At 41.6% G+C, this 253,923-nt stretch overlaps 3 protein-coding genes across 8 annotated transcripts; 1 reads left to right on the top strand and 2 right to left on the bottom strand.

Annotated features, from left to right (window-relative positions):
• The first annotated feature begins 5,299 nt into the window (after positions 1-5,299).
• On the top strand, positions 5,300-7,961 carry LOC129169413 (piwi-like protein 1). The gene is made up of 5 exons (XM_054755805.1): positions 5,300-5,327; positions 5,407-5,560; positions 5,636-5,767; positions 5,991-6,119; positions 7,877-7,961. The coding sequence occupies exons 1-5, from the start codon at positions 5,300-5,302 to the stop codon at positions 7,959-7,961; spliced, it is 528 nt and encodes a 175-aa protein (XP_054611780.1).
• A 3,162-nt stretch (positions 7,962-11,123) lies between these two features.
• LOC129169569 (piwi-like protein 1) lies at positions 11,124-33,343 on the bottom strand. Of its 5 annotated transcripts, XM_054756105.1 has the most exons (11): positions 32,750-32,812; positions 27,691-27,748; positions 27,579-27,601; positions 25,436-25,481; positions 25,140-25,351; positions 24,902-25,023; positions 21,794-22,063; positions 21,556-21,661; positions 17,730-17,853; positions 14,548-14,653; positions 11,124-13,006 (listed from the first exon to the last, which is right to left on the bottom strand). In XM_054756105.1, exons 3-11 carry the CDS (start codon positions 27,585-27,587, stop codon positions 12,550-12,552), a joined length of 1,452 nt encoding a protein of 483 aa, XP_054612080.1. In that variant the 5' UTR covers positions 27,588-27,601; positions 27,691-27,748; positions 32,750-32,812; the 3' UTR covers positions 11,124-12,549. The 5 variants fall into 5 exon arrangements, with proteins under 5 accessions (XP_054612080.1, XP_054612079.1, XP_054612078.1 ...); XM_054756104.1 differs by lacking the exons at positions 27,579-27,601; positions 27,691-27,748 and adding an exon at positions 33,258-33,343 and having other exon boundaries at positions 32,750-32,843; XM_054756103.1 differs by lacking the exon at positions 32,750-32,812 and adding an exon at positions 33,258-33,321 and having other exon boundaries at positions 27,579-27,748.
• Positions 33,344-60,678: 27,335 nt separating this feature from the next.
• Positions 60,679-202,480, bottom strand: gabra3 (gamma-aminobutyric acid type A receptor subunit alpha3). Of its 2 annotated transcripts, XM_054754331.1 has the most exons (11): positions 202,045-202,480; positions 157,384-157,490; positions 127,057-127,178; positions 124,299-124,366; positions 96,568-96,788; positions 94,503-94,585; positions 92,399-92,542; positions 89,303-89,455; positions 87,331-87,536; positions 71,976-72,014; positions 60,679-71,826 (listed from the first exon to the last, which is right to left on the bottom strand). In XM_054754331.1, exons 2-11 carry the CDS (start codon positions 157,467-157,469, stop codon positions 71,500-71,502), a joined length of 1,449 nt encoding a protein of 482 aa, XP_054610306.1. In that variant the 5' UTR covers positions 157,470-157,490; positions 202,045-202,480; the 3' UTR covers positions 60,679-71,499. The 2 variants fall into 2 exon arrangements, with proteins under 2 accessions (XP_054610306.1, XP_054610307.1); XM_054754332.1 differs by lacking the exon at positions 71,976-72,014.
• Positions 202,481-253,923: the final 51,443 nt, after the last annotated feature.

A 253,923-nucleotide genomic window follows, 5' to 3' on the forward strand; every position in this document is an offset into this window, starting at 1 on the left:
AATTAAAGCAAGTTTCAGGACCATATCATTGGAAAGCAATACCACTATTGACCAATTTTTAAAAATATCTGCCCCTAAAACATTATCTAAATTATATATTCTACTTTCAAAAAATGATAACACAATCGGAGTACCAATCTCCAAATGGAGCTCAGATTTATCTACAAGCTGTGACCCTGAATTCTGGAAGCAAATATGTCTTAATGCTTCCCGGTTAATCAATAATCCCAACCTACAGCTGATTCAGTTTAAAATCCTTCATAGAGTACACTACACAGGACATAGAATGTTTAAAATGGGCTTAACTGACTCTAACATCTGTACACACTGCTCAGACCATAGAATTGATGACTACTTACACTCCATGTGGACCTGTGCTCCCATTAAAAAATTTTGGCACGGAGTGTGTGAGTACCTATCTTTGGCACTTGGGTTCTCCATTCCTACCTCCCCTTTACTATGCATGCTGGGCGATCTCTCCACAATTGATGTAGAAACAAACAAAACACAGCTTCTCATCACTGCATTAAGCATCGCCAAGAAAACCATTCTCATCAATTGGAAATCAAGGAAGAAACTGAACGTAGCTCTTTACAAAAATCTTTTGTTAGATCATATAGCTATGGAGAAAATGTCTGCTGAATCTAAAGAACAAATGTCAGAATTTCAGCTTATATGGGCACCAATAATTAATTCCCTGACCTGACTCTCAAGGGGGTGAGGGCATCTGTCTCTGCCCCTGGGGGTCTCGTTCATCTGGCATGGGGTGTGGTCCTGGTCGCTGGGTGGGCCTGGTACCTCGGGGGCGGGCGGTGGCGGGCTTGGTGTCCCGGGTCCTCTTTGCTGGGCTGCCTGCCTGGGGGGGCTGGTGGGTGGGGGTGGGGAGGGGTCCGGGTCGGGTGATGGGGCGGGGTCGGGGGGGCCGCCCAGGGGGCGGCGTTGGTTGACCTCCGGGGTGGTGGGTGGGCGGGGTGCTGCATCCTGCGGGTGCCGGGCGCCTACTGCTGCTGGGGGGGCCCGTGTGCGGCTGGTGGCGCTGGCTCTCCCTCGCCTCCTTTGCCTCTGGGGGTGGGGTGGGGTCTGCCTGGGCCCTCCTGCTCGGCTGCCGCGTGGGGCCGTCCGGTGTGGGGGCCGGCCTCTCCCCCTGGTGGGGGCGCGGGTGCCTGAGCCCAGCTGCCCCCGTGGGGCTATCTCCCCTGGGTGGGAGGGTGGTTTGGGTTGCCCCTTTTTATTTATTTATTTTTTAAAATTATTTTATTTTATTTATTTATTTTACAGTATTTTATTTTACCGATTTATGGGTGTGGTGTATGTGTGATAGGTGGGAACTGCCTGTTATCCTCCGGCGCCTGTGGCTGTCCCCCGGGTGACTGGGGGCGCGGAGGTGGGGGTCGCTGATGTGCGGTTTGGGCTCGGGGTGGGGGGTGCGTGGTGCTGGGGTGGGGGGGATCCCTTGCTTTCTCCCTTCAGGGACGGGGCCACTGTGGCTTGGGGAGTGGGGCGTGTGGGGGCCGTGGGTGGGTGGGTGCGCGTGGGAGCGGGCGGCGTGGTGTCCATCTGCGTGGTGCTTCCCGGGATCGGCGGGGGGATGCTTGCTCCGGGGTGGGGCGGTCGGGGGGTGGCTTTGGCCGGGGGCTTGGGCTGGCGGGGGGCTGGCGGGCGGTCCCTGCTGCCTGCTGGTGTCTGGCTGGTCCTTGCTTCCGGGCCGGCGGTTGTCTCCCCCCCTCCGGGGTTTCTCCCTTGGCGTGTTGGTGGATGGGCGGGGGGTGGGGCGGTGGCCGGTCTGCGGCGTGGCGGGGGGGGCGGGGGCATCTGCTTGGGCGCCGGGCCGCTCCTCTCGTGGGCCCGGTCGTGCGGTGCTTGCTTCTCTGTCCCTCCCTGGCGGCTCTGACCTGCGTGCTTCGTGGGTGTGGCCGTGCTCCGCTCTATGTGGGGTCCGGTGCTCTTGTGGTCGTCGTGATGTTGCTCCCTTGCCGGCTGTGGTGGTATGCGGGGGGCGCGTGGGCGCGGTTCCCGCTGTCCTGGTGGCGGTCGGATCTGCCTTGGGGCGTGTGGCTGGTCCGTGGTGTTTGGCGGTTTGGGGGTGGCGCTGCGGGCGCTACCTCCGGTGGGGCTCCGGTGTTGGGGGGCGCTGGGGGTATCGCCTCTGGGGGGTTTGGGTGGGCCGGACTGGGCATCCTGGCGGGCCGGGTAGGGCCTGTGGTGTGTCCTGCGGCCTGTGGCTTGCCCGAGCCTGGGCTGTGGTGGGCGGCCGGTCGGTCATGTGTCCTTGGTCCCCCCTTCTGCTCGGTTTGGGCGGCGTTGGGGTGTGGGGCCCCCGTCCTTCCTGTGCCACTGCACCACCTCACATATATATAGGACTTTGGGGGGTGGCCTGTGGTCGGGCGTGATTGGGGAGGGGAGCTGCCTTGCGGGGCTCCTTTGCTCCTGCCCTGCTGCCCCCCAATTTTAATCGCAGAGTAGACACTTAGGGTTTGGGGGGGCTGGTTAGGTGAGGGGCCCTCCGAGCGGCAGCTGTTCCCCGATTTTAATTGCACCATTAGCTATCATCCACATACACCCCATATACATGCACACAGATACACCATCCTCTTTTATTTTATTTCCTCTTTTATTTTATTTTATTTTATTTATTTATATATTTATTTTTAAATTGCATTATAGACACAATCACACCTTATCACATACACGGGTGGGGCGGGCTGGATTGGGGTGCCTCGTGCACCTCGCCGTCTGCCCGCCAGGGTCGGCGGTGTGGCCGGGGGCCTGGCTGTCGTAGTGGCTCGCCCGGGGCGGCCTGGCCTGTGGGGTGCCCTTGTCTGGTTCGCCTGCCCTTCCCTGGGGTGGCCCTCTGGGGCCTGTTGATGCCGGGGCTTGCGCCGGGGGGGGGGCGGCTTGCGGTGCTTCCCCTGGACTGACACGTGCTGCGGGCGCCTCTGCGCTCTTGGGGCGGGTTCGGCGGTCTCCGGGGGGCTGTGCCGGTGCTGCGGGTGGCCCGTGTGTCGCCGCGGCGGCTGGTGGTTGCTGCGCTGTGGCGGCTGCTGGGGCGCCGGGCCAGCTGGTGGGTTGGGGCTTGGTCATGCTTGCGGGTACTGTGGGCCTGGGTGGCGGGGTGGGGGTGGGGGGGCGGGTGCCCTGGGGCCGGGCCCGCTGGGGGGGGTTGTGCTCTGCCGGGCGCTTGGGCGTTTGTCGCCGTTGCGCCTTGTGCTCTGCCGGGCCGCTGTCTGTGTCCTCGCCTCCCCCGGTCTGTCTGTGGGCTTGTCGGGGGTAGGGCTCCGGTGCGCGGGTGGTGCGCTGTCGGCTCTGGTGGCATGTGGCTGGTCTGGCTTCTGGTGGTTTGTGGGGGCCGTCGGCTGGTCTGCTGCTGGTCTCGCCTTCTTGGCTCTGGTGCTTGGCCTCCCTGCGGCTTGGAGTGTGGTGCTCCCGCTCCCTCTTCTGGGTTTGCTGGCCCGCGGGTGTCGGTTGGCGCTTTGTGGTGGTTTGCCTGGGTGCTCGCCCGTTTTCCCGCCTGCCTGCTCAGTTTCCCGCTCTCCTCCTCGCTGGCTCCCCTGTCTGCCTTGCTGGCGGCGTCCTACCGTTGGGAGGGTGTGGCCTGGTGTCTTCCTGCTCCCCGGCGGTCCGCGCTCTCCGCGCCTGGGTTCTGGATCGTATGTCTGGGACCCCGGGGTCCCCGGCTCCGCTGCTCCTTGGGTTACCAACGGGGGATAGGGTGGGGCTTCCGGGTGTCGGGCAGTCGACCACTGTGTGTGTGTGTGTGTGTGTGTGTGTGTGTGTGTGTGTGCGCGCTTGAGTAAGTAGGTGTGTGTATGAGCGTGCGCGTAGGGGTGTGTATGTGCGTAGGAGTGTTTATGTGCGTGCGTGTGGGTGCGTAGGAGTGTGTACAGTATGTGCGTGAGTGTGTGCACTTTTATTTATTTATTTATTTTAGTTATTTATTTTGGGGGGGGGCATACATGGGGTTTGCTCCGTGGGGTCGGGTGCTGGGTGATACATCTCTGCCGCCCGTACCTCCGCCGGGTGGGTGGAGGGTGTGCCTCCTGCATCCCTTGGCGGGGCGGCCCTGTGTCGGGGGTCGGGCGGGGGTTGGCCCGGGGCGGGCCGGGCTCCGCTCCCTGGGGGTGTGGGGGGGCGGTGGGCGGGACTTGGCGCTTCCGGCGCGGGCGGGCTTCTTTCCGGTTGTGGAGGCGTCTCTGGGCCTGCCGGTTTGTGGCCCCCGGTACCGTCTGCCTTTGTGGGGTGTGATCTCTCGCTGGTGTCAGGGGTTGGCAGTCCTCCGGCCCGCTGGCGTCCTGTCCTTGGCTGGGATTGCCGCTCTTCGGCCCCTTGCTGGTCTTCCCGGGGGCGGGGGCCCTCTGGGCTGGCTCTTGGGGCACTGATCTTTGTGCTGCCTGCCCCTATGGGCCTGGTGACCTTCTGGCGGCCGGGGCCCGGCCTGGCTATTTGGGGCGGGGCTCTCTGGGGGGTGGGGGCGGCCCCTTTCCTTTCTTGCATTCTCAGTGACAATTACACGCCCACACATTTCTGCACCTTTACATATATATGAAGTCTCCCTCACATACAGAGATACCTGTACATATGCACACTCACAGTACATACGTACTTCCCCACATTACTCACTGAGTTAACCAGGGTGTTATTATGTTGTTGGTTTTATTACAGCGACGGTGATATCAGCAGTATGACTATATGTATGTGTGTGTGTGTGTGTATGTGTATATATGTGTGTGTATATGTATATACGTATATATGTATATATATATATATATATTACAATGATGTGCATTACAGTACTTTTCATTCTGTTCACTATCATGGATAATCATTTCATTACTACAGTTATGTGTGACTGTTTCAATGCGGTATTATCATTGTCATCACTATCATAGTTCATCATTTCATGACTGCTATTATGTGACTGTTTCAATGCAGTATTGTCATTGTGATCACTATCATAGTTCATCATTTCATGACTGCTATTATGTGTGATTGTCATTGACAGCTTTGTCATTGTGGTTGTTGATATTGTTTTGTCCTTATGTCCCTGTTCGTCTTTATAGTTGTCACAGACATTTATTTGCTGATGTCGTTCCGTATGTTTCTGTTGTTCTGTCACTATTGTTGTTGTTGCTGCTGTTGTCCTTGTCTCTTTTTGTTTTTGTCCCCCTCTCCCCCCCCCCCCCCCCCCCCCCCCCCCCCACTGTTTCCTTTTCTCTTCTTCTCTGTCCCCTCCTGCTCCGGTCCGGTCTCTCCAAATGTGCTTTATAAAAAGGCCAAATTGCAAAACAAAGGGCAGGAGATTATGGATGAGCTGAAGATGGCCTTTGTTGGCAAGTCCATGAAATTATTAAATGTTTAAAAAATAATAATTAGAATCCTACTATTAATAGTCATCGGTGTCATCGGCAGGTGCACTCGAACACTACAGAACATCCAACAAATTCCTTCCGTCGCACATTATTGTGTATCGTGATGGAGTGGAAGACGGCCAACTACACAGCGTGGTCAACTATGAGGTCAATAAGATCACTGACTCCTTCAACTCCATGGGACAAGGCTACATGTAAGTGTTCCTTGATGTGACCTTGAAACCTCAGTGCCAATTGCACATCTACTGACAGCCTCTCTATTGGTGTAGGCCCAATCTGAGTGTGGTAGTAGTGAACAAGCGCATCAGCTGCAGGTTCTTTAAGCGCACAAAAAAATCTAAGAAGCGAATCAACCCACCTATAGGGACTGTCGTTGACTCCAGAGTCACCCGTCCAGAATGGTACCCTGTTGCTTTTACACCTGTTCTGTCCTATCTCTTTTCTCCAAAGAAAGTCGCATTTTATATGGTCTAAAGTGTTTCTTGTTTTGTGGAGACTAAACACTATACACGATTAGGGTGGAATTACATTGTTCAGTTAACATGTTACAACATTGATGTCTCCATCAGTTTGAGTGTTTCATATACAATATGTACACTAAGGAACAATTGTACATTTTGCCAGGAACAACTTCTATCTTGTCAGCCAGGCTGCCGACATCGGAAGCGTGTCTTCAACTCACTACAATGTCGTTTATGACCAGAGCGGACTAGAGCCTGATGATTTTCAGTTGCTCACCTTCAGGCTTTGCCACATGTACTACAACTTTCAGGCAAGTCACTCGTGTGTCTGTGAGCAAAGGATAGGAGGATGAAAAATGTAACTGGAATTTACAGAGAACTAATTTAATGTTAAACGGAGCATCATCTAACCTGCACTCTGAAGAAAAACAGCTAAAAATCGACGGCAGGCTTAGTGCTACAACTGTGTTGGAACCGCTAGAAAATGTGTTCCTCCAGACCACTAGAGGTCGTAGTTTGTATTATATTAATGTTGAGCCAATCAGCATCAAAGGGAAATGATGTATCAGGAACTTCCTGCTTGGTATATGTAAACAGCTTGATTGACAGCATATGGTGTGTTTTCATCCAAACAATCCTTATATTTCTGGCCTTTTGAGTGGCAATATCAGTAAGTTGCATTTTTGCACATGAGTGTTAGAATGTGTGTTTCTTAATATTATGGTATTTGGAGCATTTTTATGCACTTTAAATACGAGTCTATTTGTGTTCTAATTTCTGGATTGAGTCACTAAATGCCCTTTGTGTTTTTGTAATTTCAGTTTCACACTTCATTGTATTAAATTCCAGTCCAGTACAACACGTGCCTGTTCCTTGGAGGAAGTAGTACAACGAAGAGTTTAGCTGGCTGTGAATCTCAATATAGGACACAGGTCACATTGGGTGAAACAGTACAACAACTATCTAAACTCCAGTCCGTGTTTCCACGAACAATATTTAGCTGAAATGTCAGTAAACTAGGGGTGTGACTATTTGTTTAAACAACGATTCGATTGGTATCATGATTTGTGGTTGCCGATACGATTGGCACATTACGATTCTGTAATTTTTAAATTAATTCAGCACCTTTTTTTTGGCCAAAAATTCAACCAGTGCAACTGTGAAATAAATACCTGGATACTGAGCAGTGCCGCTGAAGTTTCCTAGATCCCCGTTGTTTTTTGTAAGGGAATCAGGTATAAATTAATTATGGATGTAAACAACAATTAACGGCAAATGCATGCACATTTTATTTGAATAGTGTGCAACTAACACTTTAGGTTGAATTTCAATATTTAATACATCTTTAATAAAAGTACAGTAAGTGTAGTAAGAGCTAACGTTGCCTTGCGCTGCTGCTGCAGCAGGAATGAGAGTTGCCTGAACGGTCAGCTTTGTGTGAAATCCCACGTCGCCTTAGTAGGTGGTTGGAGAGATTTGTTGCGGTTCCGTTGTATTTTACTTGACTTTTACATACCTTATAGTGACCGACTTATTTAGAACATCTCCCTCTTTGCAAAAAGCCAGTGTTTCCACACACTGGACTGCAATGGTGGCTTAATCTCTCGTTCATCGGCTTGTCCTCTACCATCCACCATGCTATGTTTTGTTGTCTGCTGGCGTGTGTCGATGACCTCACAGACAGGCAGACTGAATCGAGTAAGGTTTAATGTGCTTTAAAAAAAACAAAAAACACACACTTCCATATACAGTAAAACCTGCCGTGCTTAAATCCAATTCTTTATGTCCTAGTGTTGATGCTATCGATTGATTACCTTTTAAACTGTTAGATCGATATATTGTCCGGAATGACAACTTGGACTAGATCTTAGTAATCTAAATCGATACATCGATGTAGTAGATGAATCGTTACACCCGTATAGTAAACAGTCCTGATCGCTCCTGAAATCATTTACATGCCCTGATATTTTTGCATTTGCACAAATTAAATTATTTTTGTATCTTTTTTTTTTTTATTCAGGGGATGAGTGCAGTACCAGCCCCCTGCCGGTATGCCCACAAATTGGCCTTTCTTGTGGGTCAAAGCATCCACAGGGAGCCCAACATCAAGCTGGATAAACTCTTCTATTTGTAAAAGAAAGGTTTAAGAAAGGTCTGGCAAAACTGAGATAAGCTTCAATGTCCTTTTTGTTCAGCAGCCATACAGGCCGTTTTTGCCCAGTGTCTTTCTTTTGGTGGAGTCTTGAACACTGACCTTAACTGAGGCATGTGAGGCCTGCAGTTCATTGGATGTTGTTGTGGGGTATTTTGTGACCTCTAGATGAGTCATCGCTGCGCTCTTGGGGTCATTTTGGTTGGCCGGCCACTCCTGGGAAGGTTTACAACTGTTCATGTTTTCATGTTCATGGTTCACGGTTCATGTTTAATAATAATAAAAGGTTTCATTTAAAAAATGCATTTTGTGTTCAGTTGTGTTATTGACGAATATATACATTTGTTTGATGATCTGAAACATTTAAGTGTGACAAACATCCACATATAACATCCATATACTGCTTCTCCTCTTTAGGGTCGTGGGGGCATGCTGGAGCCTATCCCAGCTAACTTCGGGCGACAGGCGGGGTACTGGTCGTCAGCCAATCGCAGAGTGTGACAAACATGCAAAAAAATAAATCACATCCATCCATCCATTTTCTATACCGCTTCATCCTCATTAGGGTCGCGGGGGCATGCTGGAGCCTATCCCAGCTGACTTCGGGCGACTGGCGGGGTATACCCTGGACTGGTCGCCAGCCAATCGCAGGGCACATATAGACAAACAACCATTCACACTCACATTCATACCTATGGACAATTAGAGTGACAATTTAGAGTCACCAATTAACCTAACATGCATGTTTTTGGGAATGTGGGAGGAAGCCGGAGTACCCGGAGAAAACCCACGCGCACACGGGGAGAACATGCAAACTCCACACAGAAATGCCCAGGGGAGAATCGAACCCAGGTCTTCCCGATCTCCAGGCTGTTCCTGTATTGGCCAGCGTGCTAACCACTAGACCACCGTGCGGCCCTGTATTTACTATATTTATTAAAATATGAGTAGGTATTTATGTAGGTTATACATGTACATCAGGAGTGCACGCACTCTCTCAGCATGCAAGTACAAGTCCAAATGATCCACCTCTTTCTATAAAACATAGAACATATACAAAATGTAACCAGGAAACTCTGAAATTCTATTGTAAATATTCATGATTAGTATTTCACATTCACATTTTCAAAGATTCCAGGTCATCAAAGTAGTTGCTATCATAATTCACTTCAATATGGAAATAAAGATTCCACATAAGTCCTAAATAGTTGTGTACTAGTGAGTGAGTACTGGTGATATGTCAGTCACATTAGCTACGTAACGTTCATTAGGACACACACTTCATGTATTACATCCAGTTACACACTAAATAGTTGTGTACTTGTGAGTGAGTACTGGTGATATGTCAGTCACATTAGCTATGTAGCGTTCATTAGGACACACACTTCATGTATTACATCCAGTTAGCATTTGCTAGCAAACATTAGCCACATACAAGAATGTAAAATGATGATGCAAAAGACAATGCAGCCCAAGTCAAGGCAACATATTGAAAAGGTTTCACCAAGGGGCACAGTTTTTATTTCATCATGAAATAATAGTTTAAGAAGCCAACGTGTAGAAAACACTGATTTCTCTAGTAGAGTTCATGACGCCAAGCAAAGCCAGTAAACAATACACTTTTACTACGTAGCTAGCCGCTACAAGTGAACAGATAGCTTTAGTTATAGATATAGACATCATAGACATCTTACCGCAGAGTTAGTTCATCCAGGGGATGCCCAGGGGAGAATCGAACCCAGATCTTCCCGATCTCCAGGCTGTTCCTGTATTGGCCAACGTGCTAACCACTAGACCACCGTGCGGCACATAAATCACACCACTGTATATAAACTATGTATATAATGTCTGTCAAAAATGTAAAAAATAAATCACGGAAAATGTTTTTGTGTAATTAACGCATGTGCACCAGAGCAAGCACGGCGGACGGAGTCAGTCACAGAGTCTGACATTCTTTTCTGAATTCCCTCTGACCCGAACCCATCAACTGCAGTACAATTCCAACACCATATTTTGTATGTATCTCCAACTTACACACGTCTCTAGTTCGTTCATCCTTAAAAAGCCAGCTTAAAAAATACCAGTGTTAAGTGAAATTTGTGTCGTTTTTTTTTTTGTTTGTTTTGTTCATTAAATATTTACAGGATGTTTTTTTCTCATTAACAGTGCATGTTTTTTCGTTTACAGGATATTTGGTTTTTTTTCGTTTACAGGATGTGTTTTTCTGTATATTTTATGTTTTAAGGCTGTAAAACCCATCACCACACACTTGATAAACTTTTCTCAGACATGAGAAAATATATATGTTGCGCATATAGTGGGCCTTGAAAGCGCGGATCACGCCTTGGTCCATGGGCTGAATCAGCGAAGTGTTCGTATTAAAAACTTATTCAGGCTTATATCCCCCTTCCTCAATGATTGCTTTAAATTTGTACGCATCCGCAGAGGCGGCCTCTCTGTGGTCTTGTTGCGAACAGTTAAAGCCCTTTTTGCATCCTTGTTCAAATTTATTGCTGGTCGTACTTATGTTATTTTCCTCTATGGTACGAACTGAAGATTGATTTATTCCTTAAGAAAACCCCTACCATTATGTTTGGGGAGCACTCTAATTTTATTTTCTAAATAGCAGCAGAACGCAACAGAAGTAATTTAGGGATAGCGGTCATATTTGACAGTCTATACCACGGCCTTTATTAAACTAAATCTAAAATACTTAACTGAAAATAAAACCAAATTGGGTTCTCTAACATTTGGCATCACAGACCCCTTACAGCAGGAGTTCTCAACATTTTTCACCTTTTTGATTATGAAAAAAATATATATACAGTATATATAATCAATAAGGGTTACTTTGCTACTTGTAAATGGACAGTCAAACACACAACCTCATCAAGGACAGCACACATCCACAACACTCATTATTCACACTCCTACCGTCAGGCAGACGCTACAGGAGTTTGAAGTCCAGGACCACAAGGCTGGCAAACAGCTTTTACCCACAGGCCATCAGGCTTCTCAACGAAGCACTCGCACACGCCGCACGCACACACTCATAGCACTTTATTTATTTATTTATTTGTATTATTTACTTGTATTAATGTCTCTTCTGTTGTTGTTGCTTAATTTATTGGTATATATGTTTATGTGTTTATGTTTGTTATGTTCTTATTCTTTCTTGTGTTTTCTTTCTTTTCTTGGGAGAATGAACAGAATAAGATTTTCATTGCATGGTATAACTGCTGTTTTACCATGCACATGACAATAAAACTCTCTTGAATCTCTTGAATCTTGAAAAATATGAAGTGGGGCCTTATGTAATCAATTTTATTTGTTCTCCAAATTCTGTGGAGGGGGTTTCCCCACATTGTTTTTTCAGTTTAAATTTGTTTTAATTGTTTACCTTTTACACTCGTTTTACCAGCATAGTGTGTACTTTGACAGTAAATAAAATGTTTACTTAAATGCAAAAATCCTTACATTTATTGATGCAATACATCATTGGCCAATTTTGCACAGTATTTCAGTAACTGATGTCGCCTGGCTAACTTTTCTAATGGGATGTCATCCTCTGCACACATTGCTACAAAATCTCCCAACTGTAATGCCCTTTTTATGGTGAAGGAAGATGTAATTACCAATGCAATTCCAAGTGCGTTATTAATGCAAGATATTTTTTGACATCCTTATTTTGTTTATACAATTAAACAGGATGTGGTGAGCAGCACTCTTATTTTGAAGGCCGGAAGTGTGTTGAGAATGTTGACGATTAAGAGCTGGTTGCAAGAATAAACCTGCCTCTCGTCCTTATTTCACTGAGTACCTGCACGTCAGTGGGCATTGTAAAACGCTCTGTTACATTAGCAAGCGTTACAACTAGGGCTGTCAAAGTTAAGACGGTAACAACAAACAAAAATTCCCTCAAACGCCACTATTTTAACACATAATTAACAGTTGGTGGGTGTTTTTGCAAACCTTTATTTGTAATACTTTTCACAATTATATTTTGTGAGATTTGCTTGAAAAGAATATGGGTGATGGACAGTTTACCTTACCGAGGTCTACTTGTACATTGTGTTAGTTTGTTTATACAGTGAGGTCCATTTCGTGTTGAGCTTAGTTTAACAAAAAAAAATTGGATAAACCAAACCAGTCACGTGTTGATACAGTAGGTGTATTACAAACTTTAAATTATGTGTCAAAAAAGTACCATTTATACATAAAAAACTGTCAACTAATTGCGATTAATTACGAATGAACTATGGACAAAATGCAATTAAATATTTTCATCGATTGACACTTCCAGTGATTGCTAGCGAAATAGCATTAGCATCAAAGCCATATTCTGATGATGACTTTGTTAAACGATGCATGATGAAGGCGGCTGAACTTGTATGTCCCGAGAAGCGACAAGCTTTTGCCAATATTAGCCTGACGAGGAATACTACAGCAGAGGATTTCGGACCTATAAGCAGATTTAGACAGCCAATTGAAACAGAGTGTCAAGTCATATATTGCATTTTCTGTTGCAATTGACGAGAGCAGTGACATCACAGACGTAGCACAACTGGCCTCATTTATTGGTGGAGTTGATGAGACATTGACTGTTACTAAAGAATTTCTTGAGTTGGTGCCAATGATGGACACCACAACAGCCGAAGACATTTTCAGCTCTGTCGTTGCTGCACTGGACAGAGTTGGAGTGGACTGGTCCCGTGCTATCAGCCTGGCTACAAACGGCGCACCATCCATGGTAGGAAAGAAAGCCGGTGTCGCGACAAAGTTCAGAGAGAAAGTACAAGCCCTTAATGGAGGAGATTGTTTCTGGACATTTCACTGTATTTTGCACCAGGAGGCATTGTGTTGCAAGTCCTTGAAAATGGACCACGTCATGGAGGTGGTTGTTCGCACTGTAAATTTCATCCGATCTAGAGGACCGAACCATCGTCAGCAACATTACCCACGGCCTGCCATACCACACTGAAGTGAGATGGTGAAGCGGAGGCGCTGTGCTGAGGCATTTCTTTGATCTACAAGAGGAAATCAGACTGTTTATGAAGAAAAAAGGAAAACCGGTGTTGGAATTACAATCTCAGGAATGGCTACAGGACCTTGCATTTTTGGTGGATATTACTGTACACTTGAACAATCTGAACAAAATGTTACAAGGCCGCAAAAAAGTTGTCACGCAGTTTTCTGACAACATACATGCATTTAAGTTGAAGCTGACTTTGTGGGAGACGCAACTGGCAAGTGGCAATCCTGCTCATTTCCTCTGTCTGACAGATGTGTGTGTGACCAGACCTGACGCGGACGTGAACCGGTACAAAGACAAGATTGCAGGATTACTGTGGGAGTTTGACAAACGTTTTCAGGTATTTGGTGAACTAGAGACAGAATTTTCAGTTTTTCGCTCACCTTTCACAGTTAAAGCTTCTGATCTGCCAGTCGAAGTCCAGCTAGAAATAATTGATTTTCAATGTGATGCAGATTTGAAGGGCAAATTTGCCTCCGTAGGTCTGGACAAATTTTATCAGTATCTACTACCAGCGTACCCCAAATTAACAGCCTTGGCTGCTAAAGTTTTGTGCATGTTTAGGACAACCTACCTTTGTGAACATTTTCTCAGTAATGAATATCAATAAAACAAAAATGGGTTCAAGGCCCACAAACAAGCACTTAAATGACATTCTGAAAGTGACAGCTAGTCAGGAAATGGCCCCTGATATTGATGCACTTGTACAGGCCAAAACATGCCAAGTATCAGGAACAAAAACGAGTCCAGACGAGACTAGCGCCTTTAAAATGCTGCCTTAGATACTGTTTGCATTGAAAAAATACAGCTCTGTGAATATGAATCCCTACTGTGATTTTAAAAAATGTGCAATTTATTGTTAGTCAGCAACCGAACTAAAAATTAAAAAAAATTAAATTTCTTTATGAAATCTCGTTTAATCTTAAAGTGCATTGCTATATTGTTCAATACCAATTACTTGTTAAGGTTTTGTGCCTTTGTACAATCAGTGGGATCAGTTGCAATGCATATATATGAAATATATATATATAAAAAGTATATATATACATATATATATACAGTATTTATATATATATAAGTAAATTGCACATTTGTATAAGGAAATTGTTTCATGTTTTAAGTGTTTCATGAAATGTTTTGTAAAAGATATGTTAGTTAAATTTCAACATTTTCCTAATGTTCTTGTGCTTCTTTATACCAAAACAAAAGGAAAGACATGATCTGTTGGTTATTTAGATCAGAGTATGGTATAATTTTAATGGTACGGCCCACTTGACATCTACCAAGGCCGTATGTGGCCCACAATGTGAAATGAGTTTGACACCCCTGCTCCACACAGACATGCCCAAGCGAAGATTCAAACTGATCTTCCCGATCTCCTGACTGTGTGGCCAACATGCTTATATTTAATCAACAGATTTTCTATGTTTCTAATAGGAGGTAGATCTTTGGTCATTTTAAAAGGTGCTCACTGGCTAACAATGTGTGAGCACCCCTGATTTAGACAATTCAAGGTAAATACAAGTGTCCACCTACTCTTGTATCCTATTTGAAAAACTGTAGAGGTGTTGTGCCCTCTCTTCTGGGGGCAGGTTGATATGCGTCATAATGGTGTCATCTGAACGCATCTGGTCAGTCAGGCCTGAAAAATACAGTTATACACATGCATAAATATACTACACATATGCGCACAGATGCATGCCAATTAATTAAATTTACTCATTTTGTTAGATCAATTCAAAAGTAAAACTTATGTTTTTTAGTATAATATTCAATAATGTATTTCATTACTGTGATGAAATACAATAAACTGCAAAAACTTCCTGAGACTTTGTTCTTTGACTTGAACTCCCCAAAAACCTTTTGCACGATACAGCATTCTGATTTACTACGATCCACCTATATGTATACAGTGGGAAGAAAACATATGTGAACCCTTTCAAATTTCCTACAAGCCTGTATAAATTGGTCATAAAATGTAGTCTGATCATGTAAATCACAAGAATAAAAGTCTGATAAAACTACACTACAAAAACGTACTTTTTAAAATAAAGATTCACAGGACGGGGAGAAGTGAACCTCTAAGCTACGGATTCGATGACATTCGAGAGAAATTAGAGTTGAGAATGAGCCAACGTTGAGTCCAATCAAGGAGACAAGATTGGAAATGTGGTGTAAAGCATGCACTTTAGAAGGTCTTATCAAAAAGCATTGCCTGTTGTGAACCATGCCTTGCTCAGAAGAGCCACGATTAAAAAAAAAAAATGTTGACTTATAAACAAAACTAATAAAGGTTACAAAAGTATCTCTAAAAGTCTTAATGTTTATCAGACAAATTGGCTATGATAAAGAGCACAGTGCAGAATGCTCACGGAGGTAAAAAAGAACCCTTGAGTGTCACTGACGACTTATAGAAATCACTGGCACATAGCATCTCTAATATATAAAACACGGAAAATATGAAACAAGAATGGGGTTTATGGGAGAACATTGAGGAGGATGCAGTTCCTGTCTTAAAAAAACATTGCTGCATTTGCAGTTTGCTAAAGAGCACCTGGATGTTCCACAGCACTATCAAAATATGCTGTGGACAGATGAAACCAAAGTTGAATTGTTTGGGAGAAACACACAACACCATGTGTGGAGGAACAATGGCACAGCACTGAAACATCAACACCTTATCTCAACTGAAGCATGGTGGGGGGAGCACTATTGTATGGCCATTCTTTGTTGCGTCAGGGCCTGGACAACTTGCCATCATCAATGGAAAAATGAATTCACAAGTGTATCGCAATATTGTGCTGAAGAACCTGAGGTCATCTCTCCAACAGTTGAAACTCAAAAGAGGACTGGTGTTGCATGAGGACGATCTAAAACACAGAAGCAAATCTACAAAATAATGGCTTTAAAATAAACTTGGACTGTTCTGGAGTGGCACAGTCCAAGTCCTGACCTCAACCCAATTGAGATGCTCTGACATGACCTCAAGAGAGTTATTCACACCGGGCATCCCAGGAATCTTCCAGAACTGAAAGCAGTTTTGGAAAGAGAATGGTCCCAAATTCATCCTGATAGTTTTTGTCTTTATCTGCAACTACAGGAAACGTTCGGTTGAGGTTATTGCTGCCAGAACGTCAGCCAGTTATCCAAGGGTTCACTTTTTCCTCCATGTGAATGGTTACGTTACGTTCAATATGAAAAACATGTGATATTAGTTTCAACAGACTTCTTATTCTTGTGATTTGGATGATAGACTACATCTTACGACCAATTTATGCAGAAATGTAATACATTTGAAAGGGTTCACATTAGGGGTGCTCCGATAACTATGTGCATTGTTAGCACTTCTGAGTGTGAGCTATATTTTTCCTTCTGGTATTTGAATTCAAATATATAATGACTCCTTTATGACACATATTCTTCATCCACTGTTGAGATGGCTAATGAGTTCTGTCAGGGTATTTGGAATGTTTATTTTTCGAGGATTTTTATGGCAATTGATTTCTTATGAAGACGAAACAATGCCTAAATTATCACTTCCATCCGTTATGAACAGTAATATGAACTCGAAAATGCTCATGGCTAGGTAACTGACAATTTTGAGCTAGAGGAGTAACTACAATACATGTGCACTTAGTAACAGATGAATGGACAACTCTTTTCTATATTCTCATAATCATATCCAGAATCCAGGTACCCTTCAACCAAAGAGACCAAAAACAAAACAAAACAAAAAAGAAACAAAAACATGAATATATATCAATTACAATAAGCAAAGTATTAACAATTAGTATACCATGTGAGAAATAAGTAAATGATTTTCTTTTCCATTCTCAAATTCAGGTACTCCTGAATTGGAAAGGGGGAATGAAGACGGATGTACCAGTGGAGGCTCCCCGGGGAGCTGAATTAGCGATAGGTAAGGCTGAAACACATTGTAGTGATTCATATTCTGTAGGCATGTGGAAATAGCATCCACCACTGAAGCCATGGCATGCTCAGTCGCCCAGTAAATTGATGAACTTATCTAAATAGGGCAAGCTTGATGTTGTCATTTTGCCCTTAAGCTTGTCATTTGGAGGAAATAACATTGTTGTTATGTCTGTCCAAAATATGCATCAGAAAAGTTTTTTCGGGGTCCAAATGCTCTGGGAGGGGGGACCCACATCCCACACCATCCCCCCCGCTCGATCGCTTCGCTCCCTCGCAAAAGGTCCAGTCACTCAGATTTTTGAACCCCCCCCGAAAAATATCTGGTTACGGGCCTGCAGTGGAAGACACTGCGTTCGCCGAGTGCTCTCTCACATACCTAGTTCAACCACTGTAGTCTCAAATCCAAAGTGTTTTCTAAATTAAGGTGACTTTATGGTTCCTCTTTTCATATATAAAACATGGTGATAGAAATTGTGGGTTCCAAGTAAAAAAACAAAAAAACAAACAAAAAAAAAAACACATTTCTTTCTCACCCCCCCCCCCCCCCCCTCTTCTTAATTAGGAATTTTATTACTAACTGATTTTTCTCTTTTATACAGCACCCCTGGCCAATAGCACTCATAAATAACTGGAAAAGAAAGGAAAAGTGATCGTATTGGGCGATTTCTGTCTTGGATCACTGGTCGGAGCATCCCTAGTTCATAGTTTTTCCTCCCACCGCATAGCAAATCAGAGTATTAGACAACACATGACAATATCAAGTTCTACATAATGTAGGTCAGAACCTGTAAGGCAGCACAGCTCTGGGATGAGCATAACTGGTTCACCAGGAGCTTGACTGGGACGAACGCTCATCTCATTGCCGATCAGGAGCACTTGGTTGTCATCTTTGATTTTAAGGTCATATTTCTGCAACACAATTTGGGAACATGGTAAAGGAATACTATAGTCCTCAGATATATTTTTTTGTATGCCCCAGTTGTAGTAGTGTGACCAAATCACAAAAAACAAGCGTCCTTACAGTTTTGAATAAGTCAAATGTAAAACATTGAGACCATAATGAAGACAATTTATAAACGCTTTCACTTTCATACTGGCAAAAAGTATAAAAGACAAACAAAAATCAGAGGCACAGCACACTACTTTGTTGTGCTTGATAAATTTTTAGGACCTTTCCAAATTGTATTTGGACATGACATCTTAAGAGTTATACAGGTATTTGAAAAAGGCCTTAAATTCAAATGATTGGATTTTAGACTAAGACCCCACGGATGCCCTGTAAAAGCATGTAATTCTGACACTATTTTGACTTTACTTACATTTTACTGAGGATGGCAAAGTGGCCCAATCTTCCAAATAAATCTGGCAACAGCTGTTCAAAAGCAACTTGCAATTATTGTGAATAACTGAATTAATGAAAGAATGTACAGAGCCGTTATGAGACCTTAATTATGCAACAGCATTGTTTGTGTTTAAAACAGAGTAAAAGCAACATTTGTGTTGGTTGCACGTCATTGAGTAGTCTATGAGTACATTTGCATGAATTTTTTTTTTTTTAGTAAACCTGGCCGCTTTATGCACAATGACATTTGCAACTAACAAACTACTTTCTCTTAACATACCGAACATAATTCAAGCACACAAAAGGATAAAACAACTCATGTTATGTTCTACTAGTTGTAACACAGTTGTGGCCAATATTGAGTAGTGTGTATTTCCACTGGGAATAAGGCCCTGTCCACACTTGAACGCCCCCGATATATTTTTTGGCGGGTTGAAAAAAAAAAAAATTGCATATTCACTGTCCAGGATTTGTAAATAGTTGTATCCAGACGGAACGGATCGAGTGGGAAAAAAAAAAAAAAAACGATGTAACACACAAGGCACACCTACACTGAAAAAAATTATTATATGCTGTCATAGGCATTATAGGTTTATTATTACTACTATTTACCTAATTACGGATATTTACAATTTCTATTAATCAAAATGAATAAAATCGAGAATCTTTATAGAATGAGATGAATTTGATTAAAACACAAAACTAATGAGACTGGGTTTCATAAATTCTCAGGCAGTGTAGTGAAAAAAATGATTATAAGCTGTCATAGGCATTATAAGATCATTATTAATAATCTTTACCTAACAGATATTTACACATTTTATTAATAAAAATGAATAAAATCAGCATGTTTCTTTCTAGTATGAGATGAATTTGATTAAACCACATAAAACCAATGAGACTGGGTTTCACAAAGGCTCGGACAGTAGGTAGCAGCATTCAGCTTGAGCGTTATATTTTTCTACTCAGTAAAACCAAAGAAGAAGAGGCTGAGCGGGAATCTTTTCACCACAAGGCGCTGATGCAGTGAATTGGTCCACCACACCGCTGGAGTTTGGGAAGAGTTTTCTTCTTCACATGTCATTCTGTTATTTTTTCACAATATTCAACAATTAATGATATGTCATGCAAGGTTGGCGTTCACCGCTCAGTGTTTAGCTTTGCTGACTTGTAGTTGTAACTGACCGCCATTTTTATTTCCGTGTTTACTGAACCTTAGCAACCATTTTCCTTCTTAGCGGTTTTAGTACCATATTTTCACAACCAAAAGGCACACCGTACTAAAAGGCGCAGTCTCAGTTACGGGTGCTATCTCTGTATTTAACACATAATGTACTCAACGTAAGTCGCACCATATTATTGGGGGCAGACATGGTAAAACATACGCTAGCATATGTTTTTAAAAAGCCAGCAGGAGCAAAACTGAGTTCAGTTGTCCTTTACTGAAGTATTGAACAATGTACTCACGTTATTTTTTGATCAATCCTCATCCACAAATCCATCAAAGTCCTCATCTTTTGTATTCAAAATGACTAGCTGGGCAAGTTCTCCATCAAACATGCCAGGTTCCCTCTCGTCATTGTCAGTCAGTTTCGTTGCTGTGCGGCTCCTCAGAAATGATGCCGGCTTTTGCGAAAGCTCGAATAGTACAAGCAGACACGTTAGCCCAAGCTAACTCGTAACTCGTACGGCGCTGCTTCCAAGTAAAGTTGTGTTCGCCATCTGTCATCCATAGCTCCAACGCCGTTCGCAACTTCACTTGGTGGCACCCTGTTTACACCGATGTCCAGCGGTTGGCGTTCTTTCGTCAAGTCTCACGGAATGATGGGTTCATTTGTTGCTCTTGGTTTTTCACAACGGCTGTGAGATGGGCGCGCATGGAGTCACAGATCAACAGGGACAGTAACACATGGAAAAAAACACATCCAATTTCTTTACGTAGAGCTCACTCAGCCACTCTGCCATTTTGTCCTCGTACATCCTGCCCTTTTGATTGGTCTTAACGACTCCGGCTGAAAACTTTTCTTTGGACATCTTCCTCTTAAAAATCACCATAAGTGACAGTTTGTCCATTACCATGGCAACCAAGGCAACAGTAAAAGCCGACTTGTCGTGCCCCGTTGTGTGTATCGCTACTGTGCTGGTTCCCTTCTTCTCGACAATGTGGTTCACTGGGATGTCGAGTGAGCGGCACCTCGTCCATGTTGGTGATGTGGTTGGGCTGGATGTGTTTGTCAACAATTCCTTGTAACCTGCCGGAAGTTACCGCGCCATGGTAGTCCTTGCCCGGATGTATAGATGGCGCCGTTTCGTTGATCTTGAATTGATCTTGAGGCGACTTGATATCCATGTTCCTCCGCGTAACTGATAGCTAGCAGTTCCAGACGACCGTTCTTATGTCGAAAAAAAAACGATATTACCAATGATATAGGTACTACATATACAGTATATGCGTATGTATGTAAATATGAGTTTGGATGCAGTAGTAATATCAAACGAGGATAATTAATGAAAAAACTAATACAAATTATATAATACGTAATGATAAATGTTATTTACCTTTGAAGAGGAGTGGTCGAGCATACGTCGTTGGTTGTGGTGGAGGAGGAGAAATAGTCGTCGCGTTAGACCCTTCTAAAAGATGTAGTGTTCTGTGGTGTAGAATTAAGCAGGCCTATTGACTCTTAATAAACTTTAATCACACGCTCTGTCCGGGTTGTATCATACAGCTCTTAGCCTTTCTCTCTCCTTTTCCTGGTTTTTCTCTGTTGGTCCCATTAGCAGTGTCACAGTGCCCTCTGCTGGTCTAGCATGTAGCAGTATAAATATGAACTTATAAAGGCAAAACACATGAAAATATAAACCAGTCGGCTTGTGTTCGTATCTCCGAATGTTCGCACGTCGGAAATTCGTTAGTAGGGGACTTAGTGTACTAACTACTGGGGGCATGCCTTTAGCGTCCTCTTTCACGCCCACCCTTCCTCCTTTAACGTCCGCATGCTGTCCCCAGTCACGTCTGCCTTTGCTTTGCTGTCCTCAGTCACGTCCGCATGTCACGTCAAATAAGCAGCGTGTCCGCAGGAAATGCTTCCAGTCAGTCAAGTGGAGTGCTCATCAAAGTCACACAAAAACATTAACAGATTTTGGAACTCAGTGCACGCATAAGGCGCGCCACATTATAAAGCGCCCCGTCCATTTTAGAGAAAATGTAAGTGTGCCTTATGGCCGTGAAAATACGGTAGTCATGTGAAAGTAACCGTGAAACCAACATTTTTGTAGTAGTTCTTGAAGGAGATGTCTGTGTCCCCCAAGGTGAAAGTGTTGTTTGGGGTCTGATCCCAAGCGATGTCATCAATCCTGTAGATTTTGTTGTACCTGATAACAGGAAACAGGAAGAGAGAACAGTGAAACTGTGATTAAACATGTCACTAGCTTCATTATTTGGGCTGACTAACATTACTTTCATATTTATAATGCTCACAGAAATGTGTAAAATGTGCTTCTTACTTAGTGACCACAATGAGTCCAACAAGCTCCCTGGCACAGATCTCAGTGAAAGAATGATGTCCACACTTCTGCCTCAGGTTGACTATAAAGTTAAGAACTGTCTCAACACGCACCACCATGTGGCACACGTCGATACACAGCATGATAGACTCGCACTGCAAAATAGCTGTGGTATAGCCTGGCCATATCTTGCAGATTTTGAGGTCTTGTTCATCTTTGGTATTGTAGTAGTTGTGTCCAATCTGTTCCATGCCGAGGATTTTTAAAATCCTTTAAAAGAAATGATGACCACATAATTGGTTTGAAGTTGTATATAACAAATTCATAAGCTATATCAGTGCTTCTCATGTAGCCCCGTGTGTATGTGTGGTGGTGGTGATGGGGAGGGTGTGGGGGCATGAGTGGAGGGAGGACTTTCAATAGTAGTGCACACCTGCCAACATGTCCAAATTTATCATACTCACCATGCAAGTTGACTCCAATTTGTTTCAAGTATGTATGTACAGTACAGGTAAATACATAGATGGGGGTGGGGGCCATGTCAGAAAATAGAAAACCCCTGAGCTATGTTTATACTGCAGGTCAATTACGATTTTTTGCTCATATGTGACCTCTTCGATTTTTTCATGTCATAGATAAACTACCAATGAATAATGCACAACAATAACCAACAACTATGTGAGCTCCAAACATGTAAGTTAGCAGCCATTAACAACAGTCAGCAAAGCACACTGGGAAATAGGAAGGGCTACCATCGCTTCTGATTCATGCGTGTATGCCATCTCCCGAAGGTAACCGTAAATGGTCTGTATCCACTCACTAGTAGCCCCGCCTCCATAAAGAGGCTGAATGAGAGGGCTCACTCAATTCATTCCACTGTAAAACCAATGCACATCGACATATGCAGAGTGAACCTTCTTGTCATCCAGCTTTTGTGACACAGACGAGCAGGTGAAACACACGCATGCATGGCAATTTATGGAGGGTGTCATAGTTTCTAGCTTTTAGATTGTACAAGGCTTGTGAAGCCCACTCACTTCGATTGTAAGATGGGCGTACTGGCTTTCTATGGCACCTACGGCGATTGTGACCGGGAGAACCAGAGTGTACAGCGGGAAGAGCCACCCAGCGTGGCCGGGCAAAACGCATTAATGCCTAATACGCTATGCGAGCAGCTGTCGTGCATCCACGGCGGTCGGGAGAACCCGAATGTACAGCTGGTGGAGTCGCATGCCGTGGGAGGAGCTGTACACAATGCACTTTTAACTTGCGACACACACACACACACACTCCTCTCCCTTGCGACCTTGCTGCGTGCAAAGTTTTCCTGCGTGCATGCAGAAAAGAATTTCCATCCCAATTTTCTTCCAACGGGCTTTGCGTGCCGTCTGCAGGTTTGAAAATCCGTGTGGGCAATGTGCGCGTCTATTGCGATTTTCCCCATTTTTTTTTACATAGCCAGCACATAGGAACACATACGTCGGCATGCAAGTCCCGCTTAAACTTAGCTAACTCAGCTAGCTTGCACTGGCTATTGCTGTACATGGGCTCACGCTCCATGACAAGAGTTTCCAAGTTTTTTGATATGTTCAGTTCAGGGGGCCGGTTCGTGTATGTGAGGACAATTTCTTCCTCCTGGTTACAGCATTTTATTCACACGGTCAAATTCTGTGAAATTATGCATTTAACAATCTTGTTTTTCATTTCGCCAATTTTGTAATTCCATCCCCGATTCCGTTAAAGCAGAAATCATAGGCCCGTACTCTTATGGTATGGTAATGTTGCTCATGATTGTGTTTCTGGAGGTCCGTGATGATACCTTATGCATTACATGATACAGTATGAGTGACATATGATTGGTGGAAAACGTGCTGCCAGTGACGGCTGAGTGAGTCACGTTGTTTGCATTGGTTAAGGCTGACATTAACATGTTATGGTTGGTCAATAAACCTTAAAAAAGCAGCAGAATTTCAGTCAGGACACAACAGTATGAACACAATCTGCTCTCCATTGTTTTGTTATGCTGCAACATTTTCTTTGTACTTTGTATAGTTCCAGTAAAGCATTCAGACTCAAAACAAACTACAAGTGGCTTGTGCTTGATCTATTTACAAGATCTCATGTGACAAGATCTTTCGAGATTAACATGTGACTATATTTTTTGTTGTGAATGATTATAAATGGAATATGAAAGTCTCAGTCCGCGAGGCAGGATTGGAACCGCATATCAAGTGCTTTACGCACGCCATAAACCTTGCATTCCAACCTACTTTGGTGTTTGCAGCGTCACTCCCTCGCAATATGTGGCTGCTCTCCCCTTCCATCGACTGCCTCTGTGTTACTGTCCATGCAGAAGCTGTAGTATTTCTACATTTCATCAAAATTACTTAAGATTTGTCGGATCAAAATACTATCGCAGCACAAGACGTCTATCAAAACATCTATTTTGGACTAATTCATTACTCCCAGGTCGAGCACTCCAAGCATCATGGAACTTTTCTTTTCGGTAAACTTAAAGCAAATCTATTGCAATCTATTTTACATGTCTTTACATAACTACACGTTAACATAAATGATTAGTAGCAGCTACAAATGCAGTCATTTTACCTTTGATAAGTCTCAGTTTTGTTTCAATTTGTGGAACAAAGTTTAACAGTTAAAAGGGTCATGCATGCAAATCTATAAAACATTTCAAAATGTACCTGCATTGGTTTGGGACTCAGTTAAACAAGTCTGTGAGCTGAGTGTATCGTGACACCCCTAATATTTAGCCATTTCTCTCAGCCAGCCGAAATTAGTGTCCGCTATTCTCCAGGAGGCCCTGTGATTGGCTGGCGAGCAGTCCAGGGTGTACCCCGCCTGTCGCCCAAAGTCAGCTGGGATAGGCTCCCCCGCATGCCCCCGCGACCCTAATGAGGATGAAGCGGTATAGAAAATGGATGGATGGATGGATTCTCCAGGAGATGAATGTGTTGTTATGGAGCAACATCTGTAACTTTCACATGCTGTTACTGATACTGGAGAGGTGTGAACAGATATGAAAATAGAGTGCACCAATGGAACAATTATAACAGATAACACCGCATATGGAAAAAACAGAAAGCGAACCTTCTGAATAAGATGTTGTACAACTGCAGACACTCTGGTGATTTTGGTGGCAGTTCTTTTGTGAAGGTGACAGTTATCTGAACTTCCTCCCCATTTCCTGTCGTACTGGTTAACACAGTCACCTGAACACACAACAGACATTTAGGCAGAGTGAACAAAAATTCCATTTTCGACAACAAAATCACATCGGGCACAATAGATGGTTCACTAAATATTGCATGTTGTAGCCTGACAGCACCTGCTCAGGAAGTCTGCGAGGCAGAAAAAGAATCACTCCATCAAAACAGTGAGCTGAGCCCAGGTCTTGCTCATGTTGAAATAGAAGGGTTGATCTAAGGTGACAAGACTCCATTGGTGTTTGGAAGTCCACTTGGTACTGGCACAGAAGACTCGGTTCGGGGGAGATGCAAAACAAGTTGGATAACAGGTCGATAAGAGTGCGTTTCTTTCCTGAAATAGTCAATAATAGCATATTCAGTTATTAGGTAAATCAAGATATGCATGTTTCAAACTTTTTTAAACATTGTGACAGACCAGACTTTGCTTGTGGTGCTTCTGCTGGAGGCTCTCGAGACGGACCCTTCAGAGTGCATTGAAAACAGTAAAAGTTAAAATATTTGGCAGAATAAGCAATGGAAAAACATTGAATACATACATACTGTTTTCTTTGTTCTATCACAATGCTGAGACTTGTTATTAATGAAAAGTTTATTGTACATAAACCAAGTACCGTATTTTCACGACCATAAGGTGCATTTAAAAAGTCTTAAATTTTGTCCAAAATGGGCGGGGCGCCTTATTATGCTGAGCGCCGTATGTGTGTAACGAGTGTTGCTGTGTGACTTTGATGAGCGCTCCGCTCAACTGACTGGGAGCGTCTCCTGCCGACACGCTGCTTGTATAGAGGAAAGGAAAGGTGGACTTGACTGAGGAAGCTAAAGGCACGCCCCAGTAGTTATATACAAGTACACAGGTCCTTCTCATAAAATTAGCATATTGTGATAAAGTTCATTATTTTCTGTAATGTACTGATAAACATTAGACTTTCATATATTTTAGATTCATTACACACAACTCAAGGTATTCAGGCCTTTTATTGTTTTATTATTGATAATTTTGGCAAGAAAAAACAAAAATCCCTATCTCAAAAAATGTGCATATCATGAAAAGGTACTCTAAATGAGCTATTAACCTAATCATCTGTATGTACGAACACGAAACACCTGCAAAAGATTCCTGAAGATTTTAAAAACTCCCAGCCTGGTTCATCACTCAAAACCGCAATCATGGGTAAGACTGCCAACCTGACTGCTGTCCAGAAGGTCATCATTTACGCCCTCAAGCGAGAGGGTAAGACAAACAAATTTCTGTGCGAATAGGCTGTTCCCAGAGTGCTGTATCAAGGCACCTCTGTGGGAAGGAAAAAGTGTGGCAGAAAACGTTGCACAACCAGAAGAAGTGACCGGGCCCTGAGGAATATTGTGGAGAAGGGCCGATTCCAGACCTTGGGGGACCTGCGGAAGCAGTGGACTGAGTCTGGAGTGGAAACATCCCAAGCCACCGTACACCGGCATGTGCAGAAAATGGGCTACGGGTGCCGCATTCCCCAGGTCAAGCCACTTTTGAACCAGAAACAGCGACAAAAGCGCCTGACCTGGGCTACAGAGAAGCAGCACTGGACTGTTGCTCAGTGGTCCAAAGTACTTTTTTCGCATGAAAGCAAATTTTGCATGTCATTTGGAAATCAAAAGGTGCCAGAGTCTGGAGGATGACTGGGGAGAAGGAAAAGTCAAAATGCCTGAAGTCCAGTGTCAGGTACCCACAGTCAGTGATGGTCTGGGGTGCCATGTCAGCTGCTGGTGTTGGTCTACTATGTTTTATAAAGGGCAGGGTCAATGTAGCTAGCTAGCAGGAGATTTTGGAGCACTTCATGCTTCCATCTGCTTAAAAGCTTTATGGAGATGAAGATTTCATTTTTCAGCACGACCTGGCACCTGCTCACAGTGCCAAAACCACTGGTGAATGGTTTACTGACCATGATATTACTGTGCTCAATTGGCCTGCCAACTCTCCTGACCTGAACCCCATAGGGAATCTGTGGGATATTGTGAAGAAGTTGAGAGTCCCTTGACCCAACACTGTGGATGAACTTAAGGCTGCGATCGAAGCATCCTGGGCCTTCATAAAACCTCAGCAGTGCCACAGGCTGATTGCCTCCATGCCTCGCCGCACTGAAGCAGTCGTTTCTGCAAAAGAATTCCCGACCAAGTATTGAGTGAACTGAACATAATTATTTGAAGGTTGATTTTTTTGTATTAAACACTTTTATTGGTCAAATGAAATATGCTATTTTTTTTAGATTGGGATTTTCTGTTTCTTTTTTGCCAAAATCATCAATATTAAATCAATAAAAGGCATTAACTACTTCAGTTGTGTGTAATGAATCTAAAATATATGAAAGTCTAATGTTTATCAGTACATTACAGAAAATAATTAACTTTATCACAATACGCTCATTTTTTGAGAAGGACCTGTAAGTATATTCTATGAAATTGCGCCATCTATCCATCCGTGCAAGCACTACCGTGGCGCAGTGCTTATGGAAAGCTGGGCAGCTTCCGCTCCTAAAAAACATTGCAGACAACTACATCACCAACATGTATGACGTGCCGCTCACATTCCACATCCTGGTGAAGCACACTGTAGAGAAGCAATGCACACAACGGGACACGGGAAGTCGGCTTTTACTGTTGTGCTTGGTTGCCATGGTAATGGACAGAAACTGCTACCTGTGGCAGACGCTGACCCTGCCAAAAGAAACGTTTCCAGCCGGACCAATCAAAGGGGCTGGAAAGATGAGGAGAAAATGGCTGAGTGACGTGTACAGAAAGAGACCGGATGTTTGATGGAGAACTTGCCCTGCTGTTCATTTGGGATACAAAAGATGAGGACTTTGATGGATGAGGGTTGATCAAAAATAACGAGTACATTGTTAAATACTTCAATGAAGTACAACCCAACTCAGTTTTGCTCTTGCTGGCTTTTTAAAAACCGACAATAGCATGCTTGCTAGCGTACTGTAGCGTCGCTGGGAGCACTTCCTGTTCCCCACCGTGCTTTGCGGTAGTGTTTTGGTGCAAATGCTCTTAAAGTTACATGTTTGAGCAACATAGTTGTTAGTTATTGTTCTGCAAAAATAGCTGTTGTGTCTTGTCTGCACACAATGCTGAATATACCATCAGCAAAAAGAACCCTACTGTCAAACATGGAGGTGTAAGCATTCTGCTTTGGGTCATTTCTCTTGTAAAAAAAGGGAGACTTCACCATAGAGGGAAATGAAATGGGTTATGAACTCTGCTTGGCAACAAGGGTTCCCCTGCCAGGTAATACGTCACGTTTTGCTTGAGGATCAAATACTCAAAATTTCCCACATTTACTATCAGTTACTTTATAATCTTTGTTACAATGATCTGTTTTCTTTCAAAACGCTGTCTCTTAAAATGAACCAACTATAATAATTCTGGCCTGTTCATACTGTATCTTTGTAAGGGGGTAAAAATGTACTACTGTAGCTCAGCAGGGGGTCCATTTTTTTTCCACACTGTAGGCAGCTCTTTAAAATAAAGGTTTAAATGTTTTTTAAGTATTATCAGGGGTGTATTTGTGAAACACCTAATGTAAATTTTCTAAATTGCGTGGATAGTTTTCTAATGGTTAGCTTACATGAGGTCCCTGTACAACCGACTACATCTGGGTCAGAAAGCATTTTAGTGTAGTGCTCCATTGTAGAAGTTGATCCTGTACAAAGTTAAAGAGTAATCCAATGGTTCTCAACCTTTTTACATCAAGGACCACCTTACCAATTATTTTTGTTCAATATGTACCTCTGTTATTCCCACCTCCACTAACCACTTACAGTTTAGCTTCAAATAATGTGCCTTGTTCTTGCAGGTACTGGCTTGTGGCGTCTAAAGTGAGTGAAGATGTGCACACACTAGGCTTTTTGTGCTGTGCTGCACTTGGGTTCCCTCTCCCAGGGTTTCCGCTACATGGAATTGATCTTGGCGGCTAGACTACAAAATAAAAGCAGCCACAACTTAAAAACTTTTAAACTTGCGAACAAAGTTAATATATTGTATGAATGGATTTACTGTTTATGCTATATAGCCATAAAAATTATGTCCAAAAAATAAATAAAATGCAGACAGCGGCAGCAGTCCACCCTCCCATGCTTAAACAAGTCCAAACTACAAGTTAAAAGGCTGGAGGCGAGTCCGGATGCAACTATTACGCTGTCGAGACTTCAAGAGCCGCTAGCCAAGATAAAATCTTAAAGTTATTTGATGCTGATAAAGGGATGGACAAATTTTCATTCAACTAAGAAAGAAGTTTATTTGTAGTTTTAAGTGTAATTTAAGGTCACGATGTTACATCCTTCCTTGATGAGATCTTGCCAAACAGGTTGATTGGAAGGAGGGGTTTCGCTGAATACTCTCCGCGTTCACCAGATCTCACAGCACTAGACTTTTACAATGGGGGATACCTAAAAAACAAAGTCTATGCAATGAGAGCAGCAACAGTCGCTGAATTGAGAGCAGCCACTGAGCGTGAAAGCACGCAAACACCAAAGATATTGTTTCGTGATGTGTGCAATTCCATTGCTGCGTGTTGTCAGTAGTGTCTGGACCAGAACGGATGTCAGTTTGAGAATCGGCAGTGACAAATACACTGCACATCAGATCTAAACTGGGGGAAAAATGATCTTGAATATCTTTCCTGATAATAGGTGGGTGATGTATTAGTGATGCCACATAATTTGATAGCCCTATAGAGGGGGAAATCAAAGACACCCCAAAAATGAAAGTGAAAAAATGATGCAGCACACTGCTCCATTTAGCTAAAATGTCATTGTAGCAACTCAAAATGATTCTCAGTAGTTTGTGTGGCCCCCACGTGCTTGTACGCATGCCTGACAACGTCGGGGCATGCTCCTAATGAGACTACGGATGGTGTCTGGGGGACCTCCTCCCAGATCTGGACCAGGGCATCACTGCGGTACCTGGACGCATGGAGGAGATTCCAGGAGACAGGTAGTTACTCCAGGAGAGCTGGACAGGGCCGTAGAAGGTCCTTCAACCCTCAGCAGGATCGGTATCTGCTCCTTTGTGCAAGGAGGAACAGGATGAACACTGCCAGAGCCCTACAAAATGACCTCCAGCAGGCCACTAGTGTGAATGTTTCTGACCAAACAATCAGAAACAGGCTCCATGAGGGTGGCCTGAGGGCCCGACGTCCTGTAGTGGGCCCTGTGGTCACTGCCCAGCACCGTAGAGCTCGATTGGCATTTGCCATAGACCACCAGAATTGGCAACTACACCACTGGTGCCCTGTGCTCTTCCCTGATGAGAGCAAGTTCAACCTGAGCACATGCGACAGACGTGAAAGGGTCTGGAGATGCCGTGGAGAACGTTATGCTGCCTGCAACATCATTCAGCATGACCGGTTTGGTGGTGGTCAGTGATGGTCTGGGGAGGCATATCCCTGGAAGGACGCACAGACCTCTACAGGTTAGATAATGGCACCCTGACCGCTATTAGGTATCGGGATGAAATCCTTGGACCCATTGTCAGAACCTACGCTGGTGCAGTGGGACCTGGGTTCCTCCTGGTCCACGACAATGCCCGACCTCATGTGGCTAGTGTATGCAGGTAGTTCCTGGAGGATGAAGGAATTGATACCATTGACTGGCCCCCACGTTCACCTGACCTAAACCCAATAGAACACCTCTGAGACATTATGTTTAGGTCCATCCGGCGCCGCCAGGTTGCTCCTCAGACTGTCCAGGAGCTCATTGATGCCCTGGTCCAGATCTGGGAGGAGATCCCCCAGGACGCCATCCGTAGTCTCATTAGGAGCATGCCCCCACGTTGTCAGGCATGCGTACAAGCACGTGGGGGCCACACAAACTACTGAGAACCATTTTGAGCTGCTACAATGACATTTTAGCCAAATGGACCAGTGTGCTGCATCATTTTTTCACTTTCATTTTTGGGGTGTCTTTGATTTCCCCCTCTATAGGGTGATCATTTTCATTTCTATCAAATGATGTGGCATCATTTTGTTACTAATACATCACCCACTTATTATCAGGAAACATATTCAACATCATTTTTCCCCCAGTTTAGATCTGATGTGCTTTTGAAGTGTTCCTTTAATTTTTTTGAGCAGTATATTAATAAAATGATGTTTGGAAATTATATTAGACTTTGAAAAATGAACAAATTATAATAAAGATCTAGTGTACAATTATTTAAAGTGTGTATATTTTTTTTGGGACACCCTGTATATATTTGGACACTAGTTTGTCCATATCGGCCAGCCATAGTTTGTACAATTACTTCATTTATGTCAACGTACTGTTGCTGTATGTCGCAAATACAATTTTTTATTTACCACTAGATGGCGCACCCCTACCGACAGTGGTTCTCATCAGTTTGAAGATGAATGGATTGGACTTGCTGAGCTTGCCCATAACAAAGTCAGTAATTACTAATTATGAACTATTATTCAACACATACACATCTGACTGTTAACTTTTGAACTAATGTGATGTATAGCAACGTGATTGCCCAATAAAAAAATATTTTGTCGTTTCAAACTAACTTTTTCATGATCAAAACTTCCAGGTAGTGTAGTCATCGCACTTTGCTGTGTACTTATTCTAACAGGGTGTGTTCACACTTTTGGCCCTTTGTTCGGGACATAAAAAAATAAAAAAAATTCCCATGTTTGACAAAAAATGTCCCTTGATTTTCAAAGGTAAATGCTGGAATATATGCTCCTTACATCACTGTTACAAAATTGTGGAAACTTATCAAATTTCGTCTGATTAATTCTGAAAAAAAACCTGACTTGAACTTTGATACCTCATTGACTTCTCTACCCCAAATATTTAAAAAGTTACAGGAGACTTTATACCGGAAAATAGTGCCTTTGGTCCCCATTGCTTTAACACGAAGTCAAGACAAAAGTTGTGATGGACCCACGGGCCTTGGCAAGTACAACGGCACTACAAAATATAGAATAACTTAGGCTGTGAAAACCTGTTTCAAAAGTCAGAGTAGTCATTTACATTTTTTGATCAAAAAGTCCAGGGAAGAAAATCAAATGTCATATTTTTCATGTAGGCCTAGCGCTGCAATGCAGCCGCACGCTGTGGATTTGTTTTCACCCCACACCAACCACAAGAAATACACACAGCTATCATCAATGACAGGAATGTATAAAATCCACCAACATCCACTCCATATTTTAGAAAATAAATGTTTTATAGCATTATTTTGTTATAATGAAGCAGTATAGAAAATGGATGGCATCTAAATGATCCATATTTTATTTGCTTTTTATATTGACAATCAAGGCATCCATACTGAAAATATGACAGTGAACCAGACATGTAGTAATTCCAGGTTAAAAAGAAAAGAAAAGAAAAAAAACAGTATTTTGCAGATTTTTATGAAATGTTATCTTCACAAAGATATTAAAGTGAATTAATATCCTATATACCTTCTTTGTTATTTCTATTGCTTGTGCTGAAGCTCCGATCCATGAGTTTGAAAGGCTTAAAGTCGTCGTATGAGTGGATGTGGTTCAATGCTCAACATGAGCGCCCACGCTCAGTGTCAGATATTTGCATTGCTAAAATACAGGTTTTATAACATTGCTACTCAGTGTACACTACAAAATAGACAGATGGATGAGGAGTGAATAGTTTATCAGAAATGTATGTATTCATTATTGTGCTTGGATGTGACTACATCATTGCATTTTAATGTTAAGTGTTCTTACCGCTTGATGTGAAGCTGGCGCCTGACCACGAGCCGGGTCTCGTGTACGAGCATGTCCCCGACTGGCCATTCTCCCTCAAAATCGCAAAAGTGTCCTTTTTTTTGAAAAACACAACATTAACCACACAGCACAATTTCGGAGTTCATTACACACGGTTGACAAATGTCCAACAATGACAATCGATGACACATGATTACCACTCACAACAGTTGGGCCTTGTGTAAAGTTCAGTTGCAACAAGTCAACATTAAGCTAATGCTTTGCACGTGCCGACTATGCTAACCCTTGTCTTGATAAATTTGGTGATATTAATAAATCCAAAACACACCCAAATATTACGTGTCATAATGTTATTATATAATGTTTTAAAACAGGTTTTTGTACGAGTCACGCTACATACATTTGCACTGACATTACCTATTTTTGTTGATACCGTGCTATAAGTACAAATAAACAATCATTAAAGCACTAACGTTCAAAATGCATAAACTCCGACCGGCATACTCACTTAATGGGGGCGGGGGGAGAAGGTATTTTCTCGACAACCTAAGCTTAGTGCGACCTCCAAGGACGTACAACCGCATCTGACTGAATTGGAAAGTTGGCCGCATCACTCAGAAAATCGTTGCGCATTACAACAAGCTCAGACAGCAGTTCAACCGATGAAAGGAAATTTAATTAACACATATTTAATTTACACATACAAATTCAGTTTTTGAAATCAAATGGTATGTTGGTGAAAAACAAAGACAACTAATAACAGATCATTAGTTGTCTAGAACTACTTATTTAGCGCAGTGATATATGTATTGATACAGGTGGGTGCTATTTTTGAAGTGCAGTCTAGTTTTTGCCACCTGGTGGCAGCACAGGCCGTCTCCTAAATTCACAGGCTGGACAAATTTATTGACGTAACTTATTAAAAACAGAATAGAATGTGGAATTTTGAGTTACTGGTGATACGACGCGTGAAGACTTACTTGTAGAATCATGTACATAAATAAGAATCATTCATAAATCATAATGCAATATCTGAATGCAATTTATGAATCATGGGATAGATCATTATTCTTTATGTCAGAATATCACGATCTTCAACTATATGAAAAAAGCGTGTCTTCGGTTGATCTTTCCCTTCATTATCAGCCTTCCATCCATTAATCCATGTTCTATACTGCTTGTACTCATCAGGTTGAGCTGGAGCCTATCCCAGCTTAGAGGCAATCAGAGTGCACATATAGAACAAAACCATTTTACTCTCACATTCAGACAAAGAGACAATGTCAGCCACAAATGCATGTTTTTGGGACGTGGAAGCACAGGGAGAACATGCAAACCCCACACAGACATGCTGCAGCCCTCAGTCTACTGTGCGTCTGACATGCCAACCACTAGACCACTGTGCAATTGCATCAATCATTGATTGTGAAAATGATCAAACATTAATGATAAAGAAGATTCGGGTTCACAATTAATCTTCTGAATACATGATTGTTTCCTTCAAAAATCTCTGCTAATCTTTGTTTGATCCACTTGACATCCTTTCACATGAAAATGGCGCCTCAGAGGGCATTTTGAGGAAGATGAACACAAGTAGTTTCTGTCTCAGAAAGAGTGATAAAAGCTTCAGACCTGGAGGACCTGCTTCAGGGACTGCATGTTTAGCTGCTGAAGACCGGGGGAAGCCAGTGACAGCTCTGTTTCATCAAGTACAATTTTATGCATGAAGGCAAAATGGACTTTCCATCCTTCTAAATACAATATGCCAGTGATGCGTTTGCAGACGCAGGCTAGAATGCAGTCATAGACCTGACACAAATAGGTCAACAGTTCATAAAACCTACACAGCCCTAACTGTGGGCCCTCTACAGTTTGCATATTGCCAGAACCGGTCCACGGATGATGCAGTCAACACTGCCATCCACACAGCCCTTTCTCACCTACAGGGCCAGAACACATATGTCAGAATGCTATTTATAGACTATAGCTCTGCTTTTAATACAGTCAGCCCCCACAAACTCACAAATAAGCTCCTCACACTTGGCCTGTCACCCTCCCTCTGTAACTGGGTGTTTAACTTTCTAACAGGCAGGCCCCAATCAGTCAGAGTCCACAATCGCACATCCAGCTCAAGAATTGTGAGCACTGTGACCCCACAGGGGTGTGTACTGAGTCCGCTCCTCTACACGCTCTTCACCTACGATTGCGTGGCCTCCCAGAACAACACCAGCATCATTAAATTTGCGGATGACACTACAGTCATCGGCCTTATCACTGGTGGTGTTGAAACATCATACAGAAACAAGGGAATTGCTGCTGGGAAGAAGGAGATGTGCCTCAAGATATGAAGGATAGCAAAATAGCGACACTGTATAAAAACAAAGGTAGCCGAAGCGACTGCCGTCTCAGCCGTCTTCGGAAGCTCGCGGAATCCCAATGTGGTTTCAGACCCGGACGCTCCACGATTGATATGATCTTTTCTCTCAGGCAGTTACAGGAGAAATGTAGAGAGCAAAACAAACCGCTTTATATCGCATTCATCGACCTGACAAAAGCTTTTGACACAGGTGGCCGTGAAGGACTGTTCCAAATTCTCAAGGAGATCGCGTGCCCCCCTCAAATGCTGCAAATCATTAAATCCTTCCATACAAACATGAAAGCTACTATGCGTTTTGGCGGGTGTTTTTCAGAACCGTTCAACATCAGCCGTGGAGTAAAACAGGGCTGTGTGCTTACTCCTACCCTGTTCAACATATGTTGAAGTATGCTTTCGGCAGCCGGAACTATGGCATCTGCTTCCATACAAGGTCAACTGGCAAGCTGTTCAATTTATCACGTTTGAGCGCAAAATCCAAGATCCGAAAAGTATCCATCAGCGAAATGCTGTTTGCTGACGATGCAGCGTTAGTAGCCCACTCGGAATTGGAATTACAATCAACGCTCAACACCTTCAACAAAGCCTGCAACCACTTTAGTCTCAACATCAGCCGGCAGAAGACCAAAGTAATGTACCAAGGCAACTCAAACCCACCCATGATAAATATCGAAAACCACCCACTCGATGTGGTCCATGACTTTACATACCTCGGATCCAAATTATCGGACAACCACTCCCTCAAAAATGAACTTCACAGAAGAATCGGTCTTGCTGCAGCGACCTTCGGGAAACTATCGCAGAGGGTATGGTTAAACCGAAAGCTATAAAGACACACAAAGATCGCTGTATACAAGGCATGCGTCCTCAGTACCTTGCTATACGGCAGTGAGACGTGGTGTTTATATGCCTCGCAAGAGCAATGGCTGAACGCCTTTCATCTCCGTATGCTGAGGAGTATTCTCAACATCAAATGGAGCGACCGTATCACCAACAACGAGGTACTCTCCTGTGCAAATGTATCAAACCTATTCACCCTGCTCTGTGAGCGCCGTCTCCACTGAGTGGGACACGTCCATCGGATGGCGGATGGAAGAATCCCAAAAGATATACAGTACTATACGGAGAGCTTGCATCCGGAAAATGAGCTCGAAGCCAGCCCCATCTCCGCTTCAAAGATCTGTGTAAAAGAGACATGAAAGCTCTGGGTTTAGACGTGAGCAACTGGGAGGAAACTGCAGACGACCGAAACCGTTGGAGTCATGAGCTGAAAAACTGACACAGAAGGGGAGAGGCGCGCCTCCGTCAGTCACCCGTTGAAAAACGACTGGCTCGAAAAAATGCATTGGGAAAGACACCAAAACCAAGCACCTACCGCTGCAACCGTGACTGCCACTCGCGTATAGGGCTATACAGCCACAAACAAAGTTGGCGTAATCCCGCTATCACAGCTCAAGGTGCAGATCCATAGTCTTCCGAGACTGACGGATGCCAAGGGAGAGATTATTCAGCAAATGAAACAAACTTATTTCTACTGATGAACTTTTTAATGCACACAATCAAGCAAAATTAGCAGGCCGCTATGGTGATGCTGTCTTTGTCCATGAAATAACTTTGATAGAGTAATTATTGAGGAATACAATACTCACTGCGTCCTGCATAGAGCAATCACAAACCCTAAAAAGAGGTGGGTGCAATCACAATTTTTTTTATTATAGTTATTACTGTATATTTACTATTGTTACATTGTTATTAATATATTATATTAATTACTATATTGTTTAATGTATTTTTTTATTATCACTTTTGTAATTTTAATTCGTCATATTATAAAATAATTTTATTTATCATAGGGATGTTCCGGCCACAGATCAACAGCTGCCGATTTCTGTGAATAATCACATAATCGGCATTTGCCGATAAATGCCTTTCAATGCTCATAAGAAAAGCTGATCACCTGTGGCTAGTACTACTGCAGCATGTAGCTATCCATGCGTGCAGTGTTGTGTCTTGTCCTAACTAACGTCTTGTGCGTCGTGCTCCTCCCACTTTCCTTCACAGTGACACCTTCACAGGTATGCCAAAAACAATCATGTCACAACACATGCCACAAAAAATATCTTGCTACAAAAAATATCTATCTTCGACTGCATTTGTCAAGGGCAACGTTGAGGACTACAAAAAGGCCAGATATGACCTGAGGAGATCCATACGAGAAGTCAAAAGACAGTACAGACAGAAGCTGGAGGGCTACTATTCCACCTCAGACCCTCGGCACATGTGGGCAGGACTCCAGCACATCACAGAGTATCGACAGCGGAGTAGAGTAGCCACATCCAGCCAAATCACACTTCCCAACGAGCTGAATGAGTTTTACGCCCGCTTTGACACCCAAACTCCTGATGAGCAGAGAGGGTGGCTGGACTTGGGGAGCACACAGGACTCACCTCTCATGGTGACATCAGCTGATGTACTAGACGCAGGGTTCTGAACAAAACAAACCCACGAAAGCAACAGGCCCAGACAACATCTCAGGACGTGCACTCCGGGTTTGCTCATCAGAGCTAGCTGATGTGCTTGCTGACATATTTAACCTGTCGCTTGCACAAGCATCTGTACCGACCTGCTTTAAGTCCACCACCATAGTGCCCGTACCCAAGAAGAGCAACGTGACCTGCTTGAATGACTATCGCCCTATAGCACTCACTCCTATTGTAATGAAGTGCTTTGAAAGGATAGTCATGACCCACATCAAAAAGAGCATCCCGGCCACTGTGGACCCTCTACAGTTTGCATATTGCCAGAACCGGTCCACAGATGATGCAGTCAACACTGCCATCCACACAGCACTTTCTCACCTACAGGGCCAGGACACATATGTCACAATGCTATTTATAGACTACAGCTCTGCATTCAATACAGTCAGCCCCCACAAACTCACAGATAAGCTCCTCACACTTGGCCTGTCACCATCCCTCTGTAACTGGGTGTTTAACTTTCTCACAGGCAGGCCCCAGTCAGTCAGAGTCCACAATCGCACATCCAGCTCAAGAATTGTGAGCACTGGGACCCCACAGGGGTGTGTGCTGAGTCTGCTCCTCAACACGCTCTTCACCTACGATTGCGTGGCCTCCCAGAACAACACCAGCATCATTAAATTTGCGGATGACACTACAGTCATCGGACTGATCACTGGTGGTGTTGAAACATCATACAGAAGAGAGGTGTCATGGTGTCACTTGGTGTCATGATAACAATCTCCTTCTCAATACAGATAAGACTAAAGAGATGATAATTGACCCAAGAACAAGGGAAAAGGAGCCGCATAGACCCCTGTTTATTGATGAGACTGAGGTGGAGAGGGTGAAAACCTTCAAGTTCCTTGGCACACACATCTGGTCTCACAACACCCAAGAAATTATAAAGAAGTCCCAAAGGAGACTGTACTTCCTGAGGAGACTGAGGAAATTTGGCATGCCCACCTCAATCCTTAGTTACTTCTACAGATGCACTATGGAAAGTGTCCTTACCACCTCCATCACTGTTTGGTACGGTAACTGTACAACACGTGATAGGAAGGCACTCCAGCGGGTGATCAAGACCTCACAGAACATTGTTGGGGCAGCCCTCCCCTCACTGCAAGACAGTGAGGGAAGACTAGAGTCCTACGAAGAACACACAACCTCATCAAGGACAGCACACATCGACAACACTCATTATTCACACTCCTACCGTCAGGCAGATGCTACAGGAGTTTGAAGTCCAGGACCACAAGGCTGGCAAACAGCTTTTACCCACAGGCCATCAGGCTTCTCAACAAAGCACTCACACACGCCGCACGCAACACACACACACACTCATAGCATTTATTTATTTATTTATTTATTCGTATTAATGTCTCTTCTGCTGTTGTTGTTGTTGATTACTTTGTTGGTATTTATGTTCTTGATGTTCTTACTCATTTTCTTGTGTTTTTCTTGTGTTTTTCTTTTTTTGGGAGAATGAACTCAACAAGAATTTCATTGCATAGCAGAACTACCTGTTTTACTATGCTAATGACAATAAAAACTCTTGAATCTTGAAAGGAGCCGCCGCAAGGCAACTCCACTCCCCCGCTACGCCCGACCTTGGACCACCCCCTAAAGTCCTATATGTGTGTGAACTGGTGCAGCAGAACAGGAAGGGCAAAGGTCCCACACGGCCACACCCCAACACTGCCCAAACCGAGCAGGGGGGCGACTGAGGACACATGACCGACAGACCACTCACCACAGCACAGGCTTGGGCAAGCCACGGGCCGCAGGACACACCTCAGGCCCTACCCGGCCCACCAGAACGCCCAGTCCGGCCCGCCCAACTCCCCACAGATGGTATACCCAGCACCCCTAACACCGGAGCCCCGCCGGAGACAGCGTCCACAATGCCACCGCCAAACACCATGGACCAGCCACACGCCCCAAGGCAGACCCGACCGCCACCAGACCAGCAGGAACCACGTCCAAAGGGACACACACAACCACGGCCACCCAAGGAGCCACACCACAGTGACCACAAGAGAACCAGGAACACTACGGTGTGTCCACCACTGTCAGCCTGGTGACGAGGGTTGTGAAGAATAAACTGATGCGACTGGATATGTGGTTTGACAAGCGAGCAATACGGTCGCATCGTTAGCAGCCTCCTGGATGGATAAGAATCGGCCATACTGTAAATCTTTAGATGAATGGATCGTAGAGACAGGCACCGGGTATCGCAAGACCAGCAACCGCTTGACTGTCCATTCTTAAACAACATGAGAGCCTGGTCTGCCGGCGAAACGACTGTTGCGCATGCTCTCTAGCTTAGCACGGCTGAAGACGAGAGTGGATGTCAATTTCAGCAATGCGTACAATCTAATTGATCATATACTATGCATTGTGTAAAACTAATATAGGAACAACACATTGAAATCACCACATGCCACCATGTAGCAGATGAGCCTGGACTTTGTTTTCCAGAGAGAAGATTATACGTTGCTGTTTGCTAGCATGAATTAACTTGAGGTTGTGCACAAATCCAACAAACAAATATAGTAGTCAATCTGTGCAGCATGGGAGCAAGTTGAACAGGTTGCCACTCTCAACAAACAACAAAACAAGCAAAACTGGGGGATTTCTAACATTTGACATTTTAAAATACTGTAAAACTGCCACTTTCATACAATTGGCAACTTTATTTTATAATGTAAGATTAACGTCTACATCATCAAATGTAACCATAGAACCATATTGAATCGTTTTGTTTTTAAAATGTATTGTTTTTGAGTCGCACCGTATCCTGTGTATCAAGAAATCCAATCTTCTATCACCTAGATTCCAAAAGTGGGGTATGCGTACCCCCAGAGGTACACCAATTGTCATGGCGGTACGTGAATAAAAATGAAAAACAATTAGCGACTATCACTTATAATTACGAGTGCGAAGCGTGTACAGGCAGGATGGTACGGGTGGAGAAGAGTGTCAGGTGTGATGTGTGATAGAAGAGTTTCAGCTAAAATTAAAGGAAAGGTGTCCAAAACTGTGGTGTTGTTTGGTCTAGAGACTGTGTCAATGAGGAAAAGACAGGAGACAGAGCTGGAGGTAGCAGAGATGAAGATGCTGAGGTTCTCTCTCGGAGTGACCAGGAAGGATAGGATCAGGAATGAGTACATCAGAGGGACAGCACACGTTAGAGGTTTTGGAGATAAAGTCAGAGAGGCCAGACTGAGATGGTTTGGACATGTCCAGAGGAGAGATAGGGAATATATACTGTAGGTAGAAGGATGCTGAGTTTGGAACTGCCAGGCAGGAGGCCTACAGGAAGACCAAAGAGGAGGTTTATGGATGTAGTGAAAGAGGACATGAAGGTAGTTGGTGTGAGAGAAGAGGATGCAGAAGACAGGGTTAGATGGAGGCAATTGATTCGCTGTGGCGACCCCTGAAGGGAAAAGCCGAAAGGAAAAGAAGAAGAACTTATAATTACGAGTGCGCCTGAACGCCTCACGGCGTAAGGAGAACAGAGCAGAAAGGAGACATGGCATGAAGTTCATTGCTATGTGTACAACATATGAACAAATAAGTAAGTTTGAGGATAATTTTGTGTATTAAGAGTGTTTCATCTTGAAGATTTCATTTATATTGGTGTTCCAATCCCTGCATAGCGCAGTGGTGAAAACCTGTCACTGTGAGTGGGGGTTCTCTGGAAAATGTTCGTTTGTATGAATTTTTGTCATTCGGATACTGATTTATCGTGATTGTTAATCTTTCCCCTTCAATTTGGTATTAAATGAATATGCAGACTTAAACCATAACCATTGTGAGTGGCCAAAATAAGTGAAGCTCAAATTCAAGCCATTCAAATGGAACAATGCCAACATCAAACTGGACGAAATAGATGGATAGATAAGAAAAAAAATGTGACCATGTACAATACACAAAATACAACTTCTTTTGCAGCAATATTTAGTAATATGCATACCCCCAGGAGTACACCAATTGTCATGGTGGTATGTGAATAAAAATAAAAAACAATTTGTGTCTAGCACAATTACGAGTGCTCCTGAGCACCTCACCAGCGTACACTGCACTGTTCATATTAGAGGAGGCACTTGTTTCCGTGGACCAGTTTGTTAGTGGCACTGTTAAGAAAAGCTGGGTGTATGAAAATGGAGGTTCCACTGTTTTGCTGTGTTCATGTGAATGGAGCGTGCTGTGGACGACTGAGACTTGTGGGGCACACTGGTGGTGAAGGCTGTGTGGGCAAGTTGCCAGTAAGACGAGCCGGTCTGATAAGCAACTGGGGAATCGGTTCTCTCCTAAAGGAGCTGTTCAAAAAACTCTGGTTTATTGACGTAATCTCCTCCTCACCTCTTCAGCGGCGGGCGCCTTTCATTTCCCTGGCGAGGACGACGTGCCGGTGCTGAGCAACGCCTTGCTCAGCACCAGCCATGTTGAGAGCATCCACAAACAGCGCTCCCCCAACCTGTCCACCATCCTGTGTAAGAAGAAAGCGCTTATTGATTAGAGCCCTCTAGACATGACATAACACCCCTATGGTTACCTTTACACTCCTATTACCCAATATAGTAGACATAACAAGAGAAAATAAGACATAGAAAACCTGTTTACCACCTTCTAAATACACCTTTTAACATGATCAGAGCCCTCTAGACATGAAATAACACCCCTATAGTCACCTGTGAGAATTATAAGCTTAAACTTGTGTGTGTGTGTGTATCAAATGTATAGTCTGGCCCCCCGGACCAATTTGGTTAACTCAAGTACTGTATTTTTGTATTGTACTTTATTAATCCCACAGCAGGGAAATTCACTTGTTACAGCAGCAAGCAAGATACGCAAGTAAAGAATACATAGTGACATAGTGACTACAACATGGTTCAGGTGGTGCAGGTGTTATAGAGCCTGACAGCGGTCGGTATGAAGGACCAGCGGAACCTCTCCTTGTTACACCAAGGGTGTAACAGTCTGTTGCTGAAGGAGCTGCTAAGGGAACCCACAGTGTCATGTAGGGGGTGAGGGGTGTTGTCCATGATGGATGTCAGCTTAGCCGACATCCTTCTCTCCCCCACTTCCTCCACTGTTTATGTCTAGTGTATGACATAGTATGCTGTACACTCTTATTACCCAATATAGTAGACATAATAAGAGAAGATGGGACATAGAAAACCTGTTTACCACCTTCTAAATACACTTTTTTAGACATAATAAAAGAAAATAAGACATAGAAAACCTGTTTACCACCTTCTAATTACACTTTTTAACATGATTAGAGCCCTCTAGATATGACATAACACCCCTATAATCACCTTTGCATTCCTATTAGCAATATAGTAGACATAATAAGAGAAAATAAGACATAGAAAACCTGTTTACCACCTTCTAAATAAACTTTTAAAAAATGATTAGAGCCCTCTAGACATGACATAACACCCATATAGTCACCTTTACATGCCTATTACCCAATATAGTCGACATAATAAGAGAAAATAAGACATAGAAAACCTGTTTACCACCTTCTAAATAAACTTTTAAAAAATGATTAGAGCCCTCTAGACATGACATAACACCCATATAGTCACCTTTACATGCCTATTACCCAATATAGTAGACATAATAAGAGAAAATAAGACATAGAAAACCTGTTTACCACCTTCTAAATAAACTTTTTTTAAATGATTAGAGCCCTCTAGACATGACATAACACCCCTATAGTCACCTTTACTCGCCTATCACCCAATATAGTAGACATAATAAGACAAGATAAGACATCTAAAACCTGTTTACCACCTTCTAAATACACTTTTTTAACATGATTAGAGCCCTCTAGACATGACATAACACCCCTATAGCCACCTTTACTCTCCTATCACCCAATATAATAGACATAATAAGAGAAGATCAGAATAGAAAACCTGTTTACCACCTTCTAAATATACTTTTTAACATGATTAGAGCCCTCTAGACATGACATAACACCCCTATGGTCACCTTTGAATTCCTATCAGCCAATATAGTAGATGTAATAAGAGAAAAAAAGACATAGAAAACTTGTTTACCACCTTCTAAATACACTTTTTAACATGATTAGAGCCCTCTAGACATGACATAACACCCCTATGGTCACCTTTAAATTCCTATTAGCCAATATAGTAGACATAATAAGAGAAAATAAGACATAGAAAACCTGTTTAACGCCTTCTAAATACACTTTTTAACATGATTAGAGCTCTCTAGACATGACATAACACCCATATGGTCACCTTTACACTCCCATTACCCAATACAGTAGACATAATAAGAGAAAATAAGACATAGAAAACCTGTTTACCACCTTCTAAATACACGATGAGAACATGATTAGAGCCCTAGCCCTAGCCCTAGTTCATGCGCTGTCATCGCGACGCGACATCGACCTTCCATCTATGAAATACCGCTGCCAATATTAGGTCAGCCTCTCCACACAGGACGGAAAATGCCTGCATTACGAAAGTCTCGTCTTCTCTTCTTTCCACCCAGAAAAGATAGATCCTATTTTCAAGACTCTTTTACGAGACAAAAACAGAATGTTCTCAAAGTGTCACGTGGGGAAAACACACGTTAAAAGCAATTGTTGGCTCAGGTCCAGACTTCGCTTTTAGGAGCTCGGAATCAAATGGTGTCCCTGCACTTCTCCTGTCCAAAAAAAGGTGCTGCTTGATGTGCCATAACATGTTTTACTCCTCAGCAAAAATCAGATAATAAAGTTCAGTTTAGGATTGAGGGATATTTACATACTATTGATAGATTGATCATAATTATGTTTGACTTTGATGGATTTGTATGAATTTGTATGGGGGGGGGGGCGGTGACAATTGAGACCAAGTGTGACGCATTAGGGAAGGAGGAGATAATTAGGGCGACAGGAAGGAATGGAGACGCGAGCAATACAGTCACTCGCAAAGCTCAAACTTGATAAGTTAGCCCTTAAACTCTATCAACTCATTCCAGAACCCACATTTGCATCTGAAGCGCACCATATTTGCAGAATGAACACAAGAGGCTTATTTTGAAGTTAAATAAAACTGCACTGTGTTCTCTGACAAACATATTGTTCAATAATAACAATTTAAGAAATAGTAAAAATGTAATAAGTGCCTCTAACAGGAAGGCTGCAACAGTAACATTATCTTAAAGTTTCACATTTTCTTATTCCTGTTGTGGCTGACATTGGAATTTGCCTGAATTGGTCAAACAATTCCCATTTTTGTTTACCTTTTGAGTAAGATCTCAAGAAGTACTCCTTCACAAATCTCCCGTCAGTGAAGGATGTTTTATTTTGCTCCAATGTTCATCGGATCCTTAGTGAACACTCATTAGCACGTTGCTGGCTGTAAATGAATGTGTTTTGATTCTCGTAGATTTTTCATGCTGGGCTCTAAGCCACACTATTTTCCGCGCTCTCGGGTGGATACCCCCCCTTGATTGACCTGCGTTTTGTCACATTTTCCGCTTTTAACTAACCTCTGCAGTCTCAGAGCATTTGAGACACAAAGGTTTGGTGCTGGCTTCTGGAAGAATGAACGTATGTCGGTCCGTACATTCACTTTGAAATGTTGTTGAACTGATGTTCACGAGGGTACTGTACCACTTTATGCAGACGGAGGAGGTCGTACGTACTCCAGAACTTGGAACACCTGTAGGAATTAGTTGCACCAACTGCCAAGGCTCGATCAACCTTCATTTCTGCAGAACAGCTTTAAAGGTTTTTTTGTGTTTTGGGTAACCTTACCTTACCTTTTTTTTTTTACCTTTGGCACTTCACCACTAACTTACCTTTGTACCATTTCAAGCTATTCATTGGACTTGAACGACTTGAATTTAATAAATCACTGGAAAAATTGGGGTGTTCCCAAACTTTTGACCCCATTCGCTTTAATTGGCCACGGGTCCATAAAGGGCTATCGCTGTGTAAAAGTCCTCACGGCGGAGCCCACAGACATCGAGTTAATTTCTCTTCATGTGTTCATGAGGAATGTATTATTGTATATTTTTTATGTGGAATGCATTCATTCAATTGACATTGTTTGGGCAATTTTTCTATCAATAAAGATTGCCCACAGAAACCAAGCTGTCTTTGTCTATTTTATTTCCAAAGCTTTGGAGGGTACAATTGAAGAGAGGCCCTTTGCCATCTATCCAAGAGCGCAAGGGAAAAAGGACACAAACGGCATATATGATCAGTGTGGGAGGGTACAGGAGGCAGGACCTTTTTCTTTTTTCTTCTAAAAGGGAGTAGACACTCCCGCTATTCAAAAGAAGCCAGCTGTAAGATAGCACGGACGGGCCGACCTGAACCCATCTAGCCTGATGAAATGAGTGAGAGGTGAAGAGTTCACGCAAATAATTGGATCAAAACAGAGCAAAAGTTCATACACTGGAAATAGTCATTTTGCCAATACATTTTATTAATTTTTCAAGACTTTGGGTTAGTGTGACATGTGAAATCTGCTCTGCTGTTAAATGACCCTGACTCCCACCCTATGTCATGCGTGCTGCTTATGAAAATATCAATTGTTTTCATCCATCCACCCATTTTCTGTGCGGCTTATCGTCATTAGGGCCACGGGTGACGTGTACGTGGTAATACGTGGGCAGCTGGGCCGCAGGAGACGACATCCAAATTGACAAGAAATGACGTATTTTGCACAAGGAGGTATATGTTTGTCAGAATTGTGTGAAAATCAGTGTAACCCTCAGGGGGTTTACTACGTAATGATAGGCTACCCTCTTCCACGCAAAGGAGGACTCAGTGGAGGACATGAATCTAAGCATCAGTCATGCATGGGGAGCACCCCAGGAGGAGAATAAGCTTGCTCATCCGTGTATCTCTCTGGAGAAGGAGGTGGGCGGAGGGTGGAGGAAGGGAGCTGAATGGCTAAGTATGTCATTGTATCAACGAGGAGATGTGGTGTGGGCTCGTTTTGGTGCAAAGACGATCAATCCGAAGCAGGGAGGTTGGCAATATTGCAAATTCATTATTCCACTCATAACTTATGGGAAGTGTTTCACATGATCGCTCTAAGAACACTGCGATTGGCTGGCGACCAGTCCAGGGTGTACCCCGCCTGTCGCCCGAAGTCAGCTGGGATAGGCTCCAGCATGCCCCCGCGACCCTAATGAGGAAGAAGCGGTATAGAAAATGGATGGATGGATGGCTCTAAAAACAAAAACTCCACACAGAGCTAAGAAATTGTGAGCATTCACCACCACCCCAAGTTGGTCATCATTTATAAATACGTGATGTAAGTGGATGGCATGTACCACAATTTTTACATATTTATACTTTACGCTTTACTGATTATGTTTTGCGTCAAGCGTCGAGATTTCGCACTTTGTTCGGTAGTCCTTGAACGCACCACACATGCTGTGAGCCGCAAACGTGGAACTTATATAGTTGTCCCTCGTTTATAGCTGTTAAGGGGTCCCAGACCCGACCGCAATAAATGAAATATGTTCGTAGTTACGAGCATAGAAAACCTGTTTATGACTTTCTAAGTAGGTTTTTTTTAACATTATTGGAGCCCTGTAGACATGAAATAACACGCCTAGAGCCACTTACACGCCTGCTATTCTTTGTTTACATACTTTGTTTACACTGCAGGGATATAACAGAGCAAGATACTTCTCCAACTTACTTTTTCTAAACCTAAAATGTTTCAAATGGAATGGGGAAGAAGAACAAAAAAGCCAAAAAAAGCCACTTCAACACAGAATGAGAGGATAACCTGCTGGAGCATAGAAAACCTGCTCATGACATTCTAAATATGGTTTTTAACATTATTAGAGCCCTGTACACATGAAATAACATGCCTAGAGCCACCTTTACACTCCTACTATTCATTGTTTACGTCACATTGCACAGCTCTTATGCTGCAGGGACTTGAGATGGCTGCTAGCTAACGACCTAACAAGCTAGAGAGCTAACCAGTTAGCCTCAAATTTATTTCTGCTATTTGTTCAGGTCACTTAGCATACACAGTCGCACTCTCGCGGTTAATGGAGTAGTAGGATTCCTTATTTAGAAATCAAATATTTTTCTAGTTAAGAGTATCGAAAAATGCCTATGACCTTCTAAATACGTTTTTTAACATTATTAGAGCCCCGTCGATGTGAAATAACACCCCTATAGTCACCCTTACGCTCCTGTTACCCAATATACTGTAGTTGACCTAATGAGAGGAAATAAGGTAAGTGTGTGTTGCTGTAAACTGCATGAAACGTGACCCCTTTTTATTGTGCGCTTGCCTCATCTCCTCTTTTTGCCTCTCACGCATAAAAACAGAGCCAGTGTTAGGTTTTAAAAAATCTATAAACACGTCTTTGGTTTTGAATGAGTTAACATTCCTGACACCAGTGAGCAGTGTAGAATACTACATACAGTATCATCACGTCTTTGAATGCGTCTTTTGAATGCCTTATATTTGTATACACGAGGTCCCCAACTTACGAACACAATTGGTTCCAGATGACCGTTCTTAAGTCGATTTGTTCGTAAGTCCAACAAAAGGTAATATTACCAATGATATAGGTACTACATGTACGTGTATACATATACAGTATATGTGTATGTATGTAAATATGAGTTTGGATGCAGTAGTAATATTAAACCAGGATAATTAATTTAAAAAAAACAATAATAAAAGTGATATAATAATACGTAATGATAAATGTTATTTACCTTTGAAGAGGAGTGGTCGAGCATACGTCGTTGTGGTGGAGGAGGAGGAGATATTGAAAAAAGGACAAATGGTCATCGTGGTTAGACTCTTCTAAAAGAGGTAGTGTTCTGTGGGTGGTGTAGAATTAAGCAAGCCTATTAACTCTTCATCAACTTTAATCACACGCTCTGTCCGGGTTGCATTGTACAGATACAATTTAGCTTTGCATTTCTCCTTTACACTCTCTCCCCACCGTCTTCCGCTACCTGTTGGTCCCATTAGCAGTGTCACAGCGCCCTCTATTGGTCAAGCATGTAGCAGTATAGATATGGAGTTACTACAAGGCAAAATACATGAAAATATAGACCAGTCAGCTTGCTTTTTATCTCCGAATGTTCGCAAGTCGGATGTTCATAAGTTGGGGACCTAGTGTATTGGTTAATTTTGCGATTTTTTATCCTTGAAACTGCTCAATTTAGGCAAAAAATATGTACAATTTGCTGAAATATGAATATTTTTGGACTAATAATAGGCCGTAATACATCACATAATACGTTTTTCAAAAATCGTGATAGGGAAATTTGAAGGATTACAATAACGTGTTGTATTTTCCTTCCATCACCATTTTGCATAATGACTACCCCCCCCCCCCCCACACCCCCCACCCCCACCCCACAGTTAAGTGTGCAAACTAATCTGCTCTAATCAGTGGAATAACCAGTGCTAAAAAGGCAGGTCGGGGTGTCTAAATCCATATTCCCATTAAGGTCATCAATAACAATACAACAATGATGAGTGACTGACTTCCTGCCTGAACGGTTCGCTCTCCGAGGATGTCTGTATCTCCTTGCTTGTTTGAACTCCTTGCCACACGGCTCTACCATCCTCCTGCGCGAAGTAATTATTTTCAAGCAATTACTTTTATTGTGAACTTGTCGTCTGCTGCCTGATCCCTGCACTCCAGTTATTTCCCTGCTTTATGGCCATGGCATTATGAGGCAATTCCAGGCGGACATAATGTGACGCCGTCATCGGTCTGAGAAAAGAAAACCCATTTCAATAAGGCAGTTATTTTTGCTTGAATGGTCATTTAGACAGTCGCTTCATTGGAGGAAGGCGCACGGTGTGCTGCGGGAAAGCACCGGTTCATATGCAAGTCATGGGGTTAAAAAACACTCTTTTCTTCCGGTAGTTGCACAAAAGATGTAATTGCCCGCAGGCCACTAATTGTGGGAGTTGATTAAAATGAAGGTGTATTGAGCCGCTGCGACCGTACAATCATTTAAGCCCGTGGAACTGAGGCAACGACATTATCATTATGAGCAAAGTTAAAAATGACTGGCCTTTTCCACCACAGTGTCCAATGCGAAAGTAAAACAAGTTGACCGTGATTAGCAACACAATGGTAATCATAGTGGGCCCCGCGGGGAGGGAAATGGCTCTGCGGGGCAGTCGTGACATTTGTGTACATCAAAGGATGCACCCTGTGGAAAATGACCTGCCACGCAGCTCGAAAGAAAGCATCACTGTGGGACGCCCGTCCGTTGTGTTGACTTTGTTCTCCGTCTCCGTTGCGTAGACGCATGCAATCACGCGTCCCACAGCGGGTACAGGGTTCGTATTTGGATGTTTATGAAGGCTGTGCGCTGGCAAAGCTTGATGATGGACTGCCATCAGCAGTGACGTGCCATCAGGGGAGGCACAAATAAAAGAAGGACTCATGATAACATCAAATAATGAACTGTGTCAACTATCAACTATCAACTTCGGTCTTTGCTCTCTTTTTCCTACTTTTGCTGTCCATCCATCCATTTTTTGTGCCGCTTATCCTAATTAGGGTCCCGGGGGGGCTGCTGGAGCCTGGGCGAGAGGCGGGGTACACCCTGGACTGGTCGCCGGCACAATCGCAGGGCACATACGGACATATGGACAAACAATCCTTCACATACCTATGAGTCGCCAATTAGCCTGACGTGCAAACGCCAGAGATTCGAACCCAGGTCTTCCCACTGCTAACCACTAAGCCACTGTGCGGCCCTTTTTTTTTGTATTTTTTTTCACATTTTTTATCTTTCTCTTTCTTCTTTATTCCCATGATATAACTTTATTAACAACCTATTTTTTTCCAAAAATGACAACTTTTTGTTTTTCTCATTACAAAAAAAATGATTTAGTCTTTAACAATTAAACTCTATGCTACTAAAATTGAATTCCTGGTTTATTGCAACTTGTTTTCTTGCTAGAATATAATTTTTTTTTCTCTTAATATGTGACTTTAGTAAAATTACTCTGGTAAAATTAGTTTGTTTCACTTCTGCTGCTATTTCACTTTTTTTCTTGACAATATGACTTTATTGCCATAATATTTTGACTTTATTCTCGTAACAAATTTTTTCCGCAACCTAATTTTCCAAAAAATAGAAGTTTAACTTGTTTTATTTTTCATAATATTACAGCTTTTAAAAATGAATGTCTTCCATATCATCTATTTTTCCACATAATATTAAGTTATTCTTGTAATATTACAACTTTTTCCAATTTAATATTTTGACTTGATTTTGTCAGATGAATGCTGATTTTTCCACTTTTGCTGTTGTTCTTTTGTTTTAGTTTTTCCCGTTAAATTATATTTTAGAATGCGCTGTGGGCCACAATTGGCCTCCAGGCCGCACTTTGAACACCCCGGCTCTAGTGAGTGAAAGTTAAGTTTGTGTAGAAGTTAGACCAACGCGTCTCTTGTGTGTCTCCCAGTATTTGTTCAAAGCGTTGCGCAACTCTGATTGTGCTATGTGAGTGTGTGTGTGTTTGTGTCAAGTAGGCCTTCTATTAAGACTGAACGTGCAACGGAGCTGCTAGCCTGACTCTAAAGGTGTCATAATAATATCTAGCAGGTTTCCAGCCATGCTTCTGTAAACACTGCAGTGCAGCAGCACCTTTCACAATATGCACCAGAAAAAGATTTGCAATATGGGAAAAAGTCAGCAGTGTGCAGAAGTGAGAGGCGCTTTATGTCAGTTAACCGACTTGTTTGTGTCTGTCTTGAAAGCCTTTCTTCTCACGATTGAAAAGCTTTTCAAATTGTATTGAAAAACAAGAGCATTACTGCCAGCATTTCATCTTTTTCTGGTTACATTACGCTTTTTGAGCTATTGTTCTCATTTTCGCTTTCTCCAATAAAAAAAAGAGCCACGTGCCGCACTTTGGAGCCCCCCCGCTTTTATAGCCCTTCATCAGAGTGAAGCGCAATGCGTTACGACAGCCATTTTTATTGCAAATGTAGACCTGAAATCGGAGGACAAGGCTTTCGCGGAGGTGGACCGTAGGCCCTCTAAACGAGTCTGATGCACACAGGAAATACTGTACTACAAGTCGACCAATCAGAGCCTTTACTGTCTTTTAGCATCCCGTGTGATTGTGCCGCTGCATGTGTGGTCGCTCTGTGTTTTTCTAAGCTTAGCATTTTTTCCATTTTTGACATTTTTGACACTTTGCCCAGCCACAAACAATCATATCTGCCGAGTCGCTACAGCTGAGCACACGCTTGTGTGTGTGTGTCCTGCAACGGGCTCGCGTCTTTCTCATCCAATCCACCTGTGACCCTCCTCCTTTATCTGAGAGCCACCGTACACCAGGCTGGGCTCCACACCCGTCATTCTTCACGCTGCACGGTTGCCTCGGGCCACCTACTGTACAGGTAGTTCCCTCCCTTGAACCATTCTTTGTTCGCACATTGGACTCATACTAGAATATTACAAGTGTATTAAATCAATATGTCAGGATTCCTGTGAGGGGTTTATTGTTTATTCTTACGTGTTACTATTATTCCCCTTGTCTCTGCAGTCATTTGTCATGGTAAACACACTTAATTGCTAACATTATTTATTGTTCCATTCTGTTCAGGGTTACAGTACATCACTACCACTGAGCCAGCACGCTGGTCTACCATTTATTACCACATGTCAAAATGTGGGCTGTGCAACACATGTATGGATGTTATTTGAGGCCGGGTGTTGGTGTGTGGGGGCCCTGTCCCCTGCACTTTTTCAAAAGGCCGCACGGTGGCCTAGTGGTTAGCACATTGGCCACACAGTCAGGAGATCGGGAAGATCTGGGTTTGAATCTCCGTTGGGGATCTCTGTGTGGAGTTTGCATGTTCTCCCCGTGTGTGCGTGGGTTTTCTCCGGGTACTCCGGTTTCCTCCCACATTCCAAAAACATGCATGTTAGGTTGATTGGCGACTCTAAATTGTCCATAGGTATGAATGTGAGTGTGAGTGGTTGTTTGTCTATATGTGCGATTGACAGGCGACCGGTCAGCTGGGATAGGCTCCAGCATACCCGCGACCCTAGTGAGGATAGGGGGCATAGAAGATGAATGGATGAATTTTTCATTTTTAAAATTTGTTTTAACCCTTTAATTTAAAATTTTTGTTTACATTTTTATGTAAAAAATAAGTCATTTTTATTGTTATTTATTTATTTTTTTAAGTCATTTTCATTCTTATTTTTTACACTTTTGTTTAAGTCATTTTTATTTCTTTTTATTATTTATTATTTTATTATTATTTATTATTATTTTTTAATATTTAAAATTGTAATTTTCGCTTATTTTTTTTTACAAAAAAAAACAAATTTTTTGTTATTTTTTAGTAAAGTTTTCCTCATTTATCGTGGGGTATAGGTTTCCTCAATAAGTGAAATCCGCAAAGTAGCCAAGTTATTTTTATTGTTTTACAACGATTGTATATGTTTTAAGGCTGTAAAACCCCTCACCATACACTTTATACACATTTCCTCATTTTCTCATTAACATTTTCTCATATTTCTCTCTTACCTCCAGGTCACACGCAGGAAATGAAGTCACTCACACGTATTTCATTCCCGTGCCTTCTCGTCCTGGCGCCGTTCTGCTGTACTGTAGCGTTTTTGTGTCCTTGTTAAAACATATCGCTGCAGTACTCTTCCTGTTGCAGTCCTCCTCCGAACCGACGATTAATTTACAAGCTAGCAAGCAAGCTAGCTTGCGATGACACTGGAGACACGGCAGAGCGGCACAAAGGAGATTGATTGACAATGGTCTGCAGCCAATCAGGACGCAGAAAACAATGGGCGGTGCAGACAGGTGAGGTGAGAGAGGGAAGAGAGAGACGCTCAACTTCCCACAATGCAATTCTTCTTAAATCCACGAAAGGTGAACGGCGATAGAGCGGGGAAACACTGTATTTTTTCTTTTGTTTTTTTTTGTTTAGTTTAATTTTATTATTTTTTTTACGTTTTATTTAAGTCATTTTTATTGATACATTTTTTTACACTTTCATTTAGGTCATTTTTTGTACTTTATTATTTCTTTTTACAATTTTCTTGAGGTCATTTGATTTATTTAGATTTATTTGAATATTTTTGTGACATAACATCCCCACCCGATGCTTTTGCACTTCAATAATTGAGGCCACAGGATGGCTACATTTCTGATGCTGGTCTCCAGTTGCTATGGCAACCCTGGCTGCATAATGCAAACACTATTTCATCTTTCTATTATGTAGGATTTATTGAACACAATCCCACGATTCTGCTTTTGACTGTTGAATGAGGACGGACCGCCACAGTGCACCAAAGTCCCTGGGCAGAAATGAACAACATTCCAATCCACACAGTACGCATTAAAAAAGCCGTAGAAGCTCATCAAAGTATGGTATTATATTTACAGTACGCAGTAAGAGTTACTGTATGCGCTGGCCACTTCATTAGGTACCGCTTGCAAAACGGCACGAGCACCGAACCTTGACAAAGATAATAAAGCTCAGTTTGACCAGTTTTGTCAGATAGGAATCACACGTTTTACAGTAGATGCTGCTCAGTCACCATTCATGGATTTTTGGTCCAAAATTTGTTTTTGTTCTCCCAAAATAGGTTGTTTTTTTCAAAGAAAACACATTTCATTCACCAGAAGTGGGTAATGCTTTATAAATAGGTAAAGCATTTATCTAATCCTGGTAATCCTTAACGAGGCCGCACGGTGGTCTAGTGCAGGGGCGGCCATTACGTCGATGGCGAGCTACCGGTAGATCGCCGAGGTAGTTTGGGTCGATGGCGTAAACGTCACTTTGTAGTTGTCATATGACATCAGTCAGCTGACATTAAGCTTCCCTCCTGATCGGCCCTTGCTCCCCCGAAGCGTTTCAAGCTACACACGAAGACGCAACTTTCATCTTTATGATTGTGATGATGGATGAACTAACTCTGCGGTAAGATGTCTATGATGTCTATTTCTATAACTAAAGCTATCTGTTCACTTGTAGCGGCTAGCTACGTAGTAAAAGTGTATTGTTTACTGGCTTTGCTTGGCGTCATGAACTCTACTAGAGAAATCAGTGTTTTCTACACGTTGGCTTCTTAAACTATTATTTCATGATGACATTAAAAATGTGCCCATTGGTGAAACCTTTTCAATATGTTGCCTTGACTTGGGCTGCATTGTCTTTTACATCATCATTTTACATTCTTGTATGTGGCTAATGTTTGCTAGCAAATGCTAACTGGATGTAATACATGAAGTGTGTGCCCTAATGAACGCTACATAGCTAATGTGACTGACATATCACCAGTACTCACTCACCAGTACACAACTATTTAGTGTGTAACTGGATGTAATACATGAAGTGTGTGTCCTAATGAACGTTACGTAGCTAATGTGACTGACATATCACCAGTACTCACTCACTAGTACACAACTATTTAGGACTTATGTGGAATCTTTATTTCCATATTGAAGTGAATTATGATAGCAACTACTTTGATGACCTGGAATCTTTGAAAATGTGAATGTGAAATACTAATCATGAATATTTACAATAGAATTTCAGAGTTTCCTGGTTACATTTTGTATATGTTCTATGTTTTATAGAAAGAGGTGGATCATTTGCACTTGTACTTGCATGCTGAGAAAGTGCGTGCACTCCTGATGTACATACCGTACATACTCAGATTTTTAAAAAATAAATATAGTAAATATAGATACTTTCTATACACTAGGTCCCCAACTTACGAACATCCAACTTGCGAACATTCGCGGGTACGAACACAAGCCAACTGGTCTATATTTGATTTTATTTTGCCTTCTAGTCGCTCCATCAGTATTTATACTGCTACTGTACATGAGTTGTAGATGTGTACAAGTTGTAGTTGTATGATACAACCCGGACAGAGCGTGTGATTAAAGTTTATGAAGAGTTAATAGGCCTGCTTAATTCTACACCACCCACAGAACACTACCTCTTTTAGAAGAGTCTAACCACGACCATTTGTCCTTTTTCAATAACTCCCCTCCTCCACCACCACGACGACGTATGCTCGACCACTCCTCTTCAAAGGTAAATAACATTTATCATTACGTATTATATCACTTCTATTATTGTTTTTTTCATTAATTATCCTGGTTTAATATTACGACTGCATCCAAACTCATATTTACATACATACACATATGCTGTATATGTATACACGTACATGTAGTACCTATATCATTGGTAATATTACCGTTTCCCCTACTTAAGAACAATTTGACTTCAGAACGGTCGTCTGGAACCAATTGTGTTCGTAAGTTGGGGACCTAGTATATTTATAGTAGCAGGTAGATCTTTGGGACTTGGTCATTTTAAAAGTAGCTTGCAGGCCAAAAAAGTGAGCACCCCTGGTGTAGTGGTGAGCATGTTGGCCACACAGTCACAGTCTGGAGATCGGAATCGGGTTCGAATCTCCGTTGGGCGTCTCTGTGTGGAGTTTGCATGTTCTCCCCGTGCGTAGATTTTCTCCGGGTTTCCTCCTCCCTTCCAAAAACATGCAGGTGAGGTTAATTGGTGACTCTAAATTGTCCATAGGTATGAATGTGAGTGTGAATGCTTGTTTGTCTATATGTGCCCTGCCATTGGCTGGCGACCAGTCCAGGGTGTACCCCACCTGTCGCCCAAAGTCAGCTGGAATAGGCTCCAGCATTCCCGCATGATCCTCGTGAGGATGAGCGGCATAGAAAATGGATGGATGGATAATACTTAACCACTTTGACGGCTTCACTCTATTGCCGTTTTCCAAAAATATATGAATTAATGATTTTTAAATAACCCATTTTTCATGTTTATTATTTTTAGCCTTTTACTGAAGCTATTTTGAATTTGAATTAGAATGTATGTTATTTTTTTATTCCTTTTTACACTTTTATTTAGGTCATTTAAATTTTTATTATTTTTATAGACGTTTTTAAAGTATAAAAATATTTTTCACTTCAGTCATTTTTACTTGTATTAGTATGTACACTTTTATCTAAGTCATTTTTCATTTTTTTTTTTTTTACCCTTTTGTGGAAGCTTTTTGAATTGGAATGTATTTTTTTAAATTCCTTTTTACACCTTTATTTAGGTCATTTTTATTTTCCTTTTTATTATTTTTATACACATTTTTATTTTTTATGTATTATATTTTACAATTAAGTCATTTGTATTTGTATTATTTTTTTTTACACTTTTACTGAACTCACTTCATTTTTATTATTTTGCTATTTTGAGTTGCAATATATTTTTTATTACTTTTTACACTTATATTTAGTTCATTTTTATTTTCATTTTTATTTTATCCATATTTAAGGCTTTTTAATTTTTTTTAACCTTTTTATTTAAGGTATTTTGAATTTGATTGTATTTTTTAGTACTTTTTACACTTAGGTCATTTTTATTTTTATGTGTTTTTATTATAATTTTTCACAAGACACTTAAGTTTATTTTTTTTTACACTTTTATTGAAGTCATTATTTATTTTTATTATTTTTATTTTATTATTTAAAAATATTTATTATTTTATCCATTTTTCTTTCTCTTTTATTTTAGTTTATTTTTAAATAAAGTATCAACATGTCAGCTTTTCTTTCTTTCCATTGTGCTCTTTTGCTGTATTCTCCTGAGCCACGTCACCGTGTGGACTAAGCAGAAATGTTACAGTAATGGAAATTGTAACGTTATTTTTCACCAGCAGGGGGCGCCAGATAACTTGCCCATTTATTTACAATGGGAAAACTGTCACAGAAAGTATGGAATTACAGTAAAGTCGGTTGAGGAAGGGGGAGAAATTGCTTCTCAGCATTCACACAAATATTATAATTTATAATTTTAACTGTATTTTTCACCATTGAAATGTAATTATTATATAATATAACTTATATTTGATATTATTTTAGGCATAATAAAACATATTGGGATCCATATTTTAAATATACTGAAATTCTATCCACTTTTATTCCCCACAACGACGAGGCATTTTCCTTGCGAAGGCCGGATGAATAATGTGCACACCTTGTGGGTATTTTACACGTGTTATGTGAAATTGTCGTAAATATTGTATGACGCATATTGCTCATGCAAAATTGAAAAGAAATGTTGTGTTTGCTTTGTTCCCTGTAGGAAGCCTTCACACCACGCCACGCCACGCCACGCCACGCTGGTTTCCATCATTAAGCCGTGTGAGTGTTCCAAAATGCCTGCTACGCACAGACCAAACCACGGCACCCACAAATATGTTCATTCATAAATCATGCTGTTTTGTGGTTGATTACGGCCTGTTAGTCGCCAAAAAGTATTCATTTTGAAGCAATTTTTTTGTCTAAATGAAGCATTTTCAAGCATCAAAATGGTTAAATGAAGTAAAATACTAATGTAAGGCATTCAAAGACGGGATGATATGTAGTATTCTACAATGGTCACTAGGTGTCAGTAAGGTTCTATTGCAGGTTGGAATGATCTCACTACAGGCACAATCATCCCAACTAACAGGGACCCACGCCAAGATATACAGTGAGTCAACTCTGAACCCCCGACGTCACTCCCCAGCACTGGAACACTTGTGCAGCAACTATTTTCTCTGATTATGTGTACTATATTGGGTAATAGCAGTGTAAAGATGACTATAGGGGTGTTATTTCATGTCTAGAGGGCTCTAATAATGATAAAAAACGTATTTAAAAGGTTCAAAACATTTTTTAATGCTCCAACTATGATAATAATCCATTTATAAATATATATAAATATATATATAAATACATATTCTATGGAAGCCCATTTCCACTACTGAAAGAAAAACAATATCCCAACGGTAAATCATAGGTATGAGATAAAAAAAAAAAATCCAAATTATGAGATAGAAAAGTCATTGTTATAAGATAAAAAGTTATAATTATGAGATAAAAAGTAGATGCGCAGTTTGTATCTCATACTTGACACTTTTGATCTCATAATTATGACCTTTTATCTGGTACCTTTGACTTTTTATCACATAATTATGACTTCTATCTCCTAATTACGGATATTTATCTCAGAATTAGGACTTTTTATCTGGTAACTTGGACTTTTTATCTTATGATTGTGACTTTCCTAGCTCTGCTGACCTTACTTATTTCGTCATTTGTACTTTTTATCTCATCATTGTGACTTTCTTACCTCATAATGACTTGTAGCTCGTAATTACGACTTTTCTGTATCTCATGACTTATCTCAGAAATTTGACTTTTTAATCTCACGATTCTGACTTTTTATCACACAATTATTACTTATCTCCTAATTTGGACTTTTAAGTCACCTCATTTTGATTTTAGGTCATAATTTAGTCTTTTTATCTCATAATTATGACTTTCCTATCTCTTATGACTTTATATCTAGTAATTTAGACTAATAATTACGACTTCGTTATCTCATATTTAGGACTATTTATTTCATAATGATGACTTTCCTATTTCTTCTGACATTTTTTCTTGTCATTTGGACTTTTTATCTCATAATGATGACTTTTTATTTCATGACTTTTTAATCTTGGAATTATGACTTTTATCTCATAAATTTGACTTTTATTTCATAATTTTGTCTTTTTATGTCATAACTATGACTTTCCTATCTCTTATGACTTTAAAAAGTAAGGAGATAGGAAAGTCAGAGAAGAAGTAGAGATGATGAAAGGAACGTCGTAGTTCGTAGTTATGAGATGAAAAGCCAAAATGATGAGACAAAAGTCATAATTTCGAGATAAAAAGTTATAAATATGAGATTAAAAAGTAATGAGATAGGAAAGTCAGAGAAGAAGTAGAGATGATGAAATAATCTCATATTTATAACTTTTTATCTCGAAATTATGACTTTTGTCTCATCATTTTGGCTTTTCATCTCATAACTACGACTTTCCTATCTCATAACTTTTTAACTCGTAATTTTGGCTTTTTATTGCATAAATTTGACTTTTTATCTCATAATTTTGATTTATCTCATAATTATGACATAAAAATCAGAATTATCTCATAATTCTGACTTTTATCTCATCATGATGGCTTTTTATCGCATAATTATGACTTTTTTATTATATAACTATACTATGACTTTCCTATTTCGGGAGAAGCGGCATAGATGGATGGACTTTCCTACCTCTTATGACTTGTTATCTTGTAATTTCTACTTTCAATCACATAATTAGGACTTTTTATGTCATTACTTTTTAACTCGATTTTCCTTTCTCATGACTTGTTCATCTCATGACTTTTTATCTCAGAATTGACTTTTATCTCATGATTTTGACTTTTTACGCATAATTATGACTTTTATCATACAACTATGACTTTCCTATCTCAGGATAAGCGGCAGAGAAAATAAATGGATGGACCTTCCTTGCTAATTTCTACTCTTTATCACATAATTATGACTTTTTATCTCCAAACTATGACTTTTATCTCATAATTGTGACTTTGTATCTCATAATTATGACTTTTATCTCATAATTATGACTTTTTATATCAAAACTATGACTTTTATCTCATAATTGTGACTTTTTATCTCATAATTATGACTTTTTTATATCAAAACTATGACTTTTATCTCATAATTGTGACTTTTTATCTCATAATTATGACTTTTTATATCAAAACTATGACTTTTATCTCATAATTGTGACTTTTTATCTCATAATTATGACTTTTTTATATCAAAACTATGACTTTTATCTCATAATTGTGACTTTTTATCTCATAATTATGACTTTTTATATCAAAACTATGACTTTTATCTCATAATTGTGACTTTTTATCTCACAATTATGACTTTTATCTCATAATTGTGACTTTTTATCTCATAATGATAACTTTCCATCCCATGATTATGATTTACCATTGCGATATTTGATTTCTTTCAGTGGTGGAAATGAGCTTCCATACACGACCGTGCCTTGGAGAGATTACAAAACAAAACAAAAAAGAAACTCTCTGAAGACTCACGTGTGTCGCTGGGAACGAAGAACTCCAGGACAAAATACAACATCCTTTTTATTTCCATTTCCGTTTTGCTACATCTCATTACAGTAAGCACATGAACGAGATAAGTCAACATACAGAGAGTCCAGCCACCGAGCACACAGAGAGCCACTTCCCAACAACAACACAGAGTCCACTGGGTTCCCGGAGCCGTCTTTGTGGGGGAGGTCTTCCATGGCTCGGTGCGTACAGACATGCAGTGGCGTTGCTGGAGCGAGCGAGCACAGCGTGTACAACGGTGCTTGCAAACAGCAGCTAATTCACAGGTTAAGTTTGAAAAGGGTGCACATCATGTAAGTAGACTATGAATATTCATCTACCGTACGTCGGTATAAGACTATAACACGCACGTGTGACGGAGCTGAATGTTAAGACAGCGCTACATATCAGATTGGAAAAGAAATGACGCGACATACAGTATCAATATTCACAAACGATCTCAATTGATTCCACGATATCTACAGATTCACAACTTGGTTACACTGTTGTCAGCTATCGGTCGTTAGTGTTCTACGTGTATACGGCAATCTACCCATCAAGAGAATTGCATCCACATTTTAGAGGTTAGGTTGTAGAAAACATAAGCTGAAATATACTCTTAATATGCTGCATCTTGATGCGATGACATGGTTCCGTTGTGTTAACTCTGGCCCTGTGTGAAAACAAGCGACGAAAAAGGCGCGACACTTGCATGAAAACAGTGCGGGGAAGTCAAATGAACGCAAGCTGTTCCCGTGTGGCAGCCTCTGGAATGTTCACGTGTTCGCGCGTGCATCGGTGTCCTCCGCTAGATGACGACGATATCGTTTTGGGTTTCCTGTTGCCACTCAAGGACGGACAAACGCTAATCTGCTCAGACAAGTCGGGCCGGTGGGGAAACACAATCAAATTCGATCCGGCACGGGAAACAAAAAAATCTGCCTTTGCAAATGATATCGTCAGTTTTGAAAATGTTAGAGACAGAATTCAAACATTTCTGTGGACGTTTTGAACGAGCACGGTTTGGCCCGAAGGGTGGGTTCCCAATCAAATGGCCTGTTTACTGCTTTGTTTGTCAGTTACGTTGCCACGGTTACACAAAATGCTGCATAGTACAAATATCCCACTACGCACGATCGAGACCTATCCAGCGATATAACATGAGTGGAGGTTCTTCGCACGGTTTGGGCTGAAGTGGGGGTTCCTAATCAAGTGGCCGTTTTCAACTTTGTTCGCCAATCATGTCGGACAAAATGTTACCTGGTGTAAATAGCACACTCCGTATGATCAGTAGCTTTCCAGCGATAGAACCTGTGTGGGGGTTCTTTGCACGGTTTGCCCCGCATTAGTCAGAATAAGATAAGGATGCTGCCCTTTGCTTTGCAGGCCCATCATTACGAGTCACACCAATGTTGTTGTGCGTCATTCTAGTGGAGTCAAAAAAGTGGGTGACCCTTACGACATTTCTCTGTATTTTATTGTCAAACAGTGATGTCATGCTGAGGCTATGTCCACATAAATATGGATTTTTTAAAAAAAGCATATTTTTGTATGTCTTTTGGTCGTTGTCCACACGCAAACATAGGTTTTTGTCTTTAAAAACAGGGCATTTGCAAAACACTGGCTTCCGTGCACATGCACGGATGCCGAAAAGTTTTTGGCTTGCGCGGACCAGATGACGTAACAAATATGGGCGGTCATTTCCATACTGCATAAGTACAACTGCATGTGTGCAACGGCAAACGTAACCTTGCTGGTTTGAGGTCTTTTTGTATGTTTGGAAGGACGTGCCCCCAACACGCCACACGCGTCGTCATTTTGGAAGAATGCCGTGACAATGTCGGCATGGCAAGGACGTCGTTATTGCGTTTGACTGCGCTGCTTCGCCCTCACATTTGCAAGCCTTTGTTATTTCTGCCTGTTTTGTGCCACGTAAACACCGTCAGCAGGGATGGAGCCAGACACACACGGGGCGATTTCAACAATGACAGCATCACAGCTGAAGGAACGCGTGAGGAGATAAAAGTAACTACGCTTCACAGCATGGGCCTGATCGTCAGCATCTGCTACATTTCAAACGAGAACATGGCTTTCCTGTTCCGTATTCAATAAATGTAGCAGACGAATGTGAAATAAAGTTCTCGTCTTGGCCACTCGGCTGCATCTGTGACTGTGCCAATCAAAAGTGAGCATTATCATTTTGCAGAGGCAGAATTTGATACAGTTCTTGTGTTGGATCAAATGAGTTTTACGCAGGCGTACCCACGGATAAACCACTTCAGTTCTTGCCTCGGTGAAAACTGAGCTTTTAAACCTGTTCAAAAGACTGGGAGTGTCGCACGGCGCTAGAGTGCTTCCTGTTTTCCTGTTCTCACGGCCTGCATAACCCTTGGCTGTGTTTGCGGCGCTACGTTTACGTTTATCCTCCCGGGTGCTTCTCAAATATTCTGCAGATTCTTGAACCACCGCTCAGGTACTCAACACAAACAAACGCCGGCACCAGCGGGGCTGTAAAAATCTATTCTGTTCAATCATAGCTTGTCAAAGTATGAGGGCGGTTGTATTTCAAACTATGTATTAACAATCATGACTTTGTAATTCAGATGAATCCCATCTTTTTTGTTCCTTTTCCACCGGATTTGAGCTCCGCTGAGCTTGTTAGGTGGTTTGTGAAGGCGGCTTACAAGGATACTGTGTATGTTCTATGGGGTGCCCGATGTGAATATTCAGCCACACTTTTTTACCTGATATAATATTTAATATGTCACATAATAATATAATATCTATACTTGTATTTCATATCTACCTCACTCTTCTCACATTTAGCTGTTTTGGTCCACATTTGAGGTAGATATTAAATGGTGAATATAAATAGTAAATCTAAACCTAAATGCTAAATCTAAATCGATGTAAAATGTAAATCTAAACGGCAACTCAAAACCGAAACTGTAAATCTAAATGTTAACACTAAATCAAAATATGAAATCAAAAATAAATCTAAATGTAAATCAAAATGGGGACTCTAAATCTAAACTCTAAATTTAACTGTTGCAACTAAATTTAAATATAAAATCAAAAATAACAAATCTAAAGGTAAAATGTACATCTGAAGAGTAACTCTGAATCTGTACTCTAAATCTAAATGTTAAATAAAAATAAATCTAAATGTAAATCTAAATGGTAAATCTAAATCTAAACTCTAAATCTAAATGTTAATACTAAATCTAAATGTTAAATAAAAATAAATCTAAATGTAAATCTAAATTGGGACGCTAAATCTAATCTCTAAATCTAAATGTTGACGCTAAATTTAAATGTTAAATCAAACATAACAAATATAAACGTAAAATGTAAATCTGAACGGTAAATCTGAATCTTTACATTATATCTACATGTTAAATAAAAAAATCTATCTAAATAAAAAATCAATCTAAATGTAAATCTAACTAAATCTAAACGCTAAATCTAAATGTTAAATCAAAAATGTAAACGTAAATCGAAATGGTGACTCTAAATCTAAACTCTACATCTAAATGTTGGCGCTAAATTTAAATGTTAAATAAAAAATAACTAATTTAAAGTTAAGATTTAAATCTGAATGGTAACTAAACTCGAAATCTATCTGTCTGTGCTAAATTTAAATGTAAACTCTAAATCTAAATGTTAAATAAAAAATAATACATCTAAATGTAAAATGTAAGCCTAAATGGTAATTCTAAATCTACACTCTAAATCTAAATACTAAATCTAAATGTTAAATGAAAATAACAAATGTAAATGTAAAATCCATCCATTTTCTGTGCCGCTTATCCTGATTAGGGTCGCGGGGGTATGCTGGAGCCTATCCCAGCTGACTTCAGGCAAGAGACGGGGTACACCCTGGACTAGCCACCAGCCAATCAAAATGCAAATGGTAAATCTAGATCCAAACTGTAAATCTAAATTGTAAATCTAAATGTGAAAAAGATGAGCTAAATGTGGCGACAGTGGGCTAAATATTCCAAATATGTCAACTAGGAAAGTGTGACTGAATTTGGACATTCTGTACCCCCTAATGTTGATGCTGTTCCGTTTAACCTTCGGAATGATGGATCCCCTGATCCACTTGGAGGACAAGAGATTTTTGACACTGTGAGGGATGTGGTGGTTCATTTCAGTCCTCTGCTATGCATAATTAACCACACAGGCAAATAATTTAAAACCCCCGCAGGAGTGGAGTTGCTGAAACCAATGCCCCCTGTCACAACATGACATGACCATAAATATATTTTTAGTCAATACTTTATGTCAGGGGTGTCCAAACTTTTTCCAGCGAGGGCCTTATAGTGAAAAATGAAAGGATGCAACTTTGCTGCTTTGATATTTTGCAGAGCAACTTAATAAGTGATATATATTTCAAGAAATCAGCTTTCTGATATACGCAGGTGAAAAAGCACTTATCAACTTCACTCTTTGCTCTTTTTTCCCCATTTCTTGATGACTTTATTCCAATAATATTTTGACTTCAAGTTATGCTTGAAATGTATCTTTTCACAAAAAGCTGTTTGTCTCCCTTTTTTTAGTCAGGAACTGGTATTTTCCTGAAACTTACCTATGTTCTACCTCTGATTACTAAAGAACAAAAAAAGGTAGAACCAAACTTTTTTGTCTGATGAAAGACAAGAGTCTAATGTTTCTTTTGGCAGGTTCCATGTTGATATAGCCATAGAACACAATAATCTGTGTGCCTTGAAAGATCAGTCAGAATAGTCTGAGATGGCCGCTGCTGAAGGGGTTGAATTTTGAAAAATGGCTGGGATTGAATGAGTGAATATTTCAACTTCATCCTTCTAAAATGACATTATTATTTATGACTTTGTGCTCGTAAAATTAGGATTGTTTTCGTTGGATTACAACTTTTTCCTCTTAATATTTCGACTTCATTCTTGTAAAATCACTGCTGATTTTTCCATTGTGACTTTTTTTTCATTTAAGCTATCTTCATGGACAACACCGTCCATGTTGCTGTGTTTATGCTGACCTTGTATGCATTTGTTGGGAAAATGCTCTGAATGACTTCACCGAGGGAGGAACTTCATCAAGGATTCTATGAGTAACGGAGCTCGCAGGTAAAGCAGACTCATAAAATCTGCATGCTTGCAAACGGGGCTAAAAGCACTTTCATAACCTTGTCGGTGTAAATGAACATCACATAAATATACAGCAGTCATTAATGAAGGTGTTTCTGGGGCTGGGAGTGAATGAGTTAAACCACAAGAACATCGACACGGCGCTCTACGTGAGCGTCATGCCGTCAGGCTGCCCTTGAGGACACACACGTGTACAGATTGTCATGCATTATTGACGCTAAAACCCGTTTAAAACAAAGGGCACTAATTCTTCACACCTGAAGGTGGTTCAAATTGGAGCATTCTTGGAGTTCACGTACCAGCGTATTTGGCGTCACGACTGCTCACCGTGTTTGGAATGAATTACTAGACTGTGGCTGGTTGTCTACTATAAAACGCACAAGCGGTACAACAAGTGTACACAGTTAAGGACACACTTGACGCAATCAAGTATTAAAAAGTACAACATGAGTAAATAAAACATTGCAGAAAAACACAAGAAGCAAAGCAACTGAAGAGCAAAGAAACGAAGCAAAACATGACAGCTACACAATGCATTTTGAAAATAGTCAAAGATATTTCATATACAAAACACCCATTTGTATTCACTGTATTTCCATTTGGAATTTCGGAATGGGCTGAGGTAACGGCGGCTGTTTGTTATGACTTCAAAAAAATAAAAACGAAGCTGGATCGCAGAATGGCTTTTGTGTCCAGCGTTGCCAACTTTGTCGCGATATTTAGGCAGCATTCATACCCCTCACGTGGTGTCGTTGGAGACCCCCACGTGAAATCGGGTGTCGTTCTTAAGCCTGGGTTATGATCCTGCGTCGTCACCGTCTTCATCCTTTCATAGCTCTTCGTCAGGGCTGAGCAGGGGTTGTGCAATTCTCTGTTGAAACACTAGGGGAGCTGTTTTCCAGCGCATCAACTGAGTGAGCGACCACAACTCTCAATGACCTTGTTAGCTTCCTTTGTCGTGAGCCGACAATGGCAGTTAAAGAGCTACCGGGGAGCGTTATCGGAGCTGGAACTAATCAATGTGTTCGAACTAGAGATGTCCCGGGATCGGGATGACTTTTACCTTGTTTTATTAATCGGATATCAGAGGATGCGTCCCCCTGATCTTTACGGCAGGCGCAAAATGACAATTTCAAGGGGTGGTACTAGAAGAGTTGCATTCAATGCCACAAATGTAACAGGCCATCTGAGGAGCGCACATAAAACCGAGGACGAAGATGGTTAGCACAGAAGCGGCTGCTAATCCAAAGCAACAAACTCTGGATTTATGGAGGAGAACCAAATATCCAGAAGAGTGCGAAAAGGCAAAGCAGATCAAAGGTAGTCGCTTCGGACAACCAGCTCATCAAGGTTTTGCCTTCTTTTAGAGTGTGCGGCTCCACGTTATGTTCTGCCATCGCGACACGACGCTGTTGACTTGCAACAGGACTAGCAAATTCTACTTTTAATTAAATAAGCTTAATTACTTCAGTTCAGGGGTGTCCACACTTTCCAGCAACGGCCACAAAGTGAAAAATGAAAGGATGCAACTTTGCCACTTTGATATTTTGTTTATGCTAAGAAATTATACACATTGAAAGAAAAAACTACATCTCAGCTATTGTCTGAGAAAAAGCCTATTATTAGTATCAGTTTCACTCTTTGCTCTTTTTCCCTCATTTTGGCAGTTTAAAAAAAAAAATCCAAGCATTTCAGCGTTTTTCTTAAATAATCTCAGTAAATTTTCTTTTTGGAATAAAATGACTTTATTCCCACAATAGTTTCACTTTTTCCGCAACCTGATTTTCCAAACATTTTTGTTGTGTGTTTGTCATAAAAATGACATAAATTTTCATCATAGCATCACAAGTTTATTGTTGTAAAATTGTGATTTTTTTTCACAAGATTTTTTAAAATACAACTTTTTTCCCTTTATTTTGACTTTATTCTCGTAAAACAGTTCAATTTGGGTTTTAATTTTCTTTCATCTTTCATTTTTCTTTATTTTCTTTATTTTGACTTCCTTCTTGTAACATTATGACTTTTCCTGCAACCTAATTTTCCAAAAATGTTTGTTTGTTGTTTTGTTTGTCATAATATTACGACTTAAAAAAAAACAAAAATCTGTTTTTTCTTTAATATTTCAACTCTATGCTACTAAAATGAATTTTTTTCCCTCTCATAATATTACCATTTTTTTCTCGTAAAATTGTGACTTTTTTCTCATTAGAATACGACTTTTTTCTTTTAATAGTTTGACTTTACTCTCATAAAATTACAGCTGTTTTTTTCATTTCTGCTGTTGGTTTTTTGGGTTTATTTTCCAACTCGTAATTATGACTTCGTTCCCATAATATTTTGACTTTATTCTCGTAACATTTGAACTTTTCCCGCAACCTAATTAAAAAAAAAATTCCAATTCCAAAAACATCTTTTTTCTTTAATATTTCAACGTACTACTACTGAAATGATGTCATTTTTCCTCATAGTATTGCTACTTCTATTCTTGATGAATGCTGAATTTTCCATTTTTGCTGTTATTGTTGGGTTTTTAAATATTTTTTTAGTGAAATGATATTTTTAGAACGTGCCGTGGGCCAATAAAATAACAGCAGCGGGCTGCAGATGGCCCCCCGGGACACACTTTGGACACCCCTGCTTCAGTTACTCGCTTAAAACATTTTCCGTTCCATCATCTGCAGCAAAATTGGATCGGGATGGGGGGCCAAAAATGCTGATCGGGACATCCCTAGTTAGAACATTCATTTCTTTCGACCTGAAATCGGCGTTGGAGAGGCGGGCTACACGCAGACGGACTGCCCGGTTACGCAAAGTAACCACCTCTCGCCACTTTTAGCACAGCCGATAGCTACTTTCCTGACCGAGGTGTTTGTGTCATCCTGTCTCAGCCAGACGTCTGTTCACCTTCCACACTGATGGGCAATTTTACACTCTGTGCCCCCGACCCATACATGGGCTGCGGGTGGTGGGACATGGCCACATAGCACCACCAGAGTGTGTTAGCTTGCTGTAAACACTCAGCGAGACCTATTTTGCGTAGCGTAGGTGCGTATGTGTGTGGGAATACCTTTTTTTTCCCCCCTTCATGTCGTGTGCGTTCACCACATGGCTCCTCTTTAATCAAACATACTCGGCCGACTAAAGCCAGTGAACTTGAAAATGCACAGGCGGCCCCCACGGGATGCGGAGGCAATTCCAGATGATACCGCATCGGCTGTGTTGAAATTCAGTGGGAGCTGAAGGCCAGACTGTGAGGATTATTAATGACGGACCTAAGGAACTATACTGCCTGGGCACAGTAAAGCAACCCCGGAATGCTGGCGTCTGCTAATGCATCCCTGCGTAGTCGGTGTGTGTGCATGCATGTTTGCATATAAACTCTTGCCTTTGCAACCTGACACGCATGCTTGCATTTCAAAACAGAGAAAAGACGATTTCACTACTCTACAAAATGGCAAACGGTCAAGATGCAACAAAAGGAGCACTTGGTTACTCACAAGAGGCGACAGGGCCAGAGCTAAATGGAGGGAAAACAAACGCAACACAACTGCGCTTGCGTAGCGTCGCCATCATATGCAATGCCGCCCCAGCGGGGGTGCGGGGGTTTAGCTAGCTTTCTGGCGTCGTACCCTTTACACAGACCTCAAAGTGGTACTTTTGTTGGCAATGCTGTTGGCGCCACAAGGTGTAACCATGGTGCCACATTGACCGGCTGTGTAAAAAAGGGTCTGATGGGAGCATGCGCTCCCTCGGAGGTAATGTGAGCGTCGGCCTGCGTCTATACGGATGAGCAAAACATCACACCACAAGCACACACGTACGCACACTCACCGGAAACTTCATTTCACACTCTAATGAGATCCAATACAAGGGCTGTACTTCCGCCAAGACTCGTCGGAGTTTTTCCATCTGTTCGTTATTTTGTCGGCTGCCACTGGTTGAAGGAGAACGACATACATGGGATGTTGCACACAACAGGCAATTAGCATTCTCACCGTAGCTTCATGGTTTCTTACCGGGCCTGTGCGTCAAGTCGCAGGGCTGGTGCTAAAACGGTGCCGGGGCCAGTGTGTGGACTGACAGGGCTTTACCAGTGTTTCCCCTGCCGTTTATGTTGGGGAGGGGCGGGGGTTGAAGTGCCAGATGACAACAGAAGTCATTTAAGGAGCGGTCTAGTTGTGTCGTACACGTCGGTGTTTGGAAATACAGTGTCCGTGAAGGCACCTCGGCATGCGAACGCGGCGTTTTGGAATTGAACACTGCTGTTGGTGCGTGAAGGTTGGCAGCGAAGCTTCGGAAGAGCATCAGCGCCTTAACGTGTCTCTGTTGGGAGGCAACAGTACCTTTTGTATCGTGTGTTATGTGTTATGTGGTATTCTGGTCACTAGGTGGCAGTAATGACACAAAACATTGAGACATTAGCTTACATTACACTACCTTAACACTGCGTGATAGAGTGAAAAAAAGTTATCCTCCCATCCTGTGTGAAAGTGGTAAGGTTTTGTCTTCTTAAGATTAGACAAAATAAATTTGAGGCTAACTGGTTAGCTTGCTAGATTGCTAGCTCGCGACCATCTCGAGCCCCTGCTGCATAAGAGTTGCGCAATGTGATGTAAACAATGAGTAATAGGAGTGTAAAGGCGACTATAGGCGTGTTCTTTCATGTCTTCAGGGCTCTAATCATGCTAAAAACCATGTTGAGAAAGTCAGAAAAAGGTTTTTCACGCTCTAACTACAAAAATATTCCATTTATTAACATTGAATTGAATATCGTGGAAATTCGTTTATTGTGCTCGAGTCTGGAACCAATTAACCGCTATAAACCAGAGACGGCTGCAACCGGATAAATGATGATCAATTACATTTACATAACTCATCAATGAATCGGTTAGCCTGGACTTTTGGTCTACTGGCTAGCGCACTCGAGACGACTTGTGGTTGCGGGATCGACCCCCGGCACGGTGCAAGGCTGGGCCGTGCGGGACGACCGCTGTTATCTTATTTTCCGGGCTATAAATCGCACTTGGTTTCATAGTTTGGCCGACTTATACTGAAGTCTGGTGTGACGTATATACCAAAATATATATAGCATTTATTACCGTCGACAGCCAGTCGAGAGGGCGTTCTCAGGTAGAGAAAATGAGGATGAAGAATTCATTGGATTCAGTCATGCGGACTGAGATCGGGAGTTCGGTGAACTGTCTTACCGCTAACCTGCTTCTTGTACTTGCTGGATTGTTGTCTTAATTTAGCCCATTCAGCCTCCCAGGTATGTTCTCCATGCTGTTTTGCAGCTGAATAACTGTTAGTTTGCCTTTCCAGATGAAATGTCTGCTCTTGCTGTCAACCAGGGGAAACACTGTAGCGACTTAAAGCAAAAATGGTTTCTTCCTTCTGGAGCTCCTTCTCCTTCCAGTAATTTCTGCCTGATCATAAACCAATTGCGCTCATTACGTTGTGTGCAGGCAATAACACTTTGGTGTTAATATAATCTGGATCTGGATCTCATTAGCTGAAGCAGGAGAAATGTCCAGTGAGACTATTTACACACACACGCACACATACACACACACACACACACACACACACACACACACACACACACACACACGCACACATACACACACACAACAGGATGTTTCATGGTCTCCCGTAAAGCTGTCTACCCTCCATTCTAAACCAGATGAAGACTGACTGGAGATCAGATTCAGTTGAGGTTGTTAGTTTCTATGATGGTGGGCTTCCTGTTGACATAAGTGGCCCAGTAGCCCAAGTTGAAGATGAAGAAAAGAATGGGGAAAATGATGCGCGATATCTTGTCCACTTTGCTGACTCGGTTGTAAGACTTCTTGGCTTCTGTGTAGGGATCATCCATTTTATGAAGGTAGGCGGAGTGTTTGGCGGACGCCCCGGCACCGGCACTCTTAGAAATGGTCGTTAAACCCTGGTCTTTTGCCACGTTGATGGCGTAGGTGGTTCCAACAATGTTGAAGGTATTATTTGCCTTTTTGGAGAGGCTTGCAGATTCTCTTCTCTGAAAAGGGAGGGGAAAAAAGAAGGCAGCAAAAGGTAGTCAGGGGAAAATGCAGCAGACTCCACAATACTTCCATTTGAACTCATAAAGAGGAAATAGAAGCAACACCACGAGACACGACACACACAAGAGCAAAACAAAAGCCTAACCATATCGTTAATCCTGGCCATGTTAGCCTGAAACGGTTCCTGAAAAGAAAAGTAGAAAAAGAAAAAAAGTTTACCAATTACATTTGACACGATTACTATTGTCAAATCTGCATCATACAAGGCTTGATGGCAGAAAAAGGGCAAAAAAAAAAAAAAACAGAGCAAAAAATAATCAGCTGTAGGGGTGTCACGAGACACGCAGTTTACCAGAACGAGACGAGACAAGGTTTCAACATCGCTTTTAAAGACTTCCTGACGTGATTTATCTACTTTGCTTAAATATGTCATATATATATTGTTTGTGATTATGTTCTACATTGTTCAGTTTTTGAAAGCCAACCATAAATTCACCAAAATTACATTTATAGTTTGTGGCGCCAGCCGTGACGACCTAGCTCTCGCTGTTCAGTCTCGTTTCCGGAAGTGATGTCATCGGGGTGACGCAGCTGAAGCACAGTAAACAAACGCTTCTTGAGGTAGGTTCACTTGGTTCAGTGTCTTTTTCATCATTGTCATTTTCATGACAATAGTTGTCATGTTAAAATGATGTGTTGCTGCTGGATGTTCATCGTATCCGAGTGATACGGTAAGTTGGTTTTCTTTTCCAAAAGAGGAAGGTTTAAGACAAAAATGGATGAGAATGAGTGACAGATGGACGCCCACCTCGAGTTCGGTTCTTTGCAGTGATAATTTCACTGATGACTGCTATGAAGGAACACCTTTACAAGAAGCATTTGGCTTGAAAGTACGCTATAAATGTATGTTTTGAAAAAGGATGCTCCTTTGCACGTGCACAGTAAGTCATGTCTTGTTGACATAATGTCTTCTAAACACTATTCCACGATAGCGACAAAGCTTTAAAGCATTGTACATGTTACTATATAAAGATCTTTTCACAGCGATATGTACAGTATGTTTACTGTGGGAGGCGGGCGTGGCAACCTCTTCACGCTCATTAAGAAGCCGATTTAAAACAATAATTGAAGGATAAGCAACTCCACAGTAATTTACGCTTACCATTCTGTGTTTTGAAGGCGACCGGCCTTCATCTCCATGTGCTACGGCTTAAGTCCACGTTCTGCAAGTTCTCTATTTCATCTCCAAATGTTTCTCCCTTCTTTCCTCCTCAAACTACTGTATTGACGCAACACTCAAATATTTGCTATAATCAGCGTAAACATCCTCTGTCTCGTACGTCGCTATGTTTGTGTAGCTGAGAGGTGTCACCCCGATGACGTCACGACTGAACTGCGAGAGCTAGCTCGTCATGGCACTATAAATGTATAAATGACATTTTTGCAAATTTACCGTTCACTTTCAAACATTTAACAACGTAGAACATAATTACAAACAAATAGTTAACATATTTAAGCAAAGTTGATCAATCATGTCAGGGACCCTTTAAGAAAAGTAAGATGAAAAAAAATATAAAAAATTATGTCACCATACTGCAATCTGCAATCTCTCCACCCCCTGAGACAAAGAGACTGTATGACTGAGAAGAGGGCTCACTCCTTTCATGCTGTTGTTCTATGAACAAACACGCCAAGGTGCTGAAACCAATGCACAGAGTGAACTCTCTTCCTGCCTGTTTGGAGGCGAGAGACGAGGGAAACAGACGCGCAATGATCCAGTTCATTTTCATTTATTCATTCATTTAGTCTCGTCCCAGGCCTCGTCCCCGCGAGACACTATTTTTCAGAACAAGAAATGTTGTTACGTTTTAATCCGCCCCTAAAAAGCTGTAAATTCTTTGTAAAAAAAAGTACTGAAATTGGAAGAATTCAAGTACAACTGGCTTGGCTGGCGTGTGATATCGCTGACAGCTGCAGCACAGAGCGTGATTGGGGGGGGGAGTTGAAGGAAAAATAACAATGCCTGTAGTCATGTCTGACAAATCAATGAGCGCAACCAGGCCTCTTCAGGCGAGCAACTCCCGATAAAACAAACACGACAAAGGCTGCACGAGGCAAGCAAGGAAAATGCCTTCTTCTTACTTGGAGAGGAAAAACCATGAAGACTATCTTTTACGCTGAAAGGACGCTTTTGTCTGTCTGTCAGGCTGCGTTTGCACGGGGAAGACTCTTATTTACCAAAGCTCAGCAGAACATGGTTTCATCCTGAGAATGGGTTACGCTTACAGTCAGTGTAGGACGGGGGTGTCCGAACTTTAAACAGCGAAGGCTTTGATATTTTGTAAAGATATGCTAAGAAGTCACATATATTTCTAGAAAAAAACTGCATGTCAGCCTTGTGATATACGGTAGGTGGAAAAGTCTGTTATTATTAACAACTTCACTCTTTGCTGTTTTTTCACATTTTTGCTGTTTTTTTTATTTCAAATTTTCCAAATATTTCAACTTTCGTCTTAAAAAATCTTCATAAATTTTCTTTTTGTAATATAATGATTTTATTCCCGTAACAGCATAACTTTTCCTCCCAACCTAATTTTCCAAAAGTTACAACTTTTATTTTGTTGTGTTTGTTTTTCATAATATTACAACTTTTTAAAAATAAGTATTTTTTTCTTGAGAGATTGAGAAGAAGAAAAAAATCTTCTAAATCCCACTGACATACCTTCCATAGAGGAAGCAGAGTCGAGTTCCATCACCCTGGCTGAGGTATCTGGGGTAGTCAAAACGCTCCCCAGTGGCAAAGCTCCGGGGGTGGACGGGTTTCGCCCTGAATTCCTCAAGGCTCTGGATGTTGAGGGATGTCTTGGCTGACATGTCTCTTCAACATTGCGTGGAAGTCGGGAACAGTACCTCTGGACTAGCAGACCGGGGTGGTGGTCCCCCTTTTCAAGAAGTGTTACAAGAGGGTGTGTTCCAACTATAGGGGGATCACACTCCTCAGCCTCCCTGGGAAAGTCCACTCCAGGGTGCTGGAGAGAAGGGTACGACCGTTAGTCGAACCTCGGCTACAGGAGGTGCAATGTGGTTTTTGTCCTGGTCGTGGTACACTGGACTTGCAAGCGTACTGGAGGGTACTTGGGAGTTTCCCCAACCGGTCAACATGTGCTTTGTGGACTTGGAAAAGGCATTTGACCGTGTCCCTCGCGGTGTCCTTGTACAACCGGAGCAGGAGCCTGGTTCGCATTACCAGCAGTGAGATGAGCCTGTTTCCGGTGAACGTTGGCCTCCGCCAAGGCTGCCCTTTGTCACCGATTCTGTTCATCATTTTCATGGACAGAATTTCTAGGCACAGCCAAGGTGTCGAAGGAGTCCAGTCCCTTAGGATCTCGTCTCTGCTATTTGCAGACGATGTGGTCCTGATGGCCTCATCGGGCTGTGACCTTCAGCGTTTACTGGGGCGGTTTGCATCTGAGTGTGAGGCTTCTGGGATGAGACTCAGCACCTCCAAATCCGAGGCCATGGTTCTCAGTCGGAAAAGGGTCGATTGCTCCCTCTGGGTTGGGAATGAGGTATCTCAGGGTCTTCTTCACGAGTGAGGGAAGGTTGGAGCGTGAGGTCGACAGGCGGATCGGCGCAGCGTCTGCAGTAATGCGGTCGCTGTACCAGACCGTCGTGGTGAAGAGAGAGATCAGCCGGAAGGCAAAGCTCTCAATTTACCGGTCGATCTACCAGTCGTTCCCACCCTCACCTACGGTCATAAACTTTGGGTTGTGACCAAAAGGTTGGGATTGCTCAGAGTAGAGCTACTGCTCCTTCACAGTGAGAGGAGCCAGTTGAGGTGGCCTGCGCCTCCAGGACTCCTACTTGGTGAGGTGACCCGGGCATGCCCAGCCGGAAGAAGACCCCGGGGCAGAGCTAGGACACGCTGGAGAGATTATGTCTCACATGGGAACGCCTTTGTGTCCTGCCGGTGGAACTGGAAGAGGTGGCTGGGGACCGGGAAGTCTGGACATTCCCACCGAGACTCCCGCCACGTGTTCAATATTTCTTCAATATTTCAACTCTATGCTACTAAAATTACATTTTTTCTCCTAAAATTCCACCTTGTTTCTCATTAGAATGCTTTACTTTTGCAAAATTTCAGCTTTTTTTCATTTCTGCTGTTTTTTGTAATTTCCAACTATTTAAATTTTCTTTGTGTAAAATTTATTCTCTATGACCTTATTGCCATGACAGTTTGACTTTATTCTCATAATATCGTAAATTTTTACACAACCAAAGTTTCCAAATTGATGGTGTTTCTCACAATATTACGAATAAGAAAGAAGGTTTATCTTTTTCATTAACATTCCAACTCTGTGCTACTACAATTATTGTTTTCCCCTCGTAATATTACCAGTTGCTGTCTACGCAGCCACGTTGGAAAGAATAACTGCACTTATTTGTTAACTTTTTGGACTTCGTTATCGTCAACGGCATTGCTAGCTCCATGCAAAACCTCCAAAAAATGTGTTTTTCTACACATACTTGTTATCAATAAAGTACATACAATACAATACAATACAATACAATATTTTATAATTAATTGAAAAAAAAAGATCCCATGGCTTAGGTTTTTTATGTGTTGCCTCGACTTGGGCTGTATTGTCATTTTGATAATTGAATAAGTTTCACTGAATAACTGTACTTTTGAGAGGAAATTTCAAGGAGATACAAAGTTCAAAAGGGCATGAAAATCAAACTGAACCGTGAATGTTCTGTATTGTTGCACCCCTATTCATGGCGTCTCCAAGTGTGCGCCAAAGAAAAGGAAAACCATCACTGTGGCATCCCGAAACAAATCAACCTTAGAGCTTCCGACGTTGTGCAAAATGATGTCATTTGAATCCATTCTTCCTGACTTGCATGTAATAAATACGAACTCGTCCTACTTCTCTTTTGGTGTGTAGGATTGCGGCTCCTCCAGAGGCAACCATTTCATGTAGTACACTGCAACAGTCATGAAGCATGTACGCGCCACTAATGGACGATGATGCTATGAAACGTGAGAGTGGGGATAATTACATGTATTAAAATTGTATGTTATGCGGTGTTGTTAGCAGACTAGCGAGAAACAGGAATACCGTATGAAGAGACTAGTGCAGTTCTGGTACGAGGCCATTAAATCTAAACAATTCATTCCCACTTATGCCAAAAACAAAACAAAAACAGATTGGTACATACATTAGTGTCTCGGTGCTTCCTGTTTTCATTTCTGCTTTGAGCCCACAGCTTTCGTTTTTGCTCTACTTTTTCAGCTTCATTTGACTTTCCTTCCTTCCTCCTGCCTTCACTCCATCTTTTTAATTAGCATAACTAATGTCCCCCGTTTCCGCTCCCAAATGCTTCACGGTGGATCTCTTTTGTGCACATTGCTCATCATCGGTTATTTTGTTAAGTCTTTATACTTAATGTTGGCATGCAGTCACAAATCGGGTCTGAAAAGCCAGAATGGAGTCTTGAGATAGGACACTGTGGCACCATTGGGAATTTTACTCAAACCTAGTTTTCACCAAGTCTGGTAAACTGTTTTTTTTTTTTACATGTTCATTGCCAAACTTGCAAAGGGTGCCAACGCAACTCTAAGGCACCCTTGTGTTGATCCCATACCTTAAAGCCTACCTTTTCAAGCATACAATGACTAAAAGAACTAAAATACAAATATAAGGCATTCAGAAAACTCATTAAAAGACGTTGTGGTGATATGTAGTATTCTAAACTGGTCAGTAGGTGTCAGTAATATTACTGTAATGTCGGCTGAGACACACAAACACCAGATTGTTTGCTGGAACAACAAGCTTTTAATGCAGGATTGAATGATTTTACAACAGGCGCAATAATCCCTAACCCGTAACCCACTCCAAGCCAAAACTCTTCTTTGAACCCCCAATGTCACTTCCTGTCCTCCCCCCACTGAGCTCCCCAAGCACCGGAACACATTTACAGTGACACACACAAGCACAAGTCTTATTTTCTCTTATTATGTCTACTATATTGGGTAATAGGAGCATAAAGGTGACTATAGGGCTGTTATTCCATGTCTAGAGGGCTCTAATAATGTATTTAGAAGGATGTAAACAGTTTTTTTGTCGCTGTACCGAATATTCGATTAATCGGGATCAACCAGGGATTACAGCACAGTGAAAACCTCGGTTTTCGGAATGAATTTGTTTCAACATGTCAGACGAAACAGAAAATCAAATTTTCCCATAAGAAATAATGTAAACCCAATTCATCTGGCCCAGACGTCCAAAAATAGTAACGCAAAACATGCAGAAAACCAGGTGAAATATAAACATGACACATTCAATGGATGAATGAACATTTAACATGACTTGTTCCTTTATTGAAGAGTAGAATTTTATTTTGAAATACTGTTGAGGACCTGATACTATTTATTTCTTTATCTGTACAAACCACTGCATGAATTGCTGGCACCAGATCGTTCAAGCATGAATAAAGACATTTAACGGACCTGACAACCTTGAAGACATTTTATGAGGACTTCCCTCTGCCTCTCAAAAACGCCTACAAAAACCTGGGCGTACGAAAAACGACGTTGCACTGTATACCCCACTGCAATGATTAGGCTAATTCTGCCATCTAGTGGAAAAGCATTGCATTTTCTGCATGTTGCTGCCCTATACAGATGAACAGAAGCACATTATTTGTTGGAAATATGTAATCATGCTCGGACCAATGAAATGAAATTAGATAACGGTGGTTGGGACTCAGTTCCTTCAAGGATTGAGGTAACCATCGCATAGAAGAATACAAAATGCACCTTTTCTCGAACAAAGCTTGTCTCGCCCCAACATAAACTATGTTGGATGTCCACTTTTTTTATTTTTTATTTTTTTAAACATTGACAGGCTGCTATGCTTCAGGGTTTTCTGTTCCAAACTGTAAGACTGCAGTATTATCAGGAGTTGGTATCACAATGACTTTAAGTTGTTGTTGGCCTTAAGACTGCCATCCACTTTCCTCTGCCAAAACAGCAGCGTGTAATAAAGTGATGCGGCCTAAAGGGGTCTATCTCAAGTCACTTTGGAGACACAAAGACAAAAGTCACAGTAGTGCCCTCCGGATAACCAACGTCTTTTCCAGGACATTGATTCCGCCTCACCTTAAAGCACTGCACGGACTCTTTTTGTATCACAGAGATGGCTTACTCAGCAGCAAAAGCTTAATGGCGACTATAATACGGCGCATGACCTTAATCACAGCTACCTGGATGTCTTCTGTGTTCTTTGCTCAGTCGTAGTTCTTAGTTCTTTACCATCTGACAAAGCAATCATATAGTATATATATGCTATATATATATATATATATATATATATATATATATATACAGTATACGTATATATATATTTTTATTTTCACTCAAAGTTTCATACAGTACGTTTGGCTGGCCTTAGGCACATAATGTAAATCCAACGCTTTTGCTGACCTTACCTTTGAATTTATGCAAATGTCACATCTTTTTGGAGTGTGATTAAACATCCCGGGGCTGAATGTACCACACTGTGTTCTACTCTTTGTGTGGAAGTGTGAGACGTTGCCTTGTGACCGTCTGTCCCTTCCGAAGATTACAGATGAGGTGTTGGCATATTTGGCCTCAAGGATTTGTACGTATCGTGTTATATTGTGTCTTGTCTATTGGGTCACGAGTTGGGATGTAACCAAACAGCCCACGCTAATACGTGTACTGCATGGTCTGCCTTGCACTGAACAATCCACCTTATGGCCTGGCAGTTTTGCGGTATATTCTTCTGGCCAAAAGCCCTCCTTGCGACACGTCCCATTTCCCGCACACTGTACATATTTCAAGTGAGGGACATTCTGCCTCAGCGACACAGTATAAATCGAGAAGTATAAGGTCTCGTCTGTCTGTGTCGGTGATGTGTGGAGTCGACTGCTAGGTGCCTGCCGGTCGTCAAGGTGAGGTGCATCTGTTTTTGAACACTTCACCTTTCACTGTTGCGCTTGCACCGTCCTGAAAAGGAAGTCATTACAGCACCCCAATGAATGTGTTGCTTATGAGAAAACTTTAAAATGCTGTTATTTTTTATTTTACTCGTACTGGGACATGTTTGTATATTTGTCAGGCACACCTTTTGAGTGTCAAGTTGCTGTGTGGTGAATTTAGTCTTGTTAGTAAAGTGTTCCTTTAAAAATGACACAGTGAGTCAGCCTGTTATGTTGTTATACTGTTATATACAGATGACCTCCTGCCATTTGCAATGGTTTGACAAGCTTGTTGTGAGTGCACTGATAGCGCGACTCGCGAGCGGCACAGTATTTAAACAATTAGTAGTAGTTCTGAAGAAAAGGCGATGTCACGAGATTAGAATTTAGCCATAAATTAGCTGCACCGCTGTATAAGCCGCAGTTTAAGGAAACAGTAGCGGCTTATACACCGGAATGTACGGTACATTGGCATCTTTAAGTGGCCCCCATATAGTTCAACTTTTTTGTATGCTAAATCAATATATGTATTTTATGACAAATTTATTTATTGGAGAATTACTTGCCGTATGTTGCAATTACGTTTGTACGTTTGCTTTATGCTTCATCTTAAAAGACATTTAATAATAATAATAATAAAAAATAACAAAGGGAGAATTTGGGGAGAAAAAAGTTTACACACAAAAAAACATACCGCAACCGAAGCCTACATACCAAGGTATGGGCCGTACTGTGGGTCCTGTGGGTCACCTGTACCATTGCAACCCTCGTCTTTTGCACTATGGAACCTTGGTTAGAGTACAGTTTTTGGTTTACGTAAAAAAATTACGCAAAAATTTGCTCGGTTTGCGTATAATATGGCGGACATCTTGTCATGTTATTAACACACCGCAAATCCATTTTTAGCAGCGTGTTACCATTGAGGTCGCCGTCAATGAGGTCATCAGCACTTGACTCTGTAGTTCTTGGCTAACTAACACAGTTACGCCACAAGCCTCTGCTTTTCTTATTGATCACGGCTGCAGAGTAACACACAACGGAGCCAAAGGAAATTGCGAGTGACAGCATTTTGATTAAAATGGTGAGAAACCACTACTGAATTCAGACGTAACTCATAGCAAAACACACATTGTTGCTCGTCTTTGACAACAACGGCACCCCCAATCGAGGTAAAAGTGATGTTAAATGTTCATTTATCCCTTTCATTTATCATTTACATGCATTTTGAATGAAAACCATCAAAAAGTGCTTTGTTAATTAACAGTTTTGGGTGTCTGCAATCAGCATTCTACTTGCTTCCCAGCATTGGATGGATGGATGGATGGATGGATGGATGGATGGATGTCTGCAATGGATTAGTTGGATTTGCATTATTTCTATCTCATTTTCCGTCCACTGGCAAACTTGGACTTGCTTGAGGAGCCTTATCAACCTTAGTTTGTTGTTGTGCGTTAGAGTGTCAAAATAGACGCTTTTATGGGCGTCTCAGTTACTTCCAACTCAATATTGTCTTCCAATTTCATTTAAGTGTAAATTTTACTTAAAAAGGTATGCTTCGCCACAAATGAAAATAATATCCATCAAAATGGCTTAACGAGATGTAGCTGAAGCAGTGACCAGTGTCACGCTCCATCCGTCTGACATCGCGTGGCACACACGAGGAACTGGCTCCAGGAGAGGCGCCCATCGCTCAGGGAACAAATGCTACGATCTGCCCCGGAAGAATCTCAACCATCTATGTGGCGCCCGCGTCCCTGCCGTAATGCACCTTCAGTGGGCTGGAGGTGAGCTAATTAGCCCGTCGGTTAAACAGATTGTTAGTCAACCTGGAGAGAGTAACACGCCATTGAAGCAGTATAACCTCCAAAGCAAATGAGTACATGCTGACTCGACTGCAGCTCACCATATCAGACCTAAAAAAGAAAGCGCCTGCGGGAAATGAAGTCATCCTTTGGTTCCAGTAGCTGAAACTCTGCTTCTGATGACCGAGGACAGTATTTTCAAAAGGTCTCATGAGGCTAAAATCTCTTTTTTCCCCTTGTAGGCTCCCCTCCTACTGTTTATTTCAACATTAAAAAAAGGAAAAAAACATTGTCGGATCTTTTTGCTTTCCAGTAGTTCAGTCATGTGGGGCAGCGAGGCCGACAGTGTCGTGTCTCCCACTGTGACCCGCTTATTTTTTATCTATCATGACAACTGCATGCTCAGCATCGCCGCTGAGAGCCGAGCACAGGCTGGTGCCATGAGGACGAGGCATCAGACGGAAAAAAGCCCTCCGTAGACGCCTCCGTGCGCTTTATAATGCAAATGATCCCCATCGACTGAACTATTCTTTCATTTCAAGCTTCCTGACTGCCAATCTCACCTGATGGCAGCGCATCACAAAACACTGGAAAAGGCTGAACTAGCAAACACTGGTAGTCTGACATCCCCAGAATTGATCAATGATCAATTTTTGCTCCAATTATGCGGACTGAATGCACTTCAAGTATTGCATAAGTGGCAAAGTTCTACATATATAATCAATACAAATCTTTGTGTTATTGTTAGTTATTAGTAGGGGTGTCACAATACGAGAGACTGGGTCCAGGAGAACGAGGCGGGATTTTAACATTTAAGTACTTTTTCATTTAACTGATTAATTAAACAACGCAGGTGCCTTTTGAAAAGATTATTGGCCCACAAATTGACACTAAATGATATTATTGCCAACACTTTTTGAGGCCAAATAAACCACTGATAGTATATAATGAATAATTATTCTATACATTATTATATATACAGTCAAACCTGTCTTAGCGGCCACCTTTATAGAACGGCCACCTGCCTATAGCAGCCACTGAAAAACCCCCCGCAGCAAACTTACATGTTATAGACCCTGTGTATAGCAGTCGCCTGTCCAACGCGGCCAGCGGCCACCCATTTTGTCTCCCTTGGTCAATATCTGACCGCATATAGCGGTCAAAGTACCGACACAAGTAGAAGCTTCATGCACGAAAAAGTTTTGTTTTTCAATCAATGAAGCCACCGTGTGTAGACTTTAATTACTGAGTCCTAGCTCAGTCACAATCATTCACAAGATCCACACAAACTGTCAGTTGTTCCACATAAAAAAGCCGTCTTCTTTTGAGCTTGCTATTTCCTGGTCAAACATGTAACTTTAAGAGCATTTGCACCAAAACATTACCACAAAGTAGGCTGGGAACAGGACGTGCTCCCAGCGATGCTACAATACAATACAATACTGCCTGCACGCTAAAACCATGCTAGCATATGTTTTTAAAAAGCAGCGGGAGCAAAACTGAGTTCGGTTGAACTCAATTGAAGTATTTTAGAATGTACTCACGTTATTTTTTATCAATCCTCATCCACAAATCCATCAAAGTCCTCATCTTCTGTATTCGACACAAAAAAAGCCATCTTCTTTTCCGTTCGCTTAACTTGTCAGTGTTATTCAGCTCCGAAGCAAAGAAGGAAACTTCTCCTGTTGCTTCTGCCAACTTTATTTCTTGAACGCGGCCACCAGACAGCAGCTCAGAACACACACACATCTCTCAGCATCGTCTCTCCTTCCTGCTTGCCCACAAGGCAAAGGTTAAACAAGCCCCACTACATAGCTGTCCAGCCAATGCCTGTAACAAGTGACACCATTTATTTCCTGGTGTGAGACAATGTGCACAATGTGTGTCAATACTGTAATGCCGCTTGTTGTGGGGAAGGAGAGACTCACGTCGCCGATGCACTTTAATGGCTTTATTAACAGCGGAGAACACTGCAGGACTTTACATCCACGCCAACATAAACACACTTCCCAACTCTCTCCAAACTCACAGCTAGCACTGAGCCTAGCTCTCCTGCTCGGGACGCCCACCGTCACTTCCCGTCACTTCCTGATGAACGAAAGCTGTAATGACACTCTGCCGTATAAAAAGTAAAATATTAAAAACAAGCGTAAGACATTACTAGCACAGCTTTGTTCTGTGGTTGGTGGATAATAACAAGCCTCGTAGTGCTGTACAACTTTTATCCGCAGTCCCACAGTGCCCTCTACTGGTCAACATAAATTTTTTTTCTCCCTTTTTTTTCCTTTTTTTTCTTCTACTGGCCAACATTCAAACTGGACACCAACCTGTCTATAGAGGCCACTTGTCTATAGCGGCCAATTTTGCAGTCTCCCTGTAGTGGCCGCTATAGACAAGTTTGACTGTATATACAGTATATATACATACATACAGTATATATTATATAGTCATTGAAAGTAATGCAATATTTCTTTTAATTTGTCATCTTTCACTGAATGTTGTGGTATTGGCGTTTATGACATGTCTTTTTGCAACCGTCTGCCAATAAAGACAAATCTTTGTGTTTATATTAGTTATTAGTATCATTATTTTAGCTTCCTCTAGTCACGTTATTCCCTTTTGCTCTATTTTTCCGCTTTTGCTGGGTTTTTGTTTATTTTATTTCTGCAATGAGCCACATTCCACTTGGCCCCCCGACACCCCCTGGGCCACACCTTGGACACCCATGTGTGGTCGCCGAGCCAGACTGTCTTGGTCGAGTCTTTGCCAGGCGACAGAGTAATGTGTCCAAAGTCTGCCTTCTTGGGTCTGTGGAGCTGCATTATGGAGGGGTTGTTGCAGCTTTTCGACCAGCATAAAACCAGCATTGCAAGGCGGCATTAATGAACAATTGGAGGTGCTGTGCGGCGGATACTTCAAGAAAGAGACACTTCCTGACTTTCCCTTTTAATGCACACCTCTTCTCGCTAGATACAGCAACCAGTGTCGCTAAATTGTCAACACGGATATCTTCTATGCATGAGGTGTGTTATGAAGCGAAACCAGTGATCGCTGCAGCTGGAACTGGACGACGGTAACGCCCGCTTGTGGAGGTGCTCTGCATGTCTGGATCTCCGCCCCTGTGACTGCTTGTATTTGAGTGCCAAGTAAATGTGTGACGCCTGAAAAAACACTTCCTGTCCGTCACTTAGGAAATTGGGAGCGGAGTTGCGATGCATAGCACCACCTATCAGGTAGCGCCAAATCTACTTGTTCTTCTGTAGCTATAGTTTGTGTCCTTGTTGGCTTCAACAACGCCCTCTTCCTCTGGCTACATCTTCCCATCTTGTGAATTGAATGTTGCCACTCCAGAAAAAAAAAGCTGGTTCTGATGATAGCACCATCATAAATAGTTGACTCGTATTCCGGAGCGACTTATAGTCTGCATGATATGCTAATTACTGAAGTCTGCTGGACACTTAATGGAGAGGGTGCGGACGAAACTACCATATACAGTAGTACTACCACTAAATTAGGTAAAACAGGCATTTGTGTGTCATTTAAAGGGTCCTTGACATGATTCATCAGCTTTGTGTAAATATGTTATTTGTTGTTTGTAATTATGTTCTACATTATTCGATTTTTAAAAGCGAATGGTAAATTCACAAAATTTAGATTTATGGTGCCAGCCATGACGAACTAGCTCGCATTTCAGCCTCATTTGCGTAAGAGACGTCATCAGGATGACACCTCACAGCTAAAGCAGAGTAAACAAACAATATGTCGGCTTGTTTCAGTATATTTTTCAAAATGGTAGCCATGCCAAAATGTTATGTTGCTGCTGGATGTTCAAAGTATCCAAGTGACACTGTAAGTTTGTTTTTTGTTCCAAAAGAGGATGGTTCAAGACAACAATGGACAAAGCAAGTGCGCAGAATGAGACACAGATGGACGCCCATCTCGAGTTCTTTTCTTTGCAGTGACCATTTCACTAATGACTGCCTTGAAGGAATACCTTTACAAGAAGCATTTGGCTTGCAAGTACGGTATAAAAGGATGCTATTCCGCCAGTACACAGGAGAAAACAAGACAAGAACAACCACTACATCAAAGTTGCCAAAGAAAACATCTTTTGACAGCGATATATTTACATTCATCCGCGACGTGCGGCCACATGTACAATAAAACAGGTAATTAAGAAGACGCTTTAAAACAATAATTGAAGGATAAGCAACTCCAGAGTAATTTACACTTACCATTCTGTGTCTTGAAGGCGACCAGTCTTCATCTCCTTGTCTTAAGACTTAAGTCCATGTTCTGCAAGTTGTCTATTTCATCTCCACATGTTCCTTCGTCCTCAAAAACTATCGACACATCGCTCAAATCTTTGCTATAATCACTGTAAGCATCCTCTGTGTCGTACACCGCCCTGTTTGTTTACCTGAGTGATAGCACCCAGGATGACGTACGTCACTTCCGGAAATGAGACTGAACAGCAAAAAATCGTTTGTCATGGCTGACATCATGAACTGTAAATGTGATTTTTGTAAATTTACAGTTAGCTTTCAAAAGTCAAACAATGTAGAACGTAATTACAAATAAATACACAGTGTTCTCTCTCTCTATCGCGGTTCACCTTTCGCGGATTCGCTGTTTCACTGAATTTTTTTAGTGACCTTTTTTTATGACAGCGTATGAACGCTGTTACAGGCCGAGCCTGGCCCTTTAAGAAGAAGTGCATTGTGGGAAGTTGAGTGTCTCTCGTCCCTCCCATTGTTACTCCCATTGCTACTTGGCTGATTTCACTTATTACGGGCTTATTTGGGAACCTATCCCCCGCGATAAAAGAGGGAGCATTTTATAACATATTAAAGCAAAGTTGATGAATCATGTCAGGGACAAAGAGAAATAATTGCAAGCGTAGGTGGTGGGGTTCCAGTGTATTTTACTGAGACCTATTTAGACTTCAGCATTTGCATTTTGGCTTCCTCTTTCAAAGAAAACACAATCCTTTAACTTGAGTCAAGCACACACACACACACACACACACGCAAATGAACTTGCAGAAAATGCTGGGCTCTCATGTTTTTTTCAACTTTCTTTCACTGATCCAATTACTTCCACCGTCTTCTCTGCTCATAAAAACACAAAAGAGCGCACACTATTGACAAATCTTAGGGCTGTGTTACACTTTGGGAGTGAAAATAATATCGGCCTCTGGGGATTACTCTAAATCATGCACTTTTTCCGTCAGTGCGCCTTTTTTTTTTTTTTGTAAATTGAGTCGACGGCACCCAAGATGCTGTCTCATCTTGACAGAATGGGTTTACACTGACTGGAACATATGCTGCCATCCTAAATTGGGGCCAGCGTCTTTGGGAGTTTACCTCTGTTTCTGCTCTCCCTGCTCCACCCCACTGTCCTTGTTCCATTTGGCTCTTAATGAATAAATAAAAGCGCCTTTACAAAGTAGTCTGGGCTGCTTTAAGGGGAACTCTCAGATTTTCCAATCCATCCTCCGCTGTCAACTGACGACACGCTCGGCAGCTCTTGGGACATTTGGAACAAGAATATAAAAGGTAAAACATGGGAGCGGTTGGGGCGGAATTAACAACGCAGAAAGGGTATTAAACCTTCCTAAATTCGGGCACGTAGTGGGACACATTTATTGTTATGATATGTGCGTGCAATTTTCAAGCGGGAGTCACTCACCCTGATTTCCATGCCCTCTTTTTTCCCATCCCACGCCCAGCTGCGCTTGGTGAAGTAGTTGACGGTGGCAAACTCAATCAGGGCTGAGAAGACAAATGCATAGCACACGGCCATGAACCAGTCCATGGCCGTGGCATAGGCAACCTTAGGGAGGGAGTTGCGAGCACTGATGCTCAGGGTTGTCATGGTGAGGACGGTGGTGACCCCTGAGGATAGAGTAAAAACGTCAGTGAATTGTTGGCCAAACCCTCCAAGGAAAGTCTTTTTTTTTTTGCAAGCGTGGTTTTTTGCAAAGGTTTTCCCACCTGTGTGCAAAATGCAAAGACATCCAATGATGCGAGTTATTGGGTCTCATTAGATTGTACAGGTGTGCTTAACACTCATCTACGTACTTACTACTTCCATCCGGTGGTGTCTGTTGGGTAGCGCTGTTACTCCAATGACATTGTAACCCAGATGTAGGTGTCACATGACATCGGCTGACATGAAAATCCTGGCAGATGGAAGCAATCAGCTTTTGTAAAACTACATTTTTCATCTTTACTCTCCAACCTGCGGCTAAAGACGCATGTGTGGTGATCCTTCGCCACACTGCGCTTCCAGTTTGGCGGCTTCGCTCTATCACAGTTGTCCAAAATATATAAATGATAGAAATGATGAAATATATAAATGTTTTTTTTATTTTCTAACTATTTCAACTTCCTTCTTGTAAAATTTCTTCTTGTAACCATGATTTTATTCCCAAAATATTTTGATATATTACAGCTTTTCCAAAACATTTTTTTATTTAGTTTGTTTTGTTTGTTTCTCATAAAATTACAACTTTAAAAACAAACATAATTTTAATTTAATATTTCAACTTTACGCCACTAAAATGATGTTATTTTTCCTCACAGTGTCACAAGTTTATTCTCATAAAATTGCGACTTTTTTTCTGTGAATATTTGGACTTGTTCATTTACAGCATTTGTTTCCATTTCTGCTGGGTTTTTTTGTTTTTTTTAATTTTCCAACTATTTTAACTTCCTTCCCAAAATATTTTTACATATTACAACTTTTTCCCCAACCTAATTTTCCAAAAATGCCTTTTATTTAGTTTTGTTTGTTTCTCATAATATTCCGACTTCAGAAACAAACATAATTTGTCTTTAATATTTCAACTTTACTCTACTAGAATGAAGTCATTTTTCATAACATTACGTTATTCTTGACTGTTTCTTATTAGATTACAACATTTTCCTCACAATATTTTGACTTTATTCTTCTTTTTCCATTTTTTTTTTCTGTTGTTTGCTTGTTAAATTCTATTTTTGGAGCGTGTCGTGGGTCGCAAATGGCCCCGGGCCACACTTGGGGCACCCCTTATGTAATGTATCTTCCCGTGCTATCGTGATGAATTTCTATTTACTGAATTGCCTGTGATGTTTCTCAACATATTGTGACATATCAGTGTTGTGATACACTCATACTATATTTGTTATCCATTCATGGGTTGCACAATGTGCTGTATGACGCAAGTACAATTGCATTTTTTTGCCACTGAAAGTACAAAAGGTAAAGAGGGCATGCATTACGCAGCACAACAATAACAAGACTTTGAATTGCAAACCGCTTCCCGTCTTTGGGTGTTGCATGATCGGACTGATCACACAGTGACTAGACAGATACCCCATTAGCTCCTGCTTAATCCAATGAGTCATTTTATATTACAGTAATACTTCATTAAAAGCTGGAAAATACATACAATATACACTCATTGCACATTCTAATGAGATCCAATACAAGGTTTGTACGCAACGTTGTGTTCCTTTCCCATCGTGTTTGCTCCCTTGGCATGCGTCTCCGCACATTTGTTTGTGCTCTTACCTCACCTTTTAAAAGCCCCATACTCACCAGCCGTCAGCCTCTCAGACGTCAGTTATTATTTAGTGCGTTCGGGGGGGCTTGCTTAAAAACACAAGATGACACTCACCGAACACGGTGCGCGCAGGAACCGACTCTCTGTTTAACCAGAAGGACACCTGTGACAGTATGACGGTCATGATGCAGGGGAGGTAGGTTTGGATCACAAAATAGCCAATTTTCCTTTTCAAATGGAAATGTGTTGTCATCACTACATATTCGCCTGAGAGAGAGAGAGAGAGAGAGAGAGAGAGAGAGAGAGAGAGAGATAGAGGATGGTCATTCAGACTGTACAGTAAATGACAAAATAACAGCTATTCAAGTTGTCTGATTGCAAGCAGCACGCATTTGGCTTTTAGGAAAGGGCAGCAAAGTGGTTTCACTGCTAGTTTGGTCTCCGTGCACAAGCGAAGCTTGTAAAGATCGCTGCGACTCAAGAGGCTCGCCTCCTGGCAGCCAAGAGGAGCAGACTGAAAGCAAAGTGGCATTTCTGAAAGCTGGAAGGAACAAACGTCCACATGAGTGGTGTCCAAAGCGCGGCCCGGGGGCCATTTGCAGCCCGCTGCACTTTGGAAAAATGCAATTTAACAAGAAAAAAAACAAAAAACAAAAACCGGCAAAAATGTAAAAATCAGCAATAATAACAAGAATAAAGTCAACGTATTAACAAAAGAAAGTTGTGATCCAACGAGAAAAAGTCATAACTTTACGAGAATAACGTGATATTAGGCGGAAAAATAACATCGTTTTAGTAGCGTGAAGTTGAATTATTAAAGAAAAAAGCATTATTTTTTGTAAAGTCTGAATATTATGAGAAACAAACAAAACAAATAACTGTTATGATGTCACGACAATAGTAGTTGACAAATAAAAAAAAAAACGCAGAAATGTAAAATGTCGTTATTTTAATGAGAATAAACTTAAAACATTAAGAGAAAAAAGTTGTTTTCTAACGAGAAAAAAAAGGTTTTATGTAAATAATAATACCGCTTCTTCCTCATTAGGGTCGCGGGGGCATGCTGGAGCCTATCCCAGCTGACTTCGGGCGAGAGGCGGGGTACACCCTGGACCGGTTGCCAGCCAATCGCAGAAAAGTCGTAACATTAGAAAGAAAATAAAGTTGTAATTTTTGTAAAATTAGTTTGGAAGAAAAAGTCATAATTTTACAGGTATAACATCGTAATAGTATGAGAAAAAATAACGTAATTTTAGTAGCATGAAGTTGAAATAATAAAGAAAAGTCACTTCTTTTAAAAAACAGTATTATGAGGAACAAAAAAAACAACAAATAAATTACGTTGCGGAAAATGTTATAATGTTATGAGAATAAAGTCAAAATATTATTGGAATAAAGTCGTAATTACAAGAAGAAAATTACAAGAAGAAAGTTGAAATAGTTGGAACATAAAAAAACAGCAGAAATTGAAAAATCTGTTGTATTTTTTCGGTAACTTTTAATTGAGAATAAAGTCAAAATATTAAAAGAAAAAAAGTCATATTCTATTGAGAAAAAAACATTCAGGCGAATAAACCTGTAATATTATTATTATGAGGACGATTTTAGTAGCATAGAGTTGAAATATTAAAGAAAAAATGATTTTATTTAAAAGTTATAAAATGAGAAACAAAGAAAACAAAAAAAAGTTGTAATTTTTGGAAAATGAGGTTGGGGAAAAGTTTTAATACTATGGGAATAAATTAAAAATATTATGGGAATAAAGTCATAATATTACAAAAAGAAAATTCATGGAGATTGTTTAAGAAGACAGTTGAACTATTTGGAAAATGAAAACAAAAACAGCAAAAATGGGAAAAAGTTGATGCTAATAATAAGCTTTTTCACCTATAAGACAAAGCTGAGATGAAATATATACTGTAGAACTTGTTAGCATATCCACATGTGTTGCTTTACAAAATATCAAAGTGGCAAATTAGCATCCTTTCATCTTTCACGATGTGGCCTTCCCTGGAAAAAGTTTCGCTGAGCACAAAAAAAACGGTCACTGTGGTGCTATTTTGAGCCATTTGTTTCGTGGTTATAGTGTCTTTATGACACATAAACTGACTTGCTGTTTTCTTCAATATTCATTCTAGACATAAGAGGTAATTAAAAAATATTTTGGAACGTAAGTGGACCCTTGATAGACCACCCATCCATCCGTGCAGACTTCCCAGACTTCCCTCTCCCGGGTACTTCGTCCAGATCCTCCCGGCAGATGCCGAGGCCAGCTGAGAGACAACGTGTGCTCTCGAACGTGTGTGTTCTCCAACGTGTGCTGGGCTCTTACGGTTTGAATGTCAGCCACCTCAAGTGGCTCCTCTCAGTGCGAAGGAGCAACGGTTCTACTTCGAGTTTCTCCCGAATGACAGTGCGTCTTACCTTATCTAAGGGAGAGCCCAGCCATCCTAGGGAGAAAACTCACTTTGGCCGCTTGTACCTGCGATCTTGTCTCTTTGGTCACTACCCAAAGCTCATGACCATAGGTGAGGGTAGGAACGTAGATCAATTGGTAAATTGAGAGTTTTGCCTCTTCATAGTGTCTTTGTAAATGTGATCACGTAAAATCTATCATCGTTGTTGATCACCTATCATGAGTGGATCAGGGACTGAAAAACTAGAGCAGACTGAGCCATTGTGTGTCAACATAAAAGAAGGAGGTCAGTCATTTACAATGGGTTTTATGCAGACTCCACTAATGAGGCTTTATATTTCAAACGCAGGACCTTGATCCTATTAAAAGCTACTGCAGAATCACACGTGATGAAACAAATTTGGCCTTCCTGTAGCAGCTGTCAAACTGGTAAAAGGTGGCACACAGGAAAGCCTTTTGGATCAAAATCAACCATTTCTTGTTTAAAACAAAGAACTTGGACTTTACTGTATCCTTCCATCTGTGCATCTTGACAAGTTTGAAGGCTTGCTGCCGTGAGGGCGGGTTAGACCTTGGAGGTCCACCAATCAATCCCCATGCTTACACATAGACTGATAACCACTCACACTTATTAGAACACTAATTTAGAGCCGCCATGTTGAAGCAGGAGTACCAAGATCCAATGCTGATGTCAGTCAATCGTTACAGTCAGAACCTTTTTGCTGTGAAGCAGCAGAACCTAACTATCCTTCCACCACGACAGCCAGCATTGAGTTATTCTCTCTGTGCTATACCTGTGCTGGAGCTAATGGTTTCCTTGCCAATAACGTGTCCCAGTAGGTCATACTGGTTGAGCCTGGAGCCATCTTCTGCCACGGCGACCGACTTCTCGTCTCCTTTGGTCCAGAGGTATATGACTTCGTTATTGGTGTAAGCATCTGGGGACCGAACATGGATTAGAAGAACATGGATTAGAAGAACATGGATTAGAAGTCTTCAACCGAGGATGCTTTTACATGAAAGAATGGGAGCTTTGGTTGGGAATTCAGATTGCGTCTGTCAAATGAGCTAAATAACACTCGCAATCCTGAATCATAAATATGCAGATTGTCATAAAACGGAAAATATTTGGAGGAGGATATGCAAACGTATAATTTAGCAAATGCAATGTGATTTATCAAATGTGAAACCTGTTTGCGGTCTATATTTAGCTGACTTGGTCATTGTGGCCAAGGACGAAGACAGAGTCTATCCAGCATCTGAGCTACTAGACGGTCTGATTTCAAAGGTGAACTTGGACAAAAAGTCAGCCATGGACTTTTTGGTTCACTTTACAAGCCGCCTCTGGTTTATTAAAAAAACTGTCTAGGGTTAGCTCAAACCTGCACCTTCTGCCCTGATGGGGGCAGCGTGTACCGTTACATCAACCGACACTGACAGCAGAGGAGATGAATTTTGCGATTTTATTCTCTAATTCAGGGGTCGCCAATGTTTTTCCTTGTGAGAGCTACTTTTACAAAATGAAAATGGCCAAGAGCTACTCATTTTTGTAACATTTATTTTCAGAGCTTATTTTAAAACCAAACAAAGCAAATATGCTTGTTTTACCAGAACATTAACAAAATGCTGGTGTCCACAAGTCACATTTTGTATTTCGGAATGCATTTATTTCTACTGCCCTTTCATAATTAACTGAAAACCTGAATGAAAAGCAGGCTTGCGGGGCACCTCATGCCGTCGTGGGGGGCTACCTGGTGCCTACGGGCACCACGTTGGTGACCCATGCTCTAATTGGTGACAGAGCCTGGACAGACTTGACACTGCATGCGAGTGTCATGGCAGCGATGCACATCCTTTGCACACAAAATGGGCCTCCCACCCCATGGTTCATGGGGCCCTACGAACAGCTCTTGTTCTTCGTGTCGGGACGGGCGGCTCTGACTGTACCAACTCGCACACTCTGTTGTATTGTGTCTGCATCGGCCACCTCAACTGGCTCCTCTCGATGTGAAGGAGCAGCTGCTCTATCCTGACCTCCTCCTGGATGACCCCGGAATAGACTTTCCCACAGAGGCGAAGGAGTGAGACCCCAGTATATGTGGAACACACCCTCCGGGCACCTTTCTTGAAAAGGGGGACCAGGGGTACTTTTCCTGACTTCCATGCAATATTGAAGCAACGTATCAGTCAAGACAGTCCCTCAACGTCCAGAGCCTTGAGGAATTCAGGGTGAAACTCGTCCACACCTGAAGCTTTGCCACTGAGGAGTGTTTAGACTACCCCACATACCTCAGCCATGGTGATGGACCTGCCCAGACTCTGCTTCGTATATGGAAGGTATGTCTGTGGGATTCAGAAGAAATAGACTAATATAGCATTATTACGATGATGCAATGTCTCTGCTGGTGTTCACCAGTGTGTTTATTTGCATCCTCCACCAAGACATCCAATTCCGCAGCTTCAGAACTCATTTTAACTTTACGACCACTCTGCCCTCTATAACTCTTCATGGCGACAAATGCTTGCACACGAAAAATCCTCATTCGAATAGGACGGCCCACTCATAGTACGTGCATTTTTAACAAATGAATTTACGGGAGAGCGCATGTAACACGAAACGCCGAGACTGGCAACTCGAGGACCAACTGTATTAGTTTTGAGTTATGAATTGATGGGAATAATGTATCTTTGTGTAGATGGCCTCTAATGGCTGTTGCTGTAGTCAGGATCCTTTTTTGTTGCTTCACGTTTTGGTCCAATTTAAGATGTCCCTGAACTCGAACAGCTTCAAAAAAGACTTGAACGTAAACACCCTTCAGGGATGTGAAGAGTACTTGAAGAGCACTTGACCGGGTTATGCTAAAGTGATTTTTGTCGTGACCTTTTGGTGTGACTTACAACTTCCAAACTTCAGGGGACAAGCGTGCACGTCCATGGGGAAATCCTCGAGGTGCATGGGGCACTCGGCGTGAATGGTCAACCTTGTGTGAGGAAGGGTGGATGTGGCAGCGAGACAGGGGTCGATGGGGGGAGGAGGAGAGAGAACATCAGTCAAAACAAGCCAAAAAGTGCATTTTTTATACCGCTGTGACTAATATAGCCCTTTTAGATCGATATTCAGTCACAATACTTTCAATTCATAATTTTTAGGGCTGTCAAAAATAACATGATAATGTTGATAAGTCCATTATTTTTAATTACTTTACAATTTTGAACATGATGCATCATGACAAGCAACACCTCTCTGTTATAACAGACGCCAGATGGGGGCGTCCCCATAGAGTCCGACGTGCTTTTATAACTTTTGTAACTCTAACATGATGTACCACCACATCACATTATTAATTGTCCATTTTGGACAGTAGATCCACACATTCATTGTTGAATTGTCTTATTTACACACAATTTTTGACTTCTTTACAATATACAGTCGTCCCCCGTTTATCGCGGTCGGGCGAGATAGGGGGGCCTTTTTGTCAGGTGCATCTCTGTTGTGACTACAGGGGAATCGAATAGCAGACCCTTGGTCACATTCTTAACCACTCACGCGTGGCTACCCACAAAGATAAAAATCGGATAAACATCAGCTGACTTGGAGCAATAATAAATGATCCGGCTCCAGTAGAGTTGCTGCATCAGCTTCTGTGCTTTGTGCCCCCTGACAGTGCAATCATTTTCTTTATAAGAGAAGTATTAAGTCACAAATTGAGTCGACTGCTTTGGATTTTCATCCATACATTCATGTCCCTGTGGAGATGGATTTGAATGCCGCCCGCAATCTGATGACTTTTGCTCTCCACTCACACGGGAAGTTAGTTGTGAAGGGAGACAAGAGGAATACAGACACATTGAATAACGACCTAAAATCGTTTAGGAGTGCAATATTTTCCGGACTATAAGTCGCTCTTGAGTATAAGTCCCATCAGTCCAAAAATGTGTAATGAAAAGGAAAAAAACATATATAAGTTCTGTTCAGTCTTGTTTCCAGAAGTGACGTCATCGGGGCGACACCTCTCAGCTAAAGCAGAGTAAACAAACGCCTCTCGAGGTAGATGGTCGACTTCAGTATATTTTTCATCAAAATAGTCACGCCAAAATGTTGTATTGCTGCTGGATTTCTTTTCCAAACAAGGAAGGTTTAAGACAAAAATGGGTGAAGCAAGTGCTGAAAACGAGAGAAGGATCGACGTTCTTTGCAGTGATCATTTCACTGATGACCGCTATGAAGGAACACCTTTACAAGAAGCATTTGGCTTGAAAGTATGGTATAAATGCATTTTGAAGCTAGTCTGTGCTAGTCTGCCGGGACACAGGAAGAAAAGACAAGAATGACGTCAGAGTAGCCACAGAGCAGTCATGTCTTGTTTACTTCATGTCTTCTAAGCACTATTCCATGATAGCGACAAGGGTCTAAAGCATTATATATGTTATATAAACATCTTTTCACAGTAAAATGCATGTTTACTGTGGGGGGCGAGGGTGGGGGCGACAAAATATCAAACAATAAAAAAAACAATAATTGAAGGATAAGCAACTCCAGGGGAATTTACACTTACCATTCTGTGTTTTGAATCTTCATCTACATGTCTTCAGCATTAAGTCCATGTCCTGCAAGTTCTCTATTTCATCTCAAAATGTTTCTCCCTTCTTCTCGCCTCGAAAACTATTGACCCATTGCTCAAATCTTTGCTATAACCACTGTAAACATCCTCTGTCTCGTACACCACTGTGTTTATGTAGCTGAATGATAGTACTCCCATCTCGTCAATTCCGGGAATGTGACTGAAGAGCAAGAGCTAGCTTGTCATGGCTGGTGCCATGGACGATAAATGTCATTTTTGCGAATTGACCATTCGTGTTCAAAAATTTAACAATGTAGACTTTTTTAAAAACAAAATACTGCTCAGAAAACTCCAGCCCAAGCCAGGACTCATTAAAACAGGAACATGGCAGTGTCCGCTACCTCATAGTGTAGAGAAGAGTGCCGTTGTCAACTAGTCGTAGAAGTTTGTTCGGGGTTGTCATGTTGTGGGCCACCGATTTCTTGCCATTGTGGAAAAAGGTGTCAGGCGTCCAGATCTTACTGGCCAGGAGGTTGTTGAGGGGCAAAATCTGCATAGGTCCGTCAAATTTCAGCCTCTCGTCTCTCCAGCTCTGGCGGAAAAAGACGTCGATGGTGTACTCCTGTGGGGAAGAGAAGAATGTTAAAGTTTAGTTGTTGAGTTCAGAGAGTTGTGGAAGCCGTAAGAAGAATTCAAGTGAAAAAGCTCATTGTGTCGACCGAGGAAGTATGGCTTTCATTCTTCAAAGAATAATACAGATATCACTCCACAGCTTTCCCTGAAGCATAATTTACTTTTAAGCTATGCTGGTTCTTACAAATCCATCCATCCATTTTCTACCGACAGGGGGGTGCCGGAACCTACCCCGACTGACTTTGGGCGAAAGACAGACAACACTATGACACAGCACTACAAACGACCATTCACACTCATAGTAACACCTGTGCAGAGTGTCCAATCAGGCTAATGTGTTGGAGGCTAACCAGTTGAAAAATTGTAAGAAAGTACTTTTTGCACTGTTGGATCTTAAGGAGGTTCTAAGTAGAGCTTCAAAATGCAAAAAGAAGAAATGGGAGTCAAAAAATGTTGTAGCAAACAAGCATTAAAGTGAAATAGGCTGCTCATCAGCTGATCAAAAGTTTAAGACCATAGCTAAAAAAAATGGAAACTGAAAAAATGAGTCAGTAATGAGTAGCTGAGCTATTCTTGTTAATGAGATGAACAATGGCTTCAGTGTTTCCAGGAGATTAGTGGGAATGTTCATCCAGGTGGTGAAGATGGCTTCACGCCGGGCATCTACTGTCTGGAACTGGTGTCCATTTTTGTAAACTTCCCTTGCCATCCACCCCAAAATGTTCTCAATTGGATTTAGATCAAGCAAACACCCAGTATGGTCCAAAAGAGTGAGCTTATTCCTCTGGAAGAAGTCGTTTGTCAGGCGGGTATTGTGAAGTGCAGCGTTGTCGTGTTGAAAAAGCCAGTCATTACCACATAGAAGAGGGCCTTCAGTCATGAGGGATGCCTCCTGCAACATCTCCACATAACCAGCTGCTGTTTGACGCCCCTGCACAACCTGAAGCTCCATTGTTCCATTGAAGGATCATGATGGCGCCCCCGCCACTGTGCCGTGTGGAAAACATCTTAGGTGGGATCTCCTTGTCATGCCAGTAACGCTGGAAGCCACCAGGATCGTCAGGGTTACATTTTTTCTCATCAGAGAATAAAAGTTTTTTCCACCTTTCAATGTCCCATGTTTGGTGCAAATTCCAAACGGGCAAATTTGTTGACGTTTTTTCTTCCTAAAAAGCTTTCTCTCGCAGATGGCGTCTGATGGTTATTGGACTGCACTCGGCACCAGGAACAACCTTCATTTGGGCCGAGGATGGTCCCGTGTCTTGACGGACAGCCAATGGGATCATCTGGCTCATTTTTTTTAATCTACCACTTAACTTTTTTGTTCCACAACCGTCAGGATGTTTGAAGAAGTTTCAAATGACCGTCTTACTGCGTCCAACCTCAGCAGCAATGGCGCACTGCGAGAGCCCTTGCTAATGCAGCGCAACAATCCCACCGCGTTCAAAGAGGGAAAGCTTTTTTGCCTTTGGCATCAAGAGATCATGACAGTATGAATCACTGACACCAAATCACATTCAATCCACATTTTTGCCAAGATTTTTCCTTTTAAAGGCTGTGGTCTGAAACTTTTGATGAACAGCCTATTTCACATGCATGCTTGTTTGGAATCAATTGTCTACTCAGAAATTTTCTCGTTAAGATCCAACAGTGGAAAATTTTCCAACTGGTCTTAACATTTTGATCAGGAAATATAGTGAGCTTCATCGTCTGTAAACATTTGACATCGTATCTTTGTAGGCGCAGCCTTTGCAAAAATATTTTGACCTACTATCAACCTAAATATAAGACAACCGTGAATGTAAGACGGGCCATTTTTAGGGCCCCGGTTAGCCTGTTTTTCGGTTTACGCCAAAATTTTGCAAGAAAATTTGGCTTAGGTTTGCGTAATTTCCCGGTTAGCGTACAATATGCCGTGCATCTTTTCCTGCGTGAGTCCAACTATCGTCGTAAAGTATTTTCTCCCAACACGTCCTTGTTAGCAGCCTATTAGCATGCTAATAAAATGGAAACCGTAACTTGAAGTCATTGTCCCGCAACTCTGTTGCCCGTCTCTGACGTCATCAGTTAAGAAATAATAAAAAAGATAAAAAACAAGAGTGTAGGAAGCACCCTGTCAGTGGGGACTGTGGTTGCTGTTTTTCATTCTATAGGAGTTGGTGTCCTAGCAACAGAGTCTTCTCATCAGCTGCGTATGGCAGCTGTGCAGACTTCAGCGATCAATAATTGGGCTTTTGCTCATACGGTCAAAGGCTTTTTGGTGAGCAGCGAGGTGGAACAGGCTGCTCTGTGAATGAAACCCAACAGCTAGTGATCATTTATCAGTGGCTTTAACGCCAGGCCATCATCCTCAGCGGGGGATTTGTAAAGCCTCCACTCAAAACACCAAAATGGCCTCTCTAAACAGCGCGGAATGGATGTTAATTGATGTGCCTGACCTCGCAGCGGCCTGCCAACTAACAGTTCGATAAAACAATTATACTGCCCCTATCCTCAAAATAGCACAAAGCCATGCGTACAACAGCGGCATGCAGGACAACACGTGAGAAGTATTTACCTTAAAAACTAAATCATGTTATTTATTTGCACTCATAGAAATTGGAACAATGGCGTCACGTATCTATAGAAACGTATAAAGGTAATCCATCAATCCATCTGCTATTATGCTAATCAGATTGTTTGCCTGGTACAAACAGGAGATGGCTGCGGGTCAGCGGAGACAGATGAACACACACCGACTCCAGAGGCCAGTTGTATTCATGATGCATTCCAAAACACCAACCGCTATTTTTATATCCAGCGCTTAAGACTATGCAAGACACAATTGAACATAAGAACGAAATTGGCGCTTCCACCATTTAGACTATTAGCACCCATGGGAAAGAAGCTATGCTTTGTTCGTAACAACATGCACGATGCATACCACACCAGTTTAATTGCCAAAAATTGTTTATTTGACATTTTCAGTATTTTTCCAAATAATGACACATGGATGTTTCAATAAAAATAACACATTTTGCATGAATATGTACAATCGTAAATAAATGTGCGCCATTAAGGGGTGCAGAACCCTCCAACACCCCTAAATGACAAGCGGCGAGCCAAATTGCAAACGTTTTTCAACTCAAAGATCCTCATATATCTTAAATTTAATAAAAAGGCAATACAGTTTGAACTGGAGGGAGCGCAAATCAAATTTAATGAACATTTGAGGAAGTACAGTAATGCATTTCGCTCCTTCACTATATTGAGATAAAACAAATAATTAATGAATAAATGATGGCTGTTTCGTGCTTCACTATGGCCTATGATTAGTCAAAAAATATTGAAAGGCAATGTGGTCACTAGGCATCAGTCATGTTATGAGGCATGACGTAAGATTACATTACCTTTACACTGCATGGAGACTGGCTAGTGACCCAGCAGAGCCCGGCCGACATGCAGTAAATTGGAGAGGCTAACTAGTTAGCTCACTAGCTTGCTGTTCTAGCAGCAGCCGTCTGTCCCATCTGTCCCTGCAGTGATCACGTAGCCGGAGCAATGCCGTATTCTTGGCCAAGGGACGCCAGGGTGAGCTAACACTTGCCCAAGGTGTGCTCCCAGGCCAGTGGTGGGAAGAAGGAGGAGGAGTGGAGGTGCCTTACTTCTCCATTTTAGACTGGCTCCGAGCGAGGTCTAGCCACGGCCCAAAGGAGAATACTGTCACGTTTTAGACACATCTAACGTATGAGTTAACTTTTTGCACTTCATGATGCTGATGATCAGGCTCTTCTGGTGGCAGTGCGCCAAAGAAAAGAAAAGCCATCCCCATGGAAGTGAAAATGAACACGTCACCCAATGTTGGACCCACGACTGTCGCATCCTTGAGCATGTTAAAGGATCTGCTCCTCCTTTTCTGCTGTTTTTTGAAGCGTTAGCCAAATATTTTAGCGGTTAGCATCTGCACCAGTTTGAGTATGAATATTTGTTGAATAACTTGTCACGTGTGCGCATCACTCTGATGCAAACGTCCCAGGCTGGAGTAGATTAGACTTTAAAGGGTTTTGCAAAGGTTTGCACTCATGCTGACTTGTTGTGATGATCTGGTTTGTCACGTCTGTATCTGTGTGTGTGTTGTGTAAGCTGGAGGACCCTTTCAGCCTTCTCGCTTGTATCTTCTTTTTAAGCTCTTCTAGGCTGTTTTGCTCGGAGCTTACAAGGCTGATAGTCTGCCAGTATTTATTTTTTTTTAATTCTGTACAGTTTTTCTTGTCTTCATAATTCAAGAACTGGGACAACCCCCCCAAAAAAAAAAAAAGAATTTCCCCTTCACCATCCTGGCATTTTTTCCCATTTATCCATAGTTTAACTCAACAGCACATTTTCTGTCAAAGAGAGAAGCTATTCAGTGTCGTCTTTTATGAAGAAATGATCTGAAAGTAAATCAGAGGTCTGTGCTGAGGCGCCAATTTCTCCGACTACATTCACACCCATGCTTGTTCACCACAGTCGCTGTGGTATTCACTTCCACCCATTAAATGTGTCAAAGTGAATGAATTGTTAATGTTTATCCTGTCTGCTTGGCTGTATGGATGACACTGATATGATGGTTACATTTATTACTATCGTGTTAGTTTTGTAGACAGCTTATAAAATAGACATTTTCTCTGTCGTTTCCAATAATGTTGTGGCACATCTTTGTAATAGTAATCCCTCGCCACTTCGCACTCTGGATTTTGCAGCTTCACTTTATCACGGTTTTTCAAAAACATATTCATTAAAGAAACATTGCTGTTTTGTGGTTGAACACGGCCTATTATTAGTAAAAACCCTTCATATTTCAGCACATTTCACATATTTTTTGCCCATATGAAGCATTTTTGAGCATAAAAATTGGTAAATTAAATAATATACAAATATAAGGCATTCAGAAGACGCATTCAAAGACGTTGTGATGAAATGTAGTATTCTATAACTGGTCACTAGGTGTCAGTAGTCTTACATTAATGAGACAATAGCTGCCGCAGGAAGTACTGTATAAAAAAACAACAACAAGGAGCTCTCCCGGTGCTAACATGTGAGCCCCTCGTTTATGCTAGGTAAAGTGTAAAGGTGACTATAGGGGTGTTATTTCATGTCTAGAGGGCTCTAATCATGTTAAAAACTTTAGTTAGGAGGTTGTAAGCAGGTTTTCTATGCTGGAACTATGAAATTATTCCATTTATAAATAATGGAATCCTATTTAGCAGAAATTCACTTGTCACCGTTGGGTCTGGAACCAATTCATCGCAATAAACGAGGGATTACTGTATGCATATCTAGACTGTGTCTACATTCATTAGGACGCATGGAAATGGAAATCAAGACTCAATAGAGTACTAAATACTCAAGAATAAAGTGTCACGCTTAGAAGGTTGAACTATTGGTTGTTTTTTTTCTCTGTTCCCTCATTATTTTCAGTTATGTGATTTTATTTTGTTATGTTTCCTGCTTGTCACCCCATGCATGGCATCTTTGTTCTTGTTCGAGGGAGCTGGGAGCGCACCTGCTTGTGATTTGTAATTAGAGTTCTATTTGCCGTATTTTCCAGACTGCAAGTTACTCCGGAGTATAAGTTGCATCAGTCAAAAAATGAGGAGGAAAGAAATCTATATGTCGCATTCATAATCAAACTATTATCACAGCAAACTTTTGTTTTTAGGAGTACAGTCGTCCCTTGTTCATAGCGGTTAAATGGTTTCAGACCCGACCGCGATAAATGAATTTCTGCGAAATAGGATTCAATGTTCATAAATGGAATATTTTCATAGTTTGTGCATAGAAAAACTGTTTGTGACTTTCTAAGTACGGTTTTTAACATTATTAGAGCCCCATAGACATGAAATAACACCCCTATAATCACCTTCACACTCATACTGTGCTTTGTTTACATCATGTTAGCCTCAAATTGATTTCTTCTAAACTTTAGAAGCCAAAAACTTACCACTTCCACATGGAATGGGAGGAGAACATTTTTTCACTCGATCATGTGGGACATGCCATGGCTGACTTTGTGACTTAATGCAGTGTTAAGGTAATGTCATGCAAGGTAATGTCTCAGTGTTTTGTGTCATTACTGTCCCTTAGTGACCTGAATACTACATATCACTTGTATTTCAATAAGTTTTGACTGGCAGTCTACCACGAAACAGCCATAATTAATGATTTAATTAATTTCTGAAAAATCACAACATAGCGAGGAAGCGCTAATCGAACCGCGATATTGCGAGGGTCGACTGTTCATTAAATTTACAAAAGAAGAAGAGGAAGCCAGGGGAGGTGACCATGTTTACACCGACAAGGAGACATAATAAAGCTGGAGAAGCTGAAACATTTTTTGAGTATGTGGACACAATAACACATTGGACACACCTGTTTAATCAATATTACAATGTTCTCAAAGGGGACACTTTTAACACGTCACATGACACCTGGACACTTTGCGGCATGTAGAAACGTATCACACGGCCGTATTTTAACATCAACACGTCATTTTTGTATTCATGAATTGAAATAGACTGAAAATCATAAGTGTGTATTTAGTTAGTGAGTGGCTCATGCAGCAGCTACAATCTCCAAGCTAGAGATAATTAGTGTCCTCATTAAACAACACTGCTGTCTGAAATACCACATTTGTCATGTAATTATAGTTGCACGTTATTTACAGAAGGCAGACGCTTATTAGAAAGTATTTCTGCCTAACTGCATCACAAGCTCAACTCAGTGCATTATTGCGGCCACTAGGTGTCATCAAAAAAAACAACCACCACCCTAGTTTAACTTATAAAGGCAGCATATGTTTATATATTGTATATACACCTGACTTGAAGTTGCACCACCAGACAAACGATGAAAAAACGTGTGTCTTCTACTCCAGGAAATGCATTTGTCCATCTGGGGTGTCAACTTGTTTTTGCTCGTCGTCGATGCGCCCTGTTGTGCCTCTTCAGTGTTTTTGCTTGACGTGCTACCCGTGTGTTGGATGCATTGCGTTTTCCATCTTCGTCTGATGTTTCCTGGTTTCCTGTTATCATTCTACTGCTTGTGCACATTCCTGTTTCCACCTCCCACGGTGAGTTGATGTTAGTCCGAGCTGTGACTGCTTGCCTACTTTATTATTTTTACTGCTGCCACTTTGCCCTTTTTGTGTGCCGTTTGGCTGCGTGTGAGCTGATCTGGTGTTATTAAAAGACTTTATTGAACCTTGCTGCCGGCATGCCTCTGCATCGTGGGGTAATGCTTAATCAAATCATAGCAGAACTCCACACAAAGTTCCTTAAGTGCGGCCTGGAGGCCGTTTTGGCTCGCTGTCTTTTTTATGGACCTCTGCATATTCTACAAATAAAATGACTTAGTTAATAATAAGATATGCTCTTAGGTGTTACACTAAGAACTATTTGCTTTGTCAACTGCAACATAAAGCATCAATGTTTTCTTCAAATAGCTTAGCATATATCGACCTGCCCTTTTTCTTCCCTGACGGTTTATTTACGAGATCCAATAATCCCACACAAGTCAGTATAAAACATGCAGGGGAAAATAAATACACAGTTTATGTCTTTGCCTCAACTGGGCAAAGCTTTTTATTTGTTTGCTTGTTTTGGACAGAAAGGGGCCATAAACTCAGGGGATTAATTTGACAACGCTTTCCGTCATTAATGTCTTTTAATCTGTACAGAGCCTGTTAAAGATTGTATATAGTTTTGGCACGTTGCCCTAATGAGAAAGCACATACGGCTTTCTTTGTGAACCTGCTGTCTGCTTGTCTGCGGCAACCTTAAATCTGCCGTATGTCGCTTTGAAACGTACTGCAAGCATCGCATCTCGCCCTCTTCCGAATTGAGTACTCGTAATTGTGGAAAATATTTTAAAAAATTGTATAATCTTTTCTTTTAAACCGCTATTGGTTAAAAACACGTCATCTTGAGAAGGTGACATGCAGCAGCTTAACGGGAGCCAACCATGGAACAACGTCTCCTGTATACTCCTCTACACTCCATAGACCTACCATCCCTTCCCTCCAACCCTTTTATTTTTGCTCTCAGCCTCTATGTTCTACTCATCTTCTATCAAACACCGTATATCTGCTCCGTTATTGGATTTTTGATTATTGCCTGCTCCTGGTCAGAGCTTCGGGCTGCATTTTCTATAGTTTTAACCTTTTCCTGTCTGGTGTATTTGCCCCGTGTTGATAAATAAAATCTCCAAACAGCCCTTTGTATTTGTATTCATCTCCTCGTATTTGTTGCTGCACCGGCTGCAAACTGCATGCATGACCAAAGAGCCACTTCAGTATGTGATGCAAGGAAGACAGCCTCACACTGCAGCGTATTCATACAAATCCAATTTGCCCAAGCTACACTTCGTAAAGGATTAAAATTACATTATTACCGTGAATTCCGGTGTATAAGCCGCTTGACTTTTTTCTTTAACTGTGAACCCTTTGGCTAATTCATAGCTAAATTCTAATCTCGTGACAGCTCCTTTACTTCACAACTACTACTAACTGTTTAAATACTGTGCCGCTCGCGAGTCAGTGAGGAAACGGTAATTACAAGCTAGAAGTGCACTCGCAACAAGCTTGTCAACCCATTAGAAATCACAGAAGGTCATTATACATAAAAGTATAACAATAGAACAGTCTGACTCACCGTGTCATCTTACTAACAACACTAAATTCATCACACAGCAACTTCACACTCAAAAGGTGTACCTGTCAAATATACAAACATGTACCAATATGAGTTTAAAATGAAATATAAACCAGCATTTTAGTTTTCCCACAAGGTATTGCATCTGAGCAAAACATTCATTGGGGCGCTGCAATGACGTCAGCATCCTTCTGGGCTTTGGGCTCTGGGTCCGCTGGCTCCCTCTGGTGAACAGAGGCAGCATTGGAGCGGCATCCACCATTATGTATGCCCTCTATACTCCTTCAATGAAATGAATTTCTCAAATGAAATGCATTACGGGAAAACTTTAAAATGTTGATATTTTTTCATTTTAAACTGGTATTGGTACATGTTTGTATATTTCTAAGGTATTTCTGGGGTATAACGTTTGAGTGTTAAGTTGCTGTGTGATGATTTCAGGGTTCTTTGTAAGATGACACCGTGAGTCAAACTGTTATTTTGAGTAATGCCCTCCTGCAATTTCCAATGGGTTGACAAGCTCATCGTGAGTTTTTCATAGTTCATACAGTAATTGGCTCCTGTCAAATAATGAGCTGACTGGTCCTCCGGACTCGTGCGTGCCACAATATGCCATTTTATGACGTGGACACGTGCAGCTTATACACCGGTGTGGCTTATATATGTTCAAATCACCCTCTAAATTTTGTGTGTGCAGCGTATATACTTGAATTTACATCAAATGTCCGTGGAAAAAATACCTTTTTTACCCTTAAATGCAGACTGATGTTTGTTGTAAATTTCCACACCTACACATGCATGTTACTTTGAAAATTCTACACCATTTTTCATCTAATTATTTCACTACTACTACTTCTTCTTCCACCTCATTCCTTGTCCCTTAACTCCTCCCACATATCTCAACCGATCCGATGTCAAAATAACCCGCACATTCAGGACATATTGGCCATGTACAGTATCTATCAGCACTTCCCACATTTACTGTGATTTCATATTTCCTGTGACAATTTTCCCATTGAAAATGGATGGGCAATCTATTTGGCGCCCCCTACGGGTGGAAAATCAAATCACACCTAACATTATATTTCATGTTCCGATTTTTCTGTGTGAAGGCGAGGCTCTGGTGGTAATGCGGTCGTATGCCAACCTGGTGGTTGTGTGTTCAGTCCCCCCCGTGACCTTTTTCCATCCTCATTCAATTTCAAAACAAAACATACGGTAGAATGAATGTTGGAATGGTTTTAATGATTTTAATAATAAAGAAGTAGCAAGAATTGTGGGAATTTTACTGACAATGGCTTAAACTTTTGTTGCATGTTAGCACTTAGCTATATATATGAGTTTCTATGTAATATATAGCAACAAAAATGGCTAAAAAACTAACAAGCTAATGTCAGCATAACATTAAGTGTCTATGTAAGTTTATACCTGAGAAAATGGTTAAAATGCTAACATGCTATCGTTAGCATGCCAACAATGCTAGCATGCTACCACCTAACAGAAAAACCCTTAAACACTGAGCTTTATATATATGATAGCGCTAAGTTTGTATCTAAGTTTATGGCTTCAAAAATGGCCAAGAGGCTTACATGTTAATGTTGTTTAATGTTATGTACGTTTATACCAGAGAAAGTGTTTAAAATGCAATTTTAATTTTTACATTGTTTTTCAGCCATTCTCTGTTAGTAAAATTCCCACAATTCTTGTTACTTCTACATTATTAAAATAATCCAACTATTACAACATCCATTCTACATTTTGTTTTGAAAATTTAATAAGGTACATTCTAATGTTAGCATTCTAATCATTTTCTCCGGGATACACATAGACACTTAACATTATGCTAACATTATCATGTGAGCTTTTTAGCCAATTTTGTAGCTAAAAACTTATACACAAAGTTAGCGCTATCATATATATATATATATATGGATATATACAGTATATTAAGCTCAATGCTTAAGCTTTTTCATGTTAGGTAGTAGAATGCTGGTATTGTTAGCATGGTAATCTTAGCATGTTAACATTTTAGCCATTTTTGTAGCTTTAAATTGCATACACACTCAGTACTATCATATATATAGCTAAGTGCTAACATGCTAACAATTAGCATGTTAGCATTTTCATATTTACATTACTGTTAGCATTTCATATGCTAACAGCACTTCAGCTATTCTCTCTCAGTAAAATTTCCACAAGTCTTGCTACGTCCACATTATTAAAATAATTCAAACCATTCCGACACTCATTCTACGTTTCAACACTCATACTTTATAGCAACATTTCAGTTTTGCTTCAGCTTTTCGGCATTCACACACGTCTACTGACATTGCTTGGTCTAGTTATATTTAATGTTGTGAGTAATTTCAGATAATTACAGAGGTGCTGCCATAGTACTTTGTTAGGTAAAAAAGACAAGAGTAACAAGAACGGCTCGGGTGGAAAGAAAGAGTGAATAAAATGAGCCAGAAGCGGTGATAAAATGATAAGTTTGAAAGAAGTAAATGGCCAAAACGAGGAGGAAGGTAAATGGGACTGAATTATATGAGCCCAGACAGGACAGGAAGCTGTGTAATAGCTAACGGAATATTGATGCAGCCTCTTTCATTTCAAATGAATGACTTCATTAATTTCAAAACATGAACTTGTATTACATTTAAAAGCTTTCACCCCCCCCCCCCCCCCCCCCCCCCCCCCCCCCCCCCCCCCCCCCCCCCACTTTGTTGTGATATCTTTGTCAATACTTTATGGTTTAATAGTCTGCTCTTTTCTCTCACATGACAGTCGAGGACATATGTGAAGAAGAGACGTAAATGTATTTGTGAAAATGTTCCCAGCGTGACATACGACTGTTTGTCTACATTAGCCAAGTCACGTGACAGCTGTGATTTACCGCCCCTGACAAGAACGTGTGTGTATTGTAGGAGAAACGTCTTGGCTTGGACTTATTGTGCGCAAGTGTGATGATGTATGTGGAGATGTCATCTTTCTGACAACGCACAGCGGGCCAGAGATGACATTCGCCGGTGTGATAATGACACACAGCACTTTCTTGAGGCAGCATATCTATTATCTCCACTCTTCTGGGCTTCGTTGGCCATCGCACTGATTAGTCAAACATTTGATGAATGCTTTAATTACCGGTCCTTCTTGGAAAGAATTCTCTCTCCCTGCGCATCTTGTGAGTTCACCTCTCCCTGCTGGGAGTGGAACCTGTGTGAGATTCCGTGCATGTCATACCGACTCCAATTATCTTCAGTGTTCATCTTCCTGCTCCGAGGCGTCAACACATCTTAGCACTTTGCTGTGCTCCGCCGAAGGCACACTTTGTTCCACGAACGCAATCAGATAGCAGTAAACAAATGAAGGACAATGTCCATAACTGCTAACCCTAAAACTTGTCATTAATTTGCGTCAAAGTAAACACAACTTGCTTTATTGCGCTCTCATTACTGCCTCAGTCAATCCCACTTAGTCATGATGACACATGCTTTGACTATATTAGGTTTATAATTGCATAACCTAAATTATATTAACGATCATGCACCAGAATGTTGACTTGCAAATCAGACAAAAGGACATGCTGTCTGGCGAGTGTTTGCACAGTCGTTGGAGCAGGTATATTTACGTTGACACATAGTTTAGGGCCCTATAATTTCCGCGTTAACGGAATCGCGGAATTTGCTAATAAAAACGGAACCTACTGTTAAGCTCTTCACCGAGCGTGAGCTCACGTACAGCAACGGCCAGTGTAAACTGGCTGGGTTAGCTTAGTTAGTTAACAATTTTGCATTGTTTTGTGCATGTAAAACTATAATTATGCTCTATAAAATGTGTTTTCTTTTATTATTTTTGGGTGTCTGGAACGGATTAATTGGATTTACATTATTTCTTATGGGAATATGGATTTGGTTTTCGTACGATTCGGTTTTCCAAATAATTGTTTGAACAGATTCATGGTGAAACCCGAGGTTCCGCGGTCCGTGAATCTAATCCGATAACTAAAACAGTTGCTCTGATTGTAAATGTTGGTTTAAAATCGGAGAACTTCAACGTCAAGCTAGCAGGAGGGCTTGGAAGTGTGTCAAAAATAGACTCGGTGTCTGAATTATCTTAAAATCTATTGTGCTTGGCATAACCTTCTGCAACAATTAATCGATTGAATCGATGATTAATCGAGTATCCAATTAGTCGACAACTATTTTGGTATTCGATTAATCGTTTTGTCATCTTAAAATGTAAATTTCCTCTCATTTCTGCCCCCCTGATGTGAATATGTTTAAATTTCCCGAGTCATCCATGAAAGCAGACCTATTTGTGTTTTAAGCAAAACGAGATTGACACACATCAGCTTTGACCTTGGAACACATGATGGACATTTTTGCCTATTTTCTGATATGTTGTGAACCAAACCACTCACTGTTTGTGCTTGTTTCATATGGATTTGGTCCGTCTAGGGCCCAAATCGATTATTATTACTCGAGTCATCAAAACAACAAGCTTCAAATTAATCGACTAAGAAAATAAGTGTATATCTATGCGGCAATCACCGCATCAGGACCTCAAATCAGAATTCATCCAAAGATAAGTTTTCGCAGTTAGTTCCACCCCAGCATCTCACTTCTCAGGAAAGTGACAATTCTGCTGTGTGGACATGAAGTGGGGCTTAGTGGTGAAAATAACTTGAAAAGTTCTGAATGGATTTGGATGACATTTTCAGGAATTGTCCGAAATGGCACATGGAAGAACTGATCCGATTCTTGGGGTGATCCCGATCACGGAGGAAAGGATTGTTTAACATTGTGAGATAGGGCCATTTTTGGCATTTGTGCATATATCTCCACAAAAAATGGAAATGGTCAGAGCACTTGGAAAAAAATACAGGACAATTTTCCAACATGTTCTACAAAGTATCAAAGACTGATCCAAACTATGTAGGCTTATTATTTTGGTGTGAATCACAACATGAGGGGAACTATGGTGCTTGGCGGAGGTCTGCACTCTCTGAGTGCTTCTCTAGTTGAATTGTTTTTTTGAACAGACAGAAAAAAACCAGTATGCACTAAGCATACTTCAACATGCATACTTGTGAATGAATGTGGAGAGCGAATAGGGGAAGGGAAGAGGAGAGAAACACACAGAGGAAGTGAGAATGGCAAGAGATGAAGCAGCACACCCCCGCCTACTTAGTGGAGATCAGTGTCAAGATCGTAACCTACATTCTCGGTCTTGGTCCGTCGCACTGCAGAGATGTGCCACGGTCGTACACGCCCTGACTTGCAACAACATTACTTGTTATTTACTGAATGTTCCGCTTTTTCCCGTAATGCAGTTGGATATTTAAAGAGTAAAGTGAGGTGTGGTGTATTGGGGTTCCAGTGAAGGCTTTGGGTGAGCAACAAAGACATTTCTGGGACATTTGAGCTTCCAGAGATGGGTAATTGGACCAGTGGCGATACAGTGCATGTCAAAGAAATAGATCCCTCGGATATAGATGGTTATTTGTTTGAGGAACAGCTCATTTTTAACAATTTCCCCAAGCGTTTGATGCCTGGCGTGGTGTGGCTTTAGGGAGGGCCAGCTCACCGCTATTAGATTACATTTTTCCCATTTAGTACAGCCAGTCATAGCCCCCTTGAGGATGAATCCTCGCATGTAGTCGCATTAAAAAGTTGACATTTTCACTTACAGGAAGGTTTATACAGTATATCTAAAAACAAAATCGGTTTAAGGACTTTTAAGGATTTCCTGTCCTGTGATTATTCCTGAAGGTGCCACCGAGGAAAGAACTGCGGGATTGGTTGTCATGAAACTGGGATACTGTTGTTTCTCAGGAGTACAAAAATTGTGGTCGGCGAAGAAATGGAAACGCTGACAGGAATGTGAAGCGTATGAAGAAAAGCCTGCACTCATTTGCAGATATCCAGGCCTGCTTGCATTTGAGGAGAAAATACCTTTTTTCTTTTTAATCTGGTAGAGGAACTCTGAAAAACAACATTTTCGAGTCTTTTCCACGTTGACATTTAAGTCTGAGTATTTGAGCCTGACGATTCCATTTTCATAGCCGACTTTGAAAACAAACGGTGACCCGACCCCCATTTGACTTTTTATTGCTTGCAAGCGCCAGCACAGTCATTGTGTTCACAGCCGGGTACACTTCAATCAAATGAAAAATGTTCAAAATAACTCTTTGCGGGCATTATCATATGTTTACGAGCGCCGTAAATGCGGCCAACCTCTTTGCTTGTGTGATGCTGTGGTCCTTGTTAGCATTTGAACTCGCGCAACACCCACCCACTAAGCGCTTGCCCTCCCTTTTGGAAGTAGGTACCAATTTCAGCAATTTGTACCGCTCGTTATTCAAGTCCAGAGTCAAGACCTACTTAGTTAGTCTGGCCTGCTATTGCCTGTTTTTCTCAGTGTTGTGTGAATGCTGAGAAGCAGCATTTTCCAATTGATTCCGCTACTTCTTCTTCTCCTCCCACATTTCAATTCAAACTAATCCAGCATCAAACTGTTCAGCTCACTGAGGACACGTTGGCTATCTATTAGGACTTTGCAAAAAAAAAAATCCCATATATACTGTCATTTTATATTTCGTGTCACATTTTTCCCATTGAAAATGAAATGGCTATTTATTTGGCGCCCCCTACCGGTGGAAAATAATTGGCCATTTTCCATTACTGTCACATTCCACTTCGCACTTAACATTCATCGACAGGATGACATGGCTCAGGTGGTAGGTTGGTGGTTGCTGGTTCAATCCTAATGTAATCGTTCAACATATTTATACATTTCAACGATTGTTCTCCATTTTTACATTCCAACATTTCAAATTTAAACGTTCTTTCTCTGCTAACTGCCCCTACATTTGTCAACCGCTTCAAAGCAGTCCAACGCCAAAACGTTCAGCTCAGTCCTGAACGTTGGCTACCTTTAAGTACTTTGCAAAAAATCCCACATTTACTGTAATTTCATATTTTCTGTGACATTTTCTCTTTGAAAACGAGTGTGCGCCCCCAACTGGTGGAAAATAATTTAACATTTTTCGTTACTGCAACATTTCTACTGATTCTCCAGGGTGACATGGCTCAGGTGGTAAAGCAATTGTTACGCCAACCCGATGGTTGCTGGTTCGATCCGGCATTTCAACTTCAATTTAGGTTTTATTTTTACTTTCCAACATTTCAAATTCTGTAATTTTTGGTCTGCTGAAAACGAATGGACAAATTAAACGCCGCTCCATACTGGTGGAAAATCATTTTTCATTCTCGTAACATTCCACTCATTCTACAGGGTGACACGGGTGACAGGGGTATCTCGGTCGTCCCCCAACCCGACGGTTGCTGGTTCAATCCTCGCATAATCTTTCAATATATTATTAGATTTCAACAGTCGTTCTCCATGTTTACATTTCGAATTCCACTGTCCGCTCGCTACTCCCGCATTTCTTAAATGCTTTAAACCATTCCAGGATCAAAATATTGAATTAAAGTTATATAATTCTATATTTTCTGTGACATTTTTCCCATTGAAAATGAATGGACTATTTAAATGTCTCCCCCGTTGGTGGAAATTAATTTTACATTAAACATAACATGTAAAATTCTGCTTCTTCATGGCTCACGGTGTAGAGGGGTCGTCTCCCAACCCACGGGTTGCTGGTTCAGTCCTTAGTCCTTGTCTAATTGTTCAACATGTTTACACATTTCAACAATCATTTTCCATTTTTAGTTCACAATGTTTCAAATTCTGCTACTCCCACATTTCTCAACTGCTTCTAACCATTACAACGTCACTTCAGCGAATTCAAAGCTAAAAATTCCCACATTTTCCATAATTCCATATTTTCTGTGGCATGTTTGCCATTGCATATGAAAGGAGAATTTCAATGTCGCCTCCTACTGGTGGAAAGTCATTTTCCATTTTCCATGACTGTAACATTCTACTTAATCCGCAGTGTGACGTGGCTCAGCTGGTTTATTGGTCGTCTCCCAAGCTGATGGTTCGATCCTTGAACAATCGTTCAACATATTTATACATTTCAACAGTTATTCTCCATTTTTACATTTCAAATTCTTCCGTTTATGTCTGCTATCTATTTTGTTATTATTCTGTGCACAGTGGTATGGCTCAGGCTGTGGAGTGGTCGTCCCCCAACCTGATGGTTGCTGGTTCCATCCTCAGCCGGTGAATAGATTTCAACAGGTTTCCAGGATATTTCAACATTCATTCTACATTATAGCTCAGCTTTGCCATTCACACGCAATATCTCCTGCAATGTACTACTGAAATGTAATCATTGTGTTAATTTAATGGATGCGATGTACTACATAATAACGACATGTTTTTAGATCAGAGTGCAAAAATACACTTTCTCACTTACTGTGGCGCACCTTTTGAGGTGAGACTGTGGACGGTGTTGAAAGAGAATGCTTGAAGCCTTGATGTAGTGTTTATGTGCTCGTGGAGAATGCAAACAGCGTTGCCTGTGGCCACACTGAGTCTTGGCTGTGCAATGATCAGTGATATTGAAACATCCAATTCGCAACTGACAATGCAGACAGTGGGAGGCTGTTAGAAATGATGGCCCTATGCCTCGCCTGGAAATTGATGCATAAATACTTTCTCGGGGAAAAAAAAGGACATTGTTGTACCTTTAGGGCTACCATGGCTTGTCACTGGGGTAATACCATTAAACGTTGTATCCCTAAAGCTGATCATGCAGCGTACAATTTTAGAGATGTTGCTGTTCTTCTTAAAGCCTGTAGATGTCGGTATTGTGCGTTTCAAACTGGGGGCAAACTGTGGAACTCGGAACAGCGTTGCCAGATGTACGATAATTATAGTATTTGTAGGATAATTTCACCCATAATGGGGATAATTTGACCCCTTCAATACATGGCCATCAGCAAACACCAACAGGATACATCCTGCAATGCGTCTGATTTTGGGCATTATGTGCGTCTTTACAACCAGCTGGGGGCACTGTTCCGCCAGTGGAAGTTTTTTCCAACAGAAAAAAACAAAAAACAACAAAAACAAAAACAGCATTATAACCACAGCCGCACTTGGCCATATCGGGGCTCGAGTTTTATTTGGTACAAGAGGCGGGATTGATCCCACCCACTGCCTTAAAAGGCAACAGATGTACGACAAGAGCAGTGCCAGATCACATCTTGCACAAAATTTACTTGCACAAAATGGCGCCCTCCATGGATCGGGGGCCCTACTCACCGCGAGTGTCCTGCGTTTAGGGAGGGGAAGCTCTGATTGTAAGCTATACTATACGCCACAGGTGTCAAACCCAAGGCTCGGGGGGGCCAGATTTGTCCCCGCCACATCGTTTTTTGTGGCCCGCAAAAGCCTGGAAATAATGCTTGTCAAAAATTGGTTCTGGCAAAATTTGTCACTTTTGACTGAAAAATTTTACTGCATGCCATCGGAGTTTTTTTTTGTGGCCGCGTTTTGACTTTATTCTTGTCAAATTACAGCTGTTTTTTCACTTTCTGCTGTTTTATTATTTTTTTTATTTTCCAACTATTTCAACTTTCTTATTGTAAATTTTCTCTTTTCTTTTTTTCCAACAATATATTGACTTTATCCTTCTAACATTATAACTTTTTCCACAACCTAATTTCCCAAAAGTTACGACTTTTTTTGTTGTTTTGTTTGTTTCTCATAATAATACGACTTAAACATTTTTTTTACTTTCATATTTTAGCTTCATGTTATTTTTCCTCATAGTATTACAATTCAAAAGTTACGAACTTTTCTCGTTAAATTACGACTTTATTTCTTAATATTTTGACTTTATTCTTGTAAAATTATTGCTGATTTTTCCTTTTTTGCTGTTTTTTTTTTTTTTTCCTGTTGAATTATATTTTTAGAAGGTGCTGCAGGCAACAAATGGTCTCCGGGCCGCACTTTGGCCACTCTTGCATTAGACTGAAAATGCACTGAGCTAATAGATGGAATCTATAGGTGAAATAATAATAATAATATCAAGCCACAGGCACATACTGTATATGCAGTAACATCCTTCAGAATACGATTCGTACACCATTCTATTTTTCACAGTGATGGAAAAAGGCCAAGAGTTTGGAAAATGTTTGAAAAAAAGATGATTGTCGTGACAGACCTCTTTCCTGACAACCTTTGGGAATCTGCTCATCCTTTCTCACTCCACAAGACCCGATGAGACTTGATTCAGTTGGCTGGAAGCTAGCATTGCATTTTTTGGGGAAAAGCTCCTGCAAAATCAGGCTGCAACAATCTAAACAACATGCCTGGGAAATCCTGGGGGGAGCGGAGAGTTCAACCAGCCACACCATTCTTAACTCCCCTACATGCCATCTGTATGCCCTCATATTGGACCATTGATTCATGGCGTTTCGAAATAAGACAATACAAGATAGGGACTACGAAGTGAGCCCAGAAAACCCCAAGGTGATATCTGCTGAAAAAGATAAAGTACTCTCTATTGTGATAAGAGAACTAACATATTCTCATGACCCCCAATGTCCTCAGGCTGTGAGCTGATGAGTGAGCAAGTCCCAAAGATCTACCTTCTACTGGAAACATAAAAAATATATTTATAAATATACAAATATGTAATATATTTACGATATTTATAAGTATGAGTATTTATGCACGTTGTACATGTATATCAGGGGTGCACACACTTTTTCAGCATGCAAGTTACAAGTCGACATGATCTATCTCTTACTATAAAGCATAAAACATAACACATACTGTATATAATGTGCTACCGGTTAGAATATATATGTATATGTGTGTGTGTATATATATATATATATATATATATATATATATATATATATATATATACATATATATTGTATATATATAATCTAAGACCTCCGGCAAGCGCAATAGTTCCCCGGGTGTGGTTCACGCTAAAATAATAAGCCTACATTTTTTTGGTGAATCTTTGATATTTTTTTAGGACATGTTGGAAAAATTTGTCTGTAACTTGTCCTGTATTTTTTTCCCGAAGTGCTCTGACCATTTTTTGTGGAGTTATACGCACAAATGCTGAAAATGGTCCTATCTCACAATGCTAAAGAATCTTTAAAAAAATCCTGGATCCGGATGGTGATCGGGATCAGGTGGAAGTGTAGAAAACACGCATTTCTATAGTGGAGTTCATAACGCGACGCAAAGCCATCAATTCACAACAATTCACTTTTTTTCTACATAACGTCTGTTCACCACTTAATCTTTGCCCCGGGGAAGCAACAGCAATTCAGGAGAGGAGCTTAATGTCACCTGACTGATGCCATATGACATCTACAAAGTGGCGTTTATGCGATCGACCCACACTCCCTTCGCAATTGGCCGGTAGCTTGCGATCGACGCAATGGGCACCCACGCTATCGGCCAAGCACAACCAGGGAATTTACTTGAATTTGATAACAAATAAAGGTGATGAGTTCATCAAGTATTTGAAACTTGGCCTGTGTTACTTGACATCCTTACGATAGTGAGGACAGACTTTTACATAATCTCCTGCAAATTCCCCTTTAATGAAAGAAAGGGGAATACTTTCTAAAGACATCCTGCACCTACTCAGCCACCCTAATTATTGTTAGTGATATATCTATTTGAAGAGATCCTTGCGGATTTGTGTGAAGTTTGACTTTGACAGCCCTGAACTACACCGTAGCACTTTGTGCAGATTCTTGTTAGAGAGTGAAACAAGACCAAAGAACTCCAAAGCCCACTAATCTTACTACATCCTACAAGATGTCGAGACAGCTCGGAGCTGAACTCGAAAAACTTCCTTAGCCCAAGGCGGTCAATTAGAGCTGCATGATCAAATATGTCAAACGCTACATAAGGTCCCGAGACAAAGAATGAACCATCTCCTGTGCCTGCTGTTTAAAGGCACTCATCCAAGGACTATTAAATGCCTCATAGAACTAATACAGAGTTTGTGCACATTTTTTTACGCTAAAATAAATGAGTGTTTCTTGGCCAAGGCCAACTACTGCAAATCACATTAGTAGTGGTAGCGGTCATTGAAAGATTCTCTTTTATATGCTTTTTTACACACCTTACGAGACACATGTCCTGACTGAATTATAGGCAGTACAGTGGAACCTCAGATTTCGAATGGAAGGTGCTTGTCACTGCGTCTTTCACTAGAGAGGAAAATTGCTTTGGTTTGTTTTGACAGCAGCAGCACCAGCTGGATTTGTATGCTTTGCTGAATGAATGTATGAATTGGAGTGCCAAGATGGAGGATTATAAATGCAAGCTCATCAGAGGGCGATCAGACTTTTACAACAACGTATCAGAACCTCTCCTAGAGAAGGATAGGGTGCATGTACGGCACTTCATATACAGATAAAAGGTTTTTCAGTTAATAGAAAAGTTAATAAATGGGACTAGGAAGTACCGCCATCCCTCAAAATTTCGCAATTTGATTATCGTTTCATCTCTATATTGCGTTTTTTCAGAAATTAATAACTGTTTCATGGTAGACTATGGTCTATTATTAGTCAAAACATATTGAAATGCAAGTGGTATGTAGTATTCTGGCCACTAGGCGGCAGTAATGTTACTGCAAGATGGCGCCCTCAGTGGCAGACGTCTCTGTCTCACTCTCCCGTTTTTTTCTATTTTTTGCTATTTTATTGTTCATTTTGGACATTCAACACACTCACACAGTACATTACAACAGAGAGACACTCTTGAACATCGGCAGGGTTAATCATGAACTCTCATTTAGCCTCTCAGACTTTGCCTTTCTTCTGCGCCGGGTGAACGCAGCAGCCTGCGGGCCTGGTGAGCTAAATACCCGGCGAGCAAAGCATCCGAGGCGGAAACGAGGCAAGAGAGGCGGCCTGCATGCTAGGCTAAAAGCTCGAGCGACTAGGCCACCGCTACCAAGCCTGCTGCTAGCCAACGTCCGCTCTCTTGAAAACAAGATGGACGAACTAAAAGCAAGGATTACAGCTCAACGTGAGATCAGGGAATGCTGTGTCCTCACCTTCACAGAAACCTGGCTGACGGAGGATATACCGGACTCGGCGATCCAGTTGGAATCATTTGCTGCTTACCGGGGAGATCGGACTTTAGCGTCTGGTAAACACAGAGGTGGCGGCGTCTGTGTTTACGTAAACAAACGGTGGTGCACAGACGTACAGACGATGGAAAAGCACTGCTCGCAGGACATTGAGCTGCTGATGGTGAAATGCAGACCTTTTTATTTGCCTCGTGAGTTTAGCGCTGTGTATTTAACTGCTGTTTACATCCCACCACGAGCTAACACCGCTAACGCACTTGGCCTACTGCATGACGTCATTGATAAACACGAGACCAAACACCCAGACGCTGTATTTATTATATCTGGCGATTTCAACCACTGCAACCTCAGGACTGTCCTCCCCAAATATTACCAGCATGTGAGCTTTCCCACAAGGGAAAATAACATCCTGGACCAAGTCTACTGCAACATGAAAGGTGCTTTGAAGGCTGTTCCAAGACCCCACTTTGGAAAGGCCGACCACATCTCCATATTCCTTTATCCAACATACAGACAACTTCTTAAACAAGCTCCCCCTGTAAGTACAGCAGTTAAAGTGTGGAATGAAGAAACTGATCAAGTACTTCAGGACTGCTTTGGCTGCACAAACTGGGATGTGTTTAAAACTGCAGCGGGGAGGGAAGATTGTACTGTTGATTTGGATGAATATGCTTCTGCTGTTACTGGCTACATTAGCACATGCATAGAGACTGTTACCACCACCAAGTATTACAGAAAATACCCTAACCAAAAACAGTGGATGAACTGTGATGTAAGGGCTAAGCTACGTGCTCGTTCGACTGCATTTGTCATGGGCACCGCTGATGGCTACAAAATGGCCAGATATGACCTGAGGAGGTCCATACGAGAGGCCAAAAGGCAGTACAGACAGAAGCTGGAGGGCTACTATTCCACCTCAGACCCTCGGCACATGTGGACGGGGCTCCAGCACATCACAGACTATCGACAGCGGAGTAGCGTAGCCACGTCCAGCCAAACCACACTTCCAGATGAGCTGAATGAGTTCTATGCCTGCTTTGACACCCAAACTCCTGATGAGCAGAGAGGGTGGCAGGACTTGGGGAGCACACAGGACTCACCTCTCATGGTGACATCAGCTGATGTGCGCAGGGTTCTAAACAAAACAAACCCACGAAAAGCAGCAGGCCCAGACAACATCTCAGGACGTGCACTTCGGGTTTGCTCATCAGAGCGAGCTGATGTGCTTGCTGACATATTTAACCTGTCGCTTGCACAAGCATTCAAGAGAATCAAGATTCAAGAGAGTTTTATTGTCATGTGCATGGTAAAACAGCAGTTATACTATGCAATGGAAATCTTATTCTGTTCATTCTCCCAAGAAAAGAAAGAAAACACAAGAAAGAATAAGAACATAAGAAACATAAATACCAATCAATTAAGCAACAACAACAAAAGACACATTAATACAGATAAATAATACAAATAAATAAATAAAAGTGCTATGAGTGTGTGCGTGTGTTGCGTGCGGCGTGTGTGAGTGCTTTGTTGAGAAGCCTGATGGCCTGTAGGTAAAAGCTGTTTGCCAGCCTTGTGGTCCTGGACTTCAAACTCCTGTAGCGTCTGCCTGACGGTAGGAGTGTGAATAATGAGTGTTGTGGATGTGTGTTGTCCTTGATGAGGTTGTGTGTCCTTCGTAGGACTCTGGTTTTATAAATGTCTTGCAGTGAGGGGAGGGCTGCCCCAACAATGTTCTGTGAGGTCTTGATCACCCGCAGGAGTGCCTTCCTATCACGTGTTGTACAGTTACCGTACCAAACAGTGATGGAGGCGGTAAGGACACTTTCCATAGTGCATCTGTAGAAGCAACTCAGGATTGTGGTGGACATGCCAAATTTCCTCAGTCTTCTCAGGAAGTACAGTCTCCTTTGGGACTTCTTCATAATTTGTTGGGTGTTGTGAGACCAGGTGAGGTCCTCGCTGATGTGTGTGCCAAGGAACTGGAAGGTTTTCACCCTCTCCACCTCAGTCTCATCAATAAACAGGGGTCTATGTGGCTCCTTTTCCCTTGTTCTTGGGTCGATGATCATCTCTTTAGTCTTATCTGTATTGAGAAGGAGATTGTTATCACGACACCAAGCTATGAGGTCCACCACCTCTCTTCTGTATGATGTTTCAACACCACCAGTGATCAGTCCGATGACTGTAATGTCATCCGCAAATTGAATGATGCTGGTGTTGTTCTGGGAGGCCACGCAATCGTAGGTGAAGAGCGTGTAGAGGAGCGGACTCAGCACACACCCCTGTGGGGTCCCAGTGCTCACAATTCTTGAGCTGAATGTGCGATTGTGGACTCTGACTGACTGGGGCCTGCCTGTGAGAAAGTTAAACACCCAGTTACAGAGGGAGGGTGACAGGCCAAGTGTGAGGAGCTTATCTGTGAGTTTGTGGGGGCTGACTGTGTTAAAAGCAGAGCTATAGTCTATAAATAGCATTCTGACGTATGTGTCCTGGCCCTGTAGGTGAGAAAGGGCTGTGTGGATGGCAGTGTTGACTGCATCATCCGTGGACCGGTTCTGGCGATATGCAAACTGTAGAGGGTCCACAGTTGCCGCCGGGATGCTCTTTTTGATGTGGGTCATGACTAATCTTTCAAAGCACTTCATAACAATAGGAGTGAGTGCTATAGGGCGATAGTCATTCAAGCAGGTCACGTTGCTCTTCTTGGGTACGGGCACACACAACCTCATCAAGGACAGCACACATCCACAACACTCATTATTCACACTCCTACCGTCAGGCAGACGCTACAGGAGTTTGAAGTCCAGGACCACAAGGCTGGCAAACAGCTTTTACCCACAGGCCATCAGACTTCTCAACAAAGCACTCACACACGCCACACGCAACACACGCACACACTCATAGCACTTTTGTTTATTTATTTATTTGTATTATTTATCTGTATTAATGTCTCTTCTGTTGTTGTTGCTTAATTTATTGGTATTTATGTTTCTTATGTTCTTTTTCTTTTCTTTTTTTTCTTGGTAGAATGAACAGAATAAGAATTTCATTGCATAGCATAACTGCTGTTTTACTATGCATATGGCAATAAAACTCTTGAATCTTGAATCTTAAATCATATGAGACACCCATCATTGTTACATTACCCTACCTTGCACCCGATGTAGCTAGCCATACAGTGAAAAAGGTTCTCCTCCCATTCCGTGGAGAAGTAGTAAGTTTGTGGCTTCTTACTTTGTCCTTCTTCCCCACTCCATTTGAAACCCTTTCTTAAGTTGAGAAGAAATAAATTAGAGGCTAATTGGTTAGCTCGCTAGCTAGCGGCCGTCTAAAGTCCCTGTTGCATAATAGTTGTGCAATCCGGTGAAAACAATGACGAATAGGAGTGTAAAGGTGACTATAGGGGTGTTATTTCATGTCTACAGGGCTCTAATAATGTTAAAACACGTATTTAGAAAGTCCCACCCCAGTTTTTGTATGATTCCGTTTTCGACAAAAATGTTTCCAAAAAATGTTCCTCGATTGTTGTCATATTAGAGTTAACAATCTTGTACTTTACCCTTTGGCACGTTCAATCTTGTGGTATAATTTGAGATTTTTGGCCTCCCATCCCGATCCGACTTTTTGGGCCTCAGATCCGATCCGATACGTTGGTAATGTTATTATATGGTGTGGTGTAGCGAAACTTACAGCTGTCGGGTTTCGTTTCAAATCACATCCATGAATTCTAAAAGACGGAAAAACCTCACAAACAAGACGGGCTGGTTGATTCGACTGCTTTTTCAGTGATCCGCCTTGCCTTTTCCCGCTCTTTTGGATATTTGTCTCTCCTCTGAAACTCCAAAGGTTGATCTTTGGCGTAACAGCCTTTTTGTTGGTGGCCTTGCTAACCGCTCTGTACTTCGTTTTATGTTTGGTCCTCAGATGACGTATTAAATTTGTGTTATCGAATGCCTCTCTGCTAGTACCACCCCTTGAAAGTGTCATTTTGCAGTCATCTCAAGTGGCTCTAGGACTATTTTCATTTACAACGCATAGGTACTTCCACATGGCTGACATGGCCTTGTTGACTTTCCGGTGTGCTGCAAAAAAACCCCACTTTACTGCAGCTGCCGTAAAAAAATTGTTGCCGTATCATTCTGCAGACTCTCGTGGCCAAACAAAGGATCCCACGCGTTGGTGACTAAATCCTGTCTTGTTATTAATAAACCGCAAGAGTCCAATTGTGTTCGAAACATGCCTGTTAGCCTATTTTCAACTGGAAACCGGAACCGGATGTCATTGTTCCCCAGCTTTTTTGCCCGCCTGTGATGTCATCAGCGGTTGACTCTGTATTTCCTTGCAAACTTATGCAGTTACGCCACAAGTCTCTGCTTTTTTTTTATCACGGCTGCAAAATAAGTCACAGTGGAGCCAGCAGAGGTGAGAAATAACTCACAGCAAAGTACGAAGGTGTCGTCTCTTTGACGCTGCCTCATGGCCATCTTTGTCAACAATCAAGTCTTCCATCAACATTAACGTGACGCTAAATGTTCATTTCATGAACATTCATGAATTGATATGCATTTCAAATTGTTTTCTGCATGTAAAACGATAATTATTCCACATTAAATGTGTTTTGTGTTCACATTTTTTGGTGTTCGGAACAGATTAATTGGGTTTACATTAGGGGAGTAACGATTCATCGACTACTTCAATGTAGCGAGTTATATTCCTATGATCCAACTACATCGATCTGTGTTCGGCAAGTTGCCATTCCGGACGACATATCGATCTAACATTGTTTAAAGGTAATCAATTGATTGCATCAATACTAGGAAATAAAGCATTGGATTTAAGCAAGGCAGGCTTTATCTGGATGTGTTTTTTTTAAAGCACTTTTAATGATAAAGACGTTAAACGTTACTCGATTCAGTCTGCCTGTCTGTGACCTCATCGCCACGCGCCAGCAGGCAACAAAACGTAGCATGGTGGATGGCAGAGGACAAGTCAGCGAGCGAGAAACAATTAAGCCACCATTGAGGTCCAGTGTGTGGAAACACTTTGGTTTTTGCAAAGAGGGAGATGTCCTACATAAGTCGCTCGCTGTTTGTTGGATGTGTAAAGGTCAAGTAAAATACCACGGCAACATGACAAATCTCTCCATCCACCTACTAAGGCGCCATGGGATTTCACGCCGTCCAGGCACCTCTTGGAGCAGCAACACAAGGGTAACGTCAGCTCTGCGGAAGCCTCAGGCCTCACCAGCATGTTTAGGCAGAGACTAGGGCAAAACTCAGCACAGGCGAAAAACATCACAGCAACAATTGCCAAGTTTATTCAAATAAAATGTGAATGCATTTGCCATTAATTGTTGTTTACTTGTTTGTTTATGTCCATAATATATTCCCTTATAAAAAAAATAACGTGAATCTAGGAAAGTGTCCAGTATCCAGGTATTTATTTCACACTGATTAAATTTTTCACAAAAAAAACGTTTCGGATTGTATCGCTCTAAATGAACCAATATCATCCTTGAATGGTATGGGCAATCACTAATCATGATACGAATCGAATTGGTTTTAAAACAAATCGTTCCACACCTGGTTTACATTGTTTCCTATTGGGGAAAAATGTTTCTGTTTTCATATGTTTTGGTTTTAGACGGACCCACAAAAAAATTAATACAAAAACCGAGCTTCCGCTGTATGTTGTCTAATTCGAATAAAATACCAACCTCATATATTTCCTTGATGTTAAAATTTGATAACGATAAACAGCAGAGAAGAATACTCACCATATCTGTATCTGACACTGGACCAAAACTTGTCACATAAATGTTTGTCTTCACTTCTGTCACGCTCTCTGTAAAGAAAAGAGTGGAACATGTTACACAGGGCACAGGTTCAGTCAGCCCTGTTGAGCAGATTATCCATCCATCCGTTTTCTAGAACACTTGTCCTGTTCAGGGTCGTGGGGAGCTGTAGCCTATCCCTGCTGACTTTCGGCAAAAGCCGACCACACTCTGAACTGGTTGTCAGTCACAGTCACCAACATAACAACCATTCACACCACTACATTGTCATTAAACAGGCTTTTTTGTTTATCACAGATCTGGATCCTTCCTGCCATACACAATCTGGATGTGAGAATTTTCACTCAAAAGTGAAAAGCATCAGACGAGCAGAACATAAGCGCTGACTCAGCCAGGCTTGTTAAACTGATTGTTTATGGCATCAATTAACTAAGCTCTTTTATTGGTAGTCAGGGTTAGAGGAATAATCATCTACTCAGAGATCAAAGTAAAAATTCTTATTATCAAAGGAAAACTGCACTTTTTTTTTACAATTTTGCCCATCATCCACATCCTTATGTGAGTGTCTTTCTCTTTTCTGTGCTTTCTTCGTTACCTTTCGCTAGTGGCCTGAGGCATTGTGAGCGAGTGGTGAAGCTAGTCGCTAGCCGGCTAGTAGCTAGCCGGTGAGGTGTGGCGAGGTGTCACTACGCCAGGACCACATCGCTGTCGCTTGGTTAATATGCAGGTCACATTATGTAAATGGAGGGTTGTTGGCGCTTTTCTCAGAAGGCTTTCTAGGCGGAACAGGTGCGTCCCATTACGTGCATTCTTAGCTGCCTCTTTTTATGTTTTTTTTAATCTTTAGAAAGCACAGAAAAGAGAAAAACATGTGTTTACGTCCCACATAAGGATTGTGCATGATGGGCAAAATACCGAGAGTGCACTTTTCCTTTAAGTTTAGAAGAAATAAATTTGAGGCTAACTGGTTAGCTTACTAGCTTGCTAGATTACTAGCAAGTGGCTGTCTCGAGTCCCTGCAGCATAAGAGTTGCAACGTGGTGTAGACAAAGAATAATAGGAGTGCGTAGGTGACTAGGGGTGTTATTTCATGTCTACAGGGATCTAATATTGATATTGAGATTGATCTAATATTACAAACGGCATTTACAAAGTCATTAACAGGTTTTCTATGCTCTAACTCCGAAAATATTGAATTTATTAACATTGATTGTTGTATCGCAGAAATTCTTATAACGCGATCGGGTCTGGAACCGATTAACCGCTATAAAACAGGGACAACTGTATTAGTAAATATGTCTGACTTAAACTTGTTTTGTCCAAAAACATCCTATTTGACACAAAATAATGTTTCTCATAACATCTACCCCAAAATATTTGAAACCCTGTTGCACATGAAGGAAATACAGGAGCTTAGCTAGGAACATATGGCCCTCTGTGGCTATTCAATTAGTTGCCATTACAGTCATATAGACATATCATAATCACGTTAAATGTGATCATCTATTATGCCTCTCCAATGTGTTTTCTGCTCATTTTCTGCAATAATTACACGTATCGTTGCACATTATATTAAAGAATCTGTTTAAAATGCTATATATGACGAAAACCATCATCACGCAGCAATTCAATTAAGAGCTGTGGCATTAATTATAAGGAAGAACACGCTTTGATTTTGATGCATTAAGTAGGACACGATGTGAGATTCGAGATAGGCCGAAATCTGTCTTCCTCTCTTTGTGGGTTGAATCAGCTCCTTTGGGGGGGATGTGCGAAGCAGGCTTTTGGGCTCTTGGTGAGACAAATAGCTTCCCCCTGTAGCACAACAACTAGAGAGTGATGAGGCTTTTATCCAAAAGTGAAGGAGATACTTTGCACTAACTACGTCCCAGACCTAAGAGACCACCCACAGGTGAAATCTCCGCTCCTCTGGCGAAGAACCCCCGTGAGAGGTGAGATCCACTTTCACATGAATCATCCCGAGGACACAAATAGTTCTCGCAAAGTATGTGATTATCGCAGAGCTGCATCAGCAGTTTGCATGGCGGGCATCGGCGGGGGGCAGAATGAGTTTGCCATTTTTTCTGTTTACAACAATGCATCAGCGTGAATAGATGCTGATGAAAATGAAATTATACTATACAGTCTGATTATCTGAGATGTTTGCACGTAATTATGTCTCATCGAACTCTTTATGTCCGGAATCAACCTTCGAGTAATAACATTTCCATTTTGCAACCATTTTTAAAAGGATTAATCTGCAAGAGAAATGACTTACTGTCACACTAAACGGATACATCTATAATTCCAACATGAACTACCCCCACATCCTCTGACTGGGACAAACAAGCCATGGATGTATTGTGCCTGATTCCTCTGCTGCCTGGTTAGAGCTCCAAAGTCCTGTAGCTTGGTGGTCTGCAGGCCGGTAGCTATGCTTGTGGCCTCAGCAGCGCGCAACCAAGCAGAAGCACACATTCCAGCTGGATGACTGAGAAAAGTCTGCTCAAGCATGTGGCCTTGCTTTGTTGAAGATTTGGAGGAAATGGCACCATTTAGATGGTTTCCTACCGACATATGTGCTTGTCGGTCATGACTGAAAGCTTTCACTCGGGGACAATGCACCCAATAGCCGATACTTGCTGTGCACTACACACAACAGCTGGTATTTGTGTGTTGTTTAAACATGAAGCACGGTTATCAGTGCCCATAAAACGTACTGTACCTATATAAGTCTTACCTCCTAGCCCAGGACGTAGTCTGTTGTCATACCCATCCAACAGTCTGTCTAGGATTTGGGTGTAAATGGTGATGTTATCTTTACTGTCACCAGGCAGTGGTTCTTTGTGTCCAACGACAGCCCTGCAGAAAGAAATGGAAGAACTTTACACAAAATATAGGCAGCAAGACAAATTATATAGCATACAAGAATATTTCTACACATAAATATTTGAACACGGTCAGAGTCACACATGGAAAGCCTTTCCACAAGTGCTGGAGAACCCGGCTGGTAGGTGAACCTCAGATACGATGCGGTTCTCATCTTGGTCGTGGAACACTGGACCAGCTAGAGGGTATTGGCGGGTGCATGGGAGTTTGCTCACATGTACTTGTCCACATGTGCTTTGAGGACCTGGAGAAGCCCTTAGGTACTTCAGGAGTACAGGGTCTGAAGCCCCCAGCTTCCATGTACAGTTAGCAAGAGCTTGGTTGAAAATGTTGGACTCCACCAAAGCTGACTTGTTGCTAGTTCTGTTCTTTATCATCATGGATAGAATTTTTGTCAAATGCCTCATGTCCTCCAGTGGAAGTCGGGGAGGTGGCTGGAACGGGGCCTACTTGTTGCCCCATTACCCAGACCAGGGTAATGGAAGAAAATGGCTGGACGGATGGATGATTATTTGAAATAGACTATGTGTCTCAATCAGTTAGAATTAGTTAGAGCAGGGGTATTCAACAAGAATTCTAATAGGTCCAGATATAGAAAATTTCCTCAAGCTAACGTCCAGTCTGGTCCCAAAAACTTACATGCTGCGTGTTGAAAATGTCCCCCGATCCGTGTTTTGGACCCCTCTGGGTTAGGAAAACGTTTTGCTTCGTCTCACAATTTGACAATGCCACTTTTTGTGGCCACAGAGCATATTACTGGTTTTGTGCTTCCAAAGGGAAGAATGAACATAAATGAGCGTGTCCATTCCGGGTTGAAAGCACTGACCACTTTTCTGTTCTTTGAGTGCAATGTGTATTTATCACTGGTCTCCCTGTTCACTCACTCCTCCACCATTGCTGGTGGCCAGGGCGAGGCAGAGTGCGAGTAGCAAGCAGGCACAGGCGGGACATATCTCTCTTCTTTCCCCGTAACGTCCCCTCATCTTGCTGTCCTCTTTATCCCACCATCACTTGTTTCTCGCTGTCCACTTTATCCGCACATTTCACTTGTTTCTCACTGTCTACTTTATCTGCACCTATCACTCGTTTGTTGTTGTCCACTTTATCCACACTTATCCGTCGTTTCTCGCTGTCCACTTTATCCACACCTATCAGTCGTTTCTTGCTGTCCACTTTATCCGCACTTATCACTCGTCTCTCACTGTCCTCTTTATCTGCACCTACAGTATCAGTTGTTTCTCACTGTCTACTTTATCTGCACCAATCACTTATTTCTCGCTGTCCTGTTTAGCCGCACCTATCACTAGTTTCTTGCTGTCCTCTTTAGCCGCACCTATCACTCGTTTCTTGCTGTCCACTTTATCAACACCTAGCAGTCGTTTCTCACTGTCCTCTTGATCTGCACTTATCACTTGTTTCCTGCTGTCCACTTGTATGTCTTACTCGTTCTTCCGTGTCGCTCGTGTCACTTCTTTCCTCTTTCATCTGTCTTTGTTGTATTTATCCCCAAAGCACAGATTTGATTGACTGAGTAGCATCACATGGGATGGCTTATCTCGCATGCAATTGGTCAGTGGATTTCCAGAGCTGATCAACCAGTACCGTACAAGCTATAAAAGATGCGCCGGTCAAAACAGAAGCGTCAAAACTTAAAAGTAGTTAAATATTGACAATTAAATCCATTGGACGGTGTCTGCACTCGAACCGCGGTCCACCAGTTAGTGATCCCTGAATTAAGAATATTCTGGTAAAAGACAATCTCTGCTGCTCTAGTAATTATATTCTTGTAAATGTCATCTTTTCCTCATCAACTTAACTCCTTGCTGAAAGCTTTGATTAGAAAAATCATCACACGGTTTAAGCCACCAGTTATTAAAGATTTTTCTAAAATTAAATGTCCTATACTCCTTGTGACTCTATAGAAAGGCAATAGAGTGCTGATGAGTTAATGACTATAGTCTTCTAATTAAACGAAAATCCCCCGAGAGGATAAAATATCCAAGTAACCCCCGATCAGCAAACTCTCTGGCAAACTGATACCGGCATTGTTGCGGTGGGAGTGGATGCAGTTTTAAGAACAACCAACCTGAATTAAGTTTAAAGGGAAGTGTAGCAAATCGTTCCTCGTAGAAAGGCCTTGTGAAGTTGCATTTGCCCTGCAATAAAGAAAACTAACATCCATCAGAGTCCAGCAAGGGCTACAACCTCAGCCTTTAAAACACTTACTGGGTGAAGTTCAAAGCTTAAAAATGTCGACGCAACGTCTGCTTAAGTCATGTGGCCATTTAAAAGCTATATACTAATATTAGCGTTGTCCAGCCATCCCCCCGTCCTGCTGGGCTCAAACCAGGGTCCGTAGAATGAGCGCCGAGAGCACTCGCCCGGACTCTTTAAGGTGTCAGGGAGTGAGGTTTGCCAACGTGCAGCCGCACAGCTGCACCAGCTGGCATTCTCTTATATATTAGTACTCATGCCATCATGTAATCAGCAGCTCATGTGGCAAAATACCCAAAAACATTATTACCAGGAACTTTGTATTCCAATGATAAGTAATGTCTAATTTTGCATCAATCACACATTAATCAAAAAGCCTTTGTAGCTTCTGTAAATACACCAGTCGATAACAATGTATAATGAACAGCCTTGCGTGTGTGTGTGTGTGTGTGTGTGTGTGTGTGTGTGTGTGTGTGTGTAAAGCAGCTGGCGTGTTTTAAATGAAGCACACACTTACTCAACGCACATTTTACTGATGGCATTTTGAATGCACAGAGATGCCGTGACATGCTTGTTGTGCCATTCATCCATGAGCATTGCCTCACGGTGCAGCATAATAATGCACAGCCCCACGTTGCCAGGATCTGTACAAAATTCCTGGAAGCTGAAAACATCCTAGGTCTTGCATGGCTGTGTTCAGGATTGGCGTATACGGTATTTGAGGCAAATGGTGGTCACACCGCATATTCCGGGTTTGAATGATCTCAAAACAGGCACAATACTGTAATCCCTAACACGGGCTACTGTTGCAACCAAGCTAAAACTCAAATCTGAACCATAGGTGTCACTTCCTGTCTGCCACCACACTCAATTCTACAAGTACTGGAACTTTACATTAGATTGACATTGATGAGATAAGATTTAGAAGGTCGTATACAGGTTTTTTTCAATGCTCTAACTATGAAAATATTCCATTCCAGTACAGAAACCTACTTTGTGCTAATTCACTTACCACGGTTGTGTCTGGAACCAATTAACTGCGATAAACAAGGGACTATTTTTGTTGAGTGTTTCTATCAGAGGTGGGAGCGAGTCAGTGTTTTGCAAGTCTCAAGTAAAAATGTGCAAGTCCAAGTCAAGTCTCAATGCAAGACAAGACAGGTTGAGACAAGTCCGAAGTCATAGACTTGAAATTCTCGAGTCCTTACAAGTCATAAGCACTGTTTAGTGTAACAACGTTACATTTGACAAATACAATCAATACATTTTGAATCGTTTTATTTTTTTAATAAAATAAGATCAGTGTGACCTAGTCACAGAAAAAGGGTGCTGATATAGTAGCTTTCTAGATTTATGTCATCCACGCATTTGTTCTTAAAACTGATTGGACATCAAAAGATGCATTCAATGTAGGCAGATTCTGTGGGAAAATATGTCGGAAATGACACAATAACAATCACGTTTGTTGAATCCTTTGAATGGGGACACATTTTACGCAAAACATTCACTGAAAATCTCAAGTCATCAAACAAAAGTCCCGAGTCATTGATGTCAAAGTCCAATTTGAGTTGCAAGTCTCTGCGGTTGGGGTGCACGATAATTGTCCGACTGATAATTATTCAAGATATTATTATGACATCATAATCATAAATTTGATGACATTTGATGACACCGATAATTTAAAAAAACACTTCAATGAGGCAAGATTACCCGTACTCTGCGGGTGAGCTAATCAAGCGCTCCTTTTTTCTCCTGCCTGTGATGTACCCGAATACAATGCACCTTGCTGGGGCACAGCAGATGGCTTCATCCCCTCTATACTCTGGTTCTCCTTATAGTAGTGATGTGGTAGTAGCAAGTCCACACCTCTGGTATACTGTATGTAAGCCCAGACCCTCTGCAATTGTTTTTAACCCGATAAGCTTTGACTTAGTCTTAGACTTTGAGTAAAAGCATTTGAGCGCAAAAAAGGTATCTGCAATTTAATTCAGTGTCAAGTGAAGAATAACCATCCAAAATGTTTCATAACTTTGTGGAACGTCACTCTGTCTGACATCCAGCGGAATTTTGAGTTTCTGTATTTTTAAATTATGCATACTTGTCCGACTTTGTCCTTTAAATAGCTCATTTTGAACTCGTAACTGTCAAGCTGTCTTATTGCGTATTTGTCACCATCAATGTGAAGTGGAAGCTTGGTGCTTAAAAGTGAACTGCGTTTATTTGATCAGAGGACGAGAGAAATGAATAAATGATATGTGAAGCAAGTCTGGGAAAACTTCACAAATATTAACGTTTTGGTTTTGTACAAGAAAATTAATATGAATGTAGCTTTTGGGATTTACTGAGACAGGAGAAGAAAACAAAATGTAGAATAGGAAAAATTAATGGTATTAAAAAACTGTTAAAGACCAAACAAATGGATTCAAACTGGCCTGACCCAGGAAATGAAGGACAGGAAAAGGAAGTGGGGACGCCTGAAAGGTGAAGGTATTGTAACAAGGAGGAACGGAAGACAGGAAAAATAACATAAGAAGATACAGTGCATACATGTTGGATATCCACTTATTTGGCTGAAGCAAGTCCTTAGCCTTGGAGCTGCTTGCAAGGTAGATAACACTTCTTCCCTCAGAAAGTCTAAGCGCTAATGCCCCTTTATCCGATCTCCCTCGTCTTCTCCTCGTCTCGTATCTGTGGTCCAACAGGCCACACACATTTCTTGGACACATACCGGGCCGGAACCTTCATTAGCTTCCTAACTTCTTCCTGATTGATGGCCATTTTAACTCCAGTGCTCATTACTCGCTTCCTCGCTCCAAGAATTTTGTTGAATTGCCCAAAAAGCAATTAGACAAAAACAGAGGCTTTTTAGGGTTAGGAATGTTGGAAAAAAAAAAAATCCTAGGCTTTATATCGATGAGGTAGTAGGATGAATAATTAGGATTCAGGGGCCAGTTCTAATTGATTGATTGTACTGTATGTCTGGATATTTTAGTCTATGTGTTGTATACAGTATAAGTATTCATGCCCTCCACTTACGCCATGTCTCACGTCATGCTGCAAAGCCAAACTTTTGATAATATTAGAGGACACACCATCGTTCAGACGGATACAGTGTTGTCAGCCAGTAAAACTGCAATTCATCAGTCCATAAAACTTTAGTCCTAAGACTTTTTTAGGCTCATCTCTGCACTGTTTGGCAAATTTCAGCCTGGGCTTTCTGTTATCCTTGCTAATGAGTGGTTTGCATCTTTTGGTGTAATTTTGTTCATGAAGGCGAGATAGTGATACCGTCACTCCTGCCCTCTGCAGGTTGTTGCTGATGTCACCAACAGCTGTTTTAGTGTCCTTCTTTACAGCCCTCACAATGTTTCTGTCCTCACTTTCTGATGTTTTCCTTGGTGTACCGGTTTGATGTCTGTTACTTAGTACACCAGCGTTTTCTTTGTTCTTCAGGACATTCCGAATGGTTGTAGTGGCTATGACCAATGTTTGTGCAATGGTTCTGATTGATTTTCCATCTTCTCTCTCAGATTCACAATGGCTTGTTTTTCACCCATACACGGCTCTCTGGTTTTCATGTTGTTTCACCTCTAAATGCAGTCTAAACCTATCCTACCCAATCTGAAACAGAGTGTAGACATTCAGTGATATTTACTGATTGAATACGCAATGCAGTAGGACACACATGTGACAAAACACACCTGATAGGTCAAAACGGCAAAGTATTTTATGGCTTTAGCCTCTCATCCACACAGAAACTGTGTTGTGGGTGCCCTGAAACGGTATTTTTTTTTTAAATCTGAAAACGCCGGCTTGTCGTTTCTGAGTAGAAAAAAGTAGAAAAAACGATAATCTCACTGACACGTGACCACAGGTGAGCTTTCACGACAAGCCAACATGATATCTGAATATTTCGACTGACATGACTCACACCAGTCGACATCTCCTGATATTTTGTTGTCTTATTCTTCAAAATAACTCGCGTAAATAACGCCACTTCGTCCCAAGTCTACATGAGCCCTGGAAAGCGGAAGACGACAGACTTATGCGCATGCGCTCTTTCTTCTTCTATGGTTTGGTGTGCCACTGGTTCTGTCTATGTGGCACAAAAATCCAGGAACGTTTCCGTGTGGCCAGGCCCTCAGTCACATGTTCCAATACTTTTTGCTCACATGATAAACTGGTGAGTTCAAACAAAAGGTGCAATCCTCTAAGCTGTGCGCCCGATTCAGATGTAAACACCTGGAAATAAAAGCTGAAACATTGCTCTTTTGATGTCAAACCCAAATGTTTTCAGTCTACAGCAAAAATAAAGGAAATGGCATCACTGTCCAATACGTCTAGAGGGCACTGTACATGGAACTTTGGGTCAAAAAGTAATTGACATTTCGGTTTTGTTTAGCTACTTTGGTAACATTAAAAGCTAAAAGAACTCCAAATTTGGCCAGTGTGTGAATAACCTTGGGCTTAATAGTCTTCAAAGGCTGTGGCGTTAAGTGCTAAGTGGTAGCTACAAAACCCTTCCAAGGCAACTACAAGCTGGGGTGTCAAAGTGGGAGAAAATGTGTAATGTTAGCCCAGGGCCCCCCCTGGGCTTTTGTGAAGCTTGAAATATTTTTTTCTTTTATTTAAATATTTCTAAAAACCGAGGTCATGCATTTTGCTGTGAACGTTCAATAACGGGGTAGACAGAAAAGTCTCTTAAACCTTTGCTCTTTTTCCGCTGCAAGAGGCCTTGCTTATGCAGTTCAAACATCCCACCGCGTTCAAAGAGAGAAAGCTTTTTTGCCTTTGCCATCAAGAGATCATGCCAGTGTGAACACCTGACATAACATCACATTCAATCCACATTTTTGCCTTTGGCTCTTAAAGGCTGTGGTCCTACTTGCAATTTTTCAACTGGTCTTCAAATTTTGTTCAGTAGTGTACTGCTGTCATGTCATTTGTCTTTCTATTAATAAAATACAGTAAAATGGGCGACATAGTTGCAAAGGGGGATTAATCATGATGAATTAATTTGAAAACTGTGGTTACAGTCATCCCTCGTGCTTCCAGTACCGCTCCCTCACTATATTGCTTTTTTTTATGTGGTTTTGTGGTTGACTATGGCCTATTATTATTCCGAAAATAACTTATATGTAGTATTGTGGTCACTAGGCATCGGTAATGTCATGAGACGATTACGCTACCTTTGACACTGCATGGAGAAAGAGCCAGCAGAGCTGAGCCGACATGCCATGGCTCAGACCGCGGACGTGCCATGGCTGAGATCGAATGAATAAAAGGTTCAACTCTCATTTCGTGTGGAATTGCTAAGTTTTTGGCTTCTTTGTCATTCTTCCCTTCTCCGTATGAAATACTTTCTTAAGTTTAAAATAATTGGAGAGGCTAACTGGTTATCTCTGTAGCTTGCTATGCTAGCAGGAGATGTCTGTTATGTCCCTGGAGCGACACCGTAGCCTGCGCAGTGTGGTGTAAACAAGGAATAACTGACTATAGGGGTGTTATTTCATATCTACAGGGCTCTAACAATGTTAAAACCTGTATTTAGAAAGTCATGAACAGGTTTTCTATGCTTGAAAGTATTCTGTTTATTAAAATTGAGTTTGAGAAATCCACTTATCGCGGTCAGGTGTGGAATCAATTAAACAATGGGACGACTGTAATCTGATTAAAAATGTTAATCATTTGACAGCCCTAATTATTATCATTATTTCCTATGAAAAACCTTGCAGGCTTCACAGTGTAAACAAAAAAAACAGCTCACAAATCATTAAATAGAACGAACATTAACCACAGTTGCAACTTTGACCTGAATCTCAACAAGTCCACAACTGACACAAGTGTGCTTGAACGCCTCCTCAGCCAAGTCACTCCTGAGGCCCTTACGTCTAATATGGTCACACACCTCCTAACTGGCAACAGCAGCCCTCTGCCCTGAGAGGCAAACACGACTGCAGCACGTCTCATCTCTGGCCAAGCCTGCAATCTTTTATCTGTGTGACTGCTTCGGTGCGCTCACACAAAACAAAAATTGTTCAACGTGTACGCCTAAAAACACTCTGGTCATTTCCATTTGCTACATCATTACTATCTTTTACATTCTTTCATCGCTTAGCTTGGTGAAGGAGAGGTACACATCTACAGTCCGCTTTGCAAATGATGTGGTTTTCAGAAAGGGAACTCAGTACAGACATAAAACGATCATTAAGGCATGCTTTTGCAGGAAATACATGTTTATTCAGTTTCTCTGGGATTTCCAAGAAGAGTTCCAAATCATTATACACATTGTAAAATCTGAGAATACATGATGACTCGTTGATTTAATTGATTTTCTGGTTCAGACGTCTAGCAGGGAGCGCACACATTTTTGTGGAGCAGACATCAGATGATCGCACGCTTGAAAAACACCGTCCATCTGTTTTCAGGAACAATAGACCAATACCTGTGATATGCTGCAATTCAATAAGTGCACCACAAACCTAGCAAGCCTCATTGTTTGCTTAACAAATGCAATTCTGGAAAGCGCTGATCTAAACTGAAGAGAAAAGACCAGGCACTCAGCTGGTTGAACATGATGATCGGTTGTAAGCGATGTAAGTTCATATGGAGTGAAGCAGTCTGAGCTATTCTTCTGAAGAAGAAATGTTGCAATGCACGGCATCTAAAAACATCCTACATACAGTATAACCTCTTCAGTATGTACAGGGAAGCTGATATTGTGAAGCTTGGCAAGATGAATATAAATGATTGTATACACTCCTGATCAAAATGCCAAGACCAGTTGAAAAATTGCAAGAATTTATATTTTTTTACTGTTGGATTTTAAGAAGGTTCTTAAAAGACAAGAAGAAATGGGAGTGAGACCAAAAACTAAGTACATTTTTTGAGGTAAGTAATTTTTTACAAACAAGCATGAAAGTGAAATAGGGTGGTCATGAGCCAATCAAACGTTTAAGAGCACAGCTTTTAAAAGCCAAAACCTTGGCAAAATTGTGGATTGAATGTGATTTGGTGTTCACACTCACGTGATCTCTTGATGGCAAAGGCAAAAAAGCTTTTTCTCTTTGAACGCGGTGGGATTGTTGAGCTGCATAACCAAGGCCTCTCACGGCGCGCCATTGCTGCTGAGGGTGGACGCAGTAAGACATTTGAAACTTCTTCAAACATCCTGAGGGTTATGGAACAAAAAAGTCAAGTGGCAGACCCAAGAAAATGTCACTGTCCCTGAGCCGGAAGATCCCATTGGCTGTCCGTCAAGACACGGGACCATCCTCGGCCTAAAAATGAAGGTTGTTACTGGTGCTGATTGCAGTCCAGTAAACGTCTTCAAAGGCCTTGTCTCCTTCAATGCCACAAAATTGCTCATTTGGAATTTGCAGGAGAGCACCAAACATGGGACATTGAAAGGTGGAAAAAAGTTTTATTCTCTGATGAGAAAAAATGTAATCCTGACGGTCCTGATGGCTTCCAACGTTACTGGCATGACAAGGAGATCCCACCTGAGATGTTTTCCACACGGCACAGTGGAGGGGGCGCCATCATGATCCTTCAATAGAACAATGGAGCTTCGGGTTGTGCAGGGGCGTCAAACGGCAGCTGGCTACGTGGAGATGTTGCAGGGGGCATCCCTCATGACTGAAGGCCCTCGTCTGTACGTCATCTTTAATGACTGGCTTTTTCAGCAGTACAAGGCTGCCTGCCTGACAAAGGTCGTCTTCCAGAGGAATAAGCTCACTCTTTTGGGCTATCACAGCGCAGTAGACGGTAATGGCTCAATGCTCCGTGTTCACTAATGCGCTTATGCAGTCTAATGGGATAGAAGCACTAGAAAGGTGGTATTGCTAAAATATGTGTGATTCATTTATTCTATCGATCAGACAGGTTGACCCATTGGTGCAGCGTGACATCATCGCCTTTAAAGATTGGATTATAGCTTGTAACTAATTACAAAATGATGATTTCATTTCAGACCTTCAGGTATTGTTCAACAAAACACTGACAGAAGGAATTCATTGTCAGCACTGAAGGATCTCTCCTTATTTTTGATGTATCCCCCTCCCCCAAAAATGAAAACCTGCACATCAACCAATCTCACACTTCATACAACGCTGATAATGGGCAACCCTGAGCACAGCCTCTACTTAATGAAAATGGTTGTGATAAAATGCAATTTGCACCCATGTGAGCTTTTGGAGCTTTATAAAATGCTTTTACCATATTTATAGTTTTTGCAGGAAAATTGAATATTTCAAACACTATCAACTATTTATAAATCATTTCCTGCATGAACTATCACCCATCAGTGTTAAATCCTTCCTGTATTTCTGACCATGAAAACATTCCTTTATCAATTGGGTTCATATTGATATCAATATTACTTCAGTAGTTATTCACAAAAATCTCATTTTCTGTAATGGCGGTTTTCTTCTGGATCTAGCTTCATAGCTTTTGAAGACACAACAAATCCGTTGGCACACTCCATATTCCACGGTGTCTTGGCTATATACTGTTCCATATACTGTATCATGATGTTTGCCGCATGTTTATAGCTTCATTTGTTGTCTACCTATGATCAAAATTCCAAAGGTCCACTATTTTTCCCTATTCTGGATCATAGTATCTGGAATTATTCCATTATCTGGATCAGTCTTTGATATTTTGTAGAACCTGCAGCAAACTTGTCTTATATTTTTCCTTGTCCTCTGACCATTTTAGTGGAGTTATATGCACAAATGCCAAAAATGGTCCTATCGCACAATGTTAAGGAACCCTTAAAAAAATTCCTGGATCCAGACGGTGATCCGGATCACCCCCAAAATGTAGTCAGTTCTTCTTCCATATCCCATTTCCGACAATTCCTGAAAATTTCATCCAAATCCATTCTGAACTTTTCAAGTTATTTTGAAGATAAACAAACAAACAAACAGATAGACGCGGGCAAAAACAGAAAACTGTGCTGCGTTTGTGCTTTGCGCTACGCTTTGTGGGGGTAATGATTTGATTATTTCTAGTGATTCGACCGGCTGAATCCTCTTTCAAAGACGGAAAGTATTCCTCTTCATTACTCTTTTGACAATTGAAGCCATCTGTTTGCCTTTTGCCCATTATCTCCTCTATTCATTTGCCTCACCCTGTCTGACGCGATGCACGAGCCACAGATGACATGTAAAAATCCACATATTCCAGTGCTTTGCCAGCTGAGGCCCTTATTGAGAAGTTTCACTGTGGAGCACCAGGGGCGAGTAAAATCAAATGAAGTTAATTAGCAAGGCTGCTTGAAGCTTTGCAAAAAAGATATTGAAACCCGATAACTTTGCTGGCTGTGGCTTTGGGAGACCTACTTTGTTTATCATGAATATTTTAACTCCGTGCACCTATCATCAAAAGCCGAGAAAACATGGGTGCTGAGTGGCGGGGTTCTAATTAGCCAAGCCCAAAATGATGCATGAGTTAACCTTTCCAACATGACTAATCTTCCTCACCAGGTCCTCCCGCTCAACAATGTGTTGATAAAGTTATGCAGCAGCGCATTATGTAGTGCGTTGTCTCTTATCAGTGGGTGCCATGTATCTTTTTAAAGCCTTAACAATGTGAAGGATTTGTCTTGGCTTGGTTCTTCTGTCTGCCACTTGCCTGTTTAAGAAGATAATATGCTCTGGAGACTGATGGAGGAGTTGGAATAGCTGCGAACAGAGCAGTTTTTCAGCTATGGTCGTTTATCTAGCTCAACATATTTGCTATTGTCGGCGTTTGAGTTTAATATGTGCTGAGGTAACACTGAAAATGAAAATGCATACAATTTTTTTTATATTCTGGAATCTTCCGTAACAAAGTATACGCATTTTCAAGAAATGATACTTGTTCTGGCAAGGCAGCGTTAGAACATTTTGCAATTTATGCATTTTTATTTGAAAAAAATCCCACTCTACTGAGGGAAAATAAGTCCTCCACATGCTTATCACCTGATTCCAATAGCCTTGGGTGTCTGGTAGGGTTGTGAACAATAAACCGGTGCGACCGGATGTCCAGTTTGACAAGCGAGAGATGCAGCTGCATCGGGAGCAGGCTCTTGGATGGATTGTAGAGGCATGCACCGGGTATTACAAGACTAGCAACCGGTTTATTATTAACTGATTATCGCGCATGCTCTGTAGCTTAGCATGACTGAAGACGAGAACAGATCTAAATAGCATTAGCAGCGGTAGCATTAGCAGCACGCTAGCTAGTCACCGGGAAAGATTATCAACACATCAGCAAAACATACGTACATTATAGCCATCTAATTGATCTTATTTATTATGGATTGTGTAAAACTGAGACCCACCATCCACCAGTACGAGCCTGGAGTTTGTTTTTCAGGGCGGTGCACCAAACAAATATACACATGAGCACGGAATAAGGTCATCAAATGTTACCTTAATGCAGTCCCACATAGCATCAGCATTTGTGACTAAATATGAGGTGGAAATTAGGGGGAAAATACAGCGCGGGAGAAAGTTAGACGGTGCGCTCAAGGACGGTTGAACAAAGTTGCAGCTCGCAACAAATAACTTAAACATGCAAAAACTGTGGGATTTCTAACTGTATATTATTTAAAAAAAAAATAATGGCTCATATTTCCAAAATTGATATCCATTTACATAAAATTGTATGTAGTTATTTATAAATTATTTTATTAGATTTTTTTTTTTTTTTTTACCATTGCACCTGAACCTGGTTCGTCCAGTGCAGGGGTCACCATGTAACCCCCGACGACCACATGAGGTGCCCGCAAGCCTGCTTTTCATTCAGGTTTTCAGTTATTAATGCGAGAACGCAAGAAAGAAATGCATTCTGAAATACAAAATGTGAGCATTTTGTTCATTTTCTAGCAAAACAGGCATATTCGCTTCATTCGGGTTGAAGCTATGAAAATAAATGTTCCAAAACTGAGACGCTCTCGGCCATTTTTGTTTTGTAAAAGCAGCTCTCACAAGAGAAAAAGGTTGGAGACCGCTGGTCTAGGTCACAACCGCTTGCTCGATTAATCGAAACAACAAACCTCAGCTGAATCGACTAGAAAATAATCGTTAGTTGCAGCCTTAAAATGAATGTTTTCTTTAACAGAGATTGCAAAAACTAAACAAGCACCAGGCCAGTGTTAAGCCAGTCCTACTTAGTCGTAGCTTACAATGTAAGGTTCACAGATATGGAGTATATGGATATGGAGTCAGTCAAAAGAAACAAAATAAAACAGGGTGCTAGCCCAGCCTTGATGAAAGCCTTTTTCCCCAGGTGGTCTTGCCTGGAACATGTTTTAAAGGTAGCCACCCTGGGGATTCAGCAAATACCTAAACTCTTTCTCTTTTTTTATAACTGCTGCTAGGTTATACTTTATGTCCACTGGGAGAGCCCATTTTTACACTTGGATATTGCACTGTTAGAAGAAAGTGGAATACATTTCAAACCCGACGCCACTGAAACCAAACAGAAATTTGCATATTCACGTGCTGCAAAGATACGCTAAGGACATTTATCTTTTTTTTTTAAGCAACATACGTGTCCAAGCTCAAAGCACGCTTCTAAAAAGTGACATCACCAAGCCTTTATTAGGCCCTCAAGGCCGTCTCTTATATTGAACATGCTATGTGCACACAAGCCAGAAATACACACATGCACAAACACCGAGGGAGAGACATCAGCGGGAGTGCATTCACAGAGCAGCACCTGGGGCATTTGGATCGTGAAAGTCTATCTCCAGGCAACTTTAGCCATGCTTTTCCAGCGTCCATATTTTTCATCCATCGTGAGTCTTGACCTGCCCTTAAGTCAGGGCTTTAAACACCGAGCTACAAAAAAACAACACAGCGCATACGGCATTGAAACAACAACAAAACACGATTCGTTAGCAGCACCGCCGGCCCACCCCCGCAATCTGCAGTTTACATACACTTAGAGAAGAAATCGAATAGCAATATTTGTACCACTGTCTTTAATTTGTGTGATAACGTGCCACTGAGTGGCACGTTATCACACAAATTAAAAAAAAAAAAAAAATTAAAAACTTGATGAATCTGCGATTTCATGTTTGACTTTCATGCTGCAAATGCATTTTCTTTAGATCGGTACAACATCCCTGTCAACGTTTGCATTGGAAAAAAAGGTTATTTTCCAGAAAATGAAGGAAAATTTCTGGTCTTTCCACCAGAACCCCAGGGTTCTGCCTACTGCCGTATTTTGAAGGGCTGACTTTACCGGCTACAGGACGTATCGCAACGATGTTTCCCGTGTGTCATCGAGCGGATCGGAAGCTCTGCTGTTCCGGCAGTACTGGCCGGGATTATTTTTTATTAAAGTTAAAATACGGGAAACTAATAAAACAGAAGGGCACCGGGAAAGAAGGTAAAATACGGGAGTTTCCCAGGGAAAACCTGATTCTGAAGGCCCTGGGCAGATTACACTGACCTGGCAACACATAGAAGCTGAAATCTGATTGGACAAAAAAATGGAAGATACGCATACATGTACTGGAAACAGTGCAGCTAAGAGACTTGCGACAAAATGAAGGTAATACACAGTTGGGAATAAATTCATCCAATTTCATGCAACTAAAGTTTAAGAATTGAAGTCGTAAATGTAGATCAGTGTTTCTGATCATGTTTAGGCCAGCAGAGAAGGCTGTGCCTGGCACCACTGTGTTACACAAATGTGCGTTAACAGCCTGTTGAAATGTTATTATATAGAAATCAAATGGCTCTGAAGCGTTCTATGGCGATAGATTCAACATGCTGCACACGTTGTCAAAATTCTTAGTCACAGCTGCAATCCAACATTCCTGGCACTGGCGCGTCTTTCCATTTAATGCACTATAAACTGCCAACTTCTCTCATATACACTCTCTATTCCTCTGGCTTTTCACCATAAATCCTCCGCATGACTCGATCGAGCAAAGGCAGAGTAGGACAGGTCTTTGCTAAATGCAGCTCCAAAAATGAATAAGGCGCTTTGTCATTCAGTGGATTTTTGAGTTGGAGTTGACAGCAGTCGTATGCTAATTTCCCCGGCCTAGACGATAATCAATCTTAAATGGCATGCTCAGAAATGGCCAGGAAAAGAAAAGTGGCACTTCAAGAGGAGTTGACTGAAGAGTCTGCACTCGTGCTCAAAGCGGGTTCGGCTTCTTTCTTATCTGTACAGCTGTCACGCTGCCACTTTGCGGCTCAAGCACACACACACACACACACACACACACACACACACACACACACACACACACACACACACACACACACACAAACAACCAGGAAAAGGCCACTTGGAGAAAACACAGACCTCCTCCAACGTCCATGCAAGGTGGTTGATTTGTTTGTTGTTTTTCTTATGTTTTAGTTTAGCAGGATGACATCAACATCAGCTGATTTCTATGAAGGAACGTCGAAAGGATGCATAGAAAGAACCCGTTCAGAATCCACATTCATTTGGCCAAGGAACTGTATAAAGGTGATGATAAATACTTTTTTTTGCACTGCAGTCGTCCCTTACTATATCACGGTTTGAATATCGCTCTGTAACCATATCAAGGTTTTAAAAAAAATTATTAAGTAATAAATGATGGCTGCTTCGTGGTTGACTGTGGCCTATTATTAGTCCAAAATATTGGAAGACAAGTTCTATGTAGTATTGTGGTCAGTAATGCTATGAGACATGACGTTAGATGACATCACCTTTCACACTGCATGGAGACTGACGACTGAGCCAGCAGAGCCCAGCCCACATGGCCTGGATGAGATAGAGTGAAAAAAAGGTTCTCATTCCGTGTGGAAGTGGTACGTTTTTGGCTTCTTTGTCCTTCTTCCCCACTCCGTTTGAAACACTTCGTTAAGTTAAAATAATTGGAGAGGCTAACTAATTAGCTCGCTAGCTTGCCATGCTTGCGGCAGCCGTCTGTTATGTCCTTGCAGTGGTCCCGTAGCCTGCATGTAAACAAAGAATAGCATTGACTCATATATCATGGAAATTCATTTAACAGACACGGTCGCGTCTGGAACCAATTAGCCGTGATAAACGAGGGATGACTATTTAACTGTGTGGCAGTGCAAAGTTTATATGGACTCTACAGCAATTGTTCCCACACTTTTTAAAGAGCTTAATGTCAGCTGACTGATGTTATACGACATCTACAAAGTGACTTTTACCTGCAATCGACCCACACTCGATCACGATCGACCTGATGGGCACCCCTGCTCCATAGCAGACCACACACTGAGTGCCTTTGAAGGCATCCAGTTAGTATTTCCAAGTAAGATAGAGTTAGCGTTTGGCGAGGGGCATTTTGTCACAGTCATTAAAGTTACATATAGTTTCAATATCCTGGCGTCGTCTGGAACTGCTTAAAAAGCATGGGGGGTGGAGGGGGGATGCAGCACTACGAACGAAGGCTGAAGGTATGACGGCCAGGAAATGATCAAACACCGAGATAGCATCTGAAATGCGTGCTATCATTGCGGGTGACATCAATCTACTCTGATTCACTTCTGAGACGAACGCCACGGTGCCACGCGTGTCGCTGATATCTGCAGCGATGGCAGCGATGCTATCAGCCGCAATGAAGGAATCATTTGTAACTGTAAGCACGCTCCATGATATTCTGTGCTGTGACGAGACGGAAAAGCTGACTCTGTAGAAGATGTGGTTATTTTTCATGCACGATGGCACGTACAGCAGGTCGGTAGAAAGTAGGGGTGCAAAGACACAGGAAATTCACGGTTGGGTTTGATTCAATACTTTATTTAGTAGAAAAAACAAATAGAAGACCAGACGAGCACATTTACATAGAAAGCATGTTTGCAGGTCATATTTTCCACCATTTATTCAAGAGCCGAGAGTGTAGCCGGCATTGCGTGCGTAGCACAACCTGTGTATGACAGCAGGCTGTTCGACCATACTGCAACATTAACGACGTTTGAATGACCTTCCATGCAGACGCCTTTAGGACGCCAGACGAGTGAGTGGATTTAACACCATTATGTCTTTGGCGGGGGGAAGCTATGAGTAGGTGATAATGGAGTGTGCACTTGTATAGAAAGTGTACATCGCTACTCTTTCATCACACACTTCTACATTTAGAGTGTCATTGCATCCAGTGGCATCTTTGTTCCATACTGCAGTTGAAGTACGACAAAAAAGTATCTGCCAAAAATAATGACAAAATACCAAAAAAGATTTGATTGTCTTCTTATTTAACATATTTGCAGGTTTTGTTAGTAAAGTACATGAAAGAAAGAAAGAAATGCATTGTGAAATACAACATGTGAGTTGTGGACACCAGCATTTTGGTCATGTTCTGGTAAAACAAGCATATTCGCTTTGTTTGGGTTTAAAAATAATAAATAAGGGCAAAGTCGCAAGAACTTGGGAATTTGAACCGCCGTTGTACACGAAGTCCTTCATTTTATGAGACTCAACTCCGTGCCTTTTCTACCAATTCAGAAAGTTGCCCACTCAGAGATTACATCACATGCAGTAGAGTTCCATAATGCCGCTCGACTCAATGGCACAGTGAATGTTCATCACTTCTAACAAAATGGACAGCCAGAACAGAACATGAAAACAGAACATGCCCTGGGAAAACAGGACGTTTGGTTTGGATAATCTGACACAACATGTATATTTATATGTAATATAATATATACTATATGTGTGTGTATGTGTGTGTATATATATATATATATATATATATATATATATATATATATATATATATATATATATATAGTATATATATATATGTATAGTCAAACCTGTCTTAGCGGACACCTTTATAGAACGACCACCTGCCTATAGCAGCCACTGAAAAATCCCCCGCAGCAAACTTACATGTTATAGACCCTGTGTATAGCAGTCACCTGTCTAACGCAGCCAGCGGCCACCCATTTTGTCTCCCTTGGTCAATATCTGACTGCATATAGCCGCCAAATTACCAACTCAAGTAGAAGCTTCATGCACGAAAAAGTTTCGTTTTTCAATCAATGACGCCGTCGTGTGTAGACTTTAATTACTGAGACCTAGCTCAGTCACAATCATTCACAAGATCCACACAAACTGTCAGTTGTTCCACATAAAAAAGCCGTCTTCTTTTGAGCTTGCTATTTCCTGGTCAAACATGTAACTTTAAGAGCATTTGCACCAAAACATTACCGCAAAGTAGGCTGGGAACAGGACGTGCTCCCAGCGACGCTACAATAAAAAAAAACATACGCTAGCATGCATGCGGCAGCGGGAGCAAAACTGAGTTCGGTTGTACTTAATTGAAGTATTTTAGAATGTACTCACGTTATTTTTGATCAATCCTCATCCACAAATCCATCAAAGTCCTCATCTTCTGTATTCGACACAAACAAAGCCATCTTCTTTTCCGTTCGCTACTAGTCTGTTAACTTGTCAGTGTTATTCAGCTCCGAAGCAAAGAAGGAAACTTCTCCTGTTGCTTCTGCCAACTTTATTTACTGAACGGGGCCACCAGACAGCAGCTCAGAACACACACACATCTCTCAGCATCGTCTCTCCTTCCTGCTTGCCCACAAGGCAAAGGTTAAACAAGCCCCACTACATAGCTGTCCAGCCAATGCCTGTAAGAAATGACACCGTTTATTTCCTGGTGTGCACTGGTCAATACTGTAATGCCGCTTGTTGTGGGGAAGGAGAGACTCACGTCGCCGATGCACTTTAATGGCTTTATTAACAGCGGAGAACACTGCAGGACTTTACATCCACGCCAACATAAACACACTTCCCAACTCTCTCGAAACTCACAGCTAGCACTGAGCCTAGCTCTCCTGCTTGGGACGCCCACCGTCACTTCCCGTGACTTCCTGATGAACTAAAGCTGTAATGACACTCTGCCGTATAAAAAGTAAAATATAAAAAACAAGCGTAAGACATTACTAGCACAGCTTTGTTCTGTGGGTGGTGGATATATTCTATCAGTTATTATTAAGCCTCTAGCTTCCTTTTAGTAAGTAAAAACCTTGGCTATGATTGCACTACATTGTCATGTAGACCTACAAAGTACACTTGGAAGAACAAGAGGTGAATAAATGTATTGCAACTGATGTGAAACTGATGAGGGGTAGGATTAAATAAGCTTTGCTTCTTCCTACTCCTTTTTGGACATGCAAAATTGTGAATTGTACTATGTGATGTGCTTACTGTTTGACTCATATTCATGTTCAGGATTAAAACCATGAACCATGAACCATGATAATAACAAGCCTAGTAGTGCTGTACAACTTTTATCCGCAGTCCGCAGTGCCCTCTACTGGTCAACATTATTATTATTATTATTATTTTCCCTTTCTTTTTCTTTTTTTTCCTCTACTGGTCAACATTCAAACTGGACACCAACCTGTCTATAGAGGCCACCTGTCTATAGCGGCCACTTTTGCTAGACTCTGCAGACTCTAGCCTCTATATAGAACAGATCAGATGACGGCTGAGATCATGACATTTGGCCAGGATGTCTACCGGACGCCTCCCAGAGGAGGTGTTCAGGGCACGGTCGACCAATTGGAGGCTTTGGGGAAGACCCAGGACACGTTGGAGAGACTATGGCTCTCAACTGGCCTAGGAATGCCTCGGGATCCGCCGGGAGGGGCTGGACCAAGTAGCTGGGGAGGCTTGCTTAGGCTGCTGCCCCCGCAACCCGACCTTGGCTAAGCGGAAGAAGATGGATGGGATGGATGTACGTTTATTACAGTTAATTGGTTCCAAACCAGACCGCGACAAATTAATTTCTGCAAAGCAGAATTCAATATTAATAAACGGAATATACATTCTTAAACAGAGTGGGGAGAAAGGACAAAGAAGCTAAAAACTTACCACTTCCACACGGAATGAAAGGACAACTTTTTTTTCCACTCAATCTCAGTCACGGCATGTCCGTCTCAGCCATGGCATGTCCGTCTCAGCCATGACATGTCCGTCTCAGCCATGGCATGTCCGTCTCAGTCACGGCATGTCCGTCTCAGTCACGGCATGTCCGTCTCAGCCATGGCATGTCCGTCTCAGCCATGACATGTCCGTCTCAGCCATGGCATGTCCGTCTCAGCCACGGCATGTCCGTCTCAGTCACGGCATGTCCGTCTCAGCCATGGCATGTCCGTCTCAGCCATGACATGTCCGTCTCAGCCATGGCATGTCCGTCTCAGCCATGGCATGTCCGTCTCAGCCATGACATGTCCGTCTCAGCCACGGCATGTCGGCTGGGCTCTGCTGGCTCAGTATCCAGTCTCCATGCAGTGTGAAAGGTAATGTAATCTAACGTCATGTCTCATAACATTACTGATGCCAAGTGAGCACAATACTACATAGAACTACATAGCAGCCATAATTTATGAGTTAATTATTTTTTGAAACACTGTGATATAACAAGGGAGCACTATTTGAACCGCGATGTTGCGAGGGGTGACTGTAATGTATTATATGTTTGGGGTGTATCTGTTTTCATAACTCCTTTTTTAAGATGCTGCAGCCAAATGGATTATTTGCTGTTTTATTTTTTTTAAAGCACTTTTTATTTCAAACACATGGAAATGTTGAGCTTTCATCTTCAGACTCTTTCCCTCCAGTCTTAAGCAATTTCTTCGGAGAGGGTTGATTCAAAATGATCCAACTGTAACAAGAGGGGTGAATCTATCCGCTTCAGTCTAATGGAACCTGAAATGTTGGCACTGGTGCCGCGGCCTTCAAACATTGTTGTTTTGCCCAAGTTTTCACATTACGGTGTCGCTGAGCAAAATGAAGTACATTAAGAAAATGCTCCGCACGGCAGAAAGTGATATTGGAGATTTCTGTTGACAAGTGAAATGCATTATATTGTCCTACAAAATAAGTGTCTGAATACGGAATGCAATTGGTTCCGGGACTCTCACGGGGGTTTCACTCTGACGCGTATTGGGCGCAGTTTCAGAAAATTTAGGGAATCCAGTTCGCCTCATGTTTAATTCATGCCCCCTGGGGATGTCTGCTAATTGGTTACACCTTCGCTATATCAATTGAAAATTGACTGAAAGTCAAATGTCATTAGCGCACAGCTCATTTGAATTCTGAAAAGTCTGCGTGACCTCTCGTTTTACATACGACCGCTTCTGAAAACATAGTATTTGTCAGCGTTACTACCTTGTATACTAAATATGTACTCCCAGCCGTGCTTTTATGGATGTTACATCACCTTGCATTGAGGATGCCTCACAGTTGGGTTCAGTTTTGGTCGTTATGTTGGAAAACTGCCATGCGGCCCAGTTTCCAAAGGCAGCGGTTCCTGCCCCATCAATGAACCTGCAGCGCCCCCAAAGCGGGCAGCACTCGTGCCACCTCAAAGCATGACTGTACCACCACCCTGCTTGACTCAAGGCAGGACTCAATTAAGTTGGTACTCACTTGTGTTCCCAGACAATCCGTCAATCACAGGGCGACTTAGAACAAAGCATTGAGCGAGAATTGATCCCTTGCCAGCTGCAGTAAAGTCAGCTACGTTAATCACCGCACTACCGATGGCTTTATGACAAAACTGAACATTTGAACTATCTTGCAGATGCTGTTGTGCAGCCAGTCAGAATCTTCTTTCCATTGCCAGAGTTCATAGGGCTCAATCACAATTACCTCATAGTAGTGGTTCACAGGTGCGTACCCCTTCTGTATGTACAGTCGTCCCTCGTTTATTGCAGTGAATTGTTGTGCGATACAGGATTCAATGTTAAGAAATAGAATATTTTCGTAGCAAAGTAAGCAAAACTTTGCTATGACTTTCTAAATACAAGTTGTAACATTATTACAGACCTGTAGACATGAAACAACACCCCTATAGTCACCTTTACACTCCTATTATTCATTGCTTACACCACATTCCAACTCCTATGCTGCAGGAACTCGAGACGGCCGCTAGCTACCAAGCTGGCAGAGCTAACCAGTTAGCCTCTGGATTAATTTATTCTAAACTTAAAGGAAAGCTGCACTTTTTTTGGAATTTTGGAATTTTTTCTCTTTTCTGTGTGTTCTAAAGACATAAAAACAGCTAAAAAAAAGGCAGTTAATTAATGCACCTAATGGGACACACATATTCTGCCTTGAATGCCAGTTATTAAAATATCTCCAAAAACCTCCAAAAAGGTTTTATGGTTTTCTATCCATGCTGTGAGCATGTAGTAACAGGTACATGCATGATAACATGGAATACTTACAGTATTTTGGTGTATTTTGGTCATTTCAAGCATTAGCAGCACTTCCTTCCTGGGTGCATCGATTTCACAGCTCGCTAAGAGAGTCCCTGCAGCATAAGAGTTGCGATGCGATGTAAACAATGAATAATAGGAATGTAAAGTTGACTATAGGGGTGTTATTTCATGCCTACAGGGCTCTAATAATGTTAAAAAACTTATTTAGAAAGTCATAAACAAGGTTTCTATGTTCTAACTATGATAATATTCCATTGAATATTGAATCCTATAACGGGGATTTATCACGGTTGGGCCTGGAACCAATTAACCGCTATAAACGAGGGTTGACTTCATACTCGTCTAAAACGGAGCGGGTCCCAGAGCGGCGAGATGTCTCCTGGGATTTACTGCTTTACAGCGGCCAAACGTATAAGATGGGTGTGTCCAAGTTAAAGAACAGGTTTGTCTTCCGTTTGGCGGATTGATTTATAACACGTGGTGACAAGCTGCGGTGAACTGTGATCTTCATGCTCTTTTCTTGTGGTCTGCAACAACGTGGCATCTAAAGAATAATCAGCCACAGAAAGACGGCATACAAATGACAACAATGCTCCCACAACAAAGTACATTGCAACGCGTGATGCCCCTGACTAGGAAGGCAAAGTCATTTGAATGAGTCCACTCTATGTGCCCTGTAAAAAAATATTGAAATAACATTTTACTTGTGCACTGTGACCAATCTTTGAAAGGGAAAATATCATTTGGAATGGGATGCAAAGCATAGCATTTCGCTGCTGTTATTCGGCTAAAGGAGTGGAAAACATTCACCTATGTGCCATGACTAACATTTGCTTTCCTCCCCTCCTCATCCGAGAAGCCACTACACCCCCCACCCGATAATTCAATCAGCAAAGTGGCTGGCCCATGAATATATTACCCTTCTCAAGACCTGTGACACATTAACCTTGACAGCGCTGCCGAAACACAATGTTATCTGTTGACCAGGTCACCTCTCCAAGTGATGCCTCTCACCACCACTTGGTGAATAATTCATGGAAGACAAGGGGAGAACAGTGGCCAACGTTTGGAGCCAATCCATAGTGAAAGTGTACACATTGCACTCTCATCCTTATAGCTATTGATTAGATGCCACATTAGCCGGCCACGTAGATACACATTACAAACAAAACAGACAAGAAGATGGCCCCCGACTTAAGTGTCGACTGTCCAGGGGGAGGCAGGGTTGGAAACAAGCAATCTTGTTTATGTATTTGTAATGCATAGACTGTTGAGAATAATGGCTCAATCATGTCAGGTTTATAGAACTTTGCGAGGCGGATGGAGAATGCTGACACGCTGCCCTGGAAAACTATTGGGACAGTGAGGCCAATTCATTTGGGTTTGCCATCAAAAGATGAACATAAGACCGGAGAGCAACACTAGCTTTTATTTCCAGATATGTCTGGATCAGATGCACATGAACCCATCCATTTCTTTGTGCACAAAAGTATTGGAGCATGTGCCTGACCGGTGTGTCCTTTTGCATTGTTTATTCAATCAACAAATACAGTAGCACTGAATGTCTATGCTCACTTTCAGACTGGGAGGGTAAGTTTTGCTTGACTGCATTCACAGGTGAAAGCGACAGAGAGCTGTCTTAAGTGACGTTTACACTTGCACGCATTTTGCCTCCGCATTGTCCCGCAATTTGCCGTGGCAATACGTGTCATTTATTTATTTATTTACGGCACGGCTGAAAACGGCGTGAGGACGAGATCGCGCATTGTTTGCGTTCTATTATGCATGAATTAGCATTGGCGCGAAATGACCACGCTCCCGCACGAATCATTTGCACCTTGTCAAGTAATGTTTACGTCTTGTGCACGACAATAACACGCGCAACACGCATTGTTCCCCGCATGGGTATGCGTTATCATCACCACTTCCCGCATCCGTGAAGCAGTCGTGGCATTATTTGGTCCCGCTGTGACGCCACGCAACAGCAGGCATCACCCCTATACCTTCATGAATTCCTTTATTTGCAAGGGACCTACAAGATGTTGAACTCCAGAGAAGAACCTTATGCAATAAAGAAAGCTAAGTCTGTATTTTCTCGCAGCTGCAGGTAGAAAATGTGCAAAGAGCAGGAAGGACACGGACAGTGTGGGAGAGGGAATTGCTGACTAGAAGACATCGCTTTGGGCATTATGATTAGTTATTAACAGAAAGTTGCCAGGAAGATCCAAGACGCGACACAAATTACTTGAGATTCACCCGACTTGCTGAGACAGGCAGAGGCACGCTTTGATTCGCACCACCCACATTGTTTGCACACAGGTTGCGGTGCGTTCGCGTTGCGTTCACGACTAGTTCACGGAAATTATGCAATTAATAATTTGGATTTTGATGTACTATAGCAACGGTTGCCCATGACAACGAATGCATGGATGCTGCTATTGCAGCAGTTTTATCAGAACGAGGAAGCATTTTTTTCATTCAAACATGAGCAGCACTGAACAGCACGGAATGCTTTCCATGATCTTCCCCTGACTCGGATCCTCACAGTGTCTGGAGTTTAGTGATTGATTTGACAAACCCTGGACATTGCTCTTTCCACCTTCCATGTCTGTTTGCAAGCGCCAGCCCCCTTTTCCAAACACTTTCTATCAACTCCTTCCCAGATATTCTTGTGAAACAAACCATCTGGCATGTCAGGTTCCTTTTTGAAATGTGCAGGAAATGTGCAGAATGCCAGTTCCCCAAAGGGGATTTGTCAGTTACACCGTAATTCATCAGGAATGTCTCCTGCCTCGACTGTACGAAAGCCGATTTGGAGCCCGATGATAGAATCAGAAGCCACCAGGGAGGTGGCAGCTCTCTGACAGAGGAGGCTCTGCTGATACACAGATATCCTGTGCACTGATGTCCTGACATTTTGAAGTCCTGTAAGAATAACCATGTGTATGTGAAAGATTATTAAGATGTACAGTTGTCCCTTGCTATATCGCGGTTCGAATATCGTTCCCTCACTACGCTGTTTCGTGGTTGACTATGGCCTATTATTGGTCAAAAAATATCAAAAGACAAGTTCTATGTAGTATTGTGGTCACTAGGCATCAGTAATGCTATGAGAAACGACCTTATATTACGTTACCTTTCACACTGCATGGAGACTGGCTGCTGAGCAAGCAGAGCTCAGCCGACATGCCACGGCTGAGATCGAGTGAAAAAAGGGTCTCCTCTCATTCCGTGTGGAAGTGGTAAGTTTTTGGCTTCTTTGTCCTTCTTCCCCACTCCGTTTGAAACACTTTCTTAAGTTTAGAATAAGTAAATTGGAGATGCCCCTGCGACCTTAGTGAGGAGAAGCGGTATAGAAAATGGATGGATGGATTTCTATGCTACTAAAATGACATTATTTTCTTCATAATATTACAAGTTTAATTGCACCTTTTTTTCTTGTTAGAATATGACTTTTTTTCCTTTTAATATTATAACTTTATTCTCATAAAATTACAGTTTTTTTTCCATTTCTGCAGGGTTTTTTTTAAAATTTTCCAACTATTTCAACTTCCTTCTTGTAATTAAGACTTTATTCCAAAAATAGTTTGACTTTATTGACTTTTTTTTACTAAAATGGTGTTATTTTTCCTCCTAATATTATGACATCATTCTTGTAAAGTTACGCATTTTTCCTGTTAAATTACAACTTTTAAAGTTAATATTTGACTTTATTCTTGTCAAATTATTGCTGATTTTTCAATTTTTCTCTTCAGGGTCACTGGTGAGCTGGAGCCTACCCCAGCTGATCAAAAATTGGCAGCCCATTATTTTATAATGTCCACAGCGCGCTAACAGCAGCTTTGACCCCACGCAGGTTATCCACATGCGCCTTATCTATAATGAAAACGGTGAGTGACTAGCACCTTTTCCTCCCACTATATTTCTATCTGATAGAAGTAATTACAAACACAGTGTGCTCCTAATAACCGTGGAGAACCAAGGTGCACCATGACAAAGCAAACTAGGCTAATCCTCCTCACATTTTCCCCAGCCTGCTTTCTTCTTCCTGGTTTAGTGAGGTTTTGCTTCAGTGTGCAAAATGTTAAAGCGATTTACACACAGCTACTTCCCCCTGCTATAATGTTCGGCCTTATCAACAATGCTAACGCGGCAACCGGTACGCGTTCTCTTCACGTGAAATTACAAGGGGCATGATTAGAGTGACGCCTGGACACGGAGGGGCTTTCTTTTTAGCTGACTCTTGACACACGCGTTGGAGAATGTGCACAAGAAGCAAGAGAGGAAATGCTGTGAATGGACAATCGCCACAGTGTTGTGCTGCACAATGCAAATGAATTCAGCAGTCAGTGAAACTTCGATCTGTGCACAATTTAGATGCGAGGACACGCTCACCTTGTTTTCACACAAGGTGTTCCATTTTAATCCTCATTTCAATTCTGAATCTTTTCAGCGGAACCTTGGTTATCGTCATGAATCCGTTCCAGAAGGTCCAAAATGTACTCAAGAAAAATATGTTTTTTCCATAAGAAATAACGTAAATCAAATTCATCCGTTCCAGAAAGTCAAAAACGTTAACACAAAACACATGTTTATAGTTTTACAATTATAGTTGTGATAGTGTGGCAGTGGACTATGCAATGACGAGACAGATTACAAGATGGAGGAGAACTGTACCAGAAGACGTTATATCAAGCTGGGGTCATTACATTAGACACAGTGCACTGAAAGGGTGACGCACCACAAATGACAAACAATGAATGACAGAGATGATAGCTTTCACAGAACAGGTGGATGTCAGACTTGGTTAACAGGCAACTACTGTATGTGTAGTCAGGAGTGAACAGATGCATATGTAAGACATACGTATGTACTGTAAGCCATGCAGTGGTTCCCAACCTTTTTGGACCCACGGACCCGCTCGTGATCCCACAAACTTCCGGCGGACCGGTCTGGTCTAATGCTATTTATGTATTTTGTCCACCCATCCATCTTCTTCCGCTTACCCGAGGTCGGGTCGCAGGGGCAGCAGCTACTTCATCCAGCTCCTCCCGGTAGATCCCGAGGTATTCTCAGGCCATATGAGAGACATAGTCTCTCCAACGTGTCCCGGGAGGCATCCTGACCAGATGCCAGAGCCACCTCATCTGGTTCCTCAATGCGGAGGAGCAGCGGTTCTACTCCAAGTTTCTCCCACATGACAGTGCTTCTCACCTTATCTCTAAGGGAGAACCCTCTTGTCCTGTCGGTCACGACCCATCACGACAATAAATGAGCGTAGGAACGTAGATGGACCGGCAAATTGAGAGCTTTGCCCTTCACCCCAGCTCCCTCTTCACTACAACGGACCGATACAGAGTCGGGATCGCTGCAGACGCTGCACCAATCTGCCTGTCGAGCTCACATTCCATCCTTCCCTCACTCGTGAACAAGAGCCCGAGGTACTTTAAACGCCTCCACTTGGGGCAGGATCTCATCCCTGACCCGGAGATGGCACTCCACCCTTTTCCGAGTGAGAACCACGGACTCGAACTGATTTATACTGATTTATTATATATTGTGTACAAAACTAAGACAGGCGCAACATCAAAATATAAAAGCACAAAATGTATACAGACTCACCAGTAGCACAAGCCTGGAGTTTGTTTTTCAGAGAGACGAGACAGGCAGCGGATGTGTCGATGACAGGCAGTGTGCTAAAGCATCAATTAACTTGAGGTTGTGCACGGAACAAATATGCACGTTAGCGCTTGATAACGTCAACAAACCTTACCTTTATGCATTCCTACGCAGTACCAGCATTTGGGAACGAATATGAGGTGAAAGAAGAGTCTATCTGTGCAGTGTCGGAGAAAGTTAGCACAAGCAAACTGTCACGGACCGGTACTGATTGGGGACCCCTGCGTATATTATATGTTTTATGTGCATGTATGTTCAACCGAGAGCTGTTCTTTCACTCAAGATTTCCCTCTGCAGAGTGCATGTGGCTATGTGGCTATGTGGCTATGTGGCTATGTGGCTATGCGGCTATGCGGATATGTGGCTATGTGGCTATGCGGCTATGTGGCTATGTGGCTATGTGGCTATGTGGCTTGCTCCTGGTGCAGCGAAAGAGACATAAATGATGAATGAAAGGGAGAAATGAACACGTAAGGTTACTTTTACCTTCACTGAAGACGCGATTGTTGACAAAGAGCATCAGCGAGATCGCCACAGACACCACCTTCGTGTTTTGCCATGAGTTATTTCTTGAATTCAAGAGTGTTTCTCACCTCAAGTCTCTGCTTTTCTTATTCATCACGGTTGCAAAATAGACCACAATGGAGCCAGCAGCCAAAGAAAGTAGGTCAACGACTTAAACGGGTTCTACTGTAGCAGTTACAGTATAGTTTGTAGAATTATCGCTATGTGGGGATGTTGCAGTGTCGCCCGGTTGAAAGACCCAGCCATCACCGTGAAGATTGTGGCACTTTGTCACGTGGGACTCTCTTGCAGATGCCGTCTTATGTTATTGGGCTGCAGGCAGCATCAGTAAGGGCCCTAATTTGAGTCGAATATCGACCCGTCTTCACTGACAAGCCCATCGGCTCCCCCGCCTTAGTGCGGGTGAAATGTTGGGGGGGTCTACCACTTGTCTTTTTTTTCTCAAGATCTTATAAGTAATGTGTAATCTTACTGTGTCCAACCTCGGCAATGATGATGCGTTGTGAGTTGAACTGTAAGATGTGCAGTTCAACAGTCCTGCTGCGTTTTTGTCGTTTTGTCCCAACAGTTATCAGAGCTGCATGACAAAAGCTCCTGAACACAGAGACACCTCTGACACTGTTTTCTGGAATAGTAACATCATACGTTGCACTGCACTTCTGAACTCATCCTGGCTTTTATTGTTTGTATTTGTAGTCTTTTATTGTCTTTATTGCATGTTTTATTGTATGAACTATGAGAGATACTCGAATTTCCTCAAGGGGATTATTAAAGTAACTATTTATCTACGTTCAAAGACCGAAAGCCTTTTGGCCTTTGCCATCAGGAGGTCATAACAGTGTGACTGTGTTGAAAAAGATGTTTTAGTAGTAGCCTTCTCATGCTCTGTCACATGATGTCTTTAGGCTAACATATGATTTTCTCCTTTGTGGAGACGTCCTCCATATCCTCAACTCCTGATTCAAATAGTGTCTGGGTATGTGAGAGATAACTTGAGCCTCTCATTTTAACTCCCCCTCCTCTCGCATACGTACATTCTGTATAGTAACATCTCTGTAGAAGTTTCTCTAGAAGCCCTCTGTTCAACTTGTATTGATTCGTCTGCTTGCGTCCAAGTTTCATTAAATTGGACCTCTCATTATTCTTCAAGAACTTGTCTTGTCTCTCATCTATTTTCTTTTAGCCAGCAGCAGATTTTCCCTCGACAGAATGTCTGACATGAAGGCCAGATTTTAGCGCACATTTGGACTTTTTAAGGCTACGATATAAAAGCTGATGAACAGTCTGTTTGAGTTCAAATGCAGTTTTCAATAAATTGCTGACTGTTTCTTCTTTTTGCATTTTGATACTCTCCTTAAGTGGGAATACTTGTAATTTTCCCCCAGTCTTATCTTTTTATCAGGAGCGTATTTGCTGGATTACGTCTACTGCGGCACTCGGCCCGATTAATGAGGCATGATTCAAAACACCTCACCGAAAAACAATATCTGACCGTGAGAAATCAAGATGGTGAATCACAGAGCAAAGTCTGAAGTGTCAAGGTCTACCTGGCTTGAGGAAGGAGGCTGAGGTGTAGAAGGAAGCTCCACAAGGCCAAGTGCAGGGGTTCAGGTTTCCTAAATGCAGCAGCCATATCAGTTTGGAGCGGATATGCCTGAAGGAAACAGAACAACAGTCATGTTGAGTTTCACCAAATAATACTGTATATTTCACTCCCTCTGTGTTTCCAGCCTTATCATATTGGCAAAGTACTTTTCATGTTTTGAGCGATAGACTTGCAAATTTGACAGAAAGAGACCATAAGTGCGGTATTTTTTAATCTCGGACAAGGAATACGTCGACGTCTGCGATTTTACAATCGCACGCTTCACCGCCTGCGTGTTTTCGGCACTGCGGGGCTACTCGCACACGGCGTCACGGTATACCTCCTCGGTTAATTAAAACATAACCGAGACCCGTACAGCTTCTTCGCTGTGTGTCATTGCGCATGTGGCAGCGAATCACCTTGTGAGTGGGTGAGAGAGCACTCCAAGGGTGCAGCTGCCTCTATTCTCTACGTCAGTAGACAATCCTTGTCTGGAGATAATTAGTTTGCACTATAAATATCGTGTGGTGCACTTTTCAAAACACCCTTGCCTGAGGGACCGAGTCTCCTTTAATTATTGAACTGTGTCACGTTCAAGGAAATTGATCATTTGGAGTCTGTGGCGCATGTTTTTTGGAGAAAATATGCTGTTTTATTGCATGCAATGCTGAATTAACACTATTTTCTGAAAGTAGAGTAATCTCTCTCCGTTTCACGGCTTCACTCCATCATGCTTTTTCAAATGCATATTAATAAATCGTGTTGTTTTATGGTTGAATATGGCCTATTATTAGAAAAAAAACACATATTTAAGCAAATGTTACATATTTTTTGCCTAAATTAAGCATTTTCCAGCATAAAAATATCTAAATGACTACAAGTACAAAAAAGGCACATTCAAAGACGTTGTGATGTTATGTATTGTTCTACACCAGTCACTAGGTGTCACTGCCGGTACCAGACTTGATCGCCAGAACCACAGGCTTTTATTGCAGGTCTGAGTGCTCTCACAACAGCCACAATAATCCTAAAACGGGCTACTGTTGCGACTGTAACCCACATCAAGCTAAAACTCACCTCTGAACCCCCTGACGTCACTTCCTGTCTAACAATAATGCCCTTAATAGTTATTACATTACATTGATGAGACAATAGCCGCTGTACAGAACAGGAAGTAAAAAAAAAGAACAAGGAGCTCTCCCAATGCTAACATGTGAGCGTCTATATTATGTCTTATATGTCTTATTTTCTTTTATTACGTCTACTACATTGGGTAATAGGAGTGTAAAGGTGAATACAGGGGTGTTATTTCATGTCTAGAGAGCTCTAATAACATTAAAAATCATATTAACAAGGTCATAAGCAGGTTTTCGAAATATTCTATTTTTAAATAAGGAGACATACTTTGCGGAAGCTCACTTGTAACGGTTGGAACCAATTAACCGTGATAAATGAAGGATTACTGTATTTATACAGTATCACTATTCTGTTCAACTTGCATGTCACAAAATGACGTAAAACTGTAACGCCGTTTAAGCGCCGGCGTGTTTTGGAAGACCCAATTTGGCACTGGTATCAGATAATTTGTACGATACCGAGCGGTTGTGACCAAGGCTTTAATGCACCCAGACAGCGGCCGGTTTACGATTGGCGGCTGTCTAAAATCTCCATTAAAATGCAAGAAAAGAAGCCAAACAACCTCAACAGAGCAGATGCACGGCCACTGGAGCGCACGTGTGGCAGCTGTTTTGTACTTTAAGGACTTTTATTGTGCTTTTGTGAGATTGTCTCCCCCCCCCCTTACGACCGGCGTGGAGAGAAAGGATCAAACAGTCCCCTCAGGGGAATCAATGTTCTCTTTGTTACTGAGAGCACTCCTCGTTGCACGGGGAGTAAACAAATGATTGGACATATAGACAGAATGCTTTACTGCTTTGTCACCGTCCTTCTACATGTTGTTTGTGTTGCCTATTAGGACTTTTAAGAGGGACTTGTCTTATTACACTTACAATTACGTCCACAATCACATGCTCACAAGTCTACCCGACGCTTTTTGCTAAGGATAACTTCCTAATGCCCTTTTGCTTGCAGACTATGTAAGTAATGTGCGACGATATGATTGCTGTGCTGATTGAGAATTGTGGTATTTTAGACAGCTGTGTTGTTTAATTAGGACACTAACTATGGCTGTCATGGAGATTGTAGCTGCTGCGCCAGCCATTGACCAACTAAATACACACATCTATTTTAAGTCATTTGTGAATACAAAAGTGAAGTTTTGATGTTAAAATGCGGCTGTTTAATACGTTAAGTTTAACTTGAGAATGATGAATACATAGCCTACGTACTGCTCATACACCGTGCCACCTTCAATGACTGAATGAAGAGATGAGTCAATAATTTATCGCCCTGGCGTTTGAAAAAATAATGCACAGAGGCATGCGGGCAGCTTCGGTTCCTGCACTTTGCCGTCGTGCTTGATAAATCTGTCAGCCATGAGATGTTATTGACATGCTTAGGTGTCATTCTCAGCAACCTCCCTTGTTTTGTACAAGCAGCTTGCGACTGCTTAGAAAAATACACGGCGGCAGTGATAGACTGCTGAGAAAGTGTGTCAGCCATGTTAACTTTGTGCTTATCTGATCTCTCACTGGATATGCTAATGAGGATATAATCGCACCCAGGTTAGTCTACACACATTTGCATAAATCACTTGAGAAGCGACTTGCATAACGGAGAATGGCACTTAGTACGGCGCGGATCTCTGCCGAGGAAAAACAAAGCTAATTTGGATTAGCACGCCTCCATAAACACGCGCCCCGTGCATATGCCGCAGTGTTGTTCCTGTACTGTCCACAAGCTGAAAAACACACTTTCTCACACCGATTAGCGGGTTTTTCGGTTAACGACAAAAATTTACGCCACAATTTTGCCTCGGTTTGCGTACATTTGTCGTGTTATTAATACACTGCGTGAGTCCAACTGTGTTTTATCACAAAACGTCCCCGTTAGCAGCCTATGTGCTTGCTATTACAGTCAAACTTCAGTTAGCATACGCCTCGGTTATTGTGTTTTTTGGTTAACATACAATTTATGGCAACATTCTCATCTTCAGTCAAGGTCAAAGTGACGTTAAATGTTAGAGTCAGACCTTCGGAAAACGGATTAATGATCCTAACCAAGGTTCCATTGTGTCGGGTATGTTATCTAGAGATGAGGTATATTTTAAAAATACATTTATGTATCCAGGATTGACAAGAGCCGAAAGGATGATGTGTGTAATGAAAAAGCTCATGTGTGTGGGAGAGACGATAATATACGGCAGGAAATTAAACAACGGCCTTTTCTGTCTGACATTACAAGACAGGGAAATGACATCCATGAGCCCTGAGGGCATCCTTTACTTTTATTACGGAACATAAAACCTTTAATGGATAATGATCCAGTATTAGCCTTTACAAAATGCAGAAAGGACGGAGTAAAAATAATGTTTCCATTTACATTCCAATTAATTGATTTCCAGTGTAATTGACTACATATACAATGTTGTTGACACCGTTATGGAGGTCATGTTTTCATCACCCGTTTTTTTAAATTATTCATTTGTTTGGAAGACTGGCCCTTTGACTGGAAGACTGAACTGATTTCCACCAAATGTTGTAGTGGGATAAGCCCATTGCATTTTGATGAGAGAGCTGGGAAGTACAATGGAACCTTAGTTCCACTTCCTGTTTCCATGTATTAGCAAGCTGCTAACAAGGACGTTTTGTGATAAACACAGTTGGACTCTTGCAGTATATTAATAACACACCAAAGTGTGCCAATTTTGTATGCTAACCAGAAAATGTACGCGAAACAAGGCAACATTTTTCAGTAAATTTGACGTTCACGGAAAAACACACTAACAGGCGCGTACGCTAACCAAGGTTCCACTGTATTAGCAAGCTAATAGGCTACTAACAAGGACGTTGTGTTATAAAAATACATTCAGAACACAGTTGGACTCACAAAGTATATCAATAACACGACAAAGCACACCACATTTTACGCTAACTGGAAAATGTAAGCAAACTCGTACATTTTGAATGTTAACTGAAGAACATGCAAACCAGAGTCCACTGTATTAGCAAGCTAATAGGCTGCTAGCAGTTTTGTGATAAAAACACATGAAGAACGCTGAGACTCACGCAGTGTATTAATACGCAAACCGAGGCAAAATGTTGCCGTACATTTTGAATGTTAACTGAAAAACATGCAAACCAGAGTCCACTGTATTAGCAAGCTAATAGGCTGCTAACAGTTTTGTGATAAAAACACATGAAGAACGCTCAGAATCACGTAGTGTATCAATACGCAAACTGAGGCAAAATTTTGGCGTTAACTGAAAAACACGCTAAGCGGGCCGTACGCTAATCGAGGTTCCACGGTATTAGAAAGCTATTAGGCTCCGAGCAAGGACAATTTGTGAAAAAAATACATTAGGAATAAAGTTCAACTCACGCAGTGTATTAATAACACGACGCGACAGGCAACATATTGTACGTAAACTGGAAAATGTACGCCCAGTTTCGTAAATTTCCAACGTTAACCGAGACGTCGCTGTATTAGCAGGCAAAAAGGCTACTAAGAACATTTTGTGATAAAAATACATTAAGAACACAGTTGGACTCATGCACCATAATAATAACATGACAAAGCACACCATATTGTACGCTAAACGGAAAATGTACTCAAACCCAGGCAAAATTTTATCGTAAAGTTAGCGTTAACCACAAAACATGCTAACCGGTGTGTACACCAACCGATATCCCACTGTATTAGCAAGCTAATAGGCTGCTAACAAGGATGATTTCTCATAAAAATACATTAAGAGCACAGTTGAGCTGTTGCAGCGTATTAATAACATGACAAAGCGCGCCATATTGTAAGCTAACCAAAAAATTTATGTAAACTGAGGCAAAATTTCACCGTAAATTTGGTGTTAACCCAAAAACACGCTTACCGGGGCGTACGCTAACCGAGGATCTATTGTATTAGGAAGCTAACAGGCTGCTAACAAGGACGTTTTGTGATAAAAATACATTAAGAAAACAGGTAAGCGCTCACAGCGTATTAACATGACAAAGCACGCCACATTGTATGCTCACTAGAAAATGTTTCGCTGTATTAGCAAGCCAATAAGCTGCTAGCAAGGACAATTTGTAATACATTAAGAACACACTTCGACTCTCGCAGTGTGTGTTAATAACACAAAAAAGACGCATCCAATATTGTACCCTAACCAAAAAATGTACACAAACCCGGGCAAAACTTTGCCATAAATGTTCAATGTTTACCCAAAAACACGCTAACTGGGGCGTACGCTAACCGATATTGCACTGTATAGGCCTCAGTGGGACCCCCTGCTGTTCGCTGAAGTAGTTTAATTTAAAAAAATAAATAAATATGACTCGTTACAAAGACGCTAGACTAATGATGTGCTCAGTAAACAAACACGGAAACTTTCAAAGGTATAAAAAGGGGGTAAGTATCATCACTCTAATTGCACATTATACAAACAAGACCCTTATTGTGCTGTTTTGATTCTCCAACATAAGCACCAATTACAGTATATGAAAAACCACAAAGAAAACTTGCTCGACAGCACTCTTACAAAGACTCACAAATCCTTTCCATATGAATACGACGAACTGAAAGAGTGCCGCCGGCCTGCCGCCTACAATTGTTCAGCCGATCTACCAATACCTGCATGCAAATGAAGGGCTCAGTGGTTCCCGGGGCTTAGATTGCGCTGAAAACGGAGATGGGAGGAAAGAAAAAACATGCTGCTTTTGTTGGCAAATTAAAATAGCTCGCCTTTGGTGACAGCAGACCTCAAGCACATTTCATATTTGATTTCAATTCTCCTGTCATTTTCCACAGGGTAAAAAGGCCTATATGAGTAATGAGTAATATAATCTCATTTGACTGAAATAAAAGGCTGAAAATGCCTTTTGATACAGTTTTTTATGCTTTCTGACTCGATGTGTTTGCAGAGCGATATGCGCATTAAAGTCAAGTGATAAGAAATGGAAGTTATGACCTAAAGGAAATGGCTGCAGCTCAATCCTATTTCCTCCCTTCCCTCCTTGCTATTATTCTTCTTAGGACTCTTGCAGGCATCCGGGGGTCAGGGTGAAGTGTTCGGACTAAATGTCCTTCCAATTGGACAGTTTTAATGGGCGTGCTATAAATACTCTCACAGCTCTCAAACAGTGATGAAAGTTGAAGACCTCTGCAAAGTGCACACTCAATCTATTCTCTTTTAAATGAAGCGGGACAGATTACTACTTAATAAAGATGTTCATTTGTATTGTTTTATGTTGCTAATTTTGCTATCTTGAGCTTAAAAAAATACATTATTGAGCAATTTATTTCCCATGTATTCGTATTCCTCCAAAATACGCATCACATTAAATTCAGGCTTGTGTCAAATAGCGCAAAAATCCTTCCACACGCATAAAGGCCAAAAGCCCCAAATAGCCTATTCGGCCAAGAGTTTATTTTTTTAAAATAATTACCTATTTGACAGGGGCCCTTGGAATTGTCTAACAGCAGCCCTCATCATAAATCAAATGAAAAATATACAACATGAAATTGTTGCAAATTTATTAAAAATAAAAAACTGAAAAATTACATGTACATAAGTGCTCACAGTCTGTGCCGTGAAACTCACAACTGAGCTCCAGTGCATTCTGTTTCCACTGATCATCCTTGAGAGTCTGCCTGTGGTGAATTCGATTGATTGGACATGATTTGGAAAGGCGCACACCCGTCTATATAAGGTCCCAGGGCAAAAAGAGGTGATGACGCAACTCTCCACAAATGCATGTCACTTTCACAGCAATTTCAAGCCATAAAACGGCCACAAGGTGGCAGAAGTGCATTTGATAAGAGCTCGGCAGGGATCTTAGATGGCAAAAACACACATGACAGGAAGGAGGACGCGAGCGAGCGTGCAGAAGGTTACGCGTTGTCGGGAAATTTTTTGCGCATGCGCACGCACGCGTGCACACACATGCACACACACTTCAGTTCCAAATATGACAACTGTGAATAGCTCATGGTGTTGTATTTGTACATAAATTCATTTTTTGATGTAAAACAACCCCCTTTTTTGTGTTGTTTATGTTGGTGTGGTTGTTTAGATATTTGATTTGTGTCAAAGTGAAAGTGATGCTTGAAAGGTATCTGGTTTTATCCCTTTTCTAGACGGGAACTGATATTTTCCTGAACCTTAACTACGTTCTGCTGATGGCGAAAGAACGGAAAAAGGTAGAAACAAACTTTTGTTTCTGACGAAAGACGGGAGTCTAATCTCTCTTTTGGTAGGTTCCATGTTTATGTAGCATTGGAAGATCAGTCAAAATGGTCTAAAACGGGCGGTACTGAGGGGGTTGTCTTTTGCAAAGTGACTGGGATTGAATGAGTTACCAGCCCACTGATGTGTGATAATGATGATGATAATGCTGCTGTCTCATTGTGTTTGATGACTGGCTGCAACATGCAGTCTATCCCACTGATATTAATACGGATAGCGCTGCATTGCCTAACCACAACCCATTCAAACATTGTTGATTGTTGCACTTAGTCAAGTAACAAATCCTAAAGAGCATCAATAAGTAAATAATACAAGTCGGGCGAAGAGGGTTTTAAATGTATAATGTCGGACAACGACGTTTAAATTAAACAAAGTAACTGTCACAGTCCAATTTGGTCTTATTATTAAATCATTTGCTCTTTGTTGCTAGCCTTATTCCTAGTCTTGTTTTTACTCCTTCTTTATCTGCCACTTGCTTGGGAGTTACGCATGTTCCACTTCAGTCCACTGCACCAAAGCAAAGATGTTTTTTTCTTTGAAATGGTGGGATGCACCATATTGTTGAACTATTTTCTGCCAAAGGATCAAGTCATCATGCAGGTTCTTCCCCGGTTGTCTGCTAGCTTATGTTGCGCTGGTTTGGTAGGGTTTGTTAGGAGCACGTGCTCGGCACCGCCTGACGACAATAAGCTCCTGTGAACAATTTAGCGCTGAAACAGAATACTTCAAATGTGATATTCGTCTCCTCACTGCCAAAGCTCAGCTTACTGATGCTCTGTTAGGGAACGCGCGACAGTTGACGGAAAGAACTGGAATACCGGAATGAAGCAAATGCCCCTGAAGGTCTGGTTTAATCAAATATAAGGATATCTGAACGCCTCCATTTTATTAGCGCCGTACTTGTCAGGAAATTGCACTTTGCCAAGTCCAAGTCCACAGGAGGAGCAGATACAAGCCTAGAGCGCCCTCTCGTGGCTTTCAGTGTGAACAAAAACATACAGTATATAAATCGCTCCGGAGTATAAGTCGCAGGACCAGCCAAACCATGAAAATACGGTACAACAATAGAGTTTCGATCTATTAGCTTATGGAAGTGGCGCTAAATTAATTTCTGTCTCAATTTTTTTCACGGTGGTGCACAATAATTATTGGACTGATATTATCAAGCCAGTATCAGGGAATTATGATGGCATACCGATAAACTTTAAAAATAGCTCTGGTAACTGATAATTAAAAACAAAACGCTCCAGTGAGGCGAGCTCAAGCAAATCAAGCGATCCTTTTTTCTCCTGCCTGTGACGTTAACAGCCTGTCGTAACTTCCCCTGAGCTCACTTGTAAACAAACATTCACTTTAAGAGGAAGGACAGTGTACCAAATGCACCGCGATGAGGGGGAAAAAAACTCCATCGAGCACACAAAAAACCTGATCAGCCGCTTGAAGCACCGGCGCTGCAGTGTCTGAAAAGTGCAAAAGGTTTGCCAGAGACCTTCGTGGCTTCACACCGGCTGCTCGGAACGTGTGCCCGAATACGGTGCACCTTGCTGGGCCACGCCAGTTAGCTCCTCCCGCTCTATACTCCGGTTCTCCTGACCTCCGTAGCGGCACAGCGACTGCTCCGAGCGTATGTCTGAATACAGCGCACCTTGCTGGGCCACAGCAGGTGGCTCCCTCCACTCTCTACTCTGGTTGTCCTGATGGTAGTGATGTGGTAGCAGTAATGTATCGTTTGTAACAGCAATGTTTACACCTACTTGTGTGTGCCCTATTGCAGGGGGCCGTTTGCGGCCTGCAGCTATTTTTTGTTGTTGGCCTACAAACAAGAAAAAAAAAAAGCAAAAATTTAAAAATTAGCAGTAATTTTACAAGAATAAAGTAAAAATACTGAGAAAACAGTTGTAATCTAAAAAGAAGTTGCAATTTTACGAGAATAATGTAATATGAGGAAAAATAACGTCGCGTTAGTGGCATAAAGTTGAAATATTAAAGAAAAACATATTTTTTTTGAGTCGCAATATTGTATTATGAGAAACAAAACAACAAATAAGGTTGTACATTTTGCAAAATTTGGTTGCAGAAAAAGTTATAATGTTACCAGAATAAAGTCAAAATATTCTGGGAATAAAGTCATAATTGTGGGAAATAATGTTGCAATATTATGCCATAATATTATGAGAAACAAAAAAAATAAAAATGAAGTTGTAATTTTTGAAAATTTATGTTGAGGAAAAAGTTTCTTTAAAAAAAAAATTCTTTATTTAAGAAAAAAGTTAACATTTTTGGAAAAGAAATAAACAATGGTAAAAAAACCCAGCAAAGAGGGAAGCTGATATGAACAAGATGCTTTTTTGCCTACGGTATATGACACAGCCCTTGAAACATATCTAACTTCTTACCATATCGACATGTGTGCCAATGTTGCATCCTTTCATTTGTTCCTATGTTGCGACACACTGCCCTATTGGAATCCATAAAAAGGCTGACTTCCTGCTCGGGGGACGTGGAATCATCTGCGACTCCTTTCCGGCTTGTACGATGTACCCATTTGAATAAAGCAAACAATTTGGGAGCCCCCATCTGTTAGCAACACTTGTTCAACTAGAAGTTGTGATCCCCTCAGACGATGTGTGTAAAATCCGAGAAACTGTTGCTGACGCTACTTGCGGATTACAATAACAATTACAGTAGAGCTGCAACAACGAATCCATGATTTATCGATGATTTATCAATTAATCGACAACTATTTTGGTATTTGTATTTTTCTATTTTTTATTAGGTAATGGTAATGGTAATAGTTTCATTTTATTTGAACATGCATACAAGTTACAATGGAATTCATCACATAGTACAATTTAAAAATGTAAATATCCTCTGATTTCAGCCTGTTAAATGTGAATCTTTTTGAATTTCCTTGATCATTCGTGAAAGCAGAGCTGTTATCATTGTGTTTTAGGCAAAACAACGTATTCACACACATCAGCTTTAACTCATTCGATGCCAGCCATTTTTTAAAAGACAACCCCTTCAGTAGCGGCCATTTAGACAATTTGACTGAGTTTTCAAGGCACACAGAATATTGTGTTCTATGGCTATATAAACATGAACCTACCAAAAGAAAGATTAGCCTCCTGTCTTTCAACAGAAAAAAAAAGTTTGTTTCTACCCTTTTCTGTTCTTTAGTAATCAGCAGTAGAACATGGGTAAGTTTCAGGAAAATATCAGTTCCTGAATAAAAAAGGGAGAAAATCAGCTTTTTCTGAAAAGATACATTTCAAGCATAACTTTGACTTTGACACAAATATTTTTTGCTTTTGTGACAGCTCAAATATCTAAACAACTATACCAACATAAACAACACAAAAATGAAGTTGTTTTACATCAAAATAACATTTTATTTACAAATATAACACCGTGAACTATTTACAATTTTCACTTTTGGAACTGAACTATGTGTGCGCGTGTGTGTATGCGTTAACATTTCCCTACAATGCGTAAACGTCTGCACGCTGCACTCCACGCTCTCTCACTTCCTCCTTGCTGTCATGTGTGATTCTTCCATTCACACGATCTCTGCAGAGCTCTCATCAAATGCACTCCTGACGCCTTGTGGCCATTTTTATGGCTTAAAAGTGCTCTGAAATGTTAATGCATTAGTGCAGAGTTGCGTCATCACCTCTTTTTGCCTCCCACGCAAAAAAACGTAAAAGACGTATAAATACGTTGCTGGGATCGGGCGTTCGGGTTTGTAAAAATGTATGCTACGTCTTTGGTATTGAATGAGTTAACTTTGCATGAACATTTTTGCTATGTTGCCGACCAAACCACTAACCACTAACGAGCTTTGTGGAAATTCACCTGTCACGGTCGGGTCTGGAACTGATTAACCGCGGTGAAACGAGGGATGACTGTAGTGGTCTTCCGGGTTCCCTTGTTTCAAGGAGACCGAGAACTCTGTTAAAACAGTATTTACCTGTTTTCTATTGCAGTACAACATTTGTGTGCGTGTTACTGTTATTGCACCACCAGTGACCCCCATTTAATTCTATTGACCGTCATTATTTCCTAACCACCCGATAACAAATCCATCCAGTGTTTGTTGCTTACCGAGTAGAGTCACTCTCCTTTCTGCTGAATCGCCACTATGACCATTACCCATTTATCAAATCTGCAAAGTATACAATATGGACGTGACCAGAACGTGTCCCTTGACACTTGTGGCAACGCACTTCAAAGAAGCAGGTTAATACGAAAACGCTGTCCTTAAGGCAGCACACCAGTATTTACTAAAGGTTTTCAATTATTTATTGATGTGCTGGAATAAGTGGAAGGATTTTTTGTTTTTTTTTGAGCCCGTATGTTGTGTTGTGCACTTTCTGCTTGAGTCACTGTGCTGTAATAAGGCAAGTGTCCCTGCAACAACCCCAATTGAGCTGCTGGGAGGGGGAGATTTGATCAGATAAATGGAATAATAAGCTAAATCAGTATGACTTTTGCAATTAGAGTCGTGGAGCAAATCTGCATACAAATCAGTGCAGTCTTAATTAAAAAGAAAGGGAAAGCAGCTGTTAGACTAGGGCTGGGGCGTCTGCCTTGTAGGTGAAATCTGCTGGCATTCATGAAGGATTCATGGTGACGAGCAATGTCGTCTTTGGCACTCACCACCTGTGCACACTCAGGCCTTCTTGCGACATTTCGCAGCTCAGCGCCGGAACAATTCAGGATGCAAACCCACAGAGTAAACTCTTAACAACCCCTCTCTCAGGTCATGTTTTAATGACTGTTATTGTCCTCTAAATCAGCAAAAAGTACGACATTTATGCTCATTGCTGAGTGTAGCAATGCTTAAGTGTTAGCTAATGTTACTGTATATTAATCATTTATTAATTCCTTTAACGGCACTATTTTTATTTTGACGCGCAATTAACATGCACACAGTCCTGTTTGACCTTTGGCCCACACTATAGTTTGAGGAAACGACTGCCAGAGAGAAGTGAGGGTACTGAAACAATGATGATATTATTTTTATTGTCATTTATACAGTGGTAATTTGGCATACGAGTGTCTATTAGATGCGTGCTGTCTCTTGGCTGATTTTTTGCAAGCAAAAATTTGGGTTACGTTACCGGCAGGCATAGCCAAGGACAGCTATTTGGGGGCTTGTGTCAATGTGATCATGACTGAAGACGAGAATGGATCGAAATAGCATTAACAGCGCCAGCATTAGCAGCGAACTAGCTAGTAATCTGGAAAGATTTTCAACACATCAGCAAAACAAATGTACGTTATAACGATCTAATCGAACATTTACTTAACATAACATCAAAAACATTTCAGGTTACTTTTACTTTCATTGAAGTCGTGACCCTTGATGTGATTGCTCCCAAAGACACAATGCGGCCGCGAGACACCGCACAAACACCACCTCCCTGTTTTGCTTGAAGTTATTTCTTGAATTCGGTAGTGTTTCTCACCTTCTGTATCAAAATGCTACCACTCACACCTTTCTTTGGCTCCATTTGGGGTTATTTTGCAGCCGTGATCAAAAGAAAAGCACAAACACGAGGGGAGAAACACTCTGGAGTTTAAGAAATAATTCATGGCAAAACAGGAAGGTGGTGTCCGTGTTGATCGCGCTGCCACATCGTGTCTTTGGCAACAATCACGTCTTCAACGACGGTAAAAGTAACCTTAAATGCTCATTTGTCCCTTTTATCTGCCATTTATATTTATTTGGAATTGTTTTCTGCATGTAAAGCTATAATTGTCAAACTATAAAAACGTGTTTTGTGTTAACATTTTTACGCTAACCAAGGTTCCACTGTATTTCTGTTTAGATTATTATGATGATGACGCACAATCCTTTCGCTTTAAGAACATGTCCATCCATCCTTCTTTTAACGCTTATCCGAGGTCGGGTCGCGGGGGCAGCAGCCTAAGAACGTGTCACACACAATATTTGTGAAATGCTTAACCAGATGAGAGTCGTTCAAAGCCGTCGGCATTACATGGCCGGCTGAGCGGGGCCCCACATGGTGGCTAAATTAATATCTCTGTTCAGTGACAAGTTCTACTTGTCCTCAGCGGATTCTTATTATAGCGAGAGGAAAGCCTTTGCACATTTGGATGGGCAACCAAAGTGATTGACGTGTTCCAAGCGGGCACCTCTAGGAATGCACGGATGAATGGGAGACGCAGGTGTGCACCCCAAACCGGTCCTGTCTTCTGTAAGGCAAAGAAATGTGTGGTCTGGAAGCGTCCGCTTACTTCTTGACGTGCTCATCTTGAGCTATCTGCATGAATGCACATGTTCAGCAATCCCAGTGATGTGTGCAGGGAATGATATTGTGGGTCAGCACAGTAATCTGGTGCTGCGGGGTCACTCTGGGAATACAAATGAGAGGCATACCATCGATCCGCCATTCAATACCTCGCCAGTGCTAGAAAGGATTGACAAACACTGCAATCCAGCTTTACGAGCAAAGTACAAAACTGTTGAACCCCATGCAAAAGAAAGTTATTCCCTTTCAGGTTTTGGTAAAATCAGGCCAGAGGTGTCTCACATGAGGCGTTCCTTTCTGTAACAATGCACAATTTGACTGCGGGGTGACTTGCATTATTCATGAGTCACAGCGTGCACCACTTGTTTGCATAGCAGTAATTATTTGATCATGAACCTGATGATGGCTCACTCGATTCATTTTTTGGAACCTGATTGTTGGAACAATTGCATTTTTAGTTGTTTGGCGGTCTGATTATCACAGTAGGTAACAGCTGGCCCGCTGGATCTATTCATTGGTTCAGTGTTTGAAAGAGGAGCTGGTGTTCTTTAGAAATGGTCAACATTTGTGTTACAGGCATGCTCACCAGGAATCATTTGGAACTGTAGAAAAATACAAGCCAACAAGCACGACTGCAACTTTGATAAAGTTTTACAAAATAACAAGATTATAGCGTAAGCTACTCATGAACGTGTGTTCTATGTATGGTCTGGGCATTGTGTGTGTGTGTGCCACACTTATAACAATGATGGTGGAACAAAGAGCAAAGAATACATTTTCAATACACTCCTGAGCCAAATGTTAAGACCAGTTGAAAAATTGCAAACATTTTACATTTTGCACTGTTGGATCTTAAAGAGGTTCTAAGTCAGGGGTGGGCAAACTTTTTGACTTGCGGGCCACACTGAGTTAACGAGTATACTGAGTTAACTAATATATGGTCCCGCCGGTGGGCCAGTACAATATGAACTATGAATGATAAAAAATTGACTACTACAGAGACTATTTACTGCCCAGACAGTGCAGTGGGTAGGTTAGGCTGTGTGTCACATCGTTGTTGACTTGTGCTTGTTTGGCACCGTGGGTTCTGTAGTTGTCTGCATCGCTGCATGTGAAAAGTTACTGACAATATCAAAAGGTTGTCCCAGCTTGACTGACTCTGACTACTTGCAAGCCATGTTGCTTGTAGCTCGGATGTTATAATTTTAAATTAAATACTTTGGAAGCTACTGGCGGGCCGGATTCAAAGGCTTGGCGGGCTGGATGTGGCCCCCGGGCCGTAGTTTGCCCACCACTGTTCTAAGTAGAGCTTCAAAATGTAAAAAGAAGAAAAGGGAGTGAGACTTTTTTTTTAAAATAAGCAATCTATTACAAGCAAGCATCCAACTGAAATGGGCTGTTCATGAGATGATCAAAAGTCAAAGACCACAGCTAAAATAAAACCCCGCAAACTCCTAAAATAGAAGTACAATTTTCAAAAAAGGAGTCCGTAATGCATAACTGCACCATTCTTGTTAATCATCTCAAAAAATGATCTGAGCATGCTTGATGCCAGTGTTTCCAGGAGGCTAGTGGGACTGTTCCCCACGGTGAAGATGGCTTCACGGAGGGCATCCACTGTCTGGAATCAATGTACATTTTTGTGAACTACCAATGCCATCCATTTCCAAATCTCAATTGGATTTAGATCAAGGGAACACCCAGGATGGTCCAAAAGAGTGATCTTATTCTTCTGGTCCTTTGTCAGGCTGGCATTTTGAACTGCAGCGTTGTCCTGTTGAAAAAGCCAGTCATTACCACGCAAGTGAGGGCCTTCAGCGGAAGGGATGCCCCCCTGCAGCATCTACACATACCCAGCTGCTGTTTGACGCCCCTGCACAACCTGAAGCTCTGTTGTTCCATTGAAGGATCATGATGGCGCCCCCTCCACTGTGCCGTGTGGAAAACACCTGAGGTGGGATCTCCTCGTCATGCCAGTAACGTTGGAAGCCATCTGGACCATCAAGATTCCATTTTTTCTCAACAGAGAATAAATATTTCTTCCACATTTCAGTGTCCCATGTTAAATGTTTGGTGCTCTCCTGCAGATGCTGTGTGATGGTTATCAGGCTGCACTCGGCACCAGGAACAACCTTCAACTGTCCCATGTGTTCGGATCGTCTGGCTCGGGGCTGGTGAAATTGTTTTGGGTCTACCGCTTGACTTTTTTGTTCCATGAGGTTTCAAATGACTGTTGCAATGTGGCAATGGTGTGCTGCGTGAGGCCCTGCTTACGCAGCTCAACAATCCCACCACGTTCAAAGAGAGAAAGCTTGTTTCCTTTGCCATCAAGAGACCTTAACAGTGTGAATACCTGAGCCACATTTTTGCCAAGATTTGGGCTTTTCAAGGTTGTGGTCTTAAAGTTTTGATCAGCTGATGAACAGCTTGTTTCACTTTAATGCTTGTTTGCAATAAATTGCTTACTCAAATTTTATTTGGTCTCAGTCCCATTTCTTCTTTTTGCATTTTGAAGCTCTACTTAAGACCTCCTTAAGAGCCAACAGTGCAAAATGTAAATTCTTGCCATTTTTCAACTGATCTTAACATTTTGATGAGGAGTGTATTGCCACTTATGGACCATTGGTTGAAACTGGAAAGCCATGTTCATGTGTCTTGTGTTTGTTTACAAAGAAACATCGGCAACTAACCTGGCATGCGTACTTTCATACAGCCTTCTTGCAGGTCTTTGTGAACATGGATCGTTTTGCTTACCCAAATAGCAAATGAACATTGAAACAATGTAAAATCCCACCCAGTATTGATTTATCATCAGTTTGCATCCTCAACTAATGTGGACATTGAAATTTCAACATAACTAAAAATGAGTGTGCTTTCAATTATATTTCAATAATACCAGAAGAAATGGGGCTAATTTAATGATGTTCAGTAGCAGCATTTCATATCTACAGTCAGGCTGGCAGAGGCTTTATCTTGTATAAGAGCAGACACAAGTCAGTCCGTATTATTTCATTGCATTCTAATACATGTTCTGTTTTATTTCAGTGCATTCACTGTAGGGCTGCAGCTAAGGATTATTTTAATAATCGATTAATCAATTAATTCGAAAAAAAAAAAAAACATTTTTAATTTCCGCCTCTTAGCAGCAATCCTTTTAAGAATGCATGAATGGACTTTTTCCCTCCCCAAAATCCCCAAAGAGGGCAAGGAAGAGGAATTTCTCTGACACCAAAAATGAAATAGAGATGAAATCAATCAAATGATATCACAAACACTCTACTGCAAATCAGCGACTCACTGGCACAGACTGCTACATGTGCATCACCAATAAATAACTAAGAAATAACAAATGAATCAACTTTAGGGGCAGGCTCTGCTTTTGGCATTGGCTCGTCTGCTCTGGGGGGAGGGGCTGTGCCTGTTTGATGGTCAAGTTGTGAAGCATGTAGCAATAAAGACACAGCCATAGCTTTTTGTAGCTTCACTGCTCTACCACTAGGTTTTGTGTGTACGCATGGTAAGAGTTGTGCATAAATGTACGCATTTTCCTATGGGCACGTACAAGTGGATAAATCCCATACTTTGCGTGGGAATGTTCTTGTGCCCACTCTACGCACACATCTCTGCAGTGGTTTGCTTCGCAAAATGCAAAGGCAAGGCAAAAATGGCAGTTGTTCTTTTCCGAAGGCAAAGCGGATGTCTGTCTGATGACTGTCTTGTTTTGCCCGAAAAACAAAGGTAACATGTCTGCTTTCATGGATGACTGAGGAAATTAAAATCTAGTCACATTTGAGAGGCTGAAATCAGGATATTTACAGTACATTTACTAAATGACGATTAATCGATTACCAAAATAGTTGTTAATTAATTGGATAATCAATTAATAATTGATTCATTGATTAATCGTTGCAACTCTAATTCACTGTCACGCCCAACCCTGCGCATAGTGGAGCCACTTTAACACTGCTTGAGCAAAGGCTGAATCATTCATTCAAGCACAAGACACACACTTTTGGTTACAGAGAACATTCACTCTTTGAACAACTACAATGATGTGCACTTTCCACACCACTTCAAAGAACCCAGCTCAACCCTGCAACAACCTAATATATCGGATGGCAAGCTAACTGACTTTGGTAACAGGTGTTTATGAAGCTAACTTGCTAACACTAGGTAAATTGCTAACATTTGATGGGATGGTATATTATGAATTCAACTACAACAGCATGCTTTAACAGTGTCTTGCCAGCCTATGTGCTATGTAAAGTACACCAAAATCCAACTATGTAGTGCAGTTTATTATTTAAAGATCAGTACACAAATGATCATCTGAAATCAATTTCAAAATGAATGAACTGGGGTGCAGCTGCGCTGGTTTGCCACAAGTTGGTCTCCTGGTCAACTATAAATCCAATGTTAGTATTAGGAACTGGTAAACCAAATATCAATGCTCCATCAGTCATAATCAGGATAACGGTGTATCAATGTTGTTTCAATATCACCGCCGTCAACATGTCCAGTTTAATCAGTTTAGCAATGTTGACTCAACATCTGTTTTGCAGTGAAATTTCACTTTCAACCGTCCCATTCCAATGATTCTGATGTGTTTAGGGACGCCTCGATATTATATTGATATTGGATATCGGGCTGATATCAGCAAAAAGTCCAACATTGGATTATATTGGCCTGTATCTCAAATTTCTGCTATTGGCACTCCGATAGAAGCATTCGATGCCAGACTCCGCCCCAGCACATCAAGGCCGCAGCGAGCGGATAGACCCATGTGATCACAACAAGTGTTTGCTTGCATGCTAACAAAGTAGCAAGAAGCAGGAGTGATGTCAGCCTTGTGGCTGGTTAAAAGGTTTTTCAGCTGGTGCAAAATTTGTCATGCACAAGTTTCCCGTGGTGGCACAGAACTGGGGAGGTCTAATACGACCGACGTCATTGCGAATATGAAGCGGAATCGCACGGGAAACTCCCACGGGACGGCTAAAAGTCATTAGCTATAACGAAAAAGAGCGAGCCCCTGTCGGTGGTGAGTAATGTCAGTAATTTCAAACGTCTCATTGAGCACCTCGAACCTCGCTATATCATGCCTAGCTGCCACTACATTGTGGATAAGTATGTATCATTGTGTTGATATCGGATCAATATCGGAATCGGCCAATATTCAAGGCAGCACAATGGGTATTGTATCGAAAGTGAAAAACTTGTATCGGGACACCCCTAGAAATGATAAGAATACTTTTAGGTTCAGTCTAATAGCTTCCTATGGGAATGCTTTCATGACACCCACTCCCCACTCACATAGCACAACTAAAGTTGCACAACTCTCAGAGATATATGAAACGTATGGAAAAGTACTGAGAGGAAAACATAGTAAATGATAGTTGGAATCAGTTCAAGTGTACGTGTATACGTTCATTCTGGGCTCTTCGTCATACTTGCTTGTAGATGCGAAATATATGGCTTTCATTTTTACTAACATTTGTACACCTTTCAAGTTGTGTGATCACTGACTACTTAGCGATGCGGTCCCAAGAACCAGGACGCAAAGCTAAAAAGAAGCGATAGCTTTTACAGATGGAAAATCCACATTGTTTCAATGCCACCTTGCCATCCGGGTATCTTCTATATGTGAAACTTTTGTGTTTTGGCTCCTCGTGTAAATGTACCCCAGCTGACCCCCACTGTGGCTGACGCTGGGTCACCTTATCAACACCGTCTCCCACAAGAGCAATGGCTGATGGCCATGTAGCAATAAATTCAAATGAAATCACTTGGGCACAGTGAAGTGGGATACTTTTTATGGTCCAATAAAACATATCACGAACCACATGTTTTGGGATAAGCCCAGAAGCAAGAGCAGCTCAGCTATTAAAGGGTTCACACTGTTTAGCTTTGTTAATGAACCGTCCACGCCACACTGAAAAATGGTCCCTCCAAACTACAGCATGTAAATCTTCTACTAATTACCATTAATCAGATGAACCACAAAGGGTAATTTACAAGTTGGAGAGTTGTCATAGTATCCCTCTAACATACTGTCAGCCGGTACAGTGGAACCCCTTCCATCAAAAAACCACAAGGTCATACATTTCGTCCAAAATATTTTGGTACTAAATTCTCTAAAGTTGCACAAATGAATAAAAGAGAGTTGGAACAGCATCCCCGAATGATGATTGTGTTGGACTCTGGAGGTTCTACTGTGTGTGTTGAAGTAGTTGGTTCAATCAAGTGCAGCAATGTACGACTAGATCCAGAACCATTAAGTCAGGGGTGGGCAAACTTTTCGGGTTAAAACATTTGATCGAGGGGCCGTCTGTGTGTAGCTGGTCATCAAACATCAACATACTCACGGTGCAACAAAACGAAAACACATCCACAGCAAGTTAACGCATCACATAAATCTACTTCTGCTACAACTAAGCACTAAACATAACATGTAACTCACTGCTTCTCAATTATGAACTATTCATTTTTATTTTTATTCATTCTTTTCTGTCTTGTCCCCCCGAGGGGACAGAAATGTTTTCACGCCCCACCCGATGTGAAATACTATTGAGAAACTAGTAATATCTATTTATTAATCTGTACTGCACAGACTGAACCCAAACGGAAACCAGGAACACGCAACAAAATGCGTGCAAGCGTTTTAAGAGTCAAATTGCGTGTTGAGTACGATCAATTTGTACACGCTGACAGGTCTGCAGTAACATTGAAAGCACTCTCTGCCTCTTACGCCCCCCCAACCCAACAGTTCACCGGGCTCGCTCCACTATTTGAGAAGCGCTGACGTGACTGCGACAAAAACAACAAAAAGAGAGAGTACCACAAGCTACCCAGCATGCCTTGCGGAGGGAATATATGGATGTAATGTTGGCATGGGTATTGTGCACAGGCATTTATTTGTATGCTCACATGGTGCAGTAGGTAGGTTACGTTGTGTGTGTGCGACTTGTGTGTTGTTTTTGTGCTAGCTACAGATTGCGTCTTGACTATTTCCTGTGTGACTCGAGCGTGCCACAATAGCACTGCAAGTCACGTTGCCGGCCTGATGTGGCCCACGGCCCACAGTTTGCCCACACCTGCATTAAGTTATCCTTGTGTTCTACTGCATATGCAAACATACTGTACGTCTCTCTCACTCTCGCTCTGCTTTGATGCAATGTTTTCCTTTGTTCGTCACTCATATCTCCTTTAATTTATTGTCTTTGGGCTTGAAACCAAGAAATTCCACAGCATATTTCAACAGGCCATTCTCGCTAATCAGAAATGGGGTAATAAAAAAGCAGCAGCCAAACACATGTCAAGCTTTATTTTGTGGTTTCACTGGGAGTTAGAAGTCAATAGCGCAGGACGATGAGATGGGCTGTTAATTCCCGAATGGGATTCCCGTGTCATTTCCATCAATCCAAATGCTCCAAGTGTCCTTGCCCATTACAGATGTAACTGTGGTCTGCGGATGAACATGTCAGGTATTCTCCAGACATTTTATCAGTCTTCATTAATATTTTACGTCATTCTAGCCGTGCCCGCAGTGATCCACCGCTCTTGCACGGATTGTTGACTGACATTGGACGAAGCGTCAGTATATTCCCGGATGAGTGCCGGGTCATTTGACCGCTTACAGTAACTATTAGATGTACTTCCATAAAATGTTTGATATAGTGGTAACACTTTCTAAATATGATTGAGACAAACTTAATCTGGACAAAAAAAGCAGGCTAGTCCGATGGTAACTGTATTAAACCAGGGTACATTGGCTTTGTCTTTCTATTGATGATATGTTTTTTTGTAGGGATGCCTCGATTGATCATCTCCCGTGGAAAAGTATGTGATCGGCATGTGCAGATCAATGCCTTTCAACGCCGATCACAAAAAACAATCAACTATAGCACACAGCCTGCGGTCTTTGTGCAGTGTAGTGTCCCCTACCGCTTTCCTTCACACCGCGTTGGCGTACGCCGACAAACCGTACGCCTACGCGTAACAAACCGCAAAACAAACGTGCGGAACTTTTATGCAGTTTGTGACAATGATGTAAAGTTTGCATCCTGCAACACGTGCCACAAAAAATATCTCACGAGGGGGGCACATTAAAAAGCACAACAAATTTAAAAAGACGTTTGAAGAACAAACACTTTGGCGGAGTGTGGTGAATTTTCGAGGCTCACAGCAGAGACAGAAAAGAAGGCAGCTAGCGTCGACTTCTGCCACCTAGCGCTACTGCGCATACCTATAACATTTTTCATCCATCCATCCCTTTTCTTCTCCTCATTAGGGTCGTGAGGCATGCTGGAGCCTATCCCAGCTGACTTCGGGCAACGGGCAGGGTACACCCTGGACAACCATTCACACTCGCATTCACACCTATGGACAATTCAGAGTCTCCAATGAAGCTAACATGCATGTTTTTGGAATGTGGGAGGAAACCGGAGTACCCGGAGAAAACCCACGCACGGGGAGAAAATGCAAACTCCACACAGAAATGCCCAAGTGAGAATCGAACCCAGGTCTTCCCGATCGCCAGACTGTGACTGTGTGGCCAACATGCTAACCACTAGACCACCGTGTGGCCCCGTATAGCATTTTATTTTCTAATAATTACCTATTTTTTGCCAGGGGCCCTTGGAATTGTCCTCGATATGGTGCCCCTGGCCAATAGCACTCACCATGAATAATGTGAAAAATATGCAGTTAATCCATATAATTGGTATTTGTATTGGTAACGGTTGACCTCACTCATGGATGATCGGTATCACAATCGATAGCATAAAACCCTGATCGGAGCACCCGTGGCACCCCTATTTTTTGGTCTTCTCTTGTTTCGGCCACTTGTACCCGACATCGTGTCCTTTCGGTCACTACCCTCATGACCATAGGTGAGTGTAGGAACGTAGATTGACCGGTAAGTTGAGAGCTTTGTCTTTCGGCTCAGCTCCCTCTTCGCCACGATGGACCAATGCAAAGTATGCATCACTGCAGACGCCGCAACAATCCGCCTGTAGATTTCGGTAGTCACTAATGGCTGTCAGCTGGACTTCAAATGTGAATCCTATTCATACTAAATACTCAAATAGTACAGGCAGCGTTTCCCTGAATGGCTTCTATTGAAGTACACCGTGGATATTCCTTAAAGGTTGTTTGTTAATTATGCAGAGGTTTGCTATTAACCTTGCTGTGCACTTAGGAAAATCTATTTTAAACATAAATATAAACCATTTGCTGTGCTGGGAGCACACTTCTTTTTTGATTCACGTCCCTAAAGTTGAATCTTTGCAATTTATTAGCGCATCTCTGAAGTGGCTTGACGAGAACGGATCGATCGCACTAACTGTCGAGGCATTCACGGGCTAGAGGAGGATTCAGTGTAAGAAGACGATGCGGCCATTACTAACGTGACAGACAGCTATACGGCCTAACTGTAATTGGTATGCGAGCATTCACTTACTGGTAATAGCCACACAGAGAACGGTGCGGTTTGACTGGCCCGGCGAAATCATTTAAATAATTGTGATTCACCTTGATGCTCTATAGATAATCATATTTGCCTCATGCAATTTCGAAAACTGACCTGACATATAAAAAAAGGATATAATAATACTGTGGATCTTTGGTCAGGTACGCCTGCTTCCAACATACCTGTCCATCAAGTTTGTCAAACTTCAAATTGGAAGTAAAACACTGCTGTGAAGACTGAATTTAAGACATGAGCTTAATCGCAGTTAGACTTCATATGTTAGAATTTCTTTTTTATGCCGTTTTCAACTCTTGAGCTTGAGCTGAAATGCAGACAAAAGCAAACTCCGCCACACTTGACCACTTTAACCGTGCGATATAGCGTCATGTGATTTACCATGACAAATCCCGTCAGCCGTGGAGCTGCCCACCCGTTCCCTCATGTGACACAATCGGATATTACTGATGTTGCTCATAACTGAAGTTGAAATCGGGCCTGCAGGAAACATGACGTTTTATCTCAAGAACTGATGGGGTGTATCATAAAAGTCTCCACGCAGCAAGTTTCCACACGGGCATCACCTTCCATTACCATCATATTACACCACATGAATAGAAAATGTATTTCAATTTGATGCATAGAAGATACGCACATCAATAAACCGGCTGGTATTTTCCATTGTAGGTTACCTGACTCCCGTCTTGATAATAATCAGCTCTCCCTGCGGAGGGATGAGGCGAGAGGGACTGTGGGCTCTGATCAGCTTAGCCCCTATGGATGAGATGTTTTCTGGTGATTTTCGTGTGGCCGTTCGGGTCCCACTTAGTGTGAATGATGGCGGCTGTGAGGGCGCCTCTGGCAAGTGACTTCAGCTATGGCTGCTTGGTCTCATGTAGCATACAGCGCCAGGTGCTCGGGCTGTGTAGCACTCCAGTGAGCATGACTGATTGTGACTGCAGCAAGCATGATGCTCAATGCTGCACGGGTGAGGGCAGCGCTGGCAACGACTCTGGCAGATGATGGTAAAAAGCAGCTCTGCCGGCTCCTCGGACTGTGACCGCATCAACCCAGCTGTGGAAATGTGACAGGGTATCTGCAATGAACAGAATTTTGGACGCTCTGTGTGGGCTGCTGCGAGGGCGGCTGGCGAGAGGGAGTGTTGTGATCAAAGCGGCTTTGACTAGTGCGGCAAGTGAAGTTTGCTGGTTTGGGCAGACGCTATGATGAACAGAAAAGGCTGGGGGAAGCATGCATTTTTTGTGAAGGGCTGATAAGGTCCAGTAATTTTGCTTGTTAAAATAGAGCGGTACCTTGGACGTCCCAGTTTTCGTAGGATTGGGTTTTGGTACTCTGTCTCGGTGTGCCTAACAATACGGTTGAGGATTGTGTAGCAATGCATGCAGAGGCTGACATGGTTTCTCAAATACTGGGCAAAATTACATTGAATTGACAGATTGCATTCACTGATGTAAAAAGCACATACTCAAATAAACAAGTCTAAAAAGTAAAAAATATAATGAAAAAAAATTAAAATGGGCAAAAAAGGAATTTGGAAAGTAAACAAACTGATTTCAAAGGCCTCTGTTGGTTGTTAGTTACTGTAAATTACAGATTATATAAGGTGCACTCACCAAATTTAAAGAGGACATTTTTTTTACATATAGAGGTGGCACTTGCTGCAGCTTTCTATGATCTAACCTGGGATATTTACACAGAAAGACACACTATAAACCTTGCAATCCTACCCATGCTCTGCCCTCCCAGCATCACTCGTTAGCTCCGATGAGTGAGACGTCAGATGCTTTTTTTTCATTAGAGTTCAACAGCTGCTGCAGTCCAAGTAGAAGCTGGAGTAATTCTACGCTTGATCAAACTTACGCGTAGGTCACAACCGGTCGTACGGACTGCTACATGCAAAAAACGCAAGTGTGTGTGTGTGTCACGTGCTGACTTTCGAAGTTCTTTGTCATGTCAAACTCAGGTCGCAAGACAAACTTACGCACTTAGTCCATCTTTGTGCGTCAACCTTATGGCCAATGTGTGTCTTTCGTACGTTTTGCTGGTGTCAGGTTTGGGCAAGTTGTCAACATTTTCCTACGCCGCGCTTGCGGACTGTGTATGTGTGTCGTGCGCCAGGCGTGCACGCCGCATACGCAATCACTGTGGCCAATGCACGTTCAGATATTTCATACGTCCTCCATGGGTGACTCCTTCATGGTCACCAAAACTACGTTCTCCACAAACAAACAAAGAAAAAAAAACTTTGCAATTTGGGACCAAAAATCGCACGTCCGGTTGTGACAGTGCAGCTGTCTGCATCTCGTATCAACGTCAATTGCCATTCTCAACACACGCAACATTTCCGGCCTTCAAACTAAGAGCGCACTTTGTCACATTTGTCTAACTGTGTAAACTAAATAAGGGTGTCATTAAAAATCGTGAATTGAATTTCATCTGTGACTACATCTTCCTTAGTCTCAAGCACGGGCATTACAGTTGGTTGGAGATTTTGTAGCAAGGCTGACATTGCATCAGAAAAGTTAGCCAAGCTACATCCATTTCTCAATTACTGGACAAAATGGGCCAACGACGGTCATTTTATTCACTAACCCATATAGCACTCACTCTATGCTGGTAAAATAAGTGGAAAAGGTATAAAAGGGAATTATAAAAAATGTAAATGGAATAAACAGAATTTGGGAAAAAAAATAAAACAGATTTCATAGGGCCCTAAGAGAAATTGTTAAAAAAATGTCATATATTCTAAATCACAACACAAATTGATCGATAACGGTGACTCATGAATATGCTTGCATGCTTCACTGCCCTCCATTTTGTTGCATTTCGCTTGCTTCAGTTTCGAGTTCAGTCTGTACAGTACAGATAATTAAACACATATAATCAGTTTCTCAATAGTAAACATTTCTGTCCCCCAGTGAGGGCATGACAGAAAATAATTGAGAACCACTGATCTATAACCACGTCAAATGATGACTCCTACCCTAATAGTATTTTGCACTCCCTTTTTTTCCAATTGATCTTTTATTGGATGGACTTTTATTGGATCTTTTATTGGATTAGGAACCTGACTCACAGAGGTTTGTTACAAAAGCCAAACAATATTGTTGGTCATGCTGCGTAATAAAAAAGTAATTTCAGCAATACTTGCATTATTTTTAGTGCTTTGAAGCTACTTTCATAATCATATTCAGTTCCACAAATTCATGTTTGAAACAAAAGATATTTTAAAAAATCAAATCAGATCAGAAGCTAAAAAATGTGGACCGGGACGTCCCTATCAGTGTTGTATTGTCAGGAAAGCACATTGAGAAATTCAACAGCAATAACCGTTTCAGACAATATCTGCTTAAGCGCTTCCGTGAGTTTTACACCGTTTTCACTCCAGCTGACCCGTTTATTTTGTTTTTGCTTTTTTTTTCGAGTTTCATCCCTCATTCATAAATAAAAACTGACTTCTTGAAAAGCTCATGACTCGACAATGACTGCTAAACACAGTGCACTGGGTTACACCATCTGCTACCCTGAAAATAGGAGTCATCGAATTGAGTTCACCAGACGCAAGCCCAGTTAAGCAAAGAAAATAAGCCAGTGTTTCTATTCACTTTTGCATCAGCACCCTGCTTTTTATGACGGGATGTTAAAGCTGCAAATCCAATTAATTGACATTCGATTTGGCATTCAATTCATTGTTGTTTGATTTAAAACTGTAAATATCCTCTGATATCAGCCTCTCAAATGTGAAGACTTTTGAATTTCCGTAGTCATCCATGAAAGCAGACCTATTAATGTATCTTTTGTGTTTTAGGCAAAACAAGATATTCACACACACCGGCTTTGACTTTGGAAAACAGTGACCACATTTTTGTCCCCTTTGTCATATGTTGCAGACCAAAGCACTAACTGTCATATTGATTTGCTCTGTCGAAGGCCCAAGCGATCACTCAATTCATCCAAACAACAAGCTTCAGATGAATTGACTCATTAGTTGCAGCCCTACTCGATATACGCATTCCAAACACATGAAATCAGAGCTAATGATCACAAATGAAACAATTTACACGCATGTACGCAAGGGCGCTATGCTTGTTGGCATTATCGGTATAAGTAAGCAATGCTCAAATCATCATGCACCTCTAATTCTACTGAAACAACATGCAGTAGTTCTCCAAGGTAACCTGTCTCAAGTTGGGCTGGATGGGATACGCAGTTGTCCTCGCTGAGAATGTTATTTGCATTCTTGGCATGAATGGTGGGATCAGAGTCTGACAAGGATGTTTTCCTGGCTGTTTGTGATGCTCACTGATATTTAGCATCAAGGTCTGCCAAGGTGCAGCCTGGTCGCAGCAGGATGGCAACCACCCTTCTTTTGTCTCGTGACATTCTGTGGCGCGGTGTTAGCGTTGTTTTCATATTTGCCAATGTCACTGAGGACACTATCTTAAAATATTTCAACAAAGCTTTCTATGAAAACAAAGACCCGGCCCACCTTCCACCATTACAGCATTTTCCCATCGGGTGCTTATTTTAGCACTCATTTGAATTTTCTTTGAAACAAATTCCAAGAATTTGAATGTCCTCAGTCAGGGGTCTACTGACACACTCATTCTACGTGCACTGTAGCTGTTCTTGCTCCAACTTGTAGAAACCAGCTTCCAACAGAGCTACACCCTAATGAGAACGTGTTTTGTGTTTTTCCTTTTTCATCCCGCAAACTGATCTCGGTTGTTTTGGCTTCTATAGCTTCCTGTGTTGTGTTCTAAAATGGTTTGAATATCATTTAGCCGTTACAACCTCAACTTTCTGATAACTGGGTACTTTGTGTTCCTTGGGAGCAATCTAAGCAACAATTCAAGTAGTCTGTAAGAAGCAGAAACGCATCACTGTCATTACCAAGATGAACCAGGATCAGATCACCAGGATCAGAAAGTCATAAGGAAATGATCAACCATCGAACATCGTTCTGAAAAAGCCATTATTGCATGGGATTTACAGATTGGTGTCATAGGCTGTGCATAAATGACGAATGAGCGGTATAATTGGGAATTTTTTTTTCGACCAATGTAACTTTTTACATATATTATCTTTTTAATATTTTTTATTTCAGTGTAATTTGTGCACACCTGTAGGTAAGAACGGCTCAAACCATGCTTTTTTGACAAACTGTACCTGTCCTAACTGACTATCACGACATCACTGCTACGTATAAACAAAACATTTTAAAAATAGTGGTGGCTCAGAAGTACAAACCGGGTTTACAAGCCGGCAAAAAGTGGTATCCTCAACGATGGTGAAGGGCTGGTCATCCGGTGATGTTGTTTCCATGATGAAATCACAGATCGCTGTTGTACTGTTTATACTTTTCAAATGCCGCGGTGATAGGAACAAGCCCCGGGCGTTGTAGCGAAACTGGCATTCCAGGTGGCTGATAAGGTTTGTTTTGTTGAACCTTGATGTTTTTTTCCCTCATCGTGGAATATTTGCACAATAACGTCTTCCTCTGAAACAGTGAAGACGTCGCACACGATCGACGCCATGTTTGTTTACAGGGGACAGTGCAACAGGTCGCTCGCAGCATCGCGCAGAAAAAGAGCGCTTGATTTGCTCATCTTAACGCACCTACAGCACAGTACAGGTAATCTTGCCTAATTTTTCATTGCCGGAATTTCTCGGTAGGCCTGTCACCATAACAAATTTTGCTGTCCTACAAATGATTGCAGATAAATGATATTGTATTATGTTGAGACCATTTTTTCATTAATGTAATGATAATACATGGCATAATAATAGGAGTACACCGTATCAAAGCAATAAACTTTCATTTCTCAAGAGTATTTAACATTGTAATTGGAGTTTGAGTTTTTAAATACAATAAAAAGACAAACATAATACATTTAGCAAAAATTGCACTTAAATAAAAATCACACTCATAACAATAAACATAGACCCTGTCTCTGTCAAGAAAAAAACATGTCAATAAAAACCACACACAAAATAAAAACAATAAATGAAATGAGGTATCAAGTCTCTGTAAAGAAAATTGCACTTGGACAAATAATGAACTGTGGGTATTATTCCTTCACTTAACAAGTAGCAAACGACACCGTGAGCGTGCATCGTTTTGTGCTTTATATTAACTTTGCCGACTAAATGCCTCAGTAAGCCTTGACTGTCAGCATCAAAACAACCTTATTCTTGACATTTGTAACATTCATGACGTCTTTTTTACATAACTGAAGTAATAACAACAATGGATTCGATTTGATCGCACTTTTTTGAAGGTACCCAAAGCGCTTCACAATGAAGTGAACCCATTCACTCCTCAGTCACACACTGGTGGTGTTGGTAAACTACATCTGGAGACACAGATGCCCTGGGGTAGTCTCACGGAAACATGGCTGCCATTTCACGCATACGGCCTCTCCGACCACCACCAAACATTCATTCGCATTCATACACCAGTGTGGGCAGCACTGGGGGCAAGGTGGGTGAAGTGTCTTGCACAGGGACACAGCGACAGTGACTGGGTGGGGGGAGCGAGGATCAAACTGCCAACCTTCCGGTTTCTGGACGACCTGCTCTACCTCCTGAGCCACTGCCGCCCCAGTATTAAAATAAAAGAAACTAAATCTTCAAAGCTTTACAAAAGCCCGGGGGGCGGAGGGGCCCCCCATGCTTTGGGCCACTCTCCCCCACTTCAACGCCCGCGATACACTGTGATGTATTATCTAGTGTGATTCTGCTCAGTTGATAAATTCTTCAGCTCAGGATCAGCATCTCTTTGCATTCATACAATTCCTGAGTGGTCTGCAACTGCACCTGAGCTAAATAAAAAAAAAAAGCGCATCTCATCCAGGACTGAACTGTTTCTTTTCTCATTCTCATCCTGTGTTGTATGTCGTCCCCCTATTGCATATGCATGATACTGTATTTGACAAGTGCTATGGTCCAAAATGCAGCTTGGCAGCAGCATCTCTGTATTCAAACATGCTACAATAATTCCCATCTGGCTAATTCCATATTTCAGCCCGGCAATGCAAACGTGATGCAAAATAATCTCTGTAAAGGAAATCATTCATTCTCTTGTGCTACACCTGCTGCAATCCTGTGTAGGCTGGAGCAGCGTGACTGTGGCCAAAAGCTACACAATTCAAACGGCCACCGTCATCTGGCAGGCTGTGATTAAAAATAATAATAATGGTCGTTGGGAGTAGTTGGGAGATGGCCCTCAAAGAAGGGGAGATGAATTCTGCGCCGAGATCACCGTGTACCGCACTCATTCGTATCGGAAACCGATGTATGAAGAACAAACAAAAACAATGAGTATTTATTAAGGCACTGACACGATGTAAAGGTTTATTGGCCTGTTGTGTGCTATTTTAAGGACGCTACCGACCTTGCCTGAAAGCAAACAATACTGTTTTTGGATTGATGTAGCAAAATTCCGTTAACAGCACAAAGTCCAAGGGCAGCATATGAGGCTTCTATTGTTTTGCAGTATGATGGGAGCAGATGCTGACTCAGGAGGGGCTTATTGCAACATCACAATTTTGATGTAAAGATTCATTGCACACAGCCAGACCACACACACAAACACACAAACACACACACGCACGCACACACAGACAAGGTTGAATTGTTTTCTTGATAAAACATTGTGCCGCGAGGACCAGACTATTGCAGCACCTGTGTTCCACTGACGCACACCGGGGCTACGCTGCAGAAACCCTGTGCACACTAATTATTCAAATCCAAATAAAAAATGGCAAGATGATGAAAACTGCACTCACTGCTCGACATAACAGAAATCCTCCCCTCGTCTCTCTGGTTGAAAAACAAAGTGGGGTTTACCGGGTTGCCAGGGAAACCATTCGTTGTAGAGCTGCATGTGGTATGTACACCGTAAATAATCAAATAAATATCAGGGCTACATTAAGATAGAGAATTGTCCAAATCATCAAATTATAAACAGGAGGTTATCCAATCATGTAAATGACTTTTCTATGTGGGAGAGACGACGGGCTGGCTTTGCATTTATCACGCCTGTACTTCAGTTAATACAATTTGCACAGTCTCTCTTTGCTTGTTACCTTAAAATTTGATCAGGGACCTATCCTATTCGGAATTGTACCCCAGTGAAGACATTATTTATTTATCAGATATGGGAGGAAATTCTAACCTAACCCAGCGTGCACATGGTTGGAATGTGGGAGGAAACCCGAGTACCCGGAGAAAACCCACACGGGGAGAACATGCAAACTCCACACAAACAGTGATTTGAACCCAGATCTTCCCGATCTCCTGACTGTGTGGCCACCGTGCATTAGTTTCATCGGAGACTCCCCATTGCCCATACAAGTGAATGTGACAGTGAATGGTTGTTTGTCGTTTGTGCCCTGCGACTGGCTGGCCGCCAGTCCAGTTTGTACCCTGCCTCTCGCCCAAAGTCAGCTGGGATAGGCTCCAGCATACCCCCACGACCTTAGAGAGAGGACGAGCGGCATAGAAAATGGACGGATGGATGGATGGGATGAAATTCAGAATTGATAGTGAAAGGGAACTCAAGTTGAGAAGAGGTCGCCTTATACGATGGGAGATAAGTGATATGAAGTTGCATCAGGTTTATGAATGTGGCCGACACATTTAGCAGGATTACAGTACAAATACAAGCAATTTCCACCAAACTTTGTGGTGGGGAGGCACATGCACCAAGGATGGATGCTTATACAGGAAGTTATTATTACGGTTTGAGTCACTGTGGCATCAACGGAGCACTCCACGCCCCAGAATCATAATGGCATGCTTGTCGTTGCTGCGTGAACCAGGAAGTAGCCTGCTTTTATTTAGGTTTTTGTAAACCTGCTTTGTGACCTGGCTATGGCAGAGATCTGTGCTCTATTACGTGGCGTCTAGGTCACATGCTCATTACAGTATTGCTAAAACAACAAATCTGGTGGTGGTGTAAACTGTTGCACAGTACTAGACACTAAAACGGGCTTAGTATTGAAAGAAATCTCACAATCTTGGAGGCCACCATGTTGCATTGCAGTGACCTCAAGTGGTTGGACTGAGAGATTAGCGTTGACTCGTTACAGTACCTGAGCCTACTAGACTAAGCAGCTAGTGCTGCATGGAAGGTGGTTTTTGTTTGTTTACGAGACACCATCTTCGAGCCTGAAACTGTATATGTTTGTGGACGTTTTTCAAAATGTGACTGCTTCCATTCGAGTTGGCCATCTAGTCTTGACCGGAAGAAATAGCCTGTCCTGGCCTGGCTCCAGCCGCTATTTCTGGGCTGCTGAGGCCCAGGTCCTTGCCACACGTCCCCGCCTCCACTGGAGGCACTCTGGGCATGCGCCAGGTAGAACGCCTTGGCGTCCTGGCCTGGTTCCACGTACCATTTATGGGCTGCATGAATCTCCTTACCCTGCTGCATTTCCCTACATCCCATGGAGCCTCGCAGGGTGTGCTCCTGGCGGAACACCTCGCCACTCTGACCGGCCTTCAGGCAAACATTCCCGGGGTGCTGAATGCTCCTTTTCCGCCCTCCACACTAACCCAACCTTGCATGAAACCTCTCTGGCCTCGCCGTTATGGCCAGACTCCACGTACCATTTCCGGGCTGCATGTAGTCCCTTCCCCCACTGCCCTTCCCCACCTTCCATGGAGCCTCGCTGGGTGTTCCAGGCAGAACACCTCGGCGTGATGGAAGGACTCCGTGCACCATTTCCGGGTTGCATGTGGCCCAGTTCCCCGCTGCATTTCCCCACCCTCCATGGAGACTCACTGGGTGTGCTCCAGGCTGAACACCTCGGCGCTCTGGCTGGCCTCCAGGCACCATTCCCAGGCAGCTGGAGGCCTCTCTGGGCATGCATAACAGCCTGCCCTCGCTGCCCAAGCCCAAGCATCGCTTGTCAATGCATACAGTGAGCACTCACACATGGTTTTGTTAAAGTCTACTGCTGTGGAAAGAAATTTCATCACATTTATATTCAAGTTCAGTGGTTTGATATATATGCTGGTTGAAAATAGCCCTGTGAGAAATTCATAGTAAAGTTCATAAACCGTTCATATAATTTTTTTTAAAAATCATAGAAATGGCAAGGCATTTCATCCAAAAATAATTCTGGTTAGCGACCTTATTTAAAACATGCAAACTTTTATGACAAAGCCTCTTAAAAGAATACAAAATTGAGAATCGTTAGAAACCAAAATTGAAACAAGGAATCAAAATCAGAACTGAAATGGTTCAAATTCAAACATCGCCCAACCCTAGTTTGCATACTGTATTAACACCAAAAACGGTAGAATGTGAACCTGAAAACATGCGCACTGAATGCGATAGATAGTTGACTCAACATGAATTTTTGACAATGTTGTTATGAGTGGAAGTTTTCAAAAGGCTGGACAAAAATAATCCATCCATCCATCCATCCATTTTCTATACCGCTCCTCATTAGGGTCGTGGGGCATGCTGGAGCCTATCCCAGCTGACTTTGGGCGACAGGAGGGGTACACCCTGGACTGGTGGCCAGCCAATGGCAGGGCACATATAGACAAACAACCATTCACACTCACATTCATACCTATGGACAATTTAAAGTCGCCAATGAAGCTAACATGCATGTTTTTGGAATGTGGGAGGAAACCGGAGTACCCGGAGAAAACCCACGCGCACACGGGAAAAACATGCAAACTCCACACAGAAATGCCCAAGGGAGAATCGAACCAAGGTCTTCCCCATCTCCAGACTGTTACTGTGTTGGCCAACATGCTAACCACTAGACCACCGTGCAGCCCGACAAAAATAATATATGTATATTTTTTGTGGCAGGTTGTTAAATCCTAAATGTAAACCGTATGACAATATATCCAGATAGATGGTCCTAATCCGTCAGCAGTGAGTCCCAACCACTGTGCTGCATCACCATGGGAAATTATCCAATTTCACTGAATAGATCCAAATATCATTTATTTACAACAAATAATGTTTCATTGTTTATCTATCTATGCCAGCAATGCATAGTGATGGGAATACCTAATATACCTGTGTATCCACCTGTTACCATCATATACCAAATCATGATGCAGAATCTGCTGTGTGCTTCATAATCAAGTAATACCTCCACCTCTTTATTTGTTGCAGGAGCTTATGGCACTGTGATGGCTGGAGAGCGACAGGCAACCCACTGCAATCTGTTCTTAGGGGATTTCAACCTGGGAAAGCTGAGAGAGTTCTACACTAACAAGGTTAGTAACAAGCTTCTGCCATCAGGGGAAACCAAGCAACAATAATACCCCTAACGCACTTAAGACACACAAACATCAAGAGCCAGTTCCCCTCACCACATGGACTTTTCTGAGAGTTTGTTTGGAAAAAAACAACATATACTGTACAGTGTGGGTGGATAGCGTACAGCTGTGTCATTTCTATAGTAATGACCTTTGAGAGTATCTGCATTGTTTAGTCGTCTTCAGCATGAACAACTTTTACCTGTGAAAGTCTTTCTTGTGTTATTTTGTCATGAGATAACATTTTTAGTCTTTTCCTTACAGCAACACAGGTATGCTGTGTTGTGGCTGAATAAAGCCTGTTGTCCACATTTTTGTGTATCATGTTAGTCCCAGTGTTTTTGATTGTTATATTTCTATATTTGTTCATTCATTACTTAATATTCAACACATTTCCAATTTTAGCTCTCCACTTGAGTTAGCGTCTGTTATTAGGTTAGTTGAAATCTTGTTCTTTTAGGGGTTATGACTATTGATCACAAATTCATCAAGTCACAAGCTGATGCTGATGTTATTGAAAATAATGTGCTTCAAAACATTGTAACTTTTGCCGCAACTTTGTGAAAGGCTGGCGAAATCTTGGAGGCACTGATACTTATGTACTCATGTACATACTTAATGTATAGCTATAGCTATGCACCTGTCTGCATACAGAAACTTTCAAATTGTGAAATCTAGTACAGTGCAGCCACGGTTAGCGTCCACCCTGGTTAGTGTATTTTTGGTTTATGTAAAAAATTGACGTAAAAAATTTGCCTTGGTTTAAGTACATTTTCCGGTTTGCGTACAATATGGTGCTCGTCCTGTCGTGTTATTAATTCACTGTGTTAATCCAACTGTGTTCTTATTATATTTTTGTCACAAAACGTACCTGTTAGCATCGTGTTAGCATGGAAACTGGAACTGGAAGTCCCCCAAATCTGTTGCCTTTCTATGATGTGATCAGCGGTTGACTCTGTAGTTCTTTGCTAACTAACACAGTTAAGCCACAAGCTTCTGCTTTTCTTGTTGATAAATTGGGGGTTGATAAATAACCCACAATGCAACCAAAGAAAGAGTAAGATAAATGCTGTTGATTACAAGCAATAACTCATAGCAAAACACAAAGGTGATGTCGGTGTGGATATCTCCTCTCATCGTCCCTAATATAGATCTTCAGTCAAGGTAAAAGTGACGTTAAATGTTCATTTATTCATTTCATTCATCATTTATACTCATTTTGAATTGTTTTTGGCATGTAAAAATATATAACAGTGTTTTGTGTTAACAAGTTTTGGGTGTCCGGAAAAATGGATTTGGTTAGAGTACATTTCGGTTTGAGTCGGACTATGTGGCGCGAATGCTAACTGAGGTTCCACCGTATATCCACTAAGAAGCAAATACATGCATAGTCTTTTCGAGCGTGTCTGTGGGTGCCTAACCCTGCCTGTTGAGGATGGACGCGCTGCCTCTTAACGAAGTCGGGGTTGATCAATTTGCGAGTAATTTCAACTTCAAGTAGTGCTCCAATTTTCCGTGTCTGATGTTTGAAATTTCTGACTTCACGGTTCTCTGCAGTGCAGCGTAATGCCTTTTGTCTATGTTGAAGGTTTGCTATTTATTGGATTACTCCCCTCTCGGCTGTGATACATCAAGTGAATGTTTGACTGTGGCAGTGGTTCAGGGGAAGAGCACCATTTATATTCCTTCCACATCATTTCAGGTCTGGGATAAGACGTTTCTCAGGACCGGAGGATGTTGTGCCTCTGCAAATATGGCTTCCCAGATATGCAGCTTTAGGCTTTAGCTTGAACTTGTAACCTTAAAGGTCCAAGTAAGGCTATACTGTTTATAATGAGTAAAAATAAGAAAAGGCAACGCTGTAGCACTATTTTTAAGCCATCTTCTTTGAAATGGATTCATATTCTTAAAATGGATCAGAACAGTCACTCCTCCTGTGGCTTTGCGAGACAAAAAAAAGTGTGAGCGACAGACAAAAGCACATCTGTGGTGACATCTGTGTCGACAATGTATCCTGAGAGTGCCTATTGTTCTGCATGAATTGATTTAATCTACTTGTATTAGTTCTGTTATACTCCCCACAAACCGTATTTGTAGAGCTTCATCATAAAATACACTTTTGAAATTGAAACCAACACCAAATTGAATGCGTGTTAGCGAGCAACTAGCAAAGACTTCAACAGCAGCTCATCAGTCAATAGCCATTGATTTGCTCTGCTCATTATGCTCTCATTCAAGATGCATCATGGAGTTTCATGGAATTTACTTTTATTCCCTAAATCTTTGAGACGCACATTCACTTGAGATTACTCTTGGCAGGAGTCCTTTGTCGCTGCCAAAATACTACAATACCATTTTTGTTAGTTCCTGTGTATCAGACTTCAAATGTGGCAGCTGCTCACAAGTGATCAGGAGGTTCATCTTTATGGCAGCAAGCCTGTCTAAGTCGAGTAAACAGTGTCAACAACACAACTTGAAAATCCGTAAAAGGTTTAATCGAGGCAACAGGACCCCTTCTTGTTGGTTGAATCTTCACCAATTATATTCCTTCCACATCATTTCAGGTCTGGGATAAGACATGTCTCCGGACCTGAGGATGTTGTACAATTGAGTCAACTGGACTTGAAGAGTCCAGTTCAGTTTAGTTACAATCCAGTTGCCTCGATGGTCATCTGTAAAAGGTTGAATCGAGGCAACTGGACAACTTCTTGTTGGTTGACCCTTCAACTTCACTCTTCCTTTTGTCCAGTTGCTTTGATTGGAAGCTGGACTCTTCTTGTTGGCTGAAGAGTCAACCAACAAGAAGAGTCCAGTATCCGTAAAAGATTGAATCGAGGCAACTGTAATCTTCTTGTGGGTTGACTCTTAAACCCACAAGAAGATTGCTCATCCTTACACAGTGACAACAGTGACACTGTTTTAAACTCATTCAACACGTCTCTCAAGGAGATCAACTCTATGAAGTCCAAGAATAACAAAAATAAATGTTTAGTGTAGTATGTCAGTCATGACATATTCCCCGGAAAGGGACAGAGGATGACCCAGATAAGATTGAGCAGCACGACAATTTGGACTATAAACGACGTAAACTAAACACACGTCTCTTGATTGAATAACACAACATTTAGCATTTGAATACAAAAATAAACATTTCTCTTACTTGGCAGTTTTCTCTGTGAGTGTGGTGACGAACGAGGTTGCTCTTCATGTCTGTCGTGCCGCCCGTGTGTCCTATTTTCATCAGACACTTCTTCCATACTGCAAAGTCAGCGTTGTCTCGTCTACGCTATAAAAGCTAAAGTGAGTCCATACTTCCATTTAACGCAGCGTTTATTTCTTTTAGCTTCTTCTTTCACTTCTTCTGTGGTTTCTATTTTCTGCCTTTCTGGCAAGGGGCTCCTCCTAGATGACATGTAAAATCGTGACGGCTCACTGAGAAGGGACAGCGCTAGAAGTTAATAGCAGCTATATCTTAATCAATTTTTTTTTAAAACAATACAAGGCGAGAGCATATCGATAATCCATAGTAGGGTTTAATATTGCGATGGTTTGTGATAAAGATGTTTTGTCACACCCCTGTGATTCCGGCTCCCAGCATGCATTGTGATACTTGGTTTGTAAAAAGTTGCTGAAGTTACGTGTTTAGAGTTAACATAGTTGTTTATTATTTCCCATAGTAGTAGTTGCCTTGTGTGTGTTCACATACCTGTTACATGTCGTGGTGTCATTTTGTGCTAGCACCGCGATTGTAGGTAGTGTTCTGTCTGGTGACCCGTCCAGCGTTTGGTGAATTCTGCTTCACAATGACAGGATGAGCCCACATTAAAGAATCAAAACGCGACGTCTCTATGAACGCTTGACCGCTACAACTCAGTTATCCCTGTGGTAACTTTTCTATCACCCCCTGCTTGCCCCAATTTCGAGTACAGAAGAGTCCAGTTGCCAATCGAGGCACGCAACTGGACTCTTCTGGACTCAAACTGGAGTTCAATTGCCAACCGAGGCCATTGGACTTTTCCTTGTTGTTTTAACCAACAAGAAGAATTGGTTGGTTGATTGGCTGATTCGTCAACCAACAAGAAAAGTCCAGTTGCCTTGATTTGACCTTTTACGGATACGGGACTCTTCTTGTTGGTTGATTCTTCAACCAATACAGTCTACTTGCTAATCGAGGCAAGTGGACTCCAGTTGAGAGTCCAGAAGAGTCCAGTACAAGAGTCAACCAACTAGAAGAGTCCGATTAATAGAAGAAGAGGTTGGTTGACGCGTCAACCAACCAACAAGAGTCACCCAACAAAAAGAGTCCAGTTGCCTTGATTCAACCTTGTACCGCTTACCATGACCTGGATGACTACGAATCTACACAGCCCAAACTTGAAAAGCCCTAAACAACTCAATTTGTAGACTCTGACGTCAAATATGCCCCTTCATAACCACCAAGGATATTTTGTCACGCTGGGTAATGGAGTGTCCGCTTCGTGTCTGTATTAACCCGGCTTGGCTCTCTCATTGTTCTACTTTGTTCCACTTCTCGTCATCTCTCGCCCGGTGGAGCCAAGCTGGAAATACCCGTTCAAAGCCTCTTGGTCATGACTGACATGATCATGGTGGGGGTTTCAATACACTTGGAGGGCTCTTGTGATTCTCTCCTGTCAGCTAGCATCACTCTCCTCTTCATCAGACATTAGCTATGCATTAGTATATCCCTGCTACTAAAGCTGGGTGGCTTCCATCTCAGAAAGTAGCCTCTTGTAGATGGAGGGCTGTGTTATTTAGCATACTGAGTCATTTACACAACATGGTGTAAACATTAATTTAGGATGGGGTATTTTCCTCCCCCTTCTGAGCAAAGATGATGCTTTTCCTCAACTCTCCAGGAGACTTTCCACTCATTTATCTCGTAATCACTGGAGATGCTCTGCTTTTACTGCATCATTCCTTACTGTGCCTCCAGGAACAGTATAGCAGCGTTAACCCCATCAACAAATTCACCGTTTTCCCTCCACTTTATATTTGAGACTTCAGATGTAGCCCATCCTCAAAGTCACGCGAACAAAGCACATCCATCTGTAAGTCGCAGAGACGATAGCACCTTTTCTCTGAAACAAATCTGCTCTCCTTGACACATTCTCTGCATGCTGGACAATAAATCAGCTTGCTATCCTTCCGCCACCACAGATATTTACTGCAGGAAGACAGGGGGTAGGGGGCTCCGTATGTCTCAGCAGCTGAAGAAACTGGCTGAGAAAAGTCATTTACTCACAGTCACACTCGTGAGCCCAGGGAGTCATCGCTTTTTGAGTCCTGAAGTGTGCAGACGTGAGAGGGATGGTTGACGGACGAATGTAAGACTGTGCACTACATCAAATTAAGAGTGGTGGTAAAACACGTATGTGTGACACAGAGAGCGGGGGGAGGTGGGGTTGGCTGGATGGAATAGAAGAAGCTTCTTGAGGGGGGAGTGATGTCTTATAGTCTTGATTTAGGAAGACGCCCGGTAAATAAAAGCAGCGAACGGCCGCTCACAAACGCGTGAATGCACACGAAGCACACACATGAATGCCGTTACTGCGCTTTGCATCGGGGCTACTTTCTAGCATGTGAACAAACATTTCAAGTGCCCATGACACCAAAACACGCGGTAATCTCGTTATTTTGAGGGCATATTTCCTCTCTTAGATGTGTGCTCTAATGTTGATATAGTTACCCTTTTTTACATTTGTCATCACTGAAAAATAATCCTGTCGGAGCCTGGAGAGGAAGTAGGAAGTGACGTCATTTCCACAAACAATACTTGTTTACATATTGTGATGCATTGTCTCATATTATTTTATATTATGCCGGCTGTTGCTCGAACACTCAAGCGGGTGGAGTACACCTGTTCAGATTTCCTAAAGACGTCATTCACCGTATCACGTTCTTCGATATTATGTTTGTCGCATTTTGAGGACAGTTGTTTTGATACTGTGCCTCTGATAAAGGAAAGTTTGGGACTGAAAGTGGGTGCTTCTACTTTTCCTACTATCTCTCCTCAACCCAGACTAAGGAAAACACAAGCACTGATGCAGATGGAGATAAGCAAAAAGCCAGAAACCCAAAATATGTTCCACCGTAGAAAAGCTTGCCAAGGATGGCAGTAGGTATTACTATATATTCGTTAATCATTCATCTTCTGTGCCGGGTCGCGACGGTATGGAGCCTCCCCCAGCTGACCAGCTGACTTTTCAAAACAACTGTCCTTGAAATGTGACAAACATAATAGTGAAGAATCTGATGCAACGAATTGGAAATGTGAGCAGGCCGACTCGGTCTGTTTGAGCGTTCGAGCAAAAGCCTGCCACTCAACAAGCAGGCATAATATAAAAAAATATGAAATAACAACAGAATATCAACCAAAAATGCACCACAATAATATGTAAACAATGCCATGTGTAGTTTCTTGAAGTGACGCAGGATCGTTTTTGCAAGGCAAAAAATGTGAAAACAAAAAGGGTAAATATTTCAAGACGTCTAACACGGGAAAAATTACTTCCATTGTTATTTTACATGGCAAAAATAACACTATTAACATGTGTTTTGGTCACAGGGGTAGGCTGGACCAGCTGACTTTGGACAAGAGGGCGGGTACACCCTGGACTGGACGCCAGCCTGTCGCAGGGCACATATAGACAACAACAACTATTCACACTCTCACATTCATACCTATGAACAATTTAGAATGCATATTTTTGGAATGTGGGAGGAAGCCGGAGTACCCGGAGAAAACCCACAGGGAGAACATGCAAATTCCACACAGAGATGCCCAAATGTAGCTACAAACCCCGATCTTCTGACTGTGTGGCCAACATGCTAACCACTCGGCTAGATATTCTTTGAGACTACTAGATATAGCCTACGTATCTTAGAATAATATTCAAGGCTAGCTGAACAGGGGCCGCTGCTCACTCATCTTGTATCTTGCAAACCTGTCAGTGTATCAGATGTTCGGTGAACTGCTTTGTCAACTGCTTTGTCCGAAAATGATATAGTGCCAACCGATAGTGCCTATTCTGTAAATGTTGAAGAACTATTGTAGTAACAATGTACCATGTATTAATAAGCACTCATCACAACACTGTATCAGTGAGTGTTATTATTCTGTTGTTGTTGGGAATATTTCTCTTTCTTTGCTTTGCTTGGCTGTGTTTTGATGAGTCTGGTGGCCGGAAAGCATCCTCAGCATGACGTCACGGTTCAGAAAACTCGCTGGGGGACGTTTGATAATCACAACTTCATTTCACTCATATTTGATAGCCGTTTATTGGCGGCTGGATGACAAAAACGTTTTATCAAGTGAATCCCTCTATGTTCTGGTGTTTTTTGTTTTTTTTTTTTGTGTCACAAGCACTTGAAATCCAGCACCCAACTGCTTTGTTTGTAATGATCATCTTTTCTGGAAGAGCACCAACGTTGATGCATCCACATTAAGAGCACAGGATAAATGGAACATTGGCTCTGTCGTCTAACACGAGTTGGCGCAAAGGCAAAAAAAAACTTCCCTGTCATGCCTGGTGAAAGAAAGTGTTCAGAATGTTTTGATTTAGGTTTGTGTGTGTGTGTGCACCGCTCAGGACTATAGCTACAGTAGATATACGGGCACAGTCCAGTCCCTCAAAGAACAATCTACATAACTTGTTCCTTTCGTCAAAGTCTACCCGAATAAGCGATGACTGCTGAGACGCCTTTGGCGGAGCGACTGATTGAACGTTTCAAACCATACCGTTGCGAGCTGGTTCAGGTATGTTGCATAAAAGTCAAGGTTCTAGAAGGCCATGTTGACAAGCCATGCAGTTAGTTTCTAATCCAAGTTGTGACCTTTTCATCTGGGCTGATTTCAAGTGTTGCTGGACGGGTGAAATGTCTTCTTATTGACCAAATACGGGACAGCAGGCTTGTGCAGAACTCCGAAGTGAATTGAGAGTGTCTCCCAAATTCCAATTCAATTCCATGAATTTGAATGGCGGTTGCAAACAGGAAGTAGCGTTGCAATGCGAATTCAAATCAAAGGAAGCACAACTGAAATGCTATGAAAATTCCAATTGATCATTTTGTGCAATTATTTTTTTAGTCGATTAATCTGAAGCTTGTTGTTTAAATGAATGGAGTGATGGGTTAGGCCCTAGAAAGACCAAATCAATTTGAACCAAACAGTTAGCAGTTTGGTCTGCAACATATCAGAGAAGAGGCAAAAATGTCAATCACTGTTTTCCAAAGTCAAAGCTGATGTGTGGGAATATCTTGTTTTGCCTAAAACACAAAAATAATAGGTCTGCTTTTATGGATGAGAAGTATGGAAGTAAAGTAGTAAGAAGTAAAAAATATTCACATTTGAGAGGCTGAAATCAGAGGATATTTACAGTTTTAAAACAATCGTTTTAGACCCAACCGTGACAAATGAGTTTCCGTGATATAGCATTCAATGTTAATAAATTGAATATTTTTGTAGTTAAAGCACAGAAAACCTGTTTATAACTTTCTAAATATGGTTTTTAACATTATTAGAGACCTGTAGACATGAAATAGCATGCCTAGTCACCTTTACACTCCTCTTATTCATTGTTTACAACACATTGCGCAACTCTTGTGCTGCAGGGACTCAACACGACTGGAGCTAGCGAGCTAAGCAGTTAGCCTCGATTAGATTTTTTCTAAACTTAAGAAGACAAAACTTACCAATTCCAATGTCATGACTTCATGCAGTGTTAAAGGGATAGTCTGGATTTTTTGACATGAAGTTGTATGATATCCCCATCAGCAGTGTAGTACATCAACACTGACTTACCCCCCCCCCACTTGGTCTCCTAAGTCGGTGATGAAGAACGTAGTTCCAGGTAGTCCCTGGGGTTACACAAGTAAGGAGTTTGGCTTCTCAAAACAATATGCGTTCAAAAGAGTAATACATTTGCATCACAAAAATGCCTCCTAGAAAAAAATCAGACCTCACAAATTGTTATATTTGTCTCCCTGGACACTTCCTGTCCATTCTTGCGTATGTGACGAAGACGCTCGCATCTTCTTCCGCAGCAGCCATCTTGTTTACGTGTGTGTCCCACAGCAGGAGGCGTTTTTGTGATGCAAATGTATTACTCTTTTGAACGCATATTGTTTTGAGAAGCCAAACTCCTTACTTGTGTAACCCCAGGGGCTCTTTTAGTAATAACAACAACACGATGGACAGGGTCGACTTAGGCCAAATGTGGACTTACACGTGTTCCACTCTACCTTTTTCCTAGCGAGGCGTGTCACATCCATTTCAACTTCAGTTTAAGCTACCAAATATGGCTTGCCTTATAAAGGGTTTTAGACGAATGACAGCCATCCATTTCCTGAATATCTGACATGATGTGCTATGAATGTAAAGTCATTAACGGCACGGTTGGTCCGTGGCTGGCAAAGAAGCGTTGCAGTAATAAGTTTCCCGGTTCACATCTCAGTTTGGGCCCCGTGTGGATTTCCGCAATCATAAACATCTCATTTCAAGCCTGTTACCGTGACCAAGGTACTGACTCAAGGTCTCGTCTCAGCGTGCTGCACAGTGACTGCTCCACAAGGATGGGAGAAATGCAGAGAATGTTATTGTACATTGCTGTACCTTTTAGATGTTTGCATCGGTGCTATTCACGAACACCATGAAGGGTTCACATTATAGTGTTGACTGTATAGAAGGGGGTGGGGTGGTGTGGTATATTTGCCGGAGCCTCGGTTCCAAGGTTAAGTTAGCGTCTGCTCAACAGTCTTGTCACTGGTTGCGACGGCTTGACTCAAACAGTTTTGCAAACACGCTGGGCATGTGCATTTATTTGCGCAAAACCTCTCGTTTGCGTCACGCGCCGTCACGTTGCTTTTAATTGCCCATTAACGACGCCTCCTTTTTAGTGTCGCATCGGGCTCAAGCTGGACAGCAGCACCGCTGTCGCACTCCACGCCAATGCCCTTACAAGGATCATGCAAAGAGACGATCCAGACAGACAACACAGCCGCATGCACGCAGAAGGAGACCTGTTAAACCATCAATTACACTGCAGTCGCCTCACAAGCCGCAGTTGTTGCATGTGAAAGAAACACTGACGTGCATTTTTGCGAGCATCCTCCGCCACATGTGCGGCACCTTGAACATGTCGCCCCCAAAACAATACAAGAAAGAATAATAATGAAAAAAAACATTCTCACCACTTGGAAATACAGCTCGTCTTCTTGGACTGTCTTTTTCTCCCTCCCCGTTCGGATTTCTTTGGAGTTGATGAGGTTCTGACGCGCGGTCCGGCTGATGTTTTTTCTTCTTTCTCTGTTTGCTGGTTGTTGTTCCAGCAGTGAAATAATACAGAAATTGGCGTCCTTTCGCAAAAAAAAAAAGCTCAGCCCTCCTCAAACTATCCTTCCCGCCCCCTCCATGTACCCATCTCAGATTGGTGCTCTTCAGGAGGGGCAAACCCTGAAGCCGCGGGGGGCTGCGTTAGAGGCGCTCCACTGGCCACGTGAACGCGCATCGCATGCAAGCGGGACAGCTTGTCTGTAATGTACACGACAACGGCTAGGAAGGGACCCCCATCCACCACATTCATCAACCACCCCCTCGTTTGCTCCTGATTGCAGCAGAAAGCACCGCAGAGGATGGACTCACTTGTTCTGCAAGCCCACTTGGGCTGCAGGTGTCCAAGTTACAAGTGATGCCAAGCTGACAGTGATATAGCAACCTCATTTGAGTCAGTGCAGGAGGCAGGAAATAGAAGGAGATTACTCCCTCTGTGTGACCTTGGGGGATGTTTTGCTCTAATCGGAGAGATGAGCTGTGTGTGTGTGTGGGTGGGTGGGTGGGGGGAATGGGGGGGCAGAGGAACGAGACCTGCCTTCCTTCCAAATTAGGCTCAAGTGGGAAACGTCACCTTTAACCTCTACAAGCATTGTATCCTGCAAGCACACTATTATGACGCCAGCTACTGATAGCGATTTGGTGAAGTTTAGCTGCTAACGTTAGCTATCATTGAAACTTTGCTGAAGTTGGCTTCTGATTCGCCAGCTTCCTAATCAGCACTTAAAGAGTCACTGACACGATTCGTCAACCTTACTTAAATATGTTGTATATTGTTTGTCATTATGTTCTACATTGTGCAATTTTTTGGAAGCGAACAGTAAAATTGCAAAAATTACATTTAGGTTCAGGGCGCCACCCGTGACGAGCGAGCTCTCGCAGTTCAGCCTCAATTCCGGAAGTGACGCGGCATACTGTCACTCAGCTACATAAACATAGCAGTGTACAAGACTGAGGATGTTTACAGTGATTATAGCGAAGATTTGGGAAATGTATCAATAGTTTTTGAGAAGAAAAGAAGGGAGAAACATTTGGAGATGAAATAGAAAACTTGCACAGGACATAAGCCTTAAAACATGCAGATGAAGATTGGTCGCCTTCAAGACACAGAATGGTAAGTGTAAATTACTCTGGAGTTGCTTATCCTTCAGTTATTGTTTTAAATTGGCTTTTTAACTAGCGTAAAGGTTATATTTATTGTGTATGTGTCCACTGTCACCTCTGCCCCACACACTAAACATATGGCTGTGAAAAGATGTTTATATTACATGTATAATGTTTTGCAGGCTTGTCGCTATCGTGGAATAGTGTTTAGAAGACATTATGTGCCAACTTTGATGCAGTGGTCGTTCTTGTTTTTTTCCCTGTGTACTGGCGGAAGAGCATCCTTTTTCCAAATGCGTTTATACCGTACCTTCAAGCCAAATGCTTCTTGTAAAGATGTTCCTTCAAATCAGTCATCAGTGAAATGATCACTGCAAAGAACACAACTCGAGGTGGGCGTCCATCTGTCTCTCGTTCTCTGCACTTGCTTCGTCCATTTTCTTTTTTGGAAAAAAAAAAAAAAAACCTTACAGTATCACTGATGAACATCCAGCAGCAACACAAAATTTTGGCATCGACTACTGTTTTTTTCAAAAATAGACTGAACCAAGTCGACCATCTACCTCGAGAAGCATTTGTTTACTCTGCTGTAGCTGAGAGGCGTCACCCCGATGACGTCACTTCCGGAATGAGGCTGAACAGCGAGAGCTAGTTTGCCATGGCTGGCGCCATGAATTACAAATGTAATTTTTGCAAATTTACTGTTTGCTTTCAAAAATCGAAGAAGGAAAATATGTCTTTTATAAATAAGAAATCCTTATAATTAATCACGGTAAACGAGGGATTACTGTATTCCCTGAGTTTGTAAACAACATAATAGTATAGATGTGTAACATTATGACCAATGTAACAACAACAAAACTCAGATATTTGTACAAATAAACATAAAAGAGAAATGAAACACATCAATCTCAACACACTAGTATGGACCTGACACTAATACTGTCCTTGGTATCAATACTCTTGATATTTTGGTCGATGCGGCCACCCCTTTCTTATGAGAATGTGTAATAAAAAATGATTTTCATGTTCGACCCATCTTGTTCTATGTGGCACAAAAGCTCACCATGTCAACAATACATTTCATCAATAAATAAGCATAATTCATCATTTAATAGCCTTTTTGGGCAAACAGTTTTCCTGCTCTTGTCTAGACAGTGTTGTGAGTCATAGCTTTTTTTAAAGAAGAGTACTTTTTTATTATTTTTTTTTTGTAGGTCAGTTCTGGCAGCAAATGTAGTCAGCAGTTATAAACACTGCATGACAACACATCATTTCATTGGTTGCTTGGATGCATCCTTTTAACCGTACGTGTGGGAGAGCGCGGAGAATGTCATTAGTCCAAAAATCTTCATAAGGTGAACTTAGCAGGTTGTGATGGCAGTAAAAAGTTCATATGGTTTTCTCATTAATGAGGGCTCATGATTCTTTCACCTCACACAAAGAGGATGCGTGCGGCGCAAATGTGGACATTAATTAGTCAGCTGTCAGTCAGACTTACAGTAAGTTGGCTCCAACCTGTCCTTCAGCTTGTGAGATAATTCAACCCTTGTCTCAAAGTTCCAACTCCACACATTTGAAGACTGCTGACAATTTTAGAGATGCACGATATCTGTTTTTTTTTTTCCAAACCGATACCAATAACTTTCTGCTTCTCACGACCCATATGATATTGACGAGCGAAACTGTCGTTTGTGCACACCTGGAGGTAAGAAGGACTCAAACAAATTTGGATTTGACCAACAGTACCTGTTGATTTGTCCTAATGAAATATGACATTACTACTACCACATCACTACTATCAGGAGAACCAGAGTGTAGAGGGGAGGGAGCCACGTGCTGTGGCCCAGCAAGGTGCACTGTATTCGGGCACACGCTCCCGAGCAACCGGTGTGACACCACGGAGGTCTCTGGCAAACCTTTTGCACTTTTCAAACAGTGTCGTGCTGACCTTTCAGGTGGCTGATAAGTGTGCTCGATGGTTTTTTCTGCCCTGATTGCGGAGCATTTGGTACAGCACGTGAAATGTCTTCCTCGGAACGTGACGTAGCTTGTAAGTGAGCTCAGGGGAAGTTAACGTTCACAGACGTTCACAGACAGGAAAATAGCGGAGCGCTTGATTTGCTCACCCGTATAATCTCGCCTCATTGGAATACTTTTTAAAATTATCGGTTATCAGATTTATCGCTATGATGCCCTTATATCGACCCCATAATTATCGGTCTGATAATTACCGTGCACCCGTAGCAATTATTCTCAAACCGCATTCATTCATGTATTTCTTACTGGAGCTGGAGCCTATCCCAGTCCATCACAGGGGACCACATGCTTATATTTTTTGACTTATAATTTCAGGATACACACTGCCAACTATATTTTTTGGTTGAACGGTCGTCAGACTATTATGCAAATGTAAGGAGGAGGTTGCCTCTTCAACGAAAAGTGCCTTAACTTTAAATTCATGACTTCTAAATGAGCAATTATTGCTGCCTGACCTTCAGGGATGTGTTTAACATATCATAGCTCAGACGAGCTTCACGCCCTTAGGTGACTTTAGTTCAACTGCAGTAGCTATTAGCTAAGCAGGAAATATTGACCAGGACATTGTTTTTCAAGCCACCGCTTCATTTTATTCCTGTCCTTTAGAATAGTTATCAATCTAAGTGCAGCGTGAGAAGAATACCCTGATACAGTTATTTGGACCCCAGTACAGCCTCAATATAGGACACATAATTAAAGAATCATCTGATTTCATGCTTCTTTTTGTGATGCAAACATATGTGAAAACTATACATTATTTAAAAAAAATAATCATGGGGAATTCATTTAGCCATAGCTAAAGTTTTAGACCTGCAACTCTGGTCGTTTATAGAGGTGAATTGGTTCCAGGCCTAACCGTGTTAAATAAATTGCCGCGATACAGGATTCAATGTTAATAAATGGAATATTTTCATGGCTAGAGCGGGTTTAAATAAGGGTTTTGACATTATTAGAGCCATGTAGACTGTTCTTCTAAACTTAAGAAGCCAAAAACTTACCACTTCCACATGGGATGGGAGGAGATTTTTTTTTTCACTCCATACTGTGGGATATGCCATAGCTGACTTCATGACTTCATGCAGTGTTAAGGTAATGTCATGTAATGCAATGTGATGGGATATCATCAATGGGAGTGGATGTACGTGGCAATAGCTCTGCTGTTGGTACTTGAATTTTGAACTATTTTAGTACTTGAACATTAAAACAGATTTTAAAAAAATTAAATACTAAGCTAAAAACAGAATGAAGTAGCATCAACAACTCAAATAGTGTCAAAGGCAAAAGAAACGTGGGTTTTCAGCAAGGATCTTTGTACTTTGCTATGAGTTTTTCTTGAATTCAATAGTGTTTCTCACCTTCTTTATGAAAGTTCTGGCACTTGCAACTTTCTTTAGTTCCATTGTGGCTTATTTTGCAGCCATGAGGAATAAAAAAAAGCAAAGACTTGTGGCATAACAGTGTCAGGTCTCAAAGAACTACAGAGTCACTACGAATCAGAGCCGGGCCGGGTGTGGGGCAAATGACCGTGCCCTTTACACCCAAATAATAAAGCTCACGATAACATCATTGGAGAGCATGCACATGCCTGTAACAGCTGGGCTTACAAGCGTCTATGTCAATTTCATGTCCATGAAGTATAACAAACCAAGAGAACAACAAAAACATTAGGCTGCATGACCACGAATAATAAGACACAAATTCAAAGCAGTTCAGCACCACGGATAGCGACTGCATCATTTTCACACCCACTTTAGCTATTTCAACTCACAGCCTGTATCGGTAGCGATGTATCGAGTTCAGTCAAACTGGCACAGCAGCCCACATGTTCACAGCATGAAGTACCGTAGTCCTACTCACCACTATTTGAAGGTCATGCGACGAGCCCCGGGCTCCGCGAACTCGTCCACAATGCTCTGTTGACTCAGTCCTGACTGGGACAACCCTCTATGCATGACGGGCTGATGTTAAACAGACTGTGCCCATACTCCGGGCTCCTCTGGGCACAAGTCATGGCTCCATGGTACAAGCCCGGCACCCTTAAGTTCTACCCCGTATAGGTCTGTGCCGCCCACCTAGCCCCCTCTGGAGCCCCAATTCCAAGGGCCCATGACTGACAGGGGTCCCAGTCAATAGGTAAACAATTTTGCTATCTTGTGATTTTTTCTTTTTTTACGTAGTGAAAAAAACGATTGAAACAATCTGTTGTATTTAGTAGTCACAGTTAAATATCCACATTGACCAAAAGTAAACTTCCACCTGCTAGCTTAATGTCCACAATGAAACAAGGGTGTTAGCATGTTGTGATAGCGTACATGTCACTCCTTTTTAACCAGTGCAGGTATGTTAAGCCTGTATTATTTAATCAGTTGTCCGTCCCCCATTTACCAGATTTAGCGACAAATGAGTCAGCAGCAGCCCTGTTGCCCAATAACTTTACCCCTCCCTGTCCCAGTGAAGAAGGGGAGCAACACTGATTTTTTCATGGAGTCCAGAATTCCTTGGTGGCGCCCCTGCCCACCGGTGTACACAGTCAACAGTCGGTCAATGAGTTCTGGTTCCGGTTTCCAGTAACATCAATGTCAATAACGACTGAAGCTGGAGGTTTGCCATGACAGTAGCAGAGATGCCATTCTTTCTCTGCTCCAATATCCAATGTTCAACAAATGTTGTTCAAACAAATCAGTATTGTTGCTTTATCGCGGATTATATTCCTCTGTGTGAGATCCAGCACACTATTCCTGGCATCATATTCCTAATTAAGTTTCCATGGAGTTCCCCATGGTTTCCTTTGAGGCTCACAGGTTGGGGGCTTCCATTTGAGCGTATTGTTTCACTCAAGCCCTTTGAGACTATGAATGCAATTAGTGGTTGTAATAAATTTCCTGCGAGCTCTGGTGAGCAAGCGGAGTAAGAGGTGACGACCAGTTGTGCCAAGGAGCTTTTGTGTTGGCTTTGAGTGTTTATTATTAGGGGAAATGTTACCTGAAGCAAAGAAAAAAAGGCTCCGCGTGGCTGCTGATATCAGTGCCACCTGCTCTGCAAACAAAACCTGATGAATCACTTGTGTTTTCATGTTTTGAAGTGCAACCTTCTCCAAGCACCTGCGCATGTCACACGCTGAAAGCAATAATATTTAGCATCTATCTCGCGTCGCAGCAACAGTAAGCTGAATCAAACATAGTGTTCCATTTCCATGCTTTTCAACAGTTAGCAAGTGCCCTACAGTTAGCTTCCTTTCATTAAAGTCCTTAAGCCGACGTAATCATGTCCTCCAGCTAACAATTATAAGCTCCGGCAAAACTGACACTGAGATACGCGCACATCTCGGCTGCTCTTGCTAATTAGTCCCCCCCTCACCCCCCAACTTGTGGACAAAGACACGTGTTTTATCCTTTTTTTCCAGCCATGTAGACTTTGCAAGTGTGAACGTTTAGCTTGCTTCTGAAATGTGTGCACACAAGGGCTGCACAATTTGTTGAAGTATGATCAAAAATTGCGACACAGCCAGGTGCAACATCAAAATTGGAGCTGTAGTTTTTTCTTCTGAAAGTATGTAAATGTAAATGGACTTCCACTTGCATAGCGCTTTTATACCTTCAAGGTATTCAGTGCGTATTTCTCTTTGATGGCGGTGGGATCGTTGAGCTGCATAAGAAGGTCTCTCTTGGCGCGCCTTTGCTGAGGTTGCACGCAGTAAGACAGTCATTTCTTCAAAAATCCTGAAGATTATGGAACAAAAAATTCAAGTGGTAGACCCACAAAAATGTCACCAGCCCTCAGCTGGAGGATCCCATTGGCTGTCTGTCAAGACACGAGACCATCCTCGGCCCGAATGAAGGTTGTTACTGGTGCCGAGTGCTGTCCAGTAACCATCAGATGCCACATCTGCGAGAGAAGGCTTTTAAGGTATTCTAAGGCCTTGTCTCCTTGAAGGCCACAAAATCGTCCGTTTGCAATTTGCATGAGCGCACCAAACATGGGACATTGAAAGGTGGAAGACACTTTTATTCTCTGATGAGAAAGAATGTAACCTTGACGGGCCTTGATGGCTTCCAACGTTACTGGCATGACAAGGAGATCCCACCTGAGATGTTTTCCACTCGGCACAGTGGAGGGCGCCATCATGATCCTTCAATGGAACAGTGGAGCTTCAGGTTGTGAGGGGGCGTCAAACGGCAGCTGGCTACGTGGAGATGTTGCAGGGGGCATCATCTGAAGGACCTCGTCTGTGTGGTAATGACTGTTTTTAAACCGATTGGTGCCACCTACCTCGACTACTGTCTCCTTGTGAGTCGCATCTCCACAGTTGGTGACCCTCAACGTGGATAAAAATGTCAACTGACAACTGAGGCAACAAGGCCGTGCCGGTGCCGCTACAAGCTAACGTGGTAGCTGAAGTCGGTGCTGTCTGCGGCACACCCGCGCCCGTGGTTTTAACATATCAAGCCCAGTTCCGACTGTGAGGAATAACACAGGACGCAACAAGTATTTCCACGTATTGACGCCGCTGGACGCCTCGATGGCGGCAAGTACGGTAGCCCATAGGCCTAAATATACAGCAGTTTATACCAATACCAATACCGATATCAACCAATTTTTATGCCAATATCGGACCGATAATTATAGGACATCCCCAGATTCCACAGCCAATGCTTTCCGTTATCAAAGCTAAAGGTGATCTAACCTAATATGAAAGTGTGGCTTTTTTTGGGCCATGGAAAGCCACAATAAATGTAAAAGCCAACACAGAGATGTCTGGCGTAATGCAGCCCTGCAATGTTTGATGAGATAGCCTTGAGACTCGATGTGTCACTGCAGAGCTGCAACTCCCTGTTGCGATGTTCCTCTTGCTGCTCAGTAACAGCGTCTTGTGGGTACCGGTCCTGACAAGGACACTTTCAGCCGCCTGCCATCGGGCCGCACCAGGCACTTCTGAGCTGTTAACACATGTCAGGTTTGTTAGGCAATCTTGTTGTTGAATCTAACATTTTCACTCTTTCGGTGCCTAATGGAGGTGACCTTTCCCACATGTTATTATCCTGAAAATGAGTCTCATGGCTGCTGCTTTGCCTCCGCTCATTATCGTGTATGTAGAGTGTTGTGTATGTGTTGCTGCTTCTGAGCCTGAGCTGTCAGTGCTGATAAATACTTGCAAGACAATTCAACGACCTCACGTATTCTTTTTAGCCGAGTCGTTGAAATGAAAGGAAAACACAAGACGTGTGGTCGTCCACCAAATCCTGGGAATACTTCCTGGTTCCAGGAAATGAGATGCCAGGATGCAGATGTTCCAGTGATGCATTTTCCCTTTTCATTTGCCACCTGTACATGCAGATGGCCAAGATGTTGTCAGATGAGATCAATCACTGCATAACTGCCCACTCCAAAGCCCCCCTACCATCACGCTAAGTAGCTACTAAATGCTTTGTATGAACTATTAATTGCATCAATAATGTCATGTCCATAATGAGACGAGTGAGAGACGAGGCCGTAGCACAAGCGCAAGGGTGGAAAATTGGTTGATCCTAATTACGGTTGAACAAAAAAACAATGGCAGTTGGTATTTTGTGATTGAATCATCCCTGCACCTTCCTGTTTTGCTTCCCTAATAGCAAAAAAAAGCTGTAGAAATAAAACGCAGTCTACCCGGGACCCATTAAGATGACCAAACCCCTTGTTGTGTTTTTTTTATGTCTTGGCTTTCTTAGGCTTTCTTGCGTTAGTGTTGCCAAAAAGACAAAGAAAAAGCTAAAACTTGCACGGAACCTTTCTGATACTTGCCCTAAAATTGAGGACATCATGAACACCGGTGGTTAAAATTCCAGGATTGCTGACAAAGGCTTGATGAGGCAGTGAAATTGACACGGACGCCACCTTCCTGTTTTGCTATGAGTAATTCCTTGAAATCAGTAGTGCTTTTCTTATTGATCACGGCTACAAAATCGATAATGAAGCCAAAGAAAGTTGCAAGTGTCCGCATTTTGATCTTTGATCAAGAAGTTGAGAAACTATTGAATTAAAAAAATAACTCATAGCAAAACAGGAAGGTGGTGTCCATGTGTATGTCTCTTCTTTGTCAACAATCAGGTCTTCAGTGAAGGTAAAAGGGATGTTAAATGTTCACTGATGCCTTTTATTTGTCTTTTATATGCATGTATATCAATTTCAAATTGTTTTCTGCATGTAAAACTAAAAGTGTTTTATATTAAGCTGTTTTGTGGCTCGCTGAAATGGATTCATTGGATTTACATAATTTCTTGTGGTTCCGTTAGCGTATGTTTTGTTTTTTCTGGAAAGCATTAATGATGCCAACCAAGGTTAACCTGTCTGATGCTTGCCGGACGTCATGCACAACAATTCCAAATTAAAATTCCCAAGTTCTTGCGACTTCAGAGGGCGCATGTCCGCTCGCAAATATGGGTTACTTTTCAAAACTTAATAAGTAAACTGTTTTTGCAATCATTTTTGTTTCAGTTTTTCAACATTTTTTAACGTTATCCCTTTGGAATGTGTGTCTGGTTATAAGTAGTATTTTGTAATCCAGTGGAACCTGGATTTCCATCCTTAATTTGTTCCGGAAGGTAAACAACGAAAACCAGAACAACAAGCAATTTTTGCGGTAGGAAATGATATCCAACGAATCCTTTCCAGACACTCAAAAATATGAACAAAAAGTTCATTTCGTAGAGAATAATTATAGTTTTACATGCAGAAAACAATGTGAAATCATTATCAGTGATGAATGGAGAGAACTTATTGTTGATGTGGACTTCCTGTACGCCCTGGTGAGATTGAATTCAGTAGCGTTATGCATCTTCTGTATAAAATTGCTGACTCTCGTAACTTTCTTTGGCCTCATGGCAGGTTATTTAGAAGCTGGAATAAAAAAATGCACGGATAGTGAGTCAGGGATGCGCAGGGTCCTTCGTTTGGGCACCTGATTCTGCGGAATGATACAGTACAGGGCAAACAGCCTAATTGGTCACCTGCAATATTGTACGAAAACTGACGCAGACATTTTCTCTCAAACATTTTTCACAAAAAAATGAATCATACGAAAGTTGGTGCGTACGAAAACCAAGGTTTGACTGTATAACAATTTTCTATTCATCCAGAGGAGGCATATTTCAACGTCTATTGACGTCTTTTCAAACAGTAACGTTGGCTGCCGTCTATTGACGTCTTTGGCTTTTTTCGCAGGAGCTACGGATCAAAGTCTTATTCATCATGTGTGTGAATTTTTGACTTATACACAATGTATTTCTGTCCCAGTAGGGGGCAACAGTTCTCTTTTCCTCCAACCGGCAGCGACAGACAGATTGTCTATGAAGAAGACGGATTGTGGGTTGAGAGAGGAAAATGGCGAAACAGATGCAGAAATCGAGTGGAGACAACAAATACAGGCAGCTAACACAGTCACCGAGCTTGTCTGGCGGTGGATCCGCCTTTAGTAGTGACGCGATCACGAAAGATAGAGGTGACATGGGTGATGTAGGTGACGCAGACACAAATGACAATGGCAGCCGAAGCAACAAGCTAGTGGTTAGCGTTGCTGAGCCATGTGGCGCCACACCAGAGCCTGACACTGGAAGCAGTTCAGAGTCGAGTGACTCTGAACCCGACCCTGATTCTTCTGACGAGTGGCTGCCCGTCTGGATCGGTCAGCAGCAGGCATTCATCCCCACATCCAGCAGACCCCATCGTCACTCTGCTTGAATTTGCTTCTCTGCAGAAAAGGCTTGTTTTCTCTGTATTTTGGTCAAAATCTGGTGTTTTTGCTGAAACTACCCTATGTTCTACCGCCAAAATCTAAAGACCCAAAAAGGCTAGAAACAAACTCTTTTTTCTGATGAAAGAAGATAGTCTAAAGTTTCTTTAGATAGTTTCAATGTTTATGTAGTCGTAAAACTCAATATTCTGTGGGTCTTGAAAGTTCAGCAAAAGTGCCCCAAAACTTTGGCAGTATGGAGCTCTCTGCTCTGAACATGGCTGGCAGTCAATGAGTTAAAAGTACAGAAATGATACGTCATCTCTGAGTGAACATTTGAGTATCTCAGAGTGTCCTGATTTTCACTGCTCAAAATATGAGCCACCCCCCAGATCCATTTCCGCCTCTATCAGGGCCCCAGTCAGTCCTTGAATTTCACTTGTACAGGTCAACGTTCTGGGAATGGACTTGGAAAATGGTCTCTTTGAGAAGCGATTTCAAAAGCATTTATTAGACGTAAACACTGTGCGGTATCTGGGTCACTGTGTAATTCATTGGCACGTTACACTGTGTTGCACTGGTATGATGTCATGTGGTCTATGGGAATGACACAACTATCACCCTGAGGGCCTACACACCTACGCCAAAAACACAAAAAGTCCAAATGATTTGCATTTCAGTATGCGTTTACTAGTTTTTAAATTATGACCACACAGAAGAGGCAATAAATATTAGTGCTCTCTTTGACTTAGGATTTGCAGAGTCAAATCTAATTTGTTAGCTTTTGTCCATAGTTGGCTAATAGTCGAATATTGTTTTTTTTAAAGAGCACCGCCAATGGTGGTCACTACAAATAAACTTCAAAGAAAAACCCTAAAACACTCAGATAAACAAATAAACTGGCAGGTGTAGAACAACAGTATAGTTATTTATTTAGTGGCACGGAAAGCAGAAAGCATTGTACGGCTGAGATGCACGGTTTCAGCCGCTGTTCTATCAGCCCGCAGCACGTGGCGGTCGGCTAGCTAGATAGCATTGTCCGGTACGCCGCTGTTTAGTCATGTCTGAAAATCATGACGTTGCCGTCCAAGAGTGTCTTACTGTAGATGATGTGACGCCGTAGCTCATCCATTTTACTCACTAAAGACCACATTAGCGAAGAAAATGTGTGTGGTGTTAGCTTAATAATAATAATGTTAAAAACTGTATTTAGAAGATGGTAAACAGGTTTCTATGCCATAACTGTGACTGACTTACTTAAGTCATTCAATCCCAGCCATTTTTCAAAGTTCAACCCCTTCAGTACCGGACGATCGTGACTGATCTTTCAAGGCACACAGACTATTGTGTTGTATGGCTATAGACGCATGAACCTACCAAAAGAAAGATTAGACTCCTGTTTTACGTCAGAAAAAAAGGTTGTTTCTACCTTTATCCGTTCTTTAGCACTCAGCTTTTTGTGAAAGATACATTTCAAGCATAACTTTCACTTGGACACAAATATTTTTGTTTTTGTGAGAGCTCAAATATCTAAACAACTTCACCACGACATAAACAACACAAACAGCGGGTTGTTTTGCTTCAAAATAACAAATTATTTACAAATATAACACCATGAACTATTTACAATTTTCACATGTGGAACTGAACTGCGTGTGCACGCGTACGTGCGCCCATGTGTATGCGTTAAAATTTGCCTACAATGCGTAACCTACCGTACGCTAGACCCCTCCACGCTCTTTCACTTCCTACTTCCTGTCATGTGTGATTTTTTCAACACATCCCTGCCGAGCTCTTATGAAATGCACTTCTGCCACCTTGTGGCCGTTTTTTATGGCTTAAAATTGCTCTGAAGTGAAATGCATCAGTGAAGAGTTGCGTCATCACCTCTTTTTACCTCTCGCGCAAAAAAACTTAAAAGACTTTGCTGGGATCGGGCGTTCGGGTTTATAAAAACTTAAATATGCCTTTGGTATTGAATGAGTTAAAGGGAGTTGGAGGGTGCTACTTTGCAGAAATTCACTTATCACGGCGGAGTCTGGAACCAATTATCCGTGCTAAATGAGGGATTCCATGTTTTCCATGTTCATCATAACATAACTTTTTTTTTTCGTCTCATAATACGACTTTGTTCTTGTAATAGTACAACATTTTCTCCCATAATGTAAAAACGTTTTTTTTTTCAAATTTCTTGTAATTTCTTGTTTTCTTTTTCTTCGGCGTGGCTCTAATATTCCTTAGTAGGAACAGCGAGTGGCGAGCGTGAAAACAATCTTCGAATAATTACCTCTGCTTCAAAAGTTACAGTTGGGGGGTAAAAAGTGATGTTCTCTTAATTAATCTCCTACTGTTTTAGGTATTGGTACATAAACTTTGCAAAGCCTGATGCTAATTGCTTTTGCAAAATATTGGTGCTGGTTAACAACCTTGTGAACAATCCATTGTGTTTTATGCGGTGCACATTTGCATATGAAGTTGAGAACATGCAAGGAAACCATGATAGTTTAAAGGGAACGTAAAGTTTATGGGTGATAATGAGGCGTGACATGATCATGCTGACCACACAATTTTGTGCCGCGCTAATGAAGAGCCTTGAGAGAGACAGCAGCAGCGTGAAGTAGTCTGAGGTCTGAATAATTGTGTATCTTGCTCTTAGAACAGACCCACGCTCAGATGGTCACGGCCGTCGGGTTGGCGGAAGCCTCTCAATCTTAGCTTGCCACTTTTCTATCTCATCACCTTGTTAATTGCCGTTTATTCATCCTGTTAGAGTTGCCCCTCTTTCATCTGGCCTCACTTAGGTGGCTGAAATGAAGGCCAACAACATATTTAAGCTAAAAGCCTCCCCACTCGGCCCCTGATGAATATATACAGCCGCTCCCTGGAGAATGGATGAGCGCTGCCTGTCCCTGAGGTGTGTGTGTGCAGCGTACACTGTTTGGCTGCCAAATGCCAAAAGTTTGCATTTGTTCCCAAGAGGAATTCTCTGGAGATTTCTGCTGACTTTAGTAAAGAGAATAATAAGGGCACAATGAATAATAATACGTTACGACACGTAATGTAATGTTAAATTCAAGACATTGAGGGAGAAACATCATCCTGATCCAGAAAGTGTGCCAGTAGTGATGCCATCACAGCACTACCAGCAGTGCATAAAGGCTAACATTTACAGGGTGCAAAATCATTTTAAAATTCATGCTCTTCTCATTAGTATTTATTTGGTTTTGTTTCCAAATGGAAAATGGATGAGGGAATGGATGAATGTCAGGCTACGGTTGCACTAGGGATGCGAACGATGAACCGATACGACCGGATATCTGGTTTTCAGGAGAGAACGATTCCAATTCCACTGGTAAAAGACTCCTGTATCGATAACAATCAGCCATACGTCTTTTGATGAATCGATTGCGGAGACTTGCACACGGGTATCACGAGAGAAGCAATCGCTTGACAGTGTCTTCTGAAATAAAAAATCATATACAGCAAAAAACACAAAAATGGGAATTGACCTGCAGTGCGAACGTACAAACTTTACACAGGAAAAGCTTCTTCCTGTGAGGCGGCGGTGGCAGCAGCTCCACTTTGGTGCTGCACATGTTTCGTTTCTATTCTTCTTCATCAGAGCGTCGGATTTCTCACGGAGCAAAAAAGGTCACATGGTATGTGCTTCTTAGATGTTCATCTTCTGACAGATCCTGCAGCTTTCAGCTACAGCATCCGTGGCGTAGAGGAACCCCACCAGCCTGCCGGCTAAGTCAGCGTGGAGTCTTCAAAGCAGCAGCGGTTGTGATGTGGATTTTAAGAAGAAGAAACTCTATTCTCAGCATTTTTGTCCCACCGCCACCCCTTCATGAATTTCATGACAGAACCTGCTTCTATTATTTATTTAGTTGTATTTCTACAGTATGGACATGTGCCATCATGTGAGACGTGAGAGTCCCGGGGAAGAAAAAAAAACAATAGCGATGACAAAATATATATTTTGCACAAAATCTAACGGTAGTGAAATTCTGCCAGAATACGGTAAACCCTCACCACTTCACACTTGGGATTTTGCGCCTTGACTCCATCACAGGTTTTCAAAAAATATATTAATGAATAAATCATGCCGTTTTGTGGTTGAATACGGCTTATTATGTCAAAAAATATGCATGTTTAACTTACATTTGCCTAAATGAAGTAAAATACAAATAGTCATCTCTCGTTTAAGGCGGTTAACTGGTTCCTGACCCGAAGTCAGTTTCTGCAAAGTAAGGTTCTTTATTTATAAATGAAATATCTCTGCAGTGAGAGCATAGAAAACCTTCTGAATACCTTTTTTTTTAGAGCCCTCTAGACATGAAACAGCACCCCTACAGTCACCTTTGCACTCCTATTACCCAATATCATAGACACAATAAGCCGTTTAAGATACAATACAAGGCGTGCTTGTGTGTGTCCCAGTAAAGGTGTTCCGTGTGGAGGACAGGAAGTGACGTCAGGGGTACAGAGCTGAGTTTTAGCTGGTTGTGGCCACAACAGTAGCCTGAGTTACTGTTATTATTGTTATGTTATTATTTATGTGCCTGTTGTGAGATACTGTAAATAAGACTCATGCGCGTGTGTGTTGCTATAAATGTGTTGCGGTGTTTGGGTAGCTGAGTAGGGGAGCGGACAGGAAGTGACGTCTGGGTTTCAGATTGAGTTGAGTTGAGTTGAGTTGAGTTGACAGGCAGTAAAAGACAGTTATTCCGCGGTCAAGTCTGGTGCTTGTGTGTCTCACCGAACATTACAGTAACATTACTGACACCGAGTGACCGGTGTAGAATACTACATTATCCAAAAGTCTTCTGAATGCCTTATATTTGTATTTTAGATCATTCAGCCATTTTATGCTTGACGATGCTTAATTTACGCAAAAAATATATAAAATCTGCTCAAATGTGCATATTTTTGACTAATAATTGGCCATATTCAACCACAAAAAGCATGATTTATTAATTAATGCATTTTTGAAAAACCGCGATGGAGTGAAGCCGCAAAATTGGACACATGAAGTGGCGAGGGCTTACTCTATACTCTATACTCTATACTCTATACTCTATACTCTATACTCTATACTCTATACTCTATACGGCAGTGTGTCAAACTGCCACGGAGGGCCGAGACACTGCAGGTTTTCTTTCCAGACGGTTGCTAAAGCAGGTGATTTTAACGATCAACACCTCCTTCAGCCTGAGGGAAGGAGCTCATCAATTAAATCACCTTCTGGAGAAGCTGGCTGGAGAGAAGACTTGCAGTGTTTGGGCCCTCCATTGACACATGTGGAATAAGGCATTCAGAAGAAGCATTCAAAGACGTTGTGATGACATGTAGTATTCTACAATGGTCACTAGGTCAGTAGTGTTACGTTCATGAGACAGTAGACACCGCAGTAAGTCAAAAAAGAAATACCAACAACAAACTCCCAATGGTAACGTGCGTGAGTCTTATTTTCTGTTATTCTATGTCTACTATACTGGGTACTACAAGTGTAAATGTGACTATAGGGGTGTTATTTCATGTATGGAGATCTCTAATAATGTTTAAAAAAACGGATTAAACAGGTCTTCTATACTCAAACTGCAAACATACTCCATTTATAACTAAGGAATTCTACTTTGTGGAAATTCACTTATCACGATCGGGTCTGGAACCAATTCATGGCGATACATGAGGGCTTACTGTACTGCAAAACATATGAATATGCTGAATATATATCTGAGTGTGTCCGTTGAGACGTTTGGTGATATAATGTTAATTAATTACTTTGTTTTTTTTACTTTACAGCTGATGAGTGATTGTTAAACTTCGAATATTGATGAGTAGAAAAATAATTACGCTCCTTCCCATTGTAGCCAAAGACTAGAAAGATTTCTCTATCACCCCCGCTACCCAGCCTTGATCTTCCGGCAGTAAAAGTCCAATACTGTGTTTATGAACAAATAACTCTTTGGGCAGAGAATAGCTGTCCAGTAGCTAACGCTTCCTAAATGAGCCACACATTTTAGTCTTTGACGGAGATTAAAGAAAAAACAAGACTTAGAATCTGTTGAGAAACGGTCACACTTTCATACGCTCCGACATTCAACTCGTTCGTACAGTGAGAGGAATCTCTGCAGATCTTCAGCAGCCCGGGTTATTGGATGAATTCAAAAATTGATGAGCGAAAGAAGGTAGTCTGGAAAAAGTAGCATCCCAGAATGGCATTGCCATATATTCAATAGCAATCTCTAGAGATGCCATTGGCATTCGGAGAGTAAAGCGTTTGCTGCTGTAATTCAAAGTAAGCCAACATATATGAATAATAAATGCATGATGAGATACATCCATTCATCATTATGGCATTTAGGTGGAAAGGAAATAGGAATTATTGAGTATGCACAAGTTAGGTCAGCCTCAGTGCACCCAAGAGGAAACGCAAGGGAACGGAAAGCGACCGGCTCGCTTGCCAGCGAAAACAAACACCCGCCTTTAAGACACCATTTCACAGAAAGGCCCCGCTCGTTCAGCTTAGTGTTTACTCTGAAGGGCGCAGGGTGCCACGGGAAGGTGCGGCACACTTTAGATCAGCCATATGGATGCAAAAAACGTATAAACAGAGGAAACGCTGAGCTTTAAGCCCGAGCCCGGCAGTTAACAGCTTGAAAAATGTGACCGGGGCTTTCATCAACAGCCAAAGGTAAAGTGTCTTTGGAGGCAGACAAAAAAGAGAGGAAAAGTGGCTGTGGTAGAAGAGAAGCAACTTTTTGTATCTGGGACACAAGTCTGAACATGAATCTCTCAGGGAAAAGTGGCTCATCGTAATTTATGACATAGAAGTTGTGCTTCTTCAATTTTCAGCCTACTTCCTCATCGTAAACAGCAATTTTAATCACATTCAAGTCTATGTTATACCTGCCCCGCCGCATTGAGAGGCGCCAGATGAGGTGGCTGGGGCCGCTCCCCAGGGAGGTGTTCAGGGCACCCCCGACCGGCAGGAGGCCTCAAGACACGTTGGAAAGACTTTCTCTCAACCGGCCGAGGACGTCTTAGGATCTGCCGGGAGGAGCTGGACAAAGCAGTCAGGGAGAAGGAAGTCTGGGCTTCTCGTCTTAGGCTGCTGCTTACATGACCCAACCTCGGATAGCGGAAGAAGATGGACGGCTGGATTTGTCAACGTCTGCGTTTGAAAATAAGGACAATTTTACAGAAATGAAGAGGAATTCTTCAGAGAATAAAGGGAACCCGATGGAAAGAAAATGTGCAGAAAGACCCGACTGCCCACTGCCAATGCTCTGTACTAGAGGTGTAACGATTCGTTTTAATAACGAGTCGGTTCGTACAACGAGTCATGGTTGCCGATACAATTCAACGACGACATTGGTTCATTTAGAATGATGCGATCTGAAACAATTCAGTAATTTTAAATCGATGCAACTTATTAACCAAAAATTTCACCAGTCTGACTGTGAAATAAATACGTGGATACTGGACAGTGCAGGTGACGGTTCCTAGATTCCCGTTGTTTTTTGTAAGGGGAATCGGGTATAAATTAATTATGGATATAAGCAAACAATTAAACAACAATTAATGGCAAATGCATTCACATTTTATTTGAATCAAGTGCAACCAACACATTAGGTTGAATTAACAATGAATAAATTAACAGGTTGAATTAAAATCAAGCCTGTGATTAATTCTATCTGATAAAACATGACTTGAACTTTAAATTGATACCTCATTCACTTCTCTACCCCAACTATTAAAGAAGTTAGAGCAAATTTCATACCAGGAAATAGTGCCTTTGGTCCCCATTGAGTGAGCTGTGATCGACCCACGGACCTTGACAAATAGTTTGAAAGTGTTCCAGATTCAAGAGTTTTATTGTCATATGCACAATAAAACAGGAAGTTCTGCCATGCAATGAAATTCTTGTTCTGTTCATTCTCCCAAAGAAAATGAATAAGAACAAAAGAAACATGAATACAGTAGTACCTCGCATAACGTAAGCCTCCTTTTATGTAAATTCCACTGAACGTAAAGAATTTATGTCAAGGTTTTGCATCGTATTACTTAAGAAATTCCATACAATGTAAAGCGTCTTTTTTTTTAATCAACTTTATTAATGCCTTACAAATTACATTAACAGTGCATCAAACCATGGGCATTGAAAAATAACAGTTGGATAACAAAAACACATAAAATAAATCACACACAAATCGAGATTAAAGAAATAAAAACGTAACAGAAAAGTGATAAATAAATTTAAAAAAAATAAAGATAATAATAATAATAATAATAATAATAATAATAATAATAATAATTAAAGTGAGATACACCAAGGGACATGAGCAATGAATATTAAATAGAATTAAGGATATTGAAGTGGGAGCACAGATTTATAGTCTTGATAGCGTTGTTGTTGTTAGCAGAGGATATTGATATGAAGCACAGCTTCAGTTCTTTCATGAAAACATAAAAAAAGGGGTTTCACTTTGGCAAATTTAAAGTCGGTGCAAGTTTTTTTTTTTTTGAAAGTCGGTGCAAGTTCAGACTAGCAGAGTACTGTACACTTGGTGATGCCTTTCAGTTTTATTCATTTACAGTAATCTTATTTATTACCTTTTTCTATATTGGAAAGTTACTCTACTATGTTTATGCTAACGTTTTCTTATATTTTCCCAACATATTTGAATATTTTGAAGGCCAAAGGGATGAGTTTGGGAAATTCTTGGAACGGATTAGGCTATTTACGTATAGCGTATTTACGTATTACGTATTTATGTATTTTATAAATACATTATAACATAATCGTTCTCGGAACGGATTATGTACGTTGTAGGGGCGTCTACTGTACTAATAAATTAAGCAACAACAACAGAAGAGACATGAATACCAATGAATGAATGAATGAGTGAATGAATGAAAATAAGACATCTTTGTTGGAAAAATACGTGGTTAAATTTATGGCATTGTCCACACGAATACAGATTTTTAAAAAACGCATATATCGCAGTGTGCTTTGGCCAATCTAACATTGTTTTTTGTCCTCACAAACAAAGCGTTTGGACAGGTTGAAGACTTGGCTTGATGACGGCGTATCTGACACCCTGGGTAAGTAAGTGTACAGTGGAACCTTTGATAGCATACGCCCCGGTTATCATGTTTTTCTGTTCATTTACACCATTTATACAAACATGTTGACTTGCTCGGGTACATTTCCCAGTTAGCATATAATATGGCGTTGTATCGATACACTGCATGAGTCCAACTGTGCTCGTAATACACAGTAGCTTTATCACAAAATGTCAAAAGTGAATTTACTAACTAATACAGTTACTCCAAGTCTCAAAAATGTTAAAACACGTTTTTATAGTTTTCCATGCAGAAAACAAAAATAAATAGATATCAGAGATGAATGAAAGGGGTAAAGAAACATTTAAGGTTACTTTTACCTTCAATGATGACATGACTGTTGCCGAAGACAACGAGAGATGCAAACTCCGCATGCGAAGCCTTCTTCGCTGGAGCCTTTGTCTTTGTATCTCATCATCTTGGCTTTTTATTTCATAATTATGACTTTGCTATCTAATAATTATGACTTTTTATCTTGTAATTTTTGACTTTTTTCTCATAATTATGACTTTTTATTTCATAATTAAATTTTTTTATCTCATAATTATGACTTTTTATCTCATAATTTTCACATTTTAGCTCATTATTTGACTTTTTCTATTAGGGACGCTCCGATCAGGTTTTAATGCTGCCGATACCGATGCTGATGAGTGTAAATTTTAAAATATACTGTTGGCTCTATAAGGGGTATTCAACGTGTTTTCGTGTTTTGTGAGAGCTACTTTTACAAAATGAAAAGGGCCAAAAGCTACAAATTTTTGCAACATTTATTTTCACAGCTTATTTCAAGCCAAACCAAGCCAATATGCTTGTTTTACCAGGACATTAACAAAATGCTGGTATTCACAACTCATATTTTGTATTTCGTTCTAGTGTTCTCACATTATTAACTAAAAACCTGAATGAAAAGCAGGCTTGCAGGCGCCTCATGTGGTTGTGGGGGGCTCATGTTGGTGACCCCTGGGCTATATGATATGAAAGGGAAACCATGACTAAAGCATATTGACTTACTTTTTCAAATCACTGGTGAAACTTAGAGGATCAGGCGCCTTCTTTGAGGAGACTTTGGATGAGAGAATAGCTTGATGGCGCTCCAGCAGGACCCACAGGCAGTCGGCGAATCCAACCACTTTTCCGGCTATCTGCCTTAGACCTCCGACTTCCACGCATACATAGGTGCGTGTCCCCTGTTTTGGCTAATTAGCCGCTACCGGACTGAAAACTCGCCACAACCTGCCAAGTGCCCGCCCCCCAAATGCCGCACCAAACTAAAGCTTTTTAAGATATTTGTCGTGGCATGTTTTGCAGGGTGCAAAACCTATATCACTCTCACAACGACAGGAAGTCCCACACGGAAGACATGTTTGTTTTGGCTTTGTGAAGGGAAAGTGAGTGGGAGACGGTCGCTATAGGCTAGATGCTGCAACGGGGGCGGGGGTGATCGGCGAAGGGGATTGGCGTGAAAAAGCAGGTATCGGCATATGTCGATACCTGCTTTTTCAGCTGCTAATAATTATGACTTTCCTCTTTTGTAATTTCGACATTGTATCTCATAATTTTGACATTTTATTTCATACTTATGACTTACATATGACTGATCATCCACTAGTGGCAGAAACGGCCTTCCATATAAACACACGCAGGCATAAAGAAAATAAATAAAAATGGCACCCCAGTTTTACAAAGCTTCACAGGGGTTCTAGTGTACTTTTTTGTGCTCTGATTCACAGGAGATTCTCCTTATGACTTAGCCAAATGTTTCTGATCTTTCTTTGTCCTGTGTTTCACAGCATGGGGGTGCTTTTATCACGGCTAATAACACACTGTACCCAGCAATGCGCACTGGAGCAATTACGTACAGTATGCTCCCACAAGAAACAATTAAAGGAAACACTGTCAGATTTCAACAGCTCCTCCTGTCCACGGCCTGACATTTAACAGACGGAGACAGTCTGTCCTACAAATTCGGCAAATGAGTATTTCGATAATGTGCTGGCTACACCACCACCCTGTAGGACACTATTTTAAATAACATTTCAAATTGGACAAAATAACTGCCTTTTGGCTCTGGGCCCAGAATGTGGAGAGCAAGCAGGTTTGCTATAAATTGGATCCGCGAGCACGGAGCTGTGATGTCAAGGTGAGAAAGGCAGACTTGAAGCTGGAAGACATCCAGTACTAATGATCAGAATTCCTGGGAAACGATTGCAACACTCTGTAGCCTAAAGGTGTCACAATGGAGAATTGTTCTCATTGCGTTCCAGTCATTCAGCCAAGATTGCTCTTATGCTTTTATACCACCACTGTACAGTAGAATAGAAATGTCTGTCTATCTGGCCATCATTTCAGCCAGCTTCCTCAACTAGAAGATTCTTTGGGGATAGATTTTGGAAATCCAGTCCAAAAACTGCACATTTTATGGAATTATGCCCATCGTCCATTCATGATAACATGTAATACTTACAGTATTTTGCTCATTTCAAGCATCAGCAGAACTTCCTTCCTGGGTGCTTTAATTTAACATAGCAACACAGAAAGGAACGCTACACCTAGCGTTAACTTTTCCAAACGTACAAATAAAAAATAAAAACACTGCAGCAGTGTTATATGTGTGTAGCGTTACCTTTCGCTTGTGGCCTGAGGCTTTGTGAGCGAGTGTGCGGTGAAGTTAGCCAGTCGCTAGCCAGCTAGTAGCTAGCCAGTGTGGTGTGGCGAGGTGTCACTAGTAACAATGTTAATACCAATAATAATTAATATACAAGTTATATGTAGTATTCTGGTCACTCGGCGGCAGTGATGACACAAGAGACATTAGCTTACATTATATTAGCTTAACACTGCATGAAGTCATGAAGCCAGCCTTGGCATGTCCGACATGACGGTGAAAAAAGCGATAGAGTCAAAAAAAACTTTTGGCCTCTTAAGGTTAGAAGAAATAAATTTGATTTGATTCTAACTGGTTAACTCGCTAGCTGGCTAGCTAGTGGCCGTTTCGCATTGTGTTGTAAACAATGAATATTAGGAGTGTAAAGGTGACTATAGGGGTGTTATTTCATGTCTACAGGGCTCTAATGATGTTAAAAAGATTTTGTGTCACAAGATCTCACGAGATTAAAGATTTCTCATTCAGAAAAATAACATTTCTCTTGGACACTAGGCCTGGGACAATAATTAATTAATCACACAGTAAATGAAAATGAACTTGATAATTTTGCCGGCCTCTATATATTGCCATATGCATGTGTGTCTGTTTTCCTGGTCTCTGGCCTCAAAACAGGCAGGAAGAAAGTTCAGGACCTTGGCATGTTTGCTCCATAGAACAACGGCATGAACAAAGTGAGCCCTTTTGTCAGTCATGCAGTCTCTTTGTCTCGGTGGGTAGAGGCGGGGCTGCTAGCATGCACACAAGAGTGCAGAAGACTGTATCGTAGTGGAAAGTATATTAATAGATTGCAATATATTGTGGTATTTTTTTATATTCTTCATTTCATTGTTAAAATTGTTCTCCTAGACCCAATCTTGCATATCGTCTCGTCTCCTGAACGGAGTGTTTTCATGCTCTAACTACAAAAATATTCCATTCTATTCATGGAATAAATTCATTTATCACGGCCGGGTCTGGAACCAATAAAGGAGGGATGACTGTATCTCTCCTTTGCCTTCTTTTTTTCACTCAAAAAAATCATACAAGGACACCACCACCGGCTCGCATGTTACCAACAATGATTTCAGAGAACTGATTTGACAAGAACGCCTATATTCTTCACAATTGCGAGTTAAGATTTGTAGCTTGCAGCGGCGTTAATGGCTGACCCTCCTGTGCACACATGCACACGAGCCTTGACTGTTGCGTGGGCTGTGGTTTGCATGAGCAGAAGAAGGCGGGATATAGCATGTTCGAAAGCTCGCGACCCCACAGCAACACCTAACTATGATAGACAGCTTGATTTTTAACAATGACATGTTCATTCAAGAAATAATCCTCGTAAGTTTGTCATATTTTGTTTGCCTCATATGTAGATGAGACAGGAAGTGGGCCAAAGCAACAGCGCTCAATACGATGCGTTGCACCGCAAACTACAAGCACAAAAGTAATCATTCTGTCAAATGAATACGTCACTGACGTATGAGAGGCTGATTGTATCAGTACATTTTTTGTTACGGCTGTCATATCTTGTATCGAACGATCATGTTTACGATCCTGTTAATCACTGGCAACCTCTGTTGAATCAGTGACAAGAAGACACAAGTAAAATGCATCTGATGAATTAATGCGGGGTAAGTTTGAACATCAACAACAATATTGCAGTGCAGCCTTCTGTCAGTGATTCACCGTCATTTTCCCTTTTTTACAAAGTAAGGTGATGTCATGCAGGCATTGTTGCTATGCAGCATAGCAACCAAGATAACACCCTTTAGAGGAGGTTACCTTGATTCACCTCAGCTGTCAGGTGCTTGTTTGTAGCAGCAGCCATGTTGGCGCCGTTGGTGTGGACACAATGTGTAGGACAGGGGTGCTCACACTTTGTCAGCCTGCGAGCTACTTTTAAAATGACCAAGTCCTAAAGATCTACCTCCTACTAGAAACATAGACTCAAACCAAAACGGACTCTCAGCTCTAAGCTGCTGGAGATCTTCTACCAGTCTGTGCCCTGTACTTTGTTGTGGTTTGTTGGGGGGGGCAGCACCAGCAAAAAGGACATAAACCGGATGGACAACTGATTCGGAAAGGCGAACAAGTTGTCAGCACTCATTCGGAGGCGTTTGTAATAGTGGGAGACAGGACGACACTGGACAAACTGCTCCCCGTCATGGACAAGCCAACGCAGCCACTCCATCGGATAACAAAGGGGCAGCGGAGCCCATTCTCCAACAGACTCCTCCAGTTTCGTTCCCACAGTGAACACTACAGGACTTCATTCATTCCACACGCCATCCAGCTCTACTTATTTACCTTCTCTTTATTGTATTATATTTTATTCATATTGCATTGCATTTTATTTAAAAGTGTTTGCCTTTTTCTTGCGCAATTGAGCTACTGTAACCAAGCAGTTTCCCTTGTGGATCAATAAAGTCTGTCTAAGTCTGAGTTGAACCAAAGCAAATTCTCCCATAGAAAACAATGTAAATCCAATGAATTCGATCCAGACACCCAAAAATGTTAACACAAAACACATTGTATAGACAATAATGATAGTTTTACATGCAGAAAATGATGCAAAAATAATTACAAGTGTCTGTCTCTTATGTCCCTGCAGTGATCCCGTAGTGTTGCGCAATGTGGTGTAAACAAAGAATAGTAGGAATGTAAAGGTGACTATAGGGGTGCTATTTCATGTCATACAGGGCTCTAACCCATATTTAGAAAGTCATAAACAGGTTTTCTATGCTCTAATTACAAAAATATTCAGTTTATTAATATTGAATTCTACTTTGCGGGAATTCACTTCGGGTCTGGAACCAATTAACTGCGATGTAGCGAGGGAAGACTTACTCAAACGGACTAGTTTGAGTAACATTGCCATTTGAGTTTGAGAACTAGCCTTACAGGACACCTCTGTATAGTGCAAACTACAGATCGTGAGATTCTGTGTTGGGTGCATGATCCCAGATGGCTGAATAAACAAGCAATGCTGGGAGGAGTCCGTCCACATCTTTATTAATACCACAAGATTCAACGTGCTAAAGGGAAACATACAACCGTTTGTATTGCAATATTGTACGAGCGCCGCAGGGTGGCCTAGTGGTTAGCATGTTGGCCACACAGTCAGGAGATCTGGAAGATCTGGGTTCGTATCTTTGTGTGGGGTTTGCATGTTCTTCTCTGGGTACTCCTTCCAAAAATATGCACGTCAGGTGAATTGGAGACTTTAAATTGTCCATAGGTGTGAATGTACAGTAAGTGTGAATGATTGTTTGTCTATATGTGCCCTGCGATTGGTCCAGGGTGTACCCCGCCTCTCGCCCAAAGTCAGCTCCTGTATGCCCATTAGGACACGCGGCATCGAAAATGAATGAATACTGTATGATAATGTGGGCAAAAACTGATCCTGACGCTTGAGTTGTTTGTTTCTTCGCTTTAGTTTGCCAGCAGTGATCTCACTTTTCCATCTATGACAGCAACCTGCTGCCTCCCCAATTCACATTCACTCCAACATATGCTGCTCTAAATTTGTTCGAGTATGATTTCCTGAGAATGTGACATGTTGGCTTCTGGGTGCACATCCTGCCGGAATGCAAGATGAGCAAAAGGGTCCTAGTCAGCTGCGTGATCTCCGTATGCTGCTACACAAAGAATGACTTACTTCCCGTCGGCAAGGTCATCCTCCACCTTGTGTGTCATGCTTGGACCTCAGTTAAATCTTAAGCCGGACACGACGCCGTACCCGAGTGTCCATAATAGATTGTGACTCTTATTTGTTCTCCACATAATCATAGTCTTGTTTTTCTAACTCGAGCCTGACAAGACGAGGTGAATTTCGTTTGACAGCACAAGTGCTAACCTTGTCAGCGCAGATGGTGCATTGAGTAGAAAAATGTGAAAGCTTGTCACAGAGAGCTAGGATACAAATTGTCCCGGTAAGTACGCTGCCATCTCTCCAAAAAATCCCAGTTGTTGATGAATAAAATATTCTAGAGATGATTTTTTTTAAACCAATAACTTTTTTATATGTACTTATTCAATTTGGATTGAACTCATTCAATACCAAAAGCATAGTTGACCGCTTCTATAAACCCGAATGCCCGATCCCAACAACATATTTATATGTTTTTTACGGGGGTTTTTGCACAAGAGGCTAAAGGAGGCGCTGATGCAACACCTCACCAATGGATTATGCTTGGGAGAAATTATAATGCCATAAAAACAGCCGCTAGGTGGCGGAAGTGCATTTGATAAGAGCTCGGCAGGGATCGTGAGAGGAAGGAGAAACACATGACAGGAAGAGGAAGTGGGAGTGCGTGGAGGAGTGAAGCACGCAGAAGGTTGGAGAAACCAACTTAGACTCAAGGATCGTTATCGTCATCTTTGAAGGATGGACGAATAAATACAAAAGAGTGTATGAAGCTTCGGCAAGCGGTGAGGAAGAAGCGCAAGGTCGAGCCACCGGCGTCCCTCGTGTCGTCGCTTGTTACACGAAGCACACGGAGCTCACCAAGCATTTCTCCGGAGCCTGCCGTGGATGACTTCGACGCCGAAGACGATAATAGTGAGACGGACCTGGATCCGGACTCATCCGATGACTGGGTACCATCTGACTCAACTGGGAGCAGCGTTTCTCTCTTTTCTAGTCCACAACGGATATTTTCCTGAAACTTACGTATGTTCTACTGCCGATTAGTAAAAAACGGAAAAAGCTAGAAAGGTAGGTTCTATGTTTATATAGCCTTAGGACACAATATTCTGTGTGCCTTGAAAGATCAGTCAAAGTTGTCTAAAATGATCGGTACTGAAGGGGTTGTCTTCTGAAAAATGGCTGGGATTGAATGAGTTAACTGTAGTTTGTGCGCACCTTGAACACATTTGCATGTGACCAACTGTACCTGTTGATTTGTCCTGATCAGATATCATGACATTACTACTACCACATCACTACTATCAGTATAGTGTGGGAGGAGCCACCTGCGCTGGCCCATCAAAGTGCACTAGCCTACGGAGGTCAGGAGAACCTGAGTACAGAGCGGGAGGAGCCACCTGGCATAGCCCAGCAAGGTGCACCGTATTTGGGCACACGCAAACCTTTTGCACTTTGCAAACAACTGATAAGGGTTGTGTTTGAATCCGGGATCCGCGAAGGCTCCTCCAAATGTGGCCGACATTGAAAAGTAGTCTGTCTGCATTCAAACCATCCTTCATAAAAATGTCAACATTACAACGCAAAGCGGGAGAAGCATAAGTATCACTTTATTAATAAATATGGATTTGTTTGTAAGTCATTTGTGCAAGCAGACACTTCATATTACGTACATAAACATGTTCCTGATGGCCTCCACACCTTCTCCTCCTTTGGCTTCCTGCACCTGGTCATTATTATTTCACCTGCCCACCAGCTATTAGTATCAATATTGTTAGGTTTAGCAAGCAAGCTCTCTTCTTTCTACTGTAAAACCTACATTTAAAAAACTAAAAGCTTTGCTTCTATAATGTCCCGTTTTGTTTGTTTTTCTTCACTTTAGTTGGGTTTTCGCTTTGCTGTAGCGATAGAAGGCCGGTATCATTCTGTCATGACGTCAGGGTAAACACGAGACCACGTGACACAACCAGGAAGTGTGGGGATGCTAGACTGAATTCACAAGGCTGGTTCACCGCTTGAGGAGCAGCCTCCGAACGTCTGGCCTTCGTCGACCGGGTAGACTGCTGGCCTTGTGGGCTGCAGACCCTTACATTAGACACAGCTGCATCATCAGCATTTGGTACAACGTCCTTCCTCTTAAAGTGAATGTTTGTTTACTGAGCTCAGGGGAAGTTACGACAGGCCTTTAACATCACAGGCAGGAGAAAAAAGCACTCAGTACGGGTATTCTCGCCTAATTGGAGCGTTTTTTTCAAAATTATTGGTCATCAGAGCTATTATCGGATTTGTCAGTGTGATGTCATAATTCCCCGATATCGGCCCGGTAATTATTGTTCACATTCTATTCCAATCATCAATGACACCATTATAAATCATTGGGAACCAAATGCAAATAAAGTTCTAAACGAGAACAAATGATGTAGCATTGCCAGAACTCTTATGTGGACATCCCTCCATCTACGGGACTCTGGCTATGGCAGACCCCAAGTATGTAAGGGGTGCACTTCACACTTTAGGAATTTTGCATCTTATGAAAGAACAACATCAGGTTAAGTTGACCCCTTCTTTACTGCAGCTGGAGTTAACAAAAACATTAATTCTACAATATAATTCCCCCATTTTTGGGGTTCCAAACCCCCTAAACAAATGAAAATGCCTGTTCTTTATATCCCTGTGTCCCAATATGAGGACATTTTAAAGTACACACATGATTGATGACAACGAACTAAAATAAAAATATATACGTACATATGTTATGTAGTATTTTGCACTGGTCACATGGTGTCGGTAATGTTACATTGATGAGACATTAGCCGCCACAGGAAGTAAAGTACACAAACCGGAAGTTAAAAAAGGAAGGAACAAAATAACTCTCCCAATGTTAACATGTGTTAGTCTTTTTTTATGGAGGGATGGGTACCGAATTTGGTACTTTTACAGGCATCGACCGAAGTCCGAAGTGTGGGCGATAGCTGGGTTGCGCGTGACGTCAGTCATCACCGACTCAAACACTTGAACAAGCGAACAGCCTCAAGTTAGTCATAAACAACAAAAATATATACTAAAATTATACTAAAATTTATGCATTATTAAGATAAAAACACTGCGTAGTTAAATGTATTTATGTCAAAGAAATGTGTAAAAACTGCAATGTTACAATATAAACTGTTGGATGTTGTTTTAATATGCTTGTTAAAGTTTATGTAACAAAAAGAAATGTTTGTTATAAAACAAATGAACATTTATTACCACATATCACACACAAAACTACCAAAAACTGGTCGTGTAGTACCGATACTGATTCTGAAGTACATCGGTGCTGTATCGTTTCCAATGTGAATAGTACCCATCCCTAATTTTATGTCTTATTTATGTCCTAATTTCTCTTTTTGTGTCTACTATATTGGGTAATAGGAGTGTAAAGGTGGCTATAGGGGTCCTATATCATGTTTAGAGGGCTCTAATGATGTTAAAAATGTATTTAGAAGGTCGTAACCAGGTTTTCTTTGCTCTAGCTACAAAAAGATTTCACAGAAGTTCACTTATCCCAGTCAGGACTGGAAGCAATTAATAATATTAATAATAAATGAGGGATTTCTGGAGCATGTATGGCCTCCACGTCCCTGTATGACTCCCTGCAACATCTGGGTAACCTGGCAGTGTGACTGACGTGGAGTTCCACTTTGATGATTATTTGTTCACTTCTGAGCGAACTTCCAACAATGATGCGGTCATTCAGTTATTTTCGTTCATGGTAGTTAAATTAGAGTAAATCTCTTTTTGTTTTAATGATCATGTGAAGAAGGTGCTTCTGTCCTTCTCTTTCCATTTCATTATCCCTTTTCCGAGCAGGTTATATCCCTGCTTTCATCTCCTTTTGCTGAGTTGACTCTCGCTCCTAATCAGCGTCTGCAATTAACGTAACGTGCGGCCGGTGTACTTTCGACAAACTTGCAAAAGTTAAGTTCTGGGATCGACCGCATTAAGCCTCCCTACACTGTTTTGGGGATTTTTCCAAAAGTATGTTTGAAACCTTTTAATCTCATATACGCCAGCCTTCAACCTCACATGTGCTCGGCAGAGACCTCATGGTGCCAGAACACCAGGAGGGTTAAATCCGCTCATGGAGACCAGAGTGAGTTGAAGGTGTTGTTAAATCACAAAACACTAAATCCTGAGTGAGGTGAAGGGTACGTTCTAAATCTCATCACACTTTTTTTTTAGTTATTTCACCTTTTTCGACTTTTACATTGGTATTCGAAGCGGTATTAGAAAATAGAGCGTTCTAACAAGCAAATGACACTGGTTTGGTGGAATGGTTTTATACGTGAAAGGTGCTGTCTGTCATGTAGTGATGTGTGATACCACTGATTTCTGATTTCGGAGTAAAATTCAGGCTGGTATTGGCGATACCGATCCGATACCGACACTGTGTGCAAATTCACCTAATGTGTCTGTTTTTTTATTTTAAAGAGTTTTTTATTTTAAATATCATAGCACAAAGAATACAAGACATTTGATTCATGTATTCATTAAATACATTATTAACTTAAATAAATATGATTAGGAATACATTAACTCATTCATTCCCAGCAAAAGACAGCCCCTTCAGTACCGGACATTTTTTTTGGACTGATCTTTCAATGCACACAGAATATTGTGTCCTATGGTTATATAAACATGGAACCTACCAAAAGAAAGATTAGACTCCCGGCTTTCATCAGAAAAAAAATGTTGTTTCTACCTTTTCCCGTTCTTTCGTCATCAGCAGTAGAACATAGGTAAGTTTCAGGAAAATATCAGTTCCCAACAAAAAAAGGAGAAAACCAGATACATTTCAAGCATAACTTTCACTTTGACACAAATATTTTTTGCTTGTGTGACAGCAAATATCTAAATAACTACACCACAACATAAACAACACAAAAATGTGTTGTTTTATATCCAAATAACAATTTATTACAAATATAACACCATGAACTACTTACAGTTTTCACCTTTGGAACTTAACTATGTGTGTGCACGCGTTAAAATTTCCCTTCGATGAGTAACCTTCTGCACCCTAGACTCCTCCACGCTCTCTCACTTCCTCCTTCCTGTCATGTATGATTCTTCCATTGACATGATCCCTGCTGATCCCTGCACTTCTTCCACCTTGTGGCCGTTTTATGGCTTAAAAGTGCTCCGAAATGTTAATGCTTTGAGGGGAGTATAAATACGTTGTTGGGCTCGGGCGTTCGAGTTTATAAAAACATATAAATACGTCCTTGGTGTTGAATGGGTTAATAAATAATTTATGTAATTATTTATTTATTTATTTTAATTGAATGAGTTAAGCATTTTCACACATAAAAAATGGCTAAGTTAAGTATAATACAAATAAAAGGCATTCAGAAAATGCATTCAAAGACGGAAGATATTCACTATTCTCCACTGCTCACTCACTAGGTGTCAGTAGTACTGTAATGTTGGGTGAGACACAACAGACACCAGACACCACACTTGATTGCCGGAACAACAGACTTTTATTGCAGGTTTGAATTATCTCTCAACAGGCACAATAATCCCAAATAAAAACACGGGCTACTGTTGTGACGGTAACTCACAGCAAGGTGAAACTCAACTCTGAACCCACGACATCACTTCCTGTCCGTCACTCATGCTTCTCCCCTTGGGAACACATTTACAGCAACGCACACGAGCATGAGTCTTATTTATGTCTTATTTTCTCTTATTATGTCTACTATATTGGGTGATAGGAGTGTAAAGATGACTACTGGGGTGTTATTTCATGTCTAGAGGGCTCTAATAATGTTTTTTTTTTTAAAAAAAAAAAAGGTATTTAGAAGGCCTTAAACAGGTTTTCTATGCTGTGAAAATATTTGATTTATATAACAGGAATCCTACTTCGTGGAAATTCACTCATCACGGTTGAGTCTGGAACCAATTAACCGCAATGACCGAAGGATTACTGTAGTGCATGATCAAAATGTCAATCCTACCAAACGGCCGCGTGAAGGTCTGCCCAAATATTTTTAAATAAAAACACCATCAGGCATTTCACGCTGGTGTTTCACAAAAGATGAATAATAATAAAAAAGACGCTTTATGACTCACTGTGTATCTGGGTTCATTCATTAAAAAAAGGTTTTGGAATCATTTCCACCAGGTTGCCGCTCCCAGCGGTGTTATCTTAAAACGCATGCCAACCACTTTAATCGCATCTGATTTGTTAAAATATTTGTGCCACTTTGCTTGCCAAAAGTGTGGAAAGGGGGTTTCACCGTGTTTTCCACTCCAGCTTTAATTCAGTTCAGCTACCAAACAGATCGTGTGAGATAATGTCATTCTTTCAATACGTTTAGCCAGTAAGTCAACTGAATAGGTTTAGGAATCTGGTGTGAGTTGGAGAAATGTCTTTGTTTAAAGCCGGGATGTTCAAACTGAGGAAAGGTGGTCCAAGAATGACAAAAAGCTTGAATCTGAACAATAAAAATGTATATTTTTGCGAGTTTGAGGTGTTTTACTTGTATACACAATGGCACCAGAAGCCCTAACTGTGTGCTGAGCTATAATGTCGGGGATTAGCTTTGGCCTATTTTTCCTTTTACGCACCACGGTACAGAAACATCTTTATCGGGCCCTTTCTTTCTCTCTTGTTCCTGTTTCGCTCTTTGCTACAGCATCTCCACCTTCAGTGATTGTGTGTGTTGATGCCATTTAATTGTGTGCTGGTGCACACTAAATACTTACAGGCCATAAGAGGTCCAAGCCAGTGATGAGGTCAGGCGAGGCAAAAGAAAACCTGAATAATGATAACATGAAAGAAATGTTAATAGTTGTTGATTGCATTGTGTGGTCAAGATGTTTCTGGGGGTGATTCCAATCATTTTAAAAAAACTTAAGTAAGAATTCCAAAATTTGCACATTTCCTGATAGAGAATCTCTCCTCTTGGCTCAATGATTGAATGTTTGCGGAAACATTTATTATACACCATGACTGGGTGATGTCTTTAATGTAAGCGGGATATCTTGGGATGCTCCAATCAGGGTTTTATGCTGCCGATTCCAATACCGATCATCCATGAGTGAAATCGGCCGATACTGATCACATACAGCAGATTAAGTGTAAATTTGTAAATGTACTTATGATGAGTGCTATTGGCCCGTGGTGCCGTGTAAGGGGGAAAAGTTAGACAATTCCAAGATCCCCTGACTGCCTGGGGGCCCCAAAAATAGGTAATTATTAAAAAATATTGGCAATATAATATGAAAAAGGGAACTATAAAATCACCTTCATTTATCAGAATCAGCCTTTACTTGCCATTTATACAGAGGTACAAGCGGAATTGTGCAATCATCCAGAGGGGTTGACAGGACAGGATGACTGGGCAATGGAGGAGGGAGAGGAAAGGGAACAACAACAAGACAATTCCAAACTAGGCTCCTATGGGGAGTACAGTGTGGGACTGTTAAAAAACCTCAGCATATTTAGGCACAAATTAGCGCACTTTTGCAACATGAACACAAGACTTGCACCAGGGGAGACAGCAAAGGGGAGTGGAGGTGGTCCCAGCGCGGCCAGCAGCCAGCCACAGCTAATGCAGACGTTATCGGCGCGAGCTGTGGTCCCCGTCTCGCCAGCACCGGGTGGATATAGCGACGCAGGATGACGTTATCATCGTTCCGAATAGGTAGACGTCTCTGATGCCGTTTGACTGATGATCACATCGTGAGCCTCGAAAACTCACCATGCTCTGTCAAGTTTGTTCTTCAAATGCCGTATAAAATTTTAAGCTTTTTAACGTGCTACCCCGGCGAGATATTTTTCATGTTTGGCAGGGTGCAAAATTGATATTACTCTCACAAACAGCAGACATGATTGTGCTGGGTTTGGCACGCCTGCGCAGTGTGAAGGAACGTGGGCGGGGGGATATCTCTACAAGCTGCATGCTGCAATAGTGCGAGCCAGAGGTGATCGGCGTTGAAAAGCATTTATCGGCATATGCCAATCATGTTCTTTTTCACGGAAATCGGCCGATATTGATCAGTGGCCGATCAGTCGGAGCATGCCTAGTGATATCATTATTCTCAAGAAAAGGAAGCGAATAGTTCATCTTGTTTAAATTTTTGTTATCAAATAATTCTCAGTCCATTTATTCATTTTTTTTGTTATTAACTGAAAAACATTTATGGTCTTACCTTCCTGACCCAACCGTGATCAGTGGATTTACGCAAAAGTAGGATTCTTTATTCATAAATGGAATATATTTGTAGTGTTACCTGTTTCCGACCTTCTAAATGCGTTTTTTAACATTATTAGAGCCCTCTAGATATGCAATAATACCCCTACAGTAGCCCCCTTACACTCCTATTACCCAATAGTACAGTAGACATAATAAAAGAAAATAAGACTCGTGCTCATGTGTGTTACTATCAATGTTTTTTCTAGGGGAGGTGAAAGTGACACCGGGGGCTCAGAGTTGAGTTTCATCTTTGCGTGAGTAACAGCCGCAAAAGCAGCCCGTGTTAAAGGTTATTGTGCTTGGTGTGAGATAATTCAAACCTGCAATCAATCAAGCCTGGTGCTTGTGTGTCCCACCGAACATGACAGTAACATTACTGACACCCAGTGACCAGTGTTGAACACTACACTTCATCAACGTCTTTTGAATGTCTTTTGAATGCCGTATATTTATATTTTACTTCATTTAGTCATTTTTATGCTTGAAAATGCTTAATTTTGTCCCAAAAATATATAACGATTGTATAAATATGCATATATTTTGACTAATAATTCCATATTCAATCAGGGAACAGCATGATGAATGAATTAATATATTTTTGTAAAACCGTGCTACAGCAAAACCACAAAATTGGAAGTGGGGAGGGACGACGGTACATGCACCATATCCCTCACCAGGAAAAGCTCTGGAACGTTGTTGTTGTAAACGTTTGATCACCTTCTGGTGAGCTTGGATATACAGTATAATCCTCCAATTTGGACAGTCTGATTTTTGTCGATTCCTCTCTGTAGAAGGACGGCAGCGACAAGCACCTTCCAGCTCATGCATGCCCCCACCCCTTCAGGATGAGGCGAGTACTGCAGCGCCTCCGTGTATGACATTTCAGTGTATTTTATTGTCCGATTAGCAGGATGTTAGATTAGAAGGACAAATGTGAATGTTTATTTTATGTTGTCATGATTTGTTTTTTCAGGGGAGGCAGGTGAGGCAGAGCCACAGTTCATCCAAAGAATAATGGTTGGATAATCGCTACAAGCACACAATAGTGGAGAAGAATTCTCCTGGTATTTTCAGTATAGACACATCTGATTAAGTATGCAGGCTGCATATGAATAAATGTCATGCACATTTAATTATGAAGCCCACTTGGAGCTCCTTTAGTCCATGAAGGTGGAGCACACTATAGAGGAGTCCTTCATGTTAAAAGTTAATGCTGCCAAAGAAAGATTTGAATATTTGCAGGAGTCGGGCACAGAATGACCTTGGACATGTCTAAAAATTGCAATACTGGAGAGGAGAACTGACAGCAGATGTAAATCACGCCACGCTTTGGCTGATTGCAGTGCCATATGCAGTCTAACGGGGAAAAAACACAAAGGAGCTGAGTGCAAAACGTGCTAGAAATAATGCATCCTTCTACCACAGACGGGCCTGAAGCGAGGACAACAGCTTTATGTGCTGACTTTAAACGACGTGTGTCCTTCGTGAAGAGAGCGAGCGCTGAGTGCCCTCTGAGTGACTCGCCATCATAACCAAAATGACAAACTGTGGTCAGGGATGGGACCGGCCGGACAAATGGTGGAAGAGGACAGGCTCTCACCGCTTGAGGAACTAAATGGAGGACTGCTTAGACGGTCTAGCTACCTTGTCGTCATTTGTTGTTATACATATCCTATACCCTTGGGAAAGTCCAATGATGAGACAAGCTATGAGGGGACATTCTGGAATGCAGGCTGCAATGTGAGCAGTTTCATTGTGTGTACTGAAGAGTCTCTAGTAAGGTTTTTATTGCTACTCTATACTCAACAACAATTCAAACACAACACTTTTGGTTTTGCTAAAATTTTTCCCTTGGACGCAAAAAGCCTACTTCTATCCAATGTCGCTGTTTAGACAGCGTGATTATTGCACAGGTGTGCCTTAGGTTGGTCACAATAAAAGGCCAATCCAAAATATGCAGTTGAACTGTTTTGGGGGAGAGGGTGTGATCTGTTGGCTGCAATAAAAGGCCACTTCAAAATATACAAGCAAAAAGAAATATACAAATATGTATGAGTTTAATATTTTAAAAAAACAACTCTTTTAAAGTTTTCCCATAATGCCTTGCGTCTGAGCAAGGCATTCATCGGTGCATGCTGGGGCGCTGCAATGATGTCAGCCTCCCTCTGGCTCTGGGCTAATACACACATTTTTTGGCTAATAGTCCGTATTCAACAACAAAAGAGCATGATTTATTCATTAATATAATTTTGAAAAGCGTTGTAGAGTGAAACTGTACAGGGACAGCGGTACATGCACCTCATCCTTCACCAGGAAAAGCTGTGATTCGTTGATGTACAAGTCGGATCATTTTCTGGTGAGCTCAGATCAAAAACCCTCCATCCTGGCAGTCAAATTATCATCTTTTCCACTTTATAGAAACACGGCAGCAACAAGCACCTTCCAGCTCACGCTTTCATTCATTCATATCAGAGGTTTCGAACGTCTACCTGAAGTATGGGGCGTATGGACACCTCCTTCCTAGATATGCTTTGTCAGCATCACTTGTCTGTGGTTTTACCACCTTCACTTTTGCCTTCACAGAGTGAAAAGTATACGGTGTCATCGGCATCAATAACAAACAGTCCTTCCCTTTCATGCGTATTGATGCATTCTGTGTTTAGCATCAGTCATTCTCATTCAAATGACAATTTGTGACAGTAAATGTAATTTCTTTTTCTGGTGTCTTTGTTGGTGAAACATCTGAAAAGGGCTAAATTTATCGCACTGAAAATACACATGAAAGGAACGTGTTGTTGCGAGACAGACTTCTAACAGTGGCGTGCACAAGGCTGAATGTGATGAAGGTTTAAGGGGACGTTTAAGGTGACTTAATCATCGTAATGTAGACGTAAATGTGTAAAGTAAAGTGCAGAATAGTGCAACATCTCTTATTGTAAGAGCAGTTTCAGCTTTGGTCATTAGATTGTAAATGATGGGTATACCATCATTTTATGCAACAACAACATACAGTAGCCTTTGAATAGAACACACACAATATTACTAATGTAGTGGGGGTTGGTACTCTAATAGTTACAGCATACACGATATTAACAGGCTTGACCTTACCTCATACCAGGGGTGTCCAAACGTTTCCAGTGAGGGCCACATAGTGGAAATAAAAGGATGCAACTTTGTCGCTTTGATATTTTGTGTCAAGAAAGAACTGCTTGTGATATACAGGTAGTAGGCAAAAAAGCCTTTTGTTAGTATTAGCTTCACTCTTTGCTCTTTTTTCCCCTCATTTTTGCTGTTGTTTTTTTTACATTTTAAATATATATTTTATTTTAAATATTTCAACTTTTCACTTCCATAATCTTTGTACATTTTCTTCTTTTAATATTATATATACTATATTATATAATATATTACATATATTATATTATGATTTTATTCCCATAATATTTTTGACATAATTCCCATATTATAATTTTTCTCCAACCAAATTTTCCAAAAATGACAACCTTATTTTGTTTTGTGTGCTTCTCATAATATTGCGACTTTTAAAAATGATATTTTTTCTTTAATATTTCAACTCAGTGCTACAAAAAAAAAAATCTTCTCATATCATGAGTTCATCTCGTAAAATTGCAACGTGTTTTCTCATTAGAATACAATACAACCTTTTCCTCTTAATATTTTTACCCCGTTTTTTTTGTCCATTTCTGCTGTTGTGTTCTTTTATTTCCCGGCTCGTTCAACTTTCATCTTGTAAATTTTCTTCTTGTAATATATGGCTTTATTCCTATTATATTTTGACTTACTTTTTTTTATTTTACTTGCATAATGTTCAGAAATATTCTTGTAATATTATTCCCCTTATATTTTGACTTTATCCTTGTAATATTAGAACTTTTCCCACAACCTAATTTTCCAAAAATGACAAGATTGCGTCGTTTGTTTCTCACAATATTACAGCTTTTAAAAGTTACATATTTTTCTTTAATAGCTTAACTCTGTGCGACTAAAATGACGTTATTTTTCTTCATAATATTAGCAGTTTATTCTCTCAAAATTGCAACTTTTTTCTTGTTAGAATATGACTGTCTTTTCTTAATTTTTTGGACCTTATTTTCATAAAATGTTTCTTCTTGTAATATTATGACTTTATTCCCTTAATATTTTGACTTTATTCTTGTAATGTTATAACTATTTCCCCAACCTAATTTTGCAAAAACTATAGCTTTATTTTGTTGTTTCATATTTTATTTTTTTATGCTATTAAAATAACATTATTTGGCATCAAGGTCACTATTGGAAAATTAGGACTTTTTCTCATTAGATTACACCTTACCTTACACCTTACACAAAAAGGCCAGATATGACCTGAGGAGGTCCATACGAGAGGCCAAAAGGCAGTACAGACAGAAGCTGGAGGGCTACTATTCCACCTCAGACCCTCGGCGCATGTGGGCGGGGCTCCAGCACATCACAGACTATCGACAGCAGAGTAGCGTAGCCACGTCCAGCCAAACCACACTTCCTGATGAGTTGAATGAGTTCTATGCCCGCTTTGACACCCAAACTCCTGATGAGCAGAGAGGGTGGCTGAACCTGGGGAGCACACAGGACTCACCTCTCATGGTGACATCAGCTGATGTGCGCAGGGTTCTAAACAAAACAAACCCACGAAAAGCAGCAGGGCCAGACAACATCTCAGGACGTGCACTTCGGGTTTGCTCATCAGAGCGAGCTGATGTGCTTGCTGACATATTTAACCTGTCGCTTGCACAAGCATCTGTACCGACCTGCTTTAAGTCCACCACCATAGTGCCCGTACCCAAGAAGAGCAACGTGACCTGCTTGAATGACTATCGCCCTATAGCACTCACTCCTATTGTTATGAAGTGCTTTGAAAGATTAGTCATGACCCACATCAAAAAGAGCATCCCGGCCACTGTGGACCCTCTACAGTTTGCATATCGCCAGAACCGGTCCACGGATGATGCAGTCAACACTGCCATCCACACAGCCCTTTCTCACCTACAGGGCCAGGACACATACGTCAGAATGCTATTTATAGACTATAGCTCTGCTTTTAATACAGTCAGCCCCCACAAACTCACAGATAAGCTCCTCACACTTGGCCTGTCACCCTCCCTCTGTAACTGGGTGTTTAACTTTCTCACAGGCAGGCCCCAGTCAGTCAGAGTCCACAACCGCACATCCAGCTCAAGAATTGTGAGCACTGGGACCCCACAGGGGTGTGTGCTGAGTCCGCTCCTCTACACGCTCTTCACCTACGATTGCGTGGCCTCCCAGAACAACACCAGCATCATTAAATTTGCAGATGACACTACAGTCATCGGACTGATCACTGGTGGTGTTGAAACATCATACAGAAGAGAGGTGGCGGACCTCATAGCTTGGTGTCGTGATAACAATCTCCTTCTCAATACAGATAAGACTAAAGAGATGATCATCGACCCAAGAACAAGGGAAAAGGAGCCTCATAGACCCCTGTTTATTGATGAGACTGAGGTGGAGAGGGTGAAAACCTTCAAGTTCCTTGGCACACACATCAGCGAGGACCTCACCTGGTCTCACAACACCCAACAAATTATGAAGAAGTCCCAAAGGAGACTGTACTTCCTGAGAAGACTGAGGAAATTTGGCATGTCCACCACAATCCTGAGTTGCTTCTACAGATGCACTATGGAAAGTGTCCTTACCGCCTCCATCACTGTTTGGTACGGTAACTGTACAACACGTGATAGGAAGGCACTCCAGCGGGTGATCAAGACCTCACAGAACATTGTTGGGGCAGCCCTCCCCTCACTGCAAGACATTTATAAATCTAGAGTCCTACGCAGAACACACAACCTCATCAAGGACAGCACACATCCACAACACTCATTATTCACACTCCTACCGTCAGGCAGACGCTACAGGAGTTTGAAGTCCAGGACCACAAGGCTGGCAAACAGCTTTTACCCACAGGCCATCAGGCTCCTCAACGAAGCACTCGCACACGCCGCACGCAACACACGCAACACACGCACACACTCATAGCACTTTATTTATTTATTTATTTATTTATTTATTTGTATTATTATTTACTTGTATTAATGTCTCTTCTGTTGTTGTTGCTTAATTTATTGGTATATATGTTTATGTGTTTATGTTTCTTATGTTCTTATTCTTTCATTTGTTTTCTTTCTTTTCTTGGGAGAATGAACAGAATAAGATTTTCATTGCATGGTATAACTGCTGTTGTACTATGCACATGACAATAAAACTCTCTTGAATCTTGAATCTTGAATCTTGAATCACCTTTTTTATTAATATTTTGACTTTTTCTTGTAAAATTACTGCAGATTTTTCCATTTTGCTATTGTTTCTTTTTTTTTCTTTTTTTTTTTTTCTTGTTAAGTCATATTTTTAGAATGTGACACCGGACAATAAAAAAAGAGCCCGGGACGTACTCTGGACACCTCTGCCTTATACAGAATTCATGGATGCACCACACCGTGCACGTGGACTTCCACATCTGCAGGAAGGAATCCTTTTTTGTACAAAACATTTTCTTTCAATTTCCATCCAATGTATTAAAAAAGAAGGAAAGAGAAGAAGAATCCTGCCTGCTGCCGTGCTATGCCGGTCATCCTCAGAGCATCACCAGGGAGCAAGGACACAGGACTCCATCCAGAGGACAACACCGGTACTACAGGAAGACAACCTCAGTTCATTTCCCCCCTCACTCCCGCTATCATACACAAGGAGACTTGCTGAATCACAGCAGCGGTCACCAGATGGTGCTGCAAAGGCAGGTTTGATCAATGTTTGCCTGCTCCAGCTCTTGCATCCACGTATTCATCATAGCTCCGCTGTCTGGAATCTCTGCATGTGACTGATGGCTGCTGTAAATCCAACTGAAGAGGATGAAGGTTGTTACGTTGTGGAGAAGAAGAGTGATGCCTTGCACTTTAGAAATTAGAGATGACCCAGCAGGCGACACGCCTTATTTGATGCTATTTCCACTACAGACCATCGTAACGCATCAGCTTGCGCTATACTGTATAGTAGGGTAGGCTATTTCACAGCTGATTGGAAAGAAAGTGTTGCATCATGAGCAAATTTGGAATATTTGGGTAGTTAGAGCATAGGAAACCTGCTTCTGACCTTCTAAAAATGGCTTGTAACATGATTAGAGCCCTCTAGACATGAAATAAAAGCCCTATAGTCACCTTTACACTCCTATTACCAAATATAGTAGACATAATAAGAGAAAATATGACATATAAGACTTGTGCTTGTGTGTTTTTCACAACTGTAGTCATAGTTTGGGATTATTGCGCCTGTGCTTATGTGTCTTACCAAATATTAGTCATTGCTGACATCTAGTGACCAGTGTAGCATATTACATATCATCACTACGTCTTTGAATGCGTCTTCTTGAGTACTGTTTGTATTTTAGTTCTTTCAGCCTGAATCATATGAAAACTTGAGTGCTCGAAAACTGAGATTTGACATCCTACAGAGGGTTGAATAATGACATTAGCATTGCACTTATAAGAGTAAAGCGTAGGAAATAATACCTTTTTCGTAGGTGTTGCCAGATTTTTTCATGGAGCCAATTAGCATGTGGTTCCACTGTGGCCCATTTAAGAGGTTGTTCCCTCTGTACTACAGTTGTTCCAAATGAAGTACTGTAATCCCTCGTTTATCGCAATACATTGGTTCTAGACCCCGCCGTGAAAAGTGAATTTCCGCAAAGTAGGATTCCTTCTTTATAAATTGAATATATCTGTGTTTTTTAACATCACTAGAGCCCTCTAAACATGAAATAACACCCCTATAATCACTTTTACATTCGTATCACCCAATATAGTAGACATAAGAAGAGAAAAGAAGACATGACACAGACTTACACGTTCACATCGGAAGAGTCCCTTGTTTATTGGACAGTACTTCCTGCAGTGGCTATTGTCTCATCAGTGTAACATTACTGACACCAAGTGACCAGAGTGAAATACTACATCTTACGTCCTTGAATGTGTCTCCTGAATACCTTATATTTGTGTTTTTGTTCATTTAGTCATTTTTATGCTTGAAGATTACGTAACATTTGCTTCAATATGCGTGTAGGCAACAGACAACCACAAGACAACATGTCATTGATTAATATATGGTTGACGTATGGTTGAAAAAAATGTGATTGAGTGAAGCCGCAAAATTATAACCGCCAGGTGGCGAGGGACGACTGTACCTCACTGAAAAATAATTCTGAATCATTCGACCAGCATTTATTCAGGTTGCAGTGTCCTACTAATCTTTGTGTTACTAAGTAAGTAATGATGTGAGATGACAAACAGCAGAGAAGCATGATGATGCTAGCATGGGCCGAGGGCAGTCGAGCACCAGATGGGTTTGTCCTATTAGCGCTTGTCCTGTTCGGGCCAGCTGCCACTCTCCTTGGTTTCTGCCTGAACCTGTCCTCCTCGTCCTTTAAAGCAACAGAATAAAGCTCAAGATAATTTGAAATTTACGGTTTTAATTGCTCAGGAGTTGAGATAAAGTGTCCCCTGTCTGAATGAACATCATGGAAGAATTACAATACCCAACATATGGTTATCGTGGTTTTGTATTGTAGTTGGCGTAACTGTGCTAGTTAGCAAAGAACTACAGACAACTGCTGATGACATCATAGACGGGCGACCTTGTTACATCGCTGTTCGAATTCTGTGGTTTCGCTCTGTCAGGGTTTTTCAGTCCTAATTAATATGCCAGGCTGTTTTGTGGTTCAATACAACCTATTGTTAGTCAAAAATTAGGCCTATTTAAGCAAATTATACTTATACTTATGCCTAAATTAAGCATTTTCAAGCCTAAAACTGGCTAAATGAGCTAAAGTGCAAATATAAGGCACTAGGTGCCAATAATTGTTCGGTGAGACAAGCACCAGACTTGATTGCTGGAACAACAAACTTTTATTGTAGGTTTAAATTATTGAACAGGCACCATGAGAATAACATAATAATAATAATAGCTTGGGCTACTCCAGTCCTCCACACAGAACACATTTACTGGGACACACCTGAGCACCAGTTTTGGGTAATATGACTGTAAAGGTGACTATGGGGTGTTATTTCATGTCTGGAGGGCTCTAATAATGTTTAAAAAAATTGTATTTAGAAGGCTGTAAACAGGTTTTGTATGTAAAATATTCCATTTATAAAGATGGAAACCTGCTTTGTGGAAATTCACTGATCACAGTCGGGCGTGGAACTAATTATCCAGGATAAACACGGGATTGCTGTAACGCTGACGTGATGAGAAGACATGGCAAATAACACAAGTAAAAGGGAAAGTGCTGCACCAAAGGGAGGCGTGATGCTGTGCTACTGTGCTACAGTGCGGTGACACGAAGGCGTCAGACAAAGCTGTTGCTTCACTGCTGCCAAACAGTAATTGTGGGATTTCCTCGCTCAAGGCTCGCGAGCTATGTCCGTCGCTTGCTCCGCTTCACAAAACATGTTTGCTTGATTCCTTCACGCCACTTTATTCTCCCATCAAACACCCACGCGCTTACATGTCCTGTTGTTGTTTTTTCTCCCGCCATAACCTTTCCTCCCCACTCTTGTTGTCTCTTTTTAATAGCTCTTTGTTCTCTGCCCATGTCTATTTTTATCCCGGCGTTCACGGGAGGAGTCAGAGAAATGACGAGGCTTGGGAGACTTGCTCATCTCCATGGCAACTATATCGCAAGCCTTCATTGTCAAGCTCCACCATTTTTTTTTCTGTGCCGTCCATGCTTTGATAGATTGATAGATCCATCCTCTTACATTTGTCCATCATTGACAGCATTTCCTCGACACACGTGTGCCCTTTGGTGGACTTCTTTGTTGGCCTCTTGCATCCATGCCGCTCATCAGCTCGCCCCCACCCCCCCTCAAGGAGCTATGGCTTTCTCTCTGAACCAGTAGGCGTGCTGTTGTTGGGCCAGTCTGTGCTACGAGGCCCTCTACCATGAGTAGAGAGTCAGCTTTGTTTGGTTCGGGTGGGGGGGTTCCCTATCAAACCAGCCCCCACCCCCACCACTACCTTCCTGTCCTGGCTTTACAGTAACTGCAGCATGGGCACCCCCTTTTGACACCCATGCTGTACTGCTTGCTGGCGATATGAGTGGAATATTTCAGCACTGGAATGCCCCCCCCCCCCCACACACACACACACACACACACACATCCATGGGAATGATATATTGCAACACTAATATAATCAATGTGTCACTGGTACATCAAATGAAGCAGCGCAAACAAACCAGCGTCCACATTTAGCCCCATCCGTTAGTCGTCTCATCATTAAAATATTCTCAAGCTGTCTGCTTGAGGAAGGGGGGCATGCTTTTCCTTTCCACTTGGGGGGGTTCCTAGTGGTCACATGACTAGGTGACGCTGCAAACTCACTACCAGACGCTTCAGAAGCTTTAGGAGCAGGAAAAACCCACACAGAGATGTAAAGACGGGCGTTGCAGTCGTATGCAAAACTTTGGGCACCCCTGGCAATTTCCATCATTTTCATGAATAAATGAATGGATATTTGGGTCTATTCTTTCATTTTGATATATCACATAATGATGGAAATGAGGTTTATTGGATTAACACAAGATATGCAATGTGCATCAAAACAAAATTAGGCAAGCGCAGAAATTTGGGCACCCCTGTCATTTTGATGATTTAAATACAGTGTTCCCTCGCTCCAACGCGGTTCACCTTTCACGGACTCATTGTTTTGCGAATTTTTTTGTGCAATTTTTGTGCTTTTTTTTTCATTTTTATTTTTTTACAGCGTATGAACGCTGTTAGAGGCCGAGCCTGGCCCTTTAAGAAGAATTGCATTGTGGGAAGTTGCATGTTGTCGTTCTGTGCTTTAGCACGAGGTGGCGATGTCTCTCTATTCTCTCTCTTTTGTCTGCACCGCCCATTGTCCTCTGCGTCCTGATTAGCTGCAGACCATTGTCAGTCAATCTCCTTGTTGCCATCTCTTGTTGTGGTCATGGCACGCAAACTAGCTAACCGTGTGAGCTGCTGGCTAACTGCCAATACTTTAAACAATAGAAGAAACAGATGAAGCTAACCGTGTGTGACTCCGAACGCTGTATTGTTGCAAGTAGGGATGTCCCGATCCACATTATTTGGCTTCCGATCCGATCCGATTATATACAGTAGTCTGGCCGATCCAATCCGATCCAAACCAAACCCACAGACCACTTCCAAAGAACCTTAACATCAACTTCTAGTCGCCTGAGGTAAGCAAAAGAACATTTGGACAAGCAAGCTTCATTTTGGAGTAAAGTGCTGTGGTGATGCATACTGCGCCTCATGTCACTCCTGAAATATTGCTCTCTTCATAAGTTATTTGATACATTAAAATGATTTGTAGATTTGTAAACGCCCAATGATTTACAGTATAAATGAAAATAATACAAATTGTCAGGGGTGCCCAAATTTTTGCATACGACTGTATATTGGAGTGGGGGCTTGCACCAATGAAACAAGGAGGAAAGAACTCGCTGTATCCCACACTAAAATGATGCCGGGGGAGATAATGAAGTTAATTACATGCTGCCTTTTGTGCCAGTCCACAAGTGCCAACAGATGCCAGTCGCCCCGAGGAGCTAAGTGCTCACCCATGAACTTCCGGATTGCCTGGAAAATATGCCTTTCGCTGTTCTGCCCGCTTCCTACGGCAACCGTGACCCCCCTCCGCCATCACCTTGCAGGGAGGGAACAGGTGGACCCAGCAGGGCCAGGTGGAGGTGTCACACTTTCACTGCGCTCTCTCACGCTTGCCAAACGCACACAGAAATATTGGCACATATTGTCATTGCAGCAAAACAACAACAGGAATAGCATAGTTTAGCTAATAAGCGAAATGCTAAATGCACGATCCAGGTTTAAGACCTAAATACGGCTCACGCACTTATTAAACACATACAGTTCAAAACGTGTAGGTTCTTGACACTCATGAATGATAATAATGATAATGATGGTCGGTAGAACAGACAGAATCGGATCCACAGTGTAGCCTTTAGCCTGGTCGTCAGGGTAGTGCTACAAGCGTGCTGACGGCTTTTGTTTTGTTCCTCCCTCCGAAGTGGCTAGAGGTGAAACACGGTCCCTCGCTACTTCGCAGCTCAAATTTCGCAGCTTCGCTCTATCACTGTTTTTCAAAAATGGATAAATAATCAATCATGCTGTGTTGTGGTTGAATACGGCCTGTTATTGGTCAAAAACTATTCATACTGAAGCAAATTTTTTGCCTAAATTAAGCATTCTCAAACATAAGAATGGCTAAATGAAGTAAAATACAAATATAAGACATTCAGAAGACGCATTCAAAGACGTTGTAATGATATGTAGTATTCTGCACTGGTCACTCGGCGTCAATAACGTTACTCTAATGTGGGCTGAGACACACAAGCACCGGACTTTTATTGCAGGTGTGAATTATGTCACAACCGACACAGTAATCCCTAACACGAGCTACTGTTACCGTACCATAACCCACACCAAGCTAAAACTCACCTCTGAACCCCTGATGTCACTTCCTGTCCAACACTAGAACACATTTACAGCCACACACACAATGAATCTAATTTATATTTATTATGTCTACTACATTGGCTAATAGGAGTGTCAAGGTGACTATAGGGCTGCTATTTAAAGTCTAGAGGGCTCTAAGAATGTTAAAAAACGTATTTAGAAGGTCGTAACCAAGTTTTCTATGGTCTAATTAAGAAAATGTATTTCAATTACAAATAAAGATTTGTACTTTGCGGAAATTCACTTAAAATGGTCAGCTCTGGAGCCAATTAACCGCGATAAACGAGGGACTTCTGTTTAATCTGTCTTTTTTTTTGGTCTATTCGAGGTGGCCGGTACTATTGAGTTTGGTATAGATGCACTGAATTGTGGACAGCACCGCAGCAAAACATGTTCATTACAACTTTATTTAATTTTGCACGTTTCTCATAATACTGTGACTTTTTTATATTACATATTTTTTCTTTAATATTTCAACTGTATGCTACTAAAATGACGTTATTTGTTGTCACAATATTAAAGTTTGTTCTCATAAAAAGTGTGACTTTTTTTCTGCTTTATTCTCATAAACTTTCTGCGTTGTTTTTCTATTTCAACTTAGTACATTTTCTTCTTGTAATATTTTATTTACTCCTTTTATATTTTGACTTTATTCTTGTAATATCATAACTTTTTCCCCAACATCATGTTCTAAAAAATCAAACTTTATTTTGTTTCATTTGTTTCTCATAATATTGTGGCTTTTAAAAATGGTGTATTTTTTGTTACATTTCAACTGTATGAACAAGTTTACAAGTTTATGCTTGTAAAATTGTGACTTTTTTGTCTTAACATTATATTTATTCCCCTTGTATTTTGACTTTATACTTGTAATATTATAACTTTTTACCTCAACCTAATTTTCCAAAAAAATAACAATTTTATTTTGTTTTGTTTGATTCTCATAATATTATGACTTTTAAAAAAACAACATATTTTTTCTTTAATATTTCAACTCTGTGCCATTGATGCCATTATTATAAATGACACCATAGATACGACACCATAAATGATGGGATAGAAGTTTTTTATTGCGAATTTATTCGCATGAAAATTGCATTTTTTTCTCATGAGAATATTACTTTTGTCTCTTAATATTTGGGCTTCATTCTGCTGAAATTACAGCTGTTACATTTTTTTCCATTTCTGTGGGTTTTTTTCTTTAATTTTCCAATTATTTCAATTTTATTTTTGAAAATTTTCTGGCTAAATAAACTAAAATACAAATCTAAGACATTAAGAAAATGCACTGAAATTGTGGATGCAGTATTCTGCATTGGTCACGAGGTGTCAGTATTTGTTCCGTGAGACAAGCACCAGACAACAGCCTTTTATTGCAGGTCTAAGTTATCTCACAACACGCACCATAATAACAACATAATAATACTAATAATGATACGGGCTACTGACAAAAATACATTAAGAACACAATAAGACTCATGACAAGACATGCACCATATTGTACGCTAACCAGAGAATGTACGCAAACCGGGGCAAAATTTTTTGGGGCATACATTTTCCAACACACTAACCAAGGCGTATGCTAACCAAGGCTCCACTTTACTGTTATCCCTCACCCCATCGCGGTTTGAATTTCCCTCTAACACAGTTTTTAAAACATACAGTATATGAATTAATACAGTAAGTCCTGCTATCTACGAATGTGATAGCATCTGTGAATACGGTCTATTAGTAGTCAAAAATATGCATATTTAAGCAAAGTGTACTTATTTTTTGCCTAAATTAAGTATTTTCAAGCATACAACTGTTACATTTTTTTTCAATTTCTGTGGGTTTTTTTCTTTAATTTTCCAATTATTTCAATTTTATTTTTGTAAATTTTCTACTTGGAATATTATGACTTTATTCTTGTAATATTGTAACTTTTCCCCCAACCTAATTTTCCAAAAATTACAATTTAGTTTTGTTTTGTGTTTGTCATTATATTACGACAGCTTTTCTCTTTCGTATTTCAACTTCATGCTACTAAAATGACATTATTTGTCGTCCTAATATTATGGCGTTATTCTCGTTAAATTGCGACGTTTTGTCGTTAGATTACACAATTCTTTTCTTTATATTCTGACATTATTCTTGTAAAATTACTAGGAATGTCCGATATTGGCTTTTTTGCCGATATCCGATATGCCGATATTGTCCAACTCTCAGCTTCCGATACCGATATCATCGTCTGAGAAATCAGCAAAGTGTATTTATATCCTACATACCTTTTATCTTGTCCTGAAGCTCGGATCCATGAGTTTGAAAGGCTTAAAGTTGGACTTATCATTCAAAGTCGTCGTATGAGTCGAGGCGGTCCAGCAGTCAGGATAAATCCGGTACGAAATTGAAGAGGAAGAAGTAATCTACCTAACAAAAATGTATACGAATGAAAATACACCCGATATCACATGAAAAGCAGCATTTTCACGGACGTCCCCACAGACTTTCCTAATCAAGCGTGCACACACATTAGCAGAGGTCATTTGAGCGCCAGGAAATACGGGAGCCCATTGGCCAATATACAGTATTATGTTTATTATTGGCTTTCATTATAGGGAAAAATCCCGATACCGATATTACATTTTTATGGCAATGTCGGGCATCCCTAAAAATTACTTGTGATTTTTCCATTTTGCTGCTTTTGTTTGTAAATTTTATTTTTACAATGTGCCGCGGGCCGCAAATGGCCCCCGGGCCACACTTGGACACCCCTGATAAAGATGCTTGAATGGGCTTTACCAGAAGAGAAAGCAACTAAGTCGAGCAGGTCAAAGGTTACTAGGAACTGGGATGACATGGCTGTCTTTGCCACGATGGCGTGTGCACCGTGCCAGCTGACATGTGATGGGATGGCATGTGTGGAGATATGTGTTATCACACTTTGTTGCCTGCTCACTTGTGTGCATCTTGTCCCTCTAAAAGGATCCGTGTAAGAGTACGGGGCCCTGACCCCTGGTACCGCACTTACCCCCAGTAGGGAAATCACTGAAGTGCGTGTGCACTAGGGCTCCCCCAGGATTGTTCACATCTGCACAAATCAGCACAGTTTTGTTTGCGCCATTTTTTTCTCAGCTGTGTCAGATGAGATCCTCAGGCTCACAAGGGCTCACAGTTTATTGGTCGACACCGGATCTTTGCACGCAAAGGCTGCCCATGGGACAGGTGATACTTCACACATGTCCAAAATATCAAACGATGAGCCAAGTGCGTTACATAATCCTCAAGATGCTGTAATTGGAGCTTAAATTAGAGGCCTACCTTTGATTACACATTTATCATGCAGGGAGTAAAATTGTTTAACTCCAGCCTTCATTCCCTCGGTGTCTTCCTCTCAGGCTGCACAATCCATTGGCTTCCCCATGTCGTCTTCATACTGTACGGTATATGAGTTTCTGCCCCCGGGTCCCTCTGACATGCAGAATGGTGAACTGTGCACATTTAGGTTGACAAATGAGTTTACATTTGGTTTGACACCAGAAGAGAAGGCCTCGCTTTGCCTGCAGAAATGGCCCCCGCGTCCCGGTGTAGTGCGAAAGCCTGGTCTGCTTGGAGAAATATGGAGCTTCAAACCCCCGACCCTGTGGGTCTCGCATAGTAACTAACGCGCAGCCCCTTGCTTGCCTTTGGTATACGAGGTGAATCATCTATATGTGCCTCCATATATAGCAAGTAAAGCAGAAATAACCCACGGGGAAGATTCTGTTTCTAAATTAGTGGCCACTGAAGGCCACATTACGGAAGAATGCATAATCAGGCTTCAAATGTGCTTAATTCAGCGCTGACCATCTCTGAGAGAAGTCAAGTCACTTGTGGTTCTCTTTCTGATATTGGCTGCCAATGCACTGGATTTATTCATGCGTTTATCATTCATGTTTTCATCGTGAGACGTCATGTTCAGCTTCAACTTGATGAATTCACTGCTGGCTTTGTTTCCGAAAGGGTTGCACAGATGCTTTGTGATGGTACAGGTCCCTTGGCTGTAGCACATAACACACACACACACATGCACACGTCTTTCCCCTGGTGTTTGCTGTGCAGCTGTTCCCGTTCAGTGTGTGTGATATTTGATGGTGATCACTCAGGCCACATTAGTTTGTGGTACTGCAGGACAAAATGAGGTACTTTAGGAATACACTGTAGACGAGAGCAAAAAAAAATAAATTGTACACAATATAATCATAATATACAGTTGCCTCGGTTAACGTCCGCCCCAGTTAGCACATTTTTCAGTTAACAACCAACATTTTAGCAAACAATTTGCCTTGGCTCGCATTTGCCTGCTTGTTTCGCGTCCAGAATACCGTCCAGTTTGTTTATGTACGCCGCCATCTTGGACCACGTGCACAAGACGAAATCACACAATGCAACGTGGGCGGTGGGCGCCAGTGTAGGACAACAGCGTTTGTTTATATCAGAGTTGTAGAGGGAAACACGACGTAACAAACACATGGGCCGCGCAAAAGAGAACGGTGATGGACCGTACCGAGACAAGGGTGCAAGACCTCCGACTTTTACGGCTTAAGGAGAAGACCGTCGCTTCCAACAACAAAATATAAGCATTCACACTTACTGTAGCATGTTCGCG

The sequence above is a fragment of the Dunckerocampus dactyliophorus genome, chromosome 16, assembly GCF_027744805.1.
Source record: "Dunckerocampus dactyliophorus isolate RoL2022-P2 chromosome 16, RoL_Ddac_1.1, whole genome shotgun sequence".
Taxonomy (NCBI): domain Eukaryota; kingdom Metazoa; phylum Chordata; class Actinopteri; order Syngnathiformes; family Syngnathidae; genus Dunckerocampus; species Dunckerocampus dactyliophorus.

What these genes read in the sequence shown, in the direction of transcription:
- LOC129169569 (XM_054756103.1), bottom strand. Translation starts at nt 27,668, where the DNA reads ATGGCAACCAAGCACAACAGTAAAAGCCGACTTCCCGTGTCCCGTTGT. An exon ending in AGCACCACAAGCAAAGTCTG is followed by an intron (nt 25,352 to 25,435) that starts GTCTGTCACAAT and finishes TGACTATTTCAG; the next exon opens with GAAAGAAACGCACTCTTATC. An exon ending in TTTTCAAATAGGATACAAGA is followed by an intron (nt 13,007 to 14,547) that starts GTAGGTGGACAC and finishes TTCCTCTTGTAG; the next exon opens with ATCAAAGAAATGCCTCAGCA.
- LOC129169413 (XM_054755805.1), top strand. Translation starts at nt 5,300, where the DNA reads ATGGATGAGCTGAAGATGGCCTTTGTTG. An exon ending in AGAGTCACCCGTCCAGAATG is followed by an intron (nt 5,768 to 5,990) that starts GTACCCTGTTGC and finishes ACATTTTGCCAG; the next exon opens with GAACAACTTCTATCTTGTCA. An exon ending in CTCACCTTCAGGCTTTGCCA is followed by an intron (nt 6,120 to 7,876) that starts CATGTACTACAA and finishes AGCCCCCTGCCG; the next exon opens with GTATGCCCACAAATTGGCCT.
- gabra3 (XM_054754331.1), bottom strand. Translation starts at nt 157,469, where the DNA reads ATGGCTGCTGCATTTAGGAAACCTGAACCCCTGCACTTGGCCTTGTGG. An exon ending in ACTCTTCTCTACACTATGAG is followed by an intron (nt 94,586 to 96,567) that starts GTAGCGGACACT and finishes TCCTCACACAAG; the next exon opens with GTTGACCATTCACGCCGAGT. An exon ending in AACCATTAGCTCCAGCACAG is followed by an intron (nt 89,456 to 92,398) that starts GTATAGCACAGA and finishes TCTCTCTCTCAG; the next exon opens with GCGAATATGTAGTGATGACA.